This window comes from Xiphias gladius, chromosome 15 (genome assembly GCF_016859285.1).
Source record: "Xiphias gladius isolate SHS-SW01 ecotype Sanya breed wild chromosome 15, ASM1685928v1, whole genome shotgun sequence".
NCBI classification, from domain to species: Eukaryota; Metazoa; Chordata; class Actinopteri; order Istiophoriformes; family Xiphiidae; genus Xiphias; species Xiphias gladius.
Window position 1 is genome coordinate 33,600,912 of NC_053414.1, and position 240,000 is coordinate 33,840,911.

Genomic DNA, 240,000 nt, shown 5'->3' on the forward strand with positions numbered 1-240,000 from the left:
GTAACTTATAATATAATGAAAGCTCTGATAAACCATTGCTGTGAAAATCAGTTCAAAAGTAAGTCATAATTCAACCCTGTCTCCTACAAATGACATTCAACTAAGCTGCAACAGCAAATACGTTCTTTTGGAAAAGTAATTGCTGGCTGGTTTAAGCACAACATTTATTAACAGCAGCAGAGTCACCAGGAGGTGGGTGGAGTGGATAGCAGGCGTATAAGGTGCAGGACTGTCAAGGGGTGAGCGGTTTGCATCCACAAACCCATCTGTGGTTAGGTTCAGGCAGTACAAACCACTTTGATTAAGCTTAGGGAAAGAATGTGATTTTTGTTAATGTAAATAAGCACATTGTGTCTGAATTCACTGTTAATGTTTTCCGTATTAAACCAGACTATATTCTTCCCCTAACCTTAACCAAGTGCTGTGAATGTCTAAACGTAACCATAAAAAGTTGAATAATTACATTTTTGTAAAGGCTAAATGAACACAGGCGCATGTGTCTATTTCTTTGTAGCTCTTACTTTCAGATTGTCCTTTTTCAGGTGGCTTACTGAGACATCTGAACATTTTTGGTCCATACTATAAAAAGTATAGTCTTTATGGTGTGACTCTGGGTGTCAAAAATATATGCATATGGACAGAATTGTTGAGGTATTCTCTTAACCTTTTTCTCATTTTTATTGTGAATTGTTGAATTTTATTGTAAAGTATATTAAGGTAACAAATTTGAGATCAAATTTGATGTTGAGACAATAAGGTGTTCAGGAATTTAACTGGAAGATCCAGTGTGATTCCAAACTACGTAGCAAATTATCTACATTTCCACTTGCACTGTAGTTAGGAGGTGGAAATAAATCTGACTTAACTAAGCCGTCGACTTCCTCTCTAGAAAACCATGAAGTAAAGGTCTTAAAAGACAGGAAGGGTAATATCTGACTGTAAAATATGCCAGTGTGTATTATACTCCTAATCTTTTGTCAACATTTTGTATATTGGGTCATGAATATCATAGAATTTTTTTTTCCAGTGAAAAAACACCTGACACGGCTGTTTTTCTATCTTGTCTGTAGACAACTGTAGATTGGATTTGTTCGTGATTATAACCCCTTGAGTAAAAATTCTCTTTCATAGTCCAGATTGTTCTTTAAATCATCAGTTCCACTTCTAATTGTCTTTATTCTACAAAATTGGCTGAAAGGTAAGCTAACTTTTGTCTTACATGTAGTGTTTTTTTAAAGAGGTCTGTATACAACTGAATATTTTTCTTTTATGATTCATAAATCCAACTAATTTATGCTTAAACTAATGTGAATAAATGTCCAATTTTAGATATTCAGGGCATTTACTGAGATATTGGAATGATCGTAATTGTTCCAAACTTCCTTGGAATAGACAGACAGAGCCATCCAGATATCTCTTCCAAAACAGTTTCTTGGGTTTAAATGGATTTTGATGAAGAAGGAATTCCTGGATCTGCCCCTTTAACTGGATCCGCACCAAAATGTAATGGGTTCTTCCATGGCCCATGCCCCATCCCTCCACCAAGTTTGGTGCAAATTTTGCTATTGCTATTCGAATAAAAATAAAAACAAACAAACAGACATGGGTGAAAACATAGAAAACATGACCTCCTTGGCAGACGTAATAGTACTCTCATTTCAAGTGCAGGATCTTTAACGCCAACCTTACAAAAGGCCTCTTATGTATGAAGGTTTGCAAGTTCAGTTTACTTATTGAAGTATCTGTGTGTGTTTACAGGTCTCTTATGTCAAGGCCATTGACATCTGGATGGCGGTGTGTCTGCTCTTCGTCTTCTCTGCACTTTTGGAGTATGCTGCTGTTAACTTTGTGTCAAGGCAACATAAAGAGTTGTTGCGATTTAGACGGCATCACAAAAACAAGAGCAAGGTACAGAAAAACACTGCATCATCCAGTGTGATTAGGCAAAACATAAAATTTCTGCATGCTATCTATACTTGCACTAAGGTATGCACATATAAACTGCTGAACTTCTTTTGTGAAGAGAGTATTTTGGTTCTCTCAACTCTGGTTTGAGGCTGCCGCACTGTGGTGACATGTTGCTATTGCAGTGTGCTACTCAGAGGGAATAGTATTAGATGAGAAAGAAGGAGGGGGTGAAGAAAAAAATCATGTCAGCGACAGTAATGTTTATTATAACACCATACCTGGTGTGTGACAGTAGATATAAAGTGTTGGTGCATCTGACTGGGCATGTTTGAGTCTCCTGAAACATCACATCTCACTTTGTGTATTAATGCATGATACAGCATGGCTGTAACTGCATCTATGTGGTTTTATAATTTTACACAATTGTGTTATTTCTCTGACAGAAGGCCATCCAAACAGAGGATGAGTCTGTTGTCGGTGCATGTTTAGGATCTTTGTGGACTGGGGAAGGATCAACTCAGCATTCAGTCAACTCACATACACACACAGTATTTACTTGAAAGAAAGCTGCAGATTAAAAATGTAAATTTGTCAGTCTATCTCAGAAAGGCAACTCAGTGAAAAAAGTTTTAAACTGATAGTCAGAATTAAAAAAAGTTTTTTTTCAGTTTAAAATTAGGCTAGATAAATTTGTAAACTATCTCCTGAATTTAAATGGTTGTGAAACAAATAACAGGGCAAAATATCTGTCAGAAATACCACATTTGCAGATACACATGAAAATTCAGATTTATAACTGAATTTACAATGTTCCTCCAACTGGACAAAGCTTAATCTCTTTTGATTATAATGTAAGACCTGTATTGATCTGGCTACCTTTTTATAAAAAGTGGTTAATGTTTAACTAAGTTTATGTGGTGGAAATAATCATGAAATGGTTTAAAACAACTACAGCATATAGTACCTTGGACAGATCTCACCCCCATGTAACAGTACTCCTATCTGATCATGAATCAGGTTATGTGGGATTCAGGTGTCAGCCCTATGTTTGTGAATAGGACTTTATATTTTTGATGTTGCTGATGCTGCTATATGTTGTTGCAAACAGGCCAAAAGTACAAAGTAGTGGAAAGTAGAACTGAAAGTTGAGTTTTATTGGATTGGAGGAGTTAGCTGGATTACCCCCAAAATTTAATGATCATCTTTTATCAGATGGAATAAACTTGTATGTAGATGTGTATGGGATGCTGCATTAAGAAAAACACAATATACCCAAGACAAATTATTTTTTTTTTTAAAAAGGCACATAAATGCTTATTCAAGGTAGGTTTTGGCCTGTATGAATAAATAGTAGATTGCTATGGAACACATACCTGGGTCTGCAACATAACACATGAAAGGCCATTTTTGTTTAATAGCATCTTTAACTGATAAATGTTTAATCTTGAAATGTATATTTTCAACATGCATTAGTTTATATCATTTTCCAGCTGTTCTATAAAGGTAGCTGCATTGTTTATAATTCAGACCTACCTAAAATAAATGTAACTGAGAGCATTTTCATTTAAATATGTAACACATACGTTGACTGAATCAATGGGCGTCCCAACCCTGTTTTTGGATGCTATTTGTTTTTTCCTTTTGGTTTCTGTCTGGTGTGCATGCTGTCAACTGGTAGAACAGTGGAAGTGCAGTTGATCCAGGGGAGCTAGCTGATTCCCTTCGTCGTGTTAACATTGACAACGGCCTCAAACCATCAGACCCTCTGTATGGATCTATGACCAACATCTACACCAGCAACCACAGGGTAATTGCACACTACATTCGTGTGTATGTGGGTGTGTGTGCAAGTGCATGTTTGCATGAGTTTATTTCACTATGTCACTTGCATGACCCAGCCAGTCTGTTGTTGTAAGTCCTCTTCCATCAGTTTGGCACTTACAAAGCTGGTTTAGCAAAGAGGTGGAGAGGGACACCTGGTAGGTGGTAGGAATGATGACTGACATAATGATTTTAACTATAACCACAATAAAGATAATATTCATGCAGCAGTTTTCAACGTACAGAGTTACAAAGGACAACATGAAGGATATATCAATGAAATGGAAAGGCAGAATAAGCAAAAAATACTTCTCTGCTACACATGTTGCTAAATCCTGATAAAGCTTCTTTGCAACAGGAGCGTGTGTGTAAAAGCTCTAGTGGAACATGTAAACCAGCTTTTGTACACACATACTGCACAGCAAACTAACAGACTCGCATGGAGAATATCTCACCCACCAACACCTGAAATGCAAGCATCAAGAATATATAAGACGTATGTTATTTTAATAATGGGAACTTAAAAAAAAAATAGCCTCTCTATATTCTTTCAGCAAAGCAGTTTTTGTTTTTACTCACGTGTCATGCTGTTATTGGGCATTATTTAAGTTTTTGCTAGAACTACACAGCCAACGTTAGCATTAACAGCTGTTTACTTACCAGTCTAGAAGAAACATCGTGAATTCAGCATCAAACTTCATTCTTTTACTCTCCCAGCTCTGTCTCCAGTGATGGAAAGCAATGTCAAAGTTAACTTATGTTTTGCTTCTATTTCTATCACTTCTTTTCTTCTGCTGAGGTTAGCATGCTCACTATTGAAAGGTTAGCACTATGCAACAGTGGTTCACTGTAGCGTCCAGTCTGCCCTCGGTCCAACATGAGAGGATGAAGAAGTAGCTCTGCTCAGAGGACGTATTCTAACCTCTTGTCGTGTAAACGGAACAATGGCTGAAGCTCTTGGCAAGTGACCATCACTACCACCCGCACCCAGAAAGAAACTACATTCGGTGGCAGATATAACGTACAGGATTTCCTGAATAAGCCTTGCATTAGTTCTGGCTTCTGTTTCAGTGCATTTGATAACATTGTCTTCATAGTTCACATCATAATTTAAAGTATTAAATGAAAACAACTTTTCAACTGACACCCAATCAACAATAACACAGTAAAGTATGGTACTGGAACAAATCAAATGGTGGCATCATTTTAAAACAGCAGATCACTTGTAAAAGGTTATAGAAATACTACAATCAATTCTGACATTTACCATTAGATTTATCGGAGTGCAAGTTGTTTGTCATATGGCGACATTTGATACTATTTTCAGTAAATAGTGTTTTTCTTGCATCAAATGAGCACGCAAGACGTTCAAGGCTTACAGGCAGATCTAGATACAAAAAGAGGGCATTTCCGGTGACTCTAATGATCAGTGATGATTATAAACGGCCAGAGGCTGGTACTTTTTCAAATTTGATACACATAGTCCTGATCAGACACCGGTCAGGTATAAAGAGTGGGACAGATTATCCTGTAGGTGGAGATATAATGCTGACCTAAAGTATGAAGGTCACTAGTCCTCATTTTATATGAAACTCAATGCATATGAAGTGTCCTCCATTCTGAGCCCTTAATAGAATAATCATGTCCACATCGACAATAAAGAGTATGGTCTAGAACTGCTCTATATGAAAAATACCCTGAGATAACCTCTGTTATGATTCGGCGTTATATAAATAAAATTGAGTTGAATTGAATCAATTTTTGATGAACATTCAGGTTTTTGTTTTTCCTTTTAAATAAAAATTTTAAATAAAATTTCTGGAACAGAAAACCATAGATCAGTGGCTTCCAACAGGTTAGGGCAGTAGTGCAGACCACCAAAGACATTTTTCCTACTTGGGGATTGTTTCATTTAAAGTATTTTTAATTTCTTTTTTCTATATTTTTTCTATTTCTATTCTTATCCCTTTGATCATCTTGTGCTCCCTAAGAATGATCTTGGAACACTTTTAGAGGGTCCAGACCCCCAAGTTGGGAGCCACTGTCATAGGCCATATTGATGCCCCAAACTAACATAAAATGTTAGACTTTAGATTGGGAGAAATCAGCTATATATTGAGCTCAGTGTCTCTAGGAAACCTTTAAAATTTTGAGCAAGCTTAGCAAATGTTCCATAATGGCCAGTTATTAGTCTATTCCATCATTTTAAGTTTTACAAGATACAAGGTGGATTGTAAAATTATGACATAGTAAATGGGCATCTTGAAATTCCAGTTTAACTACAAAACTTAATTTGCACAAGTGTTTGCACAGGAAAAAATGTAGGCTTGAATATGAGTGTTTCATATTATCTGGCTGATAAAGCGTCTGAAACAAAATAGAGAGCATAAATTGTAACACACAGTGTCCTCAAAGTTTTCAGACCCCTTCACTTTTTGCAGACTTTATCATGTTGTAAATTTAATTTTCAATGGATAACACTGTCATTTTGCCCATCAGTCTACACTCAATAAGTCATAATGACAAAAGTGAAAACATGTTTTTAGAATTTTTTCCCAAATTTCTTAAAAATCAAAACTGAAATCTCTCATTTACAATAGTACTGGCCAAAAATGAACAAACACGTCTTTTTTTTACTGGTATTTTTGCTGTCTCCATAGGAATCACGTTTACACTGCCTCTAGGAAATAACTGTATGCCTGCACTCAAAGTCCAACATTGACAGAAGTTTTCTGCTTCTCCTGCCTGCTTGTCTTTTACATTTTACCAAACTAACTGTGACAAATTTTAGCTTGCTTTAAGCAGTGCAGGTGGTGACTGACTGACATGTTTTCCCTTTTGGGCTTACTGCAGCTGTATGCACTCACTTCTGATACCTTTCAGTCTTACAGTATACTTATATATACAGTATACTCAACTTGACTGCTAGTGATACCAGCACAAGTACATACTAGGTGCCTTAGACACTTCCCATAACTGGACTAATCAGACTACAATTTATAAAAGCTGGTCAATATATAACTGACTTCTATGTAGTGGAAATAATCATAAAAGTAGTTGAAACAACTACAGCATATAGTATCTTGTACAGATCCTGATCCTATGTAATAGTCATCTGGTCTTACATGCGGAACTGCAGCCTATACGCTGAAAAATGGCAAAAAGGTCTCTTGGGAGCTTGGGGCTCCCCAGATTCGTTCATGTACCGGAGTCAGACAGTAGACTTAGTGCCTGTTAGCCTTTGGATATTGTTCCTGATTGCTGCCTGTGGACCTTGGAGGGACTCACTGCTTCAGTTTAGTTAAGTTACACAACTGTAGTGCATCTAAGTGTTAATAATTATTTTGCATTTTGATTTAAATAACTATATCATCTCCAGGTAATTTTTATTAATGCTAATAATCATGATTATGACATACTGACTGTTGTAGTGTTTATTGACTGTAAAAATGCATAAATAGCATCAGCACAATTATAACAATAAATTAATCTAGTCTTGATTCCCTGCATCTTAATATTTTTGGGAGGATTATGATGCATATTGTTTAATTTCTACTCCATACCAGCATATCATGTCAGTGTGTCCTGCTCCCTCGTGACCTGAAAGGGGCGCAACATGAAATACTGTAAAACTCGAAACACTCAGTACATTTAGAAGTCCACACCAGGCATACCTCTACGGCCCATAAGACCGAGTGTTGCCAGCATCTTGCCAGCCTGGGAGAGGTGAACACAGTGAAGCCTGTGTGTGGTGGCATATATTTAGAACTCAATGAGAAACTCCCAACATATTATCTACTCCATCAGAACCACGTGTGTACATGCAAACTTTTCATCAGCAGAGGTTTAATAAGGAAAGTGTAATGGAGGCTGGTAAAATATTGCAAGAAAAATATTTTGACAGTTCTTGACACTTGTTTTTGTTGTAACTACTCTGTGCTTCAGCACATTGGCTTTGAAATAAAACCATGACTGTGAAATTAATCTTTCCTCTTTAATTTGAGTGTTTGCATTCACAGATGAACAATGTGGGAATTATAGGTTTAGTTTTTATTTGTACTTACAGTTCTCCAATTTTAGTGGATGAATCATAATTTGATCAGTTAAGAAAAGATTAAGTTATGTAGTCTAATATTTGGGATCAAATGTTTTCATTCACTGACTGTCTGATAAGTGGTATCTCCCCTGGTGATGATCTGCCAGGCCTCAACTGCAAACTGACCTTTTGCCTTTGGTCTGATTTTCAGTGAGTGACGACCCTGCTCAGCTGGACTGAGGTCAGGTGACTGACTTTGCCAGTCAAGAACATCCCACTGCTCGGCCATAAAAAATGCTTCCTGGCTACATTGGCCGTATGTTTAAGATTGTCATCTTCCTGCACTGTCCTAAAATTGCCAGAATATATAAAAAAGGAGGCTGCAGTTGCTTCACTGTTCACTAAGTGTGGATATGAACATCAACTGCTCATAGCCCGGTCAGCGCTTTAATCTCAGTCATTGTCTCATTTCAAATCAAATAAGCTAGACCACAGAGCCAAAATAACTAATGTGTCATTGCCCAAATTACACACTGTACTGTATGTAAGCTAACCTGTTGCCAGTTTCAGCCTGGCTCTCTCCAGTTATTCTATGTCTTTGATGATGACCATCAGCGTGGGTGAGTTTATACATCAGCTCACCCATGGAAGACCCACACCTATCAAACTGGGACACAGGACATTTATTAAATTATTCAAACAAAAAAGCCACAACAGACAGATTTGGGCACACAAGTGTATCTACTATTGATATCACAACATATTACAATAATATATGCATAACAAAATATAACAAAGTGCAAAAGAGAGTCACTCTAGGAGGTCCGAGAAGAGTTGAATCAAGGGCAACCGGACTTGGTTGTAGATATTGAAGACGTTTCGCCTCTTATCAAAGAGGCTTCTGCACATCTGACTGATCTGATAAAATTAACTCATTATGGATTTAATACACATTCTAGTAAAATGGATAACATAACAGAAAGCAATCAGTCTGTGTGAATGGTTCCTTCTCTTCGCCATGTATGGCTACTTTTGGCATATCACAAGGTGGTTGCTTCAGACCATTGTTATTTATCATTTACACACATTATCTCTCTGTAGTTTTAACTAATTCAAATGTATAAATGTTTGTGGAGGACAGAGGACAGCAGCCAGAAGGACCAGCCAAGACAATGCTGTAGTGGTTTCAGGACAAGGTTCCGACTGATTGGTCCAACCAAAGCCCAAATTCAAACCCCATAGAATATCGGTGGAGAGACGTGAAGATGGCAGTTCACTGGCACTTCACATCCACTCTGACGGAGCCTGGGAGGATCTGCCAGGAAGAATGAGATAAACTGCCGAAATCCAGATGTGCAAACCTTGTAGAGACTTACCCAAGAAGACTCAAAGCTGTAATTAATGCCAAAGAGGCTTCTACAAAGTACTGAATTAAGGGTCTGAATACTTTTGTAAAAAAGAGATTTCAGTTTTTGATTTTAATTAATTTGCCAAGATTGGGGGGCAAAAATGGCAATTTTATCTTTTAAAAATTAAATCTACAACACACAGTGTGCAAGAAGTGAACGGGTCTGAATACTTTCTGAAACCACTTCTGGGGAAGCATAACTATGTATCATGAAATTCCCAAAGACAACTGGAGTGAAATTAATTATTCCTATACTAACCAATCCAAACCAAACACAATATTTATTTTTTTAAACAAAGCAGTATATCCAATTAAGCTTCATTCCATGCCTTGCTCAAGGGCCCATCATAGGCACGTGCAGTTGGTGAAGATATTAAGAAAAAAGTGATCTGTGACCCTCCCCTCCTCTGTCTCAACAGGAAGGGGAAGTACATGAGAGCAGGCTGACCTCCACAGCTGCTGTGACTTCCACTCCCAGTAACAGCAAGGATTCGAAGGCCAGCACCAACAATACTGTAACTGTTCTTAACACCCAAGGAGCCACAGCAAACACTACCCAGAATCCACCTGGAGCGACAACAGGTGGACGGGGTAAAAGCACTGAAGAGATGAGGAAGTTATTTATTGACCGAGCCAAAAAGATTGACACTGTGTCGAGGGCTGGCTTCCCTCTGGCCTTTCTCTTCTTCAATATATTCTACTGGGTCCTTTATAAAATACTTCGACATGAGGATGTACATAAGCAATAAAGAAAGAGCATAAATTATTCATATACGGTATGTGCACACACACATCCTTGTATTGCTAAACATATGAGGACACTTCATCAACTACCACTTTTCCCGCACCGTAATCCTTATCTTACCCTGACCTTGAGAACCATTCAGGGTGACCGCACATTGCAAAAATGTCCTGTTTCTACTGGCGTAAAACTCGAATCGGTTCTCAGGATGTACAGAAACACAAAAAGGGATCAAAAGTTAGCAAGTCCAAGAGTGCAAACTTTGCCCTGACAAATGACGAGATTATTTTTCCTCTTTAAAGTATACAGCAAGGTAATCTTAAAAAGATACTGACTGTAGAGAATATCAGAATCTTTACAATGTCTGAAAACAGAGTTGATTATTTATGGATATTTTCTGAATTCAAAAAACCCTTTAGTAGAATGAATAAACATATCCAGCATGGATATGTATAATGCTTGTCCTATAGTCAAAGAGCCACTATGAGTTAACTAAGTTCAGTTAGTTTAAAATAATCTTCTGCTATAATGTTATGTGAGCTCAGCTGATCACAACCCATTACTTTTAATATTGACATCAATCTGCTGAGGTAGAGACAGTTGTGAAATTAGAAAATGAGGTGTCCTGAAATTCATGTGTTTATGAACAGGTGATGAGATGGCAAGAAAACAAAGATAAGTGTGTCAGGATGATACAGAAAGCCGGCCTAAACCAGAATCAGTACACACAACATATCTGGACACATTTTGCACAAGCTTTGGTTTATAAATTATTCTTAACAGTACGTAATAGAAGCATTTCATTTCAAGTGCTTATGTCTGATGTGACATATTGTACTGGGAGAAAATCTGATCTGTCAGAATGGGGGATTCCAGTCAGCCTTGCTTGTGCCAAAGCAGGGTGGGTAATGACTCATGTCCATGTGATGCACGGAGACCAGCTAGATAAAGTTAGATATAGATGTACTGTAGTTTAAATGTTCCCTGTGATCTGGATGGCCAACATCAGATTTGTTTTTCCAAATCTATATTATGTGAATTTTGGCTGCTAGAGGGCAGAAGGACTTAAAGAAGGCTCCAAAGAGAAAACTGACAGCAATGAGCTTTGAGCCCAGTCTGTTTCCCCTGCTATAGGTGGAGCTCTGTTTCTCAAGCAAAATCCATTTTAATGGATGAATGACTAGAGCAGAGGTAATCTCCAGCAATCAGAAATGACCAGTGTGAGTATTTCTTTTTATTGACTTTCTTGTGCTTGTATAGCATACTCATCATCATCTTGGACCTACATTATTATTTAGTAAAATTATTTAGAAATAATTCTGAGAATTAAATGTTGTAAAACACATGCACATGCTGAATAAAATTAACGTAAAGACACACAGTATTTTCTCAGTTTTGAGTGGTCCTCACTTTACTCTCAGTACTTATTTAAGTAACAATTTTGAGTGTAAATACATATTGGGTAGCACTAGTAATAAAGTAAGACCAATAAATATTTAACCAACTAAATATGGCAACAATAACAAATACTGTCGGCATACTAATGTATACCGTAAGTCTGTGTGAACAAGGTTCCCAAATTGAAATGTGGCAGGCAGGGTGCAGCTAAGCTCTGACTTCTGCTGGAGAAGTGGAGCTGAGATCTGGCTGCCTCCAATCGAAGTATAACCTTGGTCCTCACTGTTTTTAACACACTAAACGTCTGAAAAAAAAATACATTTCATAGGTAGCTCTGTTTGAATGGGCCTGTATGCACTCTCCAAGTGTAATCAACATGCTGGCTTTTGTACTACTGTATCTTTGAGAATGATTGAGACTGTTGTTCCAGACAGTACAGCCACAAAATGCTGAAAAAACCCTATGCTGGAAAACCACTTTCTTTCCATATGACTGGGGTTGCCACTCCCTTTGAAAACTGCACATGCTGAAAACATGCTGGTTAAACCTGTGTGAGTTTTTCAATAGGATGTAATAGCCAAACAAGCATGTGCTGCAAATAAGAAAGTTTGGCACACAGTGAAGAGTTAACAGTGAATAGATAAACGCTGACAGTTCTTTAAGATGACGGTTACTAAAATATTCACATTCAATACTTGTCATGTGTTTATCAATGGTTGACAGCCTGCCTACGCAGTCATGTATCATTACAGAGTTGTGAAGTGTAATCAAATCAGAACTGCACTATAATACTTAATGTACCCAACCCACACTTTAAACATCACACATGCAGGGTGTCACTGTCATTTCTACTATAATTGGGGGAGATTACCATTATAATCATGAATCTGTGATAAAGGAGATTTGAAGGAGTTTTTTTTATTTTTTATTTTTTAAATATAATGGTCCAACAGATTAAATCATGGTTAGTCACCTGAAACAGTTCCACAAATAAACATGGCGTTGGTGGTAAACAAAAGGTCATGAGATCATCCAAATGAAAAAATGTGTATTATCCCCCAAAGACCATAAATGTGATCAGCATACTGCACTGAAGGTAAATCCTATTAGGTTATAAAATATCTTCAAAGTCACATTTGTCAAAATGGAAAAGGTTCAGCTCTTGAAGAGCATGAAATGCTAGCTTAATTTTAAGGTGATATATAGTCAGGAGTTGTAAAGATACATATATTGCCCTGGACCAAAGCTCAAAAGCAGGAGGAATGAATGGACCAATTGATATAAAAAAAAAAAAAAATTAAATTGACTCTTTTTAATTAACATTGGCAAAAACTCAAATTATCCCTTCAAGAGCAGCAAGGGGTTTTACTGAAGACTCCACCTAAAGCCATGTTAGTTTGTGTATATTCTTATAAAATTTTAAGTTCTTTAGAAGATGAAATTTACATTTAGTCCACATACAGGGCCCTCTCTTCCACAATTTATTTCTGTCTCTATCCTGGGACTTTTTAGTCTATTTCAAGACTTTCAGCTCTGACAGAGAGCTAGAATAACCTGGGGAAAAATCACCCATGGTAAGACTTCAGTCGTGCTTTGAGTAATCAACACCGCTGTGGGGAGCAACAGTGGACTGAAACAGACTAGAGGTGGAAAAGACTACTCAAAGACGTGGAATATTAAGCATGCACGCGCACACACTGTTTTCCCCACTTGTCAGCTCCACCTCAAATTTCTCATGACACACAAAAACAGACACAGCTATTATTACCAAACCACACACTCTCCTTGACTGTTTTTATAATGCTATCAGACAGTAAGAGGCCCCAGGACATGCTGTGTTGTAACATCACCACACTGATTCTGTGTTTGCACTATGACTAATGCCACAACTCCTGCGGTACTTTCCAGGTTGCCCATTAATTCATTCATGCTAATGGTGGCATATCAGACACACATGTTTTTCCCGACTCCAGCATTTAGGAATTTTTGATCAAAAAGAAATGTTTACATCCACTTCTTTTTCAGAAAAGAAATGCTAAAGGGAGAAGTGAAGTTCATTGTTTTTTTTGTCTCTGAGCAGTTCTATCTCCTGCAAATGACTTTCATACACAGTTAATGTGCACGAGATGTTTACATAGCGCAGTGAAAAGTGTGAGTACAACATGTGGAGTCTGATGGATGTAAAGTGTTTCTCTTCAGCAGGTCAAGTCCTGTCTTCATTCAGGGATTATTCATAATTTTTGAATGATATTATGGTAATTGTGACAGTTCTGTATAAAAAATAATATCGAGCATTATGATTCCCTCAAAATGTAGGATTAATGTGACTATGTAGGAAAAGATTTAAAGTTCGGTCACAGAAAAATTTAAATGTTCTAAGGTCCAAGTGTCTAAAAGTGTCCAGTTATCACTGCCATAATAGTGTTTTTTCATACCCTCAGTGATACCGTAATGTTGACAGTTTTGCTGTGTGCGCTGCTATATCTACGTCTACATCAGACCCAGAAACAGAATTGGTATACTGTATTGCGCAAGTCTACCATTTTGTATTGGCCAAATTATTGTTGGTTTATGAAATTTTAACCCAAGAGTATATCATTTCATCGGAATTTCATTGTGTTTTCTAGGAAACAGCTTGGCTCCAACTTTACTCCCTGTCAGCTGAGACAGCAACATACAGAGTGTTTGTGTTTGAAACAGTGGGGCAGTCTGCAAAAGTTGTTATGCTGTAGTATTACATGATGCTGAAGTTTTTCAGTTCAGAATGCTTGAGATATGCCAGCTGCCGTAGCGATCATAGTGATATGAAGGTCCCTGTTTCAGGCCTCTATAAGTTGCTTTTCATACCTGAGGGGAATCAGTGGAAAATGATCACTGCCTGAAGGAAGGAAAATCACATTCAAAAGTGTGAAATACTATGGAAATGTAAAGTATACAGAACTTGTGGGCTACAGTATGAAAAAAAGTTCAATACTGCATTATCATTTAGAACGAATCTGCTGTGTAACAGAAAAAAATGTCACTCATTAATTGTTTCCTTAGTCATTAGTAATAAGTCATTATGAAAACACAAAACAGTGCAACAGCGTGCTTTGACAGTCATACATATTTTCACTGCATGCAGCTAAAACATGCAAAAACAGGTTTGGTCAGGTTTGAGAATCAACTTTCCCATTTAAAGACTAGATGTGTCCTACACTCAGTTTCCATTGTTTATGGAAGGATGTTCAGTTAGTTAGTTAAAATCAAACCCTTACGTACAGTCACTGTGCATTATTTACACCAGTTTCGCCTCAGAAAATATTTGCATGGCTCTAATGAAAATAACTTGCTGTTTCCATTTGTCAAGACATTTCTGTTCTCCACTGCCAAGCTCCTACTGAGGACTTGCTTTTGTTTCCAATTTAATATTCACTGATTTTGCTACTATTTCTGTAAAAGAAAAAAAAAAGGAAATAGTAGCAGGCATTCAAAACATTGAACTGTACAGCTTTGTCCAAATGCCATACTATCCACTGATAGTATACATGTGTACTATATTCAGTGCTTGACATGGTATACGTTTTGTCAGTTACTCTACAAGAAATCATTGTACTTTACCATTTTTTACTAGCATGAAATTACACAATGCTTGCACCATGTCAATCAAACTGCAACAGCCTGTTTAATGTCAGATCTGCCTTGAAAATTTCTCTACATCATCCTTAATTTTTGTAGCTGTGTGTATACTTATTCAAGCAGATTTTGTATGTGTTTTGACTTTTTCTTTTTTTTAGTCTACTCGATTTTCTCAGTTTCCAACACCATTAAAACCTGCTTGGAATTAGTATGTGATATGGAATTAAGACGCAGCATGTATTTGTGTATCTGGGTCAAAGCAGCAGACCTCAAACTGTGCATTGATGACATCAAATTAGCATACCCTTTCTGAAACTGTCCTGTAGCTCCACTTAAAAACTCAACATGAAAAACCAATTTGGTTTTTTGAGCATCATTGCTTTTATTTTTGTCAAAGTTATGTTAATTTTGTGTTTTAATGTATTTTAAAGTGCAGATCCGAAAAGTCTGGACTTCATTGCCACACAACAGTAACTACAGTATCTCAAGCAGGTTTCCAGGTGATTTTCATAATGTAAAATGAATGGAAGGAAAACACTCAAATCTCAAATCTATGTAGAAAATGGTTGGCAGTTATTTAAGGTACTACATTTCCATGGCTCACTCGCACAGGTGTTTTCACATTCACTTAGATCTCTCCTCAGGACTATATGGGCATGTACAGACTGTGACTTACTTCTCCCTCACTCTCTTGTTGGAAATGTTGCACCTGTTGAGTGAGAAACCTTTCACCACTAGCATTCTGATCAGTGTGTGTGCAGTAGTTTGGTGATCCCATGTAATTACCAGCATAGCGGTTCATTAACCTGTAATGAGATTTAATCAACTAGAAGAACCAAGAACACCTGTGTGGGTTTGTTTAATTTTTTGTGTTGCCGTCTGACTTGCGTTATAGCTGTCAATGCCAGTCTTCTTCACAACCTTTCATGGTAGGTCAAAGATTATTAATTTTGTACAAAATAATGAGAGACTGAAATATAGTAAAATTTTAATTAATATTGATATGTATCAGTCATAAAACTGTATGGGCTGATGTTATGCTTTTTGTCCTAAGTTTAGTGTTTTTTTCTGGTGCTGATGAGGAGAGGCAGCCCATAAATCAGAAGAGCATGATTTTCAAATACTTTTATATGTAATATGCCTTCCTTTACTGATTTCACACAAAAAAATTTAATTCTGGTGATAACGTTCTGTGCTGATTGGCTCATAACTGAGTGCTAAAACTTTTCAGCCTAAAACCTCAGAGGTCTTGGGGCCATGGGTTCCGTCACTAGGTTTCCACTGCAGTTTTCCCCACAGGATTTTCAGTATACTGTATGCAGCCCAAAAATGTTTCACAGTGAAACCACCAGAGTTCAGTCACGAATTTTGAAATGGTTATGTTGGCTTTGTCTTTATTATTGCTTTATGGTTCAAATGTGGTGAAAGTGTGTTGATTTGTGGAGAATATTTTGTTAAATTGCGTACATATCAAAATTCACTACAGTGTAAAAACTCCTTGGAAAATCTGTCATGGCAACCCTGGCTGAAACTGACTACTGTTACATAATAGCTGGACTATAATGTGTACTTGGATCATTTTGATATCTCAGAGGTTTTATTTCATCAACCTGAGTAAAACACATTTTTTAACATACTGTCTTAATACTCACTCTCATGTTGTAAGTTCTCCCTTACAGTTAAGTGTCATATCTTCCAAAAGACAACAAATGAGTTATAATAGACTGTATGCTTACAGAATATTCTGTCATGGTCCTGTTAGGTTTAATTATATTTGTTGAATACAGAGCAGAGAGCACACTCACTATTTTTTTTAAAATAAGATGTGCATATTTTATGGTGTTCTTATTAAATTCAATTGGATTAAAATAAACTTTGTAGCCACTTGTCAACTTGTCCTGTCTTTTTCTCAGTCTCATTCTGCCGGAATAAGTTATATAACACTGCCTTGCCTAAGGGCACAGGACATTGGTGCACTGGGTCCAGCAGTCCGTTGCTTAATCTATATTTGATCTTTTTTCCTTTAAATTATAATTTTAAAGGGATATCAGTACCTTTCCTGCACATTGGCCTAATTGTTAAAGTTAATTTATACTGAATCATAGTTGCAAAAGGCTTTTGACTTCTGGCCCAGTTTAACGACAGAAAATGTAATGCTGCATGAGGGACCCTCATTACACATACACAGGAATCTGACTCAAGTGCTCTGCATTATAAGAATTTGAAGGGTGCTGTCTTTATTTTTTAAGCCTTCCCAAGACCAGAAACAGAAGGGCAAATTTGTACAATGATTATTCTGTGCTTATCTGCACCAATTAACCTGCAAACATTAGCATGTCCAGCTAAGTACATTGTACCTACAGTACGTACAAGGCCAACTTATAAAGGCCAAGGAGCATATCATTGCTAACCACATCAGTTTGTGAGTTTAAAGGTTATGTTCAGGACTAGCACATCCACTGTTTGCACTCTTCCACTTGGTGTAAGCCAGTCCTGAATGTTGTCCAAGTTTATGGTAATGTTAGCATCTCTTATACTTCCCCATTGTTGAAGCCACCATTAAAGTTACATGAGATAGCATTTTTCGTACTGTTGAAAATATGAACAAGTTAATCAGCCAAATGTCATGGAAGGAATATTAAAGGGAATATGAGCTTCTTTCCTATCATACTTAAACACTATGGCTAACTAGGACTAACTAGATCCACACTGCAGTACAAGAACAATACTGTTTCTTTATTTCCATGTCTACATGGATCATCGCCTTCTGTGGAGGTTGACTTTTCTGACATGCAGCTTCAGCCTACATATGTAAGCATCAAGTACATTTTTAATAGGATTCTTGTTTTGAACTACTTCAGCTGGAAACATTAAAAAGTCAGGCAGAGATGACGTTTTCAACTAATTGATGGTGCTAATTCCAGCAAACAGGTACCCTGCAGGTTATATTTTTGCAACCTTTAAAGAACATTCTCGGAACTTTCTCTAAATGTTGTTTTGTGAACCTTTAATAACCTTTGGTGAACCTTTAAGGAATGCCCCCTGAAGGTTCTCTAAAGTTTCCACAAGACTAGACAAAAATAACAATGTGACATCTGTCTGCTCTTCTATCAGGTGTCACTGATTCCCAAACTAAACCTAAACTCACATCAAAAACAGAGCCTTTGCAATATTCATGAAACAGCCTCAAAAACACAGTAGCAGTGTGAGCTTTCTTAAGTTAAAACTGCAGTTTCAATGTAAATCTAGCCACAGCCTTTAGAAAATCCAGAGCTCTGACAGGAACACTGGGGCTAACAGGCAGGTTTCCTTCTTGAGATAAGGAATATGTTCCACTCATTACTTAAGCAATTTGTGCAGTTAGGCTGAAAAACAACTTTTTCATGTTGATCTCCTCATAAGCTCTCAGTTGTTTTGGGTCTTTTTCTCGTCCATGTCTGCGCACACTGATGATGTCACAGTCAGTTTCCAACATAACCGTAGAAACTTTAGCATAGTTTTAGAGAAAAGCAGAGAAACGTCATGCAGTAAACTGACATTATCTCATTAAAGTTAGCTAGTTTTGGCTAACGTTTTCCACCATAAGTGGCGATTATACCAGACCAAGTGATGGTTTGGATTCACTTTAAAATGAGACTAATGTACTACTGCTGGACAAACGATCATCGTCCTTGAATTTGTGCAGTAAAATGATGTTATATACGCACACTGGTTGCAGGATTAGTTGAGAGAAACTGTACAGAGACATGGAGCAGAGACATGGCTGTTTTTACTGTTCACGAGTGTGATGCTATGTGGAAAGCTGATCTTGTGTCTGGCTGTTCTAGTGTACAGTGCTCTGTAGTGTGTTCTAGAGGGGTGGTGTCCAGGATATGAGTATACAATGATTTTTTCTCTACCTTTTCTCTGAGTCACAAGGTGTACAAGTTCAGGAGAGTGGACAGGTTGGATCCAGTAATCTATTCTGTAGTTCTAGTCTGTTGCAGCTTCTTCTTGTCCTGTTTCCCAGACTGTGATACAGTACTTGGCAGACCAACAGATGGTGGGGCAGGTTGAACTTCGTCATCTGGCTCGGGAATTCCATCCTCTGCTGGTCCTCTTTATCTCTGGAACCTGTGTTGGTCTGCCACTTCAGGTCATGGGAGATCTCAGGGACCTGATGAGTGACCCTGCTGAGCTTTACCAGATTCTCGTTCAAGAAAGAAGGAAGGAATAAGGAAGTTGAGGAAGGAAGGGAATAAACGACGAAGAGGAGGACAGTGTAGAGATGTTCTTTAAACAAATATGATATTCTGTGAAGTATAAGTAGTGGGTTATTTCTTTTTTTACAAAAACTTGTTCTGTCTTTATTATTATTGGGAATCCTACAAGGAAGACATGACTATACAGAATTTCACTGGAAGTCATTTTGTGTGCTTTACTTAAAGAACCAAATGGATAATTTTATATGTTCAGTTAGCAGTTAGCAGCTATTGGTTTTCCATTCATTTCGGCACAGTGTGAAACAGCATGCACGGACCTGAACCCTGGTGTAATGTATCACTGAACAGCACTGCCTTTTTTCATAACAGCAATTACGCAGAAGGCACGTAATAAGCTAACATGGACGAGGTGAAGAGAAGAATGTGAGATGCTTCTTAAAAAGCTACCGTCCAAGTTTGCTTTCTCTTTCATGTCAGTTAATAAAGAATATAAGCTCAGGTGTGTACATGAAACACGAGTAAGAGCAGTAACAAGGTATAGAAAAAGGAGAAGGCGTAAAGGAAGTAGGAGGAGGCAGGAGGGCAGGTACAACAAGCTGGATAAATCCTGTAATTATTATCCTATGGAGTTTACTTAGCCTTTGACTACCTCTCTCTCTCTCTCTCTCTCTCTGACACACATGCAGTGTTTGTATAGCCTGACAAGCTGAGAGGGAGAGAGCAAAAGAGAGAGAGAGGGAGGGAAGGGGGAGGGAAAACAACCCAGCTAAAAGAGTGAAAACACACTGAAGGGTGAGAAAGGCTCTGATTGTGTGACAGAGAGCAGATAGGTGCGTAAACACACAGAGGAGCACTGGAAAAGAAGACATAGAGAAGAAAACTGTGAGACACAGAAAGAGAAAAGGCAGCAGGAAAGGTAAAGTGTGAGACAGAGAAGGAGGAAGACGGGGGTTAAGGGGTTTTGCTTCTGTGCTGGGATCATGTCTCTTAATGGGAAGGTGGCTCTTGTGACCGGGGGGGCTCAGGGCATTGGGAGAGCCGTGGTCCAGTCACTATTGCAGAACTCAGCCAAGGTCAGTACTACTCAGTCCAAATTAACTACTGCTTCCTAACTTTACAGTTCTATTGCTGTGACAATTATTTCCTTACTTTACAAATGTTATCATTAAAATGCTCAACTTAAATAAAAGCACTTTAACTTTACTGATTTTGCTTGTGTGTTTAACTTATCTTCTCTGATCCAACTGTACATTCACAGCTCAGCTCAGTTCTTGTACAACTTGACTGATATCTCCCTGCTCAAACCCAACCTATTTTGACCTCACTGTCTGGACTTTACTAGAATGCCTTCCAGTGTACTGGAACTGTCTGAAGCTTAATTGATTCAGCTTGAATGGACTGACTTTACACCAGCACTGCTTTAGGTTGCTTTAATGTTTAATTATTATTTTAACTATATAAAAACTTCTTTTTACTTTTTTACTAAGCATTTTGTCTTTATTGCTTTATCACATTTTTTTTAATACTTATCGTTCATTGTCATCACTGCTGTTTTTAAGGTCAGTACATATGTTGAAACGGGACCAGTGGTAACTTATATATAATATAGGAAGAACATTATAAATACATTGAGTTTTAATAATGTTTTGAAATGAGACCAGTGGTGTTATTTTTTTTTAACTTGTAATTAGACAAGAAAAAAAATGCATTTTCCCAGAGATAAATTTGCTTCTGAGAACTTCCTTCACACCCTGTGAAACTGGGTAAATTGTGACACTGTACTAAGATGAACATGTCACAACTTTTGCCCCCAATTGGTACAGTGCACCACTGACTGCACTGTTCACAACCACATTTGTCAAACCACAGGTCTAACAGCACGGTGATTATTCGAGCGAGTATTCCCTCCTGTCATTTAATACTAAGTTCTGCAGAGATGAATACAAACTTTAGCACCTAACTTGGTCCAATGCTGCAAGTATGTGTCTGTGGGTGAATGTAAAAAGTCCAACTGACTAACAGAGTTTCGTCCACCAGGTGGCCGTGGTCGACCTGAACAAGACCTGCGGTGAAGACTGCAAAACACAGCTGGATGCTGAGTTTGGAGCAGGCAACTGCACCTTTATTCAGTGTGATGTGTCCAATGGAGATGCACTGAGAGGTAATACTGCCTGGACTGTTATAAGAGAGATAACTGACACCAGTGCCATTTACATCACTTACTACTTGTTGAGTGATACACAAAATGAGAACTTTAGACATAAGCTTCCATCAGCGCATTCAGTTTGTGGATTTATTGGCAGCTATCCAGGCTGTTGCATAATGTAGTAGTCACTTATTATGACTCTTTGTGCAGGCTGCAGAGTGTGACTGTGCACAAGAAGGTTTTACTTTGCCCGCTCATTTTAAACTAAAAAGGAAGTGGCTTCAAAAAGTGAAAACGTATGGACTATTTTTAGCAAGCAATAAAAACTTTTTCCCTGAACTCAGTCACTGTTACTTCTCTCTGAGTTGACACCTGTAGTCATTGGGTTTGAAAGAGCAGCAGGTTCAGTCAAGCAGACTGCAACAGAGGACCTGTGACACTAGTGAAAACAGCAGGTTCTTATCAACAGGATACCTTAAGCGTCCAGCTAAATCTAAGCTTGTCTAGCCTTGTTTTGTAGTGCCATGCTAATTTATTTTACTGTATTTTAGTTTTTGGTTTAAAATGCCTGCTTACTGCACCAGATATATAGTATACTGCTGTATACTACTGCTCTTCACTTACCTTCTTTCTGAAGATCTGCCAATGCTGGTGTGTGTGGGCGTGTCTGTGTGACAAAAAGAAGAAGCAGAGTATTAACGTGTGTGTAGGTTAATAAGTGTGTCTTAGAGTGAGCGAGAGAGCAAGAGAGAGGAACAAGGTTTCATTGTCTGACACTGAAAAAGTAAATCCCTGCAGGCTAACGGCTGTGGAATGCTGTTGCTCCTAACTGTGATAGTACTGCTGTTGATTTGGACTCACAGCGTAAGCCTAGACCAAGCAAATGACATTGAGTGTGTGTTGGTGTGTGTGCATGTGTGTGCTAAGCAGAGAATAATTGTATTCATGTTAGCATGCATCTCTGCATGTATGCATAGTGCATGCAATTGTTTGCAGTGCGTCCTAGCATGTGTGTTTTTTGTGCATGCATCTTAAGTGTATGTGGGTGTGAGTGCTTGTGTGTCAAACAGATGTCTCTGTTAAAAGCACGTTTGTTTCTAATTGCGGGCTGTCCAAGTGTGGAATGCGGCAGGTGATAACACATGCAGGTTGTACCACCTCAGGTACGTCTGTCTGCCCACATAAGGAGATAAACGACCTGCTGGTGGCTCATTCTGCAAAAGCACAATGTATAGCACCTCTTTCACATTTTCTTAATTGTCTATCTGTGGCTATTTAACCGACATGTCAGAGTTCAGTTTAGCCAAATACACAAGGAAACAAAATATGTGGGGTTAAACTCTGCAGTGAAGGGATCCCTCCTCATTGTTTAGACAGCAATGGAAAAACATACAAATTCTTGCATAAAGAATTTCAAGTGAGATTTTGCTCTCCAAATGTATATGGTGCAATTGGTTTATTTAGTCCTCTTACATTCTAACAAACATAAAACCACACAGTGATCAAACAGGTCATGTTCAAGGTGTTACCGATGGCCACATTAAATATACATTAATACAAATATAAATGAATATGATGTCTCATCCTGTGATGCTTCCTAGACATGTCAGTGGTGGTCAGTCACCTTATTTCCATAAACCTGAACATCAGCAGCTCATGTCAGTGTGGTGGTTTTGGACTATGAGCTGTGGATCAGTGGTCCAGTGTACACTGTAACTGAGTTAATGACACCTGGACATGTATAAACATGTGCTTCCATGATGGTAATGAGGCTGAGTTTCTGTCATGGTAGACACTATTTGCCAACTCTACTTCTCCCACTGTCCCTCTTTCCACAGTGATCATTTAGTCTCAAGCTCAACTATTTGTATAACAGTGGGAAATAAGTATTTCTGCTCTGGTCTGAAGTTTCAGGGAGTGGGGTGAAGCTGAAAGTCATGATTTTCAGCTCTTATGACATCCTGTGTCAAGGTCTTAAGTAATTCATAGATGGCTTTTCGTTTCTGTGGTTTAGATGCCTTCCAGAGCACTGTGAACCAATTTGGTCATCTGGACATCGTTATCAACAATGCCGGCATCAACAATGAAAAGAACTGGGAGAAGACTATACAAGTCAACCTGGTAAGATGACAAGCTTGCAGTAAGATCGATTAAGACTATGAATCAAGTCAACTTTATTTATATAGACCAAAATAACAAATTTGCCAATCTGTACAACATACAATAACCTCTATCCCTAGCCCCTCAGTTCAGGTATTACTAGGTGTAAGAAAGGACTGTTGAGGTTCTCGTTGACCAGATTTTGAAGACCATGCTTACCTGTTTGTTAGTTTAAATGGTAAATGCTGTTTTACTGAGATTCCTTACATGCTAGTGCAAAGTGAGATCAGAGTGACTGATAACACCCAGATTTCTTGCCTGTGGTGCGTTGTGCTGAAATAGTATTGTTATTTGTGAACACTGTTTTCTCTTTGCTCTCTTGGGCAATGACATCTTTTTTGCACAGTTGAGTTGGAGGAAAATTTGTCTCCTTCATGCACTGGCGAAAAATGACTTTCATGGCAGTAAATAGGGTTAAAGGTATCAGTATTAACAGTTGTATACAGTTGAGTGTTGTCCACTTAGCAAGGAAAAACAATATTGCAGATTGCTTGCAGATGGTGACCCCTAATAGTTACGATTAATGGAGAAAGGAAGTGGATTGAATAGAGAGAGACAGGGGAGGCAAAACTTTGATCATCTACTTATTATGTTGTTGAAAAGGGGCAAGAAAAATGATAATGAATAATTTCATATCAGTTATTCTAACTAGCTATTCTTCACAGTTATGATAGGTAACATTAAAGGTCATATCTTCTTTTACCATATCATTTTTTTTTTTAAATTCAATTCAATTAATATATTCACACTTGGAGGCTTTGTCTAGTTGGCAGATCTTCTTGTGAGTTTGTCAACTGATCATGATTGGATAATGGACTTGTTTTACTGTTGTTTACTGTTGTATTACTGATATAAACCATCTTTTGATACCATCAGAAAACAATAGTAATGTAGATTTAGCTGTTGTGGAGTGTGCTGATTGATAGCACATTCCAATTTGACAAGTTGAATTTTAGCATTATCTCCGTCAATACAGATTACCAATCATCCAGATTATACGAGTAATACAAGGTTTTTCTGTTTTCCTGTTTAAAGAAGGATCAAACTTGAGACAAATACAGACTGACTTAAACTTCTTGAAGTCTGTTTCACAGCACTACAAAAATGCCTGGAAAAACATCCCACTGTTCTAAAAGTAAGTATATTTAAAGTATGCAGTACTCCTCTGTAATGGCCTTTACACATTATCAGTGAAAAAATCAAATTCAATATTCAAAATCACATTGTGCTAATCGAGCCGTTGTTATCCCATTTGCCTGGGACAGGATCCATTTAGGCAACAGAAAACCGAATCTTCAGACAGATCATTTAGAGTCTTATTTGAAACTTAACCCATTTGTTGTTTATGTAGGTCAGCAATACCAATCAGCCAAAGTCACCACAATTTTTGTTTAATTTGAAGGAAACTGAGCAGCCAGTCAATTTTGAGTTGCCTCAGCCTCCTTCTGAAACAAATGCCAATCAGTAAACCTGAGGCAGGACAACATTACAAGTAATACCAGTGACCCAGACAGCATCTGACATGGACAAACCAGAGATAAAAATCAATCAGCTGTCCAATGCTCCCAGGAGATAATGTAAAACACACTCTATTTTGACAGCAAGTAATGGCTGCAACAAAACGTTTTCTCTCAGGCAGGTAATGAATATTCAGCTTAGACTGCTGCATTACCAGCAGTGACAAAGAACTGGCAAATACATCTTTTCTTTTTAATTTCTTTGTCTGGATGGGATTTACAGATTTAGGTTGGCAAAAATGACTGCAGTAAAAGCTAAGAGGATACTCTGATATATACAAATCCAGCACTCCATATAATATTACTATAATATCAAAATATCTGAAAATACCAAAAACATAAACAAAACAAAATATAATAATTATACAAAAAAATCATGAAATATAGGGTTTTTGTTACAATTCCTTTCCAGCAGAAAAATGTAGTTAACTGATCAACTGTAGACTTTTTATACCTGGATGCAGGTATCCACACAAGAGAAAAGTCAACAATTAGGGCTGCAGGTTACTCATGGCAATTAAATTACTTTTTAATGCAGTCCTGCTGAATAATATAACACATCTTTTGCCACCTAAATAAACAAAAAATAATACTATACAATGACTTTTACTATAAATAATTACTTCTTATGCATGCAGAAATTGAATGGTTTAACTACGCCACTTTGAAAACCTCTGTTGAAGCTGATGATATGACCTTTACGACCAGGCATCTGAGAGTGCTACACCCTCTCTGCAGGCTTTTCAGACTACTCCATTACATCAGCAGGCCTCCCCCACAGCCATTCATGACACGATACCAAGTCCAAGGCCCTACATCTACATTCCTTTCTAAGTGGAATCCCAGCAGACAGTTCAATCTCCAGCAGTAGATAAACATGTCCAGCCTCCCAGTGTACACTCATAACCCCATGACTCTAAAGGCAAAAGACAAAAAGTTCTCTGGAGTTGACACCTTTCTTCAGCTGCTCAAATACAGTACCTGTCTTATTTTGCCTTTGAAAATTTGAGTTCTGCATACATCAGTGCAATTCAATGAGAATGGTAAAAACATTACATCCAGTAAAAAATGTAATAAAGACAAAAGAAGTGAACAACAGCACATGAACCAAAATTACTAAATTCCTTCACAGTCTTTCCTGTCCTGTCACAGTTGCATCAGCAGAGGATCATTATGTAAATCAGAACTAGTGCAAAATGACTTGCGGTGCAGCATGGCACAAGAGGGACTAAATAGGCTTCTTTTCCGTAAGATGTGACCAGATGTGCCTAGTTAATGCTAACCCCATTGTTGGCCTGGGGAAGGTGTAGTCAGATTAGTTACAGTACTTCCTCCGTTCACTGTAACACGGTGGATCTTCCCAGATCATGTCCCCCTTCAGTTTCATGTCATGATCGCTCACTGGCTTCCCACTAACGAGACTCGTAATTAAGCCAATTATGGATCCATCATGCAAGCATACTTGATGTGGTGTGCAAAAATGTTGCCCATGTGTGTCCAACTTTACAATAAAACGTTGTTCCTTTGATTCAATGTAAGTGTGTGTGGGAGGATCCATACAAAATGGGCCAGTTGCACTGGACCAGTTGTAACTAGAAGCCACCATGAGAATGTTATGAGAGTTGCATAACTAATGCAAATTATGTATGCAAATTTGTGGTTGGTTGCGAATAGGATCCTTTCTTAGGAGAGAGTTCCATGGGAGGAAAATGACTTAGTGCTATTGGTTAAGATCACAATGATCACTTCAGAGTTAGGGGAAGGTTTTCTGCAGCTGGCAGACTCCATACAAGACATAATGTGGTCCATTTCATAGGTCAACTTCTTCCAAGGAGCTTCATTTTCTAACAATATTGTGACTTGTGACTGATGGATGTGTATTTTAGGAAGTCTGTGCACTGCAGATAGACCACTTTAAACTGCTGCCATGGCACTTCCCTTGCAAAAAAAGTAAAGTAAGTTGAATATTTTTCCTTAATGGAGAGTGATATCACTGATACATTGTTTTTGGAAGGTAAGCCTGTCACACTTAGCTCCTCTAGCACTGGGTTGGTGGAGCTACAGTTTGATGGAAATAGTCAAGGTTTTGCAAACAGTTAATCTCCCACAAATACAGCTTGTACCATGTCAACATAGTTAGCGGTCATGACTGCAGAGTGTGTCCAAAAAAAAGCAACAGTGAGTGGGCCTCTAACACAATTCTATGTCTAGCATCTGGAAACACAACAGCCATCAGGACCATAGGCTGTATTCTAAACTTCCAATGATGGATTAATGTTTGAAAAGAGTCTCAAATAATCAAATCTAAGAGGGATACAGTACAACTAAGTCTGACAAAAAATTTAAAACAACTACAACTACTATTATTCTTATGAGTTTACTAAACATTTAGTTATACAGCTATAATTAACATAGAGCTAAAGGTTGTTAAAAGATAAATTAACACAGTATCTGTACTGCCACACCTACAAGTTGAGACGGAAATTAATATATATACTTTAGCATGCACTGGTGCTGCCAACACCATTTAAATGTTATTACCTTATCTACCTTATGTGTGTGTGTTTGTTTGTCTTAAACTTAAATCGTTTTTAGAGGAAGATATCTCTCCTCATCAAACAATGTTATCAGCTGTGGTTCTTAGGTTTCATCTTTTTTTCTTGTACGTTCTGCCTTTTGAAATATCATGCATAGTTAGTACCCCTCATTCTAACACTCAGATATAATCTGATACAACAACCATTAATGTTTCGTCCCTGCTAGTGACAGGGACTCAGGGCGGTGATGCCAGTTGGTTAGAGACGGATATTACAACAACTGATTCCCACTGGATGATTCACAATTTTACTATAGCACCACCATCAGCCTAAAATTTCTACTTCTGCACAAGAAATAAAATCTAAAGGGTAGATTAACATGAGCACATTAAGGCTCCCAATTAGATAAACATTCATTGTAATTATAATAAGCACCATGCATGGCTGTGTTTCAAAGTACAGTACTTTGCACACAGTATTGTGAGCTAGCAACAAATCCTCAATGAAAAACACAACTAGAAATACCTTAACTTATCAGTCTGGTCACACATTACTTAGTTTCAGTTCCTGCTTACTTGCAGAATGCCACTGTGACCATGTTGTCTCTTTATCTATACAGACATCTGTAATAAAGGGGACCTACTTGGCACTGGAACACATGAGTAAAGAGTACGGCAAGGAAGGAGGCACCATTATCAATGTATCCTCTATGGCAGGTAACATACAGTATACACACATACTAACACACACATGTATGTACATATTTCTTTAACAGCTCTTTTTTTTTTTTATGAATTTGTTATAAACCTTGTTTGATACAGATTTTACAGTGGTCAAGCTAATGATATAAACATTGTTTGAACTAATAGAATACCTTATAGAAACCAAAATGGGTAGTGTTTTTCAGATAGAATAATTCAATAACAATGTAGAATTAGTCAAGGTAATATACAAAATTTGACCAATAGGTTAGAGTAATGTTAATACTTCACCAAGGGAGATGAGACAGAGATAATTACTGTAAATGCAATTACTATCACACAACTGATTTACACTGAGCCCGTTTAGTTTGGGTCATCTGAACCTAAAATATTTCCTTTTTCAGTATAGTTTTAACTCACAGGCACACCAAACCATGTAGTTACATGGAGATAAACAAGTCAAATGAACCAACCGAGTAATGGTTTGTTTGTGGTAAGACTGCAGCGTGGATGAAGAATACCTAAAGAAATTAAGTGGTAAATTAAACTTCAATCAAGTTTGGTGCAGCATAATTTGCACATGTCAATCACATAAACTATTTTGATTGTCTACTGCACCAAAAGCATGACAGCATTTCAGTAAGGCACATTCCACACACATTCCATCCATCTTTATTCCAGCACAGTAACAGTGCTACAACAATAGTAAGGGCACAGCATCTTTGCCGGTATATACATGATGGTTGTTATTAATAAACCAGAATTGATACCAGAAACTAGGAAACTTAGGGCTTTATTTTGCTAAATGATTGTGGTGGTTCTTATGCAAGCTTTTTGGTGTGCAAGGAGCTGGAGATACTATTGCACTTCGACTAATTTCTACCGTGTGGATTTTAAGGAGTGGCATGTGCCAAATTAACAGACTTTCACCTATTTATTGTCTATATTGACCATGTATTTTGTACAGAAGTGATTTTTTACAGTGGCTGCAGCATCAATAAATACAGAGTCAGCAGCAGTTTTTTTCACATGCCAGTAAGTGATATGATTAGAATAGTATTTATTTGCATTATACTGTCAATACTAGAGGACATATACTTTTGTATTATGTATGCACATTATGTATTTACATGACTTTTTCTTCTTTCAACTAAGAACTTGACCCCAAACCCATTGTTAGTGGACGACACATTAATTTCTGAATTTGACCCTTAAATCCATTGGTTAATATTTCACTGAAATCGGTTTTCAGCTTTGAGGAGTGAATGAGAACCGAGCAACAGAAGATACAGAATTCATCAGATGTTTGTCTTACTTTTCCTGTTTTTCAAGTACGTACATTTTTCAGAATTCATTGCACTCCTGCAACATTGTTTGATTCACAGTGGAAAGTTTTTGCTGAGTATCAAAATCAATGCAGCAGAAACAGAAATATTGTCTTTTTTATTTCATACATTGTTCTTGTTGCAACGTAACAACTACATTACCCACAATGCGACTTTACCACATACAGTTTGGTGGAAGATTCAAATGTGCCATGCTAGTAGCAGCTAATTTTGCAGAGATGAGGAGCTGGTTACAGAGCTCTCATAAGCTCACTTCTTTCAATTCCTCTGCCTGAACCGACGCTGACTCAAGTGATTTCATTTATCAGACTTCACACGGCTTCCTCTGGATCCACAAAAGGCTTCCCCTTTATACCCCCCCCCCCTTAAAGAGTTCGCCTTTATAAATACTTAAGAAGATATGATATATAAACATACTGTATGACATATAACAAATCTGTCTGCATACGATGCAGACAAATATGGAAAAATCTCAAGATTTGTAGAAACCTTTTCAAACTGCATGTTGATAAATCTATTTGGCACCAGAACGTGATGGGATCATCATTTCAGTTAAGTTTGCAATAGTTTGGCTTTAGAAGGAAAACTTTGACTTGTTTGATAGGCCTGTTGCTCCTGTTAACAAACTTTTGCTTTCTTTCTATCTCAGTGTATTCATGATGTTTTGGTCATTATTACTACCTATTTCTCACATTTCATGGCTCAGATTGCAATGGAAAAGTGCTGTATGGGTCTGCAGTGCTTTTGATGTGGCTTCAGTGCACATAAATTGTAGAGGAGTGTTATAGTTTGATGCTGATGTATAGTTTAATACTGTGCAGCTATGGATGCATAATGTAGTCTGACGCTCCACTAAGTCCGTCATCAACTACAGGTTAACTGAGAAGAAAAAAAAAATGGAAAAAACAGAGTGGATGAATCTATAACTGAATGACATCCACACATACACCTACACCTCCCCCCAAAACGTGGGACTCTTTATGTACACACACACACATAAACATTCCAGTGAAGGGATGGTGAGCTCTCCACTGCTATTTCAAGATGTCATTATGAATAGTTCTTGTGAAATGTGAATTGTGTAATCTTTTAGAATTATGAGGAAGACAAAATAGGAGAAAAACATGACTGTAGATTGACCCTGAGGACTGACCTTGTTGGATGGTAGAAAGGAAAATGTGCTTTAATTTTCCTCTGAGTCAGGATCTGAGACCTTGCTGCATTGTATCCATTTGAATTAAGGATTAATTAAGGAATTAATTAAAGAATATGTCAATCATTCTTTGAAAAAGTAGAAAACCTCCATAAAATGGAGCTGTGCGATGCAGCTGTACTAAGTTTGATAAATACCATAACAAGCACAAAATTGGCTTTGTTAATCTCTGCTCTTATATCATGAATGGGATCCATTTGTATTTGCAAAAATAAAATTACAGTGTTGGGTATGACAGAGACCCTGTAGCCACCCTAAACTTTAGTGAGTCTTCAGTTCTCCTTGGAACCACATGGCTCAACTTTCTATTTCCCAAATATTCTCCTTTCTAAAGAAGACAGAAACACAAAGGGATTTATATATGTCAAAATGTCATGGATGAAGTCTCAGGAAGCCAAGCTTATGAAAACATTTCCCTTCTTCCTTGAGTGTGTGTTGCATGGGAAACACTTGAGACAAAAAGCATCCATGACAGTTTCGAAGATGTCCATTATAACTGAAACTACTGAATTTGGATCTTTCTGCACTTCTGTGTCTGTCATGGAAAAGCTCACGCTCCTCCAAAATCTTGTTCATCTGTGTTTTGCTGTTTACATATCCACATTCTCTCTCATACACACACATTCACAAAAATACATGATTTACAAAGTAATTCCTGTTCTTTAGTTGTTTTATATTGTTCTGATGGGCTAGTACTTCCAAAGACAGCCCTGTAAAGGCTCTAATCTTTTTCCAAACTCAAACAGACACAGACCCTGTAAACTCCCACCCTGAGGAGGGACCAAACTGCATTATGCACTGATCATCCACAACATTAAAACCGGTAACTGGTGTTGTGGCTGATCCCTGTATAGACAGTCACCGAGCACTTTACTAGGAACACCTTACTAATAGTGGATTTGGGCTCCCTTTGCTCTCAAAACAGCCTCAGGTGTTCATGGCCAGGATGCCACAAGATGCTGGAAACATTCCTTTGAGATTCTGGTCCATATTGACATGATTGTATCGCATCATTTCTACAGATTTGTCAGCTGCACATTCATGCTGCCATTCTCCTGTTCTACCACATCCCAAAGGTGTTCTACCGTATTCAGATCTGGTGACTTGGGGGGGCCACGGAAGTACACTGAACTCATTGTCATGTTCACGAAACCAGCCTGGACTGTTGACACAAGGCTGGTTGGGTCCATGGATTCATGCTGTTGATGCCAAATTCTGACCCTACCATCTGCGTGCCTCAACAGAAACCCAGATTCATCAGACCAGGCTACGTTTTTCCAGTCTTCAACCATCCAGTTTTGGTGAGCCTGTGCAACTGCAGCCCCAGATTTCTGTTCTTCTTCTCAAGGTTGCATGTGTTGTGCATTCTGAGATGCTTTTCTGCTCCCCCCAGTTGTAAAGACTATTTATCTGAGTTACCGTAGCCTTTCTGTCTGCTCCAACCAGTCTGGCCATTCTCCTCTGACCTCTCTCATCAACAAGGCATTTCTGTCCACAGAACTGCTGCTCACTGGATGTTTTTTTGTTTCGGGCACCATTCTGAGTATACTCGAGAGACTGTTGTGTGTGAAAAATCCCAGGAGATCAGCAGTTTCAGAAATAACCAAACCACCCACCCGGTCTGGCACCAACAATCATGCCATGGTCAAAGTCCCTGAGATCACATTTTTTCCCCATTCTGATGTTTGATGTGAACATTAAATGAAGCTTCTGACCTGCATCTGCATGATTTTATGCATTGTACTGCTACCACATGATTGGGTGATTGGATAATTGCATGAATAAGAAGGTGTGCAGGTGTTCTTAATAAACTTTTAAGAACACAGCACCTCTTACCTGGATTGCAAGCTCCTTCATGAGCTCCATAATGACATGAAATGTTAGTGGGGATACCGGAAATATCTTTAGATTTCTCCCCTTGCTGTTCTGTATTTAAGCAATTGATCAACCACACAGAATAGATGAGCAGCTAAATGAACTGATAGTTTGTTCCTGTTTCCTGTATGGAGCTCAGGAAAACATCATCATTCTGCAGTCAGGCTAGTCAAAAATGCTCTTATCGCTGACACTATAATGGTTGGCAGAACATCTTAAGACCGCGGATCAATTAGAATTCACAGGCACTAATCCTCATTATACTGCTGTGACTCTTTGTTACGCCTACTCGCTCCTGCTGTGACCTGGAAGGATGCAGGACTTTCCAGGATCCAAAGTTGGCTCTTCTCTGAAAACTTTTTCTCACAGTATCATTTTTAATTTTTCGTGCTTGCACTTGAAGGGCCTCGAATCTGGAGCAGAGGGGATCAAGCAGGTGTTGGTTTGGGGTCAAGAATCTTACAACAGGCAGCTGAGCGTGCTGCTACTGTTGTATGGGTTGGTCGACCCAAATAAAAATATTTGTCAATTTTGACAAAAGTATGGAGTTACTTTGCCCCTAATGTCAATTCAGTGTAGTACATGTCATGTTTGTGTATGGAACCTGTTCCTCCTGAAGCTGGTCTGCATGTATTGTTAAAGATCAAGTAAGATCAAGTTCAAGACAATTGTAGAAAACTATTTCCCGTTATCCAGTAACATTTTTGGCCTCATAATATTTAGGGAAAAAATTACATTTTTCATGTTTTTAGCATTCTATCTGAATAGTGGTTATTAGGAATACACATTGGTCACACTGAAGGAATCAAAAAATAATAATTATGGATAGATTGTTCAGACACTGGCCACAAAGTTATTCCAAACCTGTTAGGGACATAGGTACATAGTTATCAGTAGTACATATAGTATATGTCCCTTATGCATCATAGTATTCTTTATTCTTGAAACTATCACAAAACAATTATGGATGATTAAATGAAGTCTTGATTATTAAGAGCTGATAATTTTTTGGACCCATTTTTGCTAGCAGGATGGTAAATAATACCAAACTTTTGCCCAAAAACATATATATGCTATTAATGCTCCTCACCTCATAAAATAAAATAAAAAAAATGCCAAACATTTAACATTACTGTAAAATTATTATTTAAAAATGACTTGTCTAAAAGGGTGGAACATAATGACTAGTGGCAAAACAATTCTCTCCTCAGGTGGCTAGAGGCAGAATAACAAGTTAGAGAGGACAGAAGAAATTGGGTTTTATTTATTATGTAATTCATCATGTGTTTATAATTCATTTCTTAAAGATATACAACATTTTGTTTTGGTTTTACATAAACAAGTGATACATTTATCAGTTAGAGTATCTGGCAGCGACAGTGACAAATACGAACCTTGACAGTTGCTAAAGTTCTATTATTTATAAAACCCAATTAAACTCAGTAACAAAAACACCAAACAAGGATTAACAAGTAATAAAAAACAATAAAAAACACATAAACCATTACAGGGAGGAACAGTAATGGACATTCACACCTTACCTTTATGGTGAGTGATCTAGCTGTGAGCCTATAGTTCTTTAATCAGGTACAGCACCCGCTTGTCAGCTGGTAAACTGATGTCTTTTCATGGGTCCGGTCAGAAGAACTTATTGGCACCATAGTGATGCATGCAGTTGGCCTATTTGTTGTCATCCTCCACATTCTTGATGATACCAGGGTAGAGCTCATCATCATATTTCACCACACCCCATCTGCCAAAGTGGTTGATGGTAATGACCTCTGGTCGCCATGAAGTTTTGATTTTACATTTAAACCCACACCAGCTTGAAGGGTTGCCTCCTTGAGACTGAAACATGGGCACTCCATGACTGCCTGCATGCTTTGGCAGAGACAGGTTATATCCCTTTACTGGACTTTCCCTGGCAAGTTATTCATCACCTGGTGCATTTTCATGGTTCTCTTCACTGCAGTCAAGGGGGGCAACTATGAAAAAGGACAATAAACAAATGGCAAAGACATGGGTTACCATATATCCAATATAATTTGCAATAAACACAAAATACAATTTATTCTATTAGAATTTCCATCCTGTTAGGTTCACATTACACTCTGATAGGTCTATAAACCTAACAGGGTGGAATCTAATAGGGTTTCTAACTGCTATATAAAGGCAACTGGACTTGCTTGAGGTTCTGGAAGAATTTTCACCTCTCATCTGAAAGGCTTCTTCAGTTCTCTGGAGAAAAATTACAGGAATAGAAAAGTCAGTGTAGACACAAGAACGACCCAGAAAGGTTATGTTATATTGTTACTGTAGTGTCCCCTGGGAGTAGAATTGCAAAAAATGTTACACATTTGTGCAATGTGGCTGTATGTACAACATTCCCAAATTTGTTTTCAATCGAATATAGCATTGAACAGTATGGCTTGTTAAGTGCGTCACCTTTAAAATTTTGGTACCAAGTTTAGTACATACTGAGACAGTCAAATTGTGTAATTCATCCATCTTATTTATATTTCAGTAGAGTACAAACTCCACTGATATTTCAAAATGCTCATTGTTACATACTGATCAACTTTAGAAACTTAACATAAGTTAATTAAAATGACATACAGTCTATGAGTTATTATGATTTAGATATACTGCATTAAAGTCTTTCAAAGCCCATTGATTCCCATTGTATTTACAAGTGGTACCTGTATACAGAAACTGTACTGTACTTTTACCAAATCATTGTGACTACTTCACACTGACTCATTATAAGAACATGTAAAGTTTATGATTTAGATACTGTAATGTATTAAAGTCTAATGCTGAAGTTGTTTTAAAGATGCCATTCACTCCCATTAAATGCCAAAGTTAATGAATTTTCTTATGATAATAAAGCTCCAAAAATCTTGCTAATCACCAGCAATTTGCACAGCAAACACGCACACTTTTTTCAGGAAATGCTTCTACAGTTCTGTGTTACAATACATTATTTTGAACCGTAGTCAGTTCAAACTTTGCCGTTAAGTTCTTTTTTAAGTTTGATGGATTTGTTAGTCGCCTTCAGTCCCAAATGGCAAAGGCTCCGCTACTGCGTCCTGATGTTGCAATGGAACATCCAATTAGCTTACGGAAGAAGAATAGTAAGTAGAAAAACAATAATGAGTGTAATAAACTGAGAGCTGACAGCAATCACACAATTAACACAATAGTGTGAGAACAGTGATGTCAATGATGTCAGCAATAGTGATAATAATAGTGATTTTTTTTTTTTTTTTTGCCCTGTTTCAGCTACAGTTGATCCAGGTTGAATGGTACATATATCTGTGCCACCATCAGGCCTTTTATAGTAGAATTCTGTGTCTCAATCCCAAAAGGCTGTATACCAAATTGTGTATTGATAAAGTTGAAAGCCAAAAAATCTATTCACATTACTCTTTTTCACAATATGAAAATTAGCAAAAAAATCCATCAAGGCAGACTTTATGTTTCCCTTTAAGTCAGGAAGGTAGAAACTGTGGATTGAGACATTCTGGTGTAGCTGTGCCTTATCTCACTAAACCTGGATCAGCTGACCTGCCTGTGGTTACAATGTGAATTGGCTGTTCAGCCCTGATGTGTGCCTTGTTAAAAAAAAACATCATGCTACTCTACCTACATAGCCTGCTCAGTCATGAAAACAGGTTCACTGGCTGTTCTTTGTTCAGAACTGCTGCTTGTAAAATGTTTGTTCTCTTCTCTCCTCAGCCTTCCTCCATTCTCCTCATCAGCCTGTCTACACTGCTACTAAACATGGAGTCATTGGCTTCACTAGAGCTATGGCGGTAAGACGCACACACACACACACACACACACACACACACACACACACCACCCACACACACACGCACGCACACACACACACAAACACACACACACACATAGTAAAAAAGACAGTATCTTTTAGGAAACGCAAGTTCTTCAGGAAACGCAAAGCTCAGCAGCTCACTCTAGATATTCTTGCAGGACGCATCTTCTGAGGGCAACTACGGTGTTCGTATCAACGCTCTGTGTCCAGCCTTTGTTGACACTCCTCTGCTGCACTCAGTGGAACATGAGGACAACATGGGGAAGTTTGTCAAGTTCAAGGATGATTTCAAACGCATCATGAACAAATTTGGAGTTTTACAGTGAGTTTACACACACTAGCACAAATGTAAATCTTCTTTCTTAATGTCAAAATCTATATTTTATTCATTAACCAGAGACATGTAACAGATGAACAAGTCTAAGAGTTTAAGGAAATACTAGCAGCGCTGTGATTCTGTACTTAGGCACAGTAGTGATTTTAGCAAAATTCCAATGTCAGCATGCTACCATGCTCACAGTGACAATGTTGATGTTTACATTGTCATCTTAGTTTAGCATTATAGCATGCTAACCTTTGCTAATTAATACTAACAGCAAAGTACAAATAAGACTGATGGGAATGTCATTAGCTTTGCATTAATTTGTTCAAAAACGTAAGTACTGGACAAGTGCTACACGATCACCAAACTTATTACAATTCATCCAGAGGTGGACATGAATGTCTGAACCAGATTTTATGGTAATCTATCCTCTACTTGTTGGGACAGTTCGGTCTTGACCAAATTGATGAATTTCCACAATTATTATTATTAGCTTGATGAATGCCTCACAAGTATTTACAGTCATTTGGCAAAGTGACTGGTCAACAAAGCCTGATGTGGAAAAGTGCTTCAAACAGAGGACGTTCAACAAAATGTGGAGCTGTATCGGCTATAGTGCTAACTAACGTTTTTTTCTTTTTTGTGTGTTTATGAACTGATTTCTATTTTTTGCAAGCAACTACAGTTACGTCTCTTCATCTTCTGTCTCTGTTCTGATTATATTCTTGTTTCACATGAGTGGTCCAGAATCAGCTTGGCTGTTGAATGATACTTTATCTGTCAGGAGACTTGACTAGAGTTTATTCGGACCAGTTCTGAGTGGGACTAAACCAAAGTAGAAACATACAGTAAATGCTCTAACGCTAGACATAACAGGACAGCTTTAAGAAAATCTGATAAAATATGTGCCAAGGCTCTTCATCACTTCAGTATGAGGCTTCATTACAGTTGATAATGAGCATCGACCAGAACTGTTAGCATTCCACACTGGAGTGACCAAACTGTATTTATTGCTCTTGAGAAGCCTTCTTTTAAAGTTCAAATTGTGCAGCTCAGAGACAAGCAGCAGGAAGCATTTTTGTGTAAGAGGAAATTGAGGCCAGATGACTTCCTGATCACACATACACACACTAAGAGCGAGACTGCAGTAATTAGTAATGTATTTCCTGTGCAAACTCCCATCCTAAAAACACAACAAGAAAAACCTGTTGTACTGGTCTTAATGACACCATGTGTTGAGTGTGTGTGTGTGTGTGTGTGTGTGTGTGTGTGTGTGTGTGTGTGTGTGTGTGTGTGTGTGTCTTTTCCATCTGTAATCATCTATAATCTAATTCCCCTTCTCCTATCTGTGTTTATCTGCAGGCCATCGTTGATAGCAGAGGGCATGATGAGGTTGATCGTGGACACCAGTCTGAACGGAGCAGTGATGAAGATCACCTGCTCCAAGGGAATCCACTTCCACACCTATGAACCCATGTCTGCTTGAGCTTTGACTCCCTGCTGCTTCTGGAGGAACAATGCAGCACTTTGACCTGTCTGACTGCAAGACAAAAGAAACTGGTTCAGGACAACATCTGGCTGCTGGAGTTAATATCAGAACTGCTTAGAGCAAACTTTAGATTGTAATATTTTAATAATAATGTGAATAATATGATAATGATGATCATACTAATCAAATTAGAAAGTCCAGTGTTTTCACTGCTAGCTATAAACCTTTAGCAAACCAAAGTTATAGATCTGTCTCATTCAGTTAGGTTTTTATATGTTGCAGGAAATAGTGGACAGTCATTGTCAACTGCCTCAGACACGACTGATTATGCAGCTTCTTTGATTAAACAGTGTTATTGTAAGAATTGTAAAAGTTATTATTTAACAACTGATTTAATAGATTTGTTTAATATAAAATAAAATAAAAATCCAGTGGGAAGTTTATTATAGGACCTTTTTATTGGTGTGTGTGTAATGTCACTATGGCTAAGAATATTTCCTCATCTGACAAAATAAACATGTGATCCACAGGTTAATGACAACAGCTGTGCTGTATGATCAGCTATATCAGTGTTAAAAATGAATGATCACAGAGCAAGTTAGAGGCAACCAAAGGTAGACTTCTTTACTGCCTCACAGCACCCGACCTTCAGTGGGCTTGCTTACATCCTCTATTCACAAAAGCTCTGATTACCTCATAAACACTGAAACACCAAACCAGCATTTTAAGATTTACACGCTACGAAAGCTGTTTTGGTAAAGCGCCGTTTCAGGGAAAGAAAAAAACACTGTTTTGTCTGGATTGAGGGCTGAATTGGAGAGAGAAAGATGCATTTATGAATTTAACGATCTTAATATCCGGCCCTGCAATTCATCATAACATAAAAGTGTCAGAAGTAATAAAAAAATATACTGGTAATTTTGCTATTCTACAACCATTGCCAGCACTGAGGCTAAAAATGTAAAATTTCAGAGGGTGCTGCCAAAGAAAAGCTCAGTAACCATTCAAAATGCAAAGGGCTCACACTTTGGGGAATTTGAATGTGCTCCGTATATACATAGACGAGAGATGGGCATTTGTTAGGAAGCCTTCAGCTTCTGTATTTGTCTTGAGAAGCTCAGAGTTAGAGATCCAAATCACTGTCCAAAGCCTTGAGCCTTATGTTACATTTGTTACTTACATATTAAATACAGATATGTTAATAATAGTTGTAATCTCTTTGTTAATTTAATTTTAATACAATATATTTCAATAATAAAAATTGAATATGCTGTTATCATAAAATATTTTCATAGTTTGTACTATACATATAAAAAGTCTGGACAATGTGGGAAATAAGGTCACGTCTTGAGCTTAATATTCTTCAAACTAATTCATATCCTGGTTTGACTCTGGTATGTTCTGGTTTGGACATTGTATTAAAAGATTGTGCTTATCTTGGTGATTCAGTGGTGGACGTGAACTATACAGTATACTTATAGTATGTCATTATTACTAAAAATGAGTATTTGCAATTTTAGTCCTGGAATCAAAGATACATAAAAAACCTTTCCTCATTTTGCTGCTGGTGTGCACATTAACAATAGATGAATATCGTAGTTAAGAATCTAGTCTGAGACAATTTCCTCAGCTCAATATGTTATGCTGCTGTATGAGGCAACATAGTCCTGCCCCAGTTTTACTATAACTTGTAAACATCTTAACAAACTTTACATTTCTGTACTTTTCTAAAAAAAAACAAAACAAATGCTCAGGAAACTGTGTTGCAGAAATGAAGTAGGACCTTATAGACATGACATGCAGTAATCAGAACCTCTTAAATCACCTGCTGCATACTTGCAGATGTCAAACTGGGCATACTTCAACATTTTGGTGGAAACCAATTTTAATTGCCTTATCAAAATGTTAGCACAGTTGGTACATTTTAAAATATCCTATCAATAAACTTACTGACCAGTATTGAATACTACTCCAGCAACTATAGACATGCAGCATTACTCACATGGCGTTCATCCTGTTTTGGGCAGTGCACTTGTAAACACACCATAGTGCCTGACCTCCAGTACAAACATTAAACTTCCAACAATTCCTCTCAGTTAAACATTAGGGTAGAAGAAAAACAGAAGACCAGCAGCTCTCACAGTGAATAATCGAAATTATTCTAACAGTGCCGAGTAAGTTAGGTTTACTACAGGCCCACAGGACTGAAAGCTTTTGTTCTTTGGGCTGGCTTTTATTCGCCAACTTCAGCCTCTACAATTCAAATTAAAAGTCAACATTTTGAAACTTCATTAAGCAATCTTTTTGTATTTTCGTGAATAATAAAGTATACTGTTATTATTCACAAAAATCCAAAGTCACAGAATGTGTGGTGTTAAAAGATAAAACAAAACGATGATGTGATGTTTGAAAGAAAATTATGTAAACGCTTAACTTGAGAAGAATGTACTGTTATAAGACCAGTATGGGGGTACCTTGTCATTTGTTATCGCCTAAAAGCGGCACTAAGGTGTTTTGGTTTCGCAATCTGTAAAAGTGAAGTGCAATGGTAAAAGCTGCACACTTAAATTGCTTGTGGTCAAAGGTAATGGTCCAGCATTACTTGGAAGATACTGGATCAAGAAGTTAAAAATGGATTTATTTAGTTTTAGATATATTTAGTTTTATAAGTACTATTATACACCTTATTATTATAATTCTTAGTTTTATTATTAGTCTCATTATTGTTACTCATCTTTTTGTTATAAGTCTACTGTACTATGCCCCCCCTTTTCTCTCTCTCTGTCTCTCTCTCTCTCTCTCAACCCAGCCGGTCGGGGCAGATGGCTGCGCACCATGAGCCGGGTTCTGTTCAAGGTTTCTACCTGTTAAAGGGAGTTTTTCCTTGCTGCTGTCGCCATGTGCTTGCTCATGAGGGAATGTTGGGTCTCTGTACATATAACTATAAAGAGTACGGTCTAGACCTGGTCTATATGAAAAAGTGTCCTGAGATAACCTCTGTTATGATTTGGTGCTATATAAATAAAATTGGATTTGTCTTTTGTAAACAGAGTAGCAATTTAGAGTGTGGAGGAGTTATGTGATAGATTACCAGAGGTGTTTAAACCCAGTCTAGGGAGGTGACAGGGATTAATATTTGAGATTCACTACTAACCATCTGGGGACCACAGAAATGCTGATACGTTATCCAGACTCCCAAGACCAGATGACAGATTTCCAAAACCAAACCCAGTGTTCAGGGTGTCTTACTTAGACAGTCTGCCTATCACTGCAGAAGAGATAGCACAAGGAAACACAGAGAGATCCTGTACTGGTAAAACTGAAACAGTATGTTTTGGCAGGATGGCCAAAGTATTTACCTGAGGAGGTTCTACAACCATTTGTGAAACTTAGGTTTGAACTCACAATAGAAGGTGTTTGGGGTTTCCGGTTGTTCATCCCAGAAAAGCTAAAATCAGGTTATTGTCAGAGTTGCATGACAGCCACTGGGGTATGGTGAAAATGAGGGCTCGTTCCAAAGTTATTTTTGGTGGCCTACACTTGATGAAGATATTGAAAGTGAGATGAATCTTTCCAATTTATGCAAGCAGCAGTAGCATGCCTGCCACTACCAAAACATGCCACACATAACTACCAAGAAAACGGCAGAAGAGCTGTTTTTGAAAACACAGGTTCTTACTAGATTGTCTCTAGTAAAACCAGAGGTATCTCAGTCTTTCCAAACAGGGTCTTTTCCAAGCCAGTCAAGTAGGAAAGGGAAACTGGGGTCTTTCTCAGTGGGTCAGGCAGTGCTTGTAAAAAACTACAGGGGAGGAGAGAAGTGGTTGGATTTTGGCTTTGGTAACATACTTAGAGCATGTGAATGGATCACATGTAAAAAGACATGTACATCAGATGCTGGATACAAAGAGAAAGAATGTAGCTCCAGAACATACTGTAACAAAACACTGAAAGAGACTGGGATTACCATATTGATCCAGGAGACAATGTGAATGACACTGACACTGTCTCTGTTATCTGTGAGCAGACACTGGAGGACTTTCAGTGCTCAGGCTGACAAAGCTCTGGAAATCCTTTCAAGTTCAGGAAGCACAGAGCACCCAAAGAGATATGTGCACCCTCCTTAACGTAGTGGACTAACAGAAAGAGACTATGAATCCAGGTCTCACGTTATGGACTGCAAACAGTATTTACACACAAGTTAGTTAAATTGAAGACCTTGTGAAGGTGTGTGTTCAGCTAAGCTGACTTTTTTGGATGTTTTTTTTTTGGATAAACGTTTGAAAGAAGGGAACACGTAAACAGAAAATAGTTCTAAGTCTTGAACCACATGGTGTATAAACGAAAAGTATGTAAAAATGCTCCACAATGAGAAGACTGTACTGTTATACCAGTCCTGTTTTGTGGCGCTATATTATCTGTTAAAACCTAAAGAGGGCAGTCAGGTGTTTGGGTGTGGCTAGTGTATGCTAGTCTTGTCTGCTCAAGTGCAGACATGGTCTCCATCCTCCTAATAAAACAGCCACCATAGTTCGCCATCTTCTCTCTCTTTCATTTTTTTTGTTGGAGATATGCTTCCCACAATATCCTGTGACATACGACAGAGGGGAATATCCCTTTTTCCCTAAGGTCACTTGACCTTGGAAGCTTTCGTTTTCTGCAAGCAGCTATACTTACCTCTCGTAAACTGTGAAACAGCATAACAGCCGTGCAAGCTGGGCATCTATCTCTTGCTTCCTTTTTCCGGTAGAGTGGCAAGGGCGTCCCATACTTTGGCTATCCATTTATACTCTCCCCCTTCATTAGATGTGCCCTCCACAGCTGTGAGTGTAACTTGATTTGGAGTGACACGTGGTGGTGAAGTGGTACTGGGTAGAGACTGGTTTGCGATTGGGTCATAGTGACTGTTGCTTCATATCTCATGGAGACTGAAACTCTGCAAGAAGTGATTGTCACAACAACCCCACTTTTAGTGTAAAGGTGTATAATTTCTCCCAACAGCACAGACAGAAAAACATTATGCAACATTATTCCCTACAGCAGGCAAGAGGAAATATTTAAAGCTTCTGTAAATGAAATGTAAGACTTTTTGATACCTGACCTGAACTGAATTCAGTGCTTTTTAATACTTTTCCAGACCTGCAGATACTGTTTTTATGTCATGCATTAATCCAGAGGTAGATTGTCATTAATCTACAAATTAAGGAAAGTGGCTGGATAAAATAGTTTAAAAATTGTGTTTAAATTGTGGGGAATATGTCAGGATAGCCCCACAATGTCACGTCAAGTATCCTGAGTGTGGGAAAACAAATACAATAGGCAGGCCATGTAAATACTACTAACAGGGGAACAGGCAGATTGTAGATTGTCTTTATCACGGGCAAACAGCCTCACGACTACTGTGGAACTTGGACCTATACTGTTCATTGGCTGTAGAGTCAAGTACCAACTTAGAAAAACACCTTTTGGAAACTCTCCCACTGTTCATGTCTGACACTGTGAATGTCAAAGAGCAGAAGAGCCCATCATGTGACCTTCTGCTTATACTGCTATGGGTTCCCGAACAGGACGTGTGCATTACAGCACTGTAAATTGAGAAGATGAAATAGATGGCAAGAGAGTGCAGTGGAAGATTTTACTCAGCACTAAGTTGGCAGCTACTGAAATGACTTAAAAACAATTGTCAAGTGGTTTTGGTCTTTGTACTCTTATGGTGTGTGAACTGTCTTGATAATAATAATGATATCCATTATCTTTGGAAATTGACCTTTGAGATCTGCACAAAGTTCTGCAAGGGCTCAATTTTATTATCACTAACAGTTAATGGTTTGACAAAAGAATGGGGCTTAATAATTGGCTGATGGTGTAACCTGCAAGTTATTCAGCATTTTTGATTTGAGAATGCTGACTTTTTAATCCAAGTCAGACAATAATTAGACAACTGAGCAGTAAAAGAAAAAAAAAGAATCTTCGGTGGAGATCTGAGATTTGATTTTTTTTTTTTTATTGTACAAGATCATGACAAAAAATAAGCAAATAAAAAATTAATTAATAGACACAGTACATGTAAACACACACACACAACATGAACAGCATATATTTAGGTACACATACGGAAAACATACAAACTGAAGCCAATAATGCACCAAAGAGCTCAACCAGCTTCAAAATAATGAATAAATGCAAATTAAAAAAAGAAAAAAAGAAAAGAAAAGAAGAAGTTCATTGTTGTTGACATGGACATTTTATTATTCTGGGGCTTTTGATTATATCACATGATTTGCACATGATCTCAGTTGATGGAGTTTGCCCAGATGTCATGGAAGCTTTTAAGTTCCCCTGACATCTTTTCCAACTTTTAAGTCAACATGGGCAATATGTCAAAAAAACAAAACAACAACAAATCTGTTAATCTGATGAACATGATGTGACATAATCAGAAGCTCCAGAACAGCTACTAAATGGACCTTGGGATGAGACTGTTTTGCCCTCTGCTGTTTCCAAGGTCAAGAATGAACTTTGAAACTCTTTCTCTATTTTTCATTCTAAACACAAATAAGATACATTATAAATATAAACCAAACTGTCATTGCTTTTGGTGATTCAGCATATCCTCTGCAATTTTTTACTCTCCGTACCAATTATTTTCCACTGCTGCCCTTCAAGTAAGAACTGTTCATATTTGCTTTTCAAAGACGCTACCCTGTGGTCAGTACTCTCTATTACATGTGAGATCCATGGCTCTAAACTAAATACATATCTGCCATTACTCTCTGCAGTCTTTAGTTTCTGAGTATGATGATGAGAATCACATGAATTTGTAAAATGCATTTTGCTGGTTAAGGCTTATTATACAATCCTGCAATAAATCCTGCCTTCACAGTTAAAAATGTTTAGTTTTTGTTGGGACTTTTTTACAGATGTGTTGATTTAGCTTCACTGGTGGCTGCAGTTTGTGTGGCTATTGTTATATTGTGTTAAATGGACAGGTGTTTCTATTATTTTGCACCAATTTACATAAATCAAGGGTTAAGCTAAATGCAATACCCTTCAACAGCACCAAAAACTGCATCCTACAACATTAAAATAAAGTTCAATCAACACCTCTCTGAAACACCCTGAACATTATAACCTTCATGAAGGTAGGATTAGTTGCAGGAATGCTGCATTAGACTTCCATAGTTTTAGCAAGGTGTACCTAATAAACTGACAACTGAGTGTAAATTAGATGAATGCAGCCAAATACAGAGAGGTCCTTGAAGAAAACCTGCTCCAGGCATGACCTGTGACTGGGGCAGTGGTTCACCTGACTCAAAACATACATCCAAGACTTGTTCCAAAACCGAGTGGAATCGGAACAAGTCTCTGACTCCAACCTTTCCCTCCAACAACCCTCAAAATCCTCTGCCACACTAAGGGGAGCATTTGGCAAGGATTGGATTGGACCAAAACCAGTGTGGAATTGGAGATGGTCAGCACCTGCCTCGAAAAGGTAAAGACAATTATATGCTTTTGTTGAATACATTACACATATAATCTTAGCAACACGAGTTTAGTGATGAGAAACAATGAACAATGAAGTAAAAGTACAAATAACATTAACAGTTGAGTTCCTGCTGCTTGAATGAATGGTGAATTTCTTGGTGCAATTAGACATTAACGAAGATATTGTATACTATGTTTAAAGGATTTGAAAATTGCAATAATAACAACTTTAATAATGATTTACATAACAGTGTAACATGTTTTTAGAAGAAGTTTAAGCCAGCAATTGTTGATTACAAAAGCTATAATGACAACTACTGCTGACAAATTTACTCAGCTGTAGTAAATTTCTGTTAATACTGTGAGTTGGCAGAACCCCAGTAATCAAAGTCTTAAATTATATAATGTATCAAAACACCACTTTTAAGTGTCATGATTAAATTTGACTATTATTGATTAATATCAAGTAAACTCCTAACATTGTAATATCTTTATTTATTTGACATAAATTGGTTACTTTTCTGAGTAATTGGTTCATAAAGAAAAACAACCTCAACAACGACAGTTACTATCACTACAACTCTTTTTAAAAACAAACAAGTTTGTGATCATGTTTGGTAAAATCATATCTTGCTTAATACTAAGACCACAAACACAGGTGTCCAGTTGGATTAATAGAAAAGAAATGCACCTTGAATGTGTGTCAAATAAAATTAGATATAGTTTTAGATATTAGTATTAGTATTAGATATTTGTGCTGGATAGAATTGAAAGAATGATAAATTTCTGGGCGCAATTAAAAACAAAAACTAGACTATATTACTCTGTCTCTCAACACTTTCTGACTAACAATAGTTTAATTTTAAAAAATTCTCAGTCTTTTCCTAAAACATCTGGCCACTGTAGTTTTTAATCAGACAAACAGGAGGAAATATTGCATTCGTTGTGGATTATTTTCAGGGGTGGATTTATCTGCATATAATGCTCTGAGTTTTTGGGGCAGCAGGACAGTGCATGTGAGAAAATTACAGTGTGTGTGTTCATAGTAATAAACATGTCACCCAGTGAAACAGTGTGACTCACTGTTGTGTTTTTAATAGTTTCTGCACACAAATGGAGATCTAATGGAATCAATGTTACACTCCACATTGGTATCTAGTGTCCTTATAACAAGAAGGACACTAGATACCAGGAAGATACTGGAAAAAGTTCTTCCAAAGTCCATTTAAACCTACATTAGTTCTGCTTAAGCACCCTTAGTCCTCTGCTTTCTTTTAGCGATTTTCTCGCTACTTCCCAGTTGTTTACACGCTATTCCGCAGAGCAGATTGGTTCACCACCAACCAGTTCACGTTTCAAACAGATACTCCCTACTCAGTGACACAGAAACCAACTCTGGTTACTGGCAACTCTATCTTGAGAAACCAACGCTGCAATGTTGAATTCATGCCAACTGAGAGTTGAGACCAGGAGGCAGAGTTTCAGTCTTACAAGCTTCTCTTTGCCTCCAGTACAGCAGTCACCCACCAAAACCCCATAGAGACGTTTTTTGCCACCTGACCACCTAAATTAATTAATTGTAAAACAAACAGATTAAGAGTTGTACAGAAGTACAACAAAATTGGAGAATTAAATGTGGACTCTTAAACATAAGATTGCTCCGATCCAAAGCCGTATTAGTAAATGATCTAATACCAGATCATTATATTGATATATTTAGTCTCACTGAAACCTGGCTGTGTCATGACTCACATTCCTCGAGGCACCAGCCGAGGAGGTGGAGTTGCAGCCATTTTTAATTCAAGACTAATAATCAACACTAAACCTAAACTCAATTATAACTAATTGGAAAGCCTGGTTCTTAGTCTTACACGTCCATCATGGAAAACTTTAAAGCCTATTATATTTGTTATAGTGTACCGCGCTCCTGGTCCATACTTTTTTAAAATCACATTTAGTCCTTAGTACAGATAAAGTAATTATTCTCGGTGATTTTTAATATGTGCTTATCTCAATATTAGATTCAATTAGACTCAATTGGCTTGGCTTAGAGTGTAAATAAACACACTCACTGTTTTAACCACACCCTCGACCTCGTTCTGACTTATGGCATCGAAATTGAACATTTAATAGTCTTCACACAGAATCATCTTTTATCAGACCATTGTTAACTAACTAATAACTTTTGAATTCCTATTACTGGACTACACACTATTAGGAAAAAATGTCTTTCCTAAATGTCTATCTGATAGTGCTGTAGCTAAATTAAAGGAAGTGATTCCATCAGCACTTAATTCACTGCAATGTTTTAATATAACAGAGGACTCCTATGCTACTTTAGTTCCTCCCAGATTGACCATCTTGTTGATAGTGCTGCAGGCTCAATGAGAATGAGATGTGACTCTTTTGCTCCTCCAAAGAAGAAGCTAGTAAAACAAAGGAAGTTACCTCCATGGTTTAACTCCATAATAAAGCAAACTATGTGAAAAATTTAAAGGATATGGCGTTCTACCAAAATGGAAGAATCCCACGTAGCCTGGCATGATAGTCTTAAAACATATAGGAAGGCCCTCTGTAATCCCAGAGCAGCCTATGACTCATCTCTAATAGAGACCAATAAAAACAACCCTCGGTTTCTTTTCAGCACTGTAGCCAGGCTGACAGAGAGTCATAGCTCTACTGATCCATGTATTCCTATAGCTCTCAGTGGTGACGATTTCATGAGCTTCTTTAAATGATAAAATTAACTATTAATACTACTATTAGAAATTAAATTCACCACCTTCTGCCCTCAACCAACAACGACTTATATTCAAACACAGGCACCTTAGAAACAGCTGTGCAACCTGAAGTATAATTAGACAGTTTCTCTCCCATCGACCCTCGCCAACTAACTTCAACGATCTTAGACCCCATCCCAACTAGGCTGCTTAAGGACGTTTGACCCTTAGTTAGCACATCTTTACTAGATATGATCAATTTGTCTTTAATCAACAGGCTATATTCCGCAGTCCGTTAAAGTAGCTGTGATTAAACCTCCTCTTAAAAAGCCTATTCTTGATCCAGATGTTTCAGCCAACTACAGACCCATATCTAACCTTCCCTTTCTCTCTAAGATCCTTGAGAAAGCTGTCACCAACCAGTTGTGTGAAGTTTTACATGATAATAGTTTAGTTGAGGATTTTCAGTTACAAATGACCTTCTAATTGCATCCGACAAAGGACTTGTCTCTGTACTTGTCTTGTTAGATCTTAGTTTGTGCAGTGTGACGATAAATCCTCCATATATTCGAAAGTTAGTCATGGAGTTCCACAAGGCTCTGCGCTTGGACCAGTTCTATTCACCTTATATATGCTTCCTTTAGGCAATATTATTAGGAAACTCTTCATAAACCTTCATTGTTATGTGGTGGCTGGCTGGTGGCTAGCAGGCTGGGATACTAGCTGGGAATCACAGGTGTTAACAAAGTCCTTAAACCAGTCAGACAACAACATTTTAACGATGGCTTAAGGGCCCTTCCCTTTGTGTCATGCTTAAAACAACCTATTTGTATCCCCATCCAGCTTCCTTCCATATCCACTCTCAGTAAAAGGCACACAGCGGTCTCAAAAATTCTATACACAAGAAACACAGGGGATGGGACACAGATAAACTGACAAAGAGTAAGAGACAGTGGTAGGTTTAAATAGTCACTGGAATAATTAAGTAACTGGGAACAGGTGTGTAAGTGGGTGGGGAAGCTAGGTGATTAGGAAAAAAATCTGGGGGCGTTTGGTAGGAGGGTGGAAAACAGCAGGTAATCAGAAAGGCAGGAAACACACCAGGGCAGGAAGTGAAACAACAAACAGACAGTGAAAGTGATTTCACAATAAAACAGGAAATCACACACAGTCCAGTTAAAAAGTCCCTCAGAGGGGCAGATCATGAAACCAGCCCCCCCCCAACGATCCTCAAAACGATAAGCGGAATAGTCAATGGATGGATACTGCGATAAATAGACGTTTGTGGTGAATGACCCCCCCCCCCCCCCCGTCATCGGGTTTTTAAGAGCCAATGTATCCTTTTTGGCTTTTGATAAATAAGCTTTCAATTTCTTCCTGACCTTTCAACATTCGTTATTGATTGCGCTGGTGATTGATTTCCATACGGATGGTTTTTGTTTGTTTGTGTTGGTTCTGTTAAATTTAGCTGTGGAAACATTCCTATGCTCTGCATATAACTCTATAAGTTTTCTTATTTCTCCAACAGTAAAATTTATTTTCCTTTTTTTCTGGTTTGCATTATCCATATCTTCCATAGAATGTTCAACGGGAAGTTAGAGTGCGCTTTGGATAGAAATGTGTTGCATGGCAACAATCAGGGCTATGCATGTATTCACATTGACACGCATCGTAAGACCAGGCGCATCTAGTAATGTGGTTAGTCAGGCTTGGTGCATTCAGTATAAATTCAAATCGCAAATGCAGTCGACCTTCAATACCTTCAATTCATAATAGAACTTCACAAAGTAATGCTGCCTCTAGCTCTTTCTGTTAATATTAAGGACACAGCCATCTGCGTCCATATTATGTGCCAAGGGAGTTCACATAAACCATTGTTTTTGCTGTTTACATGCAGCCTGCCGACGAAGCGTGTGACACCACCAACTCAACATCCAAATACTTTCATGATCATTTTAGGAGACTTTAACCACACTTCTCTTTCTGCCACAATACCAACTTGTTATCAGTTCATAGACTGCCCTAATAGAGAAAATAAAACTTTGGATTTACTATGTGAAAACATGAAATATCACTCCCTTTTCCTCTAGCCAACACAAGTTTAAAGGGACTTTCCCATCACCTCAACAACAGACAAGATACTGTATTACACCCATCAGGTTTTGTTTTAACTTTAGCAAAGAAAGTGCTGCACAGCAATCTTTTAGATATGCAGAGAAATATATTATTCAGACCAAATGGACAAGTATGGGAGCCTTCTTTTGCTCTTGATCATTTATACACAGGCCTCTCAGAGGAGACACATATGTACAGATCCAGTAATTATCCCTTATAATTAGGAGTAACTGTTAGTTTCTGCTATTTTAATACAACTGGAGTTCTACTGATGAGTTTAAGAATTAAACTAAAAGATCATTAGTATTAGTAGTAGACACCTTATTCTTAGTTCTGACACCTAAGAATATCCTCAGTCACATTATTTTTGCCACCACATACTGTATAATGCTCAAGCAGAACAAATTAAACGTATCATTTTAAAACATTAGTTTATAATGTCAAGTGACCCCAAGTTGAAACTGCAGCTCAACCTTTGCCTTTAAGCTTTGAAAGAGTCACCATATAGGAGATATCACCACACACTTAGTATGTTGCCCCCTAAACCCCAAACATTTGGTCAACTTCATATGTGCTAACTTTGTTCACTGTGAGTTGAGCAAAAGCAAAGACCTGGTAAACCATTTCAAATCAATAACCTCCTAAACTGTAATACTACCAATGTTAGATATGTGCTCAAATGCCCATGTGACAAGGCTTATTTAGACCAAACAAAAAGACCTCTTAAATAGTGTATCACAGAAAACAAAGCTGCTATAAGAAGGATGTCCATGCTACTGCACGTCAACATATTTAAGTAAATCATGGACCAGCAGCACTACTACAATTCACAGCTACTGAAATATAGATGTACACACTGCACAATGTGGAACTCAATGGTTTGATGACTTTTCTTCAGCTTCATGTAAATTACTTTAAAATGGGCTCCTGCTTATTAATGTTTGGATTGCTCTATGCCTCTTACACCGACAACAGACATTGACTGATAATGTGACGTTATATTATCATCATCCAATATACACATATTTTAAATTTTTAAACATATTTTTGTATGTGACCTGAATTAATGGTACTACTGAGGCTCCTTGTTACCAGTTCCATGATAGTTATTGATAGAGAATTGATACAATAACAGACTATCTGCCTCCTTTGACTGTGCTACTGCTTTCAGACCACTTCCAGCTTTAGACTCAGAGTGCTATCAATAACCACCAACCAAGACACAGACAAACCAAGAAAACAGAGTGGAACAGATACCTTTGTTTCTTCAGCAGTCTCTCTTCAGCTAGTATTGCCCATGGATGTATTAAGGAGAACAGTATTGTTGCCCAGCAATTGCCGCTGACATGCTGTAAAATTACGAGTGCATGAAGCATTGTGTGATAGTTCTTCTTCTTGATGTTTCTTGGCAGTTGGCACACAATGATACTGTGCATGACCACCAGCAACTGTAATGAAGTGTGGAATGGGAATCTAAACAGACTGTACTTAATTCTAATAATAAATACATTTTTTTTAAAAGACTTAAGAAATACCCACATACCCTCTTATTCAGTTTGTCCACATACGATATTGAAACAAAAAAAGGTAAAACTTATCTCTCAAAATTACACAAATCAAAATTCAACTTTATTTCTCTAAGATTCAGTATCAGTTCCTCAGTCTAAGCATCATACTTTGGTCAGTATTGCATAACATGTTGTAGAAAGTCTTCCCTTAGTGTATTATGTTTTCCTATTTTAAATAATGTGTTTAATCTTGTATAACCAAACCGCAGGCTGGATGATATTGTCTCTCCTCTCCTGCTTCGCCCAGTGCTTCTCATTGTACCAACAATTCTTTTAATTTTGTAAAACCATCTTCCTGTTCTGTCTTCCGCCCACAGTTTTTTGTGATTCTTTTTTGTGGCTTCCTTTATTTCTCGTGCTGTCTGTGTGACTGTCAATACAAAGCTTTTGTTTCTCTACTCCCCTTTTCCCAGCAAGGCTTTAAGGTGTCTAGTGCTGGATGATTTTTATTATGTCCCTGTAAATGTAGTTAAGTCAAATTTTATTTATATATCCCAATATCACAAATCACACATTTGCTGCAAGGGGCTTAACAATCTGTACAGCATACAACACCTTCTCTTCTTAGACCCTTGAATCTGAAAGCAGGGTCGAAATCTTTTCCTCGTCATATTTGAAGCTGATACGGCCATTGATCAACTCAACCCAGTCGCTCGGGGCAGACGGCCGCTCACCATGAGCTGAGTTCTGTTCAAGGTTTGTGCCTGTTAAAAGGGAGTTTTTCCTTGCCACTGTCGCCAAGTGCTTGCTCATGAGGGAATGATGGGTCTCTGTAAATATAACTATAAAGAGTACAGTCTAGAACTGCTCTATATGAAAAGTGCCCTAAGATAACTTTTGTTATGATTTGGTGTTATATAAATAATATTGAATGGAGCAAGCCAGTGTAATTATGAGATTTAATGTCATGATTTATCAATATTGTTATGCTTGTCATATTCATATATTTTTGACATTCTATTCCATTTTCATGTTTCTCTCTGTTCGTTACTTGTGTAGCTACATTAATAAATGACCACAGCTATATTGTTAAGTTGTGATGACTATTTTGTGTGAGTAAATCTTTTGACATAAGATATAAAATTAACTGCACTCAACCAATCATGTCAATGTAACCAGGTAAAAATATATATTAAGATAATTACTTACTTATGATTGGATGAGCTAGTAGAATCCCTAAACCGTTATAGATATCATCATTTAGTGTAGCTTTATCGTTTCAGAATCAGAATCACAATCAGAAAAACTTTATTGATCCCCAAAGGGAAATTGTTTTTTACAATTGCTTAGTTAAGTGAATTAAAAGTGTAATGTGGGTCAACAGTAATTTAATACTCATTTAACAGCAGAGTTCTGACACAGGTGAGCAGAAAGAGGAGGAATTGTGTATCAGGATGGCAGGGACTCTTATGGCGTTCAGTGGAGAGGAACCCTGGTGAAGCTTGAAGAGGAACCCCGGACCATATCCTCAGCCGCTGTTCGAAAGCCCTGGGCGAGGGGTGGTACCACTACGTCATGTCCAAGTCCTGAAGGCCATAGCAGACACCATCTGTAGTGTGATTAGCCACTGCAAGGAGGAAAGAGACCATTGCTTTTGTCTGGGCTAGGTAGAAGCCAACAGCAGCTGCCAGGACCACCTCCTTTGGCCTGCTATCATAAGACTGGGAGCTGAAACAAGACTTGCGGAAGCAACTGAAGTTCCCAGAAACTGCAGCCACAACAATGCTAGTGCCAGACATGGTGCTGATCTCGGAAGAGCTGGGTATCACAGAGACAAGTAGTGGAAAAGCCATCAAGATGGCCATCAAGGCAGCAGAAGTTGCTTCAAGGTAGGTGCGGATCAGGAGAGGAGAGCCGTGGGTGGGGTAGCACTACTTGGACACAAGCTGGGGCATCACTGATAATGTGTTCAGGTGCATCAAAAGATGAAGTATGTTAAAACCACTCCAGGAATTAAAGTCATTTTTATACATAGTGCCTCATTTTCAGAGGCTCGAAAGTAATTGGACAATTGACTGACATCAGTTTCATGGGCCAGTGAGGCCTGTTCCCTTGTTTTTTCATGAGAACTTAAGCAGATGAAAGGTCTAGAGTTCATTCCAAGTGTTAAATTTTCACTTGTAAATCGCTTTGGATAAAAGCATCTGCCAAATGAATAAATGCAAATGTAATGTTAATGAAAGAAAGTTTAGTAAATTAAGTTTTAGTAAAGTTTTAGAAAATAAAAGGCAATGACTTTATACATCAAACATGTATAGCTACCCACTACTAACAAAGAATGACACAACAATAACACAAAAAAATGCTACACTACACTGAATGAATAGATGAATATAGAACCGGAGTGACAGTCACTGAAAGCAGAATTTGACACCTATAGCACCAGTAACAAAGGAAATCTGACGTTTCATTCCAGTAAAGGTCTTTTATGGGCAAAGTTTGAGATGGAGATTCAGAGAGACGCTGGTCAATCTGTGGTCAGGTCATCCTCCTCTGGGGAATGTCACATTCAAACCCCCTCTGGGCAGGCTGTCCAGTAGAGGCCAGATGTCACATTCTTAATTGTCTTACCTTTAAGATAAGTTCTTAAATAACAGTATTTTGATATTAAATAATTACACTGAATAAAGATCTGGCATCCTGACACTCAGGTGATTACAATGAGATCAACATCACATTTTTCTCTAATGGTTATGGAAATATTGATACATACAACTTGCAGACTTTAGCGATAAATTATAGTAAATCTCCATCTAAGTAAGAATACGACTGTACACATTAAAAATTTAAGAACGGTAATATTGTCATTGGCATTGTAACACTTTAAGATTATACATTTTCTTGTCTGGAGAGGAGCAGAGAAGAGGGACAATGCGAAGGAGGGAGCTTTGAAATATCTGGGGGAAAGTGTCTTGGAGTGAATGTGAGTGATGTGTGTTAAGGCACACATTATGGTTCCTTGGTCTGTCCAAAGTGATGTTGGATTCCTTTTTCTTTTTTATCCGATTTTATTTTTCTGTATGTATTTCCATGTATTTTGAAAGAGAGTCCTAGAGGTTTCATGATGGTCAAAGCAGGGCAGCAGCCCCGTCAGGCTAGAGGGGCCTGTGGAATTGGAATTGGAATTGGACAGCGACACCTGCAGGAAGGTGGACAACAACCTAGCTACAGCTTCAACAACTACTACTGCTACTATATCAAAGCCAAACTTTCTCAGTTGGCTCAGTTCTGGGCCCATGCTGGTACATTTTGTGTTCTGAAGCTTTCCATCTGTGCATCAATTTCACTGCTGAACCAGATCATCGCAGTCCCTCTGTTTACACCAGAAGCGGATGCCAACCCTGTCCTGGTTGGCATCTACTACTTTGCCCCCTTGAGAATCTCAAGTGGACCTTGAAAAGTCATTCATGCTATTATTTTAGTCACATATTGATTATTGTAACTCTCTGTACTCAGGGCTCAGCCAAAAAGCCATCTCTCGTCTCCCGCTTGTTCAGAACTCTGCTGCCAGACTTTTGACGAATTCTAAGAGACAAGACAATATCATGCCCATACTTGCAGCACTGCATTGGCTACCCTTTTAGATTATGAATATATTTTAAAATTTGACTAATTACTTTTAAAGCCCTAAATGGGCTTACTTACGTCACAGATTGACTTTGTATCCTATGAGCCTTGCTGTTCCCTCTGTTCCGCTGTTAGAACCCTCCTTACTCTTCCGACAGCTCGCCTTGTTACTAAAGGAAACAATGTCTTTTCTATTAGAGCCCCACTGCTATGGAACTCACTACCTGAGGAAATTATGTTAGCAAACTCAGTACCCTCGTTTAAATCAATTCTCAAAACTGTTACATCCACTCCCGGGACATCCACTACCACACCATCCACCTCCCATCCCTTTCCCTAAACCTTTACCACTCTGTGTGTGTGTGTGTGTGTGTGTGTGTGTGTGTGTGTGTGTGTATGATTGCCTGCAGGTGAGCCAGAGTCAGAGCAGAGCTTCACCAGCTGCATTCCATCTCCGTAATGAAGCCTCTTCAAATACTCAGCTTTGCCACTCCCACCCTGCCAGATTGTACTCTCTGCCACAGTGAGTAAATCTACATTTCCAGTAAGGTTTTTGATATTGAGTGTTTTTGCCTTGCTTTTGTTCCCTGAGCTAACCCAGCAGTTCCACCTGCCTCTAAATTCCAGCGCCTGGACTCCCACCTAGCCTGCCCAAGTCTGCTGCTGTTCATTTTACTGGTTCTACCCCTTTGGTCGCCTGCTCTCACATTTCCCTGGACTTCCCTCTGGATTAGCTCCTTCTGCCCCTAACTGCCCAGCCCCTGCCTCAGCCCCAGGCACCCAGTTACCAGCTCTAACTGCCTGTGAACTTGAAATAAACATCTTTGACTGCCTCCCAGTCTCCTGGTCTGTGTCTGCATTTGGGTTCACCTGCTCAGCTGCCCTTAACAAAAATGTACTTTTATAGGAAGGCTTTTCTACAGTAAATCTTTTGTATATTTATTTTTACCTGTTTTCATTATACACTCTGCTTTATTAGTCCCTATGTTCTGTTTTTATTCATTTGTCTGTTTTACCTTGCTTTTTATCATGACTGTGTATTTTATCTTCTTCTGTAAAGCACTTTGTAAATATGTTTTGAAAATAAAGTTACTTGTTAATCCTGTTTATCATCTGCCTCGTTCAAGAGGTCTTTGATTGTCATTAAGTGTAAACAAAGATGTTACTTGGCATCTGTTCAGAGCAACAAAAGACCTTCTGTCTAATTACAGTTGTAAAAAAGGAACTAGTCCTTGGTGTTTAAAGGCAGGGTTAAACTTTTGGGTGGGGCATTGAAAGCGTCACACAAAAAGCTGTCTCTGTGTTCTTATCAAAACTCGCATATTCCCCCACATTGTCCTCTTTGATCGTCATTGGCAAACATTGGAACATAATGCAAAACACAGTTTCACACAAACAAAGAAAACTTCCAATTAGCCAACCTGGGTGGTGTTATTAATAGAGGAGAATGAAAGTGTGTAGGTGATGTGTATTAAAATTATGAATTGGGTGATTGATGATTAAGCCATGGTCTAACATGTGAGTCGTTCCCAAGACACAACTACAAGGAGCAGATTAGGTAAGGTATGGTAGGTAGACCCCCACTTGGTAGGGTAGCCCAAATTCAGTCACACTGTCCAAGACAGTCAAACCTACCATTGGGTGGACCTTTTTATTAGCGTATACATGCTATTTGTTTTCAAACTAAGTATATGGTGTCATTCCTTGAGACAAAAACTAGAACTTCCCTGATGCCTATCCTCACTCCTGAACTGTTCTCTATCTGTCTTCAGTGATTCCCAAGGCATGCACTGGCCATTCCAATCTTTCCAACCATGTGGACAGCCAGAGTAGGCTGCATGGGTTTATATCCCAGGGTCTTTATGTAGGCTTCCTGCTTTGGCCAGGGAGTGAATCCTGAGACTTACCTCCGACTTTCTTACAGTGTACCTGCCTGTCATTGGTTGTGACACGGTCATCACATGCTTCAATAAGGTTCAAATGCTTGACCAGCTTATTGCTTGATGTCTTGAAACTGTTGCATTTCCACCATAGGAGTTCGTGAAACTAAGGCATGCATACTTTGAGTCAGTGGTGATAAGCAGGTCCTTAACGTGGTGTTTGACAGCTGTTTTGAGAGCTATGAGGATTGCCACTATCTCTGCATACTGAGATGTGATCTGTTGGGGCAGACAAAGGTTGTCATTCAGCCATACCATACCTGCGCCTGCTTTGCGGACTCTTTGATGGTTATAGGAGCATCCAGCCACGTAGGCAGTGACCATGTCTAGACAAATATTCTGTCAAAATGGCACGTTTCAATACTGATTTTCTGGTTGCCAATGTAATTGGAAAAGTGCTTGATGGTCCAAACGGTGCATAGCACTTCTTTTCCACAGTCACTTTGGAGAAAGGAGAGTTTTGCTGGCGTAGGCAACCACTCGCCTGTCTAGGTCATATTTCTGGAGTCGTCCAGCACTTAGGCAGTGGTTTGAGAAACCTGCTTCCAGATGGAATTCTTTGTCTGGGCTTGGATAGACCAAAAATTATGCAGAAGCCAGGAGCTGTTTCAGATGCTGCATTGCTTTTTCCTGTTCTTCACTGGAATGAGGCGTCCTTTATGAGGAGTTTGGTAAATGGACTGGAAATGTCTGAGTAGTTTTTGATGAACCATAGTTGCACACTCCAAGGAAACCACAGTTCTGAGACATTTGAGGGTGCTTTGATGCTTTGGATGGCCTGAATGCAAGCTAAATGCCTTTGAGGTGTATGGTCATATATGTAGAATATAAATCATGTGTGAAAATAGAGATATGGCTCAGAGGACATAGGGCAAAGGTCCTCAGAAGGGGTCTTGCAGACCCCAAAGGCAGGTAATGCTTTGTAACTAAAACCATATGTGTCATATGTGCCTGACAGTTTTTAGGAAAACAACTGTCCTATTTAAGAGTCGGTGACCAAGGCTGAATTTCAGAGTGGTTCATTGGCTTCACACCCTCTCACAAGCAGATCTGCAGATGCTTGACTTGACGCTGTTCTTCTTTATAATAAACCTTTATATGTAATCAAGACAGTGTCAGCGGAGTCTCCTTCATCCTCTTCACATCATCAACACCATCAAATAAACTACAAAAATTTTGGCGTCACGAACTTGGTCGTGTTGTGCCCTGCCGCATCTTCACCAGCATCAGCGCTTTGACTCCCGCTCCACGCCGGCAGTTCAGGTGAGCATTCCTCACATTTTTGGGGCGCTGGTTTGTTCGTTGAGGCTGTTGTATTTGCTGGTTGGACACACCGCAAAGAATCGTTTGTGTGTGCGTGTCATGGTGTGTTGATTTTTGGTTCGGTGCTCCGTTCTAAATTTGGTTTGTTGCGTTGCTAGGGCGATGCAACAAACCAAATAGAATAGCCTAATTAGTAGCGGTAAAGTGTGCTAAATAAACGCCATGCGAGATTAATGAAGACAGGGCCCTTATCTTCCTTAACGGTAAGACATGCATCTTAGCAGCTGCGTGAAAGTTGGCTTTTAAAGAATAGTGGAAATTGACTAGAAATTAGAATCGTAACTCCGGGCCCGGAGGAATTAGGGGAAATAACATAAAGTAAAAGAAACAAGGGAAAAAAGGAAATGTAAAGGAAAAAGGGAAATGTAAAGGAAAAAAGGAAATGTAAAGGAAAAAAAAGGAATAAAGAGGTTAAGCCGCAGATTTGGATGAAGCCCTTAGGAAGGCGGTGTTAGACGGGCCATAAAACCTGGGATGTTACTAGGAGATGTTTAGGGTCACTTCTAAGAACTGGAGGTGCAGATGGAGAAAATTCAATCGTAAGCTCCCACTCGAACATTCGTTGACGAACGATGTCTGAAGCAGCCTCTCATTGAAATGTCTGCATCTCATTAAGGTAGCATAAATTTAGGAAAAAAGAGAAAAGTGAGCGGCAAAAGTGCGCATTTAGTAGGGAAAAGTATGAATGAGTTAACGTTGAGAAATTCGGGATGATGATTGAATTTGTTGTGAGCTGCTGTTTGGTGTATTCTGCTCTGTGTCTTTGTTTGTTCAACGAGTGGTCTGTCGGTGTGTGTGTCTGCTCCGTGGTGTGTGAGCGGTGCTTCAGCTGGGTGTGACTGGATGTGGAATGTTCATGTGTGAAAGCCACACATAGGTTGTTGTTGAAAATAAGTGGTCTATTGATTCATAAGGGCAGATATGCTTGCTTTTAATGTTAAATATATATGAGCCTGTTTCAGGGGGACGTTTTGATAAAAATCATGGGCCTTTTTGAAAGGACGTTTGAAAGTAATGATCTATGAGTCTTTAAGGGGACTAAAATTGTTAAAATACATATATGAGCCCTTGAGGGACATTTGATAATATCTATGAGCTTCCATTGAGAAGACGTATTGAATCTGCTAAAATATGAGCCCCGAGAAGAACATTTTTATTGTAGGAAAAGTAAGGAGAACAACAAGGATGTTTTGTGTGCACAGGAATTTGCAAGAAACAAGATAGGAAGAGAAAAGATAACCAATATTAAAACACGCATTTGGTTTTGATGAGGGACCGATTGAGTGGTTGATGAGCGTGTAGTTTTTCTCTGTTTTTACTTTTTGCCTCTCTGTGTGTGTGAGAGAGAGAGTGAGAGAGCGCTGCACCCTCCCGTCCCTCTTGGTCAGAACCTGAAAAAGAAAAAAAAAGGAAAAAAAGGAAAAACTGATGAGCAGGGGCTTAGAGTAAATAGATAGTCTTTAAGGACATGTGAGTCTATCTAAAGTAGAATAACTGGGAGATTTAAGATATTATTAGAACGAAATAAATTAAAATAAGAACTCTTGATGCTCTGAAGTTGGCAAATTTATTTCACTTTTTGATACTGATTGTGGCAATACAGTGGTTTGTAATTACTTTAAATGGGAAATTTAAGAGAGGAATAATCTAAATAAACTTTTGAGGAAAAAAAAAGGGGTTGATTTGATTTATAATAAGGGAGTATAAGGTAATTATTACAATGCCGAAGAAGGACGCTAATACTTTGAAAACAATCACTCCGGTTGATGTTGTGCAGAAGAGTAATCCCCTAATTAAAGGTGTAGAAAAATGTCGGAAAAGTGGCATAAGCGTTGGCCTGAAATTGACCAACCTTGGCCAGTGGAAGGGACACTCAACCCAGATGTAATTAAAACAATGCAAGTGCTTATATCTACATATAAGGCGGATCAGAAGAAAGGTAAAAAGGGACAGAAACGCAAAGAAAAAAGACAAACAGAGCTTGGCATTCTCCAGTTGTTTGAAAACAAGGGACAGAGATTATTGGAAGCGGCAAAAGATAAGAGGGAGAAAGGCACAGAAGAAATAGAGAAGAATGCAAAAGAAATAGAAAAATTAGTGGCAGAAACTAATACACCATTTTCACATACGGCCCCAATAAAGAAACCCCCACCTTATGAGAAGGAGGTGAAGTTTGAGGAGATTTATCCCCAACTTCCAGTGATTAGTCAGGAGGGTAACTATCACATTACAGATGAAAATGAGCGAATAATAGAAACAGGAAGAGCGGAAACAACCATAAAGATGTATCCAAACACCAAAAGTAAAAAGAAAACGGCACGTTTAGAAACTAAGGGGGGACTAAGGATCAAGAAGATGGAAAGTGGAGAGGATGATCAGAGTAATTCGGATGAAAATATGGGTGGATATGACCCAGCAGTCAGACGGATGTTGGCTAAAGCGGAGAGAAAAGGAGTCAGAACGTGGAGGAAAAAGGATCAAGGAGATGACAGCTCCAATGAAAGTGAGAACGGAAACAGCGATGGAGAGCAAGGGTTCATCGTTTTTAAGAGGGTTTCTCCCAAGGGCATCCAGTACCAGATATGGAGAAGACAGATGGCAGACTTTAAGAGAGGTGGAGGAATGTATTGATCAATGTCTTATTGACATAAATAATTCTACCAGTCTAGAAAGTCGGGAAGCACTGGAGAATCACTTACAGGAATTGCACATAGCTAAGAAAGAAATACGGAAGAAAGACTCTAAAAAGTCAGACACTATGAAATACTCATTACGCCCAAGAAGGGGAAAGTCACCAGATAAAATGTGTCCAGTGGTTATTCGAGGACAGAATCTGGAGTATAAGCCCTGGGAGAATACAGATATGTCAGACATACTTGAGAAGTTACCTACTCTTCAAGATGGAGCGCATCCTTGGATTTCAAAGTTGGAAGAGATAATGGTGGGAACACAGTCAGCCATAGGAGATATTAAGAGACTTTTAGCTAACCTCCTTGGAGTCCCAGCTATGGAAGAGATTTTGCAGAAAGCGGGATTAAATCGATATATGGGAACTTCTGTGAACGATCCAGAGTTGTTTGCTGCAAATAGAGGTCGTGTTTGGAGAGCACTGAGAGATACATTTCCAACAAATGTACATCCTGATAATATCCTTATTGAACCACTCGGACAGGAAGAGAACCCAAGGGCTTATGTGTCAAGGGCCCATCAAGTGTGGAGAGATGTCACAGGAAATTATCCGGATTTGAATCAGATGGAGCAATCAATTTTGCGAGTGAAAATACAGAAGGGGTTGCCCCTACCAGTGAGGAGCAAGCTGGCAGAGGTGGTTGGTCTTGGAAGTATGGCAAAGGGTGTCTATACGGACCATATAGCACATCAAGTGGAGCTATATTGGAAGAAGGAGCATGACCAGAAAGAACAGGACCAGGAGACTCTCAGAAAACTTACTCAAATACACAATAAGAAGACAATAAGGTGGACAAGGTGGACAATAAGAAGAAAGAAAAGAAGCAGGCTTTCGTTATTCAGAGTCAACCTCCACCAAATCAAACATCACTACAACTGCCGCCGGACCAGATCCAGTTTCGACCGGCCCAGCCGTCATCTGTTGCTCCAATTGCTTCCTGCCCATAACCTGTATTTGGTCAACCACAGATATAGAGAGGAGGAGGTCAAGGAAACTTAGGAAGAGGAAGAGGAGGAAACTTTAATTTTCAACAGCCTTCAGAAGTATGTTATAATTGTGGACAGTTTGAACATTACGCTCGTGAATGTTTTAGAGGGAATTCCAGAGGAAATTTTAGAGGAAACTTCAGAGGAGGATTTAGGGGCCAATCAAGGCCATTCCGGGACCGGTGAACCCGTATAGGGGCCCGGAGCCTGGATTTTAGGGGTGCCCAGAGGACCCGAGAGGGGGGTGTCAGCTGGTAGTGTCAGGGCCGGAGCAAGATCCAATAATAGTGGTGAAAGTAAATGACCGACCATTGGAAGTGATGGCGGATTGCGGAGCTGCTTTCACCTGTGTTCGACCTGAAGACGCTATACATCTCCCCATGTCTGGTCAATTGATTCGGACAATCGGGTTTGAGGGAGTGAAACAGCTGATTGCTCTCATGGAACCTATTGAGCTCTGTTATAAAGACCAAAAGACTATAATACCAATATTGGTGTCAGAACACACACCCATTGCACTTTTGGGAAGAGATGCTTTGTGCAGATTGAACTGTACAATAAGGTGTACACCGGACGGCTGTCTGGTGGAAGTGTCAACAGATGTTTGTCGCCAATTATCGATGATAACGGAGACTGAAGCTTCGTCGGTGTTCTGGATTGGACATCTTAGCCAGAGTCTTCTGGAACCCGTTAAACTTTGGGAGAAGTTTATTGTAGCAAACATGCCTGATGCAAAGCTTCCGGAATATCCATTTCATTGTACACTCAAGTATTACAAGGATGTTGCCAAATCAAATCCAGAGGAGTGGCTGAATCGTCAACCAAAGCAAGTCCAGCTCAGTTCATGCTGCATAATTTTGGGACCACAAGGAGCAGCTATGAAGATAGACAGCAATGAATATTTGGATAAAGAGCATGACATTGAGAAGAGTGTGCCACATGTGACTTTGATGATTTCTGAAGAATATAAACAGAAACACATTGGAGAAAGGATGGCAGAAGCAGAGGAAGCGGTTTTTACTCCGGTAATAGGGAACTTTGCCCTCTGGAAGAGTGAAGATCAGCCCTTTATTAAGATTATGATCTCTGCTCAAGGACAGGGACAACCACAGACAGTGCAGATGACACATGAGTCAATTTTCAGTGTCAAGATGGTATCAGACTCTATGAGAGAGGAGATGCTGCGACAAGTTCCAGAGTATTTGTGGTCTCAACATAGTACTGACATAGGACTTGTAAAGTCAGCCCAACCGGTGAGAGTGGAGCTCAGACCAGGAACCAAACCCACTTGGAAGAACCAGCATCCATTAAGAGAAGAGGCAGTCCGAGGGATTGAACCACAAATTGAAGGACTCTTGAAAGCAGGTGATTTGAAGACAACCCGAAATCCTCAGAGCAATACGCCTCTATTGCCTGTGAAGAAACCAGATGATTCTTATCATTTGGTACATGATTTAAGAGCAGTGAATGAAGTGGTGGCTGATTTTCCAGCAGACGTGCCAGATCCTCATACTTTGTTGGCCCAAATCCCGCCAGAGGCTATATATTTCACAGTGTTAGATCTGTGTGGGGCATTTTTTAGTGTTCCACTTGGTATAGAAAGTCAAGGTTTATTTGGATTTACATACAAGGGACAGTTCTATGAGTACAAGAGATTGCCACAAGGGTTTAAACATAGTCCTCACATTTTTAATAAAGTATTGACGGATGATCTGGAAGGAATAGATCAGATACTGACAAGCACTGTTGTTCAGTATGTGGATGATATAATCATCTGTTCACCGGATAAGGAAACATGTCACAAGGATTCAATTAAAGTGTTACAGATACTGGCGGAAAAAGGACATAAGGCTTCTCTGAAAAAGTTGCAGTATTGTCAGGAGAAGGTAGTTTATTTGGGTCAAACAATAACGCAAGGACACAGAAGTATTTCTGATGAATGGAAGCCATTCGAAAGGCTCCAAAGCCCAGAACAGTTAGAGAAATGATGACATTTCTTGGTATTGCTGGTTATTCTTCAGCATGGGTAGAGGATTATGCTAGCCTATCAGGGCCTTTGAGGGCTATGATTAAAGACACCGGGAATGCCCAACTTCATTGTAATCTTTCCTGGACACAGGATGGCCTTTTGGCATTTGAGACTATTAAGCAGAGGTTACAGGAGGCTCCAGCGCTGGCGCTTCCAGACTACTCTAAGAACTTTTTGTTGTATGTGTCTACTTCCACTGGGGGTAAATATGCATGTGCAGTTCTTTGTCAGCCGACAGGTATGGGGACGAGTCCTCAATCCATTTCATATTATTCCACTGCCTATTCAGAAGTAGAGTTGGGGTTGCCATTGTGTTACAGAGCAATGGTGGGAGTTTCTTTAATGTATGACAAAGCATCATCTGTTACGATGGGTTATCCGGTGACAATTCTTACTCATCATAGTCTCAGGAATCTTTTGAACTATGGCAAATACACATTGACTATGCCTAGACTCAGGGATTATCATAGGCTCTTAGAGCAGGAAGATGTCACCCTAGCGAGGTGTGCCACAGTAAATCCAGCTGAGAATTTGCCAACTCGAGAGGATGGTGAACCACATGATTGTGTTCAAGAAGCAGAGAAATACTCAAGACTCAGGTCAGATTTGCAAGCTCTCCCATTGCGTGAGCCAGACTTGGAGTTTTGGACTGATGGATCTTGTTATCGTGTAGGAGATAAATTGAGTGCAGGGTATGCAGTCGTAAGAGCTCAGGGAACCGGATTTGTTGTTGTAAAAGCCGAGGTAATACCACAGCCTGCGTCTGCGCAACTTGCTGAACTTGTGGGGCTGACTGATGCGTGTCTGTTGGCAGAAGGTAAACGGGTGACGATATATACAGATTCTGCATATGCACATAATGTGTGTCATTTGTTCGGATCGGTATGGAAGAACAGGGGCTTTAAAAAGACGGACGGTTCCCCAATACAACATCATGCTCAGATAATGAAACTTTTGCATGCTATGATGAAGCCTACAGAAATTGCAATAGCTAAGTGCGCAGCACATAGAGCGGATTTTTCAAGAGTCACCAAGGGTAATAAAGCAGCTGATGAAGCTGCAAAGGCAGTCACAGGAGCGGACAAATTGGGCAAAGTTCTTCTGGTTACTCATGAGGTGGACTTGGAAGATAGAATCACACTTAGAGATGTGATCTTAATGCAAGAAGCAGCTTCTGCAATGGATAAACAGTTGTGGCTGGACCGAGGGGCTATGCAAGATTCCACTGGACTGTGGCGAAATCATGAGGGGCTGATGGTTGCACCTCCAGATCTGCTAGGTCTGTTGATTCAGGAATCACATGGATTAGCTCATGTTGCAAGGGGGGAAGTTAGGAGAAAAATTACAAAAGAGTATGGGTTTTGGGCTCCATACCTACTTGAGCAGATTGGTTATGTCATAGGCAAGTGTGTCATCTGCCTGAAGAACAATGTTCGAAGGGGTGTGACGGTTCCTCCTGGTCACATTCCAACTCCGAGAGGTCCCATGCGTGAATTAGTTGTGGACTTTGTTGACATGATAAAACCAGTGGGAGGTAAGAGATATATGCTAGTCGTTGTGGACAGATTCTCACGGTGGCCTGAGGCTTGTCCAACCAAACGGAAGGATGCTCAGTCGGTTGCCAAGTTTTTGTGCAGAGAGGTCATAAGTAGATGGGGACTTCCAGATCGGATATCTTCAGACAATGGGAAAGAGTTTGTGGATAAAACAGTGAGATTAATTTTACAAAAATTGGGAATTAAACAGCGTCTAGGAGCAGTTTATCACCCGCAAAGCCAAGGAATTTGCGAAAAAATGAATGGCGTTTTGAAAAACCGAATTGTTAAAATTTGCCAGCAAACGGGTCTAAATTGGGTAGCGGCACTTACGCTGGCGCTAATGGTGTGTCGCTCGAGTGAGCTGCGTGATTTGCGTATGACACCCCATGAGTTGGTCATGGGCAGGCGGATGCCGACGCCTTGTTCTTGAACAAGCGGAAAGGGTCCGAGTCTGGCCCTTTTGGAAGATGAAATGCGAGCATATGTAACATATAAGGCTACTCTGCATAAAAGAATATCCGCGTATGTCTCTGACGGGCAAAGAAAGAAAGAAGTGCAAGAGAGGCTTGATGAACAAAAGAGGAACACAGTGCAACCTGGAGACAAGGTGTTCATGAAGGTGTTTAGAAGGAAGTGGTTTAACGAACGGCGTGAAGGACCATTTGAAGTTGTTTGCAGTACTGGAACTGCGGTCCAGGTTAAAGGATCTCCGACGTGGTATCATTTATCGCATTGTGTCAAAGCGCCAAGTGAAGAGGTGTCGTCCTCACATAGCAGAAATATTGAGGGCTTAAGAAAGCCGGAAGAAAATGTGGAACAACATGCAGAAGAAGCAGAGGTCTATGAAGACCTCCAGGCTGAAGGGCCTGAGGGGATTGTCCATATTGGGGACAATGGTGATGACCTTGAGCACACTCCTGATGATGCCAGGGATGACTTTGCAGTTAATGATCAGGAAAGAAAATTTGAGGACATTGATTTCCAATATGTCCCAGAAACAGCAGAGCCCATTTCTGTGGGGCATGATGCATCAAAGACACCAGAGGGCTGTGAGCCTGTTTCAGGGGAATCCAGAGATTCAGTCAGACGAAGGAGTCCAAGGCCAGTTCGGAAAAGGGTTATACCAAAACGTTACGAGAACTAGAGTTGAAGCGCCTTTGGGAAAGTCAGTTCAGCTCCCATGTAATTGTACGAGAGAGAATACTGGCGAAGGGAAATTCAGAGTTCAGTGGCAAGATAATCATGGCAAAGTTCTTGATCTGTTGGGAGCATCACCACTAGGGAAGTATGTGTTAATTCATGATCAGAGGAGAATAAAGATTGAAGGTGACTGTAGCCTTTATGTACGAGGGCTTCAGCAAGAGGATCAAGGTGACTATAGGTGTTCTTATTATGATCCACAAGTTCAGAGTGAGGGGTCAGAAACAGGGTTTAGAACTAAGATAGTGACTTTAGTAGTAATAAATGCAAGTAAGATCACACACCTTCAAGTTGTTAAAGAAGTAGGAGAATTAACAACTATAATGTCAACTCTCTGGCCGGAAACTGAGAAAAAGGAACAGAAACCTATTCTTCCAGTTCTGCAGCTTACAAATGTATTGCACTTAACAACAGTTGCAGTTCAGACGACTTCACCGACACCAACTGCTTGGTGGGTAAATTTAGGCAGTGCGGCTCATCTTCCATGTCAGTGTGGTAAATGGAACGTTGGTGGCAATAATCCTCCTAAGTGGAAAAATAATCGCGGTGAAGACGTAGTGTTAATAGGACCTGATGTCGACATTGTGCCTCATGATCGAAGGAAGTATGTATTGTACAATGACATGAAGTGGATGAAGATGGAGGGTGATTGCTTGCTTGTTTTGAGAAATGTTACTTGGGAAGATCAAGGGGAATATACATGCACCTATTATGAACCACACTTAAAATTTGTATCATTTCGAAACTATTGGATAGAGGGATATGTAACTCGCAAAGTGACACTTGTGATAATAAGTTTTAGTCCTGTTCAAGTTGTTAGAAAAGTTCAGGAGCAACTTACTACAGCAACTACAAAGGGGATATATAGCGACCAGGTGATGTATACTACTGTAGCTCCAGAAGTGACTAAGAGTGTCAAGATGACAACTCCGGTCGATACTTTAGTTACGACTCAGAAGGGGATAAATAGTACAACAATGGTGGTGACGACTCAAACGTCGGTTACTTTGGGAAATTCTACAAGTAAGGTTGTGACAGGGGCTGTCACAAATAAAACATTGACTGAACTCATAAACAGGACACAGACGCCTGTTATGGTACCTTTGCCACCTGAGGAATTTGTTAATGGGACTCAAAAGCCAATGTTGCAAATAGAGGTTAGCTTGAACAGTAGTAGTAAGAGAGCTGGAATTCGGAAATCAATAGTGGACAACACTAATGTAAACTCATCTGAAACAATTCAGAGGACTCTGTCAGATATGACCAATGATCTTGATGACCTTGACCGGACACCAGACGACATGATTGAATCCTATTGAGCATTACAAAAGAGAGAAACTACGTGGAAGGCATATGGATTTGACTCCTCGGTGCTACAAATTTCAGACCCATGGGCAGGTAGAAATATGTGGTTTCAACAATTGACTCATTCTGTAAGATCGATTAAGGACATGAATTGCCCATGTGTGGTGAGAATTCCACCACCAGGCACATGGCCTGCAATTATGGAAACAGTACCAGAACTGCTGCTTCCTAAGTGTCAATCTTATGCACTATCATGGCTGTTGTATCAGCAGAAGTCAAGAGAAGATGAGGTTATGGCTTTATCAGTACATCTGTTTAGACCCAGATTTTATTGTTGGTTGTCGTTGGTTGAAAAACTTGCCATATTTAGATTTACTCGACAAACACAAGGATGTGACAACAGCAGTTCCTGATGGACAGGACGTGATACCTGTAAAGGCTGAAGACTGTTTTTGTTCGAATGAAACACATAATGGCCCTGGTATGTTTATGGGAATAGCAGACTGTGATAAATATATGATGCAATTTAATGGGCGTGAACACAAGACTGTTGATGGGTTATATACACTGACCTTTCATACACCGCACCGCAAACAGAGTAAAACTGAGGTAAAGGTGAAGAACCAAACTTTGTCTGCGAATGTGACTATAGGGAATTTTAGAGACATTTGGTGGATTTGTGGTTACAAAGCATACTTATTTCTGCCATATGGATGGACCGGATGCTGTTACATGGCAAGATTGAAGCTTCCATATGAAGTTTTGGCGGTCCAGAAGGGACAAGCACCTGATGAGGTCAAATCTACTGCTGTTCCTGGTAGTAGGAAGAAAAGGGAAATGGGGCCGTGAGAAGAATTTCCTGTCTTGATTGATTGATGAAACTTGTGAAAAAAGGACAGCTGCCTGACAGGTTTTTGCTCTCACACTCCATAAATTTGTTGTTTGGCTAAGGTTAAGCTGCGACAAGCAGTGTAGGAAGAACTGTCTTTCTTGGTACATTTGTAAACATAATTCTTTTCTTTTTGAGGCTCTGTAAGCCTCAAAGGGGGGAAATGAGGTGTATGGTCATATATGTAGAATATAAATCATGTGTGAAAATAGAGATATGGCTCAGAGGCCATAGGTCAAAGGTCCTCAGAAGCAAAGGCAGGTAATGCTTTGTAACTAAAACCATATGTGCCTGACAGTTTTTAGGAAAACAACTGTCCTATTTAAGAGTCGGTGACCAAGGCTGAATTTCAGAGTGGTTCATTGGCTTCACACCCTCTCACAAGCAGATCTGCAGATGCTTGACTTGACGCTGTTCTTCTTTATAATAAACCTTTATATGTAATCAAGACAGTGTCAGCGGAGTCTCCTTCATCCTCTTCACATCATCAACACCATCAAATAAACTACACTTTCCAGTCCGATTAGGAGGCCAATAGGGTCTTACTCTTATTAGAATGTCATGGACATATATGAGGGAGCCTCTTGCTCTGGCATCGGGGCATGCCTCGTTCAGGAAAATGTTGACATCCACTGGGAAGTTGGAATAACCGAAGGGGCACCTGGTGAAAGTGTATGGTTTGTTTGCAACTTATGTTGGTCATCTGGGTGAACTGCACACGTCCAGAATCTGGGAAGCCACATCAAGTGTGGAGAAGATTTTGGCCCCTCTTACCTTTGGAAGTTCTTGGTTAAATTGTGTCTTGGGCCACCAAGACAGAGTGACCTGTTGGTTGAGTTTCCTAGAGTCTATGGTGGGCCAGCATTTTCCATCCGGATTTGAGAACAGTCCAGATGGGGGCAGAATAGGCTCTGTTAAATGGGCAAATGACTCGCTTTTCCACCATGGAGTCAGTGATTTCTTGGACCGATGCTTTATGAATTTTGTGCTGTCGCACATCGCTGGGCTTTGTTCCTGGCCACATGTTGATTAATACCATCTGGATGTTGGTGAGTCCACAATCCAACAAACCTTTGGCAAAGGTGTCTTTGTATTTGAAGAGGACTTGTTACAGTATTTGGCGGTCTGCCTCATTATCCAAGGCATCTGTGCTTTTTTAAGATCTGTTGGACCTGAGCCTCAAATTTGGCATAGGGCTCTTTGGGGGAGCCCTGTTCTGACGAGCATGGGTCAGGTTGGTTTGACTGGTCTGTGTCTATCATAGTGGCCTGTACCATTAGGTATCAGTCCTCTGTGATCTAAACTCTACAAATGGTCCACCATGTCAATGATGGCGATGGCCTGTGACAGGGCCATTATGAGTGTGTTCCTCTTGAGTTGGGATGGTAACAAAGCCAGGTCGATTGGTCCTATGACTGAAAGCTTGAGTTCAAAATCATTGAATTGGTGGCTGATTAACCATCCGAGGTGTGTAATTTTTGGGATGACAATGTCGGCAGCCATACAGTTGTTGAAGAGAAGGTACAGGACTCGGGAGGTAACTTCTAGGAGTGGTGTAGCTTTTAGCGTTAAGCCTAGTTGGCTGACTGCTCTGGACGTTGGAAGTATACCAGTGAGTCCTTCAGGTTTTTTCCTGGCTACATGAAGAGGCATACTGTGATGCTTTTACTGTAGGATGGGAATATGCCTTCCTTCTCATTAACCATTGCACATGCCTCTGGAATGATCTGACCTGAGTGCAGGTTCTTGAGGTCTATCTCAGGTGGTGTGTCCTGTTCTGCCAGTGCTGCCCAGATAACGTTATGGATGGTGTCTACTCAAGTAGCCAGTCTGACTAACGGGTCTGTGCAAATGTACACTTCAAGTGGGAGGTTTGGGACGACCAGGAAGTAGTGTCTCATCCATCGCTGGTTCCAGTGTAGATCCAAAGTGCAGACACACTTGGCTGAAATTGTTGCTCTAGGATCTATGCTCATAGGAAATAGATTTATGGATATATAGTATTCCAGAGTTGGCTTGCTGTAAGAAGCTTGAACATCCCTTCAAAATCTTTTGACTAATGGCAGACTTTTCCACCGACATAGCCAGCACTGCATCTTTTATGGTTACCTCCTGTAGTTTTGTGCTGGTTGCTGATCAGGACACTTGACTGGGCTTCAAGAGGTTCTGTCAGTTCCCATAATTGCGCCTAGATGTTCGATCGCTGGGGCTATAAGGGGCTGAAAATGATTAAGTAGGTCTTTGCCAATGAAAAAGGTGATAGAATTGAGCGGTGATGTGTAGACAGGATCATGGAACCAATAGACAGTTATAGTAACGCAACGTGTTCCATCTGCGTGCCCACGGGTGAGTAAGCTTGAATGTCCAGGGTGCATGTCTTGATTTGCGGGGTTTTATTAATCTTAACGCCTGCTTGTACCTGGGTGAAAAGCTCGGTTGACATTAGGGTGATGTCTGCAGCTGTGTCAACTATGGCTTCCAGCTGTACCATTTCTTCAGATGGTATCTGGTCAGAGCAGCAAAGGATTTTTTTTTTTTTTGGCTGATTAACCCTTAAATGTTATGTTGTTAGGACCACCCACCTCATTACACAGAGATGCAGAAACACAAAGAACAGGACACATGAAAGTAAGTAAATATATATGTTCACGTGGAAGTAAATAATTGTATATGTTCACAATTTTATGAACCATTTACTAATGCCCACATTGTTAAATTACTTATGTATTCATTTACACATTCAAACCTTTATTTCATACTTTATTAATTAAGTCATTTATTTCAGGGTTTATTTTACAGCATGTTAATATATTCGCATATTGATGGCTTCAATTTTTCATCCTCTTCAGTATCAGTCTTAAACCGTCATTGAATTTCTGTCTAGACATCTTTCAGCTCTCCTATTGCGCAACCCACCTCCTCCCCATCTCCACCTTGACATCAAGAACTTCCAGGGAGTCTCAAAGAAAGTGTCCACTGTCCACCTGCTTGCTCTTTTCTACCACCGCCAGTGTCTAGGCTCGAGGGGACCACATCCTATCTCCTATCTTCATTGGGCCCCTTTTACTTCATGTAGATGCTTCTCATCATCAGAGTCAAATCACCAAAACTTCCCTCTGTTGTTACCTCATTAAATACTGTTATACAATTCTCTCTCCTTACTGAAATTGTAATAGCATACACAATATACAATAGTCATTAACAGTGTACTGTTTTGTTTCATGTAATTGACCACTTTGTACAGATATTATGCAAGAGGAGCTCTGATGGATATCAATCTAGTTGTGACTCTGGAGTGCTACTGCAAATTTGGTATTTGAAAACATCAAAGAGAAAGCAAAAGCAAAACCTGTTCTCAAAGATTTCAAACTTTGTTTTAAGAGATGTTCCTGGCACTGTCTCATCACCATTCACACTTTGTTTCCAATGTTTCCACCTGTGAGTTGAACTTGCATTTATTAACAACAATATTTATTAAACATCTACTTATATACAGAGTACTACTCAAGAACATACACTGGTATTGAGTCTTTCAAATGTATTTTTTTCAATGGTGTGAGTATCTCGAACAAAATTCTGAACAATATATTGGAGTGACAGCTTGACTGATGTAAACATGGAGCATTTGACAAGGTTAAAGGCCTCTCATAAGCGTGACATTTTTACAATTAAAGCAGCAAGCAGCGTTGATCAGGCCCCAACACCGTCGTGCACGTCAGGGGTGCTGGCGGGGTGCCAACGCTGGTGGCATGTTGACACACATGTGCACTTCTGCTAGCATTGGAGACTGTGTGAACGAATAAGATGTTATTTCCTGCATAGAGTGCCTGCCGGCAGATCTTTTGCACATTTTGTATTAATTCCTATGTCCAGAACGTGGTTCAAGAGAACAAGCACAAGCTTAGCATATGTTGTTGTAGATCAAGTGTAGACAAGATCATGAAACGTTTATGTAAATAAAATGATGATTTGTCACACAAGGCTTACTTCCTGTTGGCAGTAGGTGGCATTATTACTATTATTCTGTATTGGCCTGTATGTGTCTTCAGGCCAGGACTCTTATCAAACGTGTTTGGAGCACAATGGACAATGTATATTTGAGTTACAACAAATTCCTCTTTCATGGAGAAACACTGAAATTCACCATGCTGCCATGGACACGCCATTCAACAACATCTCAAAAGCTTCACAATTTAACATCACAAAGGTCTTGATATTGAACTGACCGAACTTGAAGTCAATCTGTTCAATTCTCTAGGAGGAGTTTGTTAAAGTACAATGCCTGTAAAGGCCAAAAACTGCGCCACAGTTGCACATTAAATTCAAAATGGCTGACTTCCTGATGGGTTTCGGGTATGGCTCCAAGAGGCTTTTTTGTAAGTTATGGGATGTTACACGCGGCTACCAATTTTCGTATATGTAGGTGACACGTATTTCAAGAACTAAGTCCTTGAAATTTTTTAGGGGGCGCTATCTAGCCATTTTGCCACAACCATGTGCAACACCTATACAATATCTAAATTTTCAGCAAGTCTGACACGTGCAAAATTTCATGAGTTTTCTAGCATGTCTAGCCCCTCAAAAATGTGATTCATTTGCATGGATGATAATAATAGCAATTCCATTAGGGTCCTTGCACCAGTCGTTGCTCAGGCCCTTGAAAATAACTGCATTGAATGAGTCAACTTATTATCAATATCATGGAAAAAATAAATGTATTTTACTATACTGAGCCAGAGGGCTATTCAATGAGAAAACTCAGTCACCCTTCAAAGTCATAGTGCCATTCTTCTTCCACCAGATGGAACCAAAGTAAGACATTTCCCAATTTTACAAATAATGGCTTCAATTATCCATTCTCTGGTATATTATACAATTCCGAATACAGAAGACCAAAAAGAATGAAATAGTAACAACCAAGTATACTTACAAACTTACCCTTTAAAAACGTTGCACTTTGGGCCTTTTCATTATCTCCTTTAACCTTACTCGGAGCAGAAAAGAAACATGGTTAATATAAGTGTGATGATATATTCCATATTTCTTTTAGTGTCAAAAGGGCACATGGAAAGACCAAAACCAAAATTTAACTGATCCTCCTAACAAGCACTGTGTGTGTATTCAGAGTCTGCTATATCCTGCCACAAAGCTCCATTGTTCCCCAAAAAACATTGAAAATACCTAAGTGAGCCAAACTGTAGTATTGACTGACATGTCTCTTCATTACCATGAATACACACACTCTAGTTTATTTTGGTGGTTGTTACTGGTTCTAGTTTGTTAATTCTGTTGATGAGCAGCTAACAAGTGCTTCTTTGGTACACAAAGTTGAACTTTCTTCATCTATTTCAACACAGCGGTGTTTCTTCAAAGACTGTGACCGTGTGAAAAGCCTCTTACACTGTGAGCACCAGTATGGTTTCTCTCCAGTGTGGACACGCAGGTGGCGACTGTAACTATACGAACTGTTGAAACATTTCCCACACTGGTCACAACTGAATGGTTGCTCTCCAGTGTGGATACGAAGGTGCCGCATATAATTGCTCAGGCGACCAAAACCTTTGCCACATTCCTTACACTGATATGGTTTCTCTCCAGTGTGTGTGCGCACGTGTTGTTTATATGTTTTAGAAATAGAGAAACTTTTCTCACATAGTTCACAGCGGAACGGTTTTTCCCCAGTGTGAATACGTAAATGGGACTTGTAATTACCCAGCTGAGAGAAACTTCTACCACACTGGCCACAGCAATATGGTTTCTCTCCTGTGTGGACACGTAGGTGAATCTTGTAACTACTTAAGTCACTGAAACTCTTTGCACATTGGTCACACTCATATGGTTTCTCTCCAGTATGGTTACGCAGATGCAAACTGAAATGCCCTGACTGAGTGAAACTCTTTCCACAAAAGTCACACTGATAGGGCTTCTCTCCACTGTGACTAAGCAGGTGCCGTTTGTAAGAACTTAAAAAACTAAAACTCTTTGGACACTGGTCACAGCAGTATGGCTTTTCTTTAGTGTGGACACGCATGTGTATCTTGTAAATACTGAAGTAACTGAAACTCTTTTCACACTGGTCACACTGGTATGGTCCAGTGTGGTCACGCAGGTGTTTTCTGTATGAGCTCTGGTCACTGAAATCCCTCCCACATTGTTCACAGCAGTATGGTGTCTCTTCAGGGTGGGTATACAGGTGTAAATTGTACGCATTTAGTTGGCTGAAACTGCTGCCACATTGTTCACAGTGGTACAGTTTCTCTGCAGTGTGAGTGAGTTCATGTCTTCTTAGACTACAAATCCGACTGAATGATTTCCCGCAGTTTTGACACTGATGAGGTCTGCTCCTGTCTGTGTCTGTCTTTTTCAGCTGACAAAAACAGAGAGAGAAAAGAAGGTGAGTGGAGGACTTGATCAAATGCTGCTAGCAGTTAGCTAGCTATATTACAGTACTTCACATTTAAGCCTATCACCAAAGAACAACATACTGCAAATTCTCAAATAAATACTCATTTCAATAACTCAAGAGAGAACAAGGCCTTTATTCAATTATAAGTTTATAATTTATTTAAGACAGGCCTTTATTTTCAATTTCCCCAGTTAAAATTCATTCACTAAGTGATTACAATTGCTTCCCAATTGCTGTTAAGCTACTGTTAGTGAAACTTAAACATTTCCTATGCAGATGTTTCAAATTTATAGCCTTCCGATAAAACATTTATTAAATATTATTATTAAAGCTTAGTATGATATGTTGTGTTTCTCTTTTGATTCTGATGAACTTCCTAATTCTATGATGGAGGCTAAAACATCTGATCTTAAAGAATGATAAGTCATCCTAATACTGTCCATCAGACAGTCATATTTTCTTGTTAACTGTAGACATCTAAAAATATAAACAAAAACTTGTTTTTGTTAAGACTAACTTTTACTGAGTAGTTGGAACAGTGGTCCTTGATGCCACAAATGGTAATTACAGGACACTATTGCATTTAACTCTGTTCATACCTGCTGCTGTTGGGAAAAAAGCCTTTTGTTAATGTGGAGGTTAATGAGTGTCTGTCTAAATCCTCTCCAGACATTCTGCAACAGATTCAGAGCAACATCCTATTTGTACAGAAAAAAATAGAATTAAAATAATCTCATACTGAGAATACCTGCACCTCAGCAGAGATATGTGGGGGAGTCTGAACACTACTGAACAGATGATCAGTACATAAAGTCATACAGGAATATTAATACCCAGGTTATGTTCCCTAGCATATCCTATAAAATGATTAAAATCCAGGATAATACATAACAGGGACGAGGTGCATGTATAGATACTACTTAACAGAAGATGTTGATGACATGACACAGAACAGAAGCTTCGTGAAATTGAATGAAATTACATTTAAAATAAAGTATCATAAAATTATTTAATTGTGATACAACCAATCCCCAGATCCACGCCTGTGGACGTATCACCTAAGGAACCAAAATGTCCAGAAATGGTCCTGACCCATCACACACTTCAGTCATATGTAGTCACGTGTTCACCATTAGTACATAATGCTGCAAAAGCGCGAGTCCACGGGGAAATTAATTGTGATTAAGACTGCAAATGTTATATTTACCTCAAACAACCTCCATTAAGGATGTTATATTGAAGGCTGATTTTTTTTCTGCTTGAATTAAACCAACCTTTGTCTGCTCAGCTCTTCTGATTATAACCAAAAAAAAAAAAAAAAATATTTGACCTTCACATATTCAGTAGGTTTACAATATCAAGATTTATTACATGAATAAACTTCTAAAGAAAAGAAAAAAAAAAATCAGATGTCCCCTAAATTAAATAAGGTAAATTTGAAATAAAGCCTATGAATTATGAATTATGTACAATTGGTATCGTGGGTAGAGCACAGTTCTGTTTTTATCATCACCATCTTTATTATTGTCATTTTTGCTTTCTTTTACACTGTTATAATATTTGCAATGACTAATGTATAAATTTGGCAAGCCAAGTGCGGTGAAGTCTGTATCTCAAATCACATTCTAAAAGTCCACAAAGAGTCTGTTTTAGGCACCTTCCAGGTTTGATGAATTGTAGATTTGGACAGCCCCTGGCTCCCAGGGACTTCCCTGGAGTGCACCTATTAAGTGTCTTAGTGAGTGACTGGTAGGGGCTCATGGGGCATAATTCTCTCCTTATTTATCAGGAATTCAATGTGAAACACCTACAGGAAGCATTGAGTTTGAGTCTCCAAATTTAGATCTAAAACAGCAAAGTAGAAGTGATCTGAATTCATTGCTGAATTCATTCGTGTTAAAAAAGGAGAAACTCAGAGCAGCAGAGTGATGAGTAGGACGTGACTCTGTTAGTGAATTAGTGCTGCACAACTTTACATTATACGGAGTTTATCATGAGAGAGCAGCTGAAAAGCCCCCGTTGACATTGCAAGAATCTGCAAAAATTTAAAAAAAAAATTGTGACCCAACCGGCAATGCTGTGTGAGATGGTCGATTCGGCAACTGGGCTTAGTGGATAATGTTCATTTTTATCCGACCTCACCTCTTCTGAAGAACTCATTTCAACTCCTTATTGGTCAAAGTTAATGTCCTCCAAATGATTTTCTTCTCATCAGCACGGCTTCAACTCTGAAATCATCAAACAGAGACAGACTGCTCAGAGCACCCACCTACACAGCAATAATACTGCAGCTAGAAGTGACTGTAGATACCTAGGCAGAGTTCAATAAAGAATCATTAAGGCTGTCCCCAACATTGGAAATATACAATCAGTTGCCAGTTTATGGGGTCCACCCACTTTAAAATTAATGCAGTGTGATACCACAGCCCTACAATAAATCTTGCCTTGCAAAAGGTTATAACGTTCGGTTTTTGCTGAAACGTTTTAGAAAGGCATTTATTCAACCGTGTGTTCATTTGGAGGCTGTATTTTTTGGTATTGTAGAATTGTATTGCGAGGATTGTTCTGTGCCCTCATTCCAAAATACAAAAACACGGAAAGAATGTACCACTACTTATAGAATTAGATTTATAATTTTTCTCCTGCCAAAAAGATACTTAAAAAAAAAAAAATATTTTATGTTTTTGGAAAATCAGTGGATATCTCATCATTGCACCATAGAAAAACCACAGAGGGGTGACAGAGGAAAAACCAGCATAAAGTGTCTTATTAAGGTGTTGGGCCACCACAAGCCGCCAGAGCAGCTTCAAGGCACTTTGGCATTGATTCTACAAATCTCTAACACTGCTGGAGGGAGGGAACACCATTCTTTGAAAAGATATTCCCTAATGTGGTGTTTTGATGATGTGGTGGACATTGCTGTCTAAAACGTTGGTCCAAATCTACCATAGGTGTTCAACTGGGTTGAGATCTTGTGACGGCGAAGGCCATAACATATCATGGATGGGGGCATGTCATCCTGTTTCTCCACTCATTTTTCAGGTTTTCCCTTTAATCTGTCTCCTGCCTGTATATTCTCAAAAACAAAAAAGAAACTGATCACAAGCACCTGCCTCTGCTTAAATGATAAAACAGAGAACTTTGGTGTGACACTTCAGCAGGTCTCCAGTTTTACTTCAGGAAATTGTTAAGCATTGTTATTTATGTAGTATATAACAGTGTAAGTAATAGTCAGAGTGAGTAAATACAGGCATTTGAATTTGTTCCCCCTTTCTCTCCAGTCATTTCCTGACATCTCCCTACAATCTGTTCTCCAATACCAGCATCAAAAGCCTATTAAAATAATGAATTCAAAAAGTACTCATGTTTTATGATGTTAGTTGAAATGTTCAACATTGCAGGAGAGATGGGTTACTACGATAAAACACTGCAAGGCATCTTAAGTTTCAGTAAATGTACTGGTGTTAGATGGTGCCAACAGTACAGCCTTCTTGTCATCTACGCAAAAGCAGCCTGAATAAACTACCAAATGTGCATAAAAGTATTAAAACAAGCACAGTATTTACTGACAAGTATTTCTGTCCTCGGCACTGGAGAGGAAGTTTCTCTCTTGGGATATTCAACTGCTTTCAACCAGCATTTCTTGGGTTCCTGTGGCATTAAACTGCGATCAACTGTTAAGATAATGTATTCTTATCAGTTTAGCTAAAATATATTTTCAGTCTTCACCTGAGCACAATTTGACTTGTCATACTAATGACTGGATTTTATGTATTTAATTCTGTTTTGCTTACATCAAATTCTTTCTGTATCAGACGCAGTCAATTAAATGTGACAGTGCTAAGTGGGATGAAATGGTGACATCAGTCACTTTTTCCTTGCTGAGAGTGAGTGTGGGAGGTATTTTTAGTCCTAGTTTAACTTTAACCAGGACTGATTCTGGCATGCTTGATAATAACGGGGCCTAGTCTTCAGGTTCACCATCAAAACAAATCTTCCTCTCTACCTGATCACAGGTAGATCTCATATATGGGCAGACATTGTACATATGGGCAGACTTTCAGTGTAGTTGATCTTCCTACATTTTTCTCCAGGTGTTCATGTTTCCTTATCTAAACATCGTGCTTAAGGCGGTTTCCAGATAATTCGCAAATACTTTGCTAAAACAAGAGACAATACTGCTTGATTTCCCACAGTGCATCAGGAATATGGTAAAGCTGCCATGATAGAGCCATACCTGCTTATTCAGATCTTGACTGAAACCCAAACTTTCTTGTTGATGTTTTTACAGTTTGGTTATTAAAATGTCTGGTGAAAACTGGATTTGTCAGATGAATCTGTAAAAAGAAAATAGATAATGAAAAGTTATCAAGGCTCTGAGGTAATCAAAGCGGTGACAAGTAACAGACAAAATAAAGTGTATTCAGAGTTTCCCTTGTCTGCCTCCACACACTCTTCAGTCATTTTGCTCATTATGACAAAGCTCAACCATCTCTTTAGTGAAGATAAACCGCTGCTGAAGCTTCCTTAAGGACTTCCCCCTTTTTGGAAAATATACCGGAAAGAATTAAGTTTTAAACTCAACTTAAAACCTTATTTAATTAGAATTTAAGATATTTGCTGGGGACATGATTGAAGCTAATTTTGTGCAACTCGTGATTTTCTTGGAAAAATGTTAGCATAAAGTCTAGAGCCCAACCATTTCTGGATTTTCATTTGTTTAAAAAAAACCCAACAAAAATTTATTGGCTGATAATAAAATTTTTAATGCATACACTACCAATACAAAGTTTTATAACACCTCAAAATTTAAAAGTAATTTAATAGTCAATGTTTTATTATGAACTTACAATTAAATTTACGATCAAAGAAAAGTTCCAAAAATGTGTGTGTATGCGTTCAATTATAGTTCTTGGAAAGACAGAAAATTGGAATCAGCAAAAATTACAATCAGAAACTCAGACTTTTCTACTCTCTACTTTGGTGCATCACTACTTCCATCATGGGAAGCCACGGTCCAGTTCTTTTCTTTTAATGCTTTTGGTCATTTTCCTGACGTAGGATGAGCCCCTGAACAAGAGCAATGTCAAAACTGGCCAAAAATGACACTCGATTACACTTCTCAAAAAAAAAACAAAAAAAAAAAATTTAAAAATTTAAAAAAACCCCACACATAGGTTCGAACCATTCAAATACCTATTTTTGCACTTTATGTCCATAAGAGGATAAACCAACACAATAAGAGACATAACCACTTGGGTGCATATTTCTGAGATGTGCCTTCAGGTTGCTATGCCGGAATGCTAAGGCTAACTGTAGCTTCCATTGCGCACATACGACTTTATCTTGAGGTTCAACAATTTTGCCGTAGAAATTACCAAAGTCTGAAGTATTTCCAAACGGGGGCTTTTTAGATGCAAATCACTCTCTCTGCGGCTGAGTTGGGCTGTATACTCTCTGCCACCATTTCCACACAGTTGTTGTTGAATTAATCGCTCGTTGCAATGTATTCAGTGCTGCAGCCCAGGCTAACGCATGAACTCACAAGGCAGACAGCATTTTTATATTAATTTTCACAGTCAAATGTCTTAATATTTTAAAATTTGATTATATTATTGAATTTAGAATATTTGCTGTAAGCCCAAATGACCAACTAAGATGACTAACTTTGTTACTTTTTCTCACCATTCTGATAGAAACATACAGTTCTACTTGCTGCAGCACTGCAGTAGTGTCCTAATAATGCTCAAGGGGGAGTAGTAAGTTTGTTCCAACACTGCCTTTGTACAGACAGAGGGTTTGTAAGTTATCAACAAAAGGTGGGACACCTGTAGGAATTGTTTGCATCAACTTTCATTTAGTTCGAGTGCTGCAGAAAAGCTGCTAAAGTTAATAAATTTCTTGACCAGGATTGTTTATTATGAAATGTATACCTTGTACTATTTAAGGTTATACACTGGACTTAAAGTGCTTAAATTTCAATAAAGACCAGAAAAAAAATTTCTTAAAATTTTGATCATTAGTATACATGTAACATAAAATACATGTTACATCTTGATACATACTGAAAAATCTACCTCTCAGTGCTCTCTGTGGGACAAACTATGTCATGGTTGTACATTACCTCAAACCTAATTGGGCATGTCAGTACTGCAATTCCTTGTTATTGATTAGCTGACATATACAATGATACAGGTGTACCTGCAATAAACTAATATTGACCAATGTTAGTCAGCCTGGCTAATTTATTTAAGTTAGCTCTAATGATGCAAATGCTTCATGCAACTGAGAAGAGAAATTATGCACTACTGCTGTGTTCATTGTCAGTGGGATTTCTCAGCTTGTAGCAGCTGTTGTGTGAACTTCTGTTGTTTTGAAAAACTGATGGGAGTCTCTGAACAAAGCATCCAGAAAGAGATCTCCCGTGTGGCAACGTTTGAACTGATGCTACCGATTTTTCAACACGACACGAAAAAACTAAGTTCAGTCCAACACACAACTGTTATTGCTTTGATTTGATCCAAACTCCGACATTAAATAGACATGTATGTGTGGCCCACGCCATCCAGAAGACTGATACAATAAGGGAGCATCAGCCTAATTCGTCTCATTAGTCCCGGGTTAAATGACTTCACTCACATATTAACATAATACAACGTTCAATTATGTTTTTCACATGTTGAGTGTTTAAGCTTTGTCACGATCATACAATGCTAAAAGGCTCAATTTTGTTTTGTTTGGTTCTAACAAACAACCTCCAAACTCATCTGGCACAGGGCTAATTTAAGCCTAGCATTACAGATCCAAGCTAACAAGCTAACAGACGTTACAGCGAGGAGCCGAAAGAGAGCCGCTACATTTGCACGGTTAGACGGCTTCAAGCTTCAAACCTGATCAATATCCACAAACGTGGACACAGACAAACCAAGAAAACAGAGTGGAATAGATACCTTCTTTCCAACAGTCTCTCTTCTGTTAACATTGACGTTGCCACGCAAATACCACCATCTTGTAAAATGACGGCACAATGACGTAGCTGCGCGAAGCATTGCGGGATGGTTTCAAAATGTTTCTTTTCTTTTTAACTTTATTAACGCCGAAGTAACATTGCGAAACAAACAACACTACAGGGAGTATAAGAAAAAAAAACTGAGCACAAAAACACAGAAAATTGAATCTCCAAAATTAAAAAAATAAATGACAGAAATTGAAAAAAGAAAACAAAATAAATTAAATAGAAATTAAACAAAAAGCAAAATTTTAAACATACAAATTGGAATCATCTGAAAGTGCTGTCCACAATGCTTCTAAAGGGATGGGATGTTTTTACAGCTTATTAGTTGTCAGAGACTCTACAGATATAATCATAAAATGGTTGGAGTTCAACACTAAACAGTATTATGTTTGGAAGAGACTGTAAATAAACCATTAACTATTCTTATTAAAATAATTCCAAATGTGCTTATCATTTATATATTAGTGTATTCAAAAATATAGTTACAAATTGTTGATCATAATGATGATGAAAAAGAACAGAGAAAAAAAGAAGGGCTTTATAGTAAATTAAAGAGCCTAATAGAGTTCATCAGTTTGGAAATTAATATTAGTTTAAAAGTTTCTAAATAGATTTGGAGATGGGGGGGGGGGGGGGGGGCAGGAGGGTGGAAAGAGAACATAGCACAGTACAGGTACAACATAAAGATGTATAACAATAACTAGACTAATAATAAAACTAATAATTATAATAATAGGGTGAATAATACAATAAAACTAAATATAATAATAGTAATGATAATCATAATCATAATAATTGAAGCAGTGGGTGTTGAGCAGGACCGTGGGGGCCAGTAAGTGGTTTGCAGTCACAGATCCAGACTCTGCAGCACCAGGGGCAGAAATACCTGCAGAAAGCAACAGGAGGTGAGAGGAGAGACGAGAACAAAGTTTTACAAGAGAGCAGCAGCATTCAGTGTGGTAAGTTGAGTTTGTTTTTATTTTAGTAAAAAATGTTTTAGATAATTTGTTTGTCAGCTACACAAGTGGATAGCTAGCATAGCAAGCTTGGCTGCTGTAGATGCACACACTTCAAAGACTCCAGAATTATCCTGATTCAGGGGAAACTATTGCACAGTCAAAACCCAGACTTGGGCGCACCAAAAATGTAATTTATACTCAATACTATACTACAATACTCTATGTATATACTATGTGAGCATCAGCAAGGGGTGCTTGAAGAAGGTCTATGCTGTGGTTCAAAGTACATCCATAGATTAACAATTGACTACAATGGGCTCTGACTATAGGCCAGCATTTCTTATGCAGGCTACAGGACACACTAGGCATACAGCCTGTACTTGAGGATAACCATACCAAATGATGGTGAACCAAACTTTTGAAATACAGTAACCAGTGTTGCCAAAAATTTTTCAATGGAAAGTAGCTAAAGCCCACTCTAAAAGTTCAGACTGATATGCTTATGTAAGCGTATGTTGTCAGTTCTGTTTGCCGGCATTTGTGTTACTGGTAGCGAGTTTTGCTGCTATGCCTTTACCTAGTTAATTTAGCTATTTTCTTCATTCCAGCGGCTAATTACCCGCTGTCCATTAAAACTTACACCAGTTGTGCTCAAGCACTCATAGTTCTCTCCTTTTAGTGACTTACTCGCTACTTCACAGTTGTTTATACGCTTTTCAGATCTGTTACTTTAGCTCTCTTGCTCTCTCTCAGTGAATTGGAAGCACGGCTCCGCACCATGGAAACCAAATCGTTACCTGCTGTAGTTAGCCAGCCCCCAGTAGCCAGTGCGAGTTGACCCAGCTTAGCTCTTAGGGCGGCCGTCCTTAACAAGAAGCGTAGCCCTAAGCAGAAGTCCATGGTTCATCCCCGACAGTTTCAAACAGATAGTCCCCACTCAGCGACACACCTGCTGAGAAACCAGCTGAGAAAAGCGATCATAGTCACATGTATTCCTGAGGCAGAGCGGGCGACGTTGAGTCCTATTTAAAACTCTGGCTAAGGATAAACGTAAATATAGTAAGATTGTTATTCAGGTCGGCGGTAACCACACCTGATTATGTCGGAGGTTACAAAAATTGATGTTGAGTCAGTGTGTACATATGCAGAGACAAGCTCGGACTCCATAGTTTTCTCTCGACCCCTGCCTAATCTGAGCAGCAATTACAGGGGCAGCTGTGGCTCAGGAGGTAGAGTGGGACGTCCACTAACTGGAGGTTCAATCCCCGGCACCTCCAGTCTGCATGTTGTAGTGTCCTTGGGCAAGACCCTTGACCCCAAATTGCCCCCAATGTATCGTGTGTGTGTGTTTGTGTGTGTGTGTGTGTGTAGAAAGTGCTGTATGTATAGAAAACAGTGCTGTACGAATGTGTGTGTAAACAGGTGAATGTGGCAGAAGTCCAAAGCTATTTGAGTGGTCGATAAGACTAGAAAAGTGATATATAAGTGCAGTCCATGTACTATTTACAGATATAGCCCCATGTCATCATTCAACCACTTGCTGTCTAGTTGCTGTTCAGCAAACAATGTGGGCTTTGTAGATAATTGGCAGACTTTCTGGGGAAGACCTGGTCTTAGGAGAACGGGCATACAACCGATGGATGGAGCTTTTCTCATATCTAGAAATCTGACTGAGTTTATTAGTAGACCAAAACCACGACAACCCAAAGTTGAGACCAGGAGGCAGAGTTGCAGTCTTACACGCTTTTCTATGCTTCTACAGCAGTCACCCACCCAAACCCCCACAGAGACTGGGTCTGCCCCCCAACCACCTAAATTAATTAACTCAAAAATAAGCAGAAGAGGAGTTGTACACAGAAACCTAATAAAAAATTAAGACCACCACTGCAGAAGTACAACATAACAGGAAAATTAAATTTGGACTCTTAAACATTAGAGCTGTATTAGTAAATAATCTAATACCAGATCATTATAATAATATATTTAGTCTCACTGAAACCTGGCTGTGTTATGACGAATATGTCAGCCTAAGTGAATCCACTCCACCCAGTCATATTAATACTCACATTCCTTGAGGCACCGTTGTTTGAATCAAACAACCACTGCTTCAATTATTATTATTAGCCTTATTATTATTATATTTAGTCTTATTATTATTATAATTAGTCTTATTTGTCATATTATTATAATTATTAGTTATGTTATTACTCTCATTATTATTACTCTTTCTTCTGTCCTGCCTTGCTCATGGGGGAATGTTAGGTCTCTGTAAATATTATTATAAAGATTAGCTCCATACCTGCTCTATATGAAAAGTGCCCTGAGATAATCTCTGTTATGATTTGGTGCTATATAAATAAAATTGAATTGAATTGAATTGAACTGAATTGAAGATAAAGTAATTATTACTTTATCTGTGTTCATCTCATTATTAGATTCAGTTGGCTTCGCTCAGGGTGTAAATAAACCCACTCACTGTTTTAACCACACCCTCAACCTTTTTCTGACTTATGGCTTTGAAATTGAACATTTAGTAGTCTCCTCACAGAATCCTCTTTTATCGGACCATTATTTGGTAACTTTTGAATTCCTATTACTGGACTACACACTACTAGGCAGAACTGTCTTTACTAGGTTTCTATCTGATTGTGCTGTGGGCTCAATGGGAATAACAGTCGACACTATCCCCCCTCTAAAAAAGAAGATAATAAAATAAAGGAGGTTAGTTCAAACAAAGCGAAAACTTGAAAGTATATGGCGTTCTACTTTCAGTACATTTAACACTATTGGCCATCATATCCTATTACAGAGACTGGAACAGTTAATTGGCATCAAAGGAACCGCTCTAAACTGGTTTAAGTCCTATTTATCAGATTGATTTCAGTTTTTGCAAATTAACGATAAATTCTCCATATACTCATAAGTTAGTCACTGAGTTAGACAAGGTTCTGTTCTTGGACCAGTTCTATTCACCTTATATATGTTTCCTTTAGCCAATAATATTAGGAAACACTCCATAAACTTCCATTGTTTTGCAAATGATAGCCAGTTGTACTTGTCAGTGAAGACTGATTAAACCAACCAGTTAGCTAAACTTCAAGCTTGCCTTGAGGACATAGAGATCTGGATGATCAGCAACTTTCTGCTGTTAAACTCAGACAAAACTGAAGTTATTGTACTCGGTCCCCAACACCTCAGAAAGACATTATCTAAGGATATACTTACTCTGGATGGCTTTGCCCTGGCCTCCAGCACCACTGTTAGGAATCTCTGAGTTATCTTTGATCAGGAAATGTCCTTTAACTCCCACATAAAACAAAGTTCAGACTGCCTTTTTTCACCTACGTACAAGTATATGGAGAATTTATCGTTAACGTGTACAAACTGAAATCGAGCTGAGAAATAGGACTTAAACTAGCTTATAGTCTATAGTTGGCTAAACATCTGGATCAAGAGAAGGCTTTTTAAGAAGAGGTTTAATTACAGCTGTTTTAAAGGACTGCGGTACACAGCCTGTTAATAAAGACATATTGATTATATTTTGTAAAGAGGTGCAAACTAAGGGTAAAACTTCCTAAAGCAGGCTAGTTGGGATGGGGAAAGGTTGATGGTTTAGATGAAGATATTGTTGAAGTTAGCTGGTGAAGCTCGATGGGAGACTAAATATATATCAGGTTTTACAGCTGCCTCTAAATTTCCTGTGTTTTAAGATGAAACGTTGCCGGTTGAAGGCAGGAGGTGGTGTATTTAGTCTCTAATAGTTAGAATTTTATCATTAAAGAAGCTCATGAAATCGTCACTACTGAGAGCTATGGGAATACATGGATCAATGGAGCTATGACTCTCTGTCAACCTGGCTACGGTGCTGAAAAGAAACCTAGGTTTGTTTTTATTTTTCTCTATTAAAGATGAGTCATAGGCTGCTCTGGCATTACAGAGGGCTATCAGAAGACTATCATGCCAGGCTAAGCGAGACTCTTCAAGTTTGGTAGAACGACATATCCTTTCAGGTTTTCACTTTGTTTGCTTTAATATGCGGGTTTGGGACTTCCCAAGAAAGTCTTCCAGTTATCTACAAAGTCCACGTCGTCATCGAAACAAGCCACCTTTGCCTTTATCTGTCACTGTACATTAACAAGACTTTACCTCCATGCATGGTTAATTTCAGGTGCAATGCCCTGTTTGGTGAAGTATTCCAACATAAAGTAAATGTTGACCTGGCAAATTGTATGCAATGAACGTATAGCTTTTTGTATTTTGGCTGTCTAAATTTTCGTACAAAGAGATTCCCAAAAGATGCACCAGAGGCTCACCATTTTTTGTTTTCCAGATTAATCGCACAGACAAAATTGGCCTCACGTTTACTGTCCTTTGCTTTTGTTTCAAAGTCATAAAAGATGTATTTGGTGTGAGGTTTTGATGGTTCTTGCAGCCGGATGTAGCATTTATGTTCAATGTCCGATTTTAACAGATCACCGTGGTGTCTGCATCTACCTTTCTGACATTTATTGGCCGCAGCAATTGGCCTATGACTTATGGCATACAGACGACCTGAGTCTTCACAATATTTTGTCCAATCACAAGGCCTAAATCTTTTACGACGTTGACTGGATTCACTTCTTTGTGTTTTTTAAAACAAGACACAAATCCTCATATGTGCAAACAGTCTTAGGAAGTTGATGCTATTTAATCTAAACTCCATTAAATTTTCTACTCTCTTTGATGTTAAAATCGCGCATCCTTCTGTACTGTTTGTAATGTCTTTGTGGTTTGGTATTATCCTCTATTTCAGATGTTTTGGGCTTGGAGTCTAACTCTACAAATTCCGAGACATGTTTATATTGTATTTGTGGAGTGGTATTACCCCCCATTTGAGGTGTTTGAAAATCGGTATCTCTATACAATATGAGGCATTTCTTTTCAGTATATGCATTTGTTGCAGTTGGTTCCGTTGCCTGAAAAGTGTAGCTAGTAGATTTTCAAGACGGATGATAGCGTGGGCTCTTCGGCAACCGTGGAGGGTTTTTGCATAAATTCACAGCCCATTAAATGTTTACCATTATTTTCTACAGCATCATCAAATATAATTAAACCCACCTGGGTCACCCATCTGCCCTCTGATTGGACAGATTAACTCTGCTTTGTGATTGGATTGTCATTGTCTAATCATCTGTTTTTAATTTACTCTGTTTTAAAAACAAGTCTTACCTAAATCTTGCCTTGTTTGTTTGTGGAGTGACAGTTGGCATGTACTGCCTGATGTGCATGCCTCCGTCTGTTTACTGAATATCCTATATATCCCTGTTGGAACATATACAAAAGTATCCACAAACATATACATCCTGATTTTAGATATAACAGGACCCATTGCATGATCCTGTCACTTCACACTATTAATTTACAATTTACATGCACATATTAGTTACAGAACAACAACTGTGATTCGCAGTTTTTTTTGGCTGGAGATTTCTTCATTCCTACAATGCATGGCGCTACTCAGGAGAAAATCAACTCTGTCGGGTTTTGAAAGGACTATACATATAGTCCTGCCTAACTAATAGACGAGACTATATGCATGTAAAACAACCATGTTTACCCATAGCATTACCTAAGAAATATGGTCTCTTTCCTATTACGCTGCTGTTGGATTTTGCTGGCTCAGAAGATTCTGGGACATGTGTCAGACCTGTTTTGAAAACACTTCAGACAGACCATTAGTAACATTTTTAAATTGCATTTAAAATAAAGTTTTGTTTGTACTCACCAAATACAACTGCCATTTCTACAGTTACAGTTGTAGTCAGTATTCTTCAGATGGGACGGATGTAGCATGGCACAGAGGCTCCACGCGAATGGCGGTGAAACACATTGAGCCAGGGGTTGGCATATACTATATGGACCACGACTTCCTGACCATTTGCTTTCCAATAAACATTCACCCCCTATGATCTTCTGACCACCTCAGCACCTCTCTGTAGGCTATCTCTAGTAGTCTAGTAGAATCAAATGGTGTTTTATCACCACCCCTATCCCATGGTTTAACACCCTCCACAGTTCCTGTTAGGGAAATAAGGAGTAGCACCTCTCCAATCAGCCAATGTTAATTACAACCACCCATACATATTATGTACATATATATATATAGATATATATATATTTTTTTAAACATAGATATACCATATAGCCCCATATAGTATATATGTATACACCATTCAGCCACAACAGGTAACTGGTTTAAATGTTGTGGTTGATCAGTGTATGTTGGATCAGACATGAATCAGCACTGGTTCCAGATATCAGCCTCAACTAAACCTTACCGAAGCCACTTCAAAAAAATGCCTCAACGACAACAGTATTATGAACAAATTTGTATTGATTTTTCAAACCCAGCCATTTTCAAAACTGTAAAATGTAATTTGTCAGACAATCTCTCTTCCTCTCCTCTCTTCCAGTCCCCTCCTCTACTCTCCACTCCTCCTTTCCTCTCCTAACCTCCCCTCTTCTCTTTCCTCTCAACTCCACTCTCTTCCTCTCTTCCTCTCCTCCCGTCAGTACTGCTTGTGTAATAATATGGAGACAAATAGTTAAATGAGAAAATTTCGTTAGTAATGATCACAGTACTAACCACTACCACTGAAAACAAAAAACAACTCTCTGCCCTCCGCTTGAACAATCTGACCTTTTAAATATTTTAAATAATAAACACAGGTAAGGCATAAGTGGTGTACCTGTAGCTAGCCCTTTAGTTTTGGCATATGCTAGATTGAACAGTGATGACGGCCCAGCAACTGGAAACTAAGCAGCTTGGTACAGCTACGCAACTTATGCCTCACTGGTGCACTCGGGAGTCAACAACAGGTGCATCCAAAACACTCTTGAGTTTCAGTTTGCAGGATATGCAACTTGTAACTGGTGATAGTAAGTAATAAAGTCAATGTGAATGTACTGGGATTCATGGGAATCCTACCTATTCGTGGCAACCTTTAAGTTTAAGTTTCTGGAAAAAAATGTTCACATCTTTTCAAAACAACTGAGACTGAATGGGACTGAATTTTGATACATTATTCTTAGCTGCCAAGCTTAAAATAACATATTGGGTACACAGTTTTGCAACTAATACTTCTAATGTACAGATCTGATAATGGAAGCTGACAAAAAGTCAACTTAAGACCATCACTGTCGTTTAAAATTAGTTTTACAATAAATAAACATTAAGTACAACTATGTTACATTGTGTGGGTTTTCATGGCATTGCTAAAGTTTATCTAGTGTTTTTATGATGAGAAAAAAGCATTTGCGAAAGAAGTAAACTAGCCAACTCAGTTTTAGGAAATGTGGTCACTGTATTTGATATGCCAACATACCAACTGTTTCTGGAGGTCAGGGTTACTCTTCAGTGGTTCCTCTTTGACTGGCAACAAATTTCAATTGAGGCCTATCTCTGCCTCATCAGTCAATTTCATACTCTGTAGGGTCTCAAAGATGGTTCACAGTTGGTCCATCATCATTTTCTGCTTTGTTAATATATAACACCGGGGAGCTGTGAGGAAAACAAGCAAAAAAGACAGATTGGAAAAAGTAAAAAAACTAGTTTAGCCACCTTCACTCTACTGGAATTTACTGAAGTAGTACATTAGGCAAACACATGACCATGTAAGGTGTTTTTTGGGGGGTGGCCAGCTCTGCTGCTAGTCTTGACTTTGCTCTTGTTATTGTTACCCTCAAATACAATTCTTTTTTTTTGTGTATGTCATTCCGCTGACGTGCATGCAGCCTGTTGCAGTTGCTCTCGCTCGTTTCTTATATTCCCAACTTTTAAGCTTTCTTCTTTTTGTCATACTTGGTTCAATTTTATTAGTAACTTATCTAATCTCTGCCCTCTCTAAATGTGGTATTAGAGTTCGATCTGTTCGGTTTTTTCACTGTGAAATTACTTCTTCAGCTACTTTTTTGAAGGCTACCATCCAGCAATGCTCCCATTGCGCAGCAACTCTACGGTCACATTGTTTACACCAGGGGACCAGGGGATTGCACTGAGGCTGGCCGGCATGGTGACTAGAACAATGGACATTCCCACAGAAATCAAGAAGAGGACACAAAGAGGATGCAGAGGAGAACTGTACATTCTGTAGTGCCTTTGATAGCCTCAAACCCAGGCGCTGTTTGGTAGAGACTACTAAAACGAAAACTCAGACGAAATACTTTCGTCTGAAAGAGTTTTCGTTTTAGTAGTCTCAAATTGCAACCACTGATGTAGTACTAAAACAGATTAGAAGGTAATGGGGACCTTTTGATGCTGCAGCAGTGTTTTTATTGATGTGTGTTTGTATGGTTACTGTTTTAATGTGAATGTTGCAAAAATGGGTAATAATCAGTCCACACCAGGGATTACAGGTGAATTAGTGAATAGGCAAACAGAAACAAAATCCCACAAAATCACAATACAAAGCAATATTTTTTTCCCACAAAAGCCTGCAGGAATATTAGGTAGGCAGTGAAGTTTGTGTGAGTGTGTGTGTGTGTGTGTGTGTGTGTGTGTGTGTGTGTGTGTGTGTGTGTGTGTGTGTGTGTGTAGGTGGTACCTTTCGCTCATATGTGGGTGACTGTGTGAGTGTTCTTTTGAGGAATTTAAGCCGCAGATAGAAGAAGTAATGAAAGATTCTCTGAGAAAGACCTCAGTCCTTTTTTTGACGCAATAAAGGAAATCCAGCCTGGGATTTCAGATACATGAGAATGTGTGGTATCAATATAGGAAGATCCAGTAATTGTTTTGCTGCATATCACATGCCTTTGCTGAAAACTGCATCACTAACTAGAGTTGCAGAAATGTTAAAGTAATGATGTATGGGTGGGCAAAGAGCCAAGGCAAACTCAGCCAAGCTGCTGAAAGCAATGAATGATGCTAATCTGCCAGTATCGAATCTGCGTGTGTTTGGAGCTCAGCCCTGCCCTCGGTCAAATAGACACACCTGCCTGCAGCTCTTTATACATCCATGACACAGAATGAGTTCAGAGGACAGAGAGGGAGACCGCGATGTAACCTGGTCACTACGTTTTCATAGAGTCCTGTCTTCACACCTTGTGCACTGTTATTGGCTGGGTGCAAAACACTCACTGCCCAAAGGTTGATGCCGAGAAACATCCCGAACACAGAAAAATAAGGATAAAATAAGAAAATGGGGGAAAAAGGGGAAAGGGTCACTGCAGATAAATACACCACCACACACTTGTAGTGGGTCATAAGTGATGACTGAGAGGGCTTACTTTTGAATGAGTCTATACATAGTTCTTTTAGGAATATCCTGCACGGTAAACCTTTAAGTAAGAATACCAATACATCAATGTAAAAATACCCTACTTAAGTAAAATCACATGATTATTAGCAGCAAATTCTAGTTGAAGTATTAAAGTACTGGTTTGATCCCTGTGACTGATATATTAATATATATGTCATCAGTAGATCATTAATACTGAAGGATCAGTGTGTAGCAGCATGTTACAGTTGTAGCTGCTGTAGGTGAAGTGAGTTTGAACTACTTTATATACAGTTTTATACACAGGGACACCAGAAAAATCTGAGGGGTTGTGAGATGATTCAGGGGAGAGGAAAGAAGAAGACACAAAGTTCTGATACACAAATCTGTTTTCAGGTTTTGGTCTTTTTCTCTAATGTTTGATTTTTGGTGAAATATTCGATCATTTGAACATTTATTAAAATGAAACTTTGTGAGAATCTAGAGGGAACAATTACTATTTGGTGGAGCTGTTAACAACTCATAGATGTCTGAAATGTGACCCAATCTACACAATGCTTTTTGTAAAACATCATAAGCCAAAAAGGTTGGAAACCACTGGTTTCATCTTTAACAATGTGTTGTATTTTAAAAGCTTGTTATATTATCCATTGTGTAAAATCTTCATCTTAACCAGTGTAATGCCATTTCCAACTAAGGTTATTTTTCATTGGACTACATCTCTTCCATACATGTGTGAAGATTGTATTGGATACTTAATCTTAAACACTAACTCACATTTTACCTAACTAACATTGTATCCCAATTAATTCAATTCAATTCAATTTTATTTACATAGCGCCAAATCATAACATAGTTTATCTCAGGGCACTTTTCATATAGAGTAGGTCTAGACCATACTCTTTATAGTTATATTTACATAGACCCAACATTCCCACATGAGCAAACACTTGGCAACAGCGGCAAGGAAAAACTCTCTTTTAACAGGAAGAAACCTTGAACAGAACCCAATTCATGGTGGGCGGCCGTCTGCCCTGACGGGCTGGGTTGAGAAAGAGAGAGGGAGAAAGGGGGGGCATAGCACAGTAGTCATGTAACATAAAGATGTGTAACAATAATGAGACTTATAATAAAACTAATAGTTGTAATAATAGAGTGAATAATAGTAATAATAAAACTAAATATAATAATAGTAATTATAATCATAATAATTGATGCAGTGGGTGTTGAGCAGGATCATGGGGGCAGTAGGTGGTTTACAGTCACAGATCCAGACTCCATAGCACCAAGGGCAGAAATACCTGCAGAAAGCAACAGCAAGAGAGAGAAAAGAGATGAGAAAGCACATAACTGAAGGAGAGAGAGGAAGTCAAGTTAGTTACCTCTGTCCCACTAAGAAACTAACTGACCATGAGGCACAGAGACATAGGCTTTGTTATTGCTGTCTAACCCTATCAGTACCATCCTAATTATCCTAGAAACAGAACTATTGTTTATAGTGAGTGACATTTGAGTGTGACCTGTGTAGATACACAGAGAGATCCATACACTGGGGCATATCGCACCTTCTCTAGTCCTATCAGGGCACCCTGAGCCACACGAGACCAGGGAGTAGACATCAAATCACCAAACTTGTGAGTATTCACTAATGTTTTTCATAGCTATGTTTGTTTTTTATTATGAATTCTTTCTCTGACAACATAATTACTTAAGATAATTAGGAAAATTAAACTTCATATTGTCTTTTAAACCCCTCTATAAAATATTAATAGTAATAAATACACAGTAAGTAAATAGAAAAATGTGCAAATGCAAACATGCAAAAAGTAAAAAGTAATTAGCAAGGTAAAGTCACAGTATGGATATAAGTGCAAATAGAAAAGTGCAAAGATAAAATAACGGGTTTACACAGAAACCATGTACAATAGTACCATAGCAACATGTAAACGTTAACAAGCCTCAAAAGGGGGAGAGACAGTATCCCGATAAAAACAATAAGAATCAGCAACAATTCGGCTTTCTAAACGTCCCTCTGAAGATCCAACTATGCAAGTTGAGGTTAATGGTACTACTGTGAAATTCTGGTAGATAGTGGACCTAGTATTTCAGCAGTAAATCTAATTAGCAAGGGCGTACACTAACTTCTAATTTTATTACTACTGTAAGAGTCTCAGGCATTCCTATTGCACAGCCGATGTAAAAATCTACTTGTAGCATTGAAAGGTTCAGAGAGACAACATTCCTTCCTTATCTCTGAGAAAAGCCCAAACAATTTGATGGGTTGAGATAGTAATGCAAACTGCATGCTGTCATTCACTATACTTCAAATGGATTGTTCTAACCATTCTGGATAACATGGCTTTACAGGAAGTTCAATTTCTGCAACCCACCATTGACTGTTTGTACTGCTGGACATTTTTGGTATCTTTCATACACTCACTGTGTCAAACATTCAACAATGTTACTAAAACATCACCAGCATGTGCATCATTGATGCCTGCTATGAGGTCTTTCTTGCATTATCATTGTACAGCAGCATTTCTTCTGATGAATACAAGCTATTGGCTGACGCATTTTTGAATACACAACGATTGAAGTGTGGACATATTTTTTTTTGTGGGTCCACAGGAGTGTGCTTTACCAATTCAGTTGTGTGACACACAGAGCAAATGCCAATCACTGAGGGAAGCTGTAACAGACTCTCAGAAACACACCCAGTTGATAACAAGCCTGGGTGAAAACCTATACATCTAAGTAAATGACTTTCTCTGCAACAAAGTACATTTGTACTGCAACAGCCTTTCAGTTCAATGTGGACCCTTTTTGATTTTTCTGAAGTTCCAGACATTTTATGGGCTAAAGGTAGGAATCATGTGGGACTGTAAAGTCTGCTCTGCCTCAGAGAGTGAAACTCAAAGCTAATGCTAAGTTGCCTACAATTAAACAATACCACTTGCCTCAGAAAGCAATAGCAGGAATTGAAGGTGTGATTCAGTCTCTACTAGATCAAGGTGTGTTGGTTAAAACTAGCAGTCCATGCAACACTCCTATTTTGCCTATTCTAAAACCAGGCTGTCCAGATGAATGGCGATTTGTTCAGGATTTGCAAGCCAGTAATAACACTGAGATACCAGCAGCTCCAGTCGGGCAACATACTAATTCGTTTCTAGCCTCATGTATTTCACAGTCATTGATTTGAGTTCAGCATTTTTTTATGATTCCTTCTTATCTAAATAGTCAAGTATTTGTTTGCATTTAAATTGAAAGATAAACAATATACTTGAATACTTACTGGGCTTTGTTAAAAGTCCTGCAGTGTGCACAGAAGCGGTAAAAGGTGAGCTGGAGGATTTGCAGTTGCCAGGGGGAAGCACCCTCCTACAATATGCTGATGACTTGTTGTCATGTAGGGTGTGTGTACTTCTCATGGTATTTGTTGAAGCTATGGTTCATACTCAACTGCTGGTTTGGTGCTATGTCTCTAGGTTCTGCTAAGAGTGAAAGTACAGAATTGTTCAGTGCAGTTAGAGAGTAAACAAAGACCACTGATTATTCAGTCTATTTATCCCCTGTATCAGATCAATAATTAAAAAAATGTTTCTTTGTGTTCCCACGGAGTAGGGACAGGACGGAACGAAGAATTAGCACTTACAGAGAACCAATGTTGCAATTCAAGCACCACAGCAAATGTTAAGAGACGCAGACCTGACTCAGAACGGATGTTTCATTCTCTGAAGACTGAATTCCACTATATTCTGGCTCTGATGAAATGATAAATAAAGATGAGTAAGTACAGATGTGTAATAAGTAAAGATGAGTGTTATAAATAAATATAAATATATCTATATGCATAACACTATACTGCTACTTTTCTGTCTTTTTGTCTCAATTTTGTTATTCTGTTTACTTTGATAATATACTAATTCTTTGTTATAATCATTTAGTTCATCTTATGCTTAAGAAAATAAGCATAAGAAAAAAAACATAATTGTTATGCATACTGTTTGTTTTATTGGTAATTTGGTCTTTAGCTTTATTTGAAATATGTTCTTCTCAAATGCATACTTAGTAATATGTATAGTATTAGTTACTTACGCAAATGTATGTTACACTGAATGATAATGAGATTTTTTTATGTGAACTGTCTGATTAAGTATTACTTTGATGAAATTTAGTTAAACTGATTAAGTCTTGATTCAGTTTTTGGTATATTGAATTATTATTCAGGTTGATTTTGTTTGATTTTGATGTTGACTTTATTCCGTATTTTTACCTCTTAACTTTTATTTAGTATATATTTTGTTACCAAATTTACTTAATACACATCTTTTACTTATTTTTTTGTTATTTTTGATTGGAATTCCATTTTATTTCTTTTGGATTTACTTCTTATCTGGTATCTTTCTTTTTCCATCTCTGGTAATCTGCGTATCGCCTAAATTAAAGGATTGAATGGCCCCAAACCAATTTTTTAAGTGGACTTTGACATCTTCACTGAGATGCACCAGACCATGAAAATTGTACACCCAAAACTCTTCACTCTAAAGATGGCCAAAGTGTTCAATAAATGAAACCAACAGAGTATTAGCATTAGGCCATTCATCTCCATACAATATTTTTGACTGTAGATACGTACTGACAAAAGCATAAAGATTTCATAGATCTGAGGCTTTAGCACACCCCTCAGCACAACCAGACGTGTGTATAAAAAGGCACTGGCGTAGTTCTGTGGCTTTGCACCGACATCATTCAGTCTGTGCCCGTGGGCTTCAAGCAAACTCACTGGGAATGTAATTTCTCAGTGAAAGTGTATCTGAAACCATGGAAGATAGACTAAATGAAATACAACAGCGCAAAGGCCAGTGGTGCTGATCCAGAAATCTAAGAGATGCCCCATAACACCTAGACAAACCAGTTGCATACTGTATAATCATACAAGAAGCAAGTGACCATGTCAGTGCCGACAACTGCGAGAGGTGAGTGATGAATGTGGTCCTTATCTGTTGCTTGTTTAAAACTGTCAGTCAGTTCTGCGCTTTGCATTTCAGAAAATGTCATTTGATTTGATTTGCAGACACCCGTTTGGTGACACTTGTCATATCCATTATATGCAGTTTGTGACTTTACATCTCTGATAATGGCTCAGACTGAGATATCACACTCAAGAGAAACAACATTCACAAAGCCGGCTTGAATGACAAACAAAAATTCACTTGCACGAGTTAGAGCTTGGAGTTTCTTCAGATTCGACTAAACCCCTTCTGGTGAGAAGGAGGCTCTTTGTGATTGCTGGCGTACGTCCAATGAGGTTGAAGATTTTGCACATCTTAAACAGTTAATATTAATGGAGGACTTTAAAAACTATCTCCCATAGAGAGTGTTAACATACTTGAATGAAAATAAAGTTTGCGATGTTTTTAAAGTTGCTGTGCTGGTTCATGAATATGTTCTCACTCACAAGGCTGTTTTGGTGGATTGCCCTTTAAGTAATAAGCCTTTTGAGAACCTAAATGGTAATTGAAAGTACAGTATTAGAGGTTTGGCTGGGGTGTCTGTGTACGGGAAAAGTTCTGGTCCCTTAGAGCGCGGTTGAGCTTGGTTTGGACTTAGTTTAGTTAAATGAGTCAAATAAAACACTGTTTGCTGATGTTCCCTCCCAGAAACATTTGTTGAAGCATGATATTGATGTGGATGACTTATGGCCTATTAAACAGCATCTGTATTGCGTAAATCCAGACAAACATTGCTGTATTAAACAGCAGGTGGAGTATATGGTGCAGCATGGTATTGTTGAGCCCAGTTGTAATGCATGGAGCTCCCCATGTTTACTTGCTGATAAAGCTAATGGAGAAGATCGCTTCTGTACAGATTTTAGAAAAGTGAAAGGTGTGACAAAACCCAACTGTTATCTTCTCCCATGGATGGATGATTGTTGGGGGAGCCAGGTTTGTTAAAAAGTTGAACTTAATGAAAGGATACTGGCAAGTCCCGTTGACTAAGTGGTCAAAAGAGATCCTTATGTCTGTCACTCCTGATGACTTTCTTCAACATAAGGCATGACCTTCGGCATGCATAATGCGCCAGCCACTTTTCAGCAATTGATAAATGTTGTTATATCTGGTCTGCCGTTCTGTGAAGCATGTCTTGTTAATCTGGTTGTCTGTTCTGAGTCGTAGGTTGAGCATGTGGTGCATCTGCATAGTGTTTTCTTGTTTGAAGGAGGCAGGTTTGGCGATGAATATATCTAATTGTGAGTTTGGGAAGGCAACAGTGACCTAGCTTGGGAAGGTGGTGGGGGGAGGTCCCATTCGTCCTGTTCAGGCAAAGATGGGGTGTATTCTGGCTTTCCCCGTTCCAACCACTCGAACTGCCCTTCGCAATTATTTAGCGATGGTTGGTTATTACAGGGACTTTTGAAAAACTTCAATGCCGTAGCCTCACCTTTAACTGACCTGCTAAGTCTGAAGGTGAGCTTTATATCCAAATTTGCATTTTGGATACCAGAATGAGCATTCAAGATATCTGCAATCTGTTTTCATGGGTCATGGTTGAAAGTAGATGTGTGATTTTTGTGAATCTAATCCAGATTAAACAAATCAAACTTTCTACAGAAAATTATTCATTTCTGCAGCTGAAACACAGGGAGAAGACGGGTACCACCTCTAAAATGCATGCCCGGCCCTCAGGAATAAAACAGCTGGATTTCTTTGTTCAGCACTCTTTGCCGTGTTTGCCGTTTTGCACTTCTCTTCCGTTATGTGCTGCTCTTCTGTAGTTTTGTCCTTGTGTCTTTTGCTCTCTCTTTCACCACGTGTTTTCTGAGTAAGTTTTTGTCAATATGCGTGACCTGTATCTCCACTATTTTGTAGGCAAAATCAACAACAAATTAAATCAGAAGAGCAGAAGTGCCTTAGAATGTTTTTATAACTTTTCAATTTTTATTCCGGCTTCGCTTTGAGGATATTTGAAGGTTATGTGTCATTTGGCCAGCGCCAATCCCGTGTTAAGTTTTCTAGTGAAAGTAAAGGAGCGTAATTAGATTATTTATTTTATTCTGCATCAACCTGTAAGAGCCACAGGAAGATAACCCATCTGCCCCGACTACACATGGCGAAATCATCATGCCAAAGGAGGAGTCTGTTGACAGACTTCCAGATACTAAAACATGGGCAGAACCTGTCACCTTAGCAACCCACGACACCTCAGGAAGGATACACCCAGAGACCACCGTGATTCTTAAAGGTTACCAACTGCTTTGGGTTCCAGCTGAAAATCTTCAGACTGACAACTGAAGCAAATCCATCTCTCCTTTTGCTCTTGACTGGGTTGATGTTGAAATACTGGTAACATCTTTTAATCCTTAAATTTCACTCATAGACATCTCAGGATCTGTTATTAGTATAGGCATGCAATACATAGCCTAAACATATTCTCTCCCACTCCCTTTATCAGCTATTGATTAACATTGTTCTTTTGCTTTACTTTGCATCTTGATTGTCATTGCCTGTGTGTTCCTGTGAAGTAGAGAGTGGAGAGCCATAGAATAAGGCAGACACGGCTTCTGGTATTAGACTGAATGGATTACTTTACAAGTTCCTCTTCGGAGTTTGTGCCCTAAACGAATGCTTATTTAATAACTCTGACTAAAAGTAATTCACGCCACATTGTGGATATCTGAAATTGAAAGCCCAATACACATGAATGGCAAAAGTGGCCTCATTTGTAAGAAGAATGATGTGGATATCTGAAATGACAATTGTGGATAGGAAGTACATCTGAAATGTTCTTTTTGACTAGGAAGAATTAAGTTACAGATATCAACTATACATATCCAGGCTAGCAATTAAATGTTGAAATGGCTGGCCATAGGCATGATGGTTGTGTGCGCTTCTACAAATGCCGAAATGAATAACGTTATCTGATGTGATATAAATTTCATTGCAAAACAGCTTAGCCCAAAATACCATCCTTTCATAACTGCAATTTAAGTTAACGAATAGTTAGCTGGATTATTCTTTGTTAGCCTCATCATTAACATTCAGGCCAGACTCCCAACAGAACATTGTCTTTGTAGGCCAACTGCTAATGTACTGTCAAAAAAAATAATGTTATCATAAATATAAAATGAATCTTTCTCACCACTACTTTGCTGGATATTATGGCGAGTATATTGGGCAATTGCCAGTGCACTGTTTGTGACCATGAGTGCAGTGATCGGCCTCAACCATTGGCAGGATACTTGTTCCAGTGATGTTGCAGTCAACTGTACATTACACAGCGTACATTGCATACGCTGATATAAAAAAAAAAGTGGATATGTTGGTGGGCTGGAAGAGATTTCACTGTCTCATGGCAGTCCTATGAAATTAAATATGGTAGAGATTACATTCATGACTACAAATACCTAAACAATCTTGCTAATTCATTTTAGTTAACTTCAATGTACAAATAAAGTGTTGGCACTATATATGTTTTCATTCTTTGACAAAATTTCGGCACAAAATGTTCTGTACCTCTTTTGAAAGCTTAGCATGTCCACTGCAAGACTCCGATGTTTAAATTCAGATTAGATGGATATTATTTGTGTAAACAGGATACAGAAGGCTAAGGAAGTGACCTTTGACCTCTGGTATTAAATGTGATTTTTATTGACGTTGGTAGTGTTGCAATAGCTGACAGTCTGACAATAAGTCAAGTCAAATCAATTTTATTTACATAGCGCCAAATCATAACAGAAGTTACTGGGGGCACTTTTTGTGTAGAGCAGGTCTAGACCGTACTCTTTACAATATTTTTTACAGAGACCCAAGATTTTCCCATGAGCAAGCACAATGGAGCTAGACCGTAAACGCCCACTTTTTCAGGGGCCATGTTCCAGATGCAGATTTCCCATTAATTTTTCCCATAGACTTTTAAAAAAAATCACCATTTCAGGAAGGCTCTAATGCCACCATTCCCCTATGAGATGGATAATGACATTATTTCAATTGATTTTGGACAAATAATATTCAAAAAAACATTAAAAAGGGAAAGGTATGAGACTGTGTACATATCGTATTTTAAAAGAAAAAAATTCACAGAAGATATGGGTATTTTAATTTGTTTAATTGTTTTTTTACAAAACAAGTCAGTTAAGTATTAAATACAAATTGGCACCCTACTCAAAAATATCTGAAATTACATTTGGGCACAAACAGAATTTTAGAAATTTGTGCAAATTTATTAAGTCAAAGGAACTGCCTGCAAAGTTCAGAGAGAGAGAGAGAGAGAGAGAGAGAGAGAGAGAGAGAGAGAGAACTGTCTTGAGGCACAGATGTGGGGAAGGCTAGAAAAATTTCTGCTTTATTGAAGGTTCCCAAGAGCAATCAATCATAATTCTCCAACGGAAGGAGTTGGGGAATAACCAGGATTCTTGAATTGGTTGTCCTTTCTGGTAAAGTGTTAGCATGTGCATACAGCACAGTATGTAATTTTAACGTACAGTCTATGGTAAATAGTTATAGTAAAACTAGAATGTAGGGGTGGAACGTATGATATGAAACAACATATTATGTGAAACATTAGTCAAGCAATTTTTTTTGTAGTAAAAAGACGACTAATAAAAATACAAAAGTGATGAATGTAATAGTATAGTGACTACTGTAGCAACCTGCCTAGAACAGACTTTATCAATTTACCACGTCAACATAACTAAAGGAATTACTGATCTTACAAAGTAACTTGGTTATTTGGTTGAAAAACTGCTCAGTAACTAAAGTATCAGTAGAACTGTAATGTGTCCATGTTTTACTGAGGAACTTGGATATTTTCGCTTGGGAAGTTTTTACTTGTCAGACAGCTATTGCCATATGTATGCTTTGTCAAAGCTGTTTGATATCCTTTGACAATACTGTAGTGAACATTGTATAAATTCTGATGTAATCTGTATACACCATAATAAAGTGACTGTGAAATGCCCCAAATTCAGAGCATGATTGTCTTTGACTATATAGCCAAGCTTTCATCAGCAGAGACTGTCTATATTACATGAATGAATTCACATGAAACATTTTACAAATACTGTAAAGCATTATTGTCATCAGTCATCAATAGTTGCGCTATGCAGTGCTGTACTGTTTAGTCCCAACATCTGATAATAACACGTTATCCATCAATTGTCCATGATAACAAGATTCAAGACTTAATTTGCCATTTACTCAGGTACAAGTGGACAAGGGCATTGAAATTCTTGTGTGGATCTCTCAGTTAAGTAACTGAAAAATACAACATAAAATGAGATTAGATTCAGGTGAAGCATGGTTCACATCAACAGATGCTTCTTGTGAACAACAAACTCCAAATGTTTGAGTGTTTTTTATAAGTCAAAGTATCTCTAACCCACACCTCTAGTCTGATTTCACTGACTGGACTCCAGGTTTGATAACACTTGACTCCAGTTACAGAATGCTGTTCGTCGACTATAGTACAGCATTCAATATAGTCATCCCCACCAAACTGACACACAAATTATCCAGCCTTGGACTGAACATTAAACTCTGTGACTGGATCTCAGAATTCCTCATCTGCCCATCTCAGTCTGTCAGGATTGGGTTTATCAATCCCAGGACATTAATTATGAACAATGGCACCCCAAAGGTTGTTTTCTGACAAATCCACAGTCAGTGGCCTCATCACTAATAACGACGAGTCAGCCTGGAGGTGGAAAATCTGGTGCTATGATGTCAAAACCACAACTTGACACTAAATGTCAGCAAGACAAAGGAGGTGATAGTGGATTTGAGGAAGAACAGGAGTCGTCAACTCCACCCAGCAATATACATTGTTGACTTTGAGGTGAACAGAGTTAACACCTTCAAGTTCCTCAATGTCCACATCAGTGAGGACTTCACCTATTTTATATATATATATATATATATATATATATATATATATATATATATATATATATAGTATGTATAGACATATAAGGTGATGATTACAAAGACCACAGTAACAGTGGCCTTTATAGATTATAAGTGAATTTACACTATGTGTTTAGGCATTGGCTCACCTACAGTTTTAAAATGATGCCTAAGAGTTTATCAGAAAGAGATGTTAGTTGTGTGGGTACACTTGTCGACAAAGGTTCAGTAGTCAGAAAATAAATGCTGCAGCTCCTCGAGAACCAAGTGAAGTTCAGGTGTTTTCTTTACCAGCAGCTAATTATAGCGACTGGGGTTAGCTATGAAGTTGGCTACACCTTCACCACTGGAGCTGCAGAGCAGCATTTCAGCCAGATGTCAGCACTTTGCCATCTTGTCTGCAGCCAGGTTCTCTTGGCTGAAGCTTCAGTGAACATTAAAGTCACATGCCTCATGTAGATCATGATTTATTCACTAAGTCTTTTTCCATTGTACTTTGCCAAATTTTATCAATACACCAACTTTTCCACTTGAGCCATGCGTAAAAGCCTTTTTGGAATATTTCAGTCTATATCTTTTAAATTTTCAGGGTCTCCACTAAGGTTTTTTTATGCGGAAATTGAAAATGTTCATAAAAACAGGTGGATGGAAATCCACCTACTGTTGATTTAAAGCCACCGTGCACATCCATTTTACACCCACACAGTTGTTTTGATTTATTTTGGCTGATTACCTCCACACAGGACTGTGTGGGTGCACACAGATTGTGTTTGATTGACATCTCCTTCTTTCTTCTGTATCTGTTGGGATGGGACTTACACCTTGAGCATTTTCATTAGTGCAAGGACTTTGGTTACTTGATGTAATTCCAAAAATAGCTCCACCTGAGCAAAGGTGTATTTAGCAGAAAAAGTGAAAACAACAGTTTGACTGTGCACAGCCTTTAATGCTCAAATCCATTGCTAAATGCTCTGATGAATAAGAATAAATAAGACTATAAGACAAATTGATACCAATGTGTTCTGCATGGCTTACCCCTCAGCCTAAAAGCAACACATTTGAAATTGTTTTCCTGTTATTTCAAATGGTTTTCATAATCCACTGACACGTAACCATACACACAGAGACACATATGTATGTTTATTAGGGAAAGTGGGCCCTCCGTCACTGTTGTGGCTTTATCCAGCGTGTTATCATCAGAGAGAAAATTGATTCTTTTATCAAACCAAACCAAACCACAATCTAGCTCCATTACACAGAGTAAATCTATCAGAATGAAAACCACAATAGAGCCATTACAGAGGGCCAAGCAAGTTAAACCAATGCATGCCAGATGTCTTGTTTATTCCAGGTGTTACATCACAAAGGCTATATTGTAGTAGTTTCAATACAACGTGCAAAAGAAGCAGTGACCTCCAACATGAACACAAAAATTTTCTGCTTAGAAAATACTGAGCCAATGTCAGATTTTAAAAGTGTCACCATACAAATATACTCATGCTTTTGTATTTAATTTATTCAGTTATCTATTTTAAATTTATTTGTTTGTCATTATCACTAGCTGCTTTAAAAAAAATTAGGGCAACATAGCAACAGTTCAAGGTTCTTTTGTTTTTTTGACATTGACATAGACATGGGTGAAGCTGAGGTACTGTGTTATATAGAGCCCTGAATGAGTAAAATTGATACAACCTAGAACACTGACAAAATTAGAGAAACCCAACCCACATCTGTCTTCCTTAGTCCAATGCTCCCTGACCACTGGCTGTTGCTCCGATCTTGTCCATTTAGCTGTAATGTTCAATAGAAAATGCCCCTGAGTCACTGGACCTCATGATGGTCTCGTTATGTCTGAGTGACAGCTGGGAGTGGTAAAACCTATTGCTTTGGGATTCCAGCGGGCTGTCCGACACCTACAGTACATGAGAGAGAGAGAGAGAGAGAGAGAGAGAGAGAGAGATGTATTGCTCTTTAGTTTAGTATATTACCACACATACAGTATTGTTGTATTATTATTGTATTGGGTGTATCTATCAAAATCAAACACACATACATTAAATTTAACTATGAGTTACTATATGTTGTGGGTGGAGTGGATGGGTGGGTGAAAATACCTAAGTCAAGACTAGAAAGACTTAGCCGGCTATAAGAAAGTGCGCAAGTTGTGATATCTGCCAAAGGGGGCGGCGTCACTAAGTACCGACTTAGTCGGGTACCCAAACTTTTGCACAAACCACTATTACTGTTTGTTTTTTTCTGTTTGTTTAAGTAAATTAAATAAAAAGTAATAGCGCATTAAGATTTGAAGAAACATTTTTATGGTCTTTTCACCTCAAGGGTTGTATGTACTTCTTTTCACTTCAACAATCAACAAAATATGTAATTTGCCCAAGGGTGACCAAACTTTTGTGTGCAGCTGTAAAGCCATGCTGCTTTTTCAGTTAATAAGCTGTTGACATTATGGAGGTTAAAGCTACATTAATCAATAATTTCAAATGCATAACGACAACGTAATTGTGATTTACTGACACTGTGATTACTAATGTCAGATTTAATTTAGTACACATTACATTTTAATTAATTATTTTAAGAACCAGGTATTTTACCTCTTCAAATTTTTTGGCCTTGTACTGCTCCGCTCCTTTCAAGAAGTTCAGCAGTATGATGTCACACAGCACCGTACCCTACATGATAATAATAATTATTATAAATAATAATAACAATAACAACAATAAATAATAATAATAATAATAACTTTTATTAATATAGCACTCATCAAAACAAGAGCAGAGATAAAACCTTGGAGATACACAATGATTTTGGTTAGAGCCCTACAGCAGCCCCGAATTTCCTCAAAAGTTACTATTCATTTTTTTTTTAAAGACTCAGCACAGTTCACAGCTAAGTTTTAGTGAGCAGGATTGCAGATTGTACTTGTAGATAACACTTAGCTCCATTAACTAAGTATTATCCATTAACCATTAACCAACTCTGAGAAAACACAAAACAACTACTTAATTAAAAAATACTCATACGTAATGAACTTTTACACTGGTTATGTCAAGTATACCCGTAAACTCACCACTCCCACTGATGTGAAGGCTGCCACCATGTTGATGAGTGTAGGGATCATGTTGAACTTCCCCGCCTACAAAGCAAGAACAGTAGATTATATCAGCAGGTTTCAGTCTCCTGGGTATTATTAGCACTTCATAAATGTAGCAGTACAAGAAATTACTTCCTCTGTTAATTTAATTCCTGCGCCTACTATCTTCTAAGTCTCCAAAGTTCACATTCTTATTAATGTAGTGGCTGATGTGGAAAAAAGTTTCTTTTAAAGGTGCTACATATACATACACACATATATATATATATATATATATATATATATATATATATATATATATATATATATATATATATATATATACACAGTTCTTGCTATTGCTACATAGCTAACATTAGCAATAACACCTGTTTACTTACCAGTGTAAAAGAAACATTGTGAGCTCAGCATCAAACTTCATTCCTTTAAAAGTAATGCCAATGTTAACTCATTTTGCTTCTATTTCTATCAGTTCTTTTCTTCTACTGAAGTTAGGATGCTAACCAGCTGGCCACAGTCGTTCCCATCTCCTAATACCACTCTGCAGTAGTGAGTCACTGCAGCATCCAGTCCGCCCTCAGTCCAACACGAGAGGATGAAGAAGTAGCGCTGCCAAGAGCTCGTATTATATCCTACCGCCTTGTAAATGCAACGACGGCTGAAGCTCTTGGGAAAGAAAGAGCTATTAATGCTAATGTTGGCTATACAGTAATAGCCAAACTTACATATAGCACCTTCAAGAAGGTACATCTGTCAGCAAAGCCTGTCCAATTCATCAAACTTGCATGTCTTTGTGGGGGGAAACCAGAGCACCCAGAGAAAACCCACATAGAGATGGAAAGAACATGTAAGGTCAACACAGAAAGGCCGCAACATTGATGTGAAAATGTTGATGATGTCAGATAATCAAATTTCATTTATCATAACTACTTTGACCTGGAATTATTTTAAGTTAACCCTTTCAGTGTCCCAGACCCAAACAGCAAGGTCATACTGTTACTGAGATTGTAGATTGCAGATGTAAAGTTTTCTGCAAAGAACTTTAATAATGCAGCAAGAAATTTTGTAAAACATTAGATGCTTACAAAGATTTAGAAGTATACTTTATACAGAGGAATGAGTAGCATCCATCTTGAACTGTCTAAATGACTACATATAGAGCCATATTCCTGGATCATTATTCATAATAAATAATGTTATGCAAGTACACATAAATCCCTCTAGACACAAGTGTCTTCAGTATATTCATTCAAACTCAAACCCAGTCTAGGAAATATACTCACATTTCCATTGACCAGAACATCAAACCTAATAGCATAGGCTTTGACCAGAGTGCGGTAGTCTGTCCCATTCTCCATCTTATAGTATTTGGCAAATCTGTAGAAACAGAAAAATCTAACCATTTTTATATTAAAGGAAACAATGTAAAGCTTACTTATCAGTGTGCAACTGAGAAGTAAATTTTTGATGTAATAGAGAAAAATCAATTAGATCATTTATATGTCACACTTGAAAGCATCAAGAGAGCAAATAATGACAATGGCAAAAACTGCTAACAGCCTGATATCAAATGTTAAACAAAGAGTATGAGTACAAAAACTATAAATGACTCTACCTTTAGATATTTTTATATTTCCTGTGTAAAAGTGGAAGTTTTGGTCAAATATTGCTGGAGGAAAGGTCATGGGTTTACCGAGATAATTAGAAATCGCACCCTCGGGAGCACGAATATCTGCAAAGAATTTCATGGTATACTCTCAAGCAGTTGTCAAACTCTCTGTCAAGTTCTCTGGATGGAACATATCAGTCCAATAATGTAGCTAAATACCTGAAATTGTAGCCTGGTGATACAGCATTCTTCTGTGACATAGCATCCAGTCGGGTGAAGGAGTATGAGGGGTTACACTGGTCATCTGACTTGTCCAGATCACACATCCAGCCAATCTTTATTCCAATCACTCCTCCCTGACAGAATTTTCAAAATGAGAGAAGTAAATGGATGTCTCCTAGGAATTAAATTTATGTGCAACTAATTTGCAACGGCTAATATGGCAGATAGGCAGTTATCTACTCATTTCAGTGTAAAGAGTTTATATGAAGACTCTTCTTTGCACATCGTCATAATCCAGTTACACTGTTCTGGTATGTTCTCAATTATGTACAGGATGACAAGTCACATGCTTTAATGCCTTTAAAACTATTTGTTTTTGCTGTGGCCACACCCCCACCAGATTCCTTGTGTTTCCAATGTTCCCCTGTCTTTGTCTCTGTCTGTGTCTTTATGTTGGGTGCAGCTCGCCATCCTCACTCTGTTGGCTCCCAACTCCTTGATTACCTGTGCACCTGCCTTCCATCAACTCATCAACCTGCAGTATATCAACCCTAAATCAATTCTTCGCCAGATGGTTTTTTTTTTTTCAACCTTAGTGGTAGTAAATGTTCCAGGGCAACTAAAACGTGATTTCTTTTGCTTTATTCTCTGTTTGCATCGCTTTTACTAACCTGCCTCTCTTGTAGCCCAGGATAATCTCTCCCCTGGTAGTCTCCCTGCCTGCTAACCTTCCTGTTTGTCAGCCTCCCAGAAAACCCTTGCCAGCCAGGCTTCCCCCTCATGCCACACTCATGCCCAGCCATGCTCCTCCACTGCCAAGCCTTCGCCCAGCTATTACTGGGCGAAGGCTTGGCAGTGGAGGCAGTGCACCGCCATCAGTCAGTGCACCGCCATCAGTCCCCAAGACTTGGAAATTCCCTTTAATAAACCTTTTTCTCCTTTCCACCCCACTCTGTGTGCTGCATTTGGGTCCGCCTTGAGTTCATAACACTACATAACATTACTAATATGTGCCTTTACCATTTGGAATATGAATCACAATTAATTTGAATATGTTACTCAATTAACTCAATTACAATTCCCCTCTGAATGCTGGAGTACTGTTACCTTTTAATACTATTCCAAATGTTCTTGAAACGAGTCTGAGTCACATTAACCTCTACAACTTTTGACCTACATTTCACAAAATGTATTTATTTATTCATAACTATGAATTTGTAAATATGAAGTCACTTTATACTGTTGGAATTTTAAAATGTGACACCACTGAAAGCAGCACTTTGTATTTTACTTCACTAAATCTTTGAAACAAGCTTAGCATTTGAACCTTTTATTATCAAATTTGCAATTTGATAATAAAATTTAAGGCTGTCATTGTGAGCATGTTAGGTGCTGATGTTCATAGCACTACTATGGCCAAGTACCTTGTCACAGAGCTGCCAACGTAACTGTAGACTCTTTGTCTGTGGGCGCAATGCCAACGCTTACAGCAAACAGTTTTTATGCTATTTTCCACAGGTGCAAGTTTGTAGGCCTTTGCATCTGCAACTGTTAAGTAATTTCCTGGTAGCAAACCAATGTGTTTGCGATGATGTGGGAGGAGAGGTACTGCTGAGCCACTGTTAAAGCTAAATAGGTAGTGCAGTTTTGGTGCTCTTTTTGGCACAAAATTGCATTCATGTTAAAACCTGCTCAGACCACCTCTTATCGTAAACACGGACACAGAACTTTTGGTGGCTTTATTTGGAGACACACACACACCTCTCCAAAATCAAAAAACACCTCTCAGTTGTGTTGTGTGGCCTCTTTCTATTTTTTCTACTGCACATTGATATGTGCATCAAAAAACATCCTGAGACTGAGAAAGATCATCAACAATATCATCCACAGCAGTGTAATCCATAACTTCAGAAACATCAGTGCTACTGTTCTATGTGAGGAGTGAGTTGCCCAAAACAACTTCTCTGTGTAGTTAATTAAATACTAGTTTTCCAGTAACATCAGAAATGATACATGTGTTTCATATACAGTCTCTGATTTGAGAGAAGGGCTGTGCCCAATTATAGACAAGGATGATACAACAGCATGATTTCATTAATTATTTAAACCTCTGGACAGGTCACAGGATCAGTCAGGATCTAACAGTAAATATTGTTTTGTGCTTTCTAAACATCAGATTGGAAAGCTTTCACCCACAGATTCCCAGTTTAACACTAAAATCATCTAGAGTAACACAGACTCAGAATGAGTCAAAATATTTTTTTCGTCATGTGAAAAGGGTTATTACATTGAGTTTTCAGTCATGTTATTCATGTTCATGTATATGCAGTTGTGGTTTATGGGCATCGAAGCATTTCCATATAATCAGTAACACCACAAAATAATCCCTCCTATATGCTGTGAGCAAATAAAACATGTTGGTGAGAATATTTTTTAAACAAGTTCACAGATGTGAGGTCATTTTTTAATCGCAGCAGAACGCAGCAGATTGCAGCATGGGTCCAGTTTGCAAACCTGTAACTGCCCCGGACGAGCAAAGCTCAACCTGATATCTGCAATTAACTCTAAATCAATCCTAGACCACACTCAACCACACTTAATGGAAGATGTGACCCATAATTAAATATACCGCATACCGCATACCGCATAAACAAAATGTACTGATAGTGCAGGTTGCAGAATCAGAAACACCCTTCATAATTTCAGGGGATTATTTTCACTTGTTCTTCTTTGGCTCAGAACCACCTCCATGGAAAAGGTGCACAGTCACACCTCTCACACCAGCAACCATTTTTTAACAGGACCTTGACCCAAGGGAGCCCAGTCGGGAAAAAGTTACATGGGGCAGTCACCCTGTGGGCCCAATACCTTCAGGGAGCAGAATCAGTATTGGGTGCAATGTAAACCAGGACCTAGGCATGCCAATCCCTGGCATCGTAGACTGGTCGTAGAGATGTGGAATTTCACCTCTCTGGTGGGGAAGGAGTGCAGGAATTGGAGTGGTACCAACTAGTTATGGATGGACTCACCTCCAAGCACAGCACTGGCTCTGGAACCAAACTTCTGGACTCTCTCCTTTTCCAGAGTTGCCCAGGGTGTGGGGGATACTCTTGAGCCCCCAGCTGAGCCCCGCTGTTTTGGAGTTCTCCCTGGAGAACAAGAGGCTTGCCTTCGTGCGACTGCAATGAATCTCTGAGTGGGTTCCTCGAAAGGGCACCACCTGGGGACTCTATAGTCCTCCTAGGGGAATTATATGCTCAAATGGGCAACAATGGAGAAACCTGGGAGGCGAGGGGGGGTGATTGGGAGGAATGGCATGCTGGATCTGAACTTGAGTCTGATTTGCGATCAGAAGGTCATAGGTACTTGTCATGGCAGCAACCTGAGAACCCGCTGGTGGACACTAGCGGTAAGGGAGGTTGTCAAACAGAAGAAGGAGGCATTTCAGGCATCGTTGCCCGGGGGTCTCCTGTAGCAGCAGAGGGGAGCTGAAGGGCCGGAATGGCTGCAGCTGCTGCAGTTGTGGATGCAAAAACATAGGCGTGGGAGGAGTTCAGGGAGAAGGACTTTCGGTTGGACTCTAAGACATTCTGGCAAACCATCAGACGACTCGGGAAGGGAAAGCAGGGCTTGTGTTGTGTTCAGCCAGGGAGGAGAATTGGTGACTCTGACTGGGGATATCGATGTGTACTGGAAGGAACACTGTGAAGAACTCCTGCACCAGACCAACATGTCCTCTGAGGAGGAGGCACAGTTTGAAGATTCGGGGGAAGCCACATTCATTTTTCAGGTGGAGGTCCCTGAGGTAGTCACAAAGCTCCAAGCAGCAGCAAGGCGACGGGTGTGGATGAGATTCAACCTGTGATGCTGAAGGTTGTGGGCATTGTTGGGCTGTCTTGGCTGACACGCCTCTTCAGTGCTGCATGGAGGTCGGAGACAGTACCTGTGGACCAGCAGACCAGGGTAGTTGTTCCCATATTTAAATAGGGGGATCAGAGGGGGTGTTCCAATTCACACTGCTCAACCTACCCAGGGAATCTTATGCCAGGGTGCGGTAGAGGAGACTCTGACCAACTGTCGAACCTCAGAACCAAGAGGAGCAATACGGATTTCATCCTGGGCATGGAACAAAGTACCAAACTCTTTACCCTTGCAAGGTTACATGGGAGTTTGCTCATCCGGTATACATGTGTTATTTGGGCTTGGAGAACGCTTACGACTGTGTCCCTTGGGGTGTCTTGTGGGAGCCACTCTGGGAGTATTGGGGACCGAGGCCATTACAGTGAGCCATCTGGTCATTATATAACCAGAGTAAGAGTTGTGTTAATATTTTCGGCAGAAAGTCAAACATCTTTCCAGTTGGTGTTGGTCTCTGCCATAATTGTCCCATTTTACAAGGACAAGATCTCAAGGTGCAGCGAGGGGGAGGAGTGTGTTCATTTTGGGATCCCAATAATTACCTCGCTGCATTTGCAGATGTTCTTTTTGCTTCATCAGACCATGACCTCCAGTATGCACTGGGACAGGTTGCAAGTGTGATGAGACTGGGTTGAGATTCAGTACCTCTAATTCTGAGACCATGGTCCTCTTCCAGAAAAGGGTGGATTGCTCCCTTCGGGTTGGCAGCGAGTCTCTACCTCACGTGAAGGAGGTTAAGTATCTCAGGGTCTTGTTCACAAGTAATGGTAAAATAGAGTGTGAGATTGTCAGTTGGATTGGTGCAGCATCAGCAGTAATGCTGGCACTATATCGGACCATTGTGGTGAAGAAGGAGCTGAGCAAGGAGGCAAAGCTTTCAATTTACCAGCAGATCTATGATCCAACCCTCACCAATTGTCATAAGCTTTGGGCAGTGACCACCTTATTTCCCCCATAAGGTGGTTGGGCTCACCTTTATAGATAGGCTAAGGAGCTCAGACATCTGGACAGAGTTTGGTGTAGAGCTGTTGTTCCTCCACATTGAAAGGAGCCAGTTGAGGTGGTTCAGGCATCTGATTAGGATGCCTCCTGTGCGCGCCCTTCGTTTGGAGGTTTTCCTGGCATGTCTAACTCGTAGGAGGCCCTGGGGTAAATCCAGAACATGCTGGAGAGATCTCATGTGGCCTGGGAATGTCTCGGAGTCCCCCAGAAGGAACTGGAAAGCATTGCTGGGGAGAGGTGCACTGGGCTACCTTGCTTAACCTGCTGCCACTGCGACCAGAATAAGTGCTAGAAAATGGATTGATGGATGGATGGATGGATGCTGCCTTTTTCCCTTATGGAGCCATTTTGTCCTGCCACAGCACGGCCCAGCTGATGAGACATAGTAGTCTTTAATGACATCAGGCAGCTGCTCTGCATGGTGGTGGGCATTGGAAGTTATTCCTCCTCAACAAGAATGCTCTAAGTCCTCCCCTCCTCCTGTCTCCTGCCAAAAATTTTTAGTCTTCCAGTCCTTGTGTGAGGTATGCCTCAGACCAGCGTTCACCCAAATAGTTGTGCAGGCAAACATCAGCCAGTAACTTTGTCTAGAAAGAGGAGACTGGCATAATGTCACACTGACCACTGGTTGGCGAGGATGTTCTCTACAACCCTCCGTGCCCATGAAACTTGAAGATGCACTGTTCATTGGCCATCTGCCTATGCAGCTAGGACTTCATGAGGTCAGAATAGATGGCGTAAGCATCGGCCCCCACAAGCATCAAAGAAAACGGTAACGGAATTTTGCAGTGTCTCTGGGGATGGGGCATGCAGCAGGTCAAAGCCCTGGGTGACTACATTAACATTAATGAAACAGCATGTTGGCTCTCCAACATGAGAACAGAAAATATACGTTTATAATTACTGAATGTGCTACCGCTGTGTGCTGGTGGCTATACATAAATGTGTTTTCTATCCAGGGTATTCAAACACTGAGGAAACTGCCATTTCTGATGGAATTCATCATCAATTATCAGAAACTCTGCCTCAGTCCTGGGTGTCTGCAAAAACCAGTGAAACAATTACAATAGGTAAAAGTTCCAATTTAATCACAATGACCATCTTCCCAAAATCATGTTGCATCTGCAACATCTTTTCAACTAGTGACTTTGTAGCAAACACCTGCAGTAATAACATCCATGTAACAGATTGCAGAAGTTGCACTAACTTTTCTTTTCTTTTATTTTCTTTTCTTTTCTTTTCTTTTCTTTTCTTTTCTTTTCTTTTCTTTTCTTTTCTTTTCTTTTCTTTTCTTTTCTTTTCTTTTCAAAGAGAGCCTCTCCTTGGATATGATCCTGAACTTTCTCTTGAAGCATTCTCGGTTTACCTGTCAATATTCAAAACAGAGCAGTTCATAGATGACCGTTGACAATACCACAACAAAGTGTCACAGTCCAGTGCAGATATAAAGAATATAGAGACAGTATCAAAGAGTTCCAAATGAGTCCGTCTGATTTTCGTTTACCCTAACCCATATTTGATACAAATACAGCCTTCATCACTGTGATAATAAGAAAAGGACATTGTTTTATTACCACAAATTTAAAATGATGCTGATGTGGTCATGATACTTTTTTAACCAACTTAAGAAACTGCTGACCTGCAATTATGTGTGTTTCGCTCAAAATCAAATCAAATTGGTTTAAATAATAATTATTATTACTTCAGCCAAAATAACATGTGGTTGAATCAACCATTACTGGTTAATGTGGTTATTTTTGGTACTTTTGGTAAACCAAAATATAAATGACTGAATGGACTGGTAACATCAAGCTAGCTTATCAACGTCAGGTTTCACTAAAGGGGTGATTGCAATAGATTTACCCAACCTAAAGTTAGCTTCGATCTACGAAGTTCACTCACCTCAAATTCCCTCTGTTGACCGTACAGTCTGCTTTGCCCATGCTTCCCAATTCAGGGTCTCACCCAAATTCTGCACTTTTTTCCTCCTTTTTCGGCCTTTTCAGAGCAAATGTCACTGCATATAAATAGTGCAAGCTGCTGGTTGCCGTCCATGTTTGTTTTGGTTGGATTGGTGTGGTCGTCTGCCGTCAGAACTCAAATCATTAAAGAGTTGCAGAATAAAAGGATTTATATCTAACAAGTTAGCGAATCACTCTGTGGCTGCTGAAGTATATGGCTGGACTGTGTATGGTCAATGTGCAAAATTGAGGACGTAGTTGAAAACTGTTGTGGAACCACTGTAAATAACTACTTTAAATGGAAATTACCTAAAGCCTGTTGGAAAAATCGCTAAAAGTTGCTCGATGACGTAATACGCTAATTAGCATAATCATGACATCATCGTGTTCTCCCTAGTGTCAGCTGGTTTCAGCCCTTTATCTGATTGCTCCTCTCCTACTGTCTGTGGTCACACATACAGTATTTTTATACAGCCAAGTTCCCAATAAAGCTGTTCTCATTTACACGTTTTTCTGTTTCTGTTGTCAAGTATGAAACAGTAACTGATTTGAGGCCCATTAAGAATACATGTTATTTAGCAGTCACTTCCAAGGTGGTCAATTAAATGAGATGCATAGAGAGGTTTGCCTGCACAGGGAAAGTCTGACCTTGCCCTTGTGGGGCAATAGTGGCAGCTCTCGTCTACAGAAAGTAGCTAAGGTTTGCCCAGAAAGTCACAATATTTCTTGCTAGGTGCTAGTTTGAAGAAAGTCACTAAAGGGTGTGAAAAGTCTGTAAATCTAGAAACCAAGGCTTTAAGTTGGCAACACTGACTGTAAACATCCCCGTGATGACATATTAGAAATTGTTCGCACCAGTGCATTCTGAAAGAAGAATGGCCAATCAGGAAACTCAAATGCTCAGCTGGCTGACCAGTGTTGTAACTTCATCATGAACTCAACCCTATCATTCACTCACTATCCCAGTCAGTCATGGACATTTGGGGAAGTGCCGGAGCAGTGGCCGGTCCAGCTAAAAAATTACGTAGTTTTTGCTAGAGACATTCAATAGGTAATTACTAATAAGACCTCCATGTATTGTGTTTTTCAAAACAGACATTAGCTTCTTGTTTGAGGAATATAAAACCCTAAATCAGAGATTGATTTTAGCTGCATGTAAAACACACCTTTGGCAAACAAAAAGGCTATCTTTTTGATGTAACTATTTGATATCTTTTTTATTTAATAAATCTCTCAAGGGAGGGCAATCAAAAATAATCTTTATGTGTGGTCTTTGTAGGTTTCAGCTAGTCTTCAGGTTTGTCAGAAGTTTCAAGATTGACTTAAGACTCAAGCAAAACTAAATTCACAAAAATGACTTGACTTGAGACTCGTGTCAGACTTATGTCACAAAAATTATGACCTAGTGTTTGACTTACAAACTCAAGTCACCCTTTAGTCATAAAAATTATGACTTAAGACTTTGACTTGAGACTCATATCAGATCTCAAATCAAACACGAGGATTAAGATTGGAGACTTGAACGCCTGGAGAGTTTAATTACTTGAGACTTGACTTGAAACTTTATCTTGAGACAGTGGTTAGACCTAAGTCACAAAAGAGAGTTCTTGATACTTGACTTGAGACCCGAGTCAGACTTGAGTCACAAACATGAGGACAAGACTTAACTACTCTTAGAATTGAATTACTGTAGACTTGACTCTCTAAAGACATGACTCTGGACTTGAAAGCATATACAAGACAAATCTCATGTTCCACCCTGGTAAAATCCCAGAACAATAACAAATAAGACACCTACAAGCATTGCATTCTATACCCACACACCTTGCATAGTTATTAGGCCTATGCAAAGGAATTATTTGATTTCAGTTACATTAAAAAAATGCCACTGACAAAGCTTTGAAGGGAAAATGTTTAAATGCTATGTCAATGTAATGGTCAGCACTGAGAGACCTGAAAATCATCTATCTTGACTTGCAATTTTCTTATAAAGACATGACTTGGGCATGGCCCAAAAAGCATTGAAAATGTCTCTTGACTCTACCTTGTCTGCCAGTTTAGTGAAGTTCTGCTGCGCATAGCGGACCACATCTCCCACTCTGAAGATCGGGCAGTAGGTGTTGTTGATCATGTCAAAGTTACATTTTTGGATGTAATCACCAGTGATAGTAGGAAGGAAGTTCCCCCTGCACATTCACAGACATATCATCATGTCAACATGTCAGACTTCAGTATCAGTGTCATCATCATCGTCATTGTTAAAATCACACTTGACATACTTGGTATAGTTGAAGGTTGGGAAGCGGATGCTGTTCTTAATAAAAATGGTGAAATTCTCCACTTCCATCATTTGTGTACTGAGAAAGAGAGAAAGGGTGGAATGTAGAAGCAGAGAAAAAACAGACATGTGAATTGCTTTGTGTTTAAGTTTGTTATTTTTCTTGAGCCTCACAATGCCAGCACACAATTTTCTCTTTCCTTATCATCATAAGGAAAGAGAAAATTGTGTGGCAAGGCGGAGGTTTTAAAAAACAGATACAATTCTGTTCACCTCTGTCTACTGGGGAGGAAGCAGAAATCTTTAATATCTCAAAACTTGGTCAAATACAACCCAAACTATCTGCATTACTAGTGGTCAGTGACCCTTTCAAAGAGTGTACTCAATGGGCTGAAGTTACAAGTACGAATTTTGCTTTGCCATTATCTTCATCTCTGCCGCAGGTCCTGAGAGGTGTAGTAGATTTTCAAGACGGATGATGGAGCCTGCGCTGTCATCCATTTTGAAAGTCTACTACACCTGTCAGGCAACAGAAACATCTGCACCTCTGAATGGACCCTGCTTTTTGATTGGACTGTCATTGTTCAATCAGATTCAGGTGTAAAGACAGTCAAAATTCATACTTGTAACTTCAGTGTCACAAACAATGTGGGAACTTTGAGTGCTGAGTTTTACGTGCAGTTTGTATCTGTAGATAGATGTTCACAAAATCATTTCTTTTTCCATAGTGTATTTGTGTAACTTCACCAGTGATATCCTTTGTTCACAGATTCACACAGTCTCAATTTTTTTACAAATACAAATCTTTTCTACACATGCACAAACTTAAATTTCTAATGCAGATTTATTTTACAGGTTTACAGTGGTTGATTTACAACTACACTACAACTACAACAATTATTTGTGAACATCACTTTACAAGCTCAAAATCTTATTGACTTTAATTTTAGCCCATAGCACTGCCCCAACATAGAGATGTGTCTGAATTGAGCTGCATATCATGATCTTGCAATCAGTGTAACCCTGATCTCTCTCAATGGTTAGAGTCGGTATTCTTCATTAGAAGAATAGTACAGAACAGTGATAGCGAAGCCTGGTAAAAATCTCTTTGTCACATGCACAGTATCGTCTTACGTTTTGATGGTGTCTATCTCAGCAGGACACCATCCTTTTATCTGACACATGTTGACAGTGGCATTGAAAGGAACACATTTTCCTGTAAGAATTCCTGAGGAGGAAAAGAAAAGCTTTTAAACAAACTGCAAAAGCAAAAATAATTGTGAGGTTCAGAAATAAACAAAAGCTGTAAAGCATTAATTCAGCACATAAGTGTTCTAAAAGTAATTATTATGAAATTGTTTCCAACAAATATTGTGACACAGAGATGAGAGGAAAAGAATAACAGACACAAAAAAGGTCTCACCATAACTTCCTGGCTTATTGAGGTGTCTAGTGCAGTCGCTGTCCTGGGTGCAAGTATACTTCTTCTCACTCTGAATAACATCCACATACACACACACACACACACACACATTTGTTAGGTTTTACAACTAACAAATGGTTCAGTCTCCCCACTCTCCTCAGTGTTGATCCCAGCAGCAGTACACTGTTCTCAGTGAAATAGCTCTGATAAACCCATTGTACCAATGTTCAAATTATTGGGCACTCGAAAAACTAATTAGCATTTCTCATATTGTAATTAATGATATGAGAAAAACTTAAAATCTAATTACTGACAATTTTAAATGTGTGTGTGGATCTGCCCTGGTCAGTGCGGTCAGTGCAACAAACTTTATCTGACTTTATCTAATAATGTGTGTAACATTATATTTATGTATCATGGCTCATGGACTGCTTTCATGTGTTGTCTTGTTCATGTTTAGAGCAGACGAGGATACTTTGGCATTAGTTTAGCCAGTGAAGAGAGAAAGGAAAAGTTCTTGAATGGTATTTTTCAGATATTGGTCAGATATGGCTCTCTTATATAGACTACCATTTGAGTCAAACTCTAAAAAAGACTTGTTGGGGAAGGATTCTTTAACACCAAGGTCCTGCAGGTTGATGGCCATATTACCTGATATTTTTTTAAGGGTTCATACTTTGCATGGTAGTATGTTGTATGATCCAGTTCAGCCCTGAACAGGTTGTTTTTGTTGGTGCTCACCATAGATTACTGTATGGCACAAGAGATAATAAAATCATGTCCTGTAAACAAATTTTTTAAAGGAACATCATCTACCTTTTACAGCATACTGTAGTTTTGGCAATGTATTTATATGTGAGATTTGCCATATCCACATCCTGCAACTCTGCAATACTCAAACAAAAACATTTGTTTACTGTTGGTGAGTCCATATGACAGTTTTTAAAGAAGATACAAATAAATTCGATAATAATTATCAAGAATCATATCAGTATTTTTAAATCACTGATAGTGCTAACAGTAATGGCAGAGTGGCAGCAATATTTGGAAAAACAGTGACCGAAGGGGCAGTTAAAAAGAATACAGAAAATGTAGAGGTTGCATGACTGAGTACAAAGTCAATGGAAAGATGCAGCATTTAAATGAAGATTAGCTTCAACTAGCTAATCTTAGCTAGTTTAGCTTGTAAAGTTCTTGTAATGCCGGTAGATATATTAGTAATGGTGAGGCACTAATAATGGTAGTAGTACTGCAGTAATGGTAGTGACAGTAGCTGACCTCAGGACAGTATCCTTGGACTTGGTTCTCTGTAGTGATCAGTTTGGTGATGATGCAGAAGACCGAGGCTCCCTGTAGAAAACACATATACAGCACATCACTATCACTGTATACAACTGGCAGCAGGGCGCCTAAACATTACTGTACGCCTTTATAACGTGGATATATTTTTGTTCTACACTACAGTGCGCTGACAAAGCTATGCACAGGAAACATCTGTGACTTCCCTTGCCCAATATTGTTCATAGCAGTGGTGCAAACTGTGCAAATATATATCAGAATTTTTAAAATTGTAGTTTGTTTGGGATAGGTGGGTGAGCTGATCTTCCAAGCATGCTCTGAGGCAATGTGTTTATGGACATAAGTTAAATTTTTTTCAAATATTCACAGATGTTACTTGCGCAGGGTCATTTTATACTCAAGTTAAAATACTGTTACTTAAAAGAAATCTTACTCAAGTCAAAGTAAAATTACTTCTCTGAAAATGTACTAAGATAAATGTACAAAGTAAGTCAGTAAAAATGTTCTCTGAGTAAACATTACTTTGTTTCACTTTTAAAAGGGGGAAGGGGAGGAGTAAAAATATACTAGTCTATGGGCACCACAGTGGGAGCAATATTAAGCTTCGTAATTCAAATAGCTGCCACTTCTTAGAAAAGGCTAAGATGTATAAACAATGTAAACTCTGTGGAGTTTACAAAACACTACGTATCTAGGCAACACAGTAGTTGTTGATGCACTCCTCTGTACAATGGGTTTCAAGAGTCACTCATTTGTTGCACTCACCTGTCTGAACGTTACTCTGTGAGTCTTGTGCACACAAGCATCCACAATGCGCTCTAAATCCACCTTCTCTGCTATTTCATTCTCAGTGCAAACTATAACCAGTCCACGCAGCCTTTCTGTCTCACTGCGCTCCTCCTAGTTTTCAGACGCTGAGCTGAATGAGCTCTGCTTTCACAACAGGGATTATCACAAACAGCAGAAAGGTGGCGCACACGTCACTGTCGCTAGAGGTGAACATAGAATTTAGCCAGACCCAGCATGCACCTGTTGGTCATGTAACATGGCAGGTGGGTTTGATTTGGAACACTTGCCGTGGTTTCAAGGTTGTGCATTAAATCAGCAGCGTCTTCTGTGTTCCAGTTGCTGATGTGACTCTTATCATTTGTTGCATTTTCACACATTAATCATAACTTCATCATCAGGGCCTGAGCACCAAGCGGCACATGGACCCCATTGAAACTGATATGTTTCTTATTATTATTCTCCATAAAAATTAATCGCTTTTTCAGGGGGTAAAGGTGCTCAAAACTCAAAAAATGGTGAAAATGTATTTTTGTCTTGGCTTGATAGCACAACATTTCCAACATGTACGAAATTCTGTAGCCACATTCATAACGCCACCTACTAGCAACAGGACATTACATGTTTTACTTTGATGTACTTCTCCCACATTCACTTCAAACATGGTAAGAAAAGCTTTAAGACCTTGATGATGCTTTATTGGGAAGGTTGTGAGTTTTCAATTGGTGTTGCCCTAGCAGCGTGGCAAAGTTCGACATTGACAATGAAATAGGAAGTTGTTGAGGAACTAGAGATCCTCGAAAACTCACAATACCTGAAAGGCACGTCAGAATTGGCAGAAATTGATATCTGATATGGGTGTGGGTCTGGTACAATGCCCTGATGGCACCCCCTACAAATTTGAAGTAAGTAGTACTAGCGGTGTTTCATCTACTTGTAAGAAATACCCCCAAGTTGGAAAAAGGTGTGAGGGCCCTGTCAACGATGCTTACAGCTTTAATGTGACTTTCGTTTCAACTATGTAACGATTTCAACTTTAAATGAACCCAAGTAAAATACTTGAGGTGGAAAAAAACTTGAGTAAGAGTGAAATTACTGATTTTTAAAAACATTCCAAAAAGTGGAAGGGCACACAAAAATGACTTTGTTACAGTAACGAGAGTAAATGTAACTCATTAGTATTACTGCTCTGTTTCTACAATGTTTCCAGGAGTTTACAGTCAGGCATCCAACCAACTGGAGGCCTGATGAGTGAAAAAAAACAAACTAAACTCATGTCTCTTGAGAACCCTGGTTGGTTGGAGACCCAGGGCTCAAGCCCAGGTAAGCCCGTGTATTAAGGCACCAGTAGCTGTCAGTCATCTATCTATCAATCCATCCATTGGTCTATCCATCCATCTATGTGTCCATACCTGTGTAGGAATGACGTAGTCTGCAACATCCATGACCTTCTCATTGTAGATTCCAAAACCTTTTACTTTGGTCATCACCGAGGATTCAATAGCTGTGTCTCTCACCTGGTAGGCCTTCTCATAGACAAAGACCCACCTGAAGCACACACACACACACCCATACACACACACCAACACACAAAATGTGAAATTGAGCTAAAAGTGAATATTTAAGCCTGTGCAATAGAGTAGAGCCATGCTAGCAGAAACAGTAAGACAGTGTTTTAAACAGATGAAGAAAAACTCTTCTGTATTTCTTCTCTCAGACCTCATTCTGAGAAGCAGTTCAGCCTGTTCATGCATCACTGTTATTTAACTAGAAGGCTACAAGCTAATGCTGTCGCCTGTTGCTCATTTTGCTCTCACCAGATGTGAACTGAATGAGCAGTGACCAGAAATAGGTAAAAATAAGTACCAGCCAGTTCGCTTTTTAGATTGTGAGCTTTGGTGTTTTTTAATATTGTTGTTAACATGCTGATGTTCCTTTTTGGTGTGGCAGCAGCCACCTGGCTGGGAGATTTTTAGTTACAGGATTCTTAGTGTGATTTAATGTCCATATCTTAATACCAAAAACTCATTAACTCATTAACTACATGGGGAGGTGATAAAGGTGGGGGAAAGTTAAATAGCAATGATCCTTGTTCTCCATATGAAGCTACAATACTAAAAAAATCTAACCTATCCCTTTAATTTATCAGTATAACTGCTACTGAGAGCATTAACCCATTAACAACAAAGAGCAGGGGTGATAAATCGCTGAAACTGCAGCTAATGGGTTTTTATCAACAAAAAAGTTAAAGATGTTTTCGGCAACAGCTAATAATATAAAACCACAAGTGGAAGGTACCCATCATTCAATTTTTTCTTTATTAATTTATGTGTGTGTGTGTTTGTGTGTGTGTTTGTGTGTGTGTGAGTGTGTGTGTGTGTGTGTGTGTGTGTTCGTGTGTGTGTGTGCAGCTTAAAAAGGACAGATTGTAAATTGTTATAGTATGTTAGCCAAAAACAAACAAACAAAACAGATGTGTTGTGGACAAAGACAAAGACAAATTAGGGTTTGTGAGAAAATGTAAAAAGTACAGGAAGAGATTCCAGAGCATATTTGAGTAATGGCAACATTAATACACCTTTGCATATATACAGTGGTCAGCCACAACACACATACACACACACACACACATATAATAATTTTGATCATTAACTAGAAATAGCAATACAAATGTCGACCAATATGCTATTGGTTGACAGATTACTTTTTCTAATTGATAGTGAATTAATGAAATAGGTGGGGGGATAAGATTATAATTAATGACATAATTAAAATTATTTAAATAATTACTTAATATGATCTGTATTTTTCAAAAATATAAAGTTTCTATCCAGTAAAAATTTACTTTTGACTAGATTTGACTCTTTCAGTGTCAATAACAGAACACTTTAATGGTATTCTTAGTGATAAGTGAATAAATTTAATATTCTAAAGTTACTCTTTTTAAATAATATAGACATTTAATTCTTAATAATTCTATTTATAATTAGAATATTCAGTGCCTAATCCATTACATGAAATATGAATGTCTGAAAATATACATTTCTGTAACTTGCAGTTGCTATTGGTTAATTGAACCATACCATAGTAAGCACCGTATAAGCCCAAAAATACACCAGAATGAAAGGAAACACTCACCCAATGAAGTAGGTGATGATGAGAAGTTGGACTACACGGTTGATGATGCCGATGGTCCAGCTCTTCACTACCACCGACTTTGTGGTTTCATAGGTGAAGAAGTCTGTTATACAAGACCACATCCTAGCAGTGTTTGTGCGTGCTTGTGTATTTTTTGTATGTGATATGGCTTATATAAGACAGAAATATAAAAAAAAATTCCACTCTGTGTGTATTATGAATATAAAGGCTGAAACTGAAGCAGCTGTTAGTGTGTGTGCCTACAGCAATTACAGATTTAGGTCCCGAAATGTGGTTGGCATCTTGGCTATTATTTTGTGTTAAAAAAAAAAAACAGTGAGAGCAGTATCCAGATATCCAAGGGTTGTATGTTTTCTTCTTCATGGAAAAAGTCTAGCTGTCTTTAAAAACACAGTTATGGAAAGTCTATAGCTCAGTGATACCGATCTTCAGCTGATGCTCTCTTCCGACTTCCTGCATCATAATGACTAACTAGTCAACAAGTTAACAGCTCTCTCTCCGTCTTCGTCCTTAGCTCTCTCTTCACCCATTCTGCAAGTCTCTTCTTTCCTCTCTCTCTCTCTTATTTACCTCTGCCTCTCTGGTTCCCCCTAGACTATCTAAATGACTACTCAGAGCCCCCCCTCCCTTCTTCTGCTCAGTGCACCATGGATGTTCATGTTCAAGTTTTTTGTGCGCAGTATTCTGGATTTTTCAGTCAAGGGGCAAAACAACAGCAACTGTATTGTAATAAGACTAGTGCCTAAAGGGTTTATAGGTAGCCACACATTACAGCAAAATGACAAATTCCAGTCAAAGCAGTGTGACAATGTTACAGTCTAAAACCTGCTTTCAGAGGTATTAAAATTGAAAATGTTTTTCAATGTAATTCATTAATTTAAAAAGTATGTGTAATGACTGGGACCTAAAATGATCTTCGAATGTGTTTACCCTCCATTTAAAACCTTTAAGGAATGATCAAACATTGGGAAATACCCTTGCTTGCTGTTTTACTGAGTCAAAAGACAAAATAACTATCAGCCTAATATCAATTTAATCTCTGTGCCTCCAGAGCAGAGATAGGTCTGCAACATGTTCGGCATAGATTAGTAAAGAGACTGGAAGCAAGGGAAACAGATAGCCTTGTTTAAAAGTAAAAATGCCACTTTCAAAAACAGGTCTTTACCTGTTTTTGACAGGGCTGGTTAAAATTTGATGGACTTTTTGATAGTACACTGGCCCACTGATGCAACGGAACATGGATTTGTCCGGGTGTACCTGATGGCCGGTCCACCACTGCTTTACATTATTATGCATTACACTGCGAATCACATTTATTTACTTAATAATGAAAGGGTCTGGAACACCATACTCATTCTTTCCGTCCCGCTTTAACCCAGGGATACGTAATTGTTTTAAATTGAAATGATCGAAATATCCTATTTGTATCATTTCAGGACTTCAGAACATGTCTTCCTTTACGCAGTCAGAAGTGTAATATAACTGATCAATTCTATGATCCATATTTAATGATTTAAACTGCATTAACAGTGAGTGGAGCAGGCTTCATTTTTTATAAAAGGCTGCTATCAGCCCCATGTACCACTCTCCACATACGAATACACACTGCAAACCATATCCAGGAGATAACATTTCACTATAATTCAATTATAGCTGCCTTCAGTCTAATGCTATCTAGACTCTCTGAATGCCTCCATTATACAGCAGTTACTTATGTCGAGTCGATAATGGACTGCCATTGGATAAGAACCAGGACGTTGTAAAATATCATTAACTTTTTTCTCTCTCTCTTTCTTTCTTGAAGAGGATAAGCGGATGGGGGGAGGAGAGAGGTGTGTGTTTGAAACAAAAAGAAAAGGGGAAAAAGTAGGCAGTGAAGATAAAGAAAAAGGAGAAGGGAGCATCTTGGAAAAAAGATGGAAAAAAAGAGTGAGGGCAGGGAGAGGATGGAAGGAAATAGTGCGGGAGGAGGACAAGGAAATGAGGGCAGTCGACAGGTAAAAAAAAGAGAGCTATGAAGACAGATGGATGAAGAGCAGGTTTACACACACATAAAATAAAGGCTGAACAAAATAAGAAGCCTTGTTTATGTTGTTCCAAGGTCACCAATCAGACTGATGACTCGTGTCCAAGAAGATGGAGAACATATTTCAAACACACACACACACACACACACACACACACACACACACACACACACACACACACACACACACACACACACACACACTCTACTCCCCTGAACAACATAAACTACGGATCTTTTCATATAGGGCCACATAAAAACAGTGTTGTCATTATACAAAACAACATTGAAACTAAACTAAAAAATTTAGATAATCATAGTTTAGGGGATCTTTATCAGGTCAAATTGTTTAATGCTATAAGGGATACTGTCTAGATCTGCTTTATGTGAAAAGTGCCCTGAGATAACTTCTGTTATTATTTGAAGCTATATAAATAAAACTGAATTGAATTGAATTGAACTGAGTGAAAAGGCACTTGAGATAAGATCATTTTTATCTGGGGCAGCTGTATTCTTGGTAATCCATTCTTTTTTAAACATTGTACTGAACCCCTCTCTATGTCTGCTTTTATCAATTTCTCATGATATCCTCTTGCTATCTGTTCACTTCATTTGTGTGTTTAGTGCATATCCATCAGTTAAGAAGAAACGGACTGAATAATTAAGGGCATTTTGTGTGCCCAGTTAACAGGTAAACTTTATATATTAATGACAATGATTTGAGAAACTCACAAAACTGCTATATCAGCAGAACCTTCATAAATCATGAAAACATCATCCATATGATGTTTCCATAAGTTGATGTGATCACAGAATGTCTAAATGAGTGTCAGTACTTGAATCATCCACTGTCTTATCATCTCCTTTAAACTGCATTTTAGATGGAATAGGGATAACAAGAGTTTTAATGAAATCATCAACATAGCTGGAGATGTTTTCTGTTATTGAGCTTAGGGCAGAAACTGGTCTTCCAGGTGTGGACAATAATGGAAGGACTCCAAATTTCCCCCCTTTTTTTTTTTTTGTTAATAATTTAGGGTTGGACTTTCTAGTCCTTTTTCATTAATGCTGTTTTCCAGTAGCCTTGCACCTTCACATACTGTATATTACTGTATGTGCCTTCTATTGCATACAGAACAGCATATTTTTCAATTAAGGTAGCACACAATTGCAAAAGTTGATTTCATCAAAACAGTTTTAGTTTTTTTGTGTCCCTGTTGTATTTTAAGATGTAGAGTTCATTATTAAATCACACTTTCATGTAAAAAATAAAAAATAATCAATGCGAATGTTCAAGACTGTACTCTTCTAAAAAAAACAACCCTTTCGCTTGTTTGTGCAAGCAGCTTATTACGATCCATAGTTATGTTTTATTGCTAAGATACATCTAGCAGTCATGTAAAACAGCATCAGCCTTTTCAACAAGTGCACCAAAATGACATGTTTACGCTCAAGTGACAGTGCCGTCTAATGGCTGCAGTAATTATGGAAGGAACAAAGGAGGAGGTCATGTCAGGTGTGTTTTCTATTTCAGAAAAAACACCTATGGGTCATATCAGAGGGTAGGGACAAACAACCTATTATATATGGTTGTTTAGGTTGGAGGAATTGTTGAAGATAGTAATCCCATAAAACCAACCCCATAGGTCGTTTGTGCAAGCAGTTTATTACAACCTAGACTTGTTGGAATGTTCTCATTTTCAATGTAAATACACAGACAAAGAGAGAGTAGCATTTCACACACACACACACACACACAAACACACACACAAACACACACACACCAAACACAAACACACACACGCACACACACACACACCCACACACACACACACACACACACACACACACACACACACACACACACACACACACACACACACATACACAAACATACTCACACAAACACACGCACACACAGACACACACACTAATACACACACAAACGCACACACACATTATATTATATTATATGGTAAGCGATCTGTCGGGATGGAGGGATGAGGGAGAGATAGAGAGGCAAATACCTAGGAAGAAGGTTGCAGAACAGGTCAAAATGATTTGTATTGATTTGGATAATTACAACCAGTGAGAGAGAGAGAGAAGGAGAGAGAGTTTGCTATTGTCCTCTGACTTCCTTTCACCCATCATGATCATCTTCATTAGGTTAACTTTCATCATTATCACCATCATTTTCATTGTAAACATGACATTTGTCCATATGATTGCAGCATCAGTCCCATCAGTACAATTTCTTCTGGAATCCAGATAAAGAATAAGCACAGTAAATGAGTTCAGCTGTCACTGCAGAGCCCAACTCTCTGTGGACTTCAGTTGTCACTGCTGTTGTTACTCTTATAATTATTATCAGCCGTGTCTGAGTCTGAGAAACTTCCAGAATGACAAACAGTTCTAAGCGTCATGTCTGATTTACTCCGGGGGGGGTGGGGGGGGGGCATAGCACAGTAGGTGTATAACATAAAGATGTTATAACAACAATAACAAGATGTGTAACGATAATGAGACTAATAATAAAACTAATAATAGGGTGAATAATAGTACGAATAAAACTAAATATAATAATAGATGATAATTATAATAATTGAAGCAGTGGGTGTTGAGCAGGATCATGGGGGCAGTAGGTTTGCAGTCACAGATCCAGGATCTCTAGCACCGGGGGCAGGAATACCTGCAGAAAGCAACGGGAAGAGAAAGGAGAGAGACGAGAAAGCACAAAACTACCGGAGAGAGAAGAAGTCAAGTTAGTAATGAGCATTGATGCCATATGAATGCATGCAGATGGAGAGGAAGAGGAGGAGAGAGGAACTCAGTGCATAATAGGAAGTCAACTGGCAGTCTAGGCCTATAGCACCATAACTGGGGGATGGTTCAAGACAAGCCCGACTGTAATCTTTATAAAAAAGGAAGGTTTAAGCCTACTCTTAAATGTGGAGAGGATGTCTGCCTCCCAGATCCAAAACTGGAAGATGGTTCCCGAGTAGAGGAGCCTGATAACTGAAGGCTCTGCCGCCCATTCTACTTTTGGAGAGTCTAAGAACCACAAGCAAGCCTGCGTTCTGGGAGCGCATTGTTAGTGGGATATGATGGTACCTGACCATTAAGGGCTTTGTAGGTGAGGAGAAGGATTTTAAATTCTGTTCTGGATTTTACAGGGAGCCAATCCAGAGAAGCTAACACAGATGAAATGTGATCTCTTTTCCTAGTTCCTGTCAGTACTCTGGCTGCAGCATTCTGGATCAGCTGGAGAGTATCTAAAGATTTGTTGGGACAGCCTGATAATAAGGAGTTGCAATAATCCAGCCTAGAGGTAACAAAAGCATGGACTAGTTTCTCAGCGTCTCTCTGAGACAGGATGTGCCTGATTTTTGCAATGTTACATAGGTGATAAAAGGCAGTCCTTGAACTTTGTTTTATGTGGGAGTTAAAGGATCAAAGATCAAAGATGACTCAGAGATTCCTAACAGTGGCTCTGGAGGCCAGGGCAAAGCCATCCAGAGTAAGTATATCATTAGATAATGTGTTTCTGAGGTGTTGCGGATCAAGCCCAATAACTTCAGTTTTGTCTGAGTTTAACAGCAGAAAGTTGCTGGTCATCCAGGTCTTTATGTCCTTAAGGCAAGCTTGAAGTTTAGCTAACTGATTGGTTTTGTCGGGCTTCATTGACAAATACAATTGGGTATCATCAGCATAGCAATGGAAGTTTATGGAGTGTGTCCTAACATTATTGCCTAAAGGAAGCATATATAAAGTGAATAGAACTGGTCCAAGCACAGAACCTTATGGAACTCTGTGACTACTTTTTGAGTATATGGAGGATTTATCGTTGACTTGCACAAACTGAAATCGATCTAATAAATAGGGCCTAAACCAGCTTAGAGCGGTTCATTTAATGCCAATTAAATGTTCCAGTCTCTGTAATAGGATATGATTGTCAATGGTATCAAATGCAGCACTAAGGTTTAACAAGACAAGTACAGAGACAAGTCCTTTGTCCGATGCAGTAAGAAGGTCATTTGTAACTTTCACCGGTGCTGTCTCTGTGCTATGATGCACTCTAAATCCTGACTGGAAATCCTCAAATAAACTATTATCATGTAAAAAGTCACACAACTGGTTGGTGACATCTCTTTCAAGGATCTTAGAGAGAAAGGGTATGTTAGATATGGGTTTATGATTGGCTAAAACATATGGATCAAGAGAAGGCTTTTTAAGGAGAGCTTTAATTACAGCTGTTTTAAAGGACTGCGGTATATAGCCTGTTAATAAAGACATATTGATAATATCTAGTAAAGAGGTGCTAACTAAGGGTATAACTTCCTTAAGCAGCCTAGTTGGGATGGGGTCTAAGAGACAGGTGGGGTCTAAGAGACAGGTTGATGGTTCAGATGAAGACATTGTTTAAGTTAGTTGGTGAAGGTCGATGGGAGAAAAACTAAATCTAAATATAGATCAGGTTTTAAAGCTGTTTCTAAAGTGCCTGTATTTTAAGATAGATTGGTGTCGGTTGAGGGCAGGAGGTGGTGAATTTTGTCTCTAATAGTTAGAATTTTATCATTAAAGAAGCTCATGAAATCGTCACTACTGAGAGCTATAGGAATACATGAATCAATGGAGCTATGACTCTGTCAGCCTGGCTACAGTGCTGAAAAGAAGCCGAGGGTTGTTTTTATTTTCCTCTATTAAAGATGAGTCATAGGCTGCTCTGGGATTACAGAGGGCCTTCCAAAGTTTTTTAAGACTATCATGCTATGCTAAATGGGATTCTTCCATTTTGGAAGAACGGCATATCCTTTCAAGTTTTCGCATGGTTTGCGGGTTTGGGAGGTAAACCATGGAGCTAACCTCCTTTGTTTTATTAGCTTCTTTTTTAGAGGGGCAATAGAGTCAAGTGTCATTCTCATTGAGCCTGCAGCACAATCAACAAGATGATCAATTTGGGAGGGACTAAAGTTAGCATTGGAGTCCTCTGTTATATTGTAACAGGGCAGTGAATTAAGTGTTGATGGAATCAGCTACAGCACTATCAGATAGACATCTAGAAAAGACATTTCTGCCTAATAGTGTGTAGTCCAGTAACAGGAATTCAAAAGTTACTAAATAATGGTCTAAATAATAAAAGAAGATTCTGTGGCAAGAATATTAAATGTTCGATTTCGATGCCATAAGTCAGAACGAGGTCCAGGGTGTGGTTAAAACAGTGAGTGGGTTTATTTACACCCTGAGCAAAGCCAGTTGAGTCTAATAATGAGAAAAACACAGTTCTAAGGCTCACTATCAGCATCCGTATGAATATTGAAATTACCTACTATAACGACTTTATCTGTACTAAGGACTAAACTTGATAAAAACTCTCAGTATTCAGATAAAAATTCAAATTAAGGACCAGGAGTGCAGTACACTATAACCAATAGAATAAGCTTTAAAGTTTTCCATGATGGATGTGTAAGACTAAGAACCAGGCTTTCCATTTAGACACAATTGAGTTTAGGTTTAGGGTTGATTATTAGGCTCGAGTTAAAAATGGCTGCAACTCCACCTCTTCAGCTGGTGCCTCGAGGAATGTGAGTATTATTTATGACTGGGTGGAGTGGATTCATTTAGGCTGACATATTCGTCATGACACAGCCAGGTTTCAGTGACACTAAATATATCAATATAATGATCTGGTATTAGATCATTTAGTAATACGGCTTTGGATTGGAGCGATCTAATGTTTAAGAGTCTATATTTAATTCTCCTACTTTGTTGTACTTCTGCTGTGGTGGTCTTAATCTTTGTGAGGTTTCTGTGTACAATTCCTCTTCTGTTTGAGTTAATTAATTTAGGTGGTCGGGCAGACACAGTCTCTATGGGAGTTTGGGTGGGTGACTTCTGTACTGGAGATACAGAGAAGCGTGTAAAACAGTAAAAATAAAAATAGTTTAAAAAAAGTCTGCCTCCTGGTCTCAAGTCTGGGTGGTCATGGTTTTGGTCTACTAATAAACTCAGTCAGATTTCTAGATATGAGAGATGCTCCATCCAAAGTGGGATGCATGCCGTCTCTCCTGATCAGACCAAGTCTTCCCCAAAAAGTCTGCCAGTTATCTACAAAGCCCACGTCCCATGATGTTATTTAAGTAATCCAATGGGCTAATTTGACTAAACACCAAGTCTACAAATCAACCAAACACAATACTCTGCTTTAAGGAGGGTTAAAATGCTACAGATACAAATCTCTGTGATATAAACATGTAAAATACCGATTTTGTGTTCAATGTACTACTTGTACTACTATTACTGACTGGAATATGCAAAGTAAACGGCAGGCGGCAGCAAAGGGGCGCACTGATCTCGAAGCTACCAGAAGAAGAAGGTGTCGTCATCATTGTGTTGGTTATTTTCTAGGCTACATACATGATTGACGGAAGAGAAAATATTTACATCTGATAGAGCTTTTATAGTTTGAATAACTAGGTAAATTCAAAAAACTTCGAAAGGAAACAAGGCAATCGTATATGGTAAAGACGTTTGCTGAAACTCTGAAACACGTCTGGTTGTTGTGTCGAGCAGATTATTCACTGCCGTTTTGATTATCGATAAATGCGGTTGCTCCTCAATCTGTTATGAGTCGGTAAAGTCGTCTGAAATTTTATTGAGTAATGACATTGACAGATGATTGTAAATTTGTAATAACTGGTTAATACTTTCGTGACTGTTACACTCTGCACGTCCGTCCAACCAAATTACTGTGCATTGTGGTGGAAGAAGAAAGGAGTGGCAGGAGAGGCGATCAGAAGGTTCACAAGGCAGAAGTTCAGATTCTCTTTGAAATTACTTTCATTTGTTTGTGCCGAATTTAAAAAGAAATCGTCAAGATTTGTAAACGTAAATCGCCAGATGTCTAAAACTTATTCGGTGTGACATTAAGAGAGAAACACTTTGGGGCCAGAGGGAGGTGTGGCATTTGAATTGTGCGTGGTTGCATGATATTTATGACAATGCACAACGCTGTATCAAAACTGTCAAATAGAACTGAAACACTTTCATATCATTGAGCAATGTATTTCCTGCTCTAATCAAGTGACTATAGATGTGTTTACAGTTGTTTTATTTTGAAAGTTAAAACCAGAAGTAGTATAGACTATGCCCAGACACGTTTAAATATAGATGAAGTTGATGTGAATATTTGAAGTAATTGATAGCCACAGGCTGCATGGACAAAATCTTATCACTTAATTTTTGTTTATTCATTAATGATTATTAAATCTTAATGATTGACAAGCAAGTGCTTTGTAAATTTAAATCAAAAGGTTTTACACCAGCACCAGCAGGTGACCATGATGAGGAGGCAGCTACTACTATGCCTCTTAATGTGAAAATAAATTTATTTAATTTAAATAAATTTAAATGATTTAGCTAGAAGAGTAATCAGCACTAATCTCCACACATTAAGATGTCAAAGTTTGGCCCTGCATTGTAGTTCATTACAAATGTTGTGAAGTTAAGGATTTTGCAGAGGGAGTCAGTGGAGCTGCAAAAAGGCAGCAACTTACAATTTGGAAGAAAAATAATACTACATAATTATGCTGTCATCTCTACAACCCTCCTCATTTTGTGCATCAAACATATCTGAACACTGACTACTAATGTATTTTACCAAATTAAAGGAGTTGTACAGTAATTTGGGCACCTAAGTGGCTGTCTTTGGGGTGTATATAGATTTACTCATTCGAAATCATGTTGGAATAAAATGATAATTATTTTTTGAGTAGCAGAAAATTACAAAAATCATTGCTGAGTTGATGTTGAGCTTATATTGTTATAAAAGTAGCAGTAGTTGTATTGGTTTCACTGGAGAATTTCAGTGTCCCATCAAAGTCTAAATGATGATTGAGAGGTTTTTAAGTGGCGATTATTGAGGCAGTACAATCAATGACCAAAATGTATGCATGTGTATGTAAGTTCTAGATTAGCCAGCATGGCAACCAAGTGCGGACTGATAACTGATTCATTCAAGGTGGTAAAGAAAGCAAGGAGGAGGGGGGCACAAGAGAAGAGGCCTACTCCTCCACCACAAAAAGGTGAGGAGCATCACATTGTTTGTATAGTGGTCATGTGTTCTGTGTTGTATGTATCTAATGTACACTCAGTGAAACTTTGATAGTCAGTGAAATCCAGATCTCAGTCAGTATCTTCAGGTTGTGAAAAAGACTAAAATACATTTTTCATATACATATTTTCATGGTTATTTTTCATATTTAATTGGTCCTGACTTCAGTTCCAGGTTGCACTGAAAGGTGCTTTTATTTATTTTTTGTTTTTTTGTTTTCTTTGTTTTACTGATACCTATGTAGTATATGTGACTTATAATAAAGATTTCACAGTATATGAAAATTAATTATAAATAATTATATTTTATAATTTAAATAATTGTAAATAATGCAGTGTCTGCTTACTTTGGAGTTTAATGAAAAAATATTTTTGTCAGTGGAGTTATTTTATTGTTTGTAAAAAATATTTTTTGGACATTAAAAGGAAAACTAGATTTGATATTTCGTTCTTATCTAGTAGTGACTTGAATTCTCTGAATATTTTTGATGGACTAGAATCTGAGACTGAAACAGTCAGAGAAGAGGAGCTGCAGAAGCTCAGACAGTTTGATCTGGACTGGAGATTTGGGCCCTGCACAGGTAACACACAGACACATTTATATACTGTGGAATATCAGACTACAGTAGACATGATAAAGTGATGTGAACTGAGATATTCTTTAGTGGTTCGACTTGTGTACAGGATGAGAATCTCTGATTACTTTTAAAAAATATGAATTGTTCTGTCTCCCAGCAACTCAGTTGTTAAAGTGCTTCAGCAAATGTATTCAAAATATGTTTTTTCATTTGAAATGTGTAGTTTTTCATATGACAAATGGGAGTAAAATGAGAAGCAGTTGTACCTAGTACAGGTTAACTACAGCACGTGCTGTATGCCAAACAGAATAAAGGCTTACAGATCAAAAATAGATCCTCATGATTCACAAAATGCCTTCAAGGAGACATATTATGAAAAGTGAACTGTTTAGCTGTAAAGGTCCTGTATATATATATATATATATATTTATTTATTTTTTTTTTTTGAAAGGCTTTATGTAAGTACACTGTTAAAACAGGTGATATGAAAACCTTACTTAATTTCATGCAGGTAGAAGGACCAAAACCAGGACCAAAAACATAGTTTATTTTAAAATCCTTGTACTGTAGCTAAACTCAGTTACAGTGTTCTGCTGGAGGAGGTAGGAAAGAAAACATAGTGCAATACAGGTACCACATAAAGACGTATATTAATTATGAGACTAATAATAAAACTCATAATTATAATGATAGGGCTAATAATGATTACAAGACTAAATATAAAATTAATACTAATGATAATCATAATTGAAGCAGTGGGTGTTGAGCAGGATCATGGTCGGTGGTTTGCAGTCACAGATCCATACTCTGCAGCACCAGGGACAGAAATACCTGCAGAAACTAACAGGATGAGAGAGGAGAGAGATGAGAAAGCAAAAAAAACTACTGCAGAGAGAAGAAGCCAAGTTAGTAATGAGGTTTGATGGGACATGAATATGTATGGGTGGAGAGGAAGAGGAGGAGAGAAGAGCTCGTGACATCATGGGAAGTCCCCCGGCACTCTAGGATTCTAGTAGCATAGCTAGGGGATGGTTTAAGACAAGCCTGAGCCAGCCCTAACCATAAGTTTTATCAAAAAGGAAGGTTTGAGGCCTACTCCTAAACGTGGAGAGGATGTCTGCCTCCCAGACCCAAACTGGGATAAAGTTTCCCCAGTAAATAACTGACAACTGAAGGCTCTGCCTCCCATTCTACTTTTGGAGATTCTGGTAACCACAAGTCAGCCTGCATTGTGGGAGCGCGGTGTTCTAGTGGGATAATAAGGTACTAAGAGCTCTTTCAGATATGATGGTACCTGATTATTAAGGGCTTTGTATGTGAGAGGAGGATTTTAAATTCTCTTCTGGATTTTACAGGGAGCCGATGTGGAGAAGCTAACACAGGAGAAATATATCTTTTCCTAATTCCTGTCAGTACTCTCGCTGCAGCATTCTGGATCAACTGGAGAGTACTTACAGATTTAAGGAATTACAATAATCCAGCCTAGAAGTAACAAAAGCATGGACTAGTTTTTCTGCGTCTTTTTGAGAAATGATGTGCCTGATTATTGCAATCTTACATAGATGAAATGTGGGAGTTAAAGGACATTTCCTGATCAAAGATAACTCAGAGATTCCTAACAGTGGTGCTGGAGGCCAGGGCAAAGCCATCTAGAATAAGTATATCATTAGATAATGTGTTTCTGAGGTGTTGGGGGTCAAGCACAGTAACTTCAGTTTTGTCTGAGTTTAACAGCGGAAAGTTGCTGGTCATCCAGGTCTTTATGTCCTAAAGGCAAGCTTGAAAGTTGGCTAACTGATTGGTTTAATCAGGCTTCATTGACAAGTACAGTAGGGTATCATCTGTATAACAATAGACGTTTATTGAGTGTTTCCTAATAATATAGCCTAAAGGAAGCATATATAAGCTGAAGAGAAGTGATCCAAGCACAGAACCTGGTGGAATTCTTTGTCTAACTTTTGAGTATATGGAAGATGTGTTGTTGTTAACGTGCACAAACTGAAATCAATCTAACAGATAGGACTTAAACCAGTCCAGAGCGCTTCCTTTAATGCCAATTAAATGTTCCAGTCTCTGTAATAGGATGTGATGATCAGTAGTGTCAATAGCAGCACTAAGATCTAACAAGACAACTATGGGGACAAGTCCTTTGTCTGATGCAATTAGAAGATCATTTGTAATTTTCACCAGTGCTGTCTCTGTTTGGTTCAGTCTTACCATTGTTGTTAACCTTGTTTTCGGCTTACAGTCACATTAATGACAATATTGAACATACATTCGCTGGCTGGCCAGAAAAACAACTCCAAATTAAAGCTAATGTTGCTCCGTGTCTGCTGGATGTGTATATTGGCAACTGTTTGCTTATATGTTCACCATATTAACTTTATACAGTGATAATCATCACATCCTTCCCACACCTGGAAGAGATGTGTTGTCCAGTACAGTGGCCCTAGAATTGACTGTAACGACGGACTTATATTTAGACTGCTTCTCTCCTATAGATCTCTCTGAGCTAACTTCAACAGTTACTTCATCTAAAACCATGAGCTTGGCTTGTAGACCAGATTCCAACTAGACTGTTCAAGGATGCTTTACCTTTAATTAACACTTCCATGTTGGATCTGAACAATTTATCTTTATTAACAGCATATGTAACGCAGATCAAATTGATTCCAGTGTGTTCATGTTAACAATGACTTTCCATGTGCACAAAATTTAATCTTGAAGTTCCACGGGGTTCTGTGCTAGGACTGATACTTTTCACCCTATAAATGCTTCCTTTAGGCAATATTGTCAGGAATCCCCACATAAATTTCCATTGCTACACAGATGACACCCAGCTGTATTTATTTATGAAGTGAGATGACACTAATCATGTAGTCAGACATGTTACTTTACATAAAGGACTAGATGAACTGTAATTATTTACTTCTAAATTCAGATAAAACTAAAGTTACTGTACTTGTCCATTTGACACCGTCAATCACAAGATTTTATTACAGAGACTGGAACATGTCATTGTGATTAAAGGAACCACACTCTCCTGGTTTAAGTCATATTTATCACATTTATCATATTTACCTCAGAAAAACATCTAATCATATCGTTCCTTTGGATGGCATTATCTTGGCCTCCAGGTCTACTGTTAGGAACCTTGGTGACATTTTGACCAGGACATGTCTATATAAGTAAAATTGAACTGAACAATATGTCAGATGTTGGGTTTACAACTTGTTGTGCTACCTCCAAATGGCCAAAAGAAATCTACAGCATAAATGCAACTTTAACACTGAATCATTTATCATATCATCTCTCTTTCCAGGTATCGGCAGACTGCAGAGATGGGAGAGATCAAAGCTTCATGGTCTGAACCCACCTGAGGAGATCAGAGGCCTGCTGCTGAAAACACACTCTGACCCCAAGTACAAGCTGAGGTAACACACAGTCATATCCCCAGAGCAGCAGGGGTTTGGTGGTATCCCCAGAGAATTTGAAAATACAGTCAGAAAGCTGACAATAACTTTTAAGTAGTTAAATGCACATAAACTCATTCCCTGACACTATAAGCCATTCTGACTTTAAGTTTAAAGAGAGATCACACAGCAGCTGTTTTGCTGATCTCCATAACAGAAAGCTGATTTGGCCATGAGCACAACAAATTATACAGATTTCTTTTGCATATGACCCATAAGTGTGTTATTAAAACAGCATATCAACAACCTCCCTGTGAACACATCATGTTTTGTAAAAGGAAAAGTGACATCAGTTACATTATTTATAATCAGTGAAGCACTGACACTAGAAGAGAACTTGCATTACTGAAGTTGTGTTTGTCTCTTTGGAGATAATGTTAGTTAATTTTTGTGGCCTAAAATCAGTGTCTACACAGTAAGTGTTTCAGCCGCATTGCTCAGTTGGCTATGTCACGCATGTCTGATGGAACAGATATACTCCTATTTTAATCAATCTAGCTGTCTACACAAGCCAATTGAGATGTTTTTTAAAATTAGAGCCAACCGATATCGGCTGATTTTATCAACTTTTTTTTACAGAACATTGTGCATAAAAAGATTCTTGGGGTAGTTTATAACATGCAGCAGAGTACCCATCACAGCTGAGCAGACAGTGGTGTGGAGTCAAGTGGTGTCTTCTGCCAGCTAATTTGTGAAATACATTACTGGAAAGTTAATAAACAATGACCCCATCATTTTCCCTTTTCAGTTTATCTCTAACACACATACATACACACACACACGTGTGTGTGTGTGTGTGTTTATGTGTGCGTGTGTGTGATAAGAATATCAGCTGACATATCGATATTGGAATTTTTTCTCCCTAAAATTGTTATCGGGATTGGCCCCAAAGATCCAGTATTGGTCTGGCTGTATTTAAAATTATGATGGTTATGTTTGTTTTGTATATGTAGTTTCTATGGTGATCACATGACTGATCAATGGACTGTATATAAATAAACTTGAAACACCCGGATGAAAGCAAGATAGCTTAAAACATCTGGTGAATAAAGCATTGTGTACTGTTTTAAGAGGACTACTGTCAGCACCAACTTATCGTAAAGCATTACTGTCATACACCCTGCTATCAGTCTGCATGAAGGAAACACAAGTAATTTTGGTTCCTGTTTTCATTTCATGCAACAGATGACAATAATTTAGACACTATACATTCTTTAGTATTTCTTTAGAATAGCAAAGCTCTTAACTTTATTAATATGTGACATCAGCCATTTTGTTTTATGGAGCTGAACTCCGCTACTAAATAATTAGTAGAGTTCACACTAATAAGCTAAGATACATTGCAGAGACTGAAAATCAGGCTTCTACACATATTACTGTAGTAACATCATTATTATATGGCGAATACATCATGCTGTGAAAAAAAAAGATACCCAACTCTTGTGAAGGCTGAGTATTGAACCTCTATACTTTCTTAGCGCTTACCAAAATGTGTCCATAGCACTGAGTATCAAACACTGTCAATAACAAAAAGCTGGCAGTGAATGCCTACCTGCCTTCATACTCTTCTTTAATTATGCCGTGATTAGAGAGATTTACAGTTGATCATAATTAGAATTTAAGTATAATTACATATATAATATTAAAATTTTAATTATAAGTCTACAATTAATTAATTTAGGCAAAGTTCATGTACTGCTGAAAAATTTAGAATGACATTCTGTCCTAACTCTTGCAGACACAGAAAAATACAAATACAGATGATCTTCAGTTTTTCTGCAATGATTGTGTTCCTTGTCTTTCAGCCTATGGAGCGAATATCCTTTGTGAAGAGGTCATCCTAAAAAATAGAAAAGAACACAGACGCCAACGAAAGTCAAATCAAGTTTTTTCATATGTCGACATTTTGAATTATATACCCAAATCATAAATCGGTCTCAGAGGGCTTCACAAATCTGTAAAGCATTGACCCTCTGTCCTTAGACCTTTAAAAACTCCAGAAGAAAACTTATAAAAAAGGAGAAACCACAGCAACAGAGGAAGGATCCCTCTTTCAGCATGGAGACAGAAGAATTACACAACATACCGGTTGTTTTTTCTTGCAGTTGTACCATGTTGTTTTCTACACACTAAGTTTTATTAACATTTTAATTTAAAGAATCTACCAAAACCCTGTCCTGTTGTTTCTTGTAATGTTTAATGGTGGGTGGGGTTTGCTAACATTTGACACTGTACAAATTAAATGGTGAAGGAGACATGAATGAGAAAGTTATACATTTAAATATTTTGCTCCCATCTTGTACCTAGCAAAAGGTCTGCACACTGACATACATTTGCCTCAGTCTTTTTATAACTGACCTAACTTAACACACACTCTTCATTTTAAGCTCAGCTCCTCGAGATACACGAGAGAAAGAATGAATGTGTGGGTGTGTTTGCAATACTACCAAAAGAAGTAACCATTGTAAAGAGTTCAGAATTCATAGCATTCCTGAAAGGTGTCGGTTAGCCTATGTTAGTGGTTAAAGTTATGGCAATGAAGAAATGAGTATCCTTTTTGGAATATATTTGCAATAACAATGATACGTGAATGTACGATTCACTTTTAATTTCCTTTAAACAAGACGTTTATAAACGTTATTAGGAATAATACTAATTGTGTTGCTGCCCGTAGGATGACGACCATTATACCATACACTGGTACTATTATCCAACATCCCGCGTCGTTTGATTGGTTTGCAGTTTCGTCGAACACTCAAAAGTCTCCGCCGATTGGCTCGCATGCCGATCACTTTGAGCGACAGCAGACGCACCTCCCACTGATTGAGCAAGAACTCGCTGACTGGGATCAGAGGCGGGTCGTCTTTGTAGGAGAGTGCCCAGTGGGCGGGATTTTACAGGTCACTACACGCTGATTCGCTAATGTGCTGTGTTGGTCTGATTCCTTAGCTTCGCATTGGATCATTCTTAGCTCTGTTTGGGTTTTTGCTTTGGCAAATACCGTTAATCATGTTCATTACTGGGCAACAGCATCAAGGTAGGCAGAATAAACCGCTATTACACCAGAAGTGAAACGACTTTATTTAAATAAAAGCCTAAAATCTGTTGGTGTTGGAGGAAATACAGCCGACAGTTACCTGTTGGTTGTGCAATACTGAAGGAATTTTCCAAAATATCCTGAAACAACCATTGTCATGAAATATACATTTAGATTTTATCATGTCATGTAATACTCTTAAGGAGAAGTCTTTATTTTGTAAGTCAAGACCGGAAATCGTACTTTTTGATTGTCTAACTTGATATAATAGGATGCTGTATCTCTTACCCTGAGTAATACTGACCCACAGACAATCCTGCAGCCAGTATATAGGGTAATAATACCATATTGTCTGGATAAACTAGTCTTGAACTATATTTAGAGAAACAATTGCCTTGCATAAGCCTTAATTTTTTAACAGACAATAGTTTTACCTCTCAGATCAGATAGCCTGTTGTAAAACCTATTTTTCAGACTATTTTTTATCCATTCTTGTCGCTGTCGGTAATTCCATCCAAAACGCATGGTGTTGCGATATATTCTGACTTACTAAAACTGTATTTATAGTGGACAGACGACACACGGGTAAACCGTCCGCTCTGGTAAGCAACCTGTTCATCTCCAGAGGATTAACGTTGTGACATAACGCTAGCTGTGTAGCTAGCAAGTAACCTACAGAGACATCCATGTAGCTCATCAGCAAACTGCTAGTTCATTCCTCGAAGGCTCTAGTCTGTTAGGAATTTTCACCTGTCGTTTAACATATGGTTTATCGTAATAGCGTATAAACAGTTAATTATGCAGCTATATCAAACTGCTGGGAAGTTAATCAGTCATAGCAACGTTTCTCTGAGTGTTTGCCGTCATGTCACCCATATAACCCAAGATTTAGGCGAGGCTTCTCTTAATAACAGAGAGAAAGTACAATATTTCACGCTAAATATCTTATGTCTAACGTAGAGCAAACGGCCGGTGTCAACATTATTATTGTGTCGTAAGCGATCAGTTTATTACGATATGTCTGGCTCCTGTGTGGAAATGGGCGGTTGGTCAATTTTGTATTTAGCAGTTGCAGACATTGGAATCAGTGACTTTACTGCTATAATGTAGAATTAATTATCTTAAACACAGGCCTGCTTCATATAACCTGACTTAGGGCCTTTAGGAACCATTGAGAAGAGAGTCTTATGACAAATTCCCCATAGACGATCTACCATGAAGCACTTAAATAAAAGTTTTTTAATTATCACAGTCTACTCGCTTACACACGGCCTTAGCGGTGGAAGGATCATCGAGGCAACAGGCAAATGATTTCTGACAGCTACATTGTTATCTAAATGAAAACTAGCCTACTTTGTGTGTTAGATGTAAACCGAATTGACGAGTGGCACCTATTTGTAAATGGCCTTAAGTCTTGTTCGAACAGGTTCCTCATTTGGCAATACGCAAGAGAGCATCAAATTGTCAGATTTCTTAATGGAGATTCGAAGGCAAGTAGACAAGTACAGACTAAAAAGCAGAAATAAATATTGTCCAATGTGATGCAACACAGGGAGATATCTCTTTTTCACAGCCAGGTCACACCGTATGGACAGTAAGTCATGTCTCTTGGGCCTGTTTGTCTCTGCGGGTTCCAGTTTGGTGGTTGCTTGGCTATACAGTAGATTTGATTCCCAAATTGCCTTTGCAGTGAGTAATTGTCATTGCAGGTGTCAAAAGCACATTCTGGAAGCAGGCTACTCTCCAAATGTGTGTGTGTGTATATATATATATATATATATATATATATATATATATATATATATATATATATATATATATATATGATATGATAAATAGGCTTAATAATAAAAGTGCATTTTCAAAAATTATTAATAAAAATTCATGAAAATTGTGAAAATAGTAAAATCTGCAAATGTTGAATACAGCAGAAACAATTTACTATTTTCACCTTCAACCCAAAATATCATTATTAAAGCCACATTACCCTCCTGTAGTTTTAGTTGCAAAGAGGATGGTGGCTTGATGATTATATACACTAAAGACTTTTTAAATTGATCAATTTTTCTCTCAGTTTTGTAACTGCCTCTGTAATTTGCTAGGATACAGGTCTGAATTCTGTGATGTATTTATACTGAAGAAGCTTATTGCCGATATTGATATTGCCTTGTGTTCTCTTTCTTCCTCCCTCTATAGTGATGGATAATGCTCACACTAAGACAGTGGAGGAGGTTTTGGGCTTCTTCAGTGTAAATGAGTCTACAGGGTTGAGCTGTGAGCAGCTGAAGAAGAACAGAGAGAGATGGGGACCCAACGGTAGGTTTTGTTTTGCTTTTTGTTTTGCTTACAAGAGTAAAACTCTGTGCAGTGGTTTTCATCCATCTTTGGGTTATTAAATGTCAGACTGTTTGATGATGAACATCAAATTATTACAATTATTCCTACTACTGTCATATATAAAGGATAACTTTCATTTGAATAAATATACAAAATATGTACATATGATACTGATATGCAATATGATACTAATTATCATATTGGAATTAATTCAGGTTAAGTGCTTCTTATATGCTGCAATTGTATTGATGAAATGTTCATTAAATGTGTACCCATGGACTAATTTACTGTACAGTGCTGTAAATCTGCATCCTATCCATCATGTATTCTGTTTTCAGTGAAAGGCATACTTTATATCTGCATCATGTTCAAATGCTTAGGGAAGGAAAATATGTACTCTGCACTATAATTTATAAGACAAAGATTTGTTTGTTTTTTCTTTTTCTCTATCATCTCTCCTTTCTATCTACATTTAACCCTTTCTTTACTCACAGAATTACCAGCTGAAGAAGGTGAGCATCTATCTGTCTAATTATCTATCTATCTCTCTGTCTGTCTATCTATCTATCTATCTATCTGTCTTTCTATCTGTCTATCTATCTATCTGTCTGACTGTCTATCTATCTGTCTATCTATCCGTCTCTCTCTCTTTCTGTGTCTATCCATCTGTCTATCTATCTGTCTATCTCTCTATCTGCCTGTTTATCTGTCTATCCGTTTACCTATCACAGTCTTTCTTTCCATCTTTCTGCTGCTGCTCATTGTGTTTTTCTCGGTGTCCTTGTCCAGGGAAATGCCTTTGGGAGCTGGTTTTGGAACAGTTCGAGGATCTGCTGGTTCGAATTTTGCTGCTGGCTGCATGCATCTCCTTTGTAAGGAGACACAACTGTATGCACAACCACAAGAAAACATATACAAAACACACAAGTGATCACAATCATTTCTACAACACGATGTGTATGAATTGTCAAGTCAAGTGACACCTTATATATTTGTACAAACTAATATATCAGTTTAACACTGCTGGATACACACACAATATAACTGAAAGGAGTGTAAGTAACACAGTACCACACTGTATACAAACCATCAGCTTTCTCTGTCTTGTCTTTTGTCATAGACCCTGGCTTGGTTCGAAGAAGGGGAGGGAACGATCACAGCCTTTGTTGAACCCTTTGTCATCCTCCTCATCCTCATCGCCAATGCTATTGTAGGAGTATGGCAGGTAAAATGTGTGTGTGTGTGTGTGTGTGTGTGTGTGTGTGTGTGTGTGTGTGTGTCTATGTTTTGTGTATCGACAGTTAAATCTTAATATGTTGACGACTGAAGAGTCAGTTGTCAATTTCTGAATCCCTTCCAATTTTAAAGCATTTTGTGGACTATTGATTAACATTAAACAGGCTTTATTACATAATGTTGTTATTAATTGTTTAGAATTGCTTGTCTGCTGCTGTAATCCTCCACTTTCCTAAATATGTGTTTTATGTTTTATGACTATGATGTAATACAGAGTATTCTAAGCTTTGCTCCCTCAAGCACATTTTCTGCATTCTGGTCCTTTTCACATGTCTGACAGAGGGTTCCCCACCCACCAGCTTCAACTTTTCATATCTTTGTGGCAGGGCTGGATATCGGCGCTAATCTACTGATTCTATTTCAATTCACATAGTCCAGAATCATTTAGTTACATTTTGATTCGATTCGATTCAGTTCAATTCTTGATGATTCAGTTACATCAGAGAAATATCAGTGTTGCATAAAGTGCTTCTCAGAATTTTTCCTGGGAACTGAATTTTCTTCTACATTCAAGTGAGCAAGACTGTTGTTTCCTTAAATTGAAATTGTGTAAAGTAACATCATCAGCTAAATGGTAAACATATATCCCGGTTATAAAAAAGATTTGTTTTCCTTGGAAACTGCAAAACCACTAAACATGACTCATCAATATTTTTGTTCTTATGTGCATAAAAAGCCCACACCACTTAGAAGTGTGTCATCATTAGGCATATTTTAAAAAATAAATGCCGTCCCATACGGCTATGCATGGATCATCAGTAGCAGATGCTTCAACTAAGTAGACATCCACTTTAATGATCACTTTGAGCACGGACAGGGCAGAAACTGAAAGTCTGCTCTCTGATTCATCTGCACTGTTTGTGTTGACAAGACATCAGTTAATATCTGCAGACAGCTGTTAGCTGGTGTTCACTCCCTGGCAGGGACAGACTGAATAAAGTAGAATCCACACACTGTTCATATCTTACAGCCAGAGATAATGGGCTCTATTTTCCTGCAGGCAAAGTGCCAGCACTAAGGCAAAGAGAGTTTTTATAAAATTTCCACATCACGCCAAATGTATGTGTCTGCTTTGATGTGGAGGGACAGACGTGGCATTGTGCTTTACTTGGCAGAGACAGACTTGTCTCCAAAATCAAAAAACACCTCACAGTTGTGTCTTGTGGCTGCTTTCCATTTTTTCTATTTACTGCACATTGACGTGCAACAAAAAAACATTCCAGAAAATGAGAAAGATTACCAGCGATATCAACCACAGGAGTGTAATCCAGCGACTTCAGAAACATCAATACTACTGTTCAATGTGATGAGTGAGCTGCCCGAAACAACTTCTCTATGTAGTTCATTAAACACCAGTATTCCAGTAACATCAGAAGTGATACATGTGTTTCATATACAGTCTCTGATTTGAGAGAAGGGGTGTGCTTAATTTTACACAAGGATGGTACAACAGCGGGATTTCACTAATTATTTAAATCTCCGGACACGGTCACAGGATCAGTCAGTATCTAACAGTAAATATTGTTCTGTGCTTTTCCAAACATCAGACTGGAAAGCTTTCACCCACAGGTCCAAGTTTAACAGTAAAATCATCTCGTCTAGTGAAAAGGATTATTACAGTGAGTTTTCTGTTTTGCCACTTGCAGTCACGTTTATAATTATTTGCAGTTGTGGTTTATGGGCACTGACTTATGTCCGTATAATCAGTAACACCACAAAACAATCCATCCTTTATGCTGTGAACAAATAAAACATGTTGGTGAGAATATTTTTTAAACAAGTTCACAGATGTGAGGTAATTTTTTAATTGCAGCAGAATGTATCAGAATGCTGCATGGGTCCAGTTTGCTAACCTGTACCTGCCCCGGACCAGCAAAGCTCAACCTGATATCTGCAATTATCTTTAAATTAATCCCAGACAACACTAAACCTGTTAATTGAAGATGTGACCCATGATTAAATATAAGCTCAGAGCTGCTGCAGGACAGTGCAGGCAAAAGCTTGGGGCGCATACCGCACATATATAAAATGTACTGATAGTGCAGGTTACACTCACACCTCTCCAAAATCCTACTTACTTTACCCACTGCTGGCTCAGCTTGGATACCTTCATTAATTATTTAAATCTTTTGATGTTTTTTTTTTTTTACTTCAGGTTGTTGATGAAAATGAACTTCTTTTTTCTCTCTAAGGGAACTCAGCCTCTCTCCCTTCATTGCTGCATGAATTCATATGCTAATACGAATAAAATACACTTAATAAATTTTATTAAATTCCTTCAACGTCTTCACTACATATATTAAATGAATCTGGAAAGACAGATGTAAACTGCGGCTTGACTAGTTGGCGGAGGCATACAACTTCGAGCCGCTAATTTGAGTCTTTCAAGTGATTCAGTTTCAATTCAATTCAATTTTGTTTATATAACGCCAAATCATAACAGAGGTACTTTTCATATAGAGCAGAACAAAACCACAGGAGAGAGAAGAAGTCAAGGTAGTAACGAGCATTGATGCCATATGAATGGATGGAGAGGAAGGGGAGGAGAGAGGAGCTCGGTGCATAATAGGAAGTCACCTGACAGTCTAGGCCAATAGCAGTGTAACTAGGGGGTGGTTCAAGACAAGCCTGAGCCAGACGTAACTATAAGCTTTATAAAAAAGGAAGGTTTAAGCCTACTCTAAATGTGGAGAGGGTGTCTGCCTCCCAGATCCAAACCTGAAGATGGTTCCACAGTAGAGGAGCCTGATAACTGAAGGCTCTGCCTCCCATTCTACTTTTGGAAACTCTAGGAACCACAAGCAAGCCTGAGTTCTGGGGGCGTGGTGTTCTAGTGGGTTAATTTGGTATTATGAGCTCTTTCAGATATGATGGTACCTGACCATTAAGGGCTTTGTAGGTGAGGAGGAGGATTTTAAATACTATTCTGAATTTTACAGGGAGCCAATGGAGATAAGCTAACACAGGAGAGATATAATCTCTTTTCCTAGTTCCTGTCAGTACTCACGCTGCAGCATTCTGGATCAACTGGACAGTATTTAAAGATTTTTTTGGGACAGCCTGATAATAAGGAGTTGCAATAATCCAACCTAGAAGAAACAAAAGCATGGACTAGTTTTTCTGCGTCTCTTTGAGACAGAAGGTCTTTGATTTTTGTAATGTTACGTAGGTGAAAAAAGGCAGTCCTTGAATTTTGTTTTATGTAGGGGTTAAAGGACATATCCTGATCAAAGATAACTCCCTGATCATGCTTGACCACTTGGGGCTCTAACATTATGTGAAATTTGTTAATTGTAAGCTCAAGATTTTGGAGTGGCCAACAAATCACAGAAGATATAATTCCTCTTCTGCTGCTGTCCCACTGGCTTGGTGTCAGTGGAATCCAAGTAGTCAGAGAGTGGGGATTGTACATTTTTCCCTGAGGGGGATGCTTGAGCAAAATTCATAGGTCATCAAAATTGAGAAGGTTAATCTTCTGGCGAGCATAAATTTACTGACAAATTTTGTGGAAATCCACTAGATTTAGAGATATACTGCCTTGAAGTGCTAAATAGGAATCAGAATCACTTCATTTCGCCAAGTATGTCACACATGTAAGGAATTTGTCTTGGTGCACACATGTACGATATGTAATATGCTAAACAGACCAGACAAGTACATAGCTTATTTACATATATTCAAGAGAAGTAAGACATTAAATTAAAGAAAGGATAAAGATACAATAAATAGGGTAATGATAAGAGTGTAAAATCTAAAGGACCCAATGTGAAGGGGCCAAAAGTGTAGAATATGTGAATGTATACCTATGAGCTGAGTCTGAGAAAACATACAGTGTTTTTAGAATCTATTATTTACAGTATATTACAGATTTATATGGATGTTGCACAGTTGTATAAAAATGCACTTGGTACTTGAAAGTTGGGCCACAGGAGAAGAGCTCAATGATGTCTTGTTTAAAGTGGAGTGTCTGCTGCGGTAAACGAGTTCCACAGCTCAGGGGAAAAAGCTGTTGGCATTTCTTGTTGTGCTTGCCTTGATGGCCCTGAGTCTTACTAAATTGAAGTCGCTGTAAGAGGTGAATTCAAGAATGGGAGGCGTCAGCTATAATGATGCCAGCACGCTTTGTCACCCTGCTATTGTTGCTCTCTTGAAATGTTGGCAGATTACAGCCAAAGATCCACCCCACTTTCCTGACTATCCGCTAGAGTTTGGCTTGCTCCTTTGAGGTGTAGGATTCAAACCAGATAGTAATTGATAAAGTAAGGATGGACTCAGTGATCACTGTGTAGAACTGGATCATCAGAGCCTGTGGAACGTTGAATTTCTTCAGCTGCAACAGAAAGAACATCCACTGCTGTGCTCTCTTAGCAATGGAGACAGTGTTCCTCTCCACTTCAGGTCTCTGGATATGGTGGTACCCAGGAACTTGAGTGACTCCACAGTGGAAACCAGAGAGCCGCTGATTTGTACATTCAGCTACAGATGGTTGTTGCCTGAATCGGGAAGCCAGCTGTTCAACTTCCTCTATGTAGGCCGACTCATCATTAATTATGAGACCAACCACAGTGGTGTCATCTGCAAACTTCAGAATCTTACAGTTGGCTCTCTGGAGACACAGTAGTTAGAATAGAGACTGAAGAGAACGGGTGTGAGAACACTACTTTGTGGTACTCCAGTACTGACAGTCCGGATGTCTTATGTGTGTTTTCCTATCCGCAACCGCTGACTTCTGTTTGTCTGGAATTCTGTTATCCACTGGCAGATGGAATCTAGCACAGATAGGTAGAACAGTTTCACCTGCAGGAGCTCTGGTACTACGCTGTTAAAGGCCAAGCTGAAGTCCACAAACAGCACCCTGGTGTATGTCCCTGGGCTGTCTAGATGCTGTAGTCTGAAGTGCAGGGCAAGTGCAAGTTCACAGCATCATCGACAGACCTGTTTGTTCTATATGCGAACTGCAGGGGATCCAACAAAGGGTCCGTGATAGTTTTCAGTTAGTCTAGGACCAGGCGTTCAGAGACTTTCATAACTACATAGGTAAAGGCGACTGGCCTGTAGTCATTAGGTCCTGTGATGTTTGTCTTTGTGGGGACTGGGATGATCGTTCAGGACTTGAACCATGTAGGAACTGAGCAAAACTCCAATTGCAATTTGTTAAAAATGCCTGTGAAAAATGGTGCTAATTGATTACAGCAGTGCTTTAGGGAGGATGGTAAGAGAAGATCTGGATCTGACGCTTTTCTCACCTTTTGTCTCTTGAACAGCCTGTTGACATCCTGGGCTTTGATGGTGAGATCAACAGGAGGCAAAGTTGTCCTTAGAACTTTCAAATCTGCAATAGAACTGGTTCAGGTTGTTGGTGAATTGGCAGTCATTTAGGTGGAGGATTTGTTTTTCTCACCTTGTAGTTGGTAATTTCCTCCTGGCTTTCCATCTCTGTGTGCCCTGTGAAGCTGAAAGCCGGGTTGGTGGCGCACACTGTCCGGGGTCAGATCGGTAAACAAGGTTTCTTTAAAGCTGAGGCCAGATGAGTTTGAAAAGTCTTTGTTGGTTTTATATACTAGAAAAATATTTATTTCATTTTGTTGTGGATAGATTGCAAATTGGAGAGATATAAAGAAGGGAAAGCAATTCAAAATCCTCGGCGTCTGAGGCACACCAGCACGTCTACCTGTCCTGCGTCTTCTGATCAGGTTAAGCAGAACAAGGGCTCCCATTGTTAGAATTTCCAGAATTCTGCCATCATAGACTACATTAAAAAACAAAAACAAACACAACACGTAGCTGCAGCACACTGAGTCGGCCACCTGCGGCACCATTTTAAGACATTATAAGTAGACAACTGAAGCAGCTACCCGTAGGAATGTAGACCAAGAAGAATTAATAAAGACTGTGAACCAGAAGAATTATAGCTACATAAAAACATACAATACTAAGTAGTGTCATTTGCTTCACCCGAACGTATATGCACAAAGATAATCATGAAGATGAATCATTTGAAACCTACCAAGGCTGCACTCTCATTTTCATCTGCAAGATGACTCTCCAATTCTTGGAAGTCTTTTTGTGTGTTGGCTGGCTTTATCTGAAATGCTCTCCCATCAGTGGATCTGTTAGCAATTTTTTAGCAAATTTCTCTTATTTCTATAAGAAGCTGAAGCACTTTCTTCTAGAATTCAAGAATGAAGGAAAGTTAGTACAGGTGTTATTTGGTAATGCTAGAATAATATTTTTATTTGCCCAATAAAAACGTTTAGGTACTTAACACAAATTTAACGTACAACTTAAAACCAAATTGGGTTAGGCTGTTATATGGTATCATTAACTCCTATAGGTACTATGTATCAATACCATTTACAATAGCTACATTTCTGTGAATTCCCTCACTTGATAGTTCTGTGCTCAAGGACTTTCTTCTTGTTGGGCTTAAGCTGTGGGTGACTGATCGGATGCTGCCTCAGTCTTCTCTCTAAACTTGTTGTACTCTGGACATCACTGATGGGGGGAAACATCAATATACCAACCAATGTTTTCAAATAGGTCATGGTATAAGAATTGAAAGGAGACTGTTGTTAAAAAGTTAATTGAATTAATGGCTTAGCTTGGGCTATTCACTGCTCTATCGTGAGACACTGTCTTATAAAGTTGCCAACAAAAATCTATACTTAGATGTATCTTTGGTTATGCTGCTACATGTGTATGGATCCATACTTCAAAAATTCAGCAGTTTTTGTCATATGTCAACACAGTGTTCTTAGTGACAGGCTCACCTCTTATTGCCATGTCTATATTTAACATGGGAAGCAAATTTTAAGGGTCTGCTTTTGCTTAATGACTGGGAGTCTGATGAACTCCACTGTCTACCTGAGAGGGAGTCAGAGGGACTCCAGTTGCTGTGTGATAGGGACTTAGAGGAACTACTCCCCCAGCTATTTAAGAGGGACTATAAGGAACCAGTCCTACGGCTGTGCGAGGGGGACTCAGTGGGCCGACTCCTCCAACTGTGTGAGGGAGATTCAGTGGTGCAACTCCCCTGGCTGTGTGACAGACACTCAGTGGGGCTCCTACAGCCCTGTGAGAGGGACTCGGAGGGATTCCCTGGACTGTATGCAAAGGTTCCAGAAGGACTGCTTTGGCTTGGAGCGCAGTTATTTGTACCCCCTTTGTCTGCTACTTACCTGATACGTATCGTATCATATTAAGTGCAGCAGAACTTGTTATCTGTCCGGTAGTGATGCGGGGGTCAACCCATAGCCCTTAGGTTCCGCAGGTTGACCCGTGGGTCAGGCTTGCAGCTATGAAAGTTTCTTTGAAACGAGAGTCACAGTCAGTCCTCTCTTTGAGGCACACGCAAGCGACTTGATTGTCCCTCTCATCATTGTAAAACATAAAGTAAATTTGTTAACTAATGTATGAACCATAGTACTCAGGAATATGAAGGTGTACGTATTCCACACAGGAGGGTGGAGTAAAATGGTCTCACCTTTATGACCAATAAAGTTTACTACTATTATTACTGAAATAAACAGTATCTCTCTCTCTCTCTCTCTCTCTCTCTCTCTCTCCACGCCTCTGTGGTGCTGAATTAAACACAGCAGACAGCAGTGGCTACCTGTTTTCTTATTCCTATAATACATATTCTTATTAATAAGAATAATAATAAATGAAAGCTAAATCAAGTGCTTTATAAATCTTGTGTTTGTCGTTTCTGACCACAAAAAAGTGAGAGAAGGAGTGAGAGAGAGATGGCTGATTAATGCATATTTTTGCGGGTTGGGCGGAGTGGGTTGGCTCTCATAATGGGTCGGGTGCATGCAAGTATTAAAAAACCCAGACCCACGCATCACTACTGTCCACTGTATTTGACCTAAAAGCAGTTTATATTTTTGTTGCATGGAATTCAAGCACACTAAATAGGTCTGAAGGTATTTTCATGTTCTTGTACAAGAATGGAATTTCCGCACAATCACAATTAAAGCCAGTTCACTAAAGGGGCAATATGTATTTTAGTTTAAAACATTCAAAAATTAACTAAGATTTATCAACAGAATGTGAAGAAATAAAAGCCTCGACATTATGTCAAAAACATCTATGGATTGTGTTGCAGAGATATCTACAGAAGTTAGCATGTTAACCAAGTAGCCCTGGCCTATTCTGTATCATAATACCACTTAGTACCTCAAGAGGCAATAGTGAGTCACTGTATCGTCCAGTCAGCCCTAAGTCCAACATGAGAGAATGAGGAAGTAGTAACTGTGAGTAGGCAATAAACCTGTGTTGCAGCTATTCTCTCTTGGTGACATTCTTCCACTCTTTCCTCAAGCTCAGCTATTGCTGCTGCTCCAGTTGCTCTCCCTTTCCCATGTTCCTACACCTCTCATGGCTCATCCTCTACTTCTGTCACCACTACATCTTCCTTGTCTCTCTGACTGGGCAGAGCTGTTGTGAAATCATTGTTGTCAGTTTAAAAACTGAAGAAAACAACAATCAGCTCTGTAATCAGACTGCAAGGTAAACCAGTGAGGAAAACATTATTCCCCAATTAATGCATGTTTGGCAAAACATCAACAGCTGCCCTATGCCGAAGTTAGTTACTCAAGCTAACATTAACATCAAGTAAAAACTTAATGGATTTTTTGACTGTCCTCCAGCCCACAGATGAAGCGGCCTACCTGACTTTGTCTGCCCAACAGCCAGTCCATCTATGGCACAGGGGAAGGGGAGGAGAAGAAAGGACCAAAGAGTGAAATGGACTGCACTTATATAGCACTTTTCTAGTCTTATCCACCACTCAAAGTGTTTTACACTACCGCTTAATTCACCCATTGACGCACACATTCATACAGACCTTTTCTATACAAACAACTCTTCCATACACGCACACATGATACATCAGAGGCAATTTGAATTCAACAGTTAGCCAATTCTTACACATTGCCCCTTTAAAAAAATGCATATTAATAACTTTCCAGAAAACCATAGGATAACAACATTAACTGTGCAATAGAAAACATGCTGTAAGAATACAATCTTTATATCTCTATCAAATAATCGGAGGTAAAATGTTAAACATGCGATCAAAAGATCACAGTAGAGTTAAAAAACTATCCTATAAACATTTTGCAAAATGCACCTCTGGCGCTGTAGCGCAAATACTGCCATGACATATAAGACACAATAAAACACTAAAATCTCATTTAGGCTTAAATATGTAATCTGTAAAAATGACCTGAATAAGCAGCAATTAAATAAATTAACTCATACAAAACAGGCTATGGAGCATCAGCACTTACCAGTTCAGTTTAACAAATGCAATCTGTTTATAATTATTAAAGATTAATTCTTATACAACCTTGCTGTCGATCCACATTGACAATCTATCCCCTCCCTGCACATTCTGCCACTTATTTTAAAAAAATACCTGCCAAAGGCTGTCAGTCTCATTCTTATTCTAACAGCAGGAGTACATCAGCTGGTTCAGCCAAAATGGAGCTTAAAGATGCCCAAATTATCAACAGCCGCCCAAAACCATTTTTACATGCTCAAGCAAAAAAGAAAAAGTAGTCAAACTTCTGTGGGGTCCGCCCTGTGCAGAACTGCTCCGAAGTACCCATATAAAACTAGTAACTGAATAAGCAGTCTAACGTTACACACTACATTTTGGCTCCCTGGAAATTGCACTAACTACTGCAAGTTGGAAATGAAACACCAAAAGACTGTGCAGAGCCATTACACTCTACAGTCTACAGTCTCGTGCAGAAATTTCATTTGTATGTTGTTGAAGATATTATGTCGATTCAACGTACAGATCTGATTTATAAGTGTTTTGTTAACCTTGTTACAACCATTAGCATTAAATGTTGTTTCAATGTTTTTTCAATATTGTAACAACAATCAGCATTATTTCAACTACATTTCAACGTTGAAGGTTGGTCACATGCCGGGTGGGCCTAACTTAACTACTTACAAGAAGTAACCACTGCACACATAATATGTACATGTTAACTGTGAAAAGGCGCAAATGCATAGATGGTTCTCAGGATTTTAAGAATTGATATTGGAACATTAAAAAAAAAATCGCGGTAAATAATTTTTTTATCCAGCCCTGCTTTCTAGCTGCTAATTCAAGCAGGAAATCAAGACTATTAAATTAACATGATGGCTGCGATAATAATCAGCAAAAGCCATGCTGCTCCTTGACTATACTTTTATCCTGTTTAAGTAACCAATCCTAACAGATGCCCTAGTTACTTTACCAAAAATACATTGTTATTTTCAGACAAAAGGACTGTGGCAAAAGATAGACTTATGGATGTTTGCTGACTGTTCTTGTGAAATGATGAGGGAAGGGGGTTCTTTCTTTCCTCTACGATAAACACAGCTACTTTAAGCAGTCATTGACCAGGTGTGTGGAGGTGAGAAAGTAGGCAAGTTGAAATTCCAACTGGCACTGTCTTTTTTCAGTTGTCAACTACCGTACTTTTTTTCATCACCACAGATGCCCTCACTGAGAGACTGTTCAATGTGTCCAATTTCATTTTTTTTTTGATCCACTGCATTTCTCCCCTCGCTATAACAGCAGGCTTTTGGCTTGGTCTACAGTTGAGGCCATTCTGAACAGCTACATTCACTTACCTTCAGACGTGGCTGGACAACACTCCAGCTTTGAAAGCTCTGACAGCCGAAGACAGTCTGCTTCAAAATTTGACAGAAGCAGAAATTCTGAGTGTGACTACTAAAAATTTTGTTTTAAATACCAGTATTTGGAAAACAACACCAAATGATTCATGATATACTGGCTAATGTCAACATTTTAAGTAACTATGCACATACAAACACGTATGATAAGCACAACCACAATGTCTGAAAAAAATAGTACCGTGCAGTCTGATACAGACTACGAGCAAAGATTTATTTGACCCATCTTGTTCCTTGTGACATGGAAAGAACCTTAAATCACTAGTATCACACACAGTGTTGGGGCCTTTGAAGGGTCGTCCACTAATATTAAGGTTGGTTGTTCAATACAGTCCGCATGTCAAAGAGTCCTTCAGCAATATACGGAACCCCAAATTGCCCCCGATGTATCATCAATGTGTGAGTACGTGTGTGTGTGTGTGTGTGTGTGTGTGTGTGTGTGTGTGTGTGTGTGTATAGAAAGCACTGTATGTACAGAAAAGCGCTGTATGAGTGTGTGTGTGAGTGGGTGAATGTGGCATGTAGTGTAAAGCGCTTTGAGAGGTCAGTTGGACTAAAAAAGCTCTATATAAGTGCAGTGCATTTAGAATTCAACTGTAAATTGAATGGTTTAACATACCAAACCTTTTTTAGATACAGTTGATATTTAATCAATGTCCTGTAATCAGTTAAATATTCTATGTTGAATTGATTTCATGTGCTATGTATATCATTTTTTTATATAAATATATCGTCTGTAATGCTGTGATTTTCACATAGTGGAGATAACTGGCAGCTAGATCTCATGCTAGTACGACATTTTTGAGTGCCTGCTCTGGTCTGACAAATTGTAAACACTTTACATATGCCACATGTGTCAATGTATAACAGAGGCCCTGTAGGTCGAAACTCAACTTACAAGGCCTCAACAGAATCAAAAATGTAATTTATTTATAAATTTCAGTTTTTATAAAATCATAACAGTTCTTGTTGCCCATGGCATGTCTGAAAAACATAGGAATAGGATGCCTAGAGTCACTGGCCACATGTGTGACAGCAGTGTGGTTCATCTTGTGTTGTGTCTGTTTCTTTTTTGGTCTGGTGTTTTCTGTTGACCTAGTTTTGGTTTTAACAAAGGCCCAATCGGGGCTACCACAAATTTTCAATGTCTGTTGGATGTACCTCAGTTTCTGAATATAGCTTCTGTGCCTGTTACCTTCTTTGCTTGGTGGTGTTATGTTTCGATTATGACAAATACGGACATGGATGGTGAAAATCAAACAGAATGTGGTCTGTGTATTTGAGTTTTCTGTACTCAGTTTGAACGTTCCCTTCAGGAAGACCACACACTCATGAACAGCAATTTATTCTTATAGATCTCGACCTTTGTGGAACTGATGTTACAGTATCTCCACTGAGGTTTTGCCCTTAAGAAGAACTGAAGAAACTATTCAGATCAATGGAGAAACAGCTTCAGTGATTGACTTTGTTAATAGATTGACCTGGCATTATAGTACCTGGACTTCAGTCGTACCTGTGGCTTTGCTTTGGTGTGACATTGTTTAACAACATGCACACATCATATGCTGCTGTATCACAAGCAACCATCTTACATACTGTATCTTCTTATGTTGTCGGGGACTCCAGGAGCGTAATGCAGAGAACGCCATTGAAGCTCTTAAGGAGTATGAGCCGGAGATGGGCAAGGTGTATCGACAGGACAAGAAGAGCGTCCAAAGAGTTAGAGCCCGAGACATTGTTCCTGGAGACATTGTGGAAGTTGCAGGTAAGGAGACAAATAGCACTACAAAAAGCATCATACATGTAGTGGAAATAGTGGTTGATAAGCAAAACCAGAGGCTTAGTCTGAGTCTTAGACACTGTACAATGTGCAGTTTTTACTATTTTACCTTGAAATCCTTTGAAAGGGATACTCCTTTCAACGTCTCTTGAGTGTGAAATACTCATCCTATGAACTGTATTCATTTTCATATTGAATGTGAAAATATGAGCACACATAATTCCACACAGTAACCATTGCCTTGGAAAAAAATTTAAATAATAAATAGGAGTTGTGTGTCTTGTATCATTGGTCTTAAAGCAAAACAATGAGCTGGAAGAGGCAAAAAAGTTCAACAGAGCTGCAAAGTTTGGTGATAATTGTCATCTTTGGCAACAGAAAAATGTACTAAACCAACTTAAAATGTATTTGCTATTACAGTAATCAAGATTCACGATCACTGTCGAGCTACCACTTTAACCTAATTTAGAGCTCTGCTCTAAATTGTTTACTCTCAGCATCCAAGCATGTGTGATTTTACTGCTAGATTACTAGTCTCTGGTAATGATATGCTTTTCAGTTTTTCTTCGGTAGTAGTAGTAGTAGTAGTAGTGAGCCATACACACACACACACACACACACACATGCACACACACACAGGAGCCATTAATATTGGAAAACTAAAGCTCCAAGTTTACAAAAACCATTTTTTCCACATTTAATATGTTGTCTAATAGTGTGTCTGTAGCACTGCCATGAGCATGGAAAGAGCTTTGTATTTACATTTCCACTGCATGGTTGTTTAGACACGGCTGAAATAACACTGTGGCATCTTTGTTTAGTCATTCCTGGCAAACATCATAATCTGCATGCCTGCCGCTACATCTCTACCCTCTCCTCTGGCTGTTATCGTCATGGAAACCCAGTAAGAGGCACAAAAGGCCTTCATGGAAAATATGTGACTGGAGTACATCTCAAAGCTGCAATCTCAGAAGGCTTTGGGGTATAGATTCATGAAATAGAGAATACAAGACAACAGTAGGTATATGACATTTAAGATAGCGGCCTTGTGCATAAATCTTTTTGATCCAGTTGGATGGTTTTGAGTGCTGCCATCTTTTCTCAAGTGTTTAAATGTTTAAGTACATTTAGAAATTAAAGTGCCAGCTTAGAAACTGCCAGCTTCTACTAGCCTTTGTATTCGGTGCTCTGGCTTTATTGCCACTAATTTGTGGCCAATGTGATCAATCCCATTGGAAGAGATGGAAATTCTAACCTGGTCAACAGTATTGCTTTCAACATCTATCAGTGCCTCTGTACATGTTTTCAGGTGTTTTTCCCAATATTTGTCTGAGATTTTCTCTTGTCAAAGAAGGCAGTTGGACAGATGGGACCAGATGGGACCTTATGCTATTCGCCTGCTGGCTTTTTGAACATTTAATAGCCGAAATGATCCATGTGAAAAATGTTTTGTATTTGAGTAAACAGTCAGTTGTATTTGCAGATAAAATCAGTCCAGCTGGGTTATATATACACTGTCAGCTGTAGTAACAGCACACGCACACACACACACAAATTTATCTTGACCCAATAAGAAAAATCTAGAATCCTCCAGATACCCACTGCTATTTCAAGCTGCTCAGAGAGCGGAAACAGAGTTAAATGTGTGTCTCTCTTTGTGTGTCTGTGTTAGTGATCCAGTGCCCTTCTGTCTGTAGAAAAACTATTCATCCTGCAGAGCATGGGAACTCTGTGACACTAATCGGAACAAAAATCTCAGGAAAGAGCTGGAGGCTGTGACCCACTGTTATTGTTATATTCTCTTTCCGACAGTGTTGGCCAAACGTACGACAGTGACCAATATGCCTTCTTGCGTATAGCTGTACATTTTTGGATTCAAGCAGCCAGTAGCTTGTGTTAGTAATTTGGCTTAATATTAACTCCCTGTATCCGTTTTTATCACATCGTTTTGTCCAACAATATATTTTAGTCAACCTATAAGCTACTCTGTAGATCAGCAGATTTAAGCAGTATAATCTTTCTGTTTGTACCTGCTTAGATTTGTGCTGTTTGAGAAAGACCTGTTGAGGTGGCCTGGTTTCAGACCTCTGAATTGCTGCCCACATCTCTGTTTTTTTCAGCAATATAAATAGTTGTGGTGTTGTGCTTTTAAGATTTCCCACTTTGGACACAGTTATGGAAAATCACACTTTTTGGATGGAACATCTTAGTGCGACAGAGGGTTGTGATGCTTTTTAAGATATGTTAATTTAACCAGCTTGGTGTGAACTTACTACAAGTATATCCGTGAAGATTCTCAGTCATCCAGGTTATGGTATTCTGTAAGTGCTATGCGAAGGCAACTGCACTTGTTTGAAGTTCTTGAAGATGTTTTGCCTCTCATCTGAAAGGCTTCTTCAGTTCTGAAGCCTTTCAGATGAGAGGTGAAACGTCTTCAACAACTTCAGGCAAGTCTAGTTGCCTTAGCATAACACTTAAGGGACTTACTCTAAGAATTCATCTTCCTGTCCCAGAGCCAGAAAAATGGCACCAAGTGCTGCTGATATTGACACAGTACAGTCATATCAAGTCAGTTTGATTTAAAAACAGGTACTTCGTTGACAGTGTCTTGCAATTGTTACCACAACACAAGGCAACATGACTAATTTGTTTCATTTTAAATCGGCACCGTCTGTATGACGATTGCAAAGCCAGATCTGAATGCCATCCAAAGCAAAAAACTAATTTGGATATCCCTTGTCAGTGTTACCACCATATGAGAAAGGTTCGAAATGGCAGAGAGAAATCACTGTTGTGATAACTTTTAACCTCGCAAAAGATATGGTACCAATTAACACAGTTACCAAAGAGAGTTTAAAAACATGATCTGGTTGCTTGACAAGCGATATCACACACCTGTCTTTCTCAAGTTGCCATCCCAGAGCTGTACGACAAATGAAAGGCACAAGTTGAAACAGAACTGTCATAAGTGGCATATAATGCACCTACAACGGACTTGTGGTCCAGCCAGACATAGGAGCCCTACGTAAGTCTGACCATCCACTTTATAAATGTGGTCTTCCAACTGAAAAGTCGCTGTTTGCAAAGGGCATTTTTGCGGGAGGATCATACAAGTGAGAACATTGCAACAGGGATGAGAGCAGTGGTGGCTGCTTGGGGCCTAGATGAGAGACCTCAAGTCTGTAAAGTAACAGACAATGCAGCGAACAAGGTGAAGGCTGCCGTCCTGAACAAGTGGAACCAAGGTACAGTGCAGGATGCACAGATTGCATCGTGCAGTTGGTAAGTTAAGCCTATGAGCTCTGATAAGATCCAGTTATCTGATGACTAAAATCCTTCATCCAGTTGAAATATATAGGTAAAAATGACCAAGTTCTAAAAATTGTATCGTTAAATTGAGGCTTGAAACTGAATAAAGAGCCAGTTTTGACCGCCTCTGGCAGACAACCACAATGGTGACGCATGCGCGAAGGGGATATGTCACCATTGACAGGCAACCAAAAGAAACGGACTGCTACCTTGATTAAAATTACAGATTTCTCTAGGTTTGAAAATTGCTGGAAACACTGGGGATAATGTAAGTACACAACAAACTATATAACATAGGTGTAGTTGTTTTTAGTTTAACAAGGGAGTCTAATGCATTTTTGGGATGCGGGTAAGCCTTGGATTGTATTGAATGGTATTTTCATGATAAACAAGAGCAAAGTTAGACTCGCTGTGTTTTTTTGATCAAATAATAAACAATAAAATTTGTGTCCATACACAGAACCATGCTAACAAAAACATATCAAACACATAAAAATATGCAGTTCATACGACAAACAGGGTCTTAAAGGAAAATCTGGAGGGAGCTGCCCCTGTGCCCATGTCAGTGTTTTACAACCTGCCATCCTGGCTAAAGTGGGCTGGTGGGTCCTTTTATGTGGTTATGATCTTAAATGGAATTGATTTTAATGACAACAGATATGTCTAATCAGTGTGCCTCAAGCTTCACTACCTTGCTTGATTATTTTAATGGTGCAGGTGTGGGAGAGAATTTTTAGTATGATGTGTAACTGTAGAGTTTGTCATGCTACAGTTTAGATTTTTAGAGGCAAACTTGTTTGTCACAATTCTTAGCTTTTTAAGTAAGGGAACGTACAGGATAGAATTCAAACCCCGTAGTTGTCCTTATTTAAACTAAATACAATAATACAAAATGAAATTAAGATTTTTTTCTTTTTTCTCTGTCCATACTTCCCCAGTGGGTGATAAGGTACCAGCTGACATCAGGCTGACGTCCATCCGTTCCACCACTCTGAGGGTGGACCAGTCCATTCTGACAGGGGAATCTGTGTCAGTGCTCAAACACACAGACCCTGTACCAGATCCCAGAGCTGTCAACCAGGACAAGAAGAACATGCTCTTCTCTGTGAGTCTCATCAACAAGTTACACTTGACAGATATGGCCAAGTTACACTTGAAGGATAAAGTTGGCAATATTCAATATTTTTGTTATTGTCAACAACAATGAGACACACTGTTGCACTAGGTGACATGTTCCTTCAGTAACATGAGCACACACATTGTAGTTTATTTTCACTCAATCTTACACACACCGTCCTGCTGCTTTAAATACTCACTAGAGCGCCAGATCCACTGCTGAAAATAATTCTCAATAATTGCATTATTTCTTCCTGTTTGAATAGTGTACACTACTTCCTGTTTGAGTAGTGTAAAACTACAGTGGCCAGCTGTTTTAGGAAATGATTTTAGACCTTTTAAAAATGAAAAGATATTTTTGTGAGCTGTTTTTTGCAGATTTGCATCTGCAGTAAGAACCTATGGGGTTGGGGCTGAGAGCCACAGATAGAGCAAGGAAGTCACATTGTAGGTTTTGGTTTTTTCATGAGATTTGTTGACAATAGGAAAAATATTGTTTAAGTACCACAGTACTTGAACAAATCTAGGTAGTTAAATTAACATCTCTATCTAAAAATTATCTCCTCTACTAATAAGTGTCTCCACACCTCAGATAGTTTATTTACGGTGGAATATATTTATTGTTTACTTACTGAGGCAGCAGTCACTGAACACCTAAAAAGTTAGCTCTGTAGCTCTAAGAGAAAAGGTATAGAGTGGTTATCTGCTCAGAGTTACCTGCTTTTTCTACTTATCGCCCTCAGAGCTACTCTAAAATTACAAGATGTTTTTGGGTGGATAAAACACAATGTGCAAAAAAAAAAAAAATCAGACCCTTTGGAATTATCTAGAAAAAGGTGGCATACATTGCTTATAAATGTGTCCAGTATATGCAACACCTACTTCATTCTTTTATTTACTAAAATGTTGGATATGTGGACGTACATCATTTCCAAATCTGCTGTAAGATTTGTTCACTGATAGAAAAATGCTGGAGAACGTAAGATAATAAAAATATAAAATAAACACAAGAACTATGAAACACAAACTAAAAGTATGAAATACACACTGTGAAATAATAGCGGGTGCTATTAATGACAAGAATATGAGAGTACAAAGATACAAATATATACACATATGATATTCAGTATGGTTATTTTATATGTGTGTTTCTGTTTATGTGTTGTATTATCTCTGTCAGACCTCAAAGGCTACTGGGTCACCAGATGGTCTGTGGCAAAGAACAACAGCCATTGATGTTTTATTTAGCACCATCACTTTGACAGGCTGCAAGACCTGCAGGTTGTCTTTGTTGGTGTGGTTATCACCACATACTGATGTGAAGGAAACACATCAGAACCTGGTATTAAAGGAGAGAAAGAAGTCAGTACACTGAAATATTATATTTCACCTTAACAGCTTTATCTGAGAGCATGCAAAATAGACAGAGCATTACAAAACATACTGATTATACTCCCCACCTTTTTAACTGGCACCGCTGGTGTTTGGAAACTGTGTTATTATGTCAAATATTATGATAAAGATGAGTCTGACAGTACAACGATGAAGTTATTCCTTTCATGACCTTTGCCCAGGGTACCAACATTGCAGCGGGGCGAGCCATTGGGGTTGTTGTGGCGACAGGGGTACAGACAGAGATTGGGAAAATCCGAGATGAGATGGCCTCCACTGACCCTGAAAGGACCCCACTACAACAGAAACTAGACCAATTTGGAGAACAGCTGTCTAAGGCAAGCCCCTGTGTGTTTTTAAGTGTAGTTTAGCGTTGAAATGTTGGACCCTGATATGAACTTTGAATTTGTAACTGTTTTTGACATTTTATAAAATTATTTCCATAATCCATACAATAAATATATTTCATAGTAATGTGTAACTACCTAACAATTGTCTTGCTGTAACCCTGCAGGTCATCAGTGTGATCTGTGTGGCAGTGTGGGCTATCAATGTGGGGCATTTCAATGATCCAGTGCATGGAGGCAGCTGGCTGAGAGGAGCTGTTTACTATTTCAAGATTGCTGTTGCACTGGCTGTGGCTGCCATACCAGAAGGTCAAATATCTTATCTATCTATGCAGAAAAATGAGCAGTCAAAATTTGGGTAGGGAAACAAATGACCGACTTTTCCACTTACTCTAGATAACCTTAGATGTGTCCTTGAGCAAGGCACATAAAAACCAACTGCTCAGTGGAGAAGCTCAGCACCATCCTCTGCCTGTTGTTTCCTCTCAGGCCTCCCAGCAGTCATCACTACCTGCCTGGCACTGGGCACCAGGAGGATGGCCAGGAAGAACGCCATTGTCCGCAGCCTACCATCAGTGGAGACACTGGGTTGTACCTCTGTTATCTGCTCTGACAAAACAGGAACCCTGACCACCAACCAGATGTCCGTCTGCAGGGTGAGATGATAGGGAAACATAACATCAGACTGATTAATATGGGACTAACATCCACTTTGTGTCAGAATTGCTATGTGGGCCAATCAGCCTCATTTAGCTCGAATATGACTGAAATGACACTGTAATATTGATTACAAAGACCATTAATACATAAGGGAATCATCAAAAAGCGGTCAATAAAGTTTCAGTGCCTTAAAAATCTATAAAAGGTAGTTTGCTACTCCAAATGAAAAAATAATGGCTTGTCATACTAGCATTAGATTAAAAAAGGTTAAGCTTGCTTAAATGGTAAATGGACTGCACTTATATGATCTGTACCACTTTGAATTTGCTGTTTATGCAAACTCAGCATTTTCCCCATGTTGTGCTCGTAAATTCACTAGAATGAACTTTTCTAGAGCACTAATTCCATCAGTACAGTAACAGAGTCATGTCATACTCACCACACTGCTGCTCTGAGTCGCACGTGCACACGGACAGCTGCGAACAACACAGACACATAGTTGTTCTTATTATACTCCTTTTTAGTCCACTTGGAGTCTGCTTGGTGTGGACCATGCGCAGTTGGTGTCATTGTAGCATAGTGACCAAATTCGAGGGTACACGGACACCTGCAAAATTTACATCACTGGGAAACTAGCGGACCCTTGCGTACTTGCAGATGCTGAAGGTATATCACTAGCCTAAGATCTGTACTTTAGCCACGCAAATTTCAAATTTAATCACCAGGACCTTAATCAGCAGGAAGTTTCCCTCAAATGTAGTGTTGGTTTTGGTATAAAAACCTGATGTTTACAACATGGAATGAGAAACTAACCTCAAAATTTGATCTTCTAACATTATTGAACTAATCAGTTACTGCAATGTCTATCTGTGTGTGCATGCATGTGTGTGTTTAGATGTTTGTAGTGGACAGTGTATCAGGGGAACACTGCAGCCTGAGCGAGTTCACGGTGACTGGTTCTACTTACGCCCCTGAAGGGGAAGTGTGAGTGTTTTTAACCTTTAACCCTTAACCCCTGACAGTTCATGAATATGGATAGATATAGATTATGAAAACCAACACTTATAACCTTCCAATTAATCTCTCCTTCCTTTTGTTACAACCTGCATGCATTCCCCTTTCCATGTCTATTTTTTTGTCTGTCTTGGTTCGTCCTCCACGTGTCCCTCTTTCCATTTCTGTCTCCAGTTACAAGGATGGCTCAGTGGTGAAGTGCAGTCAGTATGAAGGCCTGGTGGAGATGGCCACCATCTGTGCACTGTGCAATGATTCATCACTGGACTACAATGAGGTCCAAAATGCAAACTTGACAACAGCAACAACACAGAACACCATAGATTACCATATATGGTTCTGGAATATTTACAACTGCACTGTTAATATGTCTTACCATAAATCTGCCTCAATTCCTTCTGTTTGTGTGTGTGTGTGTGTGTGTGTGGGGGGGGGGGGTTCCAGGCAAAGGGAGTGTATGAGAAGGTTGGGGAGGCAACAGAGACTGCCCTCTGCTGTCTGGTGGAGAAAATGAACGTGTTCAACACCGACCTGAAAGGACTGAGCCCTGCTGAAAGAGCTACAGCGTGCTGCTCTGTAAGTGTGTGTGTGTGTGTGTGTGTGTGTGTGTGTGTGTGTGTGTGTGTGTGTGTGTGTGTGTGTGTGTGTGTGTGTGTGTGTGAGAGAGAGAGAGAGGGAGAGCGAGGAAAAGGGACAGGACATGAGAGAGAGGCCTCTGTAAAGTTAAAGTTCTGATGATGATCTCTCCATTTATTATGCAGGACTTGTTGAACTCTTTTCCATGCTTTCTTGTCTTTCTCATGTCTACTTCCCTTTGATTCCACTGTACTGGTACTGTCAACAAGTGCTTGCTCCCGGGGGAATGTTTGGCCTCTGTAAATGATATTGTAAAGAGTACAGTCTAGACCTGCTGTATATGAAAAGTGCCGGGAGATAACTTCTGCTATGATTTGGCACTATCCAAATAAAATTAACTTGACTTGATTTGATTTGACATTCTAGAGGCCTCGTTTTCTGTTAGCTCTGTTTCAAAGTGACTTCAGCAAACGTTTCTGTGTTTGGTAGTCCATGTATTTATGCCAATAAAGCGCACTGAACTCTACTAAAGAAAAACTGTACATACTGTAGCTGTCTTTTTATTGGTTGTGTTCAGGTGATTAAACAGCTGATGAAGAAAGAGCTGACGTTGGAGTTCTCAAGAGACAGGAAGTCCATGTCTGTCTTCTGTTCATCCAATAAACTCACCAGGTCTGCCTCTGGAGCCAAGATGTTTGTCAAGGTCAGTTACGCAGCACTCGCTATGATCCCTTGGGTTATCCAGTGGCTTTTAAGAGAGTGTCATGTCTCCATGTGTCTAATCTTTTCAATGTCTCTCCTCAGGGAGCTCCAGAGAGTGTGCTGGAGCGCTGTAATTATATCCGGGTCAGCGGTTCTGCTCGTGTGCCCTTAAGCATGGCAGTTCGGGAGCGGCTCCTGTCCACTGTGCGGGAGTGGGGCGCGGGCCGAGACACGCTACGTTGCCTCGCCATGGCAATCAGGGACACGCCCCCTGACATGCATTGTCTCAACCTGGAGAACTCATCCGCCTTTGCTGACTATGAGGTGATGATGATGATGATGACAGTGATGATGGTGATAAGAAATTTTCAAAACGGGGTCATGGTCCAGATAGTTTGCTCTAGCTCTGATATAAAATTCCGGTCAGAAGACTGTATCTGTATAATTTTTAAAGGCCTGAAATGAAGTTGGTCATATGTTGAATGGGAACTGGAACCTCTCCTCTTGTCAGTCTTTACCAGTGACTCTAAATAAAGAAATGCACTGTTGGTGATCCCTGCTGGGGAAAGTAGAGAAGCTAAACTAGTCCTTTATCACCCTCTTTACACCAAAATTAGCGTGTATATGCACGTTTTTCTATACGCGATAAACCCCCTAAAAAGGCAACTGAGTCCTTTCCCATTGCCAGATTGTAGATAAGTTTGCTTTCGTGTTTTGTTTTGTTTTTCCCCCTGGTGTGTCACATTCAACATCCCGAACGCACCAGAAAATAGGGTTAGTAAACAGTATAAAGGAACATGGAGGCCAGTGACTATGTTATGGTGGTCACTTACTTATTGTCACCCTGCTGTCTTGCCAGTGTTGCATACGAAGAACAAAATTGCCATTGCATTTTGTTACCATAGAATGTAAAAAACAATAAATGTTCCTGGCTATTTACACGCCAACATCTGGAACTTTGACGTGTATCATAGCATCATGCCGGAAAAGGGGAAAAGGAATGCCAATTTTTGCCCTTTCCCACTGAAGACTAAAGCCAGGTGTTAGTGGGTGTTAGTGGGTTTTTTGTCCAGTGTGAAAGGGGCTTATGTCTTTCTTTTTCTCTTCCCTCTCCCCAGTCGGACCTGACCTTTGTGGGCTGTGTGGGCATGTTGGACCCACCCAGGAAAGAGGTGCTTGGCGCAGTACGAATGTGTCGGCAGGCTGGCATACGAGTCATCATGATCACAGGTACAGTTTACATAAATGTACACAAACAACTATGTGTGTATTTCACACCTTCACTACACATGTGCCAATTCACATAGATACAAACCTCAGAAATATACCAGATAATAGTAAGACAACAACAATAAATACTTATATATGATTTCTATCATGTAGGGATGAAAAATTTGGGAAAAAGATGTAACTGTTATTTTTTCTAACCTATGCTATTGTTACAACTGGAGTATTAAATTTCAGGTATTACAATACATGTTGTGTAATTTACATAGTTACATAAAGTGTTTGTACTCAGTATAATCACAAACATCATTATATCATGTGCTTAAAAGTTTAATGGTGAATTTCCAAATACTGTTTACTAACCGCCAGCTGTCTGTCATTTACACTGCTGAACTAGCTGCTACTTGATCTTTGCAAACATCGAAATGATCTGTTAACATCACTGTTTAAATCCGATTCGCGTACATTGTTTTGCTTCAGTTGTGTTGCAATTACTGTTAATTCTCTTTATTTGTTGGTGGAGTAGGCATTTTCCACAGATTGTTATGCTGTTCGTTAGCTTGTAATGATTTTTCGGTTCACCACGGTCACCGTAAATATGCCATGTTCTTCGCTTAGTTGGACTAACAGACCCTGGTATCCAGTTTTTTTGGTAAGTAAATGTTTATTTTCTTAATGGTTTCCGATTTTAATGCACTTTATATGCAATTTTGAGTTAAATATAATGGATACAATGCACCCCAAAAGTTGATGTGTTTTTTCTATGTGTTTTGACCAGAGATGGGGAGATAATTAGCATCCCAGTTAATATCACAGTTAATGTGAATTGCGGATGCAACTTGCTAACAGAGCTAGGGAGCTAGCTAGCTTCACACATGAAGCTAGCTAGCATACATTTATGCATCTATCCTGTTAAGCTGGAATCCGTATGTGACTCATACCATGTCTTAACTAAAGTGTTTTTTTGTTTTGCAGTAATTGTAAAGGAATCCACACTGTGAAACTGAATGATCTGTGCTAACAGAAGAACAACCTCATGTATGGCGCAGTGTATTTGATGCCATTCATCTGGTTGTGGAGAAGGGAGACTGCATGGACAACATCCTTAGTTCTCAACAGGGTTGTGATGATGATGGCAGAAAGCCACATCCAGTTCAGCTTCCTCTAATGAAAGGACAGACCAACTTTTTAGAAGTTTATTATTTTCTGTCCTTAGTATTCACAGGTTCAATTTGTTACCTTTGACTTCATTGCTGCTGTTGTTACATAGGTGATGGTTGTATCATTTTTAAAAACAGAACTTTAAAAATATTCAATCGTAATCAAGTGAGGGATCAACTCTAGCGCAGCACGACCTTCACAGGTGAAAGTGGTTCCCAATTTGAATTTAAAAGGGTCTTTAATAGGAGACGGCTGGAACTGGCCAACCAGAAGTGAACTCAGGAACAAAATGTGACACCTGTAATAGATTTATACTGCTGTTACCACTTTAGAAGTATGTATTAGGCATACAAACTATTTAGTGTGTACTGAAGATTTGACAGTTAGATTTTGGAAGCAGTTGGGTTAAGTAATTGATATTGCATGTCCTTGTATGGTTTTTCATTTGACAGAGATTTCCATGTCAGTGTAGTACAGCTCATGTATATTAGTTTTATTGATAACGACAGTTGTTGTAATTGAAAAATGTGTTTAATGTGCTTTTGGAATATGTGATAATAGTTTTCTGCGATATTTACTTTTGAATAAACTTACCGAGATAGAATGTTACTGAGTACATTTTCCATTAACTATAGAACACTGGTGTTTCCACATTACCATATGCCTCATAATGAGACACTTTGTTGAATTAGTGTTTCCAGTGTCTTTAAAATTGATAGGTGCATAAGGCACAGATAAGGAATGCACAAACTAATATCTATTTTTTGATTCTTCATTGTCAATGTTCAAGGAGAGCAACATTTAATGAACATTTTTACTATTTATGTTGTTGGTTAAAACTAACATAGACATAGACTTGTAATTAATTACAAATTCTGGTAATAGCTCTATCAATGTTTTCTTGTGTGATTCCAATACTGTGCATGTTGCAGTTGTTAAAATTCCTGCCAGATATACACCATAAAAGCCATCAACAAACTTAGGGCAAGAGCTTCATAAATACGTTTATTGCACATTAAAAACTGAAACTTCATTTCAACAATTTTATTATCCATCAACAACACCAGAAAGATGTATAAAAGAATGTAGTATATGGATGACTTAAATAACTACTTAAAAAAAAAGAAAAAAAAAAAACAGCTGTGGATCAAGGTAAAGGTGAATTTAACTGTCACAAGACAAGTTTGCGTAATAAAAAGAGTTAGTTGAATCTCCAGTGCAACATAACTTTTGATAACAAGTTTACAGTATAAATGGTAGACAAGAGAAAGCAGAATATAAAAACAATACTTCATATATAGCTACAGCACTTGGTGCAGCAGTCTGCACACTCTATGTGTCAAGTCCAAAGCCTGGGTGAAGGAATAAAAGCTGCCTTTACAATCAAAGTGAGCAGAGTGCAACGGTCGGTAGGTTGACTGTAATGCATATGTGTGCAGCAGCTGGACAATTCACTAAGGAGATGTGTCACATGGTGACAAGATCGACCTCCCTACCTGTGATAAAAAGAAGTCTTTTACTGAGCTAACTTCTTTGCTAAAGACAGCAGAAATATAACAGAAGTACCAGAAATGAGTAAATGTCCATGGCCAAGTGATAGGTACAAGCTGAGCTACTGAGCTTGTTATGCTACATATTATCACTGTTGCCTATTCTCTACACTGCCATAATACTTGCAAATGACTTGCACATTAATTATTCAGGTTGGGCATCTAAATAAACAGATAGTATGGTGGTGTACCGAACTACTGACACCTGCAGGGAATACTACCAAACATTACACCTCCATGAGGTTGGCACATAAAACTGTTTCAATTCATTTGTGAACACAAAAGTTTGAGCTCAAACCATTATTAGAAATTAAATATTAAAATTTTAAGCAAAGGCCTACTTTGTCAGTACCCCATTAACACCCAAAATACTCCAAAGTGATCTCATTCATTTGCACTTCGTTTGTGCACATTTGTGCAAGCAAAACACACCTGTTATTGATTATTTCTTAAGTTATAACAGTTTATTTATCTGACCTGTATAGCTTATAAACTGAGAATTAATGAAGCAAAAATTTTTGTTTTGCTTGCGCAAATGTGCAGAAACAATGTGCTAATGAATGAGTCCCCACTTTGGAGTCTTTTTGACGTCAATGGGGTGCTTTAGGCCCATGCTTAAAAATATAATGTTTAATTTCTTTAAAAAAAACAAAAAACAGTTTGAACACAAGTTTTTATTTTTCCTGTACAAACAAATGAAAATGATTTTTTTAATATCCCCATCATATGACTTCAAAGAGATACAAATTTAGACTAAAGTGGTGCATCTTTGTCCCGTACTCTTATCTTTTCAGTCATTATTTAGAATTTTGTGAGTTTGGGGATTAAGTTATATAGATTGTGTTCAAATTAGTTTGCACCAATTATGCAACAGTTCAAATTTGTTCGAACTTTACTATCTGAAAAAGTGACAGCCCTACCGGTGGCTAAAAGTCAGGATATTTTAGGTTCCTCCTTTAATTTTGACCATTCTTTTCCTAAGTGTTTTCTTGCGAGTCCCAAACACTTACTGGAAGTACAATACTAAAATACTGGAATACTCCTTTAAAACATTGTTAACACAGGCATTATTAATTGGACATATTTAATTAAGTAACAAATAAAATTGCAGCTCTTGCAATTTGAAAATGTTTTCTCAAATAGTGAAAATGCTCTTTCAAATAATGAATCATTAGACCATAGTTATGTAAATACTTACATTTTAAACTAAAGATTATTACCCTCGACCCAATGTCCTATTTTAGTTGGAAATAACATCAAATTCCACTGAAAAGACTTAAATGCACAATATTTGGGCTTTCCTCAGTGAACTAATCTGAACTCTGTGGTTGACTTGGAAACTTTTGTCATTTTGTCTCAAAAAGGTGATATTCCTTTTGCTGTGATTCCATATGGACAAATCAATCTAAGCATTAATCTTACAACTCATCATTGTTAATTTTTTCTCTCAAGGTGACAACAAGGGGACAGCCCTGTCTATCTGTCGGAGGGTGGGGATCATAACAGAGCAAGAAGAGGAGCAGGAGGGCGCAGGGGTCATCGGAGGTCTGACGGGACGTGAGTTTGATGAGCTCCCCCCCCACCTTCAGCGTCTGGCCTGCCGGACAGCACGGTGCTTCGCCCGGGTAGAGCCGGCACACAAGAGTCGTATTGTGGAGTATCTGCAGAGCCTGAGTGACATTACTGCCATGGTGAGTGTATGGCCTTGCAGATCATATGCATGTTGATAACCAGTCCTGTGATATCCTTAAATTATCCTCCTCTCTTCCCCTCTCTCATGGGTTCAGACAGGGGACGGGGTGAATGACGCACCAGCACTGAAGAAAGCAGAGATCGGCATCGCTATGGGTAGCGGCACAGCAGTGGCCAAGTCAGCCTCTGAGATGATCCTGGCTGACGACAACTTCTCAACTATTGTGGCTGCTGTGGAGGAGGGCAGAGCCATTTACAACAACATGAAACAGTTCATCAGATACCTAATATCATCCAACATAGGAGAGGTGGTCTGGTTAGTATGGAAAAAACACTGAGTTGATACAAGGGGATGCAGAAAATTAATACAAAAAGCTTGGAGAAAGTCAAGTGGTGTACCAACTTAAGTGAATGATTTTCTAAGACTGATAAATAACATTTATTTTATGGATAATTTGAGTCTCTCACTATTTACTTCCCTTCCTTTCTTCCTCCTCAGTATTTTCCTTACGGCCGCACTCGGCATGCCTGAAGCATTGATCCCAGTCCAACTGTTATGGGTCAACCTGGTCACTGACGGTTTTCCAGCAACAGCTCTGGGCTTCAACCCTCCTGACCTGGACATCATGTCCCGCCCTCCTCGTTCCCCCAAAGAGCCTCTCATCTCCAGCTGGTTGTTCTGTCGCTACCTCATCATCGGATGTGAGTCTTGAGCCTGGGACAGAATTTCATCATCAAATTGTGATTATTAATACCACCACATATACAAAAATCTCAGGAGCATCTTACCTACTAGACTAGATGCCCTTCTACACAGAATCTGCAGGTTACGAACCACATTGCTACTTACCATCCTCTGCAGGTTATGTGGGAGCAGCCACGGTAGGAGCTGCTGCCTGGTGGTTTATGGCAGCTCATGATGGACCTAAACTTTCCTTCTATCAACTGGTAAAGACACATCTCCCCATCACTACACCTACCCATGCTTCCTATGCTCTGTGGTCTTTCATTATATACTGTAGTTCAATAGATACCCTGTTGCACTAGCACAGAGTGAGCAACTGAAACCACATTACACAGGCAAAAGAGTACATTTTTAACTTTATTTCAAACTATCAAGCAATTTATTGACAAACTGAAAAACAGCAGTTAATAGATATAAATATTTTAAAAATAAGACAGCAATTTATTATAATATGAATAACAAACAGCTCATGCTTGATGATATTCACGACTACTTATTTAGAATATTCTAATGGATTAAAAAAATGCATTATAAGCCAGACCTAATGAAGATGTATGACCAGGGCTCTGCTGTATCACCTGCTCCAATGTCATTATAATACCTGAGTTTTGAGGGAGGTGGACAAGAGAAGAATATTGATAAAATAAAAATATTAAAATTGAATGCATTAAAATAAAAACACAGGTTATAAGAGAGTTCCCCTTGGCTCTATGGAGTGTTTTAGTGTTTTTCAGCTCACTGGGTTTATTGCCTGCAGAAAAAAAAAAAAAGAACTTTATTGGTTCGGTTCACTCTCACGCTTATGAGAATGGTGAGACCTGCCCGCTACCTGCTCAGCAGCAAACAGCGGACAGACACAGAGACCAGCTGGTGAACATAGTGGAGCATTTAGCACCTAAAGAGCCAGATACTTCCCTCAGGAGTTGGCAGAGACCAAAAACAGAGCTAAAAGAGAGAGAATGTTGGACGTAGGTTCAGGAATTACGCTAATGTTGCTCTGTTGCTCTGGATAAGCCAATAAGTCAGTTTACTTGCGTACTCACCATATCAACTTTAAAAGGCTGTCAACATGCCGAAAAACCTGTTAACACAGATTTAAAGTATCAATAGCAGGAGGGTTCTTTTGAGTGATGTCTCAAGGCTGCATTATGAAGAATTGTGACCAAGGTATATGCCAAGCAGAACATTTTTAATTTAAGAAATAAAGTACTCTCTGGTAGACAAGGTCCGTAACAGAAATACTGTTTCAGTGAAACACCTCAAATATAGTTTGTAATTTCTGCACTGACATTTCTTGCCAATACTGGTAAGATCTTTGATAAGCTAGTATTGGATGATAATATTGGCCATATTGAGGTATCAGTCAGACTCTAGTTAAGAGATGTGCACCTGCAGGATCATAACTGAGCATAAGGACCACTACATTAGAATACTTTGCCCAGGTAAGTAAGTGAGACAAGTAAGTAGGAAGGTGGGAGGAATGTTATTTACACTTTTGTTGCCTCCACAGTCCCACTACCTGCAGTGCAGTGAAGGTCACGTTGAGTTTGCTGGTGTGCAGTGTTCAGTCTTTGAGTCTCCTTATCCCATGACTATGGCTCTGTCTGTCCTGGTTACCATAGAGATGTGCAACGCCTTGAACAGGTAAGAGCAAAACAAACACACCCACACACTGAACTTCATATCCTACACTGCTGTTGTGTGTAAGATATGATACAGCCCTGTGTCACTATGTGATTGTCATTTATCACCTGAGTAATCAGAGTGTAATGATTTGCTGTACAACTGTATGTAGGTTTTTGAAGGCTAGGGGTCCAGGATAGAGATGAAGTTGTCCTAAACTGTAAAGTGACAGAACAGAAATGGTAAAAGGTGAAAATAATGTTTTTCTTATTTTTCTTATGCTGTCCAGTCTTTCAGAGAACCAGTCCCTGCTGAAAATGCCTCCCTGGTCAAACCCCTGGCTTGTAGGAGCCATCTGTCTGTCCATGGCCTTACACTTCCTCATTCTATATGTAGATCCACTGCCGGTAAGGATGTATGCATGTACTGTATGTGACTTAACGGTTCCTGGAAAGTCTCCACTGATATGATTGTTTACTACTAAAGATAACAGTGATTTAATGATTTTCATACTAGAAAATTCATATAGTCGTCCTACACTGATGCCATAGTGTCATATACCACACATCAAAAAACATCCGTTCACTGACACTTCCTCTGTGCAGGGCTTGAATAAAGCTCCATGCTTCTGTCTGTCTGTGGCTTCAGGTGATATTCCAGATACGCCCTCTGTCTTGGCCTCAGTGGGTAGTGGTGTTGAAAATGTCACTTCCTGTCATCTTGATGGACGAGGCCCTCAAGTTCCTGGCCCGCAGCTATATCGAGCCAGGAAGCCAGATCCAGGTCAGAGAACATGCCTGACAATGGCTCTGTTAATATGCAGCAGGGTTATTTTTATCTCTAAAGTGGTCTGTGTCTAACCCTTTCCTTTGTTCAAATCTATTACTCGAAAAGACATTGGAAGAGGAAGAGGAGCTGCAGAGGATAAGAGCTAGTGCGGGATTGGTCAGTGCAATGATGACAAGGCTACGCCAGTCAGTGAGGGGCGTGTCCTGGTCATTCGTCCTGATCTCCACACCGCTAGTGATCTGGATCTTCAGCCTGGACTCTGACATCACTAACATCTTCTGGGAATGACTGTAGAAAGAGAGGACAGGTGGACTGTAGGAGAAACAGTGAAAGACAGGAGACTGAAAGAGGACAGAGAGAAGCTAAAGAAGGATTATTGAGGGAAAAAATGCAGCAGACTTGGGCATGGAATGTTGAAGGGTGAGGCAAGGTGTGAGAGACATAAGACGATAATTATTTGAGATACAGGAATGTAAGGGATAAAAAGTGACATTTTTAGCCAGCAGACAATCAGAACAACATGAAAAAGGAAAGTGCAAGGTAGTTTTACACCATCACTTCCTCTGTAATGAAAAGGTGCTAGGTGTAGCTAATTGTCTTTCTCACAGTTGTAAATTAATATCTTACTTAGACTGTACATACACTGATTAGCCACAACATTAAAACCAGTTACTGTTTTAATGTTGTGGCTGATAAGTGTATTCATGTTCCCCAATTTCTTGCCTAAGGCAAACAAATGAGTGAAATATCTCTGAGACAAAATACCTCTAAAACTAAAAACCATAGTACCAACAGCCTCAGTTTTACTTTTATGTCAGTATAGCATGCTAACCTACAAATTTTTACATTCTGAGATACTAAAGGTTTGTTAAATAAACATTAGCAAGTTAGCATGCCAGTGTTAACTTGTTTGTTGTTTGAAAGGACAACAACAGACATCTGTCTTTCTGCCTTAAAGCAATTCAGCATTTAGACTTCCCACCAAAATGGACCCAGACACAGTATAAAATATAATGTAGATTATCAATGGTTCCCAACTTTTTGGGTTTTTTTAGTTGTATATATCTTTAAAAGAGTTTGATTTGAAGCAAATTGTTTCATTTGACTTGTTTTTAGAGACCTGGATGGGGTTGCACCAGCTAATCATAAATCCCTCACAAATTCCATGTGTTAAGTCCTTCATGAGTTCTTAGTAACAACTAGCTGGCTTCAAAACTAGTAATTTATTAAATCAGGTTGCACTGTTAAAAATTGACAAATGTCTTAGCTAGTAAACACTTAAATAATCTGTAAATCAGTTGTTAAGAACATCCGTAGACATCCAATCAAAAGCAGTCAAGGAAGTCGTTGTAGCACCTCAATCTACGATGACAGATTTATGAGGTCAAACAATAGTTTGTCTGACAATCTTTTGTAAATGCGGCTATGACTTTGCTTTATTCATATATGAATATGGGGATACATCTGTTTGATTCAGATTGTGTTGTTTGAGTATTGTGGGTTTTTCTTTTCCATTTTTTTTTATCTTGAGTTCACTGTCTATCTAATAGCATGCTGATGAGTTACTGATGGTAAAATGCTACACATAGCACCTTTTAGATAAAAATGTCTGGTGGAATAATTTGTGGATTAGATATAAGAAAGAGAGAAGTGGTGAATTGTCTGCAATCTCACACATATACACACCAGCTTTTCAACCCCACTGTAATTCATTAGTAATACTGTGTGGTCATTAACAGGTGATGAGGCCAGATAATTAGACGTACATTAGAACCCCCAGCTGGTCACTCCAATACTCTTAATGCTGCAATGCAAATATATTCCGTCACACTACTATTGGAACTTTCTTGTAGATACCAGACATGAGACTAAAACAGGCATTTAACCTCTGAAGGAAGACTTAACAGACCATTTCAGAATTCATGTCAACGCACATCACACACTTCTAATATGTTGCAGAGTGGAAGATCAGCCCAAGTCTGTACTGTAACTGTTTAGTTCTGCAGAAACACATTATTGTTTCTGCAATTGTTTCTCTGGAATGGATTTCAAGTGTTGAATATGCATTTGGTAGCTGTTTATGGGAACTCTCAATATGATTTGATTACGATAATATGATTATTTTTAATACTTGGATGAAAATCCTTTGCAGTCAGTGACAATGCCTGAAGTCCTGAACCCATGGACATCACCAAACGCTGAGTTTCCTCCCTTGAGATGCTTTACCAGGCCTTTCCTGCAGTCGCATTCAATTGCTGTATGTTTGTGGGTCTTTCTGCCCTCAGTTTTGTCTTCAGTAAATGAAAAGCATGCTCTAATGGGTTGAGGTCAGGTGACTGACTTGGCCATTGAAAATGATTTAATTTCTTTGCCTTGAGAAGCTCTTGGGTTGCTTTATTTATCTATCATTATCCATCTGTACTTTAAAGCACCATCCTATCGGTTTTGCAGCATTTGGCTGAATCTGCGCAGATAGTATAGCCCAATACACTTCAGATTTCATCCTGCTACTTCTATCAGCAGTCACATCATCAATAAACACCAGTGACCCAGTTCCACTGGTAGCCATACATGCCCATTCCATAACACTGCCTCCACCATGTTTGACAGATGATGTGGTGGCTTTGGATCATGAGCTGCTTTACTTCTCCATACTCTTCTCTTCCCATCATTCTGGTACAAGTTCACCTTGGTTTCATTTGTCCAAAGAATCTTGTTCCAGACCTGGGCAGACTTTTTTAGATGTTTTCTGTCAAAGTCTAATTTGGCCTTTCTGTTCTTGTGCGTTACCAGTGGTTTGCACCTTGTGGTAAATTCTCTGTAGTTACATTCATCTCTTGATTGTAGACCTTGACATTGATACACCCACCTCCTCGAGAGTTTTCTTAACCTTGCTAGATATTGTGAATGGTGTCTGTGTGGTATGAAAGGTGATCATCCACTCTAGTTGTCCTCTGTGGTCTTCCAAGCCTTTCAGTGTTGCTGAGCTTACGAGTGCATTCCTTCTTTTTAAGAATTTACCGTTGATCTGGCCACTCCTAAAGTTTCTGCCATCGATCTGATAGGTTTGTTTGGTTTTTTCAGCGTAATGAAAGCCTCCTTCATTTGCATTGACACCTCTTTGGACCACATATTGAGAGTTACCATGAACAGCTTCCAAATGCTAATTCAACACTTGGAATCAACTCCAGACCTTTCATCTGCTTAATTTGTGATGAAATAGCAATAGAATAGGTTACACCATTAAAACTGATTGTCTGTCAACTGTCCAATTACTTTTTAGTCTCTGAAAATTAGGGACTATGTATAAAAATGGTTAATGGTAAATGGTCCCAAATGGTTAATGTGATATTCTGTTAAACCCCTTGAATTAAAGCTGAAACTCTACACTTCAATCACATCTTGATGGTTCTGTTTCAGATCCATCATGGTGGTGTACAGAGGCAAAATTATGAAAATTGCATCACTGTCCAAATACTTTTGGACCTAACTGAAAATCTAAAATCTAAAAGAGATACACGTCTGAAACTGTGTCAAGTTCTGCAGTACAATTCATTATAGCATTTTAAATCTTAAAGGTCAGTCATTTAAAACCTTATTCTGATAGATCTTGAACTGTAGTTCAGTATCCTTCATTGTCTCTTTGTTGATTGTTACTGACACTGAAAAGCTCTTAAAGTCTTAAATGTAACTTGACTTGACCAGACTTTTGCTGGTTCTTTACACATCCTGAGGCTTCATAGACTGACTGATGATGGATGAATGAGTTGAGTCTGTTTGCTTAGTTTAGAAATGTTGATTATATTATTTATATTCATGGTTAGACACTGCAGAGGCTGTTGTGCACTTCCAGGTACAGTCTGTCTCTAAAGGATGTAAATTGACTGCTACATGTATGTAAGCTAAATGGATTAATATGGTTCTTAGTGTTAGGGCTTTAAATATACTCCTATGTGTTTATTACTCTCACTACTCAAGTCCCGCTCAGTACACTGCAACACTGATGTTTTTACTTGCTTTCTCTAATTTCTTTGCTACTTTTCTCCCCATATCTGTTTACCAGAAAAACTGCCTCCGTGTTAGTGTACTGCAAAGGATTCCAGATGCAGAATTTGGTTATGATGACCAATGCGTTGCAAGCCCTAATACACATATTCCCAATGATATCACTCCACAAGATATACAGTAGGCCTGACAGTGAGTGTTTCATTTAAATGTGTTTTTGTGTGAATCATTGAACTGTTTGCCATTTTCTCCAGTGATGCCATTGTGACATCTCACTTTGTTTGCCATTGAAAGGATTTTTTTTTTATTTGTGAAAAAAACGTTTTTGATTCATGCAGTTACAATAACTTATGTTGTGTATCACACGTGGCCCTGACAATGGCATATTAGGGCTACTTTTAGGGGGGAAAATCAGAGATTTGAAGTGTAAAGTTCTAATATTTTAGGATGAAGTAAAAATATTGTGGGAAAAAGTCATGAAACTATGAGAATAAAGTCACAATATGTACAGTACAGCTCTGGTCATTTCACCTTGGCCCTCCCTGGACTGATGATATGGCCTAGCCACAGCTGCCTGTCAGACTGAGATACTCTCTCCTGGATAGTAGCAGAGCATTAACATTCACTCACTGCACAGAGTACTACTTTGACAGGTGATTCTGGTTGCCTGTCCCATAATATTACGACTTTTTTTTTTTTTTTCAAAATTACAACTTCACTCCTGTAATATGATGACTTTACTCCTGACATTATGGCATTTTGTTATAAAATTGCAACTTCATTTTGTAATTATATGACTTTTTTGTGTAAAATAGATAATAGCTTTACTCAAATTTGAGACTATTGTTTCAACAGTGTGACTTTTTTCTCAATATGCGGCATTCTGTAAAATATATTGCAGTATTCTCCAAATGTCCATTTCTTTTTCTTCTCCTGAATGTGTCCCTAATAGTGGGTAGTAATAGCCTCTTTATGATAACATTCAATAAAAACATAAATCAGTTGCTTTAAAATAGAAAAGCATTAAACTTTCTGATGTCAAAAACTGTTATGGAGGCGTTAGACCATCTGACCTGTTGTGGAAACAGACAGTTTTGTTTTGTTTTGTTTTGTTTTTTTAATTTATTTAGTCATTTGTTTTTCTTTTAATTGAAACTTTGCTTTAGGTACTACTGCTCCTACTTTAATTGAAGAAGTGTTTGGGGGGTTTTTTAATGCCCAAGTTTCTGCCTCTTTTTTTGTTTGCTTGTTTGTTTGTTTTTTCATCAGTTCAGCCCCAAATCTTTTTCTCATAATAGCTTGAAAACTTCAAAAATGTTTAGATGGCATTTGTTGCAATAAAATGTTTTCTTTCTGATAGCATTAAGGCAGGAGAAAAACACATAGATGCACTTAATAGTGAATATTTATTTTTGACTTTTATTATTCATTGATATTTTATTTTTCTGCATAGGTGTATTATGCCATGACAGCCCGGCTCTGACAAATCCCCAGTGTACCACGTTTGTTTACCCTCGTGTTCTTTATTATTATTATTATTATTATTATTATTATCATTGTTATTATTAGTAATAATAGTAGTATTAGTGTTACTGTTGTTTTTAGCTGACACCAATGTTTTTAGGAGTAGGTTTTGGAGCAGCGTTAACGTTCCACACTGTCACTGAAAATTAACTTTTTCTCTTGTTCATTCTACTGTTGAGGGGTTTGTTGTTTTGGGAAATTCTTTTAGGGAATGAAAACAACAAGAAATAATAAAATTGTTCAGATATAAAGCATGTTGTGCATGTTTGACACATTTCAAAAGCTCAACAATAGATTGTATAATAATGTCTGCTATTCTGCTTTAAATGCAGTTTTAATGTATATAGTTGAATTACAATTTAGGGCATTCTTCATATACATTTGCATTTTGGAGAGTATGCTTCTGAAATTTTTGTATCTTACGTTTTGTACATACTTTTGTTATAGCCGTAGCCTACGATTAGGACCAAGACAATTCTGTAAGGAAAGTTTGCTGTCATTACAGGAATTTAAAACATCAGCAGTGGTTGGAAAATTACTAGCTTGTACCTCAAAAATTGTAGGACAAGTGCCAGTGATTTGTGAATGTTTCTATCTGCAGTATCTGAGTATGCACAGCTGTTTATTCATGGTAATGTCATCTACAACAAGCCACTTCCTGCATCCTGCGGGAGCATTGTCAGGTACTTCATGAATCTCTCAGAGGGTGAAATTACATTATAGTCCAGTGAATAGACCCATTTACACTCACTGAGCACTTTACTAGGAACACCTTACTCATACTGGGTAGGGGCTCCCTATGCTCTCAACAATATCCTCAATTCTTCATGGCCTGGATTCCACAAGATGTTTTTAAGCAGTTTCCTTTAAGATCCTTGTCCATGTTGACATGATTGCATCAAGAGATGCGGTAGGATGTGTAGGATCTACCACATCCTAACGGTGTTCTACTGGATACAGATTTGGTGACTGGGGAGGCCACTGAAGTACACTGAACTCATTGTCATGTTCATGAAACCAGTTTGAGATGACATTTGCTTTGTGATATGTTGGATTATCATGCTGGAAGTAGCCTTTAGCAGATGGTAAACTGTGGCCATAAAGGGATGCACTTGTTCAGTAACTATACTCAGACAGGCTGTGGCATTCAAACTGTGATTGACTGGTTTGGAGGTGTGCCAAGAAAACTTTCCCATCCCCATCACACTACCACTTCCAGTCTGGATTGTTGACAGAAGGAAGGTTGAGTCCATGGATTCTCGCTGTTGATGCCAAATTCTGACCCTGCCTCAGCAGAAATCCACATTCATCAGACCAGGCTACATTTTTCCAGTCTTTAACTCTCCAGTTTTGGTGAGCCTGTGCCCATCCAGATTTCTGTTCTTGGCTGACAGGAATGGAACCTAACATGGTTTTCTGCTGTTGTAGCCAATCAACCTTAAGGTTGGAAGTGTTCATTTTGAGATGCTTTTCTGCTCAGCACAGTTGTAAAGAGTGATTATCTCAGTTACCATAGCCTTTCTGTTTGCTCCTACCAGTCTGTAAAACATCATACAGGAATTTAGTGGAATCAACTAATCTTTTCTCATTACCTTAGTGTAAATATGTGAGTTTTCTTATTTTCAACTTAAAATGTCTAGTTTAATTTTCATACTTTAGAACTTATAAACATTAGTTGTTCAAACTTGAGCTCTGTTGACTTGAAAAGATGAGTTGAATTAATGAACTGCTGAGACACTCAACTCATTATATTATTATTATAAAGAAACAAAACTAGCAAATTAACAGACTTCCCAGTATGCATTCTTTTAGAGTTAAAACTTCTTTTTTGTAGTTTGAAGAAAACAGACATGATAGAAACTTGCTGTGTGTCTTTAAATACATGTGAAGGTAAGCCATGCTTTTTTTTTCATAATAATGTAAGGTGTGAACCACGATAAAGGTTAGTATTGATCACTGTACACTTACTAAGATAAACCTTTAGTGTCCCAAAAGGGAGATTTGTTTTCTCAGCCTGTACACATACCACTCAGAAACATATAGAGAATTCACAACTGCATGGAAACTCACCATTCATGCCCCTGCCTAACATTTAGAGTTTAACAAAGTTAAACACGTTCTCTTTGTACTGACGCTTGTGATGACCATGAAGTACAAATCACAACGAAAAATAACAGCAAAACAGAAACCACAACCACAGAGCAGATGCCACAACAATGGCTTCGTTTTGTTATTTGCCATCGTGTTTTGTGATTTATTCTTGTGTTTTCCCATTTGTCGTTTGGATTTGCACTTCACAGCCACTGTAGACTCTGGTACAAAATATCTCAGCTGTGAGTTTTTCATGAAAAATTAAGAGCTTACTCTTTAAACTGAGAAAATGTAGAAAGAAAGTAAATCTGTCTGTAATGACTGTCCATGTGACTAAACAGTCGAGTCAACTAAATATCTCAAGTTTTTTTAACTTATTTTCTCAGGTTTAGTTAACTTAATTCAGTTATTTTTACCTTTTCAAAACTCATAAAACAACACTGAGCTAATAATTTAACCTGAGCTCAGTTAACTCACATTTTTAAGGCAGCAGGGGAACTTATGTTTCCAAGTTAAATAAATTTAAACAAGCCATTTCCATTCGCTGAACTGCTGCTCACTGGCTGTTTTTTTGTTTTTGGCTCCACTCTGAATAAACTCTAGATACTGTTGTGTGTGAAAATCCCAGGAGATCAGCAGTTTCAGAAATACTCAAACCAGCCTGTCCGGTACTAACAATCATGCCACGGTCAGAGTCACTGAGAGTCACTATTAAAGTGCTCAGTGAGTATATAGACCTATTTACATCAAACAGACATACTGTAGTTGATCACATGATGGAGCCAGTGAGCAGGCTAACCAGGACCTGACATCTCCAACTTGCCAGCTTTTCAGGAGGACAGGGTTCACATCATTTCTATCAAATCATCCAGACACATTAGGTCAGGGCAAATTAATCCCGGCTTCTGGTCCATTAGAGTCAAAAAGTTTGTGCTTTGTTTCTTAACGTGTGTTTGTTTTTGTGTGTTGTATGGCTGTTTGAGGGTTAGGACTTTGTTTCAGGGTTTAATTAAGAATCAGGTTACGTTAAGGTTAGGGTAGGGTTGGGGTCAGGCATTTAGTTTTAATGGTTAAGGTTAGGGTAGGCAGGTAGGGAGTGCATTATATCAATGAGTGTCCTCACAAAGATAGAAGTGCAAACATGTGTGTGAGTGTGTGTGTGCATGCGTGCGTGCGTTAAGGTCAGTAGGGTGGGTGGGTGAGACTTGAGCTCCATTTATAGACATACTCTACACAGAGACAGGGAGAGTCAGTGTGAGTGCACCTGTGCCAGTTAATACAACTGCCACACAGAGGGAAGGATAAAACACTTCAAATCTACACAAGAAAGAAAGACAGATTAAAGTATAAAACAGAATCAAACTTTCTCCTGTTGGGAATCAGAGGCAATAGTGGAAAGAACGTGCTGAATCATCATATAAATACTGATCATCTACTGGAGCAGAACAACTTGTAAAGTAAGCGACTTTAAACATGTTGTGTATTAATGATTGTCTAATGTAGACATGTGAAGGGTTCCACTTTTAAAGCCCGCAGGGAGGATTTATTCACTTTAATGAATGGAGTTTGTTGCTGTACAGCATTGCACTCTGGGGGTACTTTTCAGTTAGAGTTATGTTGTAGAAACTGTATTAGGATCAGTTAGTTTCCGCTTTTGTCAGTCATCGACAGCTGTGATGTTCATTCATTTTGTCATCCTCCACCATAACTGACTGTCAATTGTCCAACATGTACAACATTTGAAAAAAAGCTCTGTGTGTGAGAAAACAACACATGATAATGAGAGTTAATGATGGAAGTGGCATATGGCTTTTGTATAATTAAGCTTCTGGCAAAAATGTTTTTAGGAAGGACCCAGACTGTTTAAAGTAATAATCCTGAACATTTTCATAGAATTAAATCTATATTTTTCTTTTCTCTATTACTGAATGATGTAACAGCGGTAATTACAACTTATGTCTTGTTCACATCATAGGTTTTAAACCGTAATTATGAGAGGCCAAATGGGAAAATAGGTTCGTGTCAGCATCTGATTTGTAATTCAGAGTTGGAGATATTGGAATTTCTGACACTGACATAATCTACCACTTGGTGAAACGAACTACAGAGAGGTCAACAAACTGTTGGCAGAACAGCTGCAAATGCACCACCACTGGAAGTTACATCAAAATAAAATACATTAACAACCATAATGCACTCCATTCAGCTCATTTTATAGGAGCTATAAACTTGTTCTTTGTATCTGGTTTCACTTGGTAACAAACTGGTACAAATACGTAACACAACAAAAGAAGCTCTTTTAGGCTATAGGCTGCTGTGACTACAAGGTTAGCACCAGGGCTGACCAACTTGGAATACTAAACCGATCAGCCCAAAAATATATATATATATTTATATATATATCTGTATATATGTATAAACCGGTAACTGGTTTTAATGTTGTGGTTGATCTTTGTATGTCAACACTCGATAGAATAAGGGGTGTTTTTCTTGTTCTTTCAGTTTTCGTGAAGGTATGAAAGCCAGTATTTCCTTGAGGGATCCACACACTGTAGGTTAAGTGATGTGCTGGGATTTAAAAAAAAAAAAGTATATAGAGGTGAAGTCATGAAAAGCCTCTGTTCTAGCAGTTTTGTAAACACAATGTGTTACAAAACTGCTCGTTCCTGGGGTTTACTTTCCATATTCTAAGACAAATGTGTATCCAGTACAGCAGCAGCTACAAGGAATTTTTTCAACCTTAGAGCTGTGATCTCTGCTGTCTAAAAACTGCCTCTGTCCTGCTGTTTTTATTACAGACATCTCTCAGCTTGCCACAACCCCTCATTAAAAAACATAAATACTGAATAAAAATTGCATTGTTCTTATCTAAACATATGGAGCAAGCCACATAACATACTGTTGAGAAAGGCTCTGTTCAAAAGCTGTGTGTTTAGGTATTAGAAAAGTTACAAATATCAGTGGGATTTTGAATGAGGTTTTCTTACTTCTGGAACAGAACCCAGAGGTGCCAGTTTCACTTCAGCTCTCTATAGCTCCATATTCTGTAGTGTGTGTTTATGTGGGTCACTAATGGGGCCAAGGTGACAATGTAACATCGTGTGATGTCCCATCAGGTCCCTCATGGACCCCATGTTGTGTTCATGGACAGTATAATGCCTCATGATTTGTGCAAGGTGTGCTTTAAAGCCAGCTTAAATAACTTTTGCTGAACAGCAGCCAAGCGACAGCCAACATAGTAGAACAAGTAGAGACTAAAAGTCAACAAACTGACTCATTAATAGAGTTTTTTGTGTAACAATATCTATATAAAGCTCACTGACATTAGCTACCATAAACCATACCAAGTAAGGCTGTGGCAGCAAAACCACTGAGTGTAGTAAATTTTGCAAGGATCAATTTTATTTCTAATGAATTAATGTTTTCATTCTTAGGAGTAAGACTTTGTTTTTCCCCTTTAAAAAGTGACATAGTCTCAATTTAAGTAGGAATTATTGGTGATAATTGACTCAAAATTTATTATTGCTGTTAGCACCTGAATAATATACAAATTAAAATATTGCAGTTTTTTTTTTTTTTACAATTGGTAAGACACATTTCTCAATACTGAGATCACTTTTTCACAACTGCTTATGCAATTCTCGCCAACATGCAGCTCAGCACAACAATTAATCTCACATCCAACACGCACTAATGCAACCAAAACACTTCATATACGTTCATAACAACTGGCTCCCAGCAGAAATACAGCAGCGCTAGTCAACACAGTCTTCTGCATTTGGCGACAAGTTCGCATCCAAATCATCACACCTTATGTCCTCTTCTGCAACACACCTCGAAAGACCTTTTTTGCAGCCTGATCCATCCTGGCAGTCTTGTGCAGATATTTCCAGACATCCTGGATTCACTGTGTTTGAGAGGGACATCTGATCATGTGGCTGGTGGTCATAAACTTTCCACCTCTAATAGAAGATGAAGTCCTGAATTGGGTTGAGAAAAGAAGAGTCAGGGGGAAGAAGACGTGACACCACTGGATGGGCTATAAACCAGTCTGTGACTGGAAGAGAACAGTGAAATGCCACAGTGTTATAATTACAAAACCTTCTGGATTAAGCCTCACCTGTCCACTTTCTTCACCTGGCATAAGTTTTTCATGGAGGTCATCAGGTCTCTATTCAATTCAATTCATTACCAATCCAATTCAATTTCAATTTATATAGCGCCAAATCATAACAGAGGTTATCTCAGGGCACTTATCATGTAGAGCAGGTCTAGGCCGTACTCTTTATAGTTATATTTACAGAGACCCAACATTCCCCTGAGAGCAAGCACTTGGCAACAGCAGCAAGGAAAAACTCTCTTTTAACAGGTAGAAACCTTCAACAGAACCCAGCTTATGGTGGGCGGCCGTTGGCCCCGACCAGCTGGGTTGAGAGAGAGAGAGGGAGAGAGAGGGAGAAAAGAGAGGGGGGGGCAACATAGCACAGTAGACGTATAACATAAAGATGTGTTAAAATAATGAGACTAATAATAAAACTAATAATTATAATAGTGTGAATAATAATACTAATAAAACTAAATGTAATAATAGTTGATAATCATAATATTTGACACAGTGGGTCTTGAGCAGGATCATGTCGGCAGATCCAGACTCTTTAGCACCAGGGGCAGATATACCTGCAGAAAGTGACAGGAGGAGAAAGGATAAAGACGAGAAAGCACAAAACTACGGGAGAGAAAAGAAGCAGAGTTAGTAACGAGCATTGATGGGATATGAATATGTACAGATGGAGAGGAAGAGGAGGAGAGAGGAGCTTGGTGCATCTTGGGAAGTCCCCCGGCAGTCTAGGCCTATAGCATAACTAGGGGATGGTTCAAGACAAGCCTGAGCCAGTCCTGACTGCAAGCTTTATCAAAAAGGAAGGTTTTAAGCCTACTCTTAAATGTGGAGATGGTGTCTACTTCCTGGAAACAAACTGGAAGATGATTCCACAGTGGAGGAGCGTCATAACTGAAGGCTCTGCCTCCCATTCTACTTTTGGAGACTCTGGGAACCACAGGCGAGCCTGTGTTCTGGGAGTGAAGTGTTCTAGTGGGGTAATAAGGTACTATGAGCTCTTTAAGATATGATGGTGTCTGACCATTAAGGGCTTTGAAGGTGAGGAGGAGGATTTTAAATTCTATTCTGGATTTTACAGGGAGCCAATGCAGAGAAGCTAACAAAGGAGAAATATGATCTTGTTTCCTAGTTCCTGTCATACTCGCATTGCACTATTCTGGATCAGCTGGGGAGTATTTAAAGATTGGTTCAGACAGCCTGCTAATAAGGAGTTGCAATAATCCAGCCTAGAGGTAACAAAAGCATGGACTAGTTTTGTTCCATCTTTTTGAGAAAGGATGTGTCTGATTTTTTGCAATGTTACATAGGTGAAGAAAGGCAGTCCTTGAAGTTTGTTTTTATGTAGGGGTTAAGAGACATTTCCTGATTGGAGAGAACTCGGAGAATTCTAACAGTGGTACTGGAGGCCAGGGCGAAGCCATCCAGAGTAAGTATATCATTAGATAAGGTGTTTCTGAGGTGTTGGGGGCCAAGCACAAAAAATTCAGTTTTGTGTCAGTTTAACAGCAGAAAGTTGCTGGTCATCCAGGTCTTTATGTCCTTAAGGCAAGCTTGAAGTTTAGCTAACTGATTGGTTTTGTCGGGCTTCATTGACAAATACAATTGGGTATCATCAGCATAGCAATGGAAGTTTATGGAGTGTGTCCTAATATTATTGCCTAAAGGAAGCATATATATAAGGTGAATAGAACTGGTCCAAGCACAGAACCTTGTGGAAATCCATGACTAACTTTTGAATACATGGTGGATTTATCGTTAATGTGCACAAACTGAAATCGATCTGATGAATAGGACCTAAACCAGTTTAGAGCGATTCCTTTAATGCCAATTAAATGTTCCAGTCTCTGTAATAGGATATGATGGTCAATGGTTTCAAATGCAGCACAACGACCTAACAAGACAAGTACGGCGACAAGTCCTTTGTCCGATGAAGTAAGAAGGTCATTTGTAACCTTCACCAGTGCTGTCTCTGTGCTATGATGCACTCTAGTTAGAAATGTATCATTAAAGAAGCTCATGAAATCGTCACTACTGAGAACTATAGGAATGCATGAATCTATGACTCTCTCTCAGCCTGGCTACAGTGCTGAAAAGAAACCGAGGGTTGTTTTTATTTTCCTCTATTAAAGATGAGTCATAGGCTGCTCTGGGATTACAGAGGGCCTTCCTATATGTTTTAAGACTATCATGCCATGCTAAGTTGGATTCTTCCATTTTGGTAGAAAGACAAATCCTTTCAGGTTTTCGCGTAGTTTGCTTTACTATACGGGTTTGGGAGTTAAACCATGGAGCTAACCTCCTTTGTTTTATTATCCTCTTTTTAAGAGGAGCAATAGAGTCGAGTGTCATTCTAAATCAGCCTGCAGCACTACCAACAAGATGGTCAGTCTGGGAGGAACTAAAGTAGCATAGGAGTCCTCTGTTATATTGTAACATGGCAGTGAATTAAGTGTTGATGGAATCAGCTACAGCACTATCAGATATACATCTAGAAAAAGACATTGCTGCCTAATAGTGTGTAGTCCAGTAACAGGAATTCAAAAGTTACCAAACAATGGTCCGATAAAAGAGGATTCTGTGGAAAGAATATTAAATGTGTATAAATTTCGATGCCATGAGAACGAGGTCCAGGGTGTGGTTAAAACAGTGAGTGGGTTCATTTACACCCTGAGCGAAGCCAATTGAGTCTAATAATGAGATAAACGCAGTTCTAAGGCTCATTATCAACATCTGCATCAATATTGAAATCACCTACAATAACTACTTTATCTGTACTAAAGACTAAACTTGAAAAAAACTCTGAGAATTCAGATAAAAATTCAAATTATGGACAAAGAGCGCAGTACACTATAACAAATAGAATAGGCTTTAAAGTTTTCCATCATGGATGTGTAAGACTAAGAATCAGGCTTTAAAATGAGTTATAATTGAGTTTAGGTTTAGGGCTAATTTTTAGACTCGAGTTAAAAATGGCTGCAACTCCACCTCCTTGGCTGGTGCCTCGAGGAATGTGAGTATTAATATGACTGGGTGGAGTGGATTCATTTAGTCCGACATATTCGTCATGACACAACCAGGTTTCAGTGAGACCAATATAATGATCTGGTATTAGATCATTTAGTAATACAGCTTTGGATTGGAGCGATTTAATGTTTAAGAGTCCACATTTAATTCTCCTATTTTGTTGTACTTCTGCTGTGGTGGTCTTTATCAGTTTTATATCTACAACTCCTCTTCTGCTTATTTTTGAGTTAATTAATTTAGGTGGTCGGGGGGCAGACACAGTCTCTATGGGACTTTGGGTGGGTGACTGCTGTAATAGAAGCACAGAGAAGTGTGTCAGACTGCAACTCTGCCTCCTGGTCTCAACTCTGGGTTTTGGTCTACTAATAAACTCAGTCAGATTTCTAGATATGAGAGATGCTCCATCCAAAGTGGGATGCATGCCGTCTCTCCTGATCAGACTAGGTCTTCCCCAAAAAGTCCCCCAGTTATCTACAATCGTCTGTAGTCTATTAATCAATTAATCAAGTAGTCGAGTAACAGAAAATTAACTGGAAACCACACACAAAATGAGGAGCGAGAGTAAAACGTAAATAATCTTACAATTATTTTGTTATGTTCACAATCATAGCTGATCTGGTACATTTCTAGATCCTAAATGTTAAGACAATTAATTGTATTATATATAAGGAAATCCACACCTGATTCTCATGTTAAGTTTTAAAGAGTGTGAAATGCAGTGCTGTTTTTTTAAGGTGAAGGTGAATCAACTGCAGAAAGTGTTTTAACTGTAGTTTTACAACGAGACGTTCCTTTACGTAGACAGAGTGAGAATGCTCTGCTATTTCCTTGGTCAGCAGGACTCTCAGTGTGCAAACATGTGCCTTATACAGGATGAGTCACTGCTTTCTAAAGCTGTACACACACACACTCACCACATATGTTTTACATTCAGTAGTTCAAATATTTACACACTCACAGCAGGGAAGAACACTGGGATCATTGATTTGTGGTTCAACCTGAATGCTTCAGTGTGTATGAATGTGTGTGTAGGTGGGTGCACATGGATTAGAGCAGTGCATGACACTTGATAGCTCCAGCTACGGTTGAAGGTCAAGTGGGGTCAAACTTCTCCTTCTTTGGTCTCATCTTCCCATTCCCTCACTGATACTTTCTTTCAGGTTTCATGACAGCTCACAAGCTTTCATCATGTGCAGTGTAATTCCAAACATTTTACCACAGAGTTTTACTAATGCAACAGTGATGTTGTTTAATAGTGACAAAAAACACAGTTTACATTCATTGTTTCTCACCATCCTTGGGCCTAAAATTCGTACAGAAAGCATTTCCTTATTCATATACACTTCAAGTAATTTCCTGAACATTTTCATAGAGTTAAACATACATTTTGCTATTCTTTACTACGGAATGATATACAGTGGTCATGAAAAATTACAGCTGGTAATGTAAAGAAAATTAGTAAATTTTATAATATTTGGAAACTGTGTTGCTGTCTTTCCATATTAGGGTTTTTTAGGCCAGTGTGGGCTTATCTGCAAATCACTGAGCAGGACTGACACTTTTGGATTTATAGGATTTTAGCATCAGTGACATTCCTATTTGGTTATTTTATCTATTAACGATTAAAGATTTATTAGATCACTTTATATAGTATATTGATATTGCAATATAAAGCTACATAACACGAGTGTCCAACTCCTACTAGCAATCTTCTTCTGTGTCCGTTCCTGGCACATTGCTGTATTTTTTGATGCTTTACTGCCACCAACTGTCCATCAGTGGAACAGTGTAAAAGCCAAGAAAGCCCTCTTTTTGGATAGAAACAGCTGGTTGTTGGGATCTGACATGCAGGCCTGACTTTCCAAGTAAATCTCCAGGTTTACAGCAGCAGTAGCTATGTTTTATTACAAGTTCATTTTATAGCCCTTGCCATCAGTTCTAGCACTTTTGATAATGTTGTGGCAATTTCGCCATCTTCTGTATGCAGGAATGTGAATTGCATGTGAATAGCAAATCATGAAGATTCAATGAGGATAAAATGTGGAGAACTACTCTTCTGATGTTTGGTGGACTATTGTTTTCCTCTAATATGTTTCCTGTCCTCCAGCTGTCATGATTCCCAGCTTGGCCCAGGCATACAGGAGGAGATGGTGGATGGCCATCACAGCCATCATAGAGAACCTGCTCTTCTCTGCTGTTCTGCTGGGCTGGGGCTCACTACTCATCATGCTGAAGAATGAAGGCTTCTATTCTCACCTTTGTATTGGTAAGACCACCATCCAAACAGTTCTGGTGGTTGCCTCTAGTGCAGTAATTATCAACAGATAGATCTATCAGATACTTCCCTCTCTTGAACAAATTCAAAGCTGCTGCAGTGTCACTCAAATGCAGTTTTTTATACTAAGATTTCAATTGCAAACCTGGAACTACTGTACATGTGATAAACTCAGTGCCACAGAAAGGATATTTGAATGTTTGGTGTTTGTGAAGACATATTCTGACCATCATTAGCTGATGTTTCTGGTTCTTTAAAGAGACCCTGAGTGAGCTGGATTTTTGAAGTCATTCAACCAATCTCTCTGAGGGACATGACAATCATTCATCAATTGGAAATTTACAATTTGTATTAATATTATTTGTTTTAGATGTGAATCTATAAGTTAATTAATTTTGATCAAACATCTTTGAGGACAAGGAGGGTGGAGGCTTGTCAGGTGTGTTTGTCTGCTGGTTAAGAGTAGAGGTCAGATGTGACAGCTTAGAGCGGTTCATTTAATGCCAATTAAATGTTCCAGTCTCTGTAATTGGATATGATGGTCAATGGTACCAAATGCAGCACTTAGGTCTAACAAGACAAGTACAGAGACAAGTCCTTTGTCCGATGCAGTAAGAAGGTCATTTGTAATTTCACCGGTGCTGTCTCTGAGCTATGATGAACTCTAAATCCTAACTGGAAATACTCAAATAAACTGTTCTCATATAAAAAGTCACACAACTGGTTGGCAACAGCCTTCTCAAGGATCTTACAGAGAAAGGGAAGGGTAAAAGTTGGCTAAAACATCTAGATCAAGAGAAGGCTTTTTAAGAAGAGGTTTAATTACAGCTGTTTAAAAGGACTGTGGTACATAACCTGTTAGTAAAGACATATTGATTATATCTAGTAAAGAGGTGTTTTTATTTATTTTATTTATACAGAATAGCACCAAATCATAACAGAGGTTATCTCAGGGCACTTTTCATATAGAGCAGGTCTAGGCCGTAGTCTTTACAATATTATTTACAGAGACCCAACATTAAAAACATTAAAACTGATAATTATAATAAAGATGCTAATAATAATGATAATAAGATTAAATAAAATAATTATCATAATCATGATCATAATCATAATATTTGAAGCAGTGGGTGTTGAGCAGGATCATGGGGGCAGTAGGTGGTTTGCAGTCACAGATCCAGACTCTCTAGTACCAGGGGCAGAAATACCTGCAGAAAGCGACAGGAGGAGAGAGGAGAGAGATGAGAAAGCATAAAACTACGGGAGAGAGAAGAAGCCAAGTTGGTAACGAGCACTGATGCCATATGAATGTGTACAGATGGAGAGGAAGAGGAGGAGAGGAACTCAGTGCATAATCGGAAGTCTCCTGGCAGTCTAGACCTATAGCAGCATAACTAGGGGGTGGTTCAAGACAAGTCTGAGCCAGCCCTAACTATAACTTTTATCCGAAAAAAAAGGTTTTAAGCTTACTCTTAAATGTGGAGAGGGTGTCTGCCTCAGTGCAGTGAGGGAGTGTTTTGGCAGCCTAAGCAGCTGTCGAAGTGTGTGTCTTTATTTAAAACAGTTTACCCTCTCCTGACTTGTTTTTTCTATGACCCTATCAGAGAATGAGTCTGTCACCAACAATGTGACTTCTTTGGAGAGCGGTGTTTGGCAGAGTTGTGTGGAGCAGGAAGAGATATTGAATCTTGGTTTCACCATTGGCTCGTTCCTCTTGAGTGCAACCACTTTACCCCTGGGGATCTTGATGGATAGATATGGGCCACGCCCACTAAGGCTCATTGGCAGGTATGACAGACAGTGCTCTATTAATTTGCTTTGATTCTGTATATGACATTATACTAAATGAAAATGACAATGACACACACTCCATATATTTTCCGACATCCTGTGACTGTATGTATTTTAGTTCATGTTTTGCAGCCTCATGTGCAATGATAGCTGCTGCTGCACACAACCCCAAAGGTGAGACAACACATCACAACACCAAACCTTGAATCATCATATGCTTTTTTCAATCTAATCCTGCTACTGAAACAGACAATATTCCCACAGTGATACAGTACTTAAAAGGAAATTTCATCGTTTTACAGCTTGGGTCTCATTTTTGTAGTTTTGCCATCATTCATAAAAGTTACAGTAACATTTTACTCACCAACTTCCCTGTGAGATCTGATGACACTGTAACATCTTTACAACAGACCCTAACTGGACAAGGAACGCAAGTGGACAAATGATGATAGAGGCTATAAATACATCTCCAGTTTAACCAAAGTAACTTGGAAGAGAAAGACAGATGTTACAATTAATAGCTAAACTGCCTGTTGTAAATACAAACTACATTTTGCAGCCTATTTTCCTGGTTCAACTTTGACATACCCTAATAACCATAGTTTTCTATGCAATCAGAAATAATTACAAATCAGGTATGCTCACTTTTGGTGGGGAATAATGGACAAAAGTACAAAACTTAAGACCCACATTGTAAAAAAAAAAAAAAAAAATTAGCTTTAATTTAATTTACCTTTAAGGTTTCATTATAGCTTATAGTATTCTTCATTTGTTCCATCAGTGTTGTCCGTCCTCATCTTCTTTGCTGTCTCCTTCAATGGCTTTGGAGGAATCTGCCTGACCTTCACCTCACTGACAGTATGATTCCAACTCACAAACATGAACACACATAGCCTTTGCAAACTAACTGAGACGGGTCAAAAATAACCTTTCATCATCCTGGTCATTTGATGATACTCACAAAAACAAACAAAAAATGAGTAAGGTAGCCAACATGTTCTTCCAGCTCCTCCTGGGGAATTGTGAGGCATTCCTAGGCCACAAGTGATACACAGTATAATCCCTCCAGCATGCTCTGGGTTTGCCCCAGGATCTCCCCTCATGCTTTGAAACCTCAACCGGGAGGCATCAAGGAGACATCCAAATCAGATGCACGAACCACCTCATCTGGCTCCTTTAAGTACAAAGGAGCAGTGGTTCTACTCTAACCTCCAAAAGACTTTACTTAATTCTGATTTACCAGATAATAGCTGTCACTGAAACACACCTTTGCATCATGACATTCTTCACCACCACTTCAGCTGTTATATTTGTATATCTGGACACATCATTGTGTATCATCACCTACATGTCAAGTCAAGTTTATCTATATCAACCAATATCACATACATTCACCGAACACTTTATTAGGAACACCACACTAATACTGGGTAGGTCCCAAAGTGTGCCAAGAAAACATTCCCTACACCATTACACCACCCCTGCCAGTCAGCCTGGACTATTCACACGAGGCAGGTTGGGTCCACGGATTCATGTTGTTGATGCCAAATTCTGACCCTACCCTCTGTGTGCTTCAGCAGAAATCCAGACTCATCAGACCAGGTTATGTTTTTCCAGTCGTAACTATCATGCATGTGTTTTTCATTCTGAGATGCTTTTCTGCTCACCACAGTTGTAAAGAGTAGTTATCTGAGTTACTGTAGCCTTTCTGTCAGCTCCATCTGGCTATTCTCCTCTTAGCTCTCTCATAAACAAGGCATTTATGTCCAAAGAACTGCTGCTCACCAGATGTTTTTTGGTGCCATTCTGAATAAACTCTAGAGACTATTGTGTGTTGAAGTCCCATGAGATCAGCAGTTTCAGAAATACTCAAACCAGCCTGTCTGACACCAACAATCATGCCACAGTCAAAGTCAACGAGATCACGTTTTTTCTCCATTTTGATGTTCGGTGTGAACATTAACTGAAGCTCCTGATCTTTATCTGCATGATGCATTGCACTGCTGCCACATGATTGGCTGAAAGTTGGAAAATGACAATTACAAAAATTTAACAGGGAGATGTAAGAAATACAATACTACATTATGATCCAGCAATCATATTAGACGTTCACTGTTTAAAGCTATACCAATTAATTGTCTTATATTAACAATGGCTAAGATGACCATGAGTAATTTGAAAGGTAGTGAGAAACCCAAAGAGAATTCTCACCCAACACTGCAATTTCTCTCAGCTCTATAGAGCATTTTAGCTTATTTAAACTCATGTTTTGGTGTTCTGGCCTGCAACTTTGCTGTACTGGTTCATTGTCAACAGTGTCATCCAGCATTGTTTCCAGCAGCAGACCAAAGTAGAACTAAAAAGAGAGTGAATATTGTACTTAGATGCACCAGCTAGACTCGAAAAACCATTACAAATTAATGCTATAAATGTTGTGTATCTGGTGGATGTGTAAAAAGATAGCTGTTTGCAAACAAGTTCACTATTACAGCTTTATGAGGTGATAACGTTGTGTTTACAGTTTGTTGCCGTGCCCTATGGCAAAAAAATATCAATTATTAATGCAGCTTTAACAACATAACCTGCTGATTTGAGTTTTCCTATTTTTAGAAACCTACTGTGCGCTCACTTTTAGTCATCGTTGACATTTTATAATATATTTTGAAGGTGCTGAAACTGAAGATGTTTAGTGTCTCATCTTACCTGAGACCATCTCTTGCTCTGCAAATAGGGAGTCTATGTCCAATACATCATCACTGCAGGGGAAGCTAGCCAGTCTGGATGTAATGAATTACATTCAGCAGTAGAGATCGACAGGAAACATGGGGACAGGGACATAGGACAAAGGTCTCTGCTGCCGCGACTCCCTAGCCTGCCTGGGACATCACAGTGGTAAAGTGACTGCTAATTCAGCAGGGTGTCCCATATGCCTACTTTTCCATCTTTTCCATCTTTTCATCTGTCAAAGTTAGTCTTTAATGTCACACCTGCTGTGAAATCACAGACAGGGGTGTGGCCAGAAGTGCAACATGCTTGAAGGTTTCAACCTATGGAGAGCAGAGCAGCAGCAGTTTTCTGGCGCCTCTGTGATTCACCCTGGATTTAATCTTTTGAGTCCAGTACATATACAGTACCTACAACCAAAGAGTTCTGTATTTGTGTTCCAAACACATTGTGTGTGGTTGTGACCTCTTTGTGGGTTGTGTACCTGTGATTATAAGCATATGTTCCTCTGTGAGTGTGTATTTTGGAAAGCAGCACATGCTGTTCCACTTGTTCTAAATTCTGCTGCAGTCTCTCAACCAATCCAAAACCTGGGCAGTCAACACACCCTCCACTGTCCCCTTGTCAAACTTATCTGTCTGTATCTCTCTCTCTCTCTCTCTCTCTTTCTCTCTCTTCCTCCCACTTCCTTAGGTAGACCATGTCCTGGACTAGACATTATTTTAGTCTTGTGTATTTGTTTGTGTTGTTGTGTATGTTACCTTGATGATAAATGTACCTGATTTAAAAAGTGTACACTCCCAGCAAACCTAACTAGATGCCAACACATTCTATGCTCTGTCAACTTTGATAAGGCAGTTTGTACTATAATAAACTGGCTGACCAGAGCTATCAGTGGTATTTTAATCTTTCCACATACAATGGACTCTTAAGCTTAGCATCTCAGAATCAAATCCACAGATGTAATCAGAGGTCATTATTGTCTTTATTACATTTTTAAAAAGACTAACAGTACATGTTCAAAATGACAATGCCGTGGTTTTGAAAACTGGAAAACCAAAGGAAAGAGGACTCAAATGCACGAATCAAAAAACAATCTCTGAGTTGAAAAATCTTTGCAAGTCTTTACTTGCAAAATTAGGTCGGTATGCAGGCAGTCAGAGGAACAGTCAAACAAATCCGGCAAGGAGTAGGCAAAGGTGAGGTCAGAGTAAACTATAATAAATCAAAAACTAGGAACACTGAACACCAGGAGAAATGCTGGAACGCTTGACACTAGGGATGAAGAGGAACTGGCACAGGGGAAGGGGAGCAAAGAGACTAAATACACTTGGGAGGGGAAGACAGTGAGAAACAGGTGCAACCAATCAGGGCAAGGCAGACGATCACACTGGCGGGAGATACACACAAGGGCAGAAAGTAGGTATCTGAAACGAAAGGAAAGGTGAAAAACACACACATACACACAAAAACAGGAAACAGAGCAACAATAAAAAAATAAAGAAAACATAAACTTGGAAATGAAGTGGAACATAACAGAGGGCAATTCGGGGCACTGGAGCAGGGTGAAGAGGCCCGCTGGGCACAAACCGAAGGCAAGACCAGATGGAACAGCTGATGGAAAGAGAGATTGAGAGCCATGGAAAAGAGGGGAGGATAGAAATGGAAAAACAGAGGTGAAAGCAAAGCTACAACAACATGGAAACATGACTGAGGAGAGAGAGAAAGGCAGAGCAGAGAGGTATGACATGTCATCAAGGATATTTAAATTTTAAATTACAACTACTATCAATACAGTCAAATCAGGAGAAAGGAAAGGTAGAGTAGCATGACATTAGTTAAACTTAAGGATGGCAAACAGATGGACAGACAGACAGACAGAATACTGTTACTATTGCTACTAATATTACTATTATTGGTTGGACCGCAACAGCGGGGCCAGCCTTATAAATGTGAATGTCTGTGACTGACTGACTGACTGACTGAATGCCTGACTGACTGAGACCTTGATAAACTTACACCATTGGTCAGCCAAATGCCACAGGAGTGAGTGCTGATGTTACACCATTGGCCGTTCTTTAAAATGAATTGGCACAAACAGTTTCTATTGGGTCATCAGAGGGGTGTTTACAGGCAGTGTTGCCAACTTAGCGCCCTTTGTCGCTGCATTTACCAACTATTTAGGGTTAGCTAACCCTTAGCGAATTTTCCTCACAGAAGTACCTAGCAACAAATCTAGCACCTTTTTAGACAAATGTCTACTTTCTGTAGAAGAGAAACCCCATTATTGCCGTGCGAGTGCGAGGTCAGGCTTTCCATACGGCAGCTGACACAGATGGGAATGAGCTATCAACTTTCTCTCTGGGTGATCATTTTATGAATAAATATAGCTGAAATCACAGCACAGCCGTTTTCTTAAACTTACGTGTGTGGTGATTTTGTCAGACAATGTTGTGGTTGTAAAATCAGGATTTTAGCAGTGCTGGTGAACATATGGTCTTAATGGGCCGCATTTCAGTCACTATTTCATACTTGGTTTGTTGTCTGACAACAGAAACAGAAAAACATGTAAATGAACCAGCTTTATTGGGATTTTTATGCTGAATTTAAATACTGTGTGTGTGTGAGCACAGAGAGTAGGAGAGAAGCAAACAGATAAAGGGTGGTCTGGCCATATACAAGGTTTGGCCATAGTCGTGTTGTTATTAATACTATAGTCAAATACAAATGTATCATTAAAGTCAGTTCAGGTTAAGTTTAAGACCCCATATATGAACAGTACAAAATAGATCAATTCCCTCATAACTATCTAATTCATCAGAATGCCTCCACCACTGACTGGGCAGATCAGGCTAATATTGGCTAAATGAAATAGATACACAGACAGACTAGGCAGATGAACAGACAGCCCAATAGCTGACATTGTTTGACAGAAACAGTTAGGTGAAATGGAACTTTGATCACTTATCTCACTCTGAATATGGATTCAATGGCAGAGAGGAATCATGTAAATACACTGGCTGAAAGGAAATTATCTTTAGATAATATAAATCATTGCTCAGTATTACCCCCCCCCCCCCCCCCCCCATGTCCTTTTTAAAGCAATATGATTTTGAACAACCTATTTCACCAGCAAGGACCAGTACTGAAAATATCTCTCTTATTCCACTTTAATGCAGATGTATTAAAGCTTTTCTTGTCCATGGATTTCAGATAAAAATATGAGAGCATAGCAATATAGCCACTGGGCATATCTGTAATATTAACCCAGAGATTAAAAAGACTCATAAATTTCCAGTCAAAACAGTCAAAAAGCACTTTACTAGAGCTTGGTTCCTTACCAGGAAAGCTTTTATCCATTGAATATAGAATTTGTCAGAGCAGACCCTTTGAATTAACACAGAGGGCGAAAATACACAAGCAGCATATACAATATCCCCTTCAAACAACATAAATATTTATGTTTTTGACATGGCTTCAGTTCATACTGGTATGGGATATACTGTTAGGTACGTTCTAGAATAGAAATAGACAGTCATTCAAAAAATCTGATATGAGCAGTAAGTTTAAACTGAGCATGGAGACCTGTGTATGAACAGAGCCATGTGCAGGAAGCCATCTGACTGGCAGTGCTCCAGCTACATCTATAGTTAGAGTGAGTTTGTAGCTACACGCACACACACACACACACACACACACACACACACACACACACACACACACACACACACACACACACACACACACACACACACTCCAGCACGTTCCATCTACATGGCCAGAGAATGTTCGCATGCACACACCCTCACACATGCCAGGTTGTCATGATAAAAAGTTGGGTGACAATCACACAGGGGCTATGTGTTGTGATTGAGGAGAGAGAGTGCTGATGGTATCCGTGTGTGTGTGTGTGTGTGTGTGTGTGTGTGTGTGTGTGTGTGTGTGTGTTTGTGTGTGTGTGTGTGTGTGTGTGTGTGTGTGTGTGTGTGTGTGTGTGTGTGTGTGTGTGTGTGTGTGTGTGTGTGTGTTAATCAGCTCTACTTCCACTCCTCAGTTGAAAAGCTTGTATATATAAAAATCAGTAGCACCGCCCGCTGGTTAAACTCTTAAAGTGCATTTGAATCATTGATAATGTACAGTTTAGGTCCATAAGTATTTTGGACAGTGACAAAATTATTTTTGGATTTGAAACGATCCATATGTGATTGAAGTGTACACTTTCAGCTTTTATTCAAGGGGCTAAACAGAAAATATCACATTTAACTGTTTAGGAATTACAGCCATTTTTATAAATAGCCCCTCATTTTCTGAGGCTCCAATGTAATTGGACTAACAAACATAATTATGAATATACGGATTATTTTTAATACCTTGATGAAAATCCTTTGCAGTCAATGACAATGCCTGAAGTTCGGAACCCATGTAAATCACCAATTTTAAATATTCCCCCCTTGAGATGCTTTGCAAGGCCTTTACTGCAGCTGCTTTCAGTTGCTGATTGCTTGGCCACTGAAGAATATTCCATTTCATTGCCTTAAGAAGCAGATGGATCATTATCCATCTGTACTGTGAAGCACTGTCCTATTGGTTTTGCAGCATTTGGCTGATCTGAACAGATAGTATAGCCCAATACACTTTAAAATTCATCCTGCTACTTCTATCAGCAGTCCCATCTACAATAAACACCAGTGACCCAGTTCCATTGGCATCCATACATGTCTAGGCTATAACAGTGTTTCCACCATGTTGGACAGATGACGTAGTGGCTTTGGATCATGAGCCGTTCCTTTCCTTCTCCATACTCTACTCAACCTAGTTTCATTTTTCCAAAGAATCTTGTTCTAGAACTGGGCAGGCTTTTTAAGAGGTTTTCTGGCAAAGTTGAATCTGGCCTTTCTGTTCTTGAGCTTTAGTGGTTTGCATCTTGTGGTAAACCCCCTGTATTTACATTCATGAAGACGTCTCTTGATTGTAGTCTTTGACATTGATACACCTCCCTCCTTGAGAGTGTTTTTGACCTAGCTAGAGATTGTGAAGGTTTTTTTTTTCACCAAGGAAAGAAATCTGCAATCATTCACTTTAGTTGTCTTCCATGGTATTCCACGCCTTTTAGTGTTGCTGAATTTGCCAGTGTAGTCCTTCTTTTTAAGAGTTTGCCAAATCGTTTATTTGGCCACTCCTAAATTTTCTATCATCTTTCTGATAGGATTTGGTTTTTTTTAATGATGGCCTCCTTTATTTGCATCAACACCTCTTTGGACCACATATTGGGAGTTCCATGAACACCTACCAAATTCAACACTTGGAAAAAACTACAGACCTTTTAACTGCTTATTTTATCATGAAATAACAAGGGAACAGGCCACACCTGACCATGAAATAGATTGTCAGTCAATGGTCCAATTACTTTTGAGCCTCTGAAACTGAGGGACTATGTATTAAAACAGCTGTCATTTCTAAACAGTTAACACAATATTTTTGTTAAACCCCTTGAATTAAATCTGAAAGTCTACACTTCAATCACATCTTGATGACTTCATTTCAAATCCATTGTGGTGGTGTACAGAGGCAAAATAATGAAAATTGTGTCACTGCCCAAACACTTATGAACTAACTGTAGAAATGGCCAAAAAAGGCCAAAGATCATTGAACTCAAACATGGCTGATTAATACATTTACCATAAGTGTTCACAAGGTGCAAAAGCTTATTTTTTCACAGCTTTCTGACAAATATATGATATAGGTTTTCTTTACCTTTAATATTTCTCTCTTTCATCTAGCTGCCAAACATGTTTGGGAATATACGTTCAACCATCCTCTCCCTGATGATTGGCTCCTATGCTTCTTCAGCCGTCACCTTCCCTGGTGTCAAGGTTGTCTCTCTCTCACACACATGCATGAACAAACACGTATGCATACATATGTATGTGTGTATGAATCTACTTGAGCTGCAGGCAAATTTTAAAAAGCATAGATTAACTTTCCATATAACATAATCATCACAAAAAATACGTATTTAGGATTGTTGTTATTAACTGGTGCATTTTTGTCAATATTGAATTTGAAACATATTTTGCCAATTGTGCTTATTACATTATACTATATTCCATTCATCCATTAGCTATACCACTTATCCTGTGAGGGTTGCAGGGGGCCTGGAGCCAATCCCAGCTGACATTGGACAAGAGGCGGGATACACCCTGGATGTGTTGCAGGGCTGACATATAGAGACAAAAAAAACATTCACACCTATTTAGAATCACTAATCTGCATCTCTTTGAAGAAAAAGAAAAAGAAAAAAGGGAAGAAAGTTGGACAAGGGGGGAATGGAAGGATGAACAAAAAGAAGAGGGAACTAAAAAATGAGGAAAAAATAAGGGATTAGAAGAAGGAAAAACAAAGTAAGAAGTGTGCAAAGGGAGACGGGGGGGTAGAGGGGAGAAAAAGGGAATAATGTTTGATGGGATTTCAGTGATGACGTTTAAGCAACAGTTCAAGTTAAATATTACAATTAAGCAATAAGGTCAACTTTGCAACACAAAGATGTACACTTCTTTTTAAAATGTTTTTTCCTATGTTCCCCTCTCTTCTATTCACCCCTGTTGTCTATGTTTGTCTGTCGATGTCTCTCTCTCCTAACCTTTCTTCCTCCCTACCAAACCCTCCTCTTCCCCCCTGCCTTACGACTCCAGTTGATTTATGACCTTGGCGTGTCATTCCGCATCATCATGTGGGCTTGGTCTGGTATGGCCTGCATGGTCTTTCTCAACTGCTTCCTAAACTGGCCTGCTGAGTCTTTCCCTGCACCTGAAGACATCAGATACACGTCAGTACACTGTGTATCTTGCACTCATTTTAGTGACATTTTATCTTATAAAAAAATATTGGGGAATTTAGCTGCTAAATGCTCCACTGTGTTCACCAGCTATTCTCTAGCTTTGTCTGTCTGTTGTTTGGTGCCGGGTGTTTGTGTACAGTGGGTTTGGCAGAGCTTTCTCACTGAAAACAGCTGCCTGCTGCTGCTGGAAACAAGGTCTAGTAATAAGAGTGAATCAAAACAGTGTTTTCTGTAAACCAAAACAATATGCTGAAAGAGAGCAGCTTGTAAAGATGATGGTAACTAGAGTTGATGATAATTGCAAGCAACCGTTTCACACTATTATCATTTGATCCATTGTTGATATAAGAGTATTGATTAGTGCAGCGTTAAAGACACCGTGTTGAATATAAGAGTTTTAAAAACCCCATTGATGATATCAAAAAAGACACGCTGACATACAGCAATACACCCTCTTCCCCCCTCCCCACACACATCTGACTCTGGGATTTAAGTAATCAGAGTAATCTGAAAGATGCTATAATCACATTAATACTCTACATATGGTGGCTAAAAATAAATTAGATCAAGGGACATTTTTGTCGCAGTGATGTTACAATGATGTACACTGTAATAGCTTATTATGCAGGCAACACATCAAACAACTCAACTGAAATCCATTCATATCCTATAAAGTGATTGATAAGGGAAACTTGGCTGACATAAAATCTTATACAGTATTTCAGTAGCATACTAAGACACTGTAGCATGCTGTCACACACTGAACACACATTTGTGTCACTAACTGGACGACCCATGCAAAGATACTAGATTGCAGGGAGAAAGAAGGGACCATAGACAGTTTTCCATAAGACTCACTACCAAAGGCAAGCATCAGGCAGGTAGCCTTTGAAACTGATAAAATCACATGAGGCAATCTGGCACTGGCTGAAAAGAGAACAGGGAGTAAATACTTTTGCCAAAAAGCAGTTAAAGGATTGTGAGAGCATGAAGAAAAATATCCTCTGGTCTGATGAGAAAAAAATCGATCCTTTGGGCAAGACTCTGAACATTATGCCTGTTGAAGACCGGGCACTGCTCAACACTTGGCTAATATCATTGCTACAGTGTAGCATGGTAGGGGTAGCATCATGCTGTAGGAGGGCTTCTCAGCAGCAGGGACAGGGAGACTGGTCAGAATTGAGGGAAGGATGAATGCAGCCAAATACAGAGACGTCCTTGAAGAAAACCTGCTCCGGTTTACGCTTTACCTTTCAGCAGGACAATGACCCAAAGCATTCAGCCAAGTCAGAAGTGGCTTCAGGACAAGTATCTGTCTTTGATTGGCTCAGCCAAAGTCCTTACTTAGACCCCATAGAACATCTCTGGAGACCTGAAGATGGCAGATCACAGATGCTTCCTGACAGAGCTTGAGAGGAAGAATGGATAAACTGCCAAATCCGAGGATGCAATGCTTGTAGGGACTTACCCAAGAAAACTGGAATCTGTAACTGCTGCCAAAGGGGTTCCTACAAAGTACTGAATTAAGGGTCTGAATACTTTTGTAACTGAGAGATTTATGTTTCTGATTTTTAATAAACTTCTTCTTTCTAAAACATTTTTCAACTTTGTCATTATGGGTTATTGAGTGTAGATTGATGGGTAAAAAATGAAAATTTTAACAATTCAAAATGAAATCTACAGCACAATAAAAGTGAAGTCTGAATTCTTTCTGAAGCCACTGTACATCATATCTAACAAGCAGACTGTTGTGAAATTTTCTGAGCACATTCACTGTGAGCCCTTTTCCATGTTGGACACTCCATGACTTTTGAAAGCGGAGGTTCAGGAAAGTAATCATAGATATAATGTAGCTTTTTTGCGACTTCCCCCAACCCACCAAACAGATTGAAATGTTTTTGAGATGGTGACAGGCGTAGATAATTACTTCTATTCCCATTGTATCACCATCAGGTAAATTCTGGGATTATTTTAGATGTCTTACTATACATTAAATCTCTTTCTCTTCTTTCGGCAGTAAAACGGTGAAGCTGAGTGGGGTTGTGACAGAGGACAAGATGACTGGAGAAAGGTACATCACTCATGTGACCATCATGGAAGACACGATGGGAGCCAAGAAGCCAGAGCCCGAGCAGACAGACTCCCAAAGCACAGCCCAGGGTAAAGAATATTATCGGTAACATTAGATTTTGTTGTATTTAGATTAATGGATTTGTGTGAAACAATAAATACAGGGATTTCTACCAGTTTTTTTTCTTCTTGGCAGGATGGAAAAGCCCATGAAGAGCATTTAGATCACTTTGGTGTATGACACTAAGCCTTCTCTTTTTTAGACTGGTGCAAAGCAACCAGCAAAATTCCAATCGTTGTGCTTGAATTTTGTGGCTTGGCAAATTAGGTGAAAAGACCTGTGTGGGTGTACCACGGAGTGTAGAGGCTTTAATCATTCAAATGTTTATCAGAACATCTTACAAACACCAATTCAGTGTTGCATTTCCATAAAGTTGGGGAATTCACAAGAGACAGATTTTAAAAAATGATATTCCAAACTGATACAGCAGAGGCACATTTCCCATAACGCAATTCAATGTTGTCTTTGTTAGACCCTCCCATTCTGGTAGAATTCCTGTGTCTTGAAACTAGAGAGAAATACTCTCTATGACTAGAAAACTGATCTTTTGTAAAATTAGTGGAGGCCCCCTTTAATTTATTTTACAAATTTACAACTAGTTATAATATTTACTGTAGATGGAATCAGTTAAGCTATAACAAATTACTGTAAAAGTATGAGCTGAACCAGTTTCTTACAAGCATTTACGAAACTGTTTATAGTTTGACTGTGTGACTTCGCATAAAGACTGGATGCAAGGAGAAACAGCTAGCCTTGATCTTTTTGCAAGGATAAAACAAGCTATATACAATTGGCCACATGCAATAACCCTTTGTATGAACAGATTTGTTCTTAAGTGGCATCTGCAAGCCATTTAACAGAATTTGTGATATTCACCAATTTCCCCAGACCAAAGTCCCTCTTATGCCATGTACACACTAAATGACTTTCCAAGTCATCAGATTGCTGTACGGTTCACATTACAAAACTTGTTGTCTTATAATCGGAATCTTGAAATTGTGGTTTGCACACTACATGACAGGAGGAATCCCCAACGAGTCTGTCTGGTCTCTAAATTCCGTTTTGTCATGAAAACACACATGAGAAGTGACATTGGAAATGATCCAACTTCTATAACTTCTATTGAGAAAAATTTTGGCCAACATTTTGTTAACATAACATAAGTCTTGGGGAATGTAGTACATTATAGACAGAAAGATAGAAACAAAAGAAAAAATAAAGATTATTCAGTTCCATATCAGAAATATGCATAAAGAGAGGAAGACAATATTAAAAATAACAAAAATAACATACATATGAACCCACACAGGAGGTTTACTTAATCAATTATAATATTAAAGAGTTTGCATAAATTAATATATGTTTTTAAATTTATAATTACAGGTTTTTAAATGTGATACTGTTTGAAAATATATGCTTAGATTTTTGTTTAAATGTATGTTAAGTTAGTAACTTCTTCAAGAATTTAATTTTATAAATGTAAAAGTAGACTATTATAATTAGCAAATTGATGACACATTGTTCATTGCTACAGAAATTAATGTTGAATATTAATAACAAATCATGTTCTTTAAGTGAAGTTTCCTTATCAAAATATGTTTTAGGATCCAACTGAAAATCAGCCCAAAACATTGTCACACATCTTTGTGGTGATCCCACAGCCATCCTGTGGGCTCACCACCTGCAGGGGTAGGCATTGGGTTATTGTGCATTTTGAGCTGGGTGGCACGCTGGGCCACGGGCCTGGGTGTGCCGATCACTTTCATTGCAGACTAGCTCTAGGGACATGGAATGTGACCTCTCGGGGGGGAAGGAGCCAGAGTTGGTGCAGGAGGTAGAGTGGTACCAACTAGATATAGTTGGGCTCACCCCTCCTAACTATATCCCAACTGGGACCAAACTCCTGGAGAGAGGCTGGAGTCTATCTTTTTCTGGAGTTGCCCATGGTGAGAGGCACGGGATGGCTTGGGGGAATGCTCACGAGCCCCCGGCTGAGCACCGCTGTGTTGGAATTCTCCCCAGAGAGAAAGAGGGCTGCCTCAATGCGACTGCAAGTTGCTAAGAGGAAGGCTCTGACAGTTGTTTGTTTTTATGCACCTAACAGCAGTTTGGAGAATTCGGCCTTCTTGGAGTCTGTGTGTGGGGTCTTGGAAAGAGCACCACGTGGGGACTCTATAGTTCATCTGGCGGACTTCAACACTCATTCTGGGCAACGACGAAAACCTGGAAGGGGGTGAATTGGAGGAATGGCCTGTCTGGTCTGAACCCGAGTGGTGTTTTGTTGTTGGACTTCTGTACTAGCCATGGATTGGCCATACAAAAAACCATATTCGAGCATAAGGTGGCTTATTAGTGTAATTGGTACCAGAACACCTTAGGCCTAAGATTAATGGTTGACTTTGTGGTCATTTCATCTGAACTGCAGCCGTATGTCTTGGACACTCAGGTAAAGAGAGGAGCAGAGCTGTCAACTATTCCCCCCCTGGTGATGACTTGGATCAGATGGCAGGGGACGCAGCCAGACAGAACCGATAATCCCAAACATGTAGTGAGTGTAAACTGGGAACATCTGGCAGAGGCCCCTCTCCTTGAGGTCTTTAACTCCAACCTCTGGAAGCACTTTTCACACATCCCAGGCTAGACTGGGGATATGGAATATGAGTGGGCCATGTTCAAAGCCTCCACTCTGGACGCGGCTGTGAGGGGTTGTGGTCTGAAGGTTGTCAGCGCCTGTCATGGCGCCAACCCAGAACACACTGGTGGACACTGGTGGTGAGGGACGCTGTCAAACTAAACTCCTGGCTGGCTCAGGAGTTTTCTGAAGCAGCAGACATGTACCGGAAGGCCAGATGGGCTGCAGCTGCAGTGGTTACAGACGCAAAAACCGGGATGTGGGAGGAGATCAGGGAGACCATGGCGAAGGACTTTTGGTTGGCTTCAAAGGAGTTCTGGTGAACCATCTGGAATCTCAGAAAGGGAAAGCAAGACTTGGCCCAGGCTGTTTTCTGGGGGCAGGAGAACTGGTAACATAGAAGTGTCATAGAACTTTTAGTTGGATGATTGCATAGGGTTTATATAAATTATTTTGTTTGTATTTTCAATTTTCTCGAGAAACCACTCCACATGCAAACAACTTCACTTCGTTTTCTGTGAACATTTTGCTTTTATGTATCATTGTATTTGCATCCTGTCAAATATATAAATTAACAAGATATCCTCATTATATTAATAAAAAATGTAGTCTGATCACAATTACGTTTCTGACAAAACATATTTGCTGGTAAGTTTAGTTGTATACAAATGTAATTTTTGGAGACAGCTCTCCTATCAGACTACCCTTCACATTTAAAAATTATGCTAAAGAGGTACCCAGTGTGTTAAAAAGTAATGCAAAGGAGTCCTGACCAAGCATCTGTATGTGACGAGTTGGGAGTGACAACTTGTTGCCATTGTCAATCCACCCACCAGATGTCCCCAGACTTTTTTCCTGTCTCCATACCCACCTGCTCACCTGTTTCTTATCTTCAACCACCTGTGCTTCCCTGCTCACTCACACACCTGTTTGCAGTTTCCTCATCACCCCAGCCAATATTTAAACCTGCCATTGTCACTAGCTACTTGTTGGTTTGTCAGTGTATGTTCTACTGTGTTGTCCTGGTGTACCTGCTACCTGCATGTCTTTTCCTGTTGGCTGTACTCATCTGTTGGCCTGCCTGCCTGTCTCTCCACCTTCCTGCTTCTCAACCCTTTTGCCTATAAGCCTAGTTAAAGCAAATTCACTTCATCAGTCTGTCTTTGAGTCTGCATTTGGGTCCATCCTACCCATGCTGTTACCAGCAACTGTGACAGGTCTCTAGTTCTGCTGGTAGTGAATAACTACACAGTAAATTCAGATACTTATTCAGTGAACATTTGGCCATTGAATCAGTAATCTTCATGAACCTCTAAAGTTTTTCATTGTAATAATTTAACACAATCTCTAGTTCATTTGAAGGTTAGCCACACAATAAATGAAAAATAAAAGAAACTTTACAAACTGTTTTTTACAGTGCAATCTGGGAGCTTTCCATGGAGCTGAATTTCCAATTAACTGTAATAATTTGGCTGAAATGAGTCCCTAGAAACTGTGTGACTTTAGGATAGAGTAGTTCAGTACAACTCCTACTCTAGGAGTAGTAGAGTAGGAGAACTAAAGGCTGCTTTCACACATTCTCTCTGTCTCTGTCTCTCTCTCTTGCTCTCTCTCTCTATCCTTCTTCAGGCTCAGTGCCACTCTGTCAATCTGTGTGCTCTCCCATCTTCCTGTGGAGTGTCATCACCATGGCAATGACCCAGCTGAGGCTGATCTTCTTCATGGGTGCCATGAACAAGATGTTGGAGTTTCTGGTCACCCACGGTGACCCCAACCGTAAGAATAATGACTTACACGATTTTTTTTAGTTCTATTTTTGTTTTCTGTGAACAAAGCAACGATAAGAGCACTGGATATCAACACTGTCAAGTTTGACTGATTGATGAGCACTGATGTTGCCACTAATGTTGTGTACTACATTCAAACAATTCATTAAAATTTGGGTTAAATTAGCTGTGGGGATCCCTGACCTGCAGTTGTTCTCTCTTTCAGCCTCAGAAGAGCTGCAGAGGGAGGTAGAGGAACAAGGTAAGAGTCAAGATGCTCGGTAGGCTCGGTTTTACATGTGACTACTACTCACTGGGACTCGACTCATGAATCCTGGATACCGCCCTGGCAATAATTATGTGGAGGCAGGAAAATTAAATTATCTATGTGACATCTATCTGTCTCCTACTTACTTCTCTCCAGTTGTTTCTACTGACTTCCCTCTATCTCTGCATGTCCTCCGCAGTTGGTTTCTACTCATCTATATTCGGCACAATGCAGCTGCTGTGTCTACTGACGTGTCCTTTGATTGGTTACATCATGGACTGGAGAATGAAGGAGTGTGAAGAGGAAATTGCAAACACACAAACAGAGAAGAGGTATTAAGAAGGTTCAGTGACTTCTCTTTAAGTTTAGGTGTTGTGTTGCTACATTTAACTTTGCTGTACAGCAGACAGCAAGCCTGATGCTGACTGTGTAGGTTGGGCTTGGAAGGTTACAGATAGGATCTTAAAGCTAAATCCTCACATGCAATATGTACATTAAAAGAGTGATTGGTTGCTGTCCATAGCGTTCCTGAAGAGAGTCAATCATTGACTACACTGTAAAAGATGAGGAACAAAATCCAGTCCTTGTGATAACAGTGTCATACTCCCACATCTTGGACTCTGTAACATCCACACCTCTTCCTTAGCAGTATGCCTCTTTGACGTCTGACATTTGTCCCTTTCAGCCAGTCAGATCCCCCAAAGAGAGACAGAAAGACCCAGAAACTGACAAATGCCATGAGAGCTTTCATCTCCACCAACCTCCTATTGGTCACCTTTGGCATAATTTCCTTGATTGACAACCTGCCCCTACAGGTTAGAAATTTACTTTACAGGAATACAAAGCTCAAATTTTCCATTTCTGTGAACACAGTATTTAGACCAATGCATGTGAAATTGCAGACACAAAGAAACACAAAGTGACACGTTTGATGGCCATTTGTAAATCTGTGTCTGTGTGTTTTGTCTTTATTTCTCAGGTGGTCTCATTTGTTCTGCATACTATAGTGAGAGGATTTATCCACTCCTGCTGTGGAGGCCTCTATGCTGCTGTGTGAGTTCTACCACTGACAAGCTGCATTAATCAATATTTTTAAATTAACAACAGATCAGAAATGACTATGCGTTATGTGAAAAGTGTCATTTGTAGTGAGAGACCCACAGAGAATTATCACCTGACTTTGTACTTCCTCTCAGCTCCACTGAGCTTTTTAGTGTCTTTCAGCTCATTGTTTTGGTTTTATGGCCCGCAACTACTGTTTAAGTTTATCCTAAGCACTCTCATCAACAGCGTTTCCGGCAGCAGTACCCTACTGTACACTACCTTCCCCGTACAAAACAACAGACATACAAAGTTAGAGACTAGCCAATGAACATTGCGGAGCATTTAGGTGCTAAATAGCCAGATATTTCTCTCAGGAGTTGGTGGAAACCAAAACAGAGTTAAAAACAAAGTAATTATTGGACTTATTCATCAGATGGTCAGAAGTATGACTCCAAATGAATGCTAATGTTGGTCTGGGTCTGCTAGATATGTAAATAGACAACTGTTTGCTGACATGTTTACAATAACTACTTTAAAGTTTATAATATGTCAGTGTTATGTTTACAGCTTGTTGTACTACATACTTTTGTGTATGTAAAAGGTCTGCTCCTGAAGTGCCTGAAATGTCTCGTTTGTATTCCAGCTTTTCCTCTGTAACTTGCCTACGTCGCTATGTAAAATTCACATAATGCCAACCTACCAGCTAGTTTGTCATGGGAAGAGTTTGTTTAGTTTTAGCCTGTCACCATGTCAAGAAGACAAAGTTTTGGGGTTTTTTTTTTTTCCAGCGTGAACGCAAATTCCCCTTTGTATGGATTTCCAACGGAAGAAGCAGGGAAGAATTAGTGGTTAAAATGAACCCCAACCTTTTTTTTTTGTGTTCCCTTCATTTTACCGGAGACTGCTTCCTGAAGCAGGCACAGTTCGATGCTGGATTTTTGCAACGGTTTCTCCTGAGAGATGGGGCAGTCCCCCCTTTGTTGGGCCAATCTGAAAATTCAGGATCACAACCTGTAAGTAGGCTATATTAGGTGTGAATTTGTTATGTTAAAACAAACAAGGTAGCTACTACTTCAAGTGCGGAGTTGCTGGTTTTAGCTAACCTGTACACCAAGTGCTTAGCTGTAGGGCCTTGGTTAACTTGCTAGCTAATGTTGTTGTGTTGAAATGGTTTTTTGCTCATAATTTGTGGGCTCACTTTTACCTAAAATTGTGTAGAAATATGCAGATTGAGTTTCAATCTCAAGATCTTGAACTGTGTTCTAGTGTTGAGGTGGATTTAGGATTACAAACTGTAATATCATGACCACAACCCGTTTTAAGCCTCGGCTAACCTGCTGGCTACGTTGATAACATCCCAGGTATTTTTCTACCTCCTCTGAGCCACTGTTCTCATTTCATAGCAATGCCAACAAAAGGTCAGCTAGACCGTTCCCAGGAAAAGATCACAAACTTAGATATACAACATGCCTTTTAGTTAAAGCTTTGTTACGTGAAGGCCATTAACTATAACCAACAGTGTAACCGCTCCCTAGTTAGACAGCCATGGTTGTATTTATGTGATAAAAGGGTATTGTGTGGGTGTGTGTACATGTTTACATGCATATATGTATTATGATATAATACATATACATTTTTGGTCCTTTTTTTAGCAACTCCTGCCTTCTACAAGCCAGAGAAGGTGCTGGCAAATGAGAAAATCCTAAAGGACATTGCAAAACTCAGCCCCATCTACCAAACTTCATCTTTGGAGGCTTTCCACAGTGCCATCCTTCATTTTGCTCCTAAAAGTATTGGTTTTCCATTTCTTGGAATGTTGTGCAAGTAATTTAATTAATGGTTGTTTACTACTTGTGAACACGTGTACAGTTTCTGCAGTTTATTTACATGTTTGATTTTGCTCTTTACTGTACTTCAAGACTCTATCTGACTGCCCTACACTACAATGAAAAAGTATCAACTACAAGCAACAACATCTGATGGAGACACTCTCTTCAAAGTGCACTTCCAAAAGGCCAGCAATGGAGAATGCAGAGCCGACATTGTGTAAGTGTTACATTCCTTTGTTTTTCACCCAAGAACTTCAGTATGTAATGTATTTACTACTACTTTACTATCTACTATTGCAACTCAGTTTCTTAACTCTTTCAAAACACAATAAAGGCAAAAAACATAAATATACTTGAGAAAAATTATAATTATATAAAGTGTAACATGCCTTTATTATGAAAATTTGAAACACAATTCCAGTCATTGTATTGTGAATCATACTGTACATTAAAATGAAAAAATGTAAAGAAAGCCTTTGTGTGTCATTTTTCACAGGGTATGTGGATCATTCTAAAGTCTCCGCTTGGTGTCTTGGTTCAACGAAGGGGGGGCGGTTTGAACTTGCATATGTGCCTATATATTATTTATAATCATATTTTTATTATGTATGAGTCATTCCATGAAACCTCAAGTTTGGGTCCCCAACATTTAGAGGGGAAAAATTAGGCAGTACAAAACTGACTGAAGACACTATTCATGGGTACTTATTATCCTGAGGTAAAATAAAATTAAATAATAAAATTACATTTTTTATATTTTCAACTGTTTTCTGTTAAACTATAGTTAAACTATACTTTTCTCATCCCCGTTCTGACCATTTCTCACATTCATGTGCAGGTAACACTCCATAAATATTGCACAAGTCTCAAAACATCTTTGGTTAAAATATTTCTGTACCAAAAACTGTACTGTTTAAGTGTCATCACTAAGAGGAAATAACATAATTTAAGAGTTTTAAGAGGACAAATTGAAATGCTGGTGAGTTTGGATTTTCTTTTAGAACATTTTTTTTTTTTTTTTTTTAATTTAGCTGCATGCTAAGTGTGATGTTAGCTTTGACCACAGAGACAATTGTGGCCATATTACTTTGAATCTTGCCATCCTGTCACTTTCTACCCCATCATAGGCTTTAGTGTGACTGGGTGGAATCAGTGTGATGGATGTCAAAGTTTCTCATATTAAATGACTGTGAAAACATTCAGATGTCCATCAATTCCACCCTCCCCTCTCCCTGCATCAAACTAGTAAGAGGTTTTCTTTGTGTTAATAGGACATTGTTGGAATACGGCTCCACTAAGTGCAGCTGAGAGACAGGGCATTGTCATGTCGTGATGCTGACCTAAAAGTGAGTGATGTTCCCAAAAAATCATATCACAATCTTTTTTACACACAATCATGATCCACAATCTGAAGTGTGATCTTTTTTCCCAATTTTGAAATGTAATGTTTTAAATATCCAGACTCAAACCAGCTTATGGACTTATCTATTAACACCATTTAAAACATAATATTGTGTTTAAGATGCTAGGGGATCATACCGCGCACCTAAAGTGTGCATCAGTGTCTTAAATCCTACATTGTCCACAGCTTTGAACAGTACCATATCCTTAGCTAGATAGTCACTTCTTTCCATCGTTTGCTGCATTTGTCCTATTTTTAAACTGTTCCAATGCATCGGTCAATGATAACTTGTGTTTTGAGACCTCATGAGATACAGATGAGTGTGATTGTGAGTGAAACACTCTCAGCATGTTCCTTCGGAATATTCCTTTTAAGGTGGTTGAATAGATTAGCTATGGAAGTGCTAACTGTTGCCCAACAAAGTTTACAGATACCTTTGAGAAATATCTGGGTGTGTACAGCCAAACCATTGTCACACTACTGATGTTGAGTCCTTTTTTGACATCGGCTCCTCAAACACCATGCTGCTAGCTCACGTTGAATTGTTTTTCAAATGTGTTGTGCATGAAAGAGACCCTATGATAGAGACTCATAATATTTGGCCAATCAGCACAGCCATCTTGTAGGCAATTATTGTGCTAGTTTGTGAACGCAGCTACCCTAATATAGCAGCGTGCCCAGCTATATTAGGGTAGATTGAGTGTAAATGTCATAATATGTCACAAAGATGATTCACTTGAAAAGTAGATTGTGGACGTCTTCAAGATCACGAAATAAAATCGTGAGATTATTACATCGCCAGATCGCTGACCCTGAAAACGAGGCAGAAACACGTAGAGTGAGAAACAGAGATCGAGACGAGATGTAAAGCAAAAGACTAAGAAGGATAGATGATCTAAGTGAACAAGGAAAACCTCAGCTACACAAAAAGTGGAGGGAGCAAAAGAGGACAAGGAAAGAGAACACAGAGGCCTTACAGAGCTCCCTCAATTTCGATTTCAAACTATGGACCTTGTGAATGTCAAATTTTATTTCATTTTAGACATGATCAGTGTTTGTGATCTTCCAAAACTACAGTATTTGCACCCCATATGCATTAAACTGTGATCAAGTGAGCCACCTCTTGATCACAGTTTACTAAACCATGGTCTAGTCACTATGACCTCTACTACTATTACAGCTACTGCGGATACAAATACTACCGCTAGTATTACTACAACTGTGACTACTAAAACCACCTAGGAGTCCTTAATATAGCCTAATTTTTTGAGCAACTGTTCTTAAAATAAAAAAGGTTACTTGTCATTTTATATTATTAATTAATGTTTGAATTTCTCCAAAATTTTGGCAAAGGATTCTAGCATTTAATGAACATTATAACATAAAATTGTGCAGCCTTTCAATTTGTCCTTTGTATCCTGTCACAATGTTTCAATCTGTCATAGTATTCATGCTATGTATTACAAAATTTTAGAATGTAGAATGTACAGAAAATTCTACATTTGGTTATGATCAAAAATCTTAAAATTCAAAGTCCAATCTGAACAGTTTCCATGGAATGAGCTGTGTCTCTTTTCTGGGGTTCTAGACCTGCCTCTGCTTCACTAGCTGCTGGCTCCCTCTTACCACTGTCACACTACTGCACTCACACTCACCTGCACTATTTATGCTCTCACATACCAATACATATTATAACATTGTCCATCCTGTGTATACTGTATATATCTGCCCTATAGTGTATACACCTTATTCATATCCAGCTCTTTACTCTGTGTATAATGTCTACTACTAGCAATACTCCTAAATTGATATTTGCAATTATACTTATACCTGCAATGGCAATAAAGTTGAATCTAATCTCATCTTTTATAGTATTTTTCAGTAACTTAACTGAGAGACCTGCACAAGAATTCCAATCGTCCACTTGTACCTGAGCAAATGGCAAATTAAGTCTTGAATCTTGTTATCATGGACAACAGATGGGTGATGTTATTATCAGATGTTTGGACTAAACAGTACAGCACTGCATAGTGCCACTATTGATGACTGATGACAATAATGCTTTACAGTATTTGTAAAATGTTTCATGTGAATTCATTCATATAATATAGACAGTCTCTGCTGATGAAAGCTTGGCTATATACTCAAAGACAATCATGTTCTGAATTTGGGGCATTGTTTAACTATATTTTAGTGTGTGTTAGTACAGGCAGTAAAGAGTGAGTGTAAGCAAAATAAGACATTTCTCCATTTCACAGTCAAAATTTATTACGTTGCAGATTACAATACAAATTATACAATATTCACTACAGTATTGTAAAAGGACATCAAATAGATCATCTGTAGCTTTGACAAACATTTCAAAACATACATATGGCAATAACTGACAAGTAAAAACTTCCCAAGCAAACATATCCAAATTCCTCTGTAAAACATGGACACATTACAGTTCTCTAAGTTGCTACTGATACTTTAGTTACTGGCCAGTTTTTCAACCACATAACCGAATTACTTTAAGTCTGTTGTTTCATTTCGTACTTACCACCCCTAAATCCTGGTCATTACAGTAAGTATAAAAAGTGGTTAAATACTGTGCTGCATGCATATGCTAAAACGTTACCCCTGTAGCTCCTCATAACAAATATATTCTACTTCACTAGGCTCAGCAGGTCTCATTTCACCAATGCACCTGTAAAGACAAACGTAAAACTGAGTGTATGTTTACAGCTTAGAGAGTTTATGCAGAAATACTGACCTACGTTATGTGACAGAGATATATAAATATGGAGGAAAACATCACGAAAAACTGTCATGCTGAAGTTTTTATTGTGGTGATGTTTACGGTAGAAGCGCAGATAGACTCGATTATAGTTGTACACTCTCAACAAAACACCTGCGGGTTCTGCGGAGCAAAGCTGACCGGAGACACAGTGGGCAGTGCCTGCTCGGGCCTGTGGGAACCTACCAATCAGACTAGACTGGGCTTTTGGGGAGGAGGGGCCTTAAAGTGACAGGAGCTAAAACGGAGCGTTTCAGACAGAGGGTAAAAAGGTGCTGCAGCAATATACAGTATGACAAACATTATGTCATGCCACGAAACGATTTGGGCACCCCCGGTGAATTTATGTGAAAATCTGTGAATAGCCAAGCAAGTAAACGATTAAGTGACCCTTAAAGATGACACATTTCTTTTACATTTGAAGCAAAGTTATTTTTTATTTTTCCATTGTTCACTGTTTCAAAAATAACAAGAAGAGAAAAAGCCCCAAAACAAAAGTTTGGGCACCCTACATGTTCAGTACTTAGTAACCCCCTTTGGTAAGTATCACAGCTTGTAGAGGCTTTTTGTAGCAGCTAAGAGTCTTTCAGCTCTTGTTTGGGGGATTTTCATTTCATTTCATTCTTCTATGCAAAGGGCTTCTAGTTTTGAGTTTCTTGGGCCGTCTTGCACACACTGCTCTTTTGAGGTCTACGCACAGATTTTCAATGATGTTTAGGTCAGGGGACTGCAAAGGCCATGGTAAAACCTACAGCTTGCACCTCTTCAGGTAGTCCATTGTGGATTTTGAGGTGTGTTTAGGATCATTATCCTGGTATAGAAGCTATCCTCTTTTTATCTTCAGCTTTTTTACATTTAGTGTAATTTTTGCCTCAAGAATTTGCTGGTATTTAATTAAATCCATTCTACCCTCTACCGGTGAAATGTTCCCTGTTCCACTGGCTGTAACAGGAGCCCAAAGCACAATCAATCCACCCCCATGCTCTACAGTTGGAGAGGAGTTCTTTTCCTGAAATTCTGCTCCCTTTTTTTCTCCAAAAATACCTTTTATTCATTGCAGCTAAAAAGTTCTATTTTAACTTTTTCCTTTAACAGGAATTGTTTCCAAAATTCATCAGACTTGTTTAAATTTTCCTTTGCAAACTTCTAATGCTGAACTTTGTGGTGAGGATGCAGGAAAGGTTTTCTTCTAATGACTCTTCCATGAAGGACATATTTCTGCAGATGTTGCTGCACAGTAGACCAGTGCACCACCCATCCAGAATATGTTAAATCTCACTGATGGTCTTTTGCAGTCACGGGGATTGATTTGCCGTTCTAGCAATCTTACATTACACAATTACATTGAACTGAGGAAAAGGCTACCTGAAAACACTTTGCTAACTTCTTACAGCCTTTTCTTGCTTTGTAGGCATCAATTAATTTAATTTTCAGAGTGCTAGTCAGCTGGTTAGAGGAGCCCATGGCTGCTGGTTGTTGGGACAAGGTTTGAGGAGTCAGAGTATTTATAAAGCTTTAAATATTTTCCATCACCTGGCCTTTCCTAACAACAAATGTAAACAAGCCATAGCCCTAACAAGCCAATTAAGGTTTATGACCTAGGTAAAATTTATCTGAGAACTCAAATCTCTTACTTTTGTATGGTGCTCCTTTCCTTTTTTCACTCTTGTACGAAACAAAAATAATACATTAATCTTGCTTAAAATGTTGAAAAAAAAGGTTCAGATATCTGTACAAACTGTGCTGTAGTGTGCAACATTGCAGTCAACTTCCCGGTGGTTGGGGATAAAGTGCACCTAAGAAAAGAATCTTGCTTGGAGTGCCAACTAGTGATGACTACATGCTCTTTCCACACACTGTGCAGCACCAGTTTGGGTTTGGTCAAATACCTCTTGATCATCCTATTATACTGGCTTATGTATATATTATATATATTTGACCGCAAATTAAGACAGTGATTGCAGTAAAAGACATTATTTGTCTCTCTTTCTTTCTCCCATCCCTCTATAGGTATCCAGCAAACCACTTTGGGACATTAACAGGCATGCAGTCAATGATCAGTGCTGCTTTCGCCTTGCTCCAACAGCCTCTGTTCATACTGATGGTGGGACACCTCCATGGAGATCCTTACTGGGTAGAAAGAACACACACACACAAGCATAAGTGCAGAATCAAAGAGAAGTCAAGGATATGCAAATACATACAACACATGCACTGACATGTCTCTTCTTACAACAGATCAATTTGGGCCTTCTCATCTTCTCCCTGGCTGGCTTCCTGTTGCCGGGATATCTATTCTATCACCGTAGAAACCTGATCAGGGCAAAGGCAGCACATGATAGGCTGGCTGTCAGCCAAGAAAAAGAGAAAGCCCCTCTAACCCAATCAGCTAGTGGAACTGAAAAGAGCCAAGCCAATGGGCATGCAGCTAATGGATACACACCAAATGGGCATACTGTTTAAAATTATTGACAGTAGTGAAATGATCCATTTATTTTACATTTTTTGTAATTACTGTTTAGTAGTTTATGAATATAGAATAGAAGTTACGTTTGTAACCCTAATGTCAGGCTTCTCATTTCACTAGACTCCATCATGTAGTCATTTAAAAATTACATGTAAAGGTGGCTCAGTTAGCATTGTGGCTTCGCAACACGAAGCCCTCAGGTTTTAATCTCAGCTCTGTTCCTTTCTGTGTGCAATTACATGCTGTTTCCCTGTTTATGGGAGTTTTCTTTCTCCACTAACACCTTAAATGACCTATAAGTGAGAATATGTGTACATGTGATGGACGTGAACTTGGTACGGTTCCAGTCCCCAAATACTAGACCCTAGAAATAAGTGACAAACATAAAAATTCAAGGACCATACCTGTGTTTCTACATGTTTTATCTTATTTACTATTAACCACATACAGTAGCTGTACCTGAGTATTTCCAGCAATTCTTCACAGCATAACTTCACTTCTTAGATTATTGAATGAGCTTGAAACTTTGCGTGCATTAAGTAATCCATCATAGTAAACGGTAAAAAGCCAATAGCAAGACAATTTAAACATGTTTTTAAAATAATAATTTATGGTTTATTACTGCTGTATGATTACAGGGTATTGTCTGGCAACAGCATTACAAATAACCCCTCAGTGGGCATTGTAGTTTGACATTTCGAGAAATACTACTTGTTACCTTAATGAGATTTAGATGAAAAAATGTATACCACTCACATCTGTGTATTAATTTGTATGTAGCTGATGAGCTTATCTTAGCATAAAAACTGAAAGTACGAGAGCACAACTAGCCTGGCTCTTTCCAAAATTTCAAAAGTCCTACCGAGTCACCTACCAACACCTTTAAGGCTCACAAATTAACATTAGTTCTCATTAGAAATGTGAAAACAAAAAGATTTGGTTCTCGGGGGAATCAGTATACTATATCTGACCTAATAAATGACATTACCACTATCCAGGGTGTTCACTGTCCTTGAGATAAAATTGAATGTTCATTTTGGTAACTCAAGCAAATGAAAGGAGGATGAGTGGGAGGAATTTTCTTTTCCCTTTGTTGCAGTTAACCCTAACTTTGTGAGTTTGGTTGACTTTAATGTGTTTCCATCTATCATGGTAAAAATTAGATTTAATGTAGTACTATGATTGCAACTGCTATGGTAAAATAATTTAACAGGGATATATTTATTTAAGTCCCTTGTTCTTGACAACATCATACAATGACAATGTAAATGGGTCACTCGTAGTGATATACGTACAATGAATTATCACTTGAATCTGCAACTCTTCTCCACTTTACAGAGCTTTACAGTGAACTTCAGCTCATTGTTTAGCTATCAGCCCACAATTTTACTGCTTTGGTTCACTCTCACCGCTCTCATAGCAGCAGTCATTTTCAGAGAAAATCCAGTCCACTACGTGCTCAGCAGCAAACAACAGACACACAGTTACATAGCTGGTGAACATAGTGGAGCATTTAGCAACTAAAAAGCCAGATATTTCCCTCAGGAGCTGGTAGAGACCAAAACGGCTGGATGTGTAAATCAACTGTTTGCTAGCAAGTTCAACATATCAAATAAAAAATATGTAAGTGTTGTGTCCAAGGTTCCACTGGTTCCGCTGCCCCCAAACAGGCAATAGCAACAGAAAAGAAAGAAAAAACAGTAATTGCAGGTTTAAATTCTAAACTGGTGCCAAAAAGTTCTTGTACAAGGCCACTGAATGTAATTTGACACAATCTATTAAACTGTTGACTTGTGGTGTTTTCATTCACTGGAGAATATCAGCTCATAAAACTGAGAACTAGTTAGGCATAAAGTGCTTTATGACATGTTTCTGTGACCAGAAGAAAGTTTCTTCGAAATAAAAAAAAAAAAAATGTTAACATCTGCTTCCCTGGCTAAAGCACATATAACCTCCACCCAAAGCAGAAAATGAAGCAAATGCTTACTGAGGGAGCTACATTTTGCAAACTTTCTCCATTATTTAAAACTGTAAGCTTGTTTCTCTTTGCACTTCGACTTAATTCATAGCATTACAACGAAGCAGCCTTTACATGTGCTACTTGTCATATTGTCAGTTTAAGGGTGTCACAACAACACATCTTTAGCAGTTTTTTACATTGCCAGTCATGTAGCAACAAACTTTCTCTTAGTATATCTGTGATATTTGAATTTGATGCTGTAAATGTGACTTATTAAAAAGTTGACTTTAAAATAAATTTTACCTTTTTAAAGTTTGTCTCCAGAACTCAGCATTAGTTTATCTTATTTATTAATGTTCCAAGTGCATCATATTTTCTCTTTCAATTTGCTAAGATTGTAAATCTTGTTGGTGGTGGTATTTCTTTGGTGGGCATGACATCACAATCTACGAATATTTTAGCCAATCACGGCTCTGTGGCACAAATGGGCCGATGTGAAACAGTTTGAGACACATTAGCTTACGGTTTTCGGTTCTTCAGTTTCACATTCATTTCTGCTGCTGTACGAAGGTAACTGTACTTGCTTGAGGTTCTTGAAGATATTTTACCTCTCATCTTTCGGTTGAGAGGTACAGCACTTAGAAACTCATGGGGAGGTGATCCCTGTCATTAAAATAGCTAATTCCCTTCAAAGAAAATGCCACAAAAAACAGTAAAAGACATACAGTATGTCGACTGTGTGATTGCACGATCGAAATATTCACCAAAGCTTGCCATTTTCAGCATTTAGGTTGGTAGCTCAGAGGTTGTAGTTGTTTCCCATAACGAATGGGATTTGGAAAAAGTGGGGGGGACTGACCTCTCAATTACCAAGTATTGTTCATTTTTTATGTTTGTTTTGCAAAAATCTGGTGTAGTCCCACTGAAATCCGCTTGGCGAAGTTTACTCACGTGATGTGGGCAAAAACAGGAGGGGACAGGAAATAGCTTGGGTAGGGTTTTAAACATAACCTGCAGGAGCTAGCATGACTAGTGCCAACAACAGCAGTCCACGGAGTTATAAGCTATACAGTGTTTTATCATACATTTTACTATTATTAATCTCTGTCACTGTCCTTGCACTCATTACAGCCAAACAGGACCCTTTTTATTATTATCCCTGCTGCTTGGATTATTTCACTGTGCAGTTATAAAAAGAGAACAATAAAAAATATTTCCTGAATGAGAGGTCAGTCCCACCCCTCTCTAAAACTGGCAGGACACTCGAAAGCCTCACAATTATGCAGGTCAAAGTTCAATCAGATTGAACGCTGCGGGAAGCAAAGGATGCCGGTCAATTTGCAACCAATTTGCGCCCCATTTCACATTGACATGAATGGGAAGCGAACTGCGGTCTGACTGTACCATTAGGAGGACCAAAATGAGATGAGTTGATGCCACAGGAAGAAACCTCAGTATTAATTGACAGAGAATCAGAAAGTACAAGTATTTTGGTATAGATGCTGGCCTATTTAAAAATAAATAAATAAATAAATAAATTCCATTTTGATTTAGATATCAATAAAATGTAATTTTTTACTCCTTGTTTTAGTCCAGAAGATGACTGCAATAAACATTCCTCTTGTTCTCCTCTCCTAAAGGGTTTCTGAGATTCTGTACAGGAACAGACTTGTTTAGAGCAAAAAACAAAAATTAACAAGTGTGTTGCAGAGCATTGAAATAAATGTTATAGTAGCTGGCAACTAAAGCTGCTGTATTTTACTCTTGCAATTCAAGAAGCATTTGAATGTAACAAAATCAGTCAGATACGAAGAAAGATATTAAAATGTGTTTTGTTGTGAATGCCTGCACCCTGAGAGCACAACATGGCTTCTAGTAAAAACTGTAAATAGAGACCTCTTACAGTGTTAATAGAAAAGTGGGACAATAGTTCAATGATAAAATCCAGTGATAACATAAAGATATGTAAAATAGCTGAAATGTGTGTGACATAATATGTAAAGTACAATCTGCTGATGTTTAAATGTTTTGATTTAAAGGCAGCGTGCACACAAATAAAACACTTTATTTGAAATTGTTTTTCTGTGACGTGTTATGGAGATTTTGCTGATTATTGGTGAACTCGTCATGTGAAGAAAGTGTTCATGAGCCCAAGATGTCTTATGCTGAAAATATTTATTGAAGCTTGGCCAAGGAGAATTGGAGAAATTATCAATACAAGTTTATGTGCATGATGTCGTCTCCATTCTGAAGCACACTCCCCTGTGCTCAGTCCCCTGTGCTCAGTCTTTTAACCCATACAGATTATGTTGCAAATACTTTACACCCAGAAATGGTCAAGCTCAATGCCTCCACAATTTGTGGAGTTAGTGTGTTGGTTCGTTATTCTGTAAAAAGGGAAAATGTTTTTACCCATGTTAGTTCAGATCACATTGCATGTAGCTTTCAGTATAACATCAGGGCATCCTGGTCTGGAGCCACTGTTATCTGGCTATGCCCATGGATTCTAGAAGACCCCAATCTATTGTGTCTATGCAGGCAAGAACAGCCATCTCCTTTGACCTTGGCTACTACAACAATGCTGCTTCATAACCTGTGACAGCTGCCCAATGTCTGAAGGAGAGAGGACAGTATGCCTTTCAGAGAGATTTCCTGCTGTTTTGCCTGAGACCTCAAGAACCATGCTTGATCTGTGTAATCCAATAGAAAATTCCCTAACAACATGCACCTGCTCATCCCCTATGAGTGATTAAGTTCAGCCATGCAGCGTGTGTTGAGCTTTAGTCTGGTCAACAATTTTTACTATATGCTGTGGATTTAGAGTAATTAAGCCTAACTTTAAAACTGAGTAAATAGCCAGTACAGTTATTTTAGGAGTTATGCGGGGCATGAGCTTGTATGGTCATTGAAACATTACAAATTGGACAAAGTTGAAGATTAATGTGACATGCAAACCCAGGAATTTGATTTTGAAATGTACCTTAAATAAATCTAAAAAGTTATTTTAAGCATTTAAAATAAAGGTTTAAATGTCACAATCTGCCTTCTGTGTGACTCTTTGGACTCTCTTTATTTCCTGGTTTACTTTGATATTACTCCCCTGTGTGTTTGTTGGTTGTTTTGCCTCCTGTCTTTGTTTTTTCCTGCTTCTCTGATTATCTGTCTTGTGTAAAGAATCCTGTGTTTTTTTTTTCGTGCCAATTTGCCTGTCACTCACCTTACAAGTTCATCCATCCATCTACCTGTAAGCCTTATTTTGTATATTAAAACACCTTCACCGCATTAGCCTGTCTTGCATGTCTGCATCTGGGTCCTTTCCCCTGAGTTGCTGGCAACCCTGTGACAGTATGAACTGACTAAAATATGAACCCAACAGACCAGCTCCTTTGTAGTCTGCCACTGCATTTGCCTTCTTAAAGTTGTTGACTGTTGCCAAGCAGACAGCCTTTTTCAGGTGGAAATTCCAATCCAGCCCTGCTCCTTGTCTCATTTTCCTGAGCCTGTCACCTCTATCATCTATCCATCCCTCATGCCTCCCAGCCAGCTTCCCAGTCATCTAGCATCGTGGCTTCTAGCCCCCAGTTTGTTCCCCAGCCTGTCTCCCAGTTGGCTAGTTTCCAGCCTGTCTCCCAGTCTGGTTAGCCACTGGCCTGATAGCCTCCAGCCACCATCCCAATCAGCTAGCTATGGGCCTGGGTAACTCCAGCTTTCAACTGCACTTGCCAACTCTCTAGCTGATTCATCCCAGGTATGTGAGCCTTTGGCGTTCTTTTCCTGAGCCGGCTAGCCATCTACCTGTTCTTGCTCCTATATCAACCAGCTTCCTGTCTGATTCTGTCCCTAAAGACCCTGAGCAGTCCCTTTTCTTCAGGATTCATCTGGCTATTGCCCCAAGACATCTAGGGGTCAGAGCCCCTAGAAGGAAGCACAGGTCACAGAGACATCACTCCTCCAAGCTGCCCAGCACAACAGAGCTACAGCTGACCAGCATCATAGAGCCTTAGCTGCCCAGCTGTCCCGGGCCTCAACTGCCCAGCTGTCCTGAGCCTCAGCTGCCCAGCTGTCCAGAGCCTCAGCTCCCCAAAGGTTCAGTTGTCCAGAGCCTCCGCTGCCAAGCGCCATGATTGACGCCCAGCAGGACTCTGAGCCAGTGCCTGAGTCAGCTGTCCCTGCCAACATCTAATCTGTTCCTGTGTCGGGGGTCCCAGCTGAAGCCCTACCTGTTCCTGAGTTAGCCATTTCTGCCGATATCCTGTCTGTTCCTTAGTAGGCCCTCCATGCCAGCATCAACTCTGACCCTGAGTCGGCCGATGTAAACCCTGAACCTTGGTTCCAAGTCAGTGGCCAGGCTGATATCTGCTCCTGTTTTCTGGCCGGCGGTCCCGGTTGATGTCTCATCTGTTCTTGAGTCTGCTCCTGAGTTGGCAGATGTCAAGCCTGCTCCTGGTTCCCAGCAGCCTGCATTTTGCCCTCGACCTGCAGCTGCCCGCCTCCTGCCCTGCACCTTTTCTCAACCTGCAACTGAATCTTCTGGTATCGGCTTTGTCACCAGACCTCCAGCCTCTTTGCTGGTCTCCAGAGTAGTCCCGTCTACACTGACATTCTCGAAGTCATCATCCAGAAAGGCTCCATTTGCCTGGTTGTCCTCCAGCTTTTGTTCCGGAGGTGACCAGCCTCTGCCAAGGCGTTGGCAGAGGTTGGTCCCCTGTCTGGTTGGTCCCCTGCCTCCTGTCTTTGTTTTTTCCTGCTTCTCTGATTATCTGTCTTGTGTAAAGAATCCTGTGTTTTTTTTTTCCTGCCAATTTGCCTGTCACTCACCTTACAAGTTCATCCATCCATCTACCTGTAAGCCTTATTTTGTATATTAAAACACCTTCACCGCATTAGCCTGTCTTGCATGTCTGCATCTGGGTCCTTTCCCCTGAGTTGCTGGCAACCCTGTGACAGTATGAACTGACTAAAATATGAACCCAACAGACCAGCTCCTTTGTAGTCTGCCACTGCATTTGCCTTCTTAAAGTTGTTGACTGTTGCCAAGCAGACAGCCTTTTTCAGGTGGAAATTCCAATCCAGCCCTGCTCCTTGTCTCATTTTCCTGAGCCTGTCACCTCTATCATCTATCCATCCCTCATGCCTCCCAGCCAGCTTCCCAGTCATCTAGCATCGTGGCTTCTAGCCCCCAGTTTGTTCCCCAGCCTGTCTCCCAGTTGGCTAGTTTCCAGCCTGTCTCCCAGTCTGGTTAGCCACTGGCCTGATAGCCTCCAGCCACCATCCCAATCAGCTAGCTATGGGCCTGGGTAACTCCAGCTTTCAACTGCACTTGCCAACTCTCTAGCTGATTCATCCCAGGTATGTGAGCCTTTGGCGTTCTTTTCCTGAGCCGGCTAGCCATCTACCTGTTCTTGCTCCTATATCAACCAGCTTCCTGTCTGATTCTGTCCCTAAAGACCCTGAGCAGTCCCTTTTCTTCAGGATTCATCTGGCTATTGCCCCAAGACATCTAGGGGTCAGAGCCCCTAGAAGGAAGCACAGGTCACAGAGACATCACTCCTCCAAGCTGCCCAGCACAACAGAGCTACAGCTGACCAGCATCATAGAGCCTTAGCTGCCCAGCTGTCCCGGGCCTCAACTGCCCAGCTGTCCTGAGCCTCAGCTGCCCAGCTGTCCAGAGCCTCAGCTGCCCAGCTGTCCAGAGCCTCAGCTCCCCAAAGGTTCAGTTGTCCAGAGCCTCCGCTGCCAAGCGCCATGATTGACGCCCAGCAGGACTCTGAGCCAGTGCCTGAGTCAGCTGTCCCTGCCAACATCTAATCTGTTCCTGTGTCGGGGGTCCCAGCTGAAGCCCTACCTGTTCCTGAGTTAGCCATTTCTGCCGATATCCTGTCTGTTCCTTAGTAGGCCCTCCATGCCAGCATCAACTCTGACCCTGAGTCGGCCGATGTAAACCCTGAACCTTGGTTCCAAGTCAGTGGCCAGGCTGATATCTGCTCCTGTTTTCTGGCCGGCGGTCCCGGTTGATGTCTCATCTGTTCTTGAGTCTGCTCCTGAGTTGGCAGATGTCAAGCCTGCTCCTGGTTCCCAGCAGCCTGCATTTTGCCCTCGACCTGCAGCTGCCCGCCTCCTGCCCTGCACCTTTTCTCAACCTGCAACTGAATCTTCTGGTATCGGCTTTGTCACCAGACCTCCAGCCTCTTTGCTGGTCTCCAGAGTAGTCCCGTCTACACTGACATTCTCGAAGTCATCATCCAGAAAGGCTCCATTTGCCTGGTTGTCCTCCAGCTTTTGTTCCGGAGGTGACCAGCCTCTGCCAAGGCGTTGGCAGAGGTTGGTCCCCTGTCTGGTTGGTCCCCTGCCCCTGTCTTTGTTTTTTCCCACTTCTGTGATTGTCTTCCCCGCCCTGATGTGTTTCACCTGTTCTCAATTACCCCTGCCTCCCTTGTGTATTTTAGACTCTGTGTTCCCTTCACTCCTTGTTAGTTCATCTGTGTATGATCCATTGTGTTCCTTGTGTAAAGAATCCTGTTGTTTGTTCCTGCTGGTGTACCTGTCACTTGCCTACCCGTTTATCCAGTCGTCTTCCTGTATGCCTTATTTTGTATATTAAAACAGCATCACCACATTAGCCTGTCTTGTGTGTCTAATTTGAGTCCTGTCCCAAGTTCCTGGCTACCCTGTGACATTAATATAAATTAGAAATGATATAGACAGAAAAAAATATAGCCCCGAACTTCATTCGTTGTTTGTAACTTATATAAATAAAGTCTGGCAAAATAAAATTCAACTACCACTATTGAAAGTGGAAAAACTTCCAGTCACTGTTGTCAATTTCCGACTAATGTTTGTCACTTCTGGCTGATGTCGGCAGTCCGCCATCTTGTCTGCAGGCAGGTTCCATGTAGGGCTCAGTATGATATGGCTAAAAAACTCATATCTTGATATGCTTAAGAGAAATGCCGATATGATACAATGAAGTATAATGTTAAAGTATTAGAATTTAGTTGTAAGGCCAAAAACACAGCATGCTGTATACCTAAATATTAAATATCTTAGTAGTATTTTATAAAAAAAATAAACATAAGAAACTGCACACACAGCATACATCTTGTTGTAAGAAAGTAAGGTCAGTTGCTTCCAACATAAAAACACAATTCTGTACTTAAATAAAAATTGTTTCTGTGCATAAATAACAAAAAGTTTAACAAAAACAGTGTTCAATATAAGTAAAGATGTGCCCTGTGCCTCTCTAGTCTCTATTGCACATTTTATGACAGGACCACAAGCTTGTCAACAGTGTCTGGTTTTAGGGATGTCCTGTGGCATGACACAATGTTATCACTCGTGCGAAACACCCTTTCGGAAGGGGAACTCATGGCTGGGACACGGAGATATTTGTACCAAACGGTTGAGCTTTGGGAACATTGCTTTGTGATGCTTCCACCATCCCAGTGGACTTTATTCACAATGTAACCTAGCAAGCAATAAGTAGGTAGACAGTTCAATGTGAATGGTCTGTGATGTTGTTGCACTTTCATCTTTCTGATGGTCCATCTGCATCATGAGGTGTTATCATTGCTGTCAGTGCTGAGTCAGATGGTCCTGTTGCTTCCTGAGTTATATAGGCAGTACTGTGTCAGGCTCTGAGCTGCCCTGGTCAGGCCTGCGCTTGACTTTTTCAGTGTTGTCAGGGGCAATGTATGTACTCTTGAACCTGGGGTCCATGAAGGATGCCATGTCCAATATGCTTTTTGTGTCAGGATCATCAACTTTTTCATTGAGGTAATCCAAAATAGAGGACTTGTTGTAAGTGTCCTTCTCCTGATGTTCCAAAATGCCAGTATTGAACAAATGCAGCACTGTTTCGACATAAGAGACATACTCCTAACCTGATAATGCAGTATTTTCAGGTTATTTTTTTGCTTCAACCCCTACCTGGTAAGAGTCTCTGTGAGAAGTTGGTGTGCAGGCAGATTCAGCTGTTGTTGAGCTTTGGTTATGTCTCTCCTGCTTTTGCAGCTAAATGAGAAACTGCTGACAACCGTCTTGCACACAGCTACAGCACGGTCGACATTTTAGTGTCGACCGTGCTCCCAAATTACAAATTATTTCAGACATTCAAGTTTTATTTACAGGCCTACTGACAAATCTATCTCGATTTCCCTATTATTGCCTCTTTCACCTATGTGCTTTCACTATTGTTGATAGGTTGCCAAGGCAATGTTTACTGCAGTCATGCAGATCTATGAAATGTCATTAAAACTACAGATTAACATTACGTAGCTATTAATAAGTGCAGGTGATGACCAAAACACTGCAGCATTGTCCATTTGGGCAAGACTGATGTCTTTGACCAAGTTGCTTGCGTTGTCCACTGTGATACACACTTGCTGTTGTTCTTGTTCTCCCCATGATTTCAGAGCATCTTGCAGTCCTTGCGATTATCTCAGCTGTATGATCATTTGGAAAGTAGCATGTTTGCAGGCAGTAACTTTTTAGCTTCCAGTCCTCCATTGAATGTACAGTAAGACTTATGTATAGTTCGCATATTCTTCTATAAATCTGTGGTGGTGGAGAAGTACGTAGCATGCAATAACTTTTGTGAAAGCCCATCTAAAACCTCATTGTACAGTGTAGGCAGTGCCTGCTTCAAAAAGTATTTATGGCCAGGAAGCTCATATTTGGGATCAATTGTTTTAAGTAACCTCTTGAACCCCTCCTTCTCCGTTGCATTGAGGGGGAACATGTCTATTGCCAAATGGTATGCCACTGCAGCTGTTATTTCTTGTCACCTTTTAGTATTTTTGTCACATGGCACAACTCTTGAAAACAAAGCTGCCAGTGTTACTTGCTTTCTGACAGATCAAAAAGGAAGGTTTTAAACCAACTCTTAAATGTGGAGAGGGTGTCTGACACCCAGACCCAAACCGGAAGATGGTTCCAGTGCACAGTAGAGGAGCCTGATAACTGAAGGCTCTGCCTCCCATTCTACTTTTGGAGACTCTAGGAACCACAAGTAAGCCTGTGTTCTGGGAGCGCAGTGTTCTAGTGGGGTAATAGGGTACTATTAGCTCTTTAAGATATTTTGGTTCCTGACCATTAAGGGCTTTGTAGCTGAGGAGGAGGATTTTAAATTCTATCCTGGATTTTACAGGGAGCAGAGAAGCTAACACAGGAGAAATGTGATCCCTTTCCCTACCCTAGTTCCTGTCGATACACGCACTGCAGCTTTCTGGATCAGTTGGAGAGTATTTAAACATTGGTTTGGACAGCCTGGTAATAAGGAGTTGCAATAATCAAGCCTAGAGGTAACAAAAGCATGGACTAGTTTTTCTTCGTCTTTTTGATAAAGAATGTGCCTGATTTTTGCAGTGTTACGTAGGTGAAAAAAAGCAGTCCTTGAAGTTTGTTTTATGTGAGAGTTAATGGACATATCCTGATCAAAGAGAACTCCAAGATTCCTGATGGTGGCGCTGGAGGCCAGGGCAAAGTCATCCAGAGTAACTTTATCATTAGATAATGTGTTTCTGAGGTGTTGGGGGCCAAGTACAATAACTTCAGTTCTGTCTGAGTTTAACATCAGAAAGTTGCTAGTCATCCAGGTCTTTATGTCCTTAAAGCAAGCTTGAAGTTTAGCTAACTCATTGGTTTCGTTGGGCTTCATTGACAAACCAAATTACCCAATCATCTGCATAACACTGGAAGTTTATGAAGTGTTTCCTAAGTGTATCCTAATAATATTGCCTAAAGGAAGCATATATAAGGTGAATAGAACTGGTCCAAGCAGAGAACCTTGTAAATGGTAAATGGACTGCACTTATATAGCACCTTTCTAGTCTTATCGACCACTCAAAGCGCTTTACACTACTGCCACATTGACCCATTCATACACACTCATACAGCGCTCTTTTCTATAAATACTGCGCTTTCTACACACACACACACACACACACACACGCCGATAATACATCAGGGGCAATTTGGGGTTCAGTATCTTGCTCAAGGACACTTCGACATGCGGACTGGAGAAGCCAGGGATCAAACCACCAACCTTTCAGTTAGTGGATGACCCGCTCTACAACCTGAGCCTTGTGAAACTCCGTAACTAACTTTTGAGTATACGGAGGATTTATCGTTAACTTGCACAAACTGAAATCGATCTGATGAATAGGACTTAAACCAGCTTAGAGCAGTTCCTTTTAATGCCAATTAAATGTTCCAGTCCCTGTAGTAGAATATGATGGTCATTGTTATCAAATGCAGCACTAAGATCTAACAAGACAAGTACAGAGACAAGTTCCTTGTCTGATGCAATTAGAAGGTCATTTGTAACCTCCACCAGTGCTGTCTCTCTGGTTTGATGCACTCTAAATCCTGACTGAAAATCCTCAAATAAACAATTATCATGTAAGAAGTACCCAAACTGGTTGGCAACATTTTTCTCAAGGATCTTAGAGAGAAAGGGAACGTTAGATATGGGTCTATAGTTGGCTAAAACATCTGGAAAGTATGCTTTTTAAGAAGAGGTTTAATGACAGTTGTTTTAAAGGACTGCAGTACATAACCTGTTAATAAAGACATATTGATAATATCTAGTAAAGAGGTGCTAACTAAGGATAAAACTTCCTTAAGCAGCTAGTTGGGATGGAGTCTAAGAGACAAGCTGATGGTTTAGATGAAAACATTGTTGAAGTTAGTTGGCGAAGGTCGATGGGAGAAAAACTGTCTAAGTATATATCAGGTTTTATAGCTGTTTCTAAGGTTCCTTTGTTTGAAGATAAATCTGTGCCAGTTGAGGGCAGGAGGTGGTGAATTTTGTCTCTAATAGTTAGAATTGTATCATTAAAGATGCTCATGAAATCATCACTACTGAGAGCTATAGGAATACATGATTCAATGGAGCTATGACTCTCTGTCAGCCTGGCTACAGTGCTGAAAAGAAACCGAGGGTTGTTTTTATTTTCCTCTATTAAAGATGAGTCAGAGGCTGCTCTGGGATTACAGAGGGCCTTCCTAGATGCTTTAAGACTATCATGCCATGCTAAGTGGGATTCTTCCAATTTATTAGAACGCCATATCCTTTCAAGTTTTGGCATAGATTGCTTTAATTTGCAGGTTTGGGAGTTAAACCATGGAATCAGCCTCCGTTGTTTTAATATCTTTAATATCTGAGGGGCAATAGAGTCGAGTGTCATTCTAAATGAGCCTGCGGCACTATCAACAAGATGATCAATCTGGGAGGAACTAAAGCATAGTTCTGTTATATTGAAACATGGCAGTGAATTGAGTGCTGATGGAGTCACTTCTTTAAATTTAGCTACAGCACTATCAGATAGACATCTAGAAAAGACATTTCTGCCTAATAGTGTGTAGTACAGTAAAGAATATTAAATGTTCAATTTCGATACCATAAGTCAGAACGAGGTTGAGGGTGTGGTTAAAACAGTTAGTGGGTTTATTTACACCCTGAGCGAAGCCAATTGAGTCTAATAATGAGATAGATGCAGTTCAACTCATTATTAAGCATGTCCAGATGAAGTATTTTATTGCACAATGATTTGAAATAAAAATAACATCTTTGTTCATGTGTTTAGATAAACAAATAGATATTTTTATAATAAAAAAGATTTATTATATTGATAAACCTCCAATATGATATGTTTCTAGATTGGATTTATTTAGCAATCAACTTTAAGAAGGGTTCAATCAAGGGCCACTTGACTCATCCTGAGCGCTGAAATGTCCTCAAGTATCTACAACCAAGTGCAGTTGCCCTTGATTCAACCTTTCTTGGATAACCATGACCTGGATGACTGAGAATCTTCACAGGTAATCAGCTTTAAGTTTTTGTGTTTTATGTTACTGACTGAATAGATACAGAACATAACAGAATGTTACAGTGTTTGTGACTGAAGCTCCTGCAATCTGTGCCCTAACAATGAACCCTCTTTCAAAGTAACTTAGATCTCTTTGTCTTGCCGTCTTAATACAAAGTCAAAAATCCCAGTTTAACATTTTAATACATGCCATAGAGTATGATTGAATGGTAATAGCATAATTGTACTATGCAGTTCACATGTATGGAAGCATCATTCACACTGCACATCAGAAGGGAAACAGCAGAACTTACCTTTAAAAGAGGTGCTATGTAACTGGACTGAAGATTAATTCAATATTGAATTGTGGAATACAGTGAGGGACTAATTAAAGACTAAGGAACATTATATTACAGTAATTAGGGTTTCATTATTGAGCCCTACTTGATTAAATTGTTTAAAGTTTGATTTAAATTTCTGTTCTGTAAATTTCTTTCTTGTCAGGGCTCTAAACTTTTTTTTAGTGGCACTGGTGCTCCTAATTAAAAAAATGTAGGGACACAGTTATTTTTTCTAAAGAAATAACATTGATGCATCTTTTTTTAAATATTACACATACAGTATGCAAAAGATGCAGGGGCAAACTAACATAACTAGGATATTACTAAAGAATTTTAAAACAGTACTTGGTACAAAGGACCAGGATGCATTGTACTTCATGACTGCATCCCTTTTTAACCAGCAGAGTCATGCCATCAATTTTATGTAAATAAGGTTAGGGTTGGATAACATTTTATCCAATGTTATTTGATATCCAGTATCAAATTTGTCATGTAATTAATGTTAGTTAGCAACAACTGATATAAACTGCCATTCTTATTTTAAAGTGACGATCAGCACAGGCTAAAAATGAAACCTGCTTCATAAATGTTGTCTACACTGACCTGATCTGTATCTGCAGGATTTTATTCATTGCACTGCTGCCACATGATTGGGTGGCTTAGGTGCTGTGGTGGCCTGACCAATATCAATTCAATATTAATAAAAACAATACACAGGTGAGCAACACAAAAGTTTGTTCTAAAATTTTCCATCACATTCTTTGAGTGATCACACTGTGCACCATACAAAATAACATAGGTAGAACAAAACTTATAGTGAATGGATTTGAACTGCAATTTTCTCATCCTCCCATAGTCATCCTATAATGTAATAGTGTTTGGCTGCTAACCAAAAATTTTTTTGAGTTGGACGTCTGTAGACAGGTAACTTTCCCAGTGGCCACTAGACAGCTGACTGAGTTACTATAGTGAGTTTATTCCTCTCTCTCTCCCATTTCTCCAATTATTATTTTCTCTGACATTCAACATTTTTCATACTGTCTTATTGAACCAATAATTTGTGACAGATGTAATTCTTTTCTGTTTGACAGATTTTCTTCCTGGTTTATTTCTGCAGTAAAGGAGCTAGGAGATGTTAAGAACGTGTTTTCTCTTGTCTTCATTTTATTTCCTCATTAATTTTTTTTCCCCCTGGCAGCAAAACATGTTACACCAGCCTTCAGAAACTCCTGCAGAGTAAACTGGAGTAACCAAACACTTTTAAGGCTGTTTAACTCTGAAAGACACACTAAAGACGGACTCAAAAACACTCATTAGCCTAGCAATAAGGCTACTAATAACTCATAATGCAACACTCTATTCAAAAAGAATATCTTTTGTAATGAATGGCATGTAATTATCTAGTCCTGATATATCAGGCAATGCCCACTTTTTTAAACCTCAGTTTCAGAAAAAAATATGGTCTTATATTAGGGCCAATACGGTATCCTCTCTCTCCAGAGTGGTAGAGAACTCATTGCATAGATTTTTCTGTTCAGTTGGTTTAGGCACTGCACAAAAATGCTTAGACACTAAGTCTTATTACTGTAGGAAAACCCTGTTCTTCTCAACCATCCTTCCAATGTAACTATCAGATCTGCATTAACAGTTGCCCATATGCTCACTTTCAGTTTCTGTACATCTCTCCTTCCTTGGCTGCCCACTCTCACCACATTCTTGGCAATGTTCTTGGGTGCTACCTTCTGCTTCCTCCTCAGTAGCAAGGATGCCAATATCCTGCGAACTTTGGTTACTAGCCTGTCCCTGGATTTCACCTGACTGAATTGATTGACTTCTTATGAAGTACTGATCAATGCAGGGTCCCTGGATGCTAACCTCTTCATCTGCTCCCAAGCACCTTTTGAAGGCTGATGTAGATCGTAACTGGTGATATGAGACATGTTTATTTAATATTTACAAATTTCAGATTCAGATTAACCCATTAATGTGAAAGTTTCTTTTAAAATATCTGCATCAATCCCCTTCCACTTGGACTGAGATGCAGTTGTCTTTCTTTGGTATCTATGACAGATGAAGACCATTTGTAGACATCGCTGATACCCACAGTTAGCAGTTTCCTTGTGAACACTTTTTTTTTTTTTCCATGATTCAGACAAAGAAAAATAACTTTAGGTATGATTAAACCCTAAAGGTTCATTAAAGGATAGGGTCACACTCAAGTCTGTATTAAAACAATACTGACACAACCAGATGTACACTGAAACTTTCTTGGCCGCTGTAATTGTTCCTTCTGTCCAAGGACTAGCTGTAAAAAGATTCCCTAGAGAGCTAATGGTATGAACAGGAGGGACAATTACTGTGACCAATAACTATATGGACAGGTGAGCATTGTATTCAGATAGAATTGAAGAATTGCAAACCTGTCTTTTGAAAAAAGGTTTTCTTTGTTCAACCACCTATAAAAAATGGGTCATCACAATTGCCATGATTACCCCTTTAGTTGAAGGGCTTTATGGACTCACATGCCAACTGCCAAGGGGCTTCACACACACACACACACACACACACACACACACACACACACACACACACACACACACAGTGAGCCACAACCCACAATTCCATGTATGATTTCCTAGTGGCAGGATTTCAGATTTGTTATTATTTCGGAGATTGTGTGCATGCGTGCATATGCATGTTGATGAGGAGCTTGGTTGAGTGGGCTTATCCTCATAGCCCCTGCTGTCATTTTAATCTCCCCATTGTGTAGTCTGTGTTGTGTGTGTGTGTATGTGTGTGTACATCCAAGTACACAAACTGTGAATGCCTTGGTGCTCCCATAATGAGTAAACATACACACATGCACTCGCCCAACACAGACACTAACATACGTTACTGTGTCAGTGTGTCACATGAGAGGATTAAAACGTCATGTCAAAGACAGCTTATGTGCAGACCATGCATAGCGAAAATAAAATATATTAGCAAGGATTTATTATCTATAGCAACTATCTCTGTGCTGGGGAGTAAATTTAATCACGATTTACTGCAATCATGACGTCCACTGTTTGGGGGGGGGGGGGGGTCATGGCTGGAGAAGAAATAAGAATAAGCTTGCGGCTTGATTGACACCCTTGTCGTCCAATCAGTGCTACATATATTTGCGAAAATTCTGCTGTTAGGCCCTGGCATCAGAGTTTTGTAGTACTGACAAATATGTCGGTCTCCGGTTATTTCTAGGCCACCAATATTATGGCTATATGAGAAGAGCACAAATATCTCTTTGGATTATATTCACTTGGTTTTTTTTTCCTTCTTAACTTTCCGTACTGGCGGAGCGGCCTGCAGACGGATGATAGCTATTTTAAAGAAGTTACAAAAGCAAGCAGCTTCTACCCCTAGCTAACAGTTAGTTAAGCTAGCTGCCTGTGGTAAAATAACGCCAGACGTATCGGTGGCTAGCTAGCTAGCTAACTATCTATCTGTAAATTAGCCTGGCGCAGGGAAAGCTAACCACCACAGCAAGACCAGTACAGCTTGTTGGCACCGCTGAATGACTCTCCTATGGATAATAATGGATGTAACGAGTTGTTTCTGTTGCTTATAGTCCGAAGAGGAAATAACACCATTAAGACTGGCAGATCCCAGGCACTATTTTTGGATCTCGAGCAATTGTAAAATCCCTGACAGGTGAGATGAATTGTTACGCTGCTGCTAGCCAGGGCTAACCAATGAAGACCCGAGTAGCTTAATGCTAGCTAATGTTAATGTTATATGGAAAAGAAGCTCATACTATAACGTTATACTGAGCCTTACCAGTCACACTATTTAACGTTGTCGCCTAAACCATGGACCAATTTTTGCGTTGGTGCAACTCTTATGTGCAACACTTTTTCTTTATATATGGTTAGTTCACAATAGCAATGATGAAGCTAGTTGAAGCTAGAATTCCCGTTATCGTGCTGCTGTGACTTAGTAACGTTAGTTTTCCCCACCCTAACGTACTTTCATTTCATCATAATGGACTTGCTATAGACGACATCCTATTATATGCTAACAAACATTTACGTAACACCGGGATTTAAATTGTAGCATAATTTTGCTCCACATCCCAGGTCCCTAACAACAATAGCGTCCCCACTAGCTATGCGTCCCCACCCCGGTTTCAACATGAACCAACTGTCCAATGTGAGCTGAATATCGCTTTCTTGAATGCACAGAACATTATGCCAGCGTGTATTTCCCAAATCTGGCAGGGCACTGCTGTTTTGCTTATCGGGAATCAAACCCAGAAGCCGCTACACTATTAACCTACAAATGCACGCCGATTTAAAGAGCGGATCCCTCGAGGATCAAGAAAATGGTACAACTAATGCTTTAAAACGTGTACATTCGCTTATCGCAACCACCATACGAAACTGTGAGATTTTCAGTGTAGTTTGGCATGACCATCTATCCCTTCTAGAAGAGAATGGCACATTTTGCGGGGCTGCATCGTGTCCACTGAGTTGTCATACCAAACGCTGCTGGGCCGGTAGGCTGAATCAACTGGGGTTTGCTCGTCACCTGGCTCAGCTGTATCTGTCAAGCATCCTCTGCCTACATTTGAGACGTTAGGAGGCTAATCAATTCAAACCATTTATTTAACTGAAAAGTTGATCAAAATGCCAATCCAAAATTGGAAACTCGTGGTCATGAAATTAGGTTGTTTGAATTCATAAAAAAAAGAAATAAAGCAAGTTTGATGCATTTAGCGTGGCTCTAGCTGCCGTGACCGCAGTGGGCCATACACGCCCAGTATTTATGTGTAGAGGTGCTGGCAATACTGTGGGCTCCTTTTAGAAGTAAGGAGGTACCACTGTGTCTGGGGATTTTCTAGCAATTACAGCACTGTAGGTTAGAGATTCTTCAGGATGCACAGTGTTCTAGAGTATTGATCAGATAACATGGAAAAGACTTGCGGTTGAATGAGGAAATAACTATCTTATATTTTTATGAGAGCACCTAATATAATAA

General features: G+C 39.0%; 7 protein-coding genes and 1 long non-coding RNA gene across 25 annotated transcripts in view; 6 read left to right on the top strand and 2 right to left on the bottom strand.

The window, feature by feature from the left end:
* Positions 1-16,770, top strand: part of glra3 (glycine receptor, alpha 3) — a 67,329-nt gene extending 50,559 nt beyond the window's left edge. For 2 of the 6 annotated variants that reach the window (XM_040145265.1, XM_040145266.1), the window contains 3 exons: positions 1,759-1,908; positions 3,587-3,715; positions 9,593-16,770. In XM_040145265.1, coding sequence (XP_040001199.1) covers positions 1,759-1,908; positions 3,587-3,715; positions 9,593-9,922 — 609 coding nt within the window. In that variant the 3' untranslated portion in view covers positions 9,923-16,770. Of the gene's footprint in view, positions 1-1,758; positions 1,909-2,351; positions 3,213-3,586; positions 3,716-4,533; positions 6,229-9,592 lie in introns of those variants that run through there. The other 4 variants (XM_040145267.1, XM_040145268.1, XM_040145269.1 and 1 more) reach the window with 3 other exon arrangements.
* Positions 16,771-19,941: 3,171 nt separating this feature from the next.
* Positions 19,942-39,512, top strand: hpgd (15-hydroxyprostaglandin dehydrogenase). 3 transcript variants are annotated; one of them, XM_040147216.1, is made up of 7 exons: positions 19,942-20,206; positions 21,171-21,294; positions 23,294-23,400; positions 28,113-28,209; positions 36,367-36,443; positions 36,625-36,788; positions 38,151-39,512. In XM_040147216.1, exons 1-7 carry the CDS (start codon positions 20,114-20,116, stop codon positions 38,272-38,274), a joined length of 786 nt encoding a protein of 261 aa, XP_040003150.1. In that variant the 5' UTR covers positions 19,942-20,113; the 3' UTR covers positions 38,275-39,512. The 3 variants fall into 3 exon arrangements, with proteins under 3 accessions (XP_040003150.1, XP_040003151.1, XP_040003152.1); XM_040147217.1 differs by lacking the exons at positions 19,942-20,206; positions 21,171-21,294 and adding an exon at positions 24,475-24,574 and having other exon boundaries at positions 23,358-23,400; XM_040147218.1 differs by lacking the exons at positions 19,942-20,206; positions 21,171-21,294; positions 23,294-23,400 and adding an exon at positions 24,608-26,911.
* Positions 39,513-56,172: 16,660 nt separating this feature from the next.
* On the top strand, positions 56,173-56,846 carry LOC120800564. Its single transcript, XR_005708994.1, has 2 exons — positions 56,173-56,255; positions 56,360-56,846. It is a non-coding gene; the product is annotated as an uncharacterized LOC120800564 (long non-coding RNA).
* A 15,553-nt stretch (positions 56,847-72,399) lies between these two features.
* Positions 72,400-83,093, bottom strand: LOC120800367 (zinc finger protein 239-like). Of its 3 annotated transcripts, XR_005708973.1 has the most exons (6): positions 82,988-83,093; positions 80,275-80,374; positions 78,180-78,265; positions 76,637-76,711; positions 74,570-75,998; positions 72,400-73,418 (listed from the first exon to the last, which is right to left on the bottom strand). XR_005708973.1 is itself a non-coding variant. In XM_040146436.1 (5 exons), exons 3-5 carry the CDS (start codon positions 78,195-78,197, stop codon positions 74,904-74,906), a joined length of 1,188 nt encoding a protein of 395 aa, XP_040002370.1. In that variant the 5' UTR covers positions 78,198-78,265; positions 80,275-80,374; positions 82,988-83,093; the 3' UTR covers positions 72,400-74,903. The 3 variants fall into 3 exon arrangements, 2 of the variants coding, with proteins under 2 accessions (XP_040002370.1, XP_040002371.1); XM_040146436.1 differs by having other exon boundaries at positions 72,400-75,998; XM_040146437.1 differs by lacking the exon at positions 76,637-76,711 and having other exon boundaries at positions 72,401-75,998.
* A 22,361-nt stretch (positions 83,094-105,454) lies between these two features.
* p2rx3b (purinergic receptor P2X, ligand-gated ion channel, 3b) lies at positions 105,455-125,033 on the bottom strand. The gene is made up of 12 exons (XM_040146589.1): positions 124,909-125,033; positions 123,183-123,318; positions 120,964-121,035; positions 119,686-119,755; positions 119,397-119,490; positions 118,264-118,341; positions 118,029-118,170; positions 109,101-109,237; positions 108,556-108,649; positions 107,249-107,314; positions 106,773-106,850; positions 105,455-106,079 (listed from the first exon to the last, which is right to left on the bottom strand). Exons 1-12 carry the CDS (start codon positions 125,028-125,030, stop codon positions 105,954-105,956), a joined length of 1,215 nt encoding a protein of 404 aa, XP_040002523.1. The 5' UTR covers positions 125,031-125,033; the 3' UTR covers positions 105,455-105,953.
* An 8,290-nt stretch (positions 125,034-133,323) lies between these two features.
* On the top strand, positions 133,324-141,290 carry pold4 (DNA polymerase delta 4, accessory subunit). 2 transcript variants are annotated; one of them, XM_040145108.1, is made up of 5 exons: positions 133,324-133,473; positions 134,918-135,036; positions 135,562-135,645; positions 138,965-139,076; positions 140,921-141,290. In XM_040145108.1, the coding sequence occupies exons 2-5, from the start codon at positions 134,934-134,936 to the stop codon at positions 140,943-140,945; spliced, it is 324 nt and encodes a 107-aa protein (XP_040001042.1). In that variant the 5' UTR covers positions 133,324-133,473; positions 134,918-134,933; the 3' UTR covers positions 140,946-141,290. The 2 variants fall into 2 exon arrangements, with proteins under 2 accessions (XP_040001042.1, XP_040001043.1); XM_040145109.1 differs by having other exon boundaries at positions 133,331-133,429.
* Positions 141,291-142,089: 799 nt separating this feature from the next.
* si:dkey-28b4.8 (sarcoplasmic/endoplasmic reticulum calcium ATPase 2) lies at positions 142,090-178,511 on the top strand. 3 transcript variants are annotated; one of them, XM_040145398.1, is made up of 24 exons: positions 142,090-142,152; positions 144,349-144,468; positions 144,984-145,001; positions 145,279-145,361; positions 145,610-145,714; positions 158,110-158,248; positions 162,511-162,677; positions 164,263-164,418; positions 164,595-164,736; positions 164,917-165,083; positions 165,983-166,071; positions 166,276-166,378; positions 166,546-166,677; positions 167,255-167,380; positions 167,482-167,703; positions 168,498-168,609; positions 172,770-173,008; positions 173,105-173,325; positions 173,509-173,711; positions 173,872-173,957; positions 175,265-175,398; positions 175,667-175,784; positions 176,026-176,160; positions 176,272-178,511. In XM_040145398.1, the coding sequence occupies exons 1-24, from the start codon at positions 142,125-142,127 to the stop codon at positions 176,452-176,454; spliced, it is 3,228 nt and encodes a 1,075-aa protein (XP_040001332.1). In that variant the 5' UTR covers positions 142,090-142,124; the 3' UTR covers positions 176,455-178,511. The 3 variants fall into 3 exon arrangements, with proteins under 3 accessions (XP_040001332.1, XP_040001334.1, XP_040001333.1); XM_040145400.1 differs by lacking the exon at positions 142,090-142,152 and adding an exon at positions 142,428-142,486; XM_040145399.1 differs by lacking the exon at positions 142,090-142,152 and adding an exon at positions 142,452-142,754.
* A 6,521-nt stretch (positions 178,512-185,032) lies between these two features.
* Positions 185,033-222,344, top strand: slc43a1b (solute carrier family 43 member 1b). Of its 6 annotated transcripts, none has more exons than XR_005708908.1 (16): positions 193,043-193,196; positions 194,810-194,993; positions 195,115-195,170; positions 195,778-195,854; positions 203,501-203,593; positions 204,413-204,546; positions 206,576-206,718; positions 210,951-211,097; positions 211,314-211,349; positions 211,555-211,687; positions 212,041-212,170; positions 212,335-212,408; positions 213,300-213,412; positions 214,052-214,189; positions 214,319-214,445; positions 220,420-220,518. XR_005708908.1 is itself a non-coding variant. In XM_040145420.1 (15 exons), exons 2-15 carry the CDS (start codon positions 193,043-193,045, stop codon positions 220,870-220,872), a joined length of 1,710 nt encoding a protein of 569 aa, XP_040001354.1. In that variant the 5' UTR covers positions 185,033-185,243; positions 193,038-193,042. The 6 variants fall into 6 exon arrangements, 3 of the variants coding, with proteins under 3 accessions (XP_040001354.1, XP_040001355.1, XP_040001356.1); XR_005708910.1 differs by lacking the exon at positions 220,420-220,518 and adding an exon at positions 215,500-215,517; XR_005708909.1 differs by lacking the exon at positions 220,420-220,518 and adding an exon at positions 214,725-214,987.
* The last annotated feature ends 17,656 nt before the right edge of the window (positions 222,345-240,000 follow it).

Excerpts from the sequence above, each read along its gene's own strand:
- hpgd (XM_040147216.1), top strand. The coding sequence starts at position 20,114 with ATGTCTCTTAATGGGAAGGTGGCTCTTGTGACCGGGGGGGCTCAGGGC. Across the intron at positions 36,444-36,624 it reads GCTTCACTAGAGCTATGGCG|GACGCATCTTCTGAGGGCAA; the intron begins GTAAGACGCACA and ends ATATTCTTGCAG. Across the intron at positions 36,789-38,150 it reads AACAAATTTGGAGTTTTACA|GCCATCGTTGATAGCAGAGG; the intron begins GTGAGTTTACAC and ends GTTTATCTGCAG.
- pold4 (XM_040145108.1), top strand. The coding sequence starts at position 134,934 with ATGGCAACCAAGTGCGGACTGATAACTGATTCATTCAAGGTGGTAAAG. Across the intron at positions 135,037-135,561 it reads TACTCCTCCACCACAAAAAG|AATCTGAGACTGAAACAGTC; the intron begins GTGAGGAGCATC and ends TTGATGGACTAG. Across the intron at positions 135,646-138,964 it reads GAGATTTGGGCCCTGCACAG|GTATCGGCAGACTGCAGAGA; the intron begins GTAACACACAGA and ends CTCTCTTTCCAG.
- si:dkey-28b4.8 (XM_040145398.1), top strand. The coding sequence starts at position 142,125 with ATGTTCATTACTGGGCAACAGCATCAAG. Across the intron at positions 145,715-158,109 it reads CTATTGTAGGAGTATGGCAG|GAGCGTAATGCAGAGAACGC; the intron begins GTAAAATGTGTG and ends CGGGGACTCCAG. Across the intron at positions 162,678-164,262 it reads AGAAGAACATGCTCTTCTCT|GGTACCAACATTGCAGCGGG; the intron begins GTGAGTCTCATC and ends ACCTTTGCCCAG.
- LOC120800367 (XM_040146436.1), bottom strand. Across the intron at positions 75,999-76,636 it reads TTTTTTCCCAACAGCAGCAG|CTGAAAAAGACAGACACAGA; the intron begins GTATGAACAGAG and ends TGTTTTTGTCAG.
- slc43a1b (XM_040145420.1), top strand. The coding sequence starts at position 193,043 with ATGATTCCCAGCTTGGCCCAGGCATACAGGAGGAGATGGTGGATGGCC. Across the intron at positions 194,994-195,114 it reads CCACTAAGGCTCATTGGCAG|TTCATGTTTTGCAGCCTCAT; the intron begins GTATGACAGACA and ends TATGTATTTTAG. Across the intron at positions 220,544-220,647 it reads TCCATGGAGATCCTTACTGG|ATCAATTTGGGCCTTCTCAT; the intron begins GTAGAAAGAACA and ends TTCTTACAACAG.
- p2rx3b (XM_040146589.1), bottom strand. The coding sequence starts at position 125,030 with ATGTGGTCTTGTATAACAGACTTCTTCACCTATGAAACCACAAAGTCG. Across the intron at positions 119,756-120,963 it reads TCCAAGGATACTGTCCTGAG|AGTGAGAAGAAGTATACTTG; the intron begins GTCAGCTACTGT and ends GATGTTATTCAG. Across the intron at positions 108,650-109,100 it reads TCACCAGGCTACAATTTCAG|ATTTGCCAAATACTATAAGA; the intron begins GTATTTAGCTAC and ends CTGTTTCTACAG.